At 50.6% G+C, this 243,793-nt stretch overlaps 1 protein-coding gene and 1 non-coding gene across 5 annotated transcripts; one reads left to right on the top strand and one right to left on the bottom strand.

Annotated features, from left to right (window-relative positions):
- The first annotated feature begins 219 nt into the window (after positions 1–219).
- Positions 220–199,590, top strand: MED27 (mediator complex subunit 27). 4 transcript variants are annotated; one of them, XM_047830715.1, is made up of 9 exons: positions 220–460; positions 2,531–2,675; positions 65,363–65,493; positions 133,345–133,438; positions 168,856–168,963; positions 178,777–178,818; positions 196,739–196,816; positions 197,433–197,875; positions 198,972–199,590. In XM_047830715.1, exons 1-9 carry the CDS (start codon positions 258–260, stop codon positions 198,991–198,993), a joined length of 1,266 nt encoding a protein of 421 aa, XP_047686671.1. In that variant the 5' UTR covers positions 220–257; the 3' UTR covers positions 198,994–199,590. The 4 variants fall into 4 exon arrangements, with proteins under 4 accessions (XP_047686671.1, XP_047686672.1, XP_047686673.1 ...); XM_047830716.1 differs by lacking the exon at positions 168,856–168,963; XM_047830717.1 differs by lacking the exon at positions 197,433–197,875.
- Positions 44,962–45,046, bottom strand: TRNAR-UCG (transfer RNA arginine (anticodon UCG)). The gene has a single exon. It is a non-coding gene; the product is annotated as a tRNA-Arg (tRNA).
- Positions 199,591–243,793: the final 44,203 nt, after the last annotated feature.

The raw sequence follows: 243,793 nt of genomic DNA, 5'->3' as shown, positions 1-243,793 counted from the left end.
TATTTCCTTGTCACCATTAAGAAAGCCGAGGCTGCAGCCTGACTTCCACACATCTAGGCGCTCACTTTCCTGCCCACTCATCTGTTCACTTGAACGGAAACCCTCTTTCCGACAACGTCAGCCTGCACTGACCACCTGGGCAGCCTCGCCCCGCGAGAACTACATTTCCCAGAGGCCTTCGAGGGTCGGCGTCATCAGCGAGCGCGGCCTTTCGCTCACGAAGCCGGCTTTGGAGAGCCCGCTGCGGCGGCGGCATCATGGCGGACGTGCTAAGTGTCGGAGTGAACCTGGAGGCCTTTGCTCAGGCCATCAGTGCCATCCAGGCGTTGCGTTCCAGCGTGAGCAGGGTGTTCGACTGCCTGAAGGATGGCATGCGGAACAAGGAGACGCTGGAGGGCCGGGAGAAGGCCTTCATTGCGCACTTCCAGGACAACTTGCATTCGGTCAACCGGGACCTCAAGTAGGTACCGGCTGAAGGGGCCGGCGTCGGGGACCCCGCCCGGTGTCCACCCTGTCCCGACCCCGCGCGAGTCTTTCTAACCTGGGGCTGCTCTCAGTTTCTTGCTCCCTTGCTGTCTTTCCCTCCCCTCCAAGCCCATGCCTGTTCCTCAGGGACACCTCGTCCCCCACCCCCGCTTTCTCGTCTCTCTTCTCTTGGCCTCCTATTCCTGGCTGCCTCCCGCCGCCCTGGACCTCCCGTGTGGTCGTTCGGTTCCTGACGAGGAGACGTGCTCTTCCCACGAACTTCCACTTCTCACCTCCGCTTCGCAGGTTTCTCACCTGTAGGCCCTCTGTGCCCCAGCGCGTCTGATCAAGTACTGCCAAACGGGACCAGCTCAGCGCTGCCCCAAACCCAAGTGCGCTCGGTCTGATTAGCACCAGTGCCTCGCCCCTGAACCTGGAAGCCATCAGGTCCACTCTAGTCCACCTCCAAACACGATAAAACAGGCCTTGATCTGTACCTTTCCCGCGCCCACGCCCCCGCCCAAACCACCTGATCAGGACTTCCTTCCCACTCTGCTCCTGGTCAGTTTCTTCCTCTGGAGAGACCTGATCTCAGCCTACACCAGCTCAGTCACCTATGTTTAACTCCCCTCCCCCCCGTATTAATTCGTGGCCCTGTAGGGTTAAGGATTGTATGTTTCTTTCTCTTTCTTACAAGTCACTTTCTTCTATTTTCTAAGTGTTGTGGAAGAATTGAGTGAAAGGGTGATTGTGAAAAGCCCAGCACACAGTAGGAACCCTTTAAATGGTTAGGTCCTGAACTTCTCCTCCCTTCCTTAAGAGAGTGACCCTTCTCAGAGACTTACAGGACTTTTGCTTCTCAGAACTGACCTTAGCAGGGAAAGGCATTTGGTAAGATAGTCATCCTACAATTTCTGGAATGGCTGGATCCCTCCCCCCGCCCCCCAACTTGGCTTCCTTAGTAACCAGCTGGAAAGAGGAGGTAGAATGGAGGAGGAGGTGGTGACCAAATGATGGGTGCCTCTTTTGATTTTTTTTTTCCCCTTAAGTAGTTGCCATTCTTTTTTGGTGGGAAGCCAGGAAATCACACACCCCTCCTCAACTCCCACATCCACTTGCTGTCTCTGGCGCAGTGCCAGTTAATAGTTCCCCTGCTTGAGGGGTTGCACTGGCTGTTCTTCTTCTTTTTTTTTTTTTTTTTAAATTTTTAATGTTTATTTTTGAAGGAGAGACAGAGTGTGAGCGGGGGAGGGGTAGAGAGAGAGGGAGACACGGAATCGGAAGCAGGCTCCAGGCTCTGAGCCATCAGCACAGAGCCCGATGCGGGGCTCGAACTGACAAACTGTGAGATCATGACCCGAGCGGAGGTCGGACGCTTCACCGACTGAGCCACCCAGGTGCCCCCTGGCTGTTCTTATGTCTCTTGCGTTTCCTCTCCGATCTGCTTCCTTTGGTAATGTTCGGCATCTTATAACCCTTCACCGTTCTAGAAAGTTCAAGAACATTTGCGTTCTGTCGCCTTTTAAAATCTTTACACGGTGGTGCCAAGAAGGTGGCTGAACGCTCCAAAATGAGTGTGGCATGAGAAGCTGTTCCTAGAGAGTCTTTTGTTGAACAGTTTGAGACTGGCCTCACAGAATGTGCTCCTGGAATGTGCTTTCGCTGTTGGCTCACTTTCCCAGGCTTCTCTCGAGTTTTCCTGCTAGACCGAAGTGTTTGACACAGCCCCCTCGGTGGTGTCTTCCCGTTCCATTTGTTTATTTTATCTCTTCTTTGTTTTGTTAAGTTTCACCATCTGTGAAGTACCACGCACTCGTCTCTTCCTACGTGAATGATAAATAATTACCATTTATTCAGGTACTCGAATGATCTGTAGCTCGGTTTTAATATAACACAAGCTCCCAGTTAGGAGTTTTCTTAATTGTCCCTGATGTTAACCTTTCACAGTATTTCCTCTTAAGAGACTTCTTAAAATTTTTTTTTTTTTTTTTTTACCAATGTGGTTGGCTAAGAATTGGAGTTTCAGTGGAGTCAGGTTTATTTACTTTATCTCTTTCTTTTCCAGTGAGCTGGAGCGTCTGAGCAATTTGGTAGGCAAGCCATCTGAGAACCATCCTCTCCATAACAGTGGGCTGTTAAGCCTGGATCCTGTGCAGGACAAAACTCCTCTCTATAGCCAACTCCTTCAAGCGTATAAATGGTCAAACAAGGTAAGGGAGACATGTCAGAAAGGGAGCTAATAGAGAAAAAGCTGAGTTTTCTTACATTTCAGAAATGCAGAAGGTGAAGGTAAGTCTTTCTTTTTTCTTTTTTTTGGGGGGGTGGTTGGTTTGTTCTTGATTCAGCCTGGGGTTACAGATTTGGAATTTCTCTATGAGCTATTTCATAGTCCTCTGAATCTTTGAGGATTCATCATGGTGCATAGGTAATTACTTTTTTAAGAAGGTTTAAGTCAGGTACATTTAACCTGGAGACCTGGTGTGGGGAGCAGCTTTTGTGAACTCCTTGAAATCATATGCAAGATGTTGTGTTGTGTGTATGTTTTTTTTTTTTCCCCCCTCTGGGGAAGACTTCCTAGCTCGCATCAGATTTGGAAGCATCCATGACCCCTAGAAGGTTAAGGACTGGTGGTCTGAATGTTCAGCCACTGACGCTGTTTATGTTGCTTGTACTGTCTTCCCCTGTGGTCACTGGAAGAACATCGCGAGAGTAGTGTTTGTCAGACTATTCTCTACTCTTTAATTACTGTAGACTGCACTCGAGGGAGCTTGTTCTTTTTTTTTATTAAAAATTTTTTTAATGTTTATTTATTTGTTTTTGAGAGAGAGAGAGAGAGAGAGAGAGAGAGAGAGAGAGAGAGACAGAGCATGAGTGGGGGAGGCATAGAGAGAGAAGGAGACACAGAATCCAAAGCAGGCTCTGAGCTGTCAGCACAGAGCCTGACACGGGGCTCAAACTCACAAACTGTGAGATCATGACCTGAGCTGAAGTCGGATGCTCAACGACTGAGCCACCCAGGCGCCCCTGAGGGAGATTGTTCTGAACACGCTCCACGGAACTTGCTCCTCAAGGCCTCCGTCAGCAGGCAGGTCTGTGGCCTAGACCCTGGGACAGCTGTGAAGGGAAGACTAAACTAGAGTCTAAAAATAACGACAACAATTAGGCTCGTAAGCCTGGCAACAGTCTGTTTACTGACAAGTTCCTTTTGTTTGGGTGCTTCGGGTTGTTGTGTATTTTTTTCCCTTGCTGATAAAGAATTAGAATATGTGTTTGGAATCAGCTTTCTTCATTACACTGTGCAACTGATCTGGAAACGGTGGTTCTCACAGTTATTGATAGGGAGCTGCTTTCGCCCCCTCCAGTTATCCATCATCTTTTTCCTCTTTTCTGTGGTCCTTTCCCCCCTCTGTCTTGGATGCGGATGAGCACTGATGGTTTTTCCGGCGAGCAAAATTTTTTCTTTGAGTTTCTCAACAGTATTTAATACACTTCGGTTTGAGGTAGAACTCTAGCAGCTAAGTCTGAGATTCAGGGAGAAGTGATTTGTCCTGGGGGGCATTAAAGAGAACTTGAACCTCTGACACGAACCCTTAGCCCGCAGGGGTTGTCCCCCAAACTCTGGGCTGCCGTGGATAGAAACCCAGTTGGGTCTTGAGGATCCGGGTGCCCAGTTGGTATGGGGGCTGTCCCTCTCCTGTTGTCTCTAGGCCTGCTTTCCTGTGTTGGCCTGACGCCTGTGAGGGTGGACAAGACGGCCTGGCAGTTGTAGATTTGCCTGGTTCTTGTAGCAGGTGATCTCCTGCTGTCACACCAGACCCCGAAAAGGGATTTGAGCCCTGCTTGGTAGGTGGCTCCTATCTAAACAGGCCGTGAGTCCAGGAGCGAGATTCTCTGATTGGCTGTTACAGATCACCTGAAGCACAGGAAGTGGGGCTCCTTGGAGTTGGAGAGGCAGTTCCCAAAAGGAGGGGGTACAGGGCAAATAAAAATTATTTCACTGCCGTAGCCAGGCGCGAGCCTGTTCCAGCCCCACGCAGACAACACTGCCCTATCTGGCTGTCCTGTTTGAGGCTCTTTGTTTTCCCAGGGGCACTGTAGGTCACCCTTCCATGAGTTTACCCCGGGATTGGGTGGGGTCTGATCAGTAGGCGTATGTGTGACTTATTTCTGGTTGGACACCTGGTAGAAAGTCTTGCTTTTTGGTGTTTGGACACGGAAGCTGTGTTGGTGTATCACGTGGGTAATGTTTTTGGAATAGGCTAGAGCTATGGAGACTTTTCGGTGGCAGGAAAACTTAGGCTGCTCACAAAACCATGAGTGACCGGGACTCCAGGGGAAGTGACTGGTTTCTAATCGAGGCGATGGCACTTAACTTTTGAATGAAGGCAGTGTGCTTGTTCGCCGAATTTAATAGTGTATTGAAATAAACGTCCCTGCTCCCGACCCTTCCCCTTGCTCCAAGCTGGAGAAGAGGTTGTATTAAGGAAAATAACTATGAGGTGTATGGAACTTCTTGTCCTGGAGATGCTACAGATGAAAATAGATGGTAAATCCCACACAAGCCGTGTGAGAGATGGAGAGGTTTTTAGTTTTGTTCTGGGCCTGGTGAGCCTTCGTAGTAGAGTTCTTTCATCAGCTCCCTAGTGCCCCAGCAGAGGGGCGGTTTGGGGCTGCTCGTACCATTGATCAGTCGAAACAGATTATGAGTGAGAGATGTGTAGTTTAACCCTTATTTTAAAGCTGAGCACCTTGAGGCCCACTGAACTGACCTGCTCACGGCCTCACAGCTAGACGAGAATTTGCGTTTCCTGACTGAGGTCAGCGTTCTTTTCCTCCAGACTTGATGCCTTAATCCATTTTGGCATAAGGTTTCCGACTACAGAAAACATTTTTCCCCTTCAGCGTTCGCCCTAGGAGCAGTTCATACGTTATCTTTCATTCGTGAATCTGTACGCGTTTTGCTAATTTATAATGGTTTGTTGAGAGATGGAGTTGACAGACACGTGGTCTGCGGGGGGGGCCCCCCCGAACTATTGCTCTCGTCCCGGGCAGACGTCACTAATCACCCTCTGCATTCCTTCCTGCTGAGGTCATGCAGGGGCTCACAGCTCTGTTCTGGGACTCAGGGGCCCCTGCCAATTATTCCAAGGTGGGCTGCAGGGAAAACAGGTTTCTTACTTCCATCGTGATAGATAATGTCCCATTTGACTATGACTTATTTATACCTTACCTTACTCTAGAAAGGATTTAAGGTAGATTGCAAGAATACACGAAGCCTTGAAAGAGAGAAACCACGGTAAGGATGCCTTGTGTACATTTCTTTAATAAACTCAGGAAGCAGCCCCAAGAAATAAGCCAGTATTCTAATTTCCAGCTGGGGATATGGAGGCAGCAAGCAATCACGTGTGTTTATTTTGCCCCTCCTACAAACGAAAAGAGCCTTTTCGTCGCTGAAGCCTTCCTCATTCATCATTTTACCCTCAAAGAGTTTAAACCAGGAAGCGCATTAATATGTTAAGTGAAGTTTGGGGTGACTTGCCAATGTCAGCTTTGCGCGCTGTTGGCTGAGGATTGAAGGAAGTGTGGGAAGGGCTTTAATACCACCCGTTATGTGACGAACTTTCCGTTGTATGTGCTGTTGGCCATAGAAAAGTCGCGTTCATGCTTAGTGACTAATGATTTTCTTTAGGGGATTTTGTAATTTTCGTAAAGTCAGTTGGAATATTAATTACATGGTAGTTGGCATAATTGTTAGGATAACACATTTAAAAGTGAATCTAATCTAATGAAGTGATGGCAAATTGCTGTGAGCAGCACTTTCTCCGTGCTGAACTGGGGACAGACTTCCGCTTTTAACTATCATGCACCTATAGATGATTGTTCTGTAGAGGGATGTCAGGCTCTCTTGAGGAGGGCACAAAATAATTGGCCTCCACGCTGTCCTTGCCGTAAGGTGGTCCACGTGGACGTTCTGTGGCCGATTATGCTCAGATATGCTGCGGGTTACACCACGCTTCTTCCGGAGACCCCTCCCCGAAGGTTTCCAGCCTCCTGTCACCAGGCTGTTCTTTCTGACTCTGACTTTTTTCGTTTGTTTGTGGCAGAGGCTGCTCGTGCATTTGCCTGAAACGCTGGCTGAGGTCGCAGCCTTTCCCAGGTGACAGCAGAAGCAGAGAAGACCCTGAAGGGTCACTTTTGGGGTGTGTGTGGGGGGGGGGGCGGGGTTGGGAAATGGGCGCCAAGGAAGGTGCTGCTGCTGCCTTCGAGGTTTCCACCTGCTTCATTTCTCATTTTTATTAGAGCAAGAGCTGCTTTCTATTCCGAGAACATTCCGCTGGCAAGTCTGAAGGCTCTTCCTCCATCCTGCCTCCCCGACCATTCCTACCAGCATTCGGTTAAATTAAGTGGCTTGAAGCTGCTGTTACGTCTGCCTCGCTCAGACCCATCCTTGAAGGTGTTCCTCGTGTGTCCTCATCTTGGAGCTAACGGGGGTGGGGTTGTTTTAGATTGAGCCTCTTCCACGTCCCCGAGGAGGCGCCGCGTCTGTCCTGTTCCCTGCTGGGCGTCCCCAGCACCTAGCAAGGCGCCTGGCACACAGCAAGCATTCCGTTAAAATTCACTGAATGAATGAAAGAAAAAAGAAAAGCCTCTTCTCTTGAATTTTTAATTTACAACCCCTTTTGCGGTTTGCTTGCTCGTGTTTTTTGATGAAGTACGATAAGGACATTGCCACTTTTGGCCATTACTGAGCAATCCAGACGCGCTACGTGGAGATGAGAGGCATTTCCGGGATCCTGTGATGGAGGCCAGGGCTGGCTTCCAGAAGGGTAATTTGGAAGGACGGCCTGAGGTCAGTTGGGGAACTGACGGTAAGCTCCTTGAGGGCTGAGGTTAGCAGTTTTATCCACGACGCTTGCCGCCCATGGGTCCTTTCTGAGAGGGCCGGGTCGACAGCAGGTGCTTCGGAGGGGCTGGGGCTTGATAGCAGTCTTCTGGAGTCGACCGAGTCAGGCTAATTTGAGCCACAGCGCCTGATGTCGGGTGCTGTGTGGCAGCTGTCATTTTGGCAGTGGTGTGAAAACCGGGAAGAGAGTTCCATCAGTCTCTTGGGGGTTACCTGTCTCTGTGTATCGTCAGTACCCGATTTCTGCCTCTAGCATTTGCCTTAGCACCAGGCCCGCCCCTGAGAGAGGAATTAGTTCTTCTCTCTGATACGTGCTTGGGGACCACAGACTCATTAAGCACACAGTGCCCCCCAAACCTCGATTCGTCATCGTGACTTCGGACCAGGCGCGGTTGGGGATCGGCCGTGTCGTGAGCACAGGTGCCGTTCTTAGGGGCGTCCTCTCACCAGCATGTGGCCCGCACAGCCCCTGCTCACTCAGAACGGGCTTGCTGCCACGGCGGGGGTGGCTCCTGGAGCGGCTGCCCTGGTGAGCCTCGAACCCTACACCCTTCTCCTCCCTCCCCAAGCCTTGATGCCGTGGGAGCCGTCCTGAAAAGAACAGAGAGTAACGTAACCAGAAAAAGACAACAGAACAAAACCAGTCCCCTGGGATTTCTAGATACCGTTGGCGTCAGAAGCAGAGGAGAAGATAGCCAGAAATGTCAGGCCTTCCCCGTAAGTTCTGGAGTTAGGTTGCCTGTGTTCTGATCCGGTTCTGCGCCTTGAACAAGTGAGGAAGAAACTCTTGTAAAGCACCAGTGTCCTCCTCTATAAAATGGGGACAATGCTAGTGTTTGAATCACGGTGTTGTAGGAAAGATTAAGTGAAGCCGTGCACGTAGAGTGCCTTAGGAGACTCACATTCGGTCGGTGTTCCGGAAGTGGTAGTTGTGTGTGTAGTTAGTTATGGAGTGACAGTATCGCTCAGCAGTTAAGAGCATGGGCTCCAGAGCTGGGCTGCCGTGGTTCACCTCCTAGTCCTGCTGTCTGACAGCTGTGAGGCCCACCTCTCTGGGCCTCAGTTTTCTATTCGGTAAAATGGAGATGATAATTGCACCTACCTCAGAAAGGTGTTCTGAGGCTGAACGGGGTCATACAGGCGAAGCACTGAGCTCGCACAGAGTTGCTACCCTCTGGGGGCTGGGCTGCTGTTATCTCCACAAACGACGATGAAGGACAGACTCCTGGGCCACACGGGGCTCTCCTTCAGTAATTTCTGCTCTGTCGCACAGCTCCCCAAACTTGATTTTGGTGTATTCTTCTGGAAATCTACCCATCAGCGAGTGTTTTAGGTAGTCGACACCTTTTTGCTCTGGGGAAGCCTGAGCGTAGATATTAGTAGTTCACACGCTAACGTGAACTAGTGGGAGGGGAGATCTTTCCTCCTAAGACCTGGAGGTTGGACGGGGGGGGGGGGATTGAGAGTTTGGTGAGAAGGCTTGCTAATCTCTTGGTGTGGAGCCCTGGGTTTTGGACAGGGTAGGATCGCATGTGGGAGTTGAGGGACAGCAAAGGCAGGGGGAGGGTCCCGGGAAGAGACCTCAAGCGGGGAGGAGGGACTGCAGAGAAGGGGTTGAGAAGGGCTGTGTCTTGCTCAGGGCAGCCCATTCGTCCAAAGTGAGGAGGAACCTGCTCGCTGGGCGCTCGGGAAGGCCTCTCTCCCAGAGCTCGGCATTCAGATTGGTCTCTAGTGCTCTTACCTGGTGGGAACACTGCTGTGGCCTAGTCGGGGATTTCTTCTTTTCTTTCTTTTTTTAAAATTTATTTATTTTGAGAGAGAGAGGCAGCGAGAGAGAGAGAGAGAGAGAGAGAGGGAGAGAGAGGATCTTAAGCAGGCTCCATGTTGTCAGTGCAGAGCCCGATGCGGGGCTAGAACTCAAGAACCATGAGATCCTGACCTGAGCCAAAATCAAGAGTCATCGGATACTTAACTGACTGAGCCACCCAGGCGCCTCTAGTCTGGGATTTCTTGCATCGTTTCTTTAGGAAAATGCTTGCACACAAAGGCCAGTATAAAAATACACATTTGGATGCTATCCACTTTGTAAATTGGGTGTTTGTTACCGCAGGGCTCTGGGGTCGGACTCTCTTGGGTTTGAATCCCCAGCCCTCTCTGTCAGCTTTCTGATTTGGGGCCAGTGACATAAGCTGGCTCTGTCGTAGCCTCCTCATCAAAGTGGTTTACAACGGCCTCCGTGTGAGGGCTGTGGTGAAGACTGATGGGCTTACCTCTGTGCCCCCCGGTGCCCAGAGCAGCGCGTGTGGTGAGTGTGCATTGGCGTTAGCTCATCCTACTCTTGTTGGTATTTCTGGTGAAGCGTGAGGAGGGCAGCATGCAGTTGTGACAACACGTGACAGAGCTTTTGCGAGACCGGCACTGAGTTTGGGCTGTCGCCTGGCTAGCCGCGTGCCCCGCTGTGTGACCGTGTCCCGGAGGCAGTACCCCTCTGGGTGCTGGCTTCCTTCCTGCTGGATTGAAGACTTGGGTCGGACGATCTCTCCGGTCCCTTTTGGCTCTAACTTGGGAAGAGTCGTGGAGTTATGTATGCGTTTCTGTGGTTATGCAAACGAAAGCGGGGGGGGGGGGGGGTGCTGGAAGAGGGTAGCTCTTGTCCGGTAACCTTTCTTAAGCGTAGTGATTGTGTATGCATCTCAGAATATGCCAGAACAGAGCAGCAGCCTAGAGGACTTCAGTGGAAAATTACCTTCCAGAGGTTCTCTAGACAGCAGTAGCCTCTTGTAACACACTGAGTGTAAATGTTAATGAAAATCCAGTGATGCCCCTCTAGTTCTAAATGGTTTCTGTCCCAAGGCTTTGGCCTAATTCCACATCTTTATGTTCTACTGACTAGTGGTTTCTGAAAATCGCCACTTTATTGTTGCCTGGAATCAGATTTGTGCCTCTCTCGTTTTTTTTTTCTTTTTTCTTTTTTTCCTCTAAAGGAACAGGAACTCTCTCTAGAAGCTGCCCCGGGTGGCTGCAGAGGCTGCTAGACGTGTGTCACGCCTGCCCCCAGGAGTCAGTCTGTCTGTCTGTAGGGGACTCATCTTGATTCCCTTCCTGGCTGTCTTGCATTAGCCTTTTCTGGGCTGATTAGGTTTGTGTGGTTTGTCCAAAGCCTTCTGGAGATTGTAACCAGAGCCTGAGAAGGGCACTTTGTCTTCTCTTCCAGGAATGTTTAGTAGAAAGGAAATCGTCCCGTATCATTTTTCTTCATGGTGAGTTGCACATTGACGGTGGGGGGAGGAAGCGTAGCATTACAAGCACAGAGAGAATCCGATGTTACGCCTCCCTGTTTTCTCGCCGGCCCTCCTTCGCGGCGGTGCGAGCTGCGGAAATGCCGCTGGGTGATGAGTGCTGTTTCCCCTTGTACGATCCTTCCCCGGGCCACCTCCAGACCCACGTATCAAAGTCCCTACCAGACGTCTGCACTCAGAGACCCAGAGGCCTGGGAGACTGGAGTCCGGAACTAAAATCCTACCCGCCACTCCCTGCCCCCCGGCCCCTGCTACCTGCTGCTCCTCGTGCTGGACACCAGCCAGGTGCCCGGCCCCTCACCCCTGCTGACCGAAATCGATGGGCTCCACCTCTTGAAAACCTTTTTTTACTCTTTCCTCCCTGTCTTGACTGTTACTGCCTGAGCCTGGGCCTCGATGATGGCCTGAGCCGATGCTATAGGCTTCCCACTGATTTCCTGCCCGTTCCTACCCCTTCTAATCTATTTTCCTCTCGACAGCTCCCGGGGGATCTTTATAACGTAGACATCTGATTGGTTGCTCCTCAGCGGTTTCTTCCATCTCTCTTAGGACCGAGGCCAGCTCCCCAGCTGGCATTTGGAGGCATTCTAGTCGTTGTGCTCAGGGGCCTGAGTCCAGAAGCAGACAGCCCTTTGGCCAGATTCCTTAGCCTCAGTTTCCTCATCTGCAAATGGCACGCAGAGCCCCGCCTCTCAGGGTAGCTGTGAGGGGTACGTGAATACCGCTCTGGCGTGTTGAGCACAGCGCCTGGAGTGTTACCATTTACCAACAACAGTGAGGACGTAGGACTTCAGATCTGGCTCCCGTCCTCCCTCCCTTCCTTCCTTCTGGGAAAACGGGAACCCCAAACGTTTCATTGTGGAAAATTTCAAATATACGCAGAAGTAATAAGTACACTCTTTCTCTGTGGGGTGTGAGGACCGGCGTGCTTTAAAGCAAGTCCCAGACGTGTCACTTCGTCGGCAAACTTCACGGTTCAGCTTCCATGCCTCCCATTCTTCCTGCTCTTATCTTTGCTAGTTCTGGTCTACAGAAGCAGATCCGCAGATCCACACGGGCCATGATCTTTTCATCTCAGGGCCTTTGCACATGTTATTCTTCCTTCTCGTTCCTCCCTTTGGAAAACTCTTCCTCATTTCCATCTCAGCTGAGCTCTTACCTCCTCTAGGAAGTCTTCTGAGATATTCCCAAATTAGGCCCTGGTGTTTACACCTGTGACTGCTTTTCTCCCACTCTGCCTGTTTGCGACCCCCCCACAAGATTAAGCCTTGTCCTATACTAGGATTTGGACTTGGAGCCTCAGTCTGCTGGGCTGTAAAGTGGGCATGATACCAGTCTCATAGTGTTGATCCGAGTGTCTGATTAGGAAATGTGTATATCGTGTCTCGTTCAGAGTGGGATATATAGTGGCATTTAATAAATAGTAATTATTGCCAGTAGCTGTTTCTAAATGTGCCATAAAACAGTATGTGAATGGGTACATCGAAGCCTCTAAATCTCTTCCTCTTTTCCTTTTTAGATTATTTATGTATGCGTTTTCCCTTCTGAATTAGCTTCTGTTGTTTCCCCTTGACATTGTCAGACTCCTGTTGTGGGAGGGGGGTGGAAGTGAGTGGCAGAGGCTTTCCACTGACTTCTCTGGCCACCAAGCCCCATCTGAGGGATCTCCGGGCCGGGGCCGGGGGTGCCTGACGGGTGCACGTCCGTGTGGCCTTCGACTCTGGAGCGCTGCTGCCCGCATTCCCCTTTATTCCGGGTGCTTTTGCTGCAGTCACTTATTTGTTTTGGGAGGCTCCAGCTTGCAGCTTCCTGGGCTGGGGAGGGCTGGTTTCGGGGCCCCGTCTCTGGGCCAGGGCCTTGGCTCCGCCTTCTGCTCCTCCTTGCTGACTTGACAAAGTGAACAGAACTCGCTAATCCCCTCCCTTCCCCTGGGGACCGTTTACTCATCCGGTCAGTTCTGGCAAGTCCTGGCAAGTCGGTAACTTTGGTCTCCCCCTCCCTTTACTGTACTGGCAAACATCACAGCCTCTGAATTGGAGGCTCTTTCTGAAATTTCTGGCCTCATTTGTGGCCGCTCTGCCAGCCACACCCCCGTCCCACCATGAGGAGTCCAGAGCGGTGACGGCGCCTGCTGCTTGCCATCCCTATTCTGGAGCCCCTGGTCCCTTCTTGAGTGCGTGTTGTACCGCTTCCTCTTCCAGCCCGGTTACAGTGTTGCTTCAGAGAAGCCTCTGGAATAATCAGGCCGAGCTGATCTTGTCTATTTTTGCGCCACGGCGTCTCAGCAGCTGTACCGATCACATCATGCCGTAGCCCCTTGCTGTCCAGGTCTGTCCCCTTTTCACCAAGGTTCGGACTGTGGCATCATCTTTGAACACCTGGCATCTGGCACTTAGTAGGCACTTAGTAATTGAGCTGTGCCCCCCTCCCCCTCCCATATTTCCAAACAAACTCTAGGGGCCGTGCCTCTTTCCACTAAGTGGTGGATCTCAAAGGGACCTCAGTGGCCCGGCAGGTCTTTGACCCTCGTTATATACAGAGAGACTTCTCCCAGGCTATACTGCCAGCCCTCTAATTGGGGCCCGCGGTACTTGGCAGCGTGGAAAATGAATGTCAGCTGAATGTCCGGAGCACCAGACAGGTTCCTTCTGCTGTTAAGGCCCACTAAAATACTACCTTTTATTTGTAGTTGTGAGGCCACCGACCCCTTGTCAGTGAGGCAGGCGCAGTGCTCAGTCCACTGAGGGCACCATCGGGGACAGGTGTGATTCAAGGACCCCTACAGTCTTTGTGCAGAGTAAGGCCTTGCAGGGCCCAGCCTGGGTGTGGACGTGGCTCAGAGGAACTGCCCCGACTTCCATGCGTGAGGCGGCCCCAGACCCCGGGCTTCTGAGAGGCAGGTCCCTCCCTCTGCTGTAAGCTTTGGATGTGGAAAGCGGAGCCTTTGTTGGGCAAGCCCCGAAGAGCAGGTGTCTGCCTTGGAGGCCCCTGCTGCCCTTGCCGGCACGGGGGGCGTGCGAGGATGGCCGTGAAAGGGTAGTGCCAGTCCCCACTTTGTTTTTTGTTTGTTTTTCTGTTTTAACAGGAAGTGTCCTCGTTTGGGTGCACGAGATGCCAATTGCTTTTCTCTTCTCCCCATTAGTGTGTGTCTACCTGTTTTAGGGTTGGGAGTTACATTGTGCCCTGGTCATTTTCAGTCGAAATAACAGTGGTTTCTCTATTATTTTTACCTTCGAGAGAGAGGGAGAGAGCGAGTGGGGGAGGGACAGAGAGAGAGGGAGACAGAGGATCCGAAGCGGCTCTGTGCTAACAGCGGAGAGCCCGACGTGGGGCTCGAACTCATGAACCGTGAGATCGTGACCCGAGCTGAAGTCAGACGCTCACCTTGACTGAGCCACCCAGGCGCCCCGAGGCTTCCCTGATTATCGGTCCCTTGTCAGTCGTTCTCACCACTGAGCATTCCAAGCTCGGCTCTTTCCTGATGACTCTGTACATGGAAGATTTTGGGGGGGAGTCTGCACATTTGGGGTGTGTGCATGCATTCACATGGGAAAAAATAGTTGCTCTTGTTATGAAATGCTCAGTCTTACTCATTTCCAGACTATGCTTTTAGGTAGTGCGTTTTTTGCTAGCAAATATCGAATTCGCCCATTCAGTGCCTACTTAATGAGCACCTACTGTGTTCGAGGCACTGTTCTAGACCCCACAGACAAAACTGATACATTCCCGTCTCCCTGGAACTTAGACTCTATCCAGATGTCTAATTTGATCAGAGGAGTTAAGTGCCCAAGGCACCTGGTAATAACATTGGTCTTTTTTCCCTCTTAATTAGCGGCCTTCCTATGTCCCAGTTCACCAGTCTTAACCACGGAAAGTCTTAACACACTCATGGTGTGCTGGGTGGCTTAACTGGCGGGTGCAGCTGGTCTTGAACAGTGTCTGAACATGGAGGAGATTGTGTCTTGGAGTGTCGATATCTTAAGTATCATCCTGTTTTTATAGCTTGGCGCATTTTCATTCCGTCATATGCTTAATGCAAATGCAAATTTATTGCTAGTGATACCCAGTTTTCTGCTTTATTTGCCCTTGGCGTGTTACCCGCTTGCCCGCATCCCGCTCCAGCCTAATGCTGTGCTTGCTTTCAGGGGTCCTCGTTGATATCAAGAGGACACTAAATGTGTTTCTTTTATTTGTGTCCAGAGGAGAAAAACAATCACTCAGTCCTCTTCAGGGTACTGACTTCCTTGCTGCTGCTGACCTCAGACCTGACCCGGTTGGTTTGTTTCTATGGTGAGAGAACTCTCTATGTTCTCTGTGATGTGTGTTAGTGATTCTTAGGCACTGTATTTGCAGCTGGGTCCCTTTAAATTTCATTTAAATACCTGATGCCCTGAGGGACGATTTTGCCCCTGGGGGACATTGGCCTTATGCGCCGACTATAGCACCTCCCCCAGGGTCAGGCTGGGTCCTCTGCGTGCCCTGCGCCGTCTCCGATCGCCCGACTGCCCGCCCGGTTGTGTGTCCAGTCGTTTCTTCATCTCAACCACTTAAAGCCACACTTTATAGTTCAGTATGCTTCCTGGAGTTGAATGCATTGATTCAGACTCCTGCATCATCCATGGTATTTGTGATGAGAATTAGAATCACCGGAGTTTCCAGACAGAGCAAATTCGCGACTTCTTCCTGGTGAGCAGAAAACGATCCAGTGGCCATTGAAGAGTTTTGTTTAATGATTCGGTGGCAGTGCGTCCTCCTGTTAAAATCACCGTAGCGGTCTCTGTATGGTACGGTTCCTCTCCATGCGTCTCTGTCTTCACCTGTAAAATGAGTTTGAGGACGCTTCTCTCCCTGTGTGGTGACTGCACAGGGCCGGCACGTAGTAGGCACTCAGTGGGTGTTTGTTCTCTCTTTTTTTTAAAGTTTTATTTGTTTATTTTGAGACGGAAAGAGAGGGTGTGAGCAGGGGAGGAGCGCGCGCACACACACACACACACACACACACACACACACACACAGGGAGAGAGAGAACCCCAAGCAGGCTCCATGCTGTCAGTGGGGAGCCCGATGTGGGGCTCAAACCCATGAGCCGGGAGACCACGACCTGAGCTGAAATCAAGTCGGAGGCCCAACCAACCGAGCCACCCAGATGCCCCGTCAGTTTGCCTTTTGTCACTGCAGCTCCTGCCTCCTGTGCCTTCCACCCATAAACACGTGACTCGTGCCAGCAGAGACATGCCCGCTTAGCTAGGTTACCCCCAGGCTTGGCATGGAGGGCAACGATGCTAGCTCTGATTGCCTTTAAAATGTTAAACCGCAGAGGATTATGGAGGCCGATACTCTTGTATCCCTTGTTTTCCCCGTCTAAAATGGAGCAGTCCGTGTTAATTTTAATTACTTGGATGAGCTCAAACATTGAGATTTTAGTGCATCTTTGCAGTAGCTCAGATGGCATAACCACATTATTCTGCTGGCAGTTCCTTGGGATTCTCGGCCAAAATGCTCTATTTGGGACCTCTGCTTATAAACCTGGGACGTGGTAATTTCCCAGCAAGATGTCTGGGGGGGAATGTTGCTTTTCCTGTTGAGACTTGCTGCAAATAGTGAAGCGTTGGGTGCCACAGTGCTGGGCATGTATTGTTTTTGAGGGAGGTTTTCAAAGCTTTTGGTTAGCAGAGGGTCTCCCGGGGGAATTGCTGTTTTCTGATGAGTCACAAAATGGGAAAGGCCTCTCGTAATTCTCCAGTTTGGTTTTGGTCCTGAAGGGACATTGACAGCCCCTGTAGCTGGCGTGGGCTGGAAGGCAGTTCCCAACGACCTGCCTGCCGCACCTCCTGTCCCCAGCTCCTGCTCTGTGGATGACAACAGGCCAGCCTCGCCGGAGGTGACGAGTTGAGAGCTGATGTCCGGTAGACAGCTGGAAATGTCAGACTCCGCGGTGGGTTAAGGAAAACCAAAGTGGAACCAGGCAGTATCCCTGGCCTTTGGTGATTTCACCCAGTCTGCACGTCAGCTGCAGCGAGCCCCCACGTGTCGGGCCCTGTGCTCACGCCGTGGTTTCTGGCGCTTGGCACCAGCATGGAGCCCCGTGCCTCTGTGCTTAGTGAGCGTTCGTTGCCAGTGGGAGCGTTCGTGCTCCCACCCTGCTTCGGGCTGTCTTCCACGGCCAGGTCAGTCGCAGGCTTCCTAACTGGCTTCCCAGTCTCACCACCTCCTGTCTTGCCCCATGCAAGTCAGAGAGACACGGTGCAGGTTTGATCACATAAGTCTCCTCCTTAAGGTGCGTTGATGATTCCTATACTCAGGTTTAAGACAAACCCCATAATGTAGTTTGTAATGCTCTGACTGTGACCCCTGGGCCCTGGCACCTGGCCACCTTCTTGCTTGAGTAACCTGCTTGTCCTTTCCCCTTCACTAAGCCTGTTTGAATGGGCTCTGCTCCTTTCTTATTTCGTTCATACTTGTGCATTTTGTTTTGTTTTGTTTTGTTTTGTTTTGTTTTATTGTATTGTATTGTATTTTTTAAACCCATGGTCTTTCATTTTTTTTTCAAGTTTATTCGTTTATTTTGAGAGAGAGAGAGAGAGAGAGAAAGTGAAAGTGTGAGTGGGGGAGGGGCAGAAACAGAGGGAGAGAGAGAGAATCCCAAGCAGACTCCTGATGTGGGGCTCAAACCCACCAACCGTGAGATCGTGACCTGAACCAAGGTCAGATGCCCAACTGATCGCCCTGACTGGGGCCAGGGATATATCCCGTTCATTGTATTTGCAGTGGCCGGCAGGGCCCATCGGAGAGAAACCAAAGCAGGAAGACACTTCAGCTAAATAAGCAGCTTCATAATCTTGGAAGTCAGTATTGTAATTTTAATAAAATGTGTTTCTGAGGGGAGGAGGGGGGGGCCTAGGTAGGATTTAAGGTCCCACTTTTCTTTAGGTTTGGGGTGAGGTGACTTTTAACCACTGTATTTCCCGAGCGCACAGCTGCTGAGATGTCTTTATTCGGTTTGTGGATTGTACTCACAGCTGACTTGCTGAAGGATAATGCAGATTAAGTTTTTTTTTTTTCTTCTTAAACTAGTTTGGGGCTACAAACAGAAGGCAAATTATCTTGATTATTTTGAGGCAAATATGAAAAGGGCAAAGAAAGCATGCAGTGAAAGTTACAGAGGTCTCTTCTACTTCGCACTTGCAACTCCAAAAGCATGGGAGCGTCCCTCCTCTCATCAGACTGGGAGAGGCAGCGTAGCGTGGCCTTAAAAGCATGAGCTCTGGGGCCAGATTATCTGGGTTCAAGTCCTGCCTCTTCCCTTTACTGCTTGTGACCTTGGGCGACTTACTCCTGTTTCCTGATCGATAAAATTAGGTTGATAACAGTGTCTCCACCAGGGTTTGTGGTGAAGGTCAAAAGCCTAGTCTGTGTGAGGGTCAGAAGCATGGCTGGGTAGCTGTCCCAGACGCTCCCCATCGCCAAAGGTTGTCTCGTAGCCCTGCATTTTTGTCTTAGTTCCCTGTAGAGGGAACTCACGCTCCTGAAAGTTCAGTGACCTGCCCCCGGCCACCAGGTGGAAGGAAGCACCTGAGAAGATTCATACATCATCTGATTCCCAGATCCCTTTACTCTGTAGTCTGCATCCACGAGGTAAAATCTTTCAGAGGGGCACATGCACCCCCATGTTTACAGCGGCACTATCGACAGTAGCCAAAGTATGGAAAGAGCCCAAATGTCCACGGATGCATGAATGGTTAAAGAAGATGTGGCATATATATAGACAATGGAGTATTACTCGGCCATCAAAAAGAATGAAATCTTGCCACTTGCAACAATGTGGGTGGAACTAGAGGCTATTATGCGAAGTGAAATTAGTCAGAGAAAGACAAACGTCATATGACTTCACTCATGTGAGGACTTTCAGAGACAACAGATGAACGTAAGGGAAGGGAAGCAAAAATAATATAAAAACAGGGAGGGGGACAAAACAGAAGAGACTCTTAAATACAGAGAACAAACTGTGAGGGTGGCTGGAGGGGCTGTGGGAGGGGGATGGGCTAAATGGACAAGGGGCATCAAGGAAGACACTTGTTGGGATGAGCACTGGGTGTTATATTAGGGGGTGAATCACTGGATTCTACTCCTCAACTCATTTTTATACTATATGCTAATTTGGATGTAAATTAAAAATAAATAAATAAACAACAACAACAAAAAGAAATTTCCAAAGGTTTGCTAACATCATTATGGATTCTATGTTCCTGAGCATTTATGTAAATTACAAAAGTCATTGTCAATGGTTTATTTTCAATACATAAATGGGCTGGCAAAAGAGAATCTCTTGTGTGAATCATAACTCCCTAATTTACCTCTATTGCGTTAACAATTTCAGGCTGAAAAAAATTGTTATTTTGCTGGTGGTGTCTCTAAATTCGAGTTGCTAAAGCATGGCTTAGCTCCACAGACCTTCGGGACCACAGGCATGATCTTTGAACTTGGTTATCACAGTTCTCCACTCCTGCGGCTTCTGCCAATGCATGGCAGAGGTGACGTGGAAGGAATTTAAGCATTTGATTGGGGGGGAGGGTTGGACTGTATTATATTCTGCGCCTGTCAGTTTTCTACTGTCTCGCACCCTGACTGGTGCTTGCCTATTGTTTGTGTTTGATAAAATACGTATTATAAAGAAGTCCCTTCACAAGAGGCAGGAGTTCTCAATCCAGGGTCTGTTGTGGTCAGGCCTCTGTTGGGTCCATGGCTCTATGTAGGGACATTTTCCAGGAGAATAGTCCTTAGCTTTCATTGGAATTCACTCATTGGTCTGTGGCCCCAACAGGTTTAAGAACTACCACCATGGAGGAAGAGTACTGTTTGTTCTTGTTTTAAACTTGTAAACAAAGCATTTTATTAATAAAATATTTATACCCTTCATACAGTACAACAAGTTTTGTAGTGATTTAGCGTGTTATATATTCTATAAAAGTTATTATAGAATACTCCAGCCAAAACAGTAGAGTTGTTTTTAAAAATTTTTTTAAACGTTTGTTTATTTTTGAGAGACACAGAGAGACGGAGCGTGAGCGGGGGAGGGGCAGAGAGAGAGGGAGACACAGACTCCAAAGCAGGCTCTAGCCCTGAGCTGTCAGCACAGGGCCCGATGCGGGGTGCGAACTCATGAACTATGAGATCGTGACCTGAGCCGAGGTCGGAAACTTCACCAGCTGAGCCACCCAGGCTCTATACTATAGTATATATATGTATATATAGTATAAAACACTGTAGTTTTAAAGTATGCCAGATTAGCCTTCATTTGCAAAAACTGTCTCCTACATGCTAGTAGGAGTATATAAAGTATACCCATATATATAAGTATAAAAAGCAGAATCTTCCAACTAGAATCAGAGGGTCTGGGAGTATTGTTACTTTTTATACCACATCACCCTCCACTGTCCCTGACCCGGGCTGGGCAGACCCTCCCGAGGCTGGCCTTAGAGCCTTGAGGACCGGGGCCTGCAGGCACGTGTGTGAGTGAGGTGCCTTCCTTCTTTGTAGCTCTGGCTTACTGTGTGATCCGAGAACCTGCTTCCAAAGTTGTGGTTCAGCCCCCATCCCTTGTGGCCTCATTCATTCCTTGTCCCTCCCCTCCCATCCTTTATGTTCTTTCCTCAGGTGTCCCTCAGTGTTGCAGAAATGCTGGCCGACACAGGAGGAGGCTTGCATCAGTTAGTTGATGAAGGGGGACTATTATCTGGGGCTGCTTTGGGGTCACGGGGGACAAAGGTAAGACTTGTGGGTACCTCTCTCTGAAAGCACAGAGGAAAATGTTGCGAAGCTGTGTGCTTGAAGATTGAGCTTTGAAGCCGAGCAACATGGTGCGATTGGTGGAGAGGATAAAGGGCTTCCTACAGAAGCTCGGAGAGGGCGGCCCTCTTAATGAAGGATCCAGCAAACGGGACGCTTGAACGGATTGTGCAGCGGTCCCGATAACACACGCCGTTGCTGTGTGCTCCTTCCCCGGAGCGGTGGAAACGAAGGGCGCTTGTGAATCGGCCTGCGTAGGGGCTGCGTTATGGCGCGCCCGTGTCATACCGGTGTCGGTGGAACCAGCAGCCGGGAAGCCCAAGGTGCTGCTGTACAACTTTTTTGTCAGTTCTTGTCACTTGTTCCTTTGGCCCATCTTCTTCCGCCTGTGTCTCTCTGCTGGTGGCCGTATGTGTGCACTTCTGCAGGATCGTGTGTCCCTGCCTCTCACCCTGCAGTCGGGACTCTGACTTGAGTCTGCCACCCGCCTCTACAGGTGGGATTGTATTTCTGCTACTCGGTTTTGCTTTTTACAGAAGAAATGGAAACTGAATGATCGTTAATTCGTTAATATTTTTTCTGCCCCGAACCTCCCCTCCTTCACTGGCAGTGAGGTATCTAGACTGAATCCGGGCTCTGCAGTTTATTTACTGTGTGACCTTGGGCAGACCCCTTGGTCTCTCTCGAGCCTCAGTTTCCATATCTTTACGTGGGGTTGATAATAGTTCTTACCTTCGTGGGTTACCAGCGTTGGGTAAAGAACTGGCTCAGAGCTTAATAAATGTAAGCTCTCAGGAGCTTTGCTAATGAAATTTATCAGTGAAGATTGACACTCACGTCCCGATACTAACCTGACCTCCTTCCTGATAGCAATTGCAAGTAAGGAGGTGGGTGAGAGAGGGCATGAGTCCCAGTCACCTATCTTGGCAGACAGAGATCTTGAGCTGTGTTTTGGGCAAGGCATGTTAATGGCTGCTTCCTCCCCAGTCTTTGCTTTCCCGAGGATTTATTTCCAGCCGTGATGTGTCAATGGCCGTGGGTGTTCAGGCTGTAATGGATCTTGTGTTTAAGGCTTCCGTTGTCACGGCTCAGCAGAGCCTTCCCTCTGCCCGCCCCTCAGATGGCTCCGTCTCCTCTGCCCCCATCACCTGCCAGCTCCGATTTGGGGGCTGTGACACGCAGCCTTGGAGCGGTTGGCAGGTTGGCCTTAGGAGAAGCTAGGCACTGGAGCTTGCCAGCGCAATTTGTAATTGATTAATTTATTTAATCTAACTATCTTGTATCAACCTGAAAGGATAATTATGCACAAATTACTGTTTAGACTTGAGGCTTGTCTCCCTTTAACTAAGCCCCACGCTGGTCTGTGGCTCTTGACCGAAGTCATTCTGAGGGTGATTCTTTCTCCTCTTGTTCTCCCTGAGTTACCAGCCTCTGTCCGAAGTGAATACTCTAGTTCGAGTTAGAAGCTTTGAAGAAGGGCAAGGCGCTTGTTTGCATTCTGATCCTGTAGGTCCCGTCTCGCTTGTGGAGAACGGTTCTCTTTTATCTTCGCAAATGAGTCAATTCCGTTTTTCTCCAACGTAGTGAGGGTGTGTAGTCCACGGCTGCTCCGTTCTTTCAGGTACAGGGGGGTCTTCAGGGTGGGGTCGGACTGGGTTCGGTAGTTCTCAGGGGTGGGAAGGAGGTGTGGATGGCGAGGAGTGGCACGTTTGCCAAATCCCTTCTGTTGTATTGAATATAACACGCCATTGAGTGTAAGACGCGTCATCATCGCCTGTGCCACCGAGAAGGACAGAGCTAGAGATAAATTTTTAGACACCAGGATCATAAGATGCATCGTGATTTCAGAAAGTTTTGGAATAAGTGAAATGCGCTATGTTGGGAATGGGTGTGGTTACAAAAGCTTTTCCAAACCCAAGTTGTAGAGATGTGGATTTGGAGGGCCCAGACATTTTTGTCACACAGCACCCTTCACGTGACCTTTCGATTACTGAAAATAGTATGCACTTTGCCTCTCTGTGCGTAGGGAGAGGGGACTGGAATCCCTATATGGTATCTGTCATATCACGCTTTTTCTGTATGGCTCTCAAATGTTCACGTTCAACGTTATTTTCACTCAGCCTAATATAAAGACTTCGCTTTTGTAATTGGTGGCCAATCGCATGTAATTCTTAATGTTAAGAAAGATAAGATTGGATGGGGCACCTGGGTGGCTCAGTTGGTTAAGCATCTGGCTTTTCATTTCAGCTCAGGTCATGACCTCTCAGTTTGTGAGTTCGAGTCCCGCATTGGGCTCTGTGCTGACAGCGCAGAGCCTGCTTGGGATTCTGTCTCCCTCTCTCTCTGCCCTTCCCTCTCTCTCTCTCTCTCTCTCTCTCTCTCTCTCTCTCTCTCTCAAAAATAAATAAACAAAAATTTAAAAAGATAAGATTGGTACTTTTGAATTTTTTCCCCGTGAGCACAGAACATTCCATTGTTTATTGCACTCACTGGGGGCCACAGTGATGACTTTTCCATCCTCAGCAGGAGGGGCTGAGCAAGCAGAGAGGGTGCGTTGTTGATTCTGGCATCTCGGAGAAAGATAAACTCGGTTTTCTGTCTTCAGGGGGCTTACTAGGACGAAATTCAGGGAGTCTTTTCACTTTGATGAGTAATGCTTGGGTCATCTGCTGAAAAATCCCAGGTATAGGCAGAGTTTTCTGGTTGCTAGCTGATTTTGTATCTGGAAATTGCAATTCTGGCCTCTCATTGGCTCCCATCTGTGCTCCTATTTATCCTAAAGTAAATGAAGTTTACTGAGTTTTACTAAGTTATTCCTGATTATTTCAGGCAGAAGGAGCCTGGCCACAGATGCAGGAGAACGTCTAAGCGCCGTACCAAGTGCATGCAGCCCCCTGCGGCAACACTTTCAATAGTCCTGCTTTATGGAGTTGGCTGACGATCACCTCAGGTGATGCAGGCTTACTTTTGCCTTTGTCTAGTCTCCTTAGGTCGCCAGGAAAAGAGTCACTTGAGTTCATGTCAGCAAAAAAGGGGCATTTGTTGGGTGTTTTAGGGAACCAGAGGGCAAGAAATAGAGCCAGGCCTTCCTAAGGGGCCGCCGCCAAAAACCAGAGAGATGTCTGGACCCAGAACTTGGCGCTCTAGGAGCCGCGGTCGGGACAAGGGTCCCTGCTTCTTCGTGCGTCTCCTCCATCAGGCTCTCCTGTGCCGGCAGGCACAGACAGGTGTGCTTGGTGGAGCAGGACAGCCTCATGGCCTCTGACATTACCTGACCCCAGTTTAGGTGAACGGTGTGGGCCGGGTGAGGAGCCTCTCCGTTCCACTCTCCAGAAGGGAATCTGGAGCCCTCTGTCTGTTCTGGTCTGATGAGCGTGTCCCCGGAGATGGGGCGGGCCGCCTCCGGACGGAGGGTCATGCGGAGCCGGTCTGGACGCCTCGATCGGCAAGGCCACCCTCAGTCGCCACGCCTGTGCCTTCCTGTGTTCCACTCCGAACGTTGCAAAGCGGCTCTTCCGAAGTGGCACTTCCCTGCTTGGAAGTTGGGGACACCTTCCCCTAGCCGTGCCCGCGTCACGTATCTGGAAATTGGTCCAGATCGGTCACCGCCTGACCGTCACCAGGGCGGCTGCCGCGGGAGCGTGAGTTTTATTCCTCGTCTTCCCCATCCTGACAGCTCCACGAGGGGTCCGTTCAGAGGGAGGCAGGGTCGCCTGAGTCCCTCGCAGGAGCAGGGGGGTGCAGGAGGACTAACAAGGAGCTGCAGACACTGCCAGCGTTTGTCCTGCACGACGAAGGGTCCGTGATGAAGGCCCGGAGTAAACAACGCGCCGTAGTTGCGGTGGTGGGAACGGAGGCAGGTGCTCTGGCAGCCCACGCGGGACAGTAAAATTGCAGACTTGGGCGCCCAGGCGTGTGACCTGATGGTTAGGCACCTCGGGCTCTGTCTGAGAGCCTCCCCTGCTTCCTTCCTACGTGCCCTGGGGGCAAATGGCTCGACCCCCCCCTCCGTGCTTCCTCCTCTGCAAAATGGGCCCAAAATGGGCCTCACCATGGCGGCTGCCTCACTGGGTTGTGGTTCGGCCTCGGTGAATTGCTACACCTGCAGCATTTAGAATGATGTCTGGCGCATAATAAGGGCTCCGTGAATAGCCACTTGCCTTCGTGTTATTAATCATTCCAGTTGTGCCGTGGTGGGCGGAGGTCAGACTGACGTGAGACGTTTACTCTCTCTGTGGATTTAATGGTCCTGGCTGCTCTTGGCTCCCGTGAATGGGTGGGTGATGGGTGGGGGGGTCCTCTGTGCACTGACATTAGTCCAAACGCTTTACCCTTCCTAATGTTGTCTTGGAGGCAGCTTGTCAGTGCTACGAGTGAGCGTAGGGCATCTTAACAGCAGATTTCATTTGTGGTTTGGAGTATGAGTTGACCCACATCTAAATCCTTCTTGACTTAGCCGTCTTTGCTGTCCTGTTTGATCTTGCAAATATTAATTTCATCTGTTTGTACGTGTGGTTTTCAGTGGTCCTGAGGTTAATTACTGTATTTTGTTTATAAAGTACTCATAGAAGGCTAGGCATATGGTAGAGACCTTACAAAAGCTCAGTCCCAGTTGTGGCCTAGAGACTTGTAATAAGACTTGATGAGCATTAGTAAGAAAATGATTTCTAGTCCTTATAGATTTGGCTTATCTGGCCGGAGTCTTCTGTCTCAAGAAATAGTTGAGTCGTAACTATTCTGTGCGTTTTCTATCTGTTGATGGAAGTGAGGAATCCCAGTATTGTCTCCTGAGAATGCTCACGGGGAGCCCCAGCCTTGGCATATAGGAAATGTTTCTTGAGGGCCTGCTGTGTGCAAAGCTGTGCGTTTGACTCTGCGGGCCGTGCAGGGGGGTGGGTAGGGGAAGCTAGAGGAGACAGGGCCCTGGCTTCCCAATGCTTCCAGCACAGTAAGAGGTGAGGCAGGACAGGGACGCCCGGGTGGCTCAGTCGGTGAAGCGTCCGGCCTCAGCCCAGGTCATGATCCCGCGCTTCGTGGGTTCGAGCCCCACATCGGGCTCTGTGCTGACAGCTCGGAGCCTGGAGCCTGCTTGGGATTCTGTGTCCCCTCTCTCTCTGTCCCTCTCCTGCTTGCTGTCTGTCTCCCAAAAATAAATAAATATTAAAAAAAGAAAAAGAGGTGAGGCAGGACAGATCCACGTGGCACAGAGCAGAAGGTCACAATACTAGGCGGGCACGGGGGGCCCCGAAGTCCTTGCAGAGGAGACCAGTGTGGTGAGTGCACGCTAAAGACGGTGTTGACCTGCCCCAGGAAGGTGTCTGCGTTCTCCATAGAATCACGGAGGTAGGGAAGAGGGCGGGTATCTCCCGTTGTAGGTAGAGAGGACAGTGTGAGCAAATATAAAAAAAATTAAGAAAGAAATGTTAAGAAAACTAGATTTCGGGGCGCCTGGGTGGCGCAGTCGGTGAAGCGTCCGACTTCAGCCAGGTCACGATCTCGCGGTCCGGGAGTTCACGATCTCGCGAGATCTCGAGTGATCTCGCGTGAGTTCGAGCCCCGCGTCGGGCTCTGGGCTGATGGCTCGGAGCCTGGAGCCTGTTTCCGATTCTGTGTCTCCCTCTCTCTCTGCCCCTCCCCCGTTCATGCTTTGTCTCTCTCTGTCCCCAAAATAAATAAAAAACGTTGAAAAAAAAAATTTAAAAAAAAAAAAAAAAAAAGAAAACTAGATTTCTAAGCCTTCCTAATCTAAAACTATTAGATTCCCATGCCACGTCCTTGATTTTTGTTCGTTTGTTTCTTGACTATATTCCCGTATCATTTTTACTTTTGATTACTTGATGTTTTAAAAATAGATTAACGTTTTTTCCATATGGTTGCTTTAAAAAGGAAACTCTGTGACTTATCCAGTTGTTTATTGTATATGTGTTTTTAATGGACATTTTAATACGTAAGCACTAAAGTGCAAAACAACGTTCTCCCGGGAGCTACGCAGGCGTCACCTGGTAGGCATCCGGGGTACACCTTCCCTACTTGGGTGACCTCTGTATTTGGCTCATGAGACTCGGCTCTTTTGCCTGGAACATAAGGTGTGTGAAGAGGACAGCAGCAGAGGCAGAGCGGTGATACGGGGAAGGCGGTACAGGAGTTACAAACCTGCGTTCTGGAAGTTCTGCCTGCGTTCATCGCCTGCTTCTGCCGCTTCTTAGCGGTGTGATTTTCGGCATGTTGCTTAATGTTTCCGTGTCTCTGTTTTCACATGTAAAATGGGGCTAGTCATAGTGTCTGGGTTCGTGTAGGGTTTGACACGTATTAGCACTCACTAGAATGTCCTTGTGTGTGTGTGTGTGTGTGTGTGTTTTAAGAGGTAAGCATTTCCCCCTAATGTCCACACACATCTCTCTCCCAGTCTCCCTCCCTCTCTGCCCCCATCTCTCCCCACTTTTCCCCCCTCTCCCTCCTCCCTTCAGATCTTTGATGCTCATCCTGAAGAGATTAGTACCTCCCTCCCCGTTACTTTCTTTCCCTTTACGATGTTTTTCCTTATAGCCAAGCCAACAGGTCTCTGAGCAACCTTTTCGTGGAATCATTAAGGGACATGCTCAGAAAAACCGGTACAGAACAGTAATTTCAGGTGACCCGAACGTGGTGCTGGAGCATCTCACGGACCTGGGTTTGATTGGGCTTTGTTACGGGAGATTTTTTTCCCTCCCTGTGTATTTAAGTCTTACCTTTGAAATGCTCCATCTACAAAGAGTCAAAGGCTTTATTCCTGATAGCCATCATATCCTTCAAAAACATACATATTGCATAACTACTCGATAGCCACTGTGCTGAATTCATCTTTTATTATTAAACCTCAAAATAGGGACTGTTTGCAGATTAAATGTCAGCTCTTCTCCAGGATGTTTTGTTTTTGCTTGTGCAGCAGAAGTTTGTAGACAAATAGCTGACCCCTTGTAAAGGAAATGTAAAAGAATAAAATTGTCTTAAGGTGACTGCCTCTGAGAGCCGACAGACTGAGTACTTGCTGATGCCGTCTTCTCCTTCATGATCCCCCTTCCGTGTGCCCGTCCGTCTTTGCTGCGTGCCCTTTGCCCATATCATGCGAAACGTCGTGCGTGGGTTGGGCGAAATAAGTCAGAGAGTGAGTGAGAGCCATGTTATTCTCTCCCGTTGCCCGTTTTCCTGGACCACAGTTTGTTTTGTTCTGTTGTTCATTTTTTTGTGCAGTTGCTCATAAGCTGAATGTCCCTGTCATAGTTAAGAAAGGGAAGGGACTGCTCTGGCACCAGAGTCTCCGGTGGAACTCTTCTGGTCTTATTGTGGCATGTGACATACTCATTTTCTGGAACTCAGGGCAGGACTCACCGACAGAATTTTCTGAGGTGATGGAAAAGTCCTATGTTGGCGTTACTCCATGTGGTAACCCTTAGTCACCTGGAACTGTTGAGCACTTGAAATGCGGCTAGGGTAACTGGGAACTGAATTTTACATTTGATTAAATTTTAATTAAATTTAAGTTAAATAGCCACATGTGGCCAGTAGCCACTATATTGGATGACACAGGTCTAGGGGCTGGCAAGAGCCCTGGGCTGTATAGATCAGTACCAACCCCCTTGTCTTTTTAACTACACGTATTTCCATGGTCTTGATGTCTAGCTCAGGGATGTGGCGGAGGGTGGATGGGTCTTTGAAAAGTATTGGCTGTAATCATGGGATGAGAAAGAAAGCAGACCCTCAGCTAAAGGAATCCACCTGTGGCCAAGACAAGCCCTCTTTTCTCCCCAGCGTGGTCAGATTTCAGAATAAAGTACATGTGGCATTTGGGTTAACCCTCCCACAAATCCGCGTGCCAGCTAGCTGTAATGCTAGTACTTTCTTTCGCACCCAAGAAAGCTTGCTGGAATGCCGGTGAATGGCACACCTGTTGCAGCAGGTTACCGTGCGTCCGATGCAGTTGAGTAGTAAATTATTGACAGTCCCGTGTAGTTTAACTGATGTGGGGACCGTGTTATTTGGGACACACCCCACCATTGACTAGAAAAACTACCTTGACAAATGAGTGTGTGCAGCAGTGCGTGTGTGTGTGTGTGTGTGTGTGTGTGTGTGTGTATTTATATGTGTGTACGCGTGTGTTGAGCCTGGGGTCCCCTGGACAAGCTCTGAGAAACATTGAGGCCATTGCTGTGTCTTCTTATTCACTCACCCAGCATTGTTGAGTGCCTCCCATATGCTCAGATGCTGGAAACACAATAATGAAAAAAAAAAAGGCTCAAGGTCATTGCTTTTATGGAGCTTACATTCTGGCAGAGGATACAAAAATATATAAATAAAATCGGGCAGTAACAAGTGCTTTAGAGGCAAAATAATGCAGGATGAAAGGCTGGAGAAACTGGGGCGCGGCTCCTTCAGATGGGGTCGGGGATGCAGGGGGGGAGACCTGTGTGAGGAGCAGAGGCTTCCAGGCAGGGGCCAGCATGCTGCTACCTGGGGAGAGCCTTCCCTCCTGAGGAAACAGCAAGAAATTCAACCTTGGAGTCTTTTGAAGGCATTCTGATGTAGTTGTTGCTGTAGTATCTTTCACTGTCAAGAAAGATACTCCATATCTGTAATTTCTATTGATTTCCTAGTGTTCTCTTCCCTGTGAATATAGGAGGGCCTGGACCCTGTCTCTTCTGGGGTCTTGCCTTGCTGGACATTGTCAGCCAGATAGGTCGGCGTCTTCGGGGTGATCCCGCTGGCAGCCGCCTGCCCTCCGAGCCTGGCATTCAGACCGAGGCCCACCCTGACTGCCTCTCACCTGCCACCTGAGGCCTCATGTGCAGTCTTCCTTCAGTCCGATTCAACTTTCTGTCCCTGGAACGTACCTTGTACTTGCAGATTTCCCTTTTGCTGGTGTTCTGCCTCTTCCAGAGCACCCTTTTCTCCTCTCTTCTTCCCAGATCCTCCCCCTTCCCGAAAGCCTACCTGCTCTCACTTCTTCTGGGACATTTCCCATATCACCTGGCTGTGACTAGAACCGTGTAACTCAGTGCTGTTTGTCTCACATCACCAGTGATGCCTCCGTGTTTGTGAAGTTGGTGATAACATACGATCAGGCCCATTCCACCGTCTAGGAAATGATTGATTTCTCCAGTTTTTGGGGCTTGAACTCAACGACTCCGTGGCGTTAGGTTTAAGAAAAAGGAATAACTTTATTTTAGGACCATGCAAGATCTGTGTACTTACATGCGTGTATGTGTACGTGTTCATGTACACACACCTCTGTATCTCCCAGTTCCGGATTCCTTTGAAGAAGTTTTACCTTTTTTTGTTCTTTTTGGATTGCCTCCATTTCTTTCTGGCGGTGGTTTCCGTTTGCTGCTTTTCCCGAGGCTTGAATGTGTGGTTAGGGTAGCGTAGGGTTCTGGGAACCAGCCTTGCCGACAGTTGGCAGACCAGAGAGGCCGCGCGCTGCTGTGGAGTGCCCGATGAAGCGCCTGGTTTCTCTCCCTGCCCCTTCTGACTGTGAGGTCCTGCCTCGGTCTAAGCACTCCGTGACCCTGCGCGTGTTCCCAGTTAGGCCCGCCCAGTACTCTGTGGGACCTGCAGCCAGACCTTACCAATTTGTCACCGAGAGCCGTGAGGAGCAGCGAAACATCGCCTGGTGACCCTCCAGCTCTTTGCCCGATGCCTCCCCGCACAGGGTTCTAGAATCCCTGCTCTTCTGGCTCCAGATGCAAGCGCATGCGTACAGAATCTCACCTCAGGAATATTGAAGTGTTTCCTTGATTTTTCCCACAGTCTGCAGAGCCCGATTTAGGGCCGCATCAGGATTAAGTAAGATTACCAGCGTCTTCTCTCCGTCTCTCCTGTGTATCTTGTATGAATGTGTCCTAATAACTATTGATATCGAGTTCATCCCTCAAGAAGCCAAGACCGACCTTTAGTGTCCTGCTGAGGTTGCAGTTTTATGATGTGTTTTTCTTGCAAGTAAAATCAATTGAGATAAATCTCGGTAACTTTTCCTATACAATGAGATGGTTAGGCCCTGCAGCCATGGCAGGCTCCTCCCTCTACGGGGCACATTTCCTGTGTCACAGGCAAGGTTGTTGCACCGAAATTGATTGGTTGATCCACTACTCTTAAAGGTCATGCCTAATCACATTTCAGGAAGATTGAAGAAGATACCAGATTGCCCGGGTACCATAGTTGACTTTGTGCTGTCCTTCGGCACTATTTGCTTTTAACAGCACACCTCTGATTTACTAAGCAGCTACCCCTGTGCTTAAAGGGCAGAAACCCAGTATGCATTTTTTATCCTGAAAATTAGTCACAGCTACTCTGCCGTGGCTTAGAAATGGTCTGTTTTGCTCATGGAAATCCTGACGTGCACGGATGACACCCCAGCGTGCTGCCGGAGCCGTGCCCTCCACCCCGTTACCGGGGTGTCGGAGGAAGGACGGGCCGTGGCCGCAGAATGGGCTGGCTCCTCTGTGTGGTTGATGAGCTAAGCTGACGGGTCCGGAGGGGTTCTGCTGTTGGCCTTTCATGTTAAGCCTGGTACTGTGGAACAGATGGAGGGGAAGGGGCCTCCTTGACAGTTTGGGAGGGTGGGGACCTTTAAGTTACGAGGAATCAAAAGAACGCTTTAGTTATTAGTGGTGTTCTGTGTGACAGCTTGACATTCTGTAATTGTCCACAGAGACCAAGCTACTTTGGAGTGGTGTTCCTGCAAATGTGTCATATTAATTTTTTTTCCCTAATAAGGAGGACTGGTCTGATTTGAATAGTCTGCATAATTTCACATTATTTATTAACTGTCAGCAGTGGGAGTGTTTTCCCTTGCCATAGTAGTTGACTGGAGGACTAAAAACAAGGGTGATTTGAGATTCTTGCATTCGGGGAACATTTCTTTTCATTCTGGAGAGGAAAATTTTGGGTTGGAAGACCTGTAACGTGACTTAGTGTCTCGAGAGATCATGTTGAGACTGTTTGCAAGATAGAGGTGTGTGTGTGTGTGTGTGTGTGTGTGTGTGTGTGAAGCAGTTAATCATTGTTTTCAAAGTAAAGTGTGCTCATTATCCCAATCTGAAAAACAGGAACAGAAGAAAAAAAAGTCATCTGTAATCCCCCTATTTAGAGTTTAGTGCTGTTAACACTCTGATGTTCTTTTCCTCTAGTCTTTTTTTTCCTAGGTAACTGTTCTTATGTTTAGCTTTGTTGTGTTGTGTTTATTCTTCACGTGCAATGAAACCTACCCCCACCCCATTTCCCCAAGAAATTTTGGTGATATTATAGGGCAATATTATTATATAGTATTCAGAAAATTTAAATTGAAAAAACTGTATAATGTTCTATGCAGGGCATCTACCGTAGTTTCCCATACCATTACCCTACCAGGTTGGACATTTAGTTTACCACTGTTACAAAGATGGATGGAATAAACATCTCTGTGCACAATATTTTATCTTTATTTAGCAGAACTTTATAAGGTTCTTAGAGGACATAGGGTGGTCCTTGAGGGATAGAGTCCCAGAAGTAGAATTACTGGGTGAAAGGGTGTAGATTTTTTTATTTTTCAGGATTTGGACAAGCTTTATTACAAAACCATAAATCACCAGTTGAACTTCTGCAGAGGAGCCAAATGGACCAAGGGGGGGTGGTGTGTGTGTGTGTGTGTGTGTGTGTGTGTGTTCTCCTAAAGCTTCCATTTGGCTCTTTCTGTCTTCTCTTTCTTTGTTGAGACTTTCTGTTTTTCTATTCATTTCCAGAATGTTTGCCCTTACTTGTTGGAGCATTTTTGTAATAGCCATTTAATGTCTATGTCAGAAACCTTCAACATCTCTGTCATCTCGTGGTGGCATTTTTACATATGTGTGTTGAGATTTTCCTTATCATTTACATGCAAAGCAATTTTGGATTGTACCTTAGACATTTTAATAGTATTGGAGGAGAATCTGTTTAAACTCTAATGGGAATATGGATTTTGAGGGGAGGGGAATATGGGAATTTTTGTCTTAGGAGGCAGTTGACCCTGTTGGGTTTGGGCTGCAGGTTCAGATCCATCTTCAATGGGTTGTGGTTTCAATGTTACTTTAGTTTCGTTTTGTTTTTAATGTTTACTTATTTGGGGGGGGAGGGGCAGAGAGAGGGCAGGAGGGGTACTGAGGATCCAAAGCGGGCTCTGCGCTGACAGCAGAGAGCCTGACATGGGGCTCAAATTCACGAACCACGAGATCTAACCTGAGCTGAAGTCGGACGCTTAACCTGACTGAGCCATCCAGGCACCCTGTCAGTTTCATTTTCAAAGCCTTTGCGTGAATATTCCAAACTGTCTCATGTGTATGCCCCTCAGTGTCTCAGACCTGGTGGTCATCTGTCCCACAGTTGAGTTGTTAGAGTCTGCTTTATGCTCTCTAGGGTCAAATCCGTGCTTGGATAGCTTAGAGACGAAGACAGGAGTTCATAAACAACTTTATGAGTTTGCTTCCCCAAGTGTTTCTTTTTCCCCAATCTCTCTTGTAATTTCTGATTCTGTAGGTCTCTCCTTTGTGGTTCTTGGCCAAAAAACTGGGGTTTTATTTGCCCTTCTATGCTACGTGCTTCTCACTGTTGGGTTTGTGGCAAAGTGATAGGACGGTAGAGAGAATGAAAGCAAGGCGGTGTGTGTGTGTGAGAGAGAGAGAGACAGAGAGAGAGAGAGAGAGAGAGAGAGAGAGAGAGAGAGATCCTTCAGTCTCTTGGGACTATAGTTCCTCTGATTGAAAAAGTGAGTTTCCTTACCCTCAAGATTTTAGGCCCTGTTAGCTGCTAATGTTGTTACCACCACTGCTGTGATTGCCAAGGGGCTGGGACATAAGAAAATGGAGAGAAGGAAAAGACCAACAGGTGATTTTGCCCATTACTCTCCGTCAGCTAGGCGACCCTTTCCCATTCCTTGAGCCAGAACTAGACACCTTTTCCTGGAGTGCGTCAGTTTGCACTGATGACACTTACGGTTTGGGGCGGCATTGAGTCCGGGCTGAAGATACCAGCGGATAAACTCATCCCTGACTCAGTGGTACTTCGAATTCTGGTCTTCCTCCCGAATTCACCTGTTGCCGTTTACTTCTCAGAATCCTCAGATAACTGCTCCGTACTTTCTGTCCGGGTGTTCCAGGTGCAGTCAGTGGAGAGATGGGGTGGAAGATGCTTGCTCTCATACCTGGATCCAGGATGAGGGATGGATTTTTTTTTTACAATCCGTAGCAATATTAGTTGGTCTATGTCAGTGCACTTTCACGAGCCCTGGAAAAAATTGTCAAAATAGAAGTACTCCCGTCTGTACTCAGTTGCTGGGTGAGCCACAGCAGCCTGCTGTGTTAGTTTGCTTCCTTAATTAGTATTGAGGTTGAACTTCCGCCTCTGTGTTTATTACCTAGAGGTACCTCCTTTCTTCTCCTCATTTGCCAATTCTGATCCATCGTCTTTTAATTTGCTAAACGTAGACATAGAAAGTTGTTTTTATCAGAGTCGGGTTTGGTTGTAGATAACGTAGTCCTCTCGAAATACTCCCGGGCTGGTATGGGAGCTCCGTAATGCCAGGCATGAAGGTTGCGTTCATCCTGTTGCTTTGCCATGCGTCGCTCATTCCCAGTTGCCCAGTGTGGCTACTGGAGCTCTAGTTGTCCCGTTCTCGTCTTCAGCAGCAACCTGGAAGGAGTGAAGAAAGGGGCAAAAGGCACTCATCATGAGCTTTTAAGGAGTTTTCCTGGAACCTTCCAGAACATTTTGCTAACAGCTTATCGGCCAGAACTTAGACACTTGGCTGTACTTAGCTGCAAGGGTTGCTGAGAAATGTAGTCTTTTGGTTGGACAGCTTTGAGTCCTGTTTAAAAGCTTGGCGTTTCTGTTACCAAGGAAGTAAAGGAGAATGGACACCGACAAGCGGTTAGAAGTAGCTGCCACGGTATTGTTTTGTCACAACGGATAATATCTGCTGTAAAACAAGCAAACGGACATAGAGGCCTAAGGAGTATAAAATAAATAGTTGGGGTGAGATTCCCTCCCTCTCTGCTCCCTTTATTACTCTAGATACAACTACTTAACAGCCTGATGGTAGCTCTTTAGGATTTTTGTGTGGATGAGTGCGTGGGGGGGATTACAAGACGCAAATGTGGGATCCTACTAAACACATTACTTCACCATTTTCTTTCATTCAGCAATGTATGTCTAGATCCTACGTGTATGAGCCATCCGCCCAGCACTCCGTCATGGGGATGTCCTGGGTAACGTGCTGTACCTGTCTCCCGTTGATGGACAGGTAGCCAACTTACTTTACGCTTAAAAATATGCCGCAGGGAATATTCTCAAACACACGTCTTGGCATACTTTGCACAAATATTTTTCATTGTTGCTCTTTAAAACTATTAATATTAAGCCTTTTTTTTTGCGTCTGCGTATATCTTCCCAATTTGTTGTTTGCCTCAGACGTTGTTATATTTTCTTTTTTGAACACACCAAAGTTTTAAGCGTTTATTTAGTCAAATCTGCTTGGTCTTTTTCTTTTTGTCTTCTGTCTCTGTAAACTAAGAAAGTAGCTGTGAGACATTCACATCTTTTCTCTGCCATGTTTTTCTGTGACTTCATACTTTTAACTCGAATCGATCTAAAATTACTTTTGGTGGATGGCGTGGGGGTAATGCTCTGAATCAACATTTTTTCCTGTTTTTGAGCATCTCAACCAAATTGAGTAAATTTTATTTTCGCCTTGTTGATGGTATGCTCCTCATTAAATGCAAACTGACCAGACGTGAAAAAAATGAAGTGTCTTCATTTGACACCGTTCTACAGGTAATTTTCCAACTATGGGCTTTGTGGGTAAAATAAACGTGCATTGTTTTTGATCATTTAAGCAGATACAGGACTGTCCTTCAGATGTGAGGTCAGCAGATCCAACTGCAAAGCAGATAATTAGAAACAAAGTTAGCTTGCAAGCTGCTGCAAATGTGGCACGGCGGGCAGTCAGGCTGCCAATAGAACGCATCCGGGAGAGGTGAAGTCCCCTCGTCCTGTGGGGCAGGCTGGGGCACCCAACTCCCCCAACCCCGCACTGGGCGCTTCGGCGGAAAGACCACTGAAAAAGGCGACGGCGGGAACGGGAGGGATACCTTTAGAAAGTGTTTACAGAGAGTGCGTTCGCAGAGGGTCAGACCCTGTGCCAGGTGCCTTATGTTGTCTCTGACCCTCGAAGTAACTGCACCGTCTGCGTTGCTGTCCCTCTTTCACTGAGGACATGCTGAACATGGGGGTCCGAGACCTCCCTCATGTCGCATGGCTGCCAAGTGCTGGAGCTTGGGCTTTGCCCGATTTCCAAAGCTGGGGCCATGTTCACCTCTCCCTCTTGTCCTTCTGTGTCTCCTTTTTTCTTTAACTTTTCTTTTTTTCTTTTTTCCTTTCCTTTCCTTTCCTTTCCTTTCCTTTCCTTTCCTTTCCTTTCCTTTCCTTTCCTTTCCGTTACTTCCCGAGTCACTTGAAAAAATTGCGTTTTTAATCATGAAAGTAACTGGTGAATTATAGAAATTTAGAAAATATAGCAAACGCGAGAAGAAAGTAACCGTCCCGGTTGACCCCCTTGACCGCAGCGGACGTGACTTCCGCTCTCCTCGCGTGCTGTCAGCGCCGGGTGTTAGCCTGGCACCTTTGCCAGCTCCCAGACAAGAGGCGATGTTTGCGTGTTGCTGCTGCACGTTTTGCCCCTTTCTGGTCACACGGGTGGTCGTTTTCTGTCCTCCCCGCACGCGCGCACTGCTGTCTGCCGTGCTGTTGAGGGTTGCTTCTTGCCCAGGGGATCTTTGTCTGAGTTATAAATAAGTTACTGACCGTTGGAATTCCTTTTTAAATCTGCTTACTTAAATTCTAACGAAAGTCACTTCTCCCAGTTTACTCTTTTCCGGTAGCATACCTTTTCGTTTGTTCTCCACTGTAGGGAATCAGAAGAGCTTTCCCTTTCTTAAAACCTTATGAAAGATTTCATATATTAAAATGGGTCTATTAGTACATGAAGTGTGAGCATACGAAGTGTGTAAATAATGACGACGTGAACACCTCGGACCCACCCCTAGTTCAGGAAGCAGAGCTGGGGGGGGGGGGGCGCGCCCAGGGGTCCGTGAGCCCCTCCTCACTCACGCCTCTCCCTGAGGTCCACCAGTGTAGCTGCTGTGGCTAAGCCGTGGGTACTCTGAACGGTGCGCTTACCGTCTCCTGAAGGCAGACGTTTGTATTCCTTTGTTTTGGTTTTGGTTTGTTTTGTTTTTCAACGTGGTAGGTGGGAAAGTTGAGCCTTAAAAGGGTGAAATGCGTTGCCCAGGGTGCAGCAGTGAAAACAGCTGTGATACCAGCCCCTGGGTTTCTGGAATGACTGTTACTTTTCCTTTCTTTTTGGAAACACTGCACTACCTCTCCACTTTGGTGGTGGTAGGTTTTCCCTGCCCCCTCACCCTCCTGATTTTGACTCCGTAGATTTCCAGGTCGTTTGGAAGCAGCGCTCTTATCCCGGAGAGTCTTACGTTTGCCCACTTAGGTGTTATTAGGGGACGCACCTTGCCCCTCAGAAAGTAAACTGGTGGTCTGTGGAATGTCGGTGTTAATCCCCGCAATTCGTTTCCACGTCTGGAGGCGGTAGAGGTGGTGTCCCCTGATTAATGGGGACACGATCCTTCCTTTTATACAATGTCACGGTTCCGAGTAAATAGACATCTCTTGGAAGATACTTCGCTAGCCTTTCAGAAAATCAAATGCTGGGGATTTTCCATTGGATCTAGTCCAGTTTTTGTTAGTTTTTACGACTCACGGCAACGTTCGGATCACAGGTGTGCGTTGCAGGTGGAGCCCTAGTAAATGAATAATAAGACGTATCTAGCGGTAGCACCAGGTGCCGCAGCGTCCGCTCCAGACCGAGAGTCCAGCTTCCGGGACGCTTAGCCCTCATCGCGGTTTTGCTTCGGCAATACCTGAGTATCTGCGGTCCGCGAATGCAGGTCGCGGCCACTAGACTGGACACCGGTGGGGGGGGGGGGGGGTAGGAACCGTAGGGCTCTTCAGTCCCGGAGGCTGCTGGGCAGTGTGGCACCCTGGTTACACGTGCAGTCTCCAGAGACACAAATCTACCTGGCCTTCTCACCCCTGGCTTGGCTGTGTGAGTTTGGACAAGGGACTGACTTCACCTCTCTTGAGTTCAGGCTGCTGATCAGTGAAATGGGGACATTAGGACACATACTCTTGGGCATAAGGAGCTTAAACAAGGTATAAAATGGGTATAAATGAGATCATTTATGTGCAGCCCGTATCTCCGTGCCTGGCACACAGTATGCATCAGCAGTTGCAGCTGCCAGCAGCGATTGCCAGTGAGTGTCCCCATCGTCACCATCTTTGAGCCAACCTCCCATTTTGTAGAGGAAGAAACGGAGTCCCAGATTTTAGGGCCACACAGGGCCTGAGCCGAGACGGGAACCCTGGTCTCTGAACCTCCCATCTGTAGTGCTCTTTCCACCGCAACACCTGCCTCCCTCCACGCGTCTCTCCATCATTACTCGGCACCTTCTCTGGCTCTCAGCAGTGTGTTTCTTGCCTCCTCTCTTGAGCCGGCAGATCCTAACAACAGATGGTGCTGTTTTGAATTAAAACAATTTAACTCAAGATCCATCAACTGCCAACATCAAACACCCTTAAAAGAAGGAAAGAAACTCATTATCAAGAGTATTTAAGCAAAGTAGGTATTTAATCTATCTTAATCATTTGCATTCTTGAGAAGAAGAAAGTCAGTGACAGCTGCCATCATAGGCCAGGCCCCATGAATGTGCCTGTACATGATGGCTTCAGACAGAATTTTTCCCCTTTTTTCTTTGCCACGCAGTACTAATTTGGACTTCGGTCCTAAGTTTTGAAGCCACACTGAATATTTAAAAATTGTAAAACATAATTTTTTTTTTTTTTTTTTTTTTTTTTTGTCCACAAATCCTGTGGCTGCACATTTTTTGGTAGCAGGGGTTAGCTCTCAACTAGAGCTTTGTCAGATGCACGCGAGCACCGAAGGCCGGCTGGTGGGCGTGGGACCGCGCTGCAGCCCTGGGCGGGAGGGCGCGGCTGTGCTCTGTGGACACCGCCCTCTGGGGCGGGGCAGTCTCCTGCACGGAGCGCAGTTCCCGAAGGTAAACGCACATGTAATGCCACCCCTACCCATACCAAACCTTATTCTTTCCAGAGCTTGGAGTCTACAGAATGGCTCCTAGAGTCCAGATCACAGAGCTGATGGTGAAGGGCGGTGGGTGTGACAGCCATGAAGATGCGCCCATGGTATCATAGTGTCTGTGCCCCTGAGTCCCTCTTTTATTTTATTTTTTATTAAAAAAATTTTTTTTAATGTTTATTTATTTTGAGAGAGACAGAGAGCGAGCAGGGGAGGGGCAGAGAGAGAGGGAGACGGAATCCCAAGCAGGCTCCGCACCGTCAACGTGGAGCCCAATGCGGAGCTCAACCCAGGAACCATGAGACAGTGACCTGAGCCCAAAGCGAGAGTCAGGCGTCCCAGCCGCAGCCATCTGCTTGCCACCTCGGGCTCGCCACCGCCTTCCGCTCTGGCCTGCAGCTCCTCCCCGTCACCCCCAGGAGCTGTTGGCCGCCCTCTTTTGACCTGCCTTTGTGTTTTTGTTCTCTCCTTCTCTGGCCCTCTTCTACTTTATTTTCTCTTTCTTGGTCCTCCCTTTTACTCCTCTCTGCTGCCCACGGTTTGGTCTTAATACTAATGCCGGCACGGTGGGCGCATCGCCCTGCTCCGTGGATAACTTGGGAGCCACACCCGCGGCGTCCTGACCCTTCGCGCTTTGGAGCAGGGCTGCTGGCCCCTTCCCTCGCCCGGTCTCAGCACAGGCGAAACGGTCAGCGTCCGTCGCCTCCGAAATTAACAAAACGGGCAGAGTCAAAGGGCCGCGGAGCCGCCTGGGAGCGTGCCGGGCGGTGCACGTGCCGGGCGGGCGGGCAGAGGCAGAGTCTGCTGAGGACGCGTCATGCCTTGTCACTTTTGACACTTGTCGGGACCATCGTGTCCTTGATCCAGATTTCAGCCTCGATGGGCCGCAAGGTCTGGGTGTAGTTCTGCTCTGCCGTCTGTTCCCATCAGGGCAGCGCTAAAAGTAAACACGCTGCCTCGCTGTTTGTTCGCCGCATCACACTCTGGCCCCGCGTATGGATTTCAGACCCTATTTATAGCTGCCTCGTGACATTTGCGTGGGCAGGCGGCTGTCAGGTGACACCTTCTCCGATGGCGGAGCCGCCTCCGCTCGGTCGGCCGTCCATCGGGCCCACAGCGTCCGCTGTGACAGACGCGCTTTAGAAACGGCTCTTCTTAGGTAACCTGCCGCGCAGCCTGCTACCCGGTTCGGTTTAAACCATTCTCCCATTGGGACATAAAGCAGGAGGGTGACGGCACTGGCTTTTTCATCTCTTAATAATTCATCTCCCCGCCGCAGGGAGGAGAATGAGGCTCCCACGGCTTGAAAGGGCCAGGTTTGTTCGGTGTCGACTGGCCCACGTGTGGGGGCTGATGCGGAGCACAAGGAGATAAAATCTCACACGTAATCAGTTTGTAGCTGACAAGGGTTTGGAAAGCGCTGTGCCAGTGGTTGGTACAGGCGTGGCAGTGTGAGTGAAACGCATCCTATCGTAAAGTGAACGTGAAGGGGGATAGCAAAATGTCCTGCTTTTCTTCTCTTCCCCCTCCTGGGGTCTTATGAAACAAAACAAGAAAAAACATGGAATCGTGACATTCCAGAGCTGGAGAGCCTAAAGAGGCCTTAGAGTTCCTCTTTCAAAAGGGAGGGTCGGGTGGGCCCCCCTGAGAGCTCCTGGACGTAGGATCTCCCTAGACCTTCCCCTGGTGTGGCACGTGGGGGCTGCTGAGGGAGTGATTCTTGTGCAGGGAACACGTGCCTGCTGCTTCCTCTTCCTCATCTGTCATTGTCCACGAGGACTCGCTTGAAGGAGGGCTCTCCCTCCAGAAGCGGACGACACGGTGTGGCCTTTGCCATGAGACGACCCGGGTGGGGATTCAGCTCAGTGTCCACTGCTGCGAGAGCCTGTCTCGTTTTCTTCCGTCAGTACGGTGGCACGGGGCCCGCACGAGGACCGCTCCGTGGCAGCCAGGGATAACAGTGGCCGATGTTTATTGAGCACTTGCCCTGTGCCAGGCACCGTTAAATTAAATGAGCGCATTTAATCCCCCAGCAGCCCTGAGGTGTGTTACTGTTCTCTTTTTAGAGGTGAGGAGCCCAGGGGCCGAGAGCCTAGGTTACACAACCAGGTGGTGGGGAACAGGCCCCTGAGCTCTCCCGCCTCTTAGCGCCTGACTCGGTGCGCACACTCAGTGAACGGCAGGTTCGAGGATAAAAAGTTAAAACATTTGTGCGTCAAATCTCACGGTTCTCGTCGTGTTCTTACGTTGCTTTCAAGCTTGAAAAGTTCTTCTCCATCTAGAAATCATCAGCCATTTATTCTGTGGGGAGTTTCTTTGTTGTGTGGCATTCCTTGCAATTTAGTAATCCAAGTGGAAAGCACCGGACCCAAAATAATGCCGGTTAGTTAGATTTGAAGCCATCGTTAAGCCAGGTTGACCCTCACGGCCTCGGTCTGGGCCTGCCGTGGACTCGTTGGCTCATCTTGCTCCTGTAGTCGATTCCCGACCAGCAGCCAGAGGCCTTTAGCAAGGAAAGTCAGGTGACTCCTCTGCTTAACCCCCTCCGTTGCTCCCACCTCGGCTGGCGGAAGAGCCCCAGCCCCCTGCACTGTGTCTCCCTCCCCTTGGTTCTCCCTGCTCCAGCCTCAGCCTCCTTGCTGACTCTGAAACATGCCAGGGATGCTTGCATCTCACCTTAGGACCTGAGCCAGCCATGCGTCCCCCACACATCCCAGTATCCGGGTGCTCATCCTCCAGTCTTTGCTCAGAAGTCCTCCTCTCAAGCGCCACCTGTATCTTAGCAGCGTCCCCCCCCCCCCCCCCGCCCTGCCAGCCAAGACCCCTGCGGTGCACACTGTAAAAACGAACACGCTTCATCTGACACACATATATTTGAGGGGTGTGAAAAAAGAGCTTGTTGTTTGCCTGGCTTCCTCTACTAGGAGGTGTTCTTTGTGTACTTCGCGGATGCTTCCCAAGTGTGGGGACAATGCCTGGCACATTCTGGGAAGTGGCCCGTAAATAGTTGTCCAAGGCAGCAATGAATGAATGAGTGAAGGAACGGATGAGAGCACAGCCTTGGTGAAGCCACTTTTCTCTGGGGCCTTTGTTTTCTCTTTCCCGGTAGCAGCTTGTACTAGACGAACCGGCATATCCAACCGACCGGAACCGCCGTTCGTCCTTTGTATTTTACTTGCGTTGGTGCGCCCCTGGCCCGTCCTCACCCCGCCTGGGATGTCGTGTTCGCGGGGCAGGCGGGACTTAGCTGGTGTCGAGGAGGCAGGTGGCAGGTCTCTGCTGGCTCTGGACGTCGGCCTTCTCGTCTCCTTTCCGGGAAGGGAACACGCTGTGTGTCGGCCAGAGCCCACGCGTAGGAGACACGCCCCTTCTGCCTGGCCCGCGACCGCTCGGGGGGGGCGCCCTGCCTCCTTTGCCTTTTCTCATCTGGTGACGCTCCCCAGAGACTCTGCCAGGCCGTTCTCAGTTCCCCGCACCGGCGCGGCAGCCCCAGCTTGCTTTCGGCGCCACCAGAGCCAGCCCGAGCCCGTCGTTGCCGTCGATATGTTTGCGTAGTGCACAGCCATCTGTTCTCCGTGCCAGCCAAGCTTTAGATTTTGAAATAGGAATTACCAACCACTACGTGGATTTCAATTGCTCGCTGTTTGTTTTGTGTGCCAGTAACTAGTCTTTCAACTGCTAGAGCCCCTGTTTTAAAAGCCTAGCTTACTTGCGTTTTGTGCAGGCGTCTTGGGCCGAACGAGCTGGTATCTAGGTACCTCCCTGAACCATGAGCTTCAAGAGCTTCTCACCCAGCTGTTGATGCTTGCATTCCAGGAGGTGATGCTAAATCACAAAGTTGTCTGGGCAAGTTCCCAGTGAGCCCAGGAATCAAGCTTGCACTGATTTCAGACTTGCACGTGTGCATTGTTACGGAAGCCTGCGGTTCTCCATGATGCGTGGAGTGATATGTGAGCGTGACGGCAAGGGGCACGCTTGTTACCGAGCACGGTCTGTTAACCGCTGCCCGGCCTCTGTTGAGTGCTGAACCTGTCCCTGGCGCGGTGACTGTATGTTTCACACACACTATTTCTTCTTTCGCTTTAACATGCCAAGCTCCCTTGCCTCTGTTTTCCACGTGCCGTTCCTTGTGCTGGAAGTGTCCTTCTGGGGCAGCCTGGTAGGAGCTGTGCCTTGCCTTTGAGGCATTTGTCGTGAAGGTCATTGACTTGTAGTCTAGGGGCTTATCTGCTTAAAGTCTGTCCATATTCCAGGCCGTAAGCTCCTTGAGGTCCAAAGCTATATCCCTGGAAGTAGAATCAGTACTGTTTCTGCAGTGATCCATGTGTTCAGGTCTTCACCGATAGCCCTATGAAACGTGCGCGTGTTATGTTTTACAGATGAGGAAGCTGGGTAAAGAGATTAAAGCACTCGCCAGCATCATCCAGGGAGTAAGTGGCAGAGCCAGGATTCAAACCTGAAATCATTTCCTCGTGCTCTGTCTTACCAGGCGGGGGATTCCGGCGCTGGGGGTGTCATAGTTAATAACACGGTTAAAACACGTGTTAAAACAGTATCACGTAAACCGAAAGACCTGTAGTGTGAATGCATCCCATGCTTGGGAAAATGAAGTGGTCTCATTTATTAAGTGTTAGCCAGAGAATATTTCTGTTCTGCAGCTTTTTTCAGATGTTCCCCAAATCTCTCTTTTTCTGCTTTAAACAGTCCAGCACGTGAATTTAATTTTGCCTCCCTCCCACCCCTTTTGAGGAGTCTGCTGGCCTTTTGGAGCCGTCACTCGGAACGTCGGCTCACGCTAGGCTGGACCGGGAGGGTGGACCACACAGCGCCTGACCCCTGACCCGTGCGGGATGTGGCTTTATTGCGTCTCTGGCTGGGTCAGGGGACAGGTCGCTGGTTGAGTTCCGGCTGCCTGAAGCTTTGGTCTAGCTGTCACCCACATACGAAGAGAAGTCGTCTGCCCTCCCCCCCACCCCTTTTTCCGGCACCGGCACAGATACCTGTTCCCCGTTGAAGGGGCTCCGGTGGCCTCCGTGTGGCAGAGCTTCCCCTACTGAGGCTTGGCCGTGATCTTAACACTTCTCTCCAAGTTTTTGTCTTGAAAATGTTTCCGGCTTTCAGAGAAGTCATGAGGGTAGCATGTCGAACTCCGCTCGGTACCTCGATGCGCCTCGTTTGCTTTGTGGTTGTCCTCGGACACAGTGCCCTTCCTGGAAGTTCTGGTAAGGCGCTGGAGAACAAGTATACCTGATCCTGCCCCTTCCGTTCTTAACAACGGAGGCGTCTTCACCCATGGCCATAATACAGTTATCAGACCTGCTCTTTTGAGAGGCCACTGTGTCACCCTTGCTACGCTTCACACGTGCCTTTTTGAACAGTTGGTTAGAGTCGACTTGATGGACGTACCACGGCCACTTCTCCGTAGGGGGAATGAGGGTGGTTTCCGGTCTTTTATTATTACAAACGATGCTACGCCATACACCGGGTATGGAAGTATTTGCGCGGATACGCGGCAAGCTTTTAGAGGGTGACGCACCGGCCCAGGAGCAGCCGTATTTACCGTTCTGGCGGATGCCGTCCCCTTGCCCTTCACAGTGGTTGTACCAGCTCACACTCGCCACCAGCAGAGACGAGTGCCTCGTGCTCTATGTTGTCCAGGTCTCAGGCCTTTGCCCATCCCATGGGCGATCAAATGCATTCCCGTATTTTCACTTTTATGTGTAACCAAGTGCAGGAGGATGTGCGTGCTGAGCAGTGGCAAAAGGACCGCTCCTTGTGTGGAATGGGTTTTGGCAAACTGGACGAAGAAGAGGTGCGGGCTCAGGACCCAGGGCAGTCAGCCACTGTGTAGTAACGGTGAGGCCAGAGACCTCACGCACCCGCAGGTGCCGCAGGAAGGGAAGCGTGGGTCCCACGCGGCTGTCATGGGCGGAGGCCCTCCCCCGCTCTGCTGAGGTGTGCGAGACCGACTGCGGTCGCATCTCCTGTCACAAGTTTCCTTGGTTGCCTCAGAGATGTGTTGCTTCCTCCAAGTCTTGGCTCAGGGGGCACCTTCTCTGAGAGCCCTCCTTTGCCCACCCCGTGTAATGTTGGCAGCCCTCTCACGGCTCCCCCACCCCCATCTGCTGCCCCCCGCTGTTTCTCTCTGTACTTCTTCTTTTTTATTAAAAAAAATTTTTTTTTTAATGTTTTTATTTATTTTTGAGACAGAGACAGACAGAGCGTGAGCAGGGGAGGGGCAGAGAGAGAGGGAGACACAGCATCGGAAGCAGGCTCCAGGCTCCGAGCTGTCGGCACAGAGCCCGACGTGGGGCTCGAACCCACGAACCCCGAGATCATGACCCGATTCGAAGTCAGACGCTCAACCGACTGAGCCACCCAGGCCCCCCTCTCTGTACTTCTTATTATCACTTACATCATCTTGCGTGTTTTACTTAATGCCTTTTGTTTAGTATCTTTCCCACCCCCTCCGGAATGTACTCTGCACAAGGGTGGGAGTTTCTGCTTTGTTCGTTTCTCTCTTGCCAATATTGTATGTAGAGCAGTGCCAGGCGTGTTAGATCCACAGGACGTGTTTATTATTCCTTATTATTACCATTCATAATTGAGTAAATGAAATTCCGTTTGTGAGGCGGCAACTTGCAGCGTGGGCTCATCTGGATCTGAGATCAGCCGTGTGACCGGGCGGGCGACTTCACTTCTCTAAGCTTCTTTCCTCACGGGTGAGGCGGGTTTCGTTTCACCTTCACCGTGCGGTGAGGACTAGGTACCTGGCACCCGGCGGGCCTCTAGAGGCTGTTCGTACTGTTTTAGGAGTTCCTTAGACTCGGGGCCTTGGTTCGTGTTTTCTGTTGACACGCTGCTCGCTTGAGGTGGGTGTGTATGTCTGTGTATGTGCGTGTGTGTGCTCCGGTGGGTTTACGATGCTGTGAAGGAGCTCGGCCACTTGCACAGGTCGTTTTCAGAGCTGAAGACTCCACACAAACCGTCCCCCCCTTTTCACAGTTGGCGATTTGACGGTCTGTAACCAGCACCTATATGTCACGTCCCCCTCCCTTGGGCCTCTCTCTGTTGACCTGTGCTCGGAGCCAGACAGGAGTAGGGTGATGGCCACGGTCAGTGCCTCGTTAGGTCCTCTCGCTGAACCCGCTGCGTGCGGAAGGAGGAACCAGCCGTCCCCGAGCGAACTAGCACGTGAGACTGCGGAGACGAGGAGGGTGCCGCCGAGTGTCTTTATGGTGACATGGCAAGGACCCAAGCTGTCATTTGGAGATTCATTTCTCAGCCCCTGCTCGTTTTCAGCCCTGTTTCGGACCTGGAAGTGAGGCGTACCTTGTGATTCTTCTGCAGACGTTTCTAGAGAACATTTCTCAGGTTGCATCCTTGGACAGAGCTCTGTGATGGCTTCAGAACGAAGGGCAGGCCTTGTTAGGAAACCGGTTCTTGGAGAAGTGAGAACCGGAGTTGGCTTTTCCGTTATAATCAGAGTAGACGCCTTTGGTGACCTTGAATCCTTGCGTCTGATACATTTTGATGAATTTATAATCTTGTTTTGTCCACGAATACTTTTAAACTCACATTCCCTTTCTCGCTTTAATCTAATAAAGGTAATCACTTGTTTTCTGTTTCAGATCTTTATATTTATGAGTCCTAATGATATGCCTTTGGGGAAGAAGAGAAGAATTCCTCCTGATTCTTGAGCTAGGGAGGGGCGGAGCAGCCAGCCACATTCCTTATTCCCATATATTTAATAAAGGTTGCAGTGGTACTCATGGTTCCACATCTACTCACGCAAGGCTGTGGATTGGTGCTGTGTTGCCGCTTCTGAGATTGGCACTGTTATATTATTAATGGTGCTGATCGCACATGCCTTGCATTTAATATAGAACATAAGAGGCTCACCTGGCATGAATGAAAAATCTCAAATTGAAAGTGTAGATGTTATAAAATTTTTAAAGAAGGGAATGTGTTACGGTTGAACTTTTGAAGTAGAAATAGTGTATTTTTAATCACCAAGTTACGAACGCCCTTGGATTCCTGAGCGCGGAGGGAGGTCGGTGGGGAAGGAAGGAAGGTGTCTTCCCCTCACTTTTCTGCCAGATAGGATCAAGAGAATTGGGCCGAACGCGAAGGATCTGAGTTCCACTGACAAAAAGAGAAAACAAAGAGGAGCTCAGGAAGGCCGCCGTTCCATTATTAACTCATGGTTATGCCAGTGACGGCAGAGATCTCAGAACAGTTGGAGATTTATATACACAAATGCATGTGCTGAAATGCCACACTCTGATGACATTCCATGGAGGGTAACCTTTGATGATGAATTTTCTTGCCCTTTTTAGGGGAGTGGAAGGGGAGGTGGGTGGCACTTCATAAGACTCTAAATTTACCAAAGTTTTGCAAATTTAAATTTTCTTAGAAAAAATGTCAAATGATTGTAGATCCAAAAATGCCTTTGTTGGCATTTTAATGGTGATTTTTGAGCCCAGGTCCACAAGTGAAAAGGAAAGTGGTTTCGTTTCTTGGTAATACGGTATTGAATCTGAAGCCCCGGACCAAACAACGTCCCGGGAATCTTCATGATTTATATATTGTATGTGATCTTTTCTTAAACATTGTTAACCTGTGCCCTTTGCAGACAATGGCGGGTCAGAAAATGTCAGGGGAACTTTGGATTGCTTTCATAAGCGTGTAAAGAAAATTATTGTCCTCAAAATCCAGAGGCTATGACGGGCATTCTTAAGAGAGTGACATGTTCAGAGAGACAGACAGCATGCAGGAGACTGCCGCTTTTGGCGGGGTGGGGAACGAGGAATATTTGGGCAATGGTTTACTTCTAGTCCAGACCAGTTGCGAGGAAGAAAATGTGTTGTTGCTACCTGTCAGGCTGCTGCAGACGCCTATTTTCATTTGCTGGGAAAGCGAAATCGCAAAGCAGGAAGCCTTTTGAAATGCTTATTCACACTTAGACAATTTATCACAGACTAGGAAGAAGGCTCAGCGTGGGGTGCGATGCCAGGTTGTGCCCGCTGGGAGACTGGCCTCACTGCAAGGCTTAGGGACAGGGGGCAAGAGAGGCTTGGGTGGAAAAGAGCCATTTCCGAGAGCAAGTGGAACCAGGAGAACTGAGTGCAGCGGTGGGGGGGCGGGGCGGGACCCTCCCTCCCCCCACCCCCAGATTTGCCCTGCCTCCCGAGACCTCTCAGCTCCCCAAGTAGCTCAGATCTGCAGCTCATAGCTTGTTCTGTACAAAATGTTATTTGCATAGGTGAAAATGAAAAAGTGTCTTCTCGTTCGTCTTATCGTTTAGGTCATTAAAAAAAAAAAAAACAAACGGATTTAAGTGAAAAGAAGAGGAGAGACAGTTCTTTGGCAGAGCCGGAAGCGGCGTAACTATTTTCAACCCCTGTGTTTTGAAACAACATTGGTTACTTCGGTTCAGCTCTTTCAGAAAGAAGAAAAAAAATCAAATGTGTGGGCTCGATAGGTGGCTTTGCCAAATTACAGTCCAAAGTTGAGTTCGGAGTTGCCACATCCTTTCTTTTCAGAAAGTTTACTTTCTTGGTAAACACCAAATGAGAACCTATAAAAAGGAGCCTCGGAGCCATGATTTTGTTTCATGAGGCATAGACGGTCTCTCACTCCCCCGCGCGTCTCTAGAATTTTTCCATTGTTTTCCAGTTTTCAAGGTGGTTGCCACGCTCTTGGTCCTGATTTGAAGCCAGGGCTGGGTCGTTCGGGCCCTGGGGGCTGATGGCAGTGCGGTTCTCGGGCCACGCAGGCTACTTTGGCACGTGGCCCCGTTTCAGCACCTCGCCCACCCGTCCACCTCCTGATGGCAGTGCTCACCGGTGGCAAAAGCTATCCACGCCTCATTATTTCTACAACCTGAGCGAATTTGCAAATTAATTGACGTGTGGGAGGGAAGGCATCTGCTATTGTAAAAACCTTTAACTGTGGCGGTAAAACTTGTAATAAAATTAAGTGTTACTATAGGAAACTAATAGTCCCCAGGCGATGACACACATTTTGTAGCGTGCAGGGGTTCACACTTTCAGGACCTGCATACCTTGGAGGCTCAGGTTTTTCTCCCCCCAGTATAATTCTGTGTTCATCAAAGGAATACAAAGGGGCGAATAAGGAATCCTGTAAGATTTGTAAGCCCAGCGTTAGTCCCTTGCCTGACTGTTCCACATGCTGTTCCCCCGAGGGAACTCTTTTCAAGTCGTGTGGCTGTTTCTTTGGATGCTTGCCCACATTTTTCAAAGTCGCTTGCTCAGACTGCTATTTTAGATATTGTCCGTTGAGCCCACGATGGAAGATAAGGATTTGACTTGGCTCTCCTATCCCACCTTCTTTCCGTCAATTTGCTTTAACCGATAACTCAGTTTTTATATTGTCAGGACTGTGAAATGTTGCTTATAGCCGAGCCACGTAGTATACTGTGGTTGTCATTCCTTTTTGGGAAGGCTTGGGGTGGGGGGCTGCCTTGCCATTCAGAGTGTAGATGTGTCCCCCTGTTTTCAGCCGGCCCTGAGCCCTGAGCCCCTCCAGAGAGGACCCCTCCCGACTTCTGATAGGAGCAGCCATTTGGGTGTTTAGAAGAGACGTAACCAGTCCATCTGCTTTTTTTTTTTTCCCCTTGAATGTTTATTTATTTTTGAGACAGAGGGAGACCGAGCATGAGTGGGGGAGGGGCAGAGAGAGAGGGAGACACAGAATCCAAAGCAGGCTCCGGGCTCTGAGCCATCAGCACAGAGCCCGATGCGGGGCTCGAACCCACGAACCGTGAGATCGTGACGTGAGCCGAAGTAGAACACCCCACCGACTGAGCCAGCCGGGTGCCGCAGTCCATCTGCTTTTATCCCCACCCCACCCGGGCCCTCCAGCGTAGCAGGTGCCCCCACTTTCTCGGTCTTTGAGGATTCTGCAGTCCAGCTGAGCTCGCTCTTTGCTGATCTCTACCCTCTCGCTACCCCCGCCACGTGCAGGGTGAGTTTTCAGCATCCTCTCTGTGGAGGTGGTGCTGGCCCGCTGCTGCTTCCCGTCTTCTGAAGCGGGGCCAGCCTCTCTTTCTGCTCCTGTGTCCTCCCTGCTCGCTGTGTCCTCGTGGGCTGACACCCAGTGTTCGTCCCTTTGCTGCCATTTTAGTGGTCTGGGGAGGGAGCGGGGGTGAACGTGACTTCATTCTGCCGTGTTCACCATGAAGACCTCCGGCTCCTGTTTTAAATACGTTTTTTGCTTTACTTTTGTAACATCTTAGCTTTGTGTTTCAAAAAGCACATTTTGATGCAGTGGGTTTATATTCCCCATGAAGGTCTCCTTTTCACTGCATGGTTCTGAGAAACGCGTGCAGACATTTGCACGTTGCTGATTTGAGATGGAGTAATGTGTCTCTCGGTCGCTGGTACGCTTTCTAAGAAGATCTATCTGATGCTACTCTTTCATTATGTAGCAGGCGGGAGAGATGATAAAATGCCGAGTTCTTGAGAAGAAAAGACTGACCTTTTTTCCCTCCTTTACGTACAAGCCGGCTTTGAAACCTCTTTCTCAGTGGAGCTCTCTTGTTATTATGGCTGTTAGCAGTTAGCTTTTCTGGAGTGTATAGTTGAGGGCAAGGGAACCTGGTGGGAGACCGCAGTGTTAAAAGCTGAACTTTTCAAAGAAGCAGCCACTCCCTTAGAATTAGCAGATGGGGGGACGGGAGAGCCAGGCAGCCAGTCCTCCAGTGAGGCAGTGCCGTGACGCTGTCCCTGCACAGAGGGTGGCTCTGGAGCCAGGGCAGACACCCTGCTTGTCAGGGCACTGGCCAGTGGCCGGCCGTCTGGAACAAATGCACGGCGTTACAGACCGAATGTGTCCCCTGAAAATTCGTACATTGAAGTCCTGACCCAGTGTTGATTGTATTAGGAGGTGGGGGTCTTTGGGAGGTAAGGAGGTTAGCCGAGGCCACGAGGCTGGAGCTCCCGTAATAAGAGGAACATCCTTGTGAAAGGGAAGAGAGCCCAGTGCTGTTTCTCTCTGTGGACCTGCAAAGAACACGTCGTGCAGCACACAGCAAGATGGCGGCCACGCGCAAGCCAGGAAAAGAGCCCTCACCGGAGGATCTGTCGGCCCCTGGATCTTGGACTTCCCAGCTTCCAGAAGTGTGAGAGAGAAAGGTCTGTTGATTAAGCCGTGTGGTCTAGAGTATTTTGTTGGAGCAACCAGAGCTGACGAAGGCAGCCAGGTAAAGCCTTTCACGTCTCTCCCTGTCCTTGAAAACTAGGACCTTAGCCACCGATTTAAGTGCTCTCGGCTTTTGGGGGATCCTTGTGTTTTCTGTGTGGGAAACGCAGCCCCCTGAAACCTACCCTTCTGGACCCGTGCCACCTTCCGCTGCAGTTCACACACGGTAGCCTGTATCCCTTGATCTGCAACTTTGGGACCGATGCTCCCCTTCTTTTTCTCTTTTTTCTTTTGCGAGAGTAAATGCAAAATGCAGCTCACAGGCCCGTTTCATACCTTATTAAAACATCAGTTCCCCTGCCTCGTTCCCAGATTTCTGTGCTTAATCATAGAAAGGCAGCTTGTTCAAATATACATTATCCTTGTTTGGAAAACTCTGTTGGCTTGTCTTCCCTCCCACCCTCCTCCATGTTTTGTAACCCCGTTCTTATTAAATATCATAACTTGCTCATTGGAGAGTTATTTGTAAACTTAATTAACTCTCTGTCAGTGTTTGAGTCAATTTTCTCCCTTTAATTTCTGCCTCCCTGGTCATGGTTTTCCATAGTCTGGCCTGTGTCCGTTAAAGACTTGGTAAATAGTTTTGAAATGCCAGTTGGTGATATATGGGCCTCTTTAACATTTCTTTGATTTATGTGCAGTGCTGTGGAAAAAGGCAAAGAAAGCAAATTATATGGCGAAAAATGTTGCCAATCTTCACTTTTTTACTCTTAGTTTTAAAAAGTACACTTATCAATCAAATCTGATGGATTTTCTTTTTTATAAAGATTGAAAATTTAACTATTTGAAGACTCCCAGAGTGCACGTCCTGTATTCGCTCAATCGGGCTTAGCTGTGCCGGCGTAGGTGCCGAATTCTGAGGCCCCCTCGGGGTCTGCTGTTTGTCCCCGTGCTGCTCCTCCCGCCGCTCAACCACACGTGCGTCACGCAGCCAGGTTTTCCACGGGAGCTGGGAGGACGGGCGCCTCTCGAATGTTGGAAGCTTCCTACATCCCTGTTGTAACCCCGAGCCTGTGCGGCCGGCCAACAAGGCCTGCGTGCTTCTGTTGGCCGGCTGTGGCGGGTCTGAGCTTTCCTTCTAGCATGTTCTTGCTGGGTCCCACGCAGAGGCGACTTCTTGACTCAGTCAGTGAGTCACGAGTATTTCGGAGACTGCGCTCAGGTTGTGTTCAGAGCGTGCGTCTTCCAGTGCTGATGTCAGGGTTCCTCTGCAGAGACCCGGATCCGGCAGATTTGATGAGGGAGCCTGCGATCTGTGTTTTTGGCAAGCGCTCTGCAGGTGATACCTTTGCTTGTGCCAGTCCCTGCTGAGAACCCCCAGTCCCACCCCTCCCCCATAGTCTACCGAACAGAGTCCACAGAAGATGTGAAAAATCCATACCATTGGGGAGTAATATGGATTTTTAATTTGTTTGGGCAGGGCGTGTGGGTCTGGCTGTGCACAGTTCCTGCAACGCCTGCAGGCATCGTCTGAGTGTTCTCTTATTTATTCATTCATTCGGCAACTATTTCTTTACAACTATTTACACTGCTATAGTTCTAGGTGTTGGAACTCTAGTAGTGACTAGGATGGCCAAGGTCTCTGTCCTGATGGAGCATATTGGATTCTAGTGTGGGATGGGGGCAGGGGGGTGGTGAGGTCCGGGGAATACACCCTAAACAAAGAAACAAACAATTCCCATAAAACACCTAGTTGGGTCTACTGCTTTGATTACGACGAAGCACCATGATGTGCGAGCGAGTACCTGGGAGCTCCTGTAGTTTGGGTGGCCAGAGAGAGCTCTCAGGGAAGGTGAAGTGCAGGCTGAGACCTGCATGAGGAGAAGTCAGGCAGGCGTGCAGAGACCAGGGTAGAGTACTCCAGGCAGAGGGGGCAGCTAGTGAAGGGGGCCCTACGATGGGAGTGAGCGTGGGTGTTCTCGTAAAGGAAGCTGGTCAGAGTGGCAGGGGGGTGGGGGCAGGGAGGGGGCAGTGTCCTGGGGTGGAGCAGTGGGTGCCAGAGAGATGGGCTCTCATGCCCTGGGCCCTGCGACTCTCCAGACTGGCTGCGGCCACTAGGACCAGGGATGGGTGCCCGAGTCAAAGGCCACCAACTGTTTCTGAGATGCAGGCTGGCATGGGCGCTGTTCCCCCGGACCCCGCTCTCTACTGCATGGCCCGGGTTCACAGCTCCTGTTCCAGAGTTTTGGGGATCTGAATGTGTTTTGGATTTAGAGTATTTGGGATTACAGAAAGGTACTATGGTTCATACACCACATATTACGTTTCTCCAGCAGGGTCTGGGGCAGCTCCCTGCAATCAAACATTGTGTAGCAAAATGTTAGACTAGTCACACACTAAGTGAGATAAATTAAGATTTAAATAGACTCACATCAGTTCATGTCGGTTCGTGCTGTCAAAGGAGTTTTGGTGCTTACACTGAGGGGAAAGCTTTCGGCGTTAAGGGCTTTTCTGTACACTTTTGTATTGTGGGAAAAAATGATGCTCTGTCCTGGCAGATCCCCGTCCCATCCTCTGTTTCTCCTGTGCGAGACACCAGCAGGCACCGGGTGGGTGAAAGGGTGTGCACGCACGTGTGCTCACACACTCGCACGCTCACACACCCACACAGCGGCAGGCAAGGCCCGGGAGGGAACAGGGGGAGTAGGGCGGCAGGGGGTCTGCCGTGGACAGGACAGGACAGGAGCTCAGAAGGCACGGGCTGCGGTGGCGGGGAGCGGGGCTGGGAACTCTCGGAGCTTTTCCCTGAACGGTGGTTAAGCTGTGCTCCAGCTTCCCGAGAGGCCTGGCTGTGGACACATCTCCAGTTTTCCCCGCTTCCCATGGAGCCAGCCGCACAGCAAACCGTTAGGAACTGAGTAGGATTGCTCGTCGCAGCCTGAAAAGGCCGAGCTGGGGAATGGGAATGGGGTGGGGGTGGGGGGCGGGAGAACCCCATCGCCTTCCCCTCCTTGTGGAGGAGACCTCGTGCGGGATTCAGAATCCCAAATTCCTACCAAACTTTGACATTTAGTTCAGATCTCTTGTCGTGCTAGTTATGCATTCGTTTGTTTAAAAAAATACTCCTTGGGAACACGTGAAATTCCGGAGAGGCCAAATAGCGTAGTGGGTACAGAGCAGGAACCCCGGAGCCAGGCCGTCTAGATCCCACTCCTGACCCTGCCTCTTACCGGTTCTGTGATCTTGGGCAAGCCACTTGCCATCTGTGCTCCAGTTCCCTCATCTGTAAGATAGAGGTCATGGTACCTACCTCTTATTAGAGTGGTTGTACAGATTAATTCAATTACAGGAATTAGTATAAAAGTTCACAGTGAGTCCTATATACGCATTGGCTAACATTATTTTTTTATTAGGGTGCCCGGTGATGTTCTAGACACCGGGGGTATAGCAGTGAAGGCTGGGGAGCTCTGTAGAGCTCTTATCTAGCTTACATTCTAGGCAGATCTTGACCTTCTAAAAGCAGAGAACTTTTTTTTTTTTTTTTGTATATCCATCCGTGTCTGGCACCGTCCTCTGCATCTTTCAGGCCATCTTGTTCTCAGCCAATATTTATTGAACACCTATGTAGGTGCCTGTGCTAGGCCTGTGGGGCTTATAAAATGATGAGACAGCTCTGGATATCCTGAGGCACCCAGTTCAGAAACAGATTAAAGACAGATACACACACACAAGTACTGTACTGACCAGCCCTATAAAAGAGGTTTTAGAACGTCTTCTAGGCTGGCTTAAACAACCTGCGACTCTTCTAGCCTCCTATGCCAGGTACTTAGAGGAAAGGCAGCCTATTTATCGTGGATGAAAACGAAACATTGGATGCGGTGCCAGTTTCCTGGTCTTCGTTTCCTACCCCTGGTGCCAAAAGCTACTTCCCACGTCTGAGATCTTCTGGATGGATGTGGTTGGTGATAGATGCGTTGTTAACATTCCTCCTTGGACATTCCCAGCTGTGTGCTGCTGATCCCTAGTTTGGTTGCCGGGTTTGTTCTGCACTGCAGAATTTGGAAAGTTTGCGTAGGGCTTCAAACATCACAAGAGGAAGTAACTTGCAAATCAGAGCAGGGGCTCCACTCTCTTGTGGTCCAGCCGTCCCCGTATCCTCCCCCTCCTCGGATCCACCCAGAAATAGGCCTGTGTTTTGCTGGTCCATCTCCTCTAAGGTTTTTTTTTTTGTCGGAAACAAGGCCTTCTGGTTACTGGCCCAGTCACCCTTGATACTTAGTCTAATTGTTAATGGCTCAACAACCTCAGCCTGTTGCTAATACTCACAGTTAACCTCTATGGAGTGTGTATTTTGTGCCAGTCATTTTGCTCAGCACTTTCATGGACCTAACCCCTCACTAACTTCAAGACCCTGAGTGTGGTTTTGCTTAGGGAAACCCCAGATTGCTTCTAGAGTAACCAAGCAGTACTGAGTAGCATTCCTACCCCAGTCATAGAAGAGAAAGAAGAGGGGCTCCGGGAAGTTGAATAACTCACTCACGGTCACACAGGGCCTGTGACTTATATCCAGACAGTTGACCACAAGCCTACATTCTCCATTAGATCAACAGTAGTAGAAATCATGCCTGGGTCACGTTGATCAGTAGAAAACTCACTCTGACCTGTTGTTCATTTTAAACCAAAAACATACCCTCTGTTACTAGGTATGATTTTGGGTTGTTTTTTTTTTTTTTTTATTCCAAAAGAAAAGAAACCCTGGCCCTATATTTACCACAGGAAAATCCTAACACTTAGGCTAACATCTGATTTGCTTTTGTTTTATACTTCTCATGCTTTTATGGACTTGTAGACGGTCACAGCCAGAACTTAAACCAAGAGAAAACCTTCAACAGTCCTATAAGAAGAAAACAAGGCCTGGGAGTCTGGAGAGAGACTTTGATCTTCCAGTCCTGAATACTTTGTGGCTTGCGTCAGAAATACTCTGTAACTCGAGTGTTTAAGGCATCAAGGATGACTGGGCATTTAGGTTGTGCGTAGATTAAAAAGAACAATTTCCACACTGTGTTAGTAGGAGTCTCCCCACTAATCCTAATCCTCTGTATTGCTTTTTCTCTTTCTTTCTTTCCTTTCTTTTCTTTCTCTTACAGTGTTTCCACAGGCCTTATGCAGTTGTCCTCGATTTTATTGAGGGTTTTATTCTGAGTCAGCCGAGAGCCACGGCCAGTGTGATGGATTCTCCTGAATTGTACAAGAATTGAGTTGGGGTTCCTTCTCAATGTAGCTACTCATTCAGAACAGCCTGTAGGGTGCATTGTTCTCTTTTCCATTACCATTACCGTTTTATGATCTGACGTGTGTAGGGAGACAGTTTTTGATTAAAACATGGGTTCCGATCAGTTTTGTGAAAATTCAGTCATTCTGGCATTGTTGGAAGAGGCGAATTTCTGGGTGTAGTCACAGCTGATCATCACAAGATCAGCTCTGTCTTTGTCCGTGGCATGCTGGGCACTGTGTTTAAGGCTTTTGCGTATATCCTATCTAATTCCTACAGCTGTTCTCCACCTTCTCCACTCCTGCTCTCTCTCTCTTTTTTTTAAAATCTTGCTTATTTATTTATTTATTTGTTTATTTATTTATTTATTTATTGAGCATGTGCATGTGCGTGAACAGGGGAGGGGCAGAGACAGAGAGAGAGAGAGAGAGAGAGAGAGGGAAAGAGAGGATCCCAAGCAGGCTCCGCACTGTCAGCACAGAGCCCGATGCAGGGCTTGAACTCATGAACTGTGCAAGATCATGATCTTAGCCGAAACCAAGAGTTGGACGCTTAACCGACTGAGCCACCCAGGGGCCCCTCTCCTCCTGCTCTTTCCACTTTGTCAGACATTTGTAGTTCTGGATCTTAAAGTCCATGATCACATGGCTCCCTGTTTCCCCTTCTCCTTCCTAGTTTTCTCTGCACTACCTTTCCTTCTTCCCCACCTCTTCCTACTTCATATCCCAAGTAAGCCAGGGGTGGAGGGAGGTCAGACCAGATCCCTGACTGACAGCCTGTCGCCTCCCTGGCTGACAGTCGGCTTCTGGAAGAAAGTGGGAGAAGCTGATGGGGGCCGCGTGTGATGGAAAGGAACATGGTGCTGGGAGCTGAAATGAGCACTTGTTCACACTGGCAGATGGTAGAGAGAAGCTCCAACTAAACCTGAATGAACTGGAAGGTGCATTGGAGTCATTTTTATTCCCCAGAAGAGAAGCTGATAATACTCTAATCAAAATTTCATGTTTGTTGTGATGATCACTTAAGGAAATCATCTTTACTGGTTTCTTGACTGAAATCTATTTAGTGATAACTGGGCAAATGATGAAGACTTGGCATTCACAGTCTACATTTGGGGTACACAAGGGTCCAGTGGTTTTCATTTTATTCATTTCTCAGTTGATCTCCCCCATCCAACCTTTTAGAGGAGGGGCCAGGTAAAGAAATACCCCGGGATAGACGCGTTGTGTGGGAATATTCAGCTGTTCCCCCATGCCTCCCCTATGAATGTTTGGGAAGAGTAACAAACAAGGTGTTTTGGTATGTCCGTAAGCATCCCGCGCCCATCAGGCCCCTAGTGCTCTCGGTTTCTGCTCACACGGGAGGTGGACACCATGGAGAGCCTCTTCCGCACCCCTCAGTAACTGCCTCGGTCGGAGACTTTTAGTGACTAGGAAGATGTTTGCACTTCATAAGTATATTTAAATTTCACCAACGTTGATTTTTATATTCGGAAGTCAGGTTCAGAACTGCATTTTCTTAAGAGAAATATTTATAACATCCTAGAATTTTAATGTTAGAAGGGGCCTTAGACATAAGCCTAGCCTCCTTTTTTAGACTTTCGTTGTAGGCCTTTTGTGTGCATTTAGAGATGAGTGTTCAGCATTTCTGGTGGAAGCATAGAATTCTGGGATGTGTCATTCTTCCCTCCACCTCCTTTCTTTGGTCATAACGGAGGAAGTCAAACACACGTTCTGTTTTTGTTGAGTATATAGTGTGTAAAGGGGTAATTGTTCTGGGCTGGTTCAAGCTTAGTTGGAGACAAGGACGTGATGACCCTTCTGCCATGGACGTTTTCCTCTAAACAGGCTCACAGGGAACAGGATGCCACCATGTTGTCCCTCTTCAGAGGGAATGTCCTCTCATTGTCACCGTGCTTTTATAATCTGTTAGGATTCTCTCGTTGGGACCTTGTCACATTTTGCCTTAATCTGAATTATATTTCTGTCCGCATTTTAAGTGATGATCTTCCTTTATGCCCCTGTGTGTTGCTCTCTAGGACTACCCTGGCTGGATAGGTTGAGGGCCTGGTCTGAGGTTTGAGGGGAGTAAGTAACAGAGACAGAGAAACGCAGATCCTGGTGTACCCTTGTCTGTTGTCTTTCCTTCGTTGCTTTCTTTTGTCTTTTTACTCTCTCCCTTTACCCGTAGTCCCCACGGTGGTGGTTTCCTCCATTTTTAGCCACATTGACTGTTTGCTTCGTTGGTGAGTCTGCTCAGATGGATGAGTGAGATGTCTTCCAGCTGATTGGCATCTCTGAAGTGTGATGACACGCGTACAGCTGTAGTGTAAACAGGGGAAGTTGTGGAGAAAGGCCTGTTAATAAACGTGTGAGTTCTGGGATGAACTAGAGGCCATTGTAGACGGCCCTGAACATTACAGAGGTTTCAGAAAGTAAAAGCCTGCTCCTCATCCTCTTTATCTGCTTCTTTGGCAGTTTGTGAAGTTTGGACATTTGAGGGTTGGTGTGCAGGAAAAACGAAACCCACATGGCATTTAGCATGTAAATGATGCCACAGTCGGGCCCGAGCACAGCTCTGACTCGGGTCCTGCCATCCTGGTAATTGAAAGGCCTGAAACCCAGCTTCCCAGCAGGGAACAAATAGGCAAATAAATTGGAGGCTTCCTTCTTATGGTTTATTGATGCTGTTTTGACCAAGTAAAAAGATCATTTACCCATAAACGCTCAAATCTAAGGTTGTTTCCTTTTCTTTTCTTTCTTTCTTTCTTTTTTTTTTTTTTTTTTAATATTGGCTATTTGAAAGAAGCGTTAGGAGATAAAAGGAGGAAAGAAGCTAATACCATTATCTAATATTTAGATAAAACCCCAAGCAAAACAATTAGATTTATAGTATTTTTCTGTCGCTGTTTTCCTTGGCACAGATAATAACAGTCAGGCTTGCTTGTTTCTCTCCTTAGAGTTACGTTCAAAAGAAGAATCAGAGCATTATCGTAATACATGTTTTTTTTCTCATTAGCTGGAAACAAAATATATTTCAGTAATGAGGGGCAAAGGTCTTGCAACTCAGAGTAGCAATGAAGTGTGCCTGGTGTTGCACAAATATTGGTTCTGGTTTAATGCTTGAGGGGAAATGGGTGCAGGCTGAGAATCTCAGATTAGCCCCTGCCGCACCCTGCCACATAACGCGCATTCCAGCAGTGTGGGGTGTAACTTGATCCACGTGTTCTGTGTCCCGAGGTCAGGGCTGTGAGCTTTGGCGTGTTCTCTTGTGTCCTGGAAGGACTTTCAACACACTCATGCCAACCAGTGCTGGCTGTTCTGGCCAGTGATCTGCAGGGGAAGTGACACTGCGTGGCTAATATCCCTGCTTATTGCCGTCACGATGTGTTACACACCTTCTCAAAGAGAACCCCCAGGTTAAAACAGATGATCCGTGTGGATTCTCCTGGACAGTAAGAGAACGTATAAAAATCTATTAGGCCGTAGCACAATTGCCCCATCACAGAAGAATAGCAGAGATGCCAGGAAGGTTAAATGTGTTATTGCCGAGGGTAGAATCTAGATTTTTGGACAATACTGAGGTTTCTTGATTCCTTTTCTCCAAGGTTTTAGCCATGAATGATACTAAAACCTTAAAATGGTAGAATTTAGCACTTCCCCAAACTCCCCACTTGAGACATGACTGGAGTCTGTCGAAGGGAAGACAGACCACGTGGCATGTCAGTGCGTGAAAGGGTCGGCATGAGGGGGGCAAACCAGCCAGCAGACCCCAGTGATGCTAGCTAACACCAGGCTCCCCGAGCACAGTCTCATTCCCGGTCTGGGAAGAGTCACTGTGCCCTCCTGCTGAAGCAGAGGGGACACATGTCAGGTCTTCCAGTTAGAAAGCTGCAGCGTACTTAGCGCCACCGGAGAAAGACATCGGAGGGGAATCCTGACTGGCCTACCTCCCGCTCAGCATAGTGTGACCTTGGGCCAGTGACTTCTCTAAGGCCGAGTCTCCTTTCCCGCACAATGGGGATGGAGGGGAGTAGAGGCTGGCATCTCCAAGGCCCTTCTCTGACATTAGAATTCTGTGATTTGAAGTAATCTGAGTACAGTCCCTGTAAGATGCCTTTTCCTGAACTCAAGCCTGAAGAGGAGTTTAGATACACCCCCCCCCCCCCCCCCCGCCTTTGGCAGTTAGTAGAGGAGGAAGGAAGGGGTTCCTTGTGGCTCTGCCATGGCAGTGAGCACCTGCAGAGCAGTGTGTTTGCTTCTGTAAGTGGCCAGCCTTAAGGGGACTGTCTGATGGCACCATTCTGCTCCCTAGATTGGCTGCAGTGACAAGGCCAGGCCAGGCCTTAGCAGTTTCTCTAATCTGCTAATCCACTTACCACCTGACAAATTCATTAGCTTCTCCTGTATGCAGTGCACTATCCTGGATACACTTTGCGAATACAGAGTAATCAGTACCAAGGTTTGTACCCTCAAGAAATGTCTCCCCTGGTGGCCAGCTTCGCTTCACTCCTGGACCAGGAAATAACACAGGCTGCCTCTCCAGGCTGCCCAGTCTCAGTGCTCAGAGAAGGGAAACTGGCCTGGAGGGCTTGGGGGAGGAGATGGGGGGGCTCCCTAGCCTCTTGATCTCTTCCTCTCCTCCTGTGGGCCCTTGTCTAAGCCAGCCAGAATTTAACTTAGTTCTTACTCCTTACCCAAAGGGTTTAGTTACCGAAGTGCCAGGGTGGCTTCCTAGCGGTCTTAGAAACTTACATGTAATTATACATGAAGTGATTTTTAAAGATAACGTGAACTACGCCCTAAGGTTAGGAGAAATTTTTTGTTTTACACCCCCCCCCCCCCCCCATCCCTCAAAAGAAACCTTTGGTGAATCTTTGAAAAGGAAATCATGATTTTCACAGTGGGGAGAATCCAACCTTGGTTGACCTGGCTGATAAATTTTGAGAATTTTGAATGTCAGGTTTTCTTAAAGTGGGATTCAGGCCATATGGCATAGGTAGGATAATGCTGGGAATGATAGATGCTGCACCATGGACCCCAGGGAGGTTTTAGCAGACATTTCAGCCTTTAAGTACTAGGCCTAATTGAATGCCACTGGCTTAATTAGTATATTGAATGTGATAGACGTGATGGCTTTGCTTCTGTTTTCTCCTCAAACTTCTGTCCATTGCAAAACTTATCCTTTATGTGTTTTGGAGCAGATAGAAACTTTGAGAACAATGTGGAGGACAGTGAGCCACGTGGAGAGCCAACCAAAGGAGATCATTGCTCATCTGGTTTTCTGAACCCAAGATTTAAGTCAGAAACTTTGCGTTGGAATCCTGGTTTCTATAATTTAATAATAGTTCCTCTCAGTATGTGTTATTGTTTGTAATTTGAAATATATTCAAGCTAATTGAATTTAGGCATCAGTAGTTTAGACTTGTTTAAAAGCAGGTTCTGTAAAGAATGAGGCTATCCGGGAGAAAAGGGTTGTTGAGTTTGACGCATGAAATTGGGGGCGACATTGCCTCACCACCGTAGGGTGAAGCCAGATGCCCAGGTAACTGCTTTAGGAAGCCAGAGGAATGACACTCCAGTGCTAGAGGAGAAGATGTGATGCCTGTTTTGTCGAGAGGGAAGGGAGGGAGGTGTGTGACATCACACAGCTCTTGTTGGTAGCAGGGTCCAGTGGCGCATGCTTAAAGGGGACGCGATTACAGAGGCTGTCGGTCTGCACGTTAGGGTTTACAAGGACCTTATCTGACAACACTCGGCATTGTTGCCTGATCAGTATCACTAAGAAGACAGTGTTACCTTAAAGAAAATATCCAGGAGGTCAAAGTTTTCCTGATTCCAAGAGGTGTTCTCCCCAGCTCATTACGAGTTGTTGAAATTTCCCCAGGTTTAGAGGTAATTAGTAGACCTAATTGATTCGAAAGGGCTTTAGGTTGAGAACCTACCGAAAAGTCCGAGGTCGGTCATGGAAAACAGGAAGTTGACGGTAGCTGCAAAATTGCAACTGAGAGAAATGTTCTCCAAATTCAAACAAGCCTTGAAAAAGCTGTTAACCACAGAGTGGCAATTTACCAGTAAATAAATACTGGCCACACAGACATTCCCATTCCCCACAGCCATGAGATGTGGGAGTTAAAAAGAATGGATTATTTTATTTCTCACCCTCTTTCATTTTATTCTTGCTCGTTAGTGGAGAAACGATCTTGGACAGGAAAATCACATTAGAACTTTGATAAGTTGCTTTTTGAAATAGAGTTGTTTCCATGCCACAGACATTTGGAGCAAAGTATGTTTATTGAAATATATTTTTATAGAAAATATTACAGAACCTGTAATTGAAAACTTATGGCAGTATTTCGGGGAGTGATATGTTCTTAATGTTAATTTGTGGATTCGCTCTGAACTCCCTTCTGCTGTTTTAGAACCATTGGCTGAGTGAATGTTTTCCAAGAGTCTTTTCAGATCTAAACTGTGTTTCATGGAATGGAGTATTTGGTGCTTAAATAATGTATAAATCCAGTTGGACAGAATCTGCCTGTCAGTTTTATTAACTTTGACCTTTTCTCCCATTATAAAGATGGTTCGGTAAATATTTAATGGGCCCCTTATAGATCTTGCCAGTCGGAGCTGTGTTCCTGGAAACTGGGATACGTATATATGATTAACAAATGTCGCTTAATCACTGTGAGTCAGCTTTGAAGGGCAGGTTTTGTTTTTTTGGGAAGAGGAGTCTCTGTGTGCTCTCAGAGGTGCACTGTATGTTAAGAGTGCCCAAGATGGCAGAAGGTTTAAAGGAACCCTTTAAGAGAAAGCAGCGAGCATGCATTTCTGCTGTTTTGGGGGTTTTTTGTTTGTTTGAGCAAATGATCAAAATGATGCCAGGTGGGCGAAATCAGGCTGCCACTCTGCATAGTTAGCAGGACTCTGCCACTGGAAGAGTCAGCAGGGCCGGAATGGCTGAGCTTGCATGGACCCTAATAAGATACAGAGAAGACGGAGAGCCAAAAGGAGAGACGATTCCTTGAGCCAGGAAGGGACCCCTGCCAAGCTGTCTTTCCCTTTAATTCCATAAAGCCCCATGCATATTGCACTCATTGCAAATTCTGGTGGGGAGGATCGAAACCCAAGTAGCTGACATTTTGAAACATTGTCTTTCAAACTCGTACTGTCCCTTGCTTCCATTGATTTCCCATTTAAGAAATCTGTAGGAGAAAAACAAATTTGAGCAAAATTCATTGGTCCAAGATGAGTTGTTAGAGCCAAATTATGCCCCCCCTTTTCCACCCTGAGAAGAACTCCATTTTTATTATGAATGTGATATATCTTTGTCTTGTATTGTTCAGCCATGAGGCTCCCACAGCAAATCGACCAAGTAAATCAAGAGCCTGTTAAAAAGCAACGTGGATGCTCCAAACGCAGACATTTCAGTCTTACTGGGTCACTGGATATCTTCATTTTTTATAGCCACTTTCAAGAAGCAGATCATTTCAATTGGTTTTCTTTTCTTTCACTCTCTATTTGTGTGCAGCCCGGTGGCTTTAGGTGAGGCCATTTATTTTTCTGAACGTTATTACCCTTTGCATCCAGGGCCCAGCCCCTTTGATATGGTGGTCACCACTTTCATTACCATGAACTGTAGGGTAGCTGACTCTGCAAAGGAAATCTATGCCTTGGAAGAGCATTTTGAAAAGACATTGATTCAGAGCTTCAGAGTGAATGACTATTTGTATGTTTAGTTAATTCTAAATAAATGTTTGAAAGACCTTGCTTAATTTGGGAAGGGAGGAAGAAACATATTGGATGTTATAAATGGTCTCAATCCAAATTCTTAGCTTGGCATTTTCACATTTGAATGTTTTATTTACATCTGTTCAAAATTGGGATACCTTTCAAGGATAATTTTATTATAGGGAGATTGATGACAGCTCTTACAATCTAAAACACAAAAGTATGGGATTAGAAAAGGGAGATAGCAATCATTGTCACATGTCAGATTGGATATCAGCCTCACTTGGCAAAGAGGGAGGATGATGAGTGGTATTTTAAAACAAAAGCTCCTGCTGGTGAGATTTGGGGGTGGCGGGGAGAGACTGACTACATTGGGGCACGAGGGAACTTTCTGCCGTGATGGACATTATCGGTACCGTGATGGGCGGGGGGCAGTTTCACAGGTACATACATGATCAAAACTACTCAAACTGTACGCTTAAAACGTGTGCATTTTATTTCATGTAAATTGTAACTCAGTAAAGTGGATGTTTTTCTCCAAGTCCTGTCTGGTTTAGAATTAGGCAGCATTTCTTCTCTTTTCCAATAGCAAAATTAAGGTCTAGAGAAGTAAAATGACGTGTCCTGAGCGGTTTGTCCAGAACAAAGCAAAGGATACAGGCCCACTTCCAGAGCCCGCTTAAAGTATTTTGCCTCCTTACCAATTGTTCCGATTGCGTGTATACAGAGTAAAATGAACTTCTCCATCCCCTTCCCTCCAGTGAGCCTGGACCCATTTGTATACTTGGCTGTGGGCTATACTCAGGAGCCTATCCTTAGGATTGACACTTGTCTCTCCACCACTGGGAACAGTGGCCCAGTGGTTCTGAAGGCTGAGGCCGACCTGTGCTGTGTTCCGTATATGTTTGTGATAAGCCACGCTGTGCTCCCGGTTTACTCGAGCAGGCTACCGAGTTACGTGGCTTTTATTGTTAGCAAGAGTTCCGAGAACTAATTTGTCTTTAAGGAATCCCTCAGGATCTTATTATAAAAAATGACATAGGCTGTAGAAAACCATTTATAGAAAGCACGCATGAATAGTAGTGAAAAAAGAAAGAAGAAGGTAACAGTGACCTAGGTTCTACTACTTAGGAATATACTGTTAACATTTAAGAGACCACCCTTTTTCATGCCTCTTTGTTGACAGTGCAACCTGTATCCTAATCAACAAAATGATGCTGTAAAGTTCTTTCCATTATCTCAGCCAAGTTCCCGGCTGTTGATGGCCATTCAGATCGCTCCCAGGTTCTCATCGTTATGTAATGCCGTGCCCAGCAACCTTGACCACGTTTCCTTTCCTGTTTGTCTCGTCCCCTCACAGATACGTTCCTCGAGGCAAAATGTTAGTAGCTGTATTTGCGGTGATTTGAAATGTTCTAAGGTGGCGGGGGGGGGGGGGGGGGGGTGATATATCAAGTGTCGATAGTTTCACGGCCTTTGTCCCCCTTTTGCCAAATGTCATTTTTTCTCCCCTTTTCGTTCCGGTTCTTTCTGCAGTTGCAGTACCACGCGGGCCTGGCGTCTGGCCTCTTGAACCAGCAGTCGCTGAAGCGTTCTGCTAACCAGATGGGGGTGTCCGCCAAGCGCAGACCAAAGGCCCAGCCCACCACGCTCGTCCTGCCGCCTCAGTGAGTAAGGGGTTTGCGAAAGCTCTTCCGTCCTGGGTGAGCTCTACTTGGTGCTTGGTTTTGGCCCACGGAAAGTTATTTTTGTGAGATCGTTCCTTCTTGTGAAAAAGGGCTCCGCCGAGATTAGAAACCGAGCGTGCGGGTAACATATCTTGTATAGATCTCAAGGGAAGCAGTCATGACACCGTTCGTAAATGACATATTTGGTGCGTGGTTCTTTTTCTCCCCCCACCTGGGATGGTAAGATACCTTACAGCCTTTTATTTATTTCCCCGTCACGTTCCCAAAGTTGGCAGAGCCGTGAGTACGGCTGACGAGACAGCTGAGGAGCACGTTTTGAGAAAGCTGGAGGCCACCTAGAAACCTGGGAGAGCTGGGATCAGAGTCGTGCTGGGCTCACTTGCCCTTTTTTAAGCGAGTAAAATACGACCCCTTCTTTTTCCTAGTAGGAGAGATAAGAGAGACTGTAAGGTTGAGAACACGTTCAGCCTTCACACAGGTATCCACCCACATCGGGCCGCGTGGCCACCCCGTCCGGGATCCCTCGAGGGCTCCTCCCCGGGTTCCCAGTCGGTACACGTGCTGCCTCCCTACCCAAGTTTAACACTGTTCTACCTTCTTTGAACGGTTACTTTTACCTGTTCTTGAACTTTGTATAAATGGAGTCACACGACACATAATCTTTTGTTATCATCTCTTTTTCACTCCACACAGTGTCTGTTGGATTCATCCAGGTTGTTTGTTCTTTTTTGTTGCTCTCTCGAATATGCCACGGGTGATTCATCCATTTCCCGGTTGGGTTGTTCTGTGCCAGAAGCCCTAGTGGATGAAGGCCAGGCTCACCCAATGTGGAATCAGAAATGCAAACACACCAGGGGCTCCTGGGTAGCTCGTTGGTTGAGCGTCTGACTCTTGATTTCGGCTCAAGTCATGATCTCGCTGTTCGTGGGCTCGAGCCCTGCATCAGGCTCTGTGTTGAGCCTGGAACCTGCTTAAGATTCTCTCTCTTTCCCTCTGCCCCTCTCCCCCTCATGCTTACACTCTCTCTGTAAAAAAAAAAAAAAAAAAGAAGGAAAGAAAGAAAGAAACATCAACACACCAGTCTTTGCTGATAGCTTTTCTGTGAGCGCACACACTCCCCATAGAGAGGCGGTACTCCCAAATGGCTTGGCTTGGACTCTAGACACATTCCCTAGCCTGTCCTGCCCTCCTGTTGTACCCTCTTTTGGTTACATCCTCAGTTACAAACTACACTTGACACCTTGAACAACGCGGGGGTTACGTTACAGGCACAAAGAGCTGTATATAACTTTTGGCTCCCCCAAAGCTTAACCACTGATAGCCTGATACCGACCGGAAGCCTACAGATGACATAAACAGTCGATGAACACTGATTGTATATGTTAAACGTATTGTATAGCCTCACAATAAAATAAGCTAGAGGAAAGAAATGTTATAAAGAAAATCATAAGGAAGAGAAAATACGTTCACAGTACCGTATTGGAGAAAAAGCCGCGTGTAAGCGGACTCAGGCACTTCCAACCCGGATTGTTCAAGGCTCAACCATACTTTTTAAAATGTCCAGCCCTGAGCAGTGTTTCCGGGTAAGACTCGGTTGTTTGCCTTTACACAAGATCTCTTTTCTTTTCTTTTGGAGGAGTGAATATTTATCATACCTACTATCTGCCAGGCACTGCCCTAGGCTGTGGGGACCCAGTCATGAGCAACACGGATGTGGTCCCACCTTCCTGAAGCTTTTTGTTTGCTGGGGGGAAAGGGCCAAACCAAACAAAAAGCACCCCTAAACAAAGTAACAAGCTCACATAATAATTTCTGGTTAAGATTGGTGCTTAGAAAAGACGATGTAGGGTGGTAAGGGGTGGGAGCGGGGGAGACTGCTTAGATCAGGAGGTGGGGGGGGGGGGTCTGAGAAGGCCTCTCCGAGGAGGAAACATTTGGTGCAGAAAGGCCAGTGGAGAACTGGGAGGTCACTGGGGATGCCTCTGGGGGTCTTGTCCCTCGCCGGTAGACACTCACACCACCCCTTCTAGGATTTTAGGGTTTTCTTCACAATTTAATGCTTGCTTCCAGGATAAGATGAACGGGACCAACCATGCACAGGTGCGTGTTCCTCAGAGACTTTCAGGGATGCCAGACCGAGAGTTTTTTCCTCTTTGGCAGAAAGCTTCTTTTTTAAATTTTATTTATTTATTTTTTAACGTTTGTTTATTTTTGAGACAGAGAGAGACAGAGCATGAAGGGGTGGGGGGTCAGAGAGAGAGGGAGACACAGAATCTGAAGCAGGCTCCAGGTTCTGAGCTGTCAGCACATAGCCCGACGTGGGGCTTGAACCCATGAACTGGGAGATCATGACCTGAGCCGAAGTCGGGCGCTCAACTGACTGAGCCACTCAGGTGCCCTGGCAGAAAGGTTCTTAAGGAACATTATCTGTTGTTTCTTGTATGTTGATTTGGTGATTCTGCCAATCTCCAACTTTCAGTCCTCTGTAGTCTAATGGGCCTTGTAACTTGTCATTTTCCCCACATGGATTGTCTACTGAGGCAAGATGTTTGGCGAGAAGTGAAAGACTTTCTAATGGTCCCATAAGACTGGAGCCAAAAAGTGTTTGTTGCCGACTCTCTCTTGACAAAAGTCAGCTCTTAACCCATCTGTTCGCCATTTGTTAATTTGCATCGGCTTGAAACCTGTTTACAGGTGACGTGCTATTATGAGGACACTTAGAAACTATTTTCAGCACCGAGGCAATCAACAGACTCTGTTCTCATGCCAAAAAAAAAAAAAAAAAAGGTGTTCACAACTGTCATTATAAATTTATAATAAATCACTCAAAATACTTCGTTTCAAAGAGAAGAGTGGTTACTGTGTCCTAAGAATACAACGTTGGAATGATTTCCTATACTTAGTAGCCTGTTTCCTGTGAAAATTGACTGCCGCCTTTTCACATCATTGAGCTTTTGGGGCTCATGTTATCCTGGATCCCTTCAGAGATCTGTCCAGTAGGCAGGATCTATATCTAAAGGACATTCAGTGCCTTTTTATTGAGCGCCTACTATGTGCTTACTGTGTTAGAGTCAGGAATAGAAATACCAATAAGACATAGCTGCTGGACTAATTGAATTAGAAAATATTTTAAAATGAAAACATAGGCCACTAGTAATATATATATAGAAACCAAAGATTACAAAAAAAGGAAAACATAACAATACTGTCACCCTGAGAAAGTTATTGTTAAGGTTTTGATGGATATTATTGTCGACTTCTATGCATATATAATTTTTAAAAACAAGAAACAACCTCCAAAAAGGGTTGTATTGTAATGTCCCGTATCACATCTCCACACTTACTGAGCGTAGCTGTTAGACATTAGTGTGATTTTGCGGAACATAAAATTTGCATATTAATCATACACGTTATGGTTGTATTGGGCAGAACACTACTGATTATAACATTTTTTTTTGTTATAAACACGACATGACCATAAACTGTGTCATTAGGGAAATCCCTTATAAAACAACACCCAAATCTTCCAGGGCTGGCTGCATTAGCTAGCTATCGCTGTGTAACAAATCACCCCAAAACGTGTTAGTCTGACAGCAGTAAACATAATCTCTCACGTGTTCTGTGGATCAGGAGTCTGAGAACGGCGGACTGGGTGGTCCTGGCTCAGTCTCTCATAAGATTGCAGTCAGATGTAGGCAGGGATGCAGTCATCTGGAGGTTGGACTGAGGTTTGAAGGTCTTGTCCACGGTGGCTCCCTCACGTGGCGGGCACGTTGGTGCCGGCTGTCGACAAGAGACCTCAGTCGCCCTCCACAGGACGCTTGAGTACCCTCATGACTGTAGGTGACTTGTCCCCGAATAAGCCATCTAAGAGAACGAGAGCCAGGAGGACTTTATCCTTTTTATGACCCAGCCTCAAAGGCACAGCATCCATTCCGCCCCATTCTGTTGGTTAGGAATGAATTTCTAAGTCTCATGTCCTAGGGGAGGGGATGAGGCTTTCCCTTTTGAAGGAAGGAGTGGAAAGAATCTGAGGACGTTATTTTAAAACACACCTCAGTTGCCATTGGAGAGAATCCTTGCACAGAGGGAGGAATGGCTGAGCCCACAGGAAGCTCCGTTCACTTATTTACTCAGCAAATATTTTCTCAGGGCCTATATGCGTTTAGTTCTATGCACTGTGCTGGGGATTTGGAGATGAGGAAGATAGAATTTTGGCTTTCAGGAAGCTCTGAGCAGAAAGAGAGGAACAAACAAGTAGCACGGAATCCTGGTAACGTGTGCCAAGTCCCGAGGATACGACCCCAAAGTGCTCGAGAAGGCCACGGGCAGGGTGCTGAGAGGGACCCACGCTCCGGGGGGGGGGCCCGGCCAGACTTCACTGAATTTCTCTGCTGCCGGGTGTAAAGGATGGAGGCTGAACTTTATTAAGAGAGCTCGATGCTTTCTCGCACAGGCTTATGGGATTCTAAGGAAAGGTTTTATGTGTCAGCAGCGGAGGGCCAGTGCTGGGCTCCGGACCCCTCCTCCTCTGGAGCTCTGTTAGTGCGGTGACCGATGGGTTTCTGCATTGGCTCGCGTCGGCATCTGGATGGCAGTAAGGCTACACAAGGCCACGGGCTCGGCCTAAGTGTGCCAAGACCACAGGCACGGCAAGAACGCAGGAGGTTTGTACGGCGTGTTTGTTTTTGAAATGCGGTTGGCTTGAACAGTAGCAGTCTTTGAAGACTCAGTGTCCCCTGAGTTCCCGGAGGATTAGCGATTCGTGAGATTAATGATTCGTCTTTTTCTCCTCCTCCAAAGAAGCTGGGTGGAAGACAAAGATGTCGTTCCGTTCCGTGATGAAAGCTCTTTTGTCACGTGTCAGTGGATGAAGCGACCTCCCTCCTGTGACTCCCGAGTGCTCGCGTCAAGTCTCTTGCAGAAGGGGCATTGGCGTTGCCAGAAAGGAGCCGCGTCCCCTGTTCCTGGGCGAACTCGATCGGGCTTTTGACCCTTTGTAGGATCGAGATCAGCTGGAGAGCGGCTGTCTTACTCGACTGATCTGCAAGTTGCACGTGGAGATAGCTGCGTGTGTCAGATGGAAGCGTGTTTGCGCTCGCTCAGTAGTGTCAGTGCCCTGACACGTTGTCCCGTGTGCTCTTGTGCTAACACGGGATGTTGGTTTTAATCCATAAACCAGGCTGAATGGCCCGTGGCGCCCGGCATCGGCCTGAACACATGCTGGCTCTCAGGGCAGCGAGGCAAAAGAACACTTACGTGTTCTTCTTTTGCACACCTAGATCTCATTTCGATTTGAGGGAAAAATCGTTTTACAGACATGTTATTTTTAAAAATACTACCTCCCATCCCCCGGAAGTCGTGGGGACAGGCAGTTTCTTTTGTGCCACGTTATCCTTCCTGGAAAGGTCCTGACTGCTAAATTTTTTAAGGGCACTTTGGGGGCGCCTGGGTGGCTCAGTCGGTTAAGCGTCTGACTCTTGATTTCAGCTCAGGTCATGATCTCACAGTTTGTGGGATCGAGTCCCGTGTTGGGCTCCACACTGAGCGTGGAGCCTGCTTGGGACTCTCCCTCTCCCTCTCTCTGTCCCTTCCTGCTCTCAAAATAAGTCATAAATAAACTTGAAAAGATAAAATAAATTAAGGGCACCTTCCCTTTCACGGGCTGCCTTTTCTGTAGTCATTTGGGATACACGGTCCATGCTGCCAACCGGCAACAGCCTTTCCTCTTGTCCAGTGTGTCCACCCTCCCAGCTGCTCCGAGCCACGTGTCCCCTGGTCTCCTTTGTCTCCCACGTGTCAGGATTCCCCTTTCTCCTAGTTTATTTCCGGCAGTGTGCAAACACGCTCACCCAGACCCGCCTCCCGTAGGAAGACCTGGCTCACGATCCCGCGTCTGCCAGCTCCCACCCCCACTCTCTCCTCGTGACAGCGTGACTTCTTGAAACAGTTGACTGTGCTTCTCTCCAGCTCCGCGACCAGGCCCCCACTGTTCTGATTTCTATCGCCGTACCCTAGTCTTGCCTTTTCTAGAACTCCACATAAATGGAGTCATGCAGAACATAGTATTCTCTTTCCAGTTTCTTTTGCTCAACGTGATGGCTTGGAGACTCATTTATGTTGTACGTGTCAGTGGTTTGTTCCGTTTCATCGCAGAGTGGTGTTCCTTGGTGTTCTTTGGAGTCTGCTGGCACCATTTCCTCCACATTTTGCATCTGTTTCGATATCACCTCGTACCTTTCGGAGTGCCGGGAGCCTTCCTGCTCCGGTTCGTGGATGACCTACCCTGGGTTTGAGTAACAAAAACAGCACGCAGGGACAAGTGTTGCTGGAAAGAAATGCCACCAATTCAGGAGGTAGCAGGGATAATGACTCGGCACATACACCTAGGGGTTCCAGTGTTTGAACAACAGATTGCCTTCGGTAGGGCCACTAATTTGGCTGTGGGAGTTTAACTGACGGAGGCTCATTTTCCGCCACTACCTTGCACGCTAATTCCCAGGAAGATCATCGACTTGAAATTACACACGGTGCTTGTACAGATGATTGGACTCTTTCCAAGATGTGTGGTAAACGCTGCTTCTGTTCTTGAAAGGCAGAGGCTCATGTTGTCTTTTGCTTAACGTGAAACCAACTGGAATCGCAGAGAGCAAAGCAGTGGCATAAATCTGTCCTTGGCGATGGTGATGAATGAGGGCGGGAGCCTCTCGTGGTCATTGGTGTTTCAACCGAGCAAGGCCAATATCTGCCAGGACGAAGTGCAGTACACCCGGGGCCTCTTCCTGTAGCTTCCTGGCCATTACATCGTTATCTTTCCTGTTGCCGATTTTCAAGACTTTTTTTTTTTTTTTTTTTAACGTGTTGTTCCCCTCAGCCATACACATATGAAACTCCAGGTTTCTGAGGTTGCTCTGCCATTCCAAAAACCTTGATGCAGATGTTTGAGTAGCAACTGTGGACGTGCTTCCTTGCAGGGACCTAATTTGCTTCTCGACTACTTGAGCTTTTGTTTTGCCTCATGAGGATCTTGGTATTTTCGTCGAGGGCAGAATTTGGTAATATGTCGATAAGTTTATATTAAATTCTTCCATTTAGATGATGATGGGAGCCCTTGAACGAGAATATTTCGCATCCCTCTTTATTGGAGTTTCGTTTGCCTCCGAGCAGACCAACGGTGAATAAACCATGAACGAGGAGCACACTGGTTCATTGCCGTGAGCTTTAGAAATGCAGAGTGTTGTGTCTTGAATCCCTTTCTCCTGGGATGCTTATTCCACAGGCCGACTCTTCCTGAGTTTGGGCTGGTGAGCCGAGCAGGTGTCCTGCCTGTACCGAGTGTCCCCGAAAAGGAATAGAGAACTTGGCGGCTGTGAGTTTCCTGAGTTTTGGAAAAGTCATCAAAACTCGAGGAGGAACTCACTAAATCCTTCTTTCCCCTACCGGCAAGTATTAAGTAACAATATTCATTAAATACCACTGAGAGGCTGTGTAATAAAGAAATAATCCTAGGCCTTGGTGGCTGTAACTCTCCAGAAGAGTTGAAATTGAGAATATAATTAAAGATTAAAACATTGTTTGCATTCTAGAACATGGAGAAATCTTTGTCTCCATTGCGGGACCATATTAATAAGGGAGAGATCAGATTCCAATAACCAGCAGCGCACAGGCTCATTTATTCGCACCAGCCGTGCGTCAGCTGTCTGACTCAGGGCTGCTGTTGTCTTTTCCCTACAAGGCTGGCGCCGTGTCCCGGAAACGGTGAGAGACACTGGCCCCTTCGCAAAAAGTGTATCCACATCTCTTTGGGGTCCCGAGTTTGGATAGGAACGTGCACACGGCAAGAGTTACCTGTGTGTATGGATCTTCACTTCCTTAATTCGTCATCTCCCCCCGTTTTGTCAACAAAATTATCTTCGGTCTGTTAGTTCCAGCCAGTTTTCTGTACGAAGGTGAGAAGGTTGGTAGAGACGGGCGTGCCTGCCTCTTGCAGGGGTTCGTAATGGGGACCGGGAGAGCGGGGAGAGCACTGTGACGTGTCAGGCCATCTTGATGGTGACGGAAGGACTCCCTCGGTGTCCAGAGCTCCACGGAGCCAGCCTGCGCTCCCGGCCCCCCGAGTGGGAGCCGGGGTTGGGGGGGGGGGGCCCGGGGCCTCGCGTGGCTGCCTTGTAAGAGTCTCCCCTCATGAGCGCTATTTCACTTGCTCCCCCTGCTGTTTTGTGGCTCTTCACAGTTGTTCGGTTTCCGTCTGCCTCGAAATAGAATCAGAAGGCGTTTTGAGGCCCAGGGTGCAGACTTGTCTTCCCGGACGTCCGGTCCGCCCTCCTGCCTCGCTCTCCTCGCTCTCCAGGGTGTCTCGTGTGGGGGCTCGGAGGAGACACAACGCGCTCAGTAAAAGTTCTTGCAACGTCCTTTCTCCTGTGTTTATGTGCTCGTGTGATTGGCACGTAGAGAAGGGAAGGGTCTCTGCCTCTCTCTCTCTCTCTCTCTCTCTCTCTCTCTCTCTCTCCTGGCCTGTCACTGGGACAAGAAAAATGTGGTCCACTGACTGGGCAGGAAGAAACCCTCAACTCCTCACTGCTGTGATGCTCGGCTCTGGAGCTCTTCCCGTGGCATTTGCCACTGTCCACAGTATGTTTTGGTTGAGCTGGAAACTCCTGGGAACCAGGGCTCCCTGCATCTCCCGTCCAGCCTCGACTGGCTGAACGGACAAGTACCACAGGCTGGTTCCCCTCTGTGCCACCCCCCACCCCCTCCGCCGCTGGGCGATAAGGTTGAGAACACCTTTTGACAAGATGTTTACTGCTCATGGCTATTAGTAAATCAGAAATGTGAGCGTTGGGTATTTAAATGGCCGGGAACCAGGTACCACTTGGACCGACAGAAAGGCCTGCGGTGGCGGGGACTTCGAGGTGTGGGTGTGGCCCTGCTGCGTGAGGATGGCTAGGACTGCATCTGGAGGCTCGGGCAGCAAGCAGGGCCCGGAAGCTGGGCCGAGGCCTTGCAGCGGGTTCCTGCAGGGAGCCGCGGGCCCTGGGGGCTCATGAGCAGGGGCCCGTGTATGGAAAGTGGTATATTAGGACGATGAATCAAGTAGCAGAATGCAGATAAATAAGGTAGTCCTTTGTAGCTGTTTAAAAGATAATTGGTTCATGTTACTTATCTTTTATCCCCTCTCTTTGGGCAGGAGAAAAATCTCTGGGAGAAATCAACGAGGAATCCCTCATAAATATTAATGCAAAAATCTGTCTATGGAGAATAAATATAGGGACATTTTGTTTTAAATGCTCTATGTCGTTGTGCTTCATTAGCATAGATGTCATAGAAGCTCCTTTTCTCCCCTTGAGAGACCGTATTTAGTTCTGCTAATAGCCGCCCGCTGAAATCTGTAGCGTGTCGCTGATTGTCATCCTTTCGATGGACAGAATGACTTTGCCCTCCTGCTTCAGCCAGAGGGTTTCCATCCTCAGAAGTGCTGGCCCATGGCAGGAAGCCAGGAGGAAGTCCAGGATCATGTCTTACTAGCTGGAACCTCCGTCTGGACCTTTGCTTCGTGCTGTCTGGCCACCTACCGTGTCTGTGTGCATGTACCCGTGCGTGTGCCTGCGTGTGTGTTTATACTTGTCACTCTGTAACCATTGCCCAGGCATTTTCTACAGGCTAGGTGTTTGCTTGATCAGGCTGGAACTCTAAAGGTGCAGAGTTCTGCTGTATGCAGACAGACGAGACACAGAATGAGCTCCGTTATGAGCATGTTAAGTTGGAGGAGCTCTAAGTCTTTTTTATTAAAAATTTTTTTTAATGTTTATTTATTTCTGAGACAGAGAGAGACAGAGCATGAGCAGGGGAGGGGCAGAGAGAGAGGGACACACAGAATCAGAAGCAGGCTCCGGGCTCTGAGCTGTCAGCACAGAGCCTGACGTGGAGCTTGAACCCATGAACCATGAGATCATGACCTGAACCGAAGTCGGACGCTCAACCGAGTGAGCCACCCACGTGCTCCTAAGGAGGAGCTCTAAGTCTTGAGTGAAAGGATATGACGGACTCGTGTTAAGGTCCCCCGTCTTCCCCCTTCTCAACAGTATGTGTGTCGGAGTGGGGGTGGGGGGGGGGAGAATATGATAAAAATTAGCTACTAACTGTTGAAACTGGGGGATGAGAACGTAATACTGTTGATGAGCTCATTACTCTGTTTTATCTACTTTTAAGTGTATCTGAATATTTTCACAGTAAAGTGTTTTTAATATATGAGTCTGGAACTTACATTGTTGTTGAAGAAATGGTTTTGGTGATCAGCATTGTAGGGGTGGTAGGGAAAATGCCAGAGTGGATAGAATCCACTGGGGGGGGGGGGGGGCGGTGGTTCTGAAGGGAGACCAGAGGAGGGCCAGCAAAGGAGGAGTCAGCCCTCCCGCCCAGCCCTTCCCCTCTTGGTGGCCCTGCAGCCTCTTACTGTCTGGTTCTGGTCCTGGCCTCACTCTCAGCTGTTCTGACCTGTGTTTGTCCCAGACCTGTTGTGACACAGCCTGGAATTTCAGTCCCAGTGTCTTCCCTAGATACTGAATCAAAGAGAAATCGCATAAAATAGACAACTATAGTAAAGAACTTGACCATTAGGCACCAAGTCAAATGTGGCAGCCTGCAGAATCAGTTTAAAAATTATATTTTGTTGTAGGGGTGCCCGGGTGGCTCAGTCAATTAAGCGTCCGACCAGCTCAGGTCATGAACTCACAGTTCATGAGTTCGAACCCCATGTCGATCTGTGTGCTAACAACGCGGAGCGTGGAGCCCTCTTCGAGTTCTGTGTCTCCCTCTCTCTGCCCCACCCCGGCTCACACACTGTCTCTCTCTCCGTCTCTCAAAAGTAAACATTAAAAAAATTTTTTTTAAATTATATTTCGCTGTATCTGCTAATTGTGTTTCTCCTTTACAAGGTGATTTTATCCAGGAAGACAGCTGTCTGGTGTGGTTATGACATCACTCTGGCCATTGCTGGTGAAGGAAGGGAAGAAATGGGTGGTTGTATCATACAGCTCATCCGATAGAAGCTGGATCTTTGTTTTTTTTTTCCTCTTTGCACTATTTAAAATCTATTTTTGCATAACAAAGAGCCAAAGTTTCAGGATTGTTAGTCACCATTTCGCACTATGCCTTTCTATCTAATGCTGTTTGCAACTGAAACTGTTCCCCTGCCCCTCCCCCCCCCCCCACGTCTTTCTGTTCTTTCTTAATGGAGAGTCATTTCAGTGGTCTTTTGATGTGTGTGTCTTTTTCTTTCTGTCACTCTGCCCTGAGGCTATTAGTAACCCGTAGATTTTGGCCCAGAAAGTCCCTATTTAGGGTTGAGAGTGATCAAGAAGCAGTAGCCAGTTTCTCTGTTCACCTTTGCTGAAAACCGTTCCATAAGCTCTAACGAGAACAGTGACCCCAGTCACATGAGAGCAGGAGAGAGTGGGAAATGGCTCCATCTCTTAGCTCGAGACTCTTAGGGCAGGGTGGATTTTGATCTGGTTATACTAGTCGTTCTGATAGTCCTCATTCAGGATTTTTAAGTAAGAACGTGAAAAAAACCCGTTTTCAGAGACACTGTCTCCCCAAGCTTGCTTAGTGTGTCATTGCCTTTCTGTTCGGAAGCAATCTCTCAACCTCGATTAAGCTCTGAGCTCAGGGCCTTGGGGTGAGCAGTCCTTGGGGTGAGCTGTCAAGGTCAGTTCTCACTCTGGGGACATTCTGCCAGCGGGGTGGTGCAGGCACACCCGGGGGATGTTGCAGGCTTGGTTCTAGACCACCGCCATAAGGGTGGATATTGTAATAAAGCGAATCAAATGAAAACTCTGGTTTCCCAGCTCATATAAAAATTGTGCTTACGCTATACTGTAGTGGTTTTTTAAAAATTTTTGATATGTTTACTTATTTTTGAGAGAGAGCTAGAGCGAGGGAGAGAGTGGGAGCAGGGGAGGGGCAGAGAGAAGAGGGAGACACAGAATCGGAAGCGGGCTCCAGGCTCTGAGCCGTCAGCACAGAGCCCGATGCGGGGCTCAAACTCACGAGCCATGAGATCATGAGCTGAGCCGAAGTCGGATGCTTAACGGACTGAGCCACCCAGGCGACCCTACACTATACCGTAGTTCTATTAAGTGTGCAATATAGCATTACATCTGAGAACAATGCGTATACCTCAATTAGAAAATATTCGCATTGCTAAAGAATGCTAGTCATTATCTGAGTTTTCAGTGAGTTGCAGCCACTGATTACAGATCACGATAGCAATATAACATTAATGAAAAAGCTTGAAATAGTGCAAGAGGTAGCGAAATGTGGTACAGAGACCTGAAGTCAGCGAACGCTGTTGGACAGGTGGTGCCGATAAACTTGCTCGATGCAGGGTCGCCACAGACCTTTGATTGGGAAAGAATGCAGTAGAACGAGGTGTGTCTGTGGCGGACCGGGTGGGCTCCCAAGCAGAAGGACCAGCCAGCCAGACGTGGGGACCCAGCCCTTGTCAGAGATGAGGGAGCCTGTCGAGCAGTGACGCCCAGCCCTGGCTGCACGTTAGAATCACATGGGGGGCTCTTTGCAAGGAGAGGCCCCATTACGGACATTCAGAAACAGTTCCCAGGAAGATTCCTGTTTGCATCTGAGATTCAGAACCACTGCTGCGGGCCGGTTGTAGGGGGGTACTCCAGGGATGGAGGTGTCTGGGAAAACTGCCGTCGGGACATCTCTAGGAGGAGGGAGTCACCATTATGGGGAGACTCGGCCAACCTTGTGCTTATGGCTTTAACTCCACACGTGGGAACCTGCTGGAACATAAAGTCAAAAGAAGGCGGATCCTAATTTGATTGCTTCCTCATCAGCTCCCAGATGTATCCAGGGTTGCCAGAACATTCCCCTGACCAGTTGTAGCTTGTGACCCTTGGGTCCACAGAAAAGACAGTCTGACTTTTTTTCCTTTGGGTAGATTTTTTATTTTATATTGTGGTTTGGTCCCTCTAGTTAAATTAGTATCTCTAACTAAGCATGTTGCATTGTCATTAAAGACGCTTTTAGATGTATTTATGTCAATCAGAACTATACAATTCAGTTCATTGCAAATCTGATGCGATTTTTTTGTCTTCACAGCTTTATTTTTTAAAAAATTTTTTTAAAAATTATTTTTCTTTATTTTTGAGAGGCAGAGAGAGACAGGGCATGTGTGGGGGAGGGGCAGAGAGAGAGGGAGACACAGAATCTGAAGCAGGTTCCAGGCTCTGAGCTGTCAGCACAGCGCCCTACTCGGGGCTCAAACCCATGAACCGTAAGATCATGACCTGAGCCGAAGTCATCGCTCCACTGACTGAGCCACCCAGGCGCCCCTTCACAGCTTTATTTTTTAAGAGCTTTCTTGCACCTGTCTAAAGTCTATAAAATTTGACATATGTATATACCTGTGAAATCATTGCCTTACTTACCGTTATCAAGATAACGAACGTATTCATCACCCCACAGGTCTCCTCGTGCCCCTCTATAATTCTGCTCACCCCACACCTCCACCCCACCCCGGTAACCACTGGGCTGCTTTTTGTCATTATGGATTAGCTTACATTTTCTAGAAGTTTATAGAAATGGAATCACACAGTAGATACTTTTTAAAATGTGCCTTTTTTACCCAGCATAATTATTTTGAGATTCATCTGTATTGTTGCATGTATCAGTAGACCATTTCTTTTTACTGCTGTATTTCATTCCACTGGATGGATATGACCACTTCCATTCAGCTGTTGCTGGCTATTTGGGTTGTTTTTCGTTTTTTACTACTGCTAATAAATAATTCACGTACAAATCTTTGTATGGACATACGCTTTCATTTCTGCTGGGTGAACACTTAGGAATACAGTATCTAGGCCATGTGGCAGGTGTATGTTTAACACTAAGAAATTGCCAAATTGTTTTTCCAAGCGATTAGAGTTCTAGTTGCCCGTGTCCTCGCCAACACTTGGTACGGTCAGTCTTTCTAATGTTAGACATTCTGATAGGTTCGTAGTGGCTGTGTGCCTGTAATGACTAATGACGTCGAGCATCTTTTCACATGCTTAGTTACCGTCTGTGTAACTTCTTTGGTGAAGTGCGGAAAGAAAGTTGAGGCCTACTGCATGAGAAAGTACTTTTGAGAAAGTTACTTTGATTTTCTGGTAGTGGTTCCTGTCTTCCAACCACCAGAGTCTAGACTTCTGCTGTCCTTTACCTTTCATTGGTGTTTATTTGCAGTCTGCTCTGCCTTTTACTTTTAATCTATTTATTTATTTGTTCGTTTATTAAATGTTTATTTTGGGGAGACAGAGAGCGCGAGTGGAGAAGGGGCAAAGAGAGAGGGAGACATAGGTTCTGAAGCAGGCTCCAGGCTCTGAGCTGTCAGCACAGAACCCGATGCGGGGCTCAAACCCATGAACCTTGAGATGATGACCTGAGCCGAAGTCAGATGCTTAACTGACTGAGCTTAACCAGCTGAACCACCCAGGCGCCCCTTACTTATTTTTAAAATTCAACAAATAAAACCTCTTGTCCGTAATGGTAGGTACTGGATATTCAGAGATGAATAAACCTTCCTTTAAGGAACCTGGCGTGTCCTGGAGAGATAAGACAAGTAAAGAGGCCATTAGGATCTGAGAGGAGGACGTGAAATTGACCCTAAGGAGCCAGGAAAGGCTCCCTGGAGGACGTGGACTTGGAAAAGTTGAAATTCCTCATAAAGGGACTTAAATAGAGCAGCCGATGACAGGCCCACTGCCCAGTATCCCCTAAAAGGAGATGAAAGGAAGGGACGGGGCAAGATGCTGTGGAAACAGAAGTGGGAACTGCTGAGTGAGCCGCCCGCGCCCTCACTCCCCTGCCCGGCTCTCCTGGAGCCCACCACCGAGAGGGGTGAGCAGATGCCCATCCCGCCGCTCTCAGGAGGCTTGCTGGGGCCCAGGCTGCTGCTTAGCCCACAGCGTCCTATCGATGCCATCTCCTGTGGGTGCCGGGATGTACCTGGGCGATCGGGGCATTGCTGTGAAAGTGGTCCTGAAATGCAGCCCCTTCTCTGGCCCTCCTTCGAAGGCAGATGTTTATTCTCCCCTACCCCTCTCATCTTCATCCCTGGAAACCTTGGGTTTTTCTTTTTTTTTTTTTTTAATGTTGATTTATTTTTGAGAGAGAGAGAGAATGAACAAGTGGTGGGGGCAGAGAGAGAGAGAGAGAGAGAGAGCGAGAGGGAGACACAGAATCTGAAGCAGGCTTCAAGCTCTGAGCTGTCAGCAGAGAGCCCGACGCGGGGCTCGAACCCACGAACCAGGAGATCATGACCTGAGCCAAAGTTGGACGCTTAACTCACTGAGTCCCCCCAGGCGCCCCTGGAAACCTTGTTTTTAACTCCGTAGTAACCACAACGAGAGGCTTCACCAGGCTGGAGTCTCAGATCAAACCCCGGTCTTTAATCCTGGTGGACACATGAAAACAGGGCAGGATAGCCTTTTGGGGTTCCCCCATGTGCCCTGCCCTGTGCCTTCGTGAGCCAAAGCTTCTGATGCCCCTCCACCTCTCTTGCTCTGCTGCACCTGGGGCCCGGGCAGAGGCACTCCTGCATAGATCTCTCTGAATTCTTCCAAAATGCTCGTGACTCCAGGGACTTTCTCCCCCTGCAGCTGCCCCAACTCCCCACACAAGGGGTTAGACTTACTGGGGCTTAATGTCCTCAGAGGAGAAACTTGGGGTCCTTAGCTACAGATTCAGTAACTGGTCCCTTCACCACCCCCAGCCTACTCACTGCAGCCTGGAAGGTTTCCCAGGGTTCCGTTCTGCCTACACACCTGCTCCTATACTCCCTCTCCGCGCCCCACAGAAAATATCCCCGTGGCGGCCTCTCACAGTCTTCGGCAAAGTTTCCTTTCACTTTGGTCATATCGTTCAGCCAGCCTAAGTCCCAAGCACAACAATAGCTCTAGAAAGATGTTATTTTCCTATCCGATGTATAACAAAATAGATACAGACTTTTTTTGGGGGGGGTGGGTGGGCCTGGATACCTTGGAAAACATAAAATAAAATAACTGAGATAAGGAAACAAAAGCCTCCAAATTCCTTTCCTTCTCTTCACCAGAAATCCCATCTCTTCTTATTCACTGGAATGCATCCTCCCTCCTCCCCCTCCCTGCCCCCAACCCCCATGGTGTGGCATGCTGCGAACTTGGACGTCTTGACTTCACACGTCCGATGGGGGACCTAGGCTCAATTCTTACAAATAACTTCCCCTCTCCCCATTTCTTGGTGCTTTATTTTCTAACAAAGCGTACTTATAATTTGAAGGTCTCCTAAGACCAATTAATTCAATGCGGTTCATCCAGCAGACATTTAGACAGTGTATGGCATCGTGCTCCCCGCTGAGGAACCTCTGATATTGTTGAGGGACATGCCTAGAGTGTCATGAAAGCCCAGAGCTGGAAGGGCCAGGAGGCAGCTACTCCTCTGCCCTCATTTCAGGGTGGAGGAAGCTTCGCTTTGGGTCGTGAAGTGTTTTTCTCAAGGAAGTCACAGAGATTTACTAGCAGAGCCAGGACCCGAACCCCTTGACTGTTTTCCTGCTGATACTCTACCACTGCCCCCTGCTCTGGGTGGGTAGGAGTGATAGAGAAGCATGAGAGAGAGAGAGAGAGAGAGAGAGAGAGAGAGAGAGAGAGGGAGGAAAACAATCAGGATATTAAAAAATGGTGTCTTTTTTTTTTTTTTCAAGTTGGTGTTTCTGGGTGGAACCGTAGAATCGCCACCCCTGTCTTGCTTCTCTGAGATCTCCCCAAGTGGGATACTTCGCTGGTTCCTCCTTGAGGCTTGCTTTTGAACCTGCCAGAAGCCACCTGGCCCGTTTGCTTCTGGTTCTGCAGGTGGAAGGGGATGGTTTCAGCATTTGTGTGTTAAAAATTCCAGCTTTCTGCTCCAGCGCGCCTCCCGGCCCTGGAGCTCTGCCCCTGTTAGCACTGCTTTCTGGCAGAAAAGCAACACTTTGTCAGCCAGTAGGAAGGGAGATTTCTGTTCTACAAATGAGCCCAGATTTATAGACTCCCGAGTTCAAAGAAATGAGTTGAGAGATCACCAACCAAAGCTGACTGCACAGCGAGGGAGGAAACACCACAGGGCTGGTTCCTAACTGGACGCCGGGACGGAAGGCACTCGGGTAGCTGTCCATCCGTCCTCTGAGAGGTACGGGCCCTCTCCACGACGGCGCCGCACCTCAGACCTCGTGCAGTCTCCCACCTGGGAAATAGCGGCACTGGGGTTCGGACCTTGGTGCCGGGACTCCGGAACCCACGCCTCTGAGCCGTACGAGGCCGAGTTGTGCCTTGTATTCACCCCTGACGTAGGTCGGGGTTTCCGGACGCAGATGCCGAGGTGGAACTGGGGGTGCAGTGTACTTAGCGGGGATCAACACCTGTGGAAGGAAGGAGGGGGGAAGCAGCTTGGAGTGGGGCGGCTGCCCGCTGGGATGCAGGCCTGACAGAGCCTTGGCCACCCAGGAGGCGAGAGCCTTCCGGCCTTTTCCCTCTAGACCCTCGACGGTCCGACCGCTCACCACGGCCCACGAGGCTGTTTACCCTCTGACTTGGCGCCACTCGTTCTTCCGCCCACGAGGTCGGGCCTTCCGCACCGCTCGGGGCACTGCCCCTGGGGAGGCCTTTCCCTCCCGCTGGCCCTCACGGCCTTCCCGAGCGAGACCGAAACGTAGCGGCCGTGCATTTTTGGCTCGTACCCACGTACCAAGGTGGCTCATCCGTAGGGCGAGCTTGGGCTTTTGCCGCCGCCTCCGTTCGATCGCACGGGGTCCCCTGTGCAGCCGTAGACAGCAGCTATGGGAGGAATCCCGGGCCGACCTGCTGGGTGCCCCGGCGTCTGAAGCCTCGGGTTCTGCTTGCGCTCGGTCCCAGACGTGCTTGTTGCAGGGCCCGCTCGGCCCGAGAGCAGCACCTAGAGAGGCCCTCCAGACACCGAGCTGCTTTCGTCGTGGTAACAGGTGCAACACGCAGTAAGTCGTGTTTTGCTTTGGGTGGGTACAAAGAACGGTGAAAGGTCTGAGACTTTTGTCCCCACCCCTCCCCCTTTTCAGCTAAAATGTTAGCTTACCGCAGTTACATGGGTGCCAAGTTACATGGTCCCAGTGAAAGGAGTCTGCGTCAGCGGGGTCTCGTTGCTTCCTTGTGCCCCGTTCCCGCAGAGTTGATGTGGGTGGGCCCGGATGGATGGATGGAGGCCTGCGCCCGGTGGGGGGCTCAGCGCCTGGGGGGCCCACTGCCGCAGGGCCACCTGTCAGCAAGCCTGTTCTGTATTTCCGGAGCCATTGCCTCACCCCTAAAGGCCGCTCGCTGCAAACTCAACCTTGAGAAACTTCCCAGACAAAGAGTGGTCGGGGCTTCGCGTTCCCAGCATCTCCCGCAGATGTGTGGGAGTGCGAGAACTCTGTCTCTCAAGAATGAGACGGGCTGGCCTGCGCCTGGCCCCTGGATTGCTAAACACTTTATGGACGTGGAAGACATAGCACGTGTTTTACCAAGGCCTCCGATGACTTGGGCCCCTGGTGCGCATCCGCCCTGATCATTATGTCACTGATACCGTGGATCGCTGTCATGATCCGAGGGATGTCCAGGCACCCAGGAGGGCAGAGGTTTGCTCTGAGGCAGGACTGTGTAAATACTGCTCTGGGTTCCACGGGACATGAACTGTTTCTGATCCCTCTTTTTTTTTTTTAATTTTTTTTTTTGTGTTTATTTAATTTTGAGGGGGGGGGGGGCAGAGAGAGAGAGAGAGAGGGAGACCCAGACTCCGAAGCAGACCCACGAACCGTGAGATCACGACCTGAGCCGAAATAGGACGGCTTAACCGACTGAGCCACCCAGGGGCCCCTCTGGTCCTCGTTTTTGATTGGAATAGGAAAAAAAGGCATTCACTAAATCAATGGCTGTGTGTGACTGGAGGCTGTATTATTCTGCTCTAGAAAAGAGGGTACATTTGACACAGAGGCCAAGATCAGGGCTACCTTCCTGATTGAGTCCTCTGTGGCCTGCAGTCTCCCTCCAGGATCTGTCTGGTTTCTGCAGGGGTCAGACTGGCAAATTAAACAGAGAAGATGGAGACCACTGCCTCTGCCTCCTCTGGATCCTTCAGAGGAGCTTGATCCTTCAGGCGCTTAACCTCTGCCGTTGCCCTGGGATGCAATATTGTTTGTTGGCATAGGAGTGGGACAGGCCAGGGCGGCGTCAGACTTCCACTTGGCCTTCCCCACGAACCAAGGACCTACGTGGTGACTGTGCCAGCTGCCAAGTACGTAGATCCCAATTAGGTGCCACCAGATGGGTCTGCAGACAGACCCAGGGCTTGGGTCTTACCGCTCACTGTAAACCAGACCTTGGTCAGGACTCCCATCTAGTACCTGGCCCCCAGGCCCCCACTCTCAACAGCCAGGGGATGTGACAAAGCTTCAGGTCCCAGGGGATTAGTCAGTGCAGAGAAGTGGCTCTCTGCAGCTGACACCGACCCCGAATGAGCTGCCGGCTGGAGGTTACTTGCTGACTGCACCCCCACAGCTGGGCCGCCAGGCCTTCCTGAAGGGGATCTGAGTGGTGGTTTCCATCTCTGCCCGAGTCTTCCTCATCTACGAGACTTACTGTGTGGCTAAGATCCAGAATACTACCTTGTCTTAATTCCTCCCCGCCCCACCCCTACCCCCACCCCCCATCCCCACCCCCCACTGTGAATCCTTTTTTTTTTGTATAACCTTTTAACATGGTAAGTAAGGGTTTGCAAGGAAGAAGCTTTGCCTTTTTTTTTTTTAAATACCAACTGATGTTAAACTACTGTGTTATTTATTATCAGCAAACTTATGTAAGGACTGCAGAGAGCACTTGTTCTTAGAAATTTCTAGTCAGATTGGGGATTTAGAGCATAGTGGGTATGAAAATAAACAAGGAAGTGGACGAAAAGAACAGGTTCTCCAGCTGACCGGGTTTGGGCCCAGGGTCTCCCACTCGCTGTGTGTACCTCAGGGCACGTTACTCCCTCCTAGTTTTATCGTTGGTAGAACAGAGGTACTAAAGGGACAGTACCCACCATCCGAGTATGTGGTGATCGCTTGGTCAGTGCTGGCTGCTCATTTATCGTGATTATGGTTATTGACGGTGACAGTAGTGTGACTCATGAAATGAACGTGGTCGGCGGCGAGTTCCGCAGGGGTCCCGGGGAGGGGCGGCAGGGGCTCTGCGGTAGAGGCGGGCTCTGCAGCGGTATCCTTTGTTTTTAAAAAAATTTTTTTTCTCAACGTTTATTTATTTTTGGGACAGAGAGAGACAGAGCATGAACGGGGGAGGGGCAGAGAGAGAGGGAGACACGGAATCGGAAACAGGCTCCAGGCTCCGAGCCGTCAGCCCAGAGCCCGATGCGGGGCTCGAACTCACGGACCGCGAGATCGTGACCTGGCTGAAGTCGGACGCTTAACCGACTGCGCCACCCAGGCGCCCCTGCAACGGTATCCTTTGTATGAATATGTGTGTCCCTTCCAAGAGTGGGCACCGAAGAAGGCAGTATGGATAGATGAGAGCGTTGGAGACTTTTACCCCTTTTTGCATGGAGCTGGCTTCCTCCTGTGAGGTGAGATTTCCTGTCAGTGTGGTGGAAACAGTAATGTGGCCTCTTCTTTTCTTTTTTCTTCCCTTCCCTTCCCTTCCCTTCCCTTCCCTTCCCTTCCCTTTTCCTTTTTCCTTTTTTTCTCTTTCCTTTCCTTCCCTTTTCCTTTCCTTTCCCTTTTCCTTTTTCTCTTCTTCTTTTCATCAGTTTAAAGAGATGAAATCACGTCTCCTGTTGACATGTCCATTTTCGGCTGTGCGCCCGCACGCGCACGCACACGCACACACACACACACACACACACACACACACACACACACACACACGATATGCCTAGGAGGACATTGTTTTCTTTCCAGATAATGTCCTGGAAACTGGGCAGTAAAGGATAATAAAATGTCGTAACACGGGTCACCAAATGAACTTCTGAAAGCTCTGCTAACAGGCAATTTTGGTAAATGTCTTGGTTAGTAAGAAGTAATGCCTCCAAGACACTGAAAAACCTATGAGTTCCTTCCTGAATCTTCAGGAAAAATTAGATTCCATTCTATGTATTTTGTGTTGTGTTTTATTGTACTTTAATTTTGAAAATTATTAATATATGTATGTTAAGTGTGGTGCCTTAGAACAGGAAGTTAGGTTCTGAACGCCCTGGCTTTTTCTATGAGAGGACAGATGAATCACAGAGCTCACGTTTACCTCTTACCCTTACTGAACTTGACTCTGCTTTGAGAGGTATGGGCAGGGGCAAGTCTCAAAGGTGTCTTTACTGCTTTCAATAGTAAGTTAGAAAATGGGCTCCTTTGGATTTCTGCGGCAACTAACAAACTTGGGATGTTCTTAAGTTGTTTTCTGAGGGGCTCCTGGCTGGGTCAGAGAGCTCTGCGTTAAAACCTGAGTTCTGAGCGGTGGTATCTGAGGGTCGTTCTCTCCCAACAGGTGCAGACTTAGGTCTCTGATGGCACCTGCCGGTTTGGAAATGCAGCCATACTTTAACACGGCAGGCATCTGTTGTTTTGCATGGCTGCCTTAAAGATATTTGGGTGCAGGTAGCAGTTACGAAAAACTTGTCTTGGAAGGGAAAACAGGCTTTTAGTGCCTCTGGGTTATGATTTAAGAGACGGGACTTGCTCTGCTCTGTTCTTGAGCACGCCTCCAAATTTCTCATCGCTCTCTGCCCCTGTAATGCCGATGGCATTGATTAATGAACTGACCGCAAATGTTTATGGATTTGCCACTCCATGTCTGATTAGTGCACAGTGTTATGTGCCCTTGACTGTGAGGAACTTGCAGTCCAGTTGGAGGTTGAAATTGTGTTCAGAGGCAGATTAGAGACCACCGGTTCCTGGTGATTTGTACGGTCAGTTCTCCAGGGGACTCTTGTGAGCTGAAGTCCTCTGGAAAGTAAGATTTGGCCAGATCTCTGCTCTAATGGAAATCCTAGATTGGGTCAGAACCGAGGGCCTTGGGGCAGACCTACAAAGCATGGCGTTCAGGGCAAACCAAGGGACTGTGTCCTCTTAGAGCAACATTGAATCAGTGACCAGATAGGATGTATGGCCAGAGATTGGATCCGAAAGGACTAAGCCCGTGGTTCTGAACCTTTTTTGGAATCACAGACGCTCCTTGCCTTTGGAAAATGTGCAGGATGCTCAGCAAACATTTGTGGAATCAGTGCACTAGGAACTATCCCATATACTAGAGATCTGGGATGCCTAACCAGATGAGATCCCCTGTTTCACGGAGTTGATGATCTTGGGAACATATAAATAGTGCATGCAGTTTCAGGACCCTAGGTCAGGAACCTCAGGGTCGGTCCGAAAGAGGGAATCAAGGTGGAGGTTGTTGGAGATGAGCCGTAGGTATTGATTATAAGGTGTCTATGAAAGCACTCTTAAGGGCCCCGACCCTTTGTAGACAAGATTGGATCTGGACTTGGAAGGAAGCAGAGCCTCTCTTGAACAGAGAAGGTGTGGGGAGGAGACGTCGGGTGGGCTGAGGAAGAACGGTGAGGGCGGTCAGGGGTGGGGCTGGTCCTGTAGGAGGAGGAGAGTCCACTGCGCAGTTTGTGTGCCAGCCGGACTCTGGGAAGGTTCTGGCTCAAGTGAGAGTCTAAGCAGAAGGGCGTCAGTGCCAGTGTTTCGAGCAAGGTGCTGCCCGTTCAGTTCCTTTACGTGTGAATATATTGCTTCCTAATCGCGGGTGTTGAAACACAGCTGTATCATACTGAAGTAGCTTATAGGTGGGCCGATAGCGAATTTGCGTTATTCTGTTGCAATTTCTGAAGAAGTATGTTTATGTAAGGGGCGGGTAAAGAAAACAGGATGGCTCAGTACGGGTAATTGCTCGAGCTGGCTGACGTGGGAGTTGATGAGACGGTTCTCTCTGCTTCTGGATGTGTTCAAGCATTTCCATGAAAAAAGTGAAATTAAAAACAGTATGGCTGGCGGCACGACACGGTGAGTGTGCTTAATGCCCCCGAACTGTACTGTTGAAAATGGTTTCGGTGGCCAATTTTGTGTTGTGTGTATTTTATACCACATTCAAAAAAGAAGGCATATCTTACCTACAAAGGGGTGATATCAGACAGTGATGGGCAGCCACAGACCCACTGCCAGGGCCTCTCAAGACACAGTTTTATGGGCTGAAAGGTCAGAGGAAACCCTGGGCTCCTGCTGTCGTCTGCGAGGGAAGTTCCAGGCAAAATATTAGAACCGGAGAAGTTTCCTCACTTCACGGTTTTGCTAAGGGAAAGCTCAGTCTGAATCGGCGAAGGCTGAACGATGAGGTGTTCTCAAAGTGTTATAAATGCGTTCTCTTCTAATTTTCGCCAGCTACGTATATAATTGCCATACGCCTTGGTTTCTTCACCTACAAAATAAGGATGATGATATTTACACCTGGCGCCTGTTGTACAGTTTCAGGAAGGTGATGAATGTATAAAGAAACCCAGCACCGTGCGGTGGGGTGGCCCCACGCTTGTGAACGTCTCCGTCCAGACCTAGGTTTGCAGACTTCATGGCTTCTTTAGTGGACAAATGACAGTTGCTGCATTAGTAACTATTCCTGTGTAAGCGAGCATCGCGAAGTGACTAGCAAAGAATGTTTTCTCAGCTGTCACTTTTTTTTTTTTTAAGTTAAAAACTGAGTAATCCCGCACCAGAGACACTTTGGAAAAAGAGCTTATCGCTTTACCCCTGAGTATAGTAATTTTGTTTTACCTCGGGGCTGTTGTATTTACAAAAGTAACTTTCCTAGCTCATATGTTTTTAAAATTGTAAACCTAAAAGTCAACTAATTCAGTCTGTGTCTTCACAGACACACACTGACCTTTTACAGCAGCTTTTTGCCACCCAGGACCTCGGCGGGTCCTCTCATTGTATCACTGGGAACTCTGAGGGCGAGGTGGGCGGGACAGGAGCCCGAGTTAATTCCCCCACCCCCCAGCCCTGACTCCTAGTAGCCTGCCTTCCCCCACTGCCTCAGTAGAATCTAGATTAATGAGGTTTCTGGAACTTGTTCTGGTAGCGAGAGGACCAATTTCACTGGCAATTCTTCAGGACTGCCCATAGCATTTTAATTGCTTGCTATTGTGTCAAAATATTGTCCTCCTGACAGTTGAGATAATGTAAACAGAAAGCAAGAGGAGATCGAAAATTGAGTAAATTTGCAAGAAAATAAGAATGCCTTTGAAATACCTAAAAGACTGATTTAATATCATCAGGAAAACATTTTGATCTCATGCATTGTCAGGTGTGATATTTGGGGGAGGTAGTGATTTCTTTAAGACAGAACCTGTTTAAGCATGAAGTTTCTTTGAGTTTAACATGGCTGTGGAAAGAGCTCAAGCTCCCGCCTGGTCCCCCTTCCCGCCTGGCCTCTTCCCGCCTGGCCCCCGCTTCCTGCATGGCCCCCCCTTCCCTCCTGGCCCCCCTTCCCGCCTTTCCCCTTCCCGCCCGGTCCCCCCCTTCCCGCCTGGTATCCCCTTCCCACCTGGGCGCCCCTTTCTGCCTGCCCCTTCCCTCCTGGCCCCTTCCCGCCTTTCCCCTTCCCGCCGAGTAAATGGCTGTGCTGCACTGGTTTCAGGACACATCACATCGTGTCAGACCTTCCAACTGACTGTGGCTCATTCTTACCACTTTCTGTGCATTCTTATCTCCCTGTTCCCAAGACTTCCTGAAATTTTGGTCTCTGTGCCAGGTTACTACTCACACATCTCATTGAAAAAAAAAAAGAGAAAAAAAGTTAAAACCAGCAAAAGATGCACTGATCAGAGTAACTTCTCTGAAAACTGGTGGCCAGGGAAATTCTCACAGAAGGTTACGGGGGTCACTCCCTCTGTTTGGTGCCAGGAGCAGTCCCACGGAATTTGGGTGGAAGGTTTGACCCAGGACTTCTCTATTCAGCCAAGTGTTGTTACATGGAAAGGCAGAGTTCTTAATGAAAGGGGGTGGGGGGAGGAGCATAAATTCAAGGAAAGACCCCCGAGCCTTTCTTTAAAAACCCACTCAGTGACAAAATCCAGTGAGTCAAGGGATCCATTCTGGTGAATTATGGCAGAGCCATCGGTCATTTTAAATTTATAGTCCAGGCCCGATGATCACCAGAGATGATAATATAGCCGAAGGTATGTGTTAAAAACCACGGGAGTGTAAAAATATTCACAGAACAAATAGCACTGAGTTTGGCTAAGCAGCTTTTCTTATCTTATTTGGGAGCCAGAGATCTGTCTAAACATTGAGAAATAGAGGTTTAGGTGCACGATGTACAATTAGAAAGAAAACCCCGGGGCACCTGGGTGGCTCAGTCAGTTAAGCATCCGACTTCGGCTCAGGTCACGATCTCACATCTCGTGGACCCAGAGCCTGGAGCCTGCTTCAGATTCTGTGTCTCTCTCTCTGTCTCTCTCAAAAGTAAATAAATATTTTTTAAAAAATTAAAAAAAAAGAAAACCCGTAGAAAGAAGGACTTGAAAAAAATGCAGCCCAACCGGCCCCCTCCCACCCCCAAGGCAACAAGAAAGACCATCCATATAGCAAGAGCTAGAAAACACTAATAGCCGAAAACCTAAAATAAGACGACCAGATTCAGACTATATATTGTATTATCAATGAACACCAGTGGAATAAATACCTTTTAAAGTAAAAAGGTGCAGATTGTCACCCAAAACAAAACCCTACTATGCATTTCATTCAAACGATATCGGACGAAGACAGACCCTGTGGCTAACCACGAAAAAACTGCCTTTGAGATAAATGCTGGAGAAGTTGAGTTGGGGGCATGTGGTGTAAATGACCAATCCTGGGAAGGGCAGGAGGCGCCTGGAGGTGGAGTCAGAGCGGTGGGCGGGGATCGTGACTCTTCTCAGGAACCCTCACCAGGTCGGGGAGACAGAAGGCCAACCCAGCATGTGCAGGAGTCGGCTCTCTCCTTTCTCTAGTTTGTAGCTGAAACATCACCTCCTCAGAGAGGCCTTCCCTGACCACCCAGTCTGCACTAGCTCCCTCGTCACGCTCTGTCACACCCCCTTTTATTATCTCTGTAGCGCCCTGCACTCTTTTCATTCGCGTAGTACCTTTTTTTTTTTTTTTTTTTTTAATTATTTGGCCCTAATCTCCGTGCAGAAAGGAGAGACCCTGTTTTGTCCTGTTCACTGCTATAGCTTTTTGTCTAGGACGGTGCCTCGCAGGTGAAGCATTCTTAACACATACCCACTGTTGTAGGTGCTCGGAGTACTTCAGCCCCCTGCCCTCCCGGTGCTTACATTCTAGCAGAGAGTGTATGGAAGACAGGCGATATAAAGACAGAGAACGTTAGAGGCGATGAGCACTGCAGGCAGGGAGTGTAGCAGGATAGGAAGAGCTCCGGGAGGTGGGTTCCTGTTTTAAAGAGAATGGCGAGCGTGGGACTTAACCTAGAGATCGGGCCGAATGTGATGGGGTGGGGGTTAGCCTTGAGGTCTCTGGGGGAAATGTGTCCCAGACACGGAAGGATGGGGAGCATTACTCGAAGGCTGTAAAGACAGGCTGGGGCCTTGAACACCAAGCGAGGCAGCCTGGACTTGTTCTTGACGCTAGAGGTCAACCACTGGCCCCGATCAGGTATAGATGAGCCCAGTGGGGCGACAGGAGGAATTTAAACCGATACGTGACCTTGAGCCAAGCCACTGGTTATGGGCAGTTTTGCCTTGCCGTAATAGAAACGTTAGTTGCTGTTTTGTAAATTGTTTGGAGGGGTACAGCGTGTGCTCGCTTCAATGATTAAATTGTCGATTTAGAACATTTATTAGCACAAATGAATTCAATTGTTTCAAATATAGAAGCGCAATATTTTACGGAATGAAAATATATTACGTAATTAGGCTGTTAATGAAAACGCTCGCATACCTCTGCATGCTTAAAAATGAACACTTACCAGTCTCAAAAGGGTGGTGCTAAATATTTACATGTCTGTCTGAGATGCACATTCTCAGATGCTAAACATATTCATTGTTCGTGACCGGAAGGCAAGTCCAGGTTTAACGTAGTAGGTAAACTTGCACGTATTTGTCTCACGCAAAAGTCAAAGCCAACTTCGTGAAGTATTCCAGGCGGCCTTTGAGATAAGAACTGCTGCTGAAATAAAGGAGAATCTTCCCAGGCAATTAGCAGTGCCTATCGAGTGAGGGGGAAAGCTTGCAGAAATGACTAGGAAATGAGAAAGTTTGCTTGGCAACGTGACGGGTACCCTTTAAGTTTCGCATCCATGTCTTAACGTTTCCCTTCTTGTAAGCATGCCGTTCTTGAGGCATCTAGGGGAGACTCAGGGTGAGTTCCGTGAAGGGGCAGCCACGTTTTATTGGCTAAAGCAAGTCACAGGATCATCCCAGACTCGAGGGGAGGGGACTGCACAAGGGCATAAATACCGGAAAGTGTTCCACTGGGGCCGTCGGTGGGGCGGTGGCTGCACACTCAAGAGCATAGCGAGCGCGTAACGAATGGGGGCTCCTGCTGCGGATGCACACGTATACCTGTCGGGGGGTGGGGTGGGGGTGTCCATGTGGAAAGCTCCTTTCCCCAGCTACCTTTCCTCCTGATTGGAATCCCGTTCCTCACCTTCCCTGTTGCTCCAAAATGAAGTGGGAAGGAAAGAAGTCAGTGGTCGAGTTTGGTTGGAAATCCGAAGACGGTGTTTGTGAGAAGGGGTGGCAGTTCCTTGCCCGGCACTACGCCCCTCTCCCGGATCCCCCCTTGCCGCCTTTGGGCGGTGGGAAGCGGATTCTGGGCCCGCACAGCTGACCAGAGTCCCCTTTCTCACTTTGCAGCATCGCCCCGTGGTGGTGTCGGTGTGAGAAATTGCCTTCCTGCTCTTGTGAGTGCAGACCGGCTTCAGGCACCCAGATGGCTGTAAATTCTGTGAGCCCCCGCCCCGCTCTGGTCTAGTGATTCCTTTTGGAATAGTAATTCCTTCTCCTTGGAATGCTTGAGGAAGGAAGAACTCTGCGGCTTGCGTCAGTGAGGACTGTTTCTCACAAATGGCCATGTTTTAAAGTAAACAAACGGAGGGAGAAAGGGATTTTGGATCCTGTGTGCCTTTTCATACGTGTTGGACTTCTTCATTATCAGCGATGACATTTTAGTTTCATTTCAGCACGCGAGCCCAGGCTCCGTGGAGCTTTACGCATGTCTTATGCCATCGCCCTGCGCAAAAATCAGAAGCATGTGATTTGTTGTAATTCATCCAAAACAAACAGTGGTTTCCTTAAAGCTCGCAACAATTGCTGTGAATGAGCAAATGTTTATACAAGGTGTGAAATTAAGTTCCATATAGTTGCAAAATGTGAGTCCCAGCCAGCATCTCTGAAATTGCGTTTGTATTTTTGGTAGCAATTTCACTGGTGTTCTTTCTTGCACCGAAGAGTCCTGCTGCTTCAAGAAATGATACCCTCACCCAGCTTTTAGCCCATGATAAAGAAAGCTGTGTTTATTTCTGGTGAAAACCCGAGGTTTAATCCTTACTTTGAAATTGTAAAAATTCTGTCAAAAATTTTGGGTGACTGAAACTCTTTAGGGTTTTATTTCCTAATCTGCTCCATTGAACCATTTCTTCCACTAACAAGGAGTTACGTTGTGTCTTCGCTGACTGCCGTCTACTTTGAGAGGTGTCAGAATTCATTGAACTAAAAAGGCTGTAGCAGTGAAGTAGTTAAAAAGCTCCACATCTCTTGTGCCTTTTTTTTTTTCTTAAATGGGACTAGGCAGGCTAATGTTTCTATACAGCTTTTCCTCCAAACAGTCAAAACCCATTTTAAAGAGATGGTCTCCACGACGAGCAGCATGCACACAATGATTGAATATTGTGAGCTGATTTTTAAGAACTAATTGGGAAGCCTGTCTACTGTCAGTTCTTCCTGATAAGCGAAAGGTGATGTATTATTCTGCACCCCTTACCTGCTTGCCCTAAGGTCCCATTTGTTTTATGGAAAGACAAAGTGCAGACACATGAAGTTGCTTCCTATGGACGTGAGCTGGTGCCTACCAGTCTGTTTTCGGATCTCTCGAACACTGGAATCTCTTAATCGGTGCAGCCTTCTGCTGATCGCGGTAGTCCGTGTTTTTGGGTCCAAACCAGGTGTGCCGTGAGTGAGAGGAAATGTTTGCCTCGTCCAGCATTTGGTATTTAATGAACTGGGCAGCTGGTTCCTTTGTAAACCACTTTAGTGCTGAGAGCCGCTGCTTTCTCCTCCACCCACCTCCCCTCTTAAAGGCCATTTTCACATTGTGAGCTTATATATATATGTGTGTCCGTATGTGTGTGTATATCCCCCCCCCCCCCCCGCCCCCAGGAAACAGCGATTTTCTGGTATATATTTGTACTTTGGTCAGTTTTCAGACCAATAACCATTTAAAGAAGCAGTTACAGTTTGAGCTGAGATTTGAAATTGGAGATTCATGTACTTTTATTATGTTTTAAATGAAAAGTGGAAGTGTCAGTTTGGGCAGATCAAATAGCTTAAGGTTTTGAGGAAAAAGACAAAAAGATTCTCTAGAGTCCTGTGGGTGGGTGGATTTTATTAAATACCTATCCGTCCATCCATCTCTCCTACTGGTGCAAGGGCTACTCTGTAAGGAGGTAGCCTTGTCTGCTGGAAAGAGCTCTGTTCCAAGGTGAGGAATGTTCCAGGGTGGGTGGCTCTGCCACTGAGCAGGTGGATGTCCGTGGGGGTGTCACATGACCTCTCCATCTCCAAAACGGGGAGTGAAGTTCAGTTGAGAGCTCCAGGGATTAAAAAAAAAAATACAGTAGCAAGTAAGTAACATCACTTGGCTGGAAAAACTAAATCTTTGCTCATATATATCATATGCTTCTAATACAGAAAGAAAGATAAAAACACAGGTTAAATTTCCTCATCTGGGCCCAACAGGAGATTGCAAAGATAGTCAGGATCTTATCTGTTGTAATTAATCGGCTGGCCTGATGTTGTTCTTTAAGATGATGAGGCAGAATGGAAGGTGGCGGGTCCCGTGTGCCACCTACATTGGTTGTCTGCGGCCTGGCCTCCCGCCCTCCGCCTCCAGAGAGCCAGGCTACACCCAGGGGGGCTCCCTCGGCCCCAGGCCCAGGTTGGAGGGAGACAGAAAAAGGCAGGTGATGCAGAGTGGCAGCGACAGCCGTTGTCTCTGGTACGCCACCTCCCTGTTCACACTCGTGCACCAGATTGGTGCCAGACAGCCGTGGCACCATCAGCCGGTGTGTCTGGCATTGGGAATAGTAACTCGTGTTTGTGTACCAAGGGACCGTCTTCGGCTTCTTTTTAGGGTTTTGTCTTATAAACAAAGGGCGGGAGTTGTGGGAGAAGGGGTGGAGATGGTCTAGCGATATTAAAAACAGCAACGACATTTTCTTTGCTGGAAGTTCTTTACCAAATTTAAACCGAGTGAAAGACCCCCCCTTGAGGTGGGGCGCCGGGTCTGTGGTTGCTTTGAAGAGCAGCCCTGTGTCTTAGCCGGGTTGAACCCCAGTGCAGTATGGCACCATGTTGAATGCCGTGGTGAAGTACAGCCATGCATGGGGCAGTCTTCTCTTCTTATTTCTTTTGGTATGTAATAAATTACGTGCTAAATAGTTTTTTTACGTAATAAATATTTTTACGTAATAAATAATTTTGGGGTTCACAACAGAATGGAGGGAAAGGTGCAGAGAGTTCCCACATACCCCCTTGTCTCCACACACGCACGGCCTCCCCCAGCAGACTCTGCCTTTGCTACAGCGGAAGGACCTGCCCCGGCACATGGTTGGTTATCCCCCAGAGTCTGTAGTTTGCAACCAGTGCCCTCTTGGGGGGGTGTGTTCTCTGCGTTTTGACAAATGCGTAATGACACGTACCCACCACTGTAGCATCATTCAGAACAGTTTTCCTGCCCTAAGGTCCTCTGTGCCTTGCCTGTCCTTCCCCAACAATGCTTTTAAATGTAGTAATTTTTTTAAAGTTTCTAATGGAGAACCTTAAATACACACAGAAGCAGAAGCAGATAGAATATTGTGATGAACTCGCCGTATACCCTGGCGGCCACCAGCCCCTTACCTTATTTTGAAGCAAATCGAAGACCCATCGTTTTATCCGTAAGTGTTTCAGGGTGTATCTCAGGATGGAGAGATACATGAAGTATAAAGACTTTTAAAACACACGACCCTGACGCTGGTGTCTCACTTAAAATGAAACTAACAGCGGCTCGGTAACATCGGGTGTCCCGTCAGTTCTTACTGTCCTGCTCGTCTCACAGGGGGCACAGGTTCTTGTTTATTTTTGTGTTTTGAGCAGTTTGTTTTAATTGGGATCCTAAAAAGTCCACGTCTTGTGACTGGTTGATGTGCCTTTTGTGTCTCTTGTATTCTGCAGTTCTCCCCCGACATTCTTCTCTCCCACTTTCCTTCCCTCCCTCTCTGTCTCTGTCTCTGTCTCTGTCTCTCTCTCATACACACACACACACACACACACACACACACACACACACACACGTTTTTGTTGCTGCTTTGAAGAAACCAGGTCGTGTCATTTGTCCTTCGGAGGTTTCCAAAGCCTGGATTTTGCCGATGGCATCCCCGTGGTTTTGTTGAGCGTGTTTCTCTGTCCTCCTTAGGTCCTGGAAACTGGTAGCTGGAATGTTGGACCCTGAAGGTTGGTCACAGTCATGTTTGCTTTACTTGTTTGTTTTGGCAAGAGTGCTTCATCGATGGTAACGTCTTCTATCAGGAGGCACAGGGCACCCCTCTTCTTGATGATATTAGATGATAGTAGATGATAGTAGATGTTGACGCTCAGCGTCTGGATTCGTCGGGGTACGGAGCAGTGATGTAGTGATGTTGTCATTCTTTGTTCATCTACTGCCTCTGTAAAGAGAAATTTCCCCCTTATCAACGATTTGGTTATCCAGTAGGACAGGCAGAATAAATGCTTGATTTTTTTCCCCCGTTTAAATAAAGGGAAGAAGCTTTTCAAAACCGATTGGTTCTCTAGCACCCTTCAATAATAATTTCTATTATTATTATAATTATTTCTAATTTCTTTTTTTTTTTTTTAATCTTCATTTTTGAGAGAGAGAGGGAGACAGAGCACGAGTAAGGGAGGGGCAAGAGAGAGGGAGGCACAGATAACCGAAGCAGCCTCCAGGCTGTCAACACAGAGCCTGACATGGGGCTCGAACCCACGGATCACGAGATCATGACCTGAGCCAAAGTCGGACGCCCAACCGACTGAGCCACCCAGGTGCCCCACTTTCTAATTATTTTCAAAGTAAGTTCTTTTATGTTTTGGTTAGGAGCATTCATTTTCGAGATGGCGTAGATGGTCTTTTCCATGGATCTAGAGCATCTCCAGGCTGTTGGAGAGCTGATGGGTGCAGAAGGTTCCAGAACCTTCCCAAGAGAGAGCAGGACGCAGCTCTCAAGGGGAGGGAGCCCTTCTTCAGGGGCCAGCAGGGCATACTGGTCCACACCACTCAGAGATCCTGTGGGGTCGGGGGCTGGGTTGGGTAAATCTGGTTGCCCTAACCCTGGTTTTCAAGGAATTGGAACACTCCTTATCAGTCATCTAGACCAACTTACTTCTACAGATGAGGAAAATGAGGCCCGGAAAGATTGCCTGAGGCTACAGCAAGAGTAACAAAATGGCCACTAGAAGCCAGATTTTCCACTGCTCAGCATAGCACTGTTTCCAGCAGGCAGGCTCTGACCTGACGGCCTCGTTCTAGAGCTACCGCTTCCTCATTAGTCTTCTTCGGTTGCCACTCGACTACTCTGTCGTAGTCCCGGAGCGGACACCCCAGCCAGAGGATGTGGGGCGTTTGAATACGGTCCCGGAAACCATGACCGGAATAGCGAGCGGCCTAGGGGCCAGCCCTCCTGACCGACTGGCCTGGCGAGGCCGTCAAAAATTCCGCTCAGATTCCGCCTTGTCGCTGACGCCAAAGTGGTACAGCTGCTGTTAGAGTCCCATTTAGTGCCTTTCCTGTTCGAACAGGGCTCCTGCAAGCTGAAGCTCGGAATAACCGTGTTGTGATCAGGGTTTGGGAGAGCAGGGAGGGGGAAGGCCTCTTTCGTAATTACAGTGCTCTGAAAGCATAATGATTGGGTTTTCCGTCTTTCCTGATGAGATAATAGGGCTGTAGATTAGGCACCGAACCTGCTTAGTTCATTGCTGTGCTCATTTGTTATTTAGTTGCGCGTCTTGGGGCAGCTATTTCCGTAATCACTGTAAATAGTTTATGTTTACAGATTTTTTTAAAAGCAAGTGATGAAGCAAATTGGTGAAAAGTTTAGTGTGTCAAAGAAGAAAAGGGACTTTGAAGATATTTCTTTCCTAGATTGCCTTGTTTTTCCCCCGCGGGATTGGTTTGGACTCCTTGGCAAGGCCAACGGTACCGGACGATCGGACGATCGGATTGGTGACAGCATTTGTTCGCGTCGGTTGCAGGACTGGTACTCGGGAACCCGAGAATAATCCTGTCACTCCCCTCAGGAACACCTTAATTTAATGCACCCACTTGCCCAGCGTCTTTTCTCATTTTCCTCTTTTCTTCTTGGCCTTTGGTTTTAAGAGCATAACTTATCATCAACTGATAAGGATAATGGAGAGGATAATCGAATCTCTAGCATGAAAGCATTTTAGAGCTTGAGTGTGGTTAGATTCTGGGACAGAATGAGAGACAAGAGGCTGGGTCCTCCCTGGGCTTCACTTTGGCCAAGTGACCCCGCGCTTGCCTGACTTTAGTCCGTCCCAGTTACTCTCCTTCTAACTGTGAGAAGTTGGGAGTCCTTACGTCTCTTTTCGCCCTTGTCTGTGATACCATTCTGGTTCTTGTAGAACTTCTGTCTCTCGATCGGATAATCATTGCCTCTACTGGTTATGTCCTCTGCCCTCACCTCTGCCTTCTTAGAGGACGTCTCTGCCCGACACCCCACAGCCTTCCCTCACAGACCCTGCCGAGTGCAACGGTTCTCGGCCACCAAGTCACCAGAGGATCAGAGAAGAGAGACGGATGGATGCTGCCTAGATCCCCCTGCACCCCTCATTTCCTAGGCTTTGTCCCTTAAGCTGCTGGCAGCTTTCCTGTTATTTGGGTCTGAGAGAGACATTTGGGTCTCCTGCCAGTGGACTGTGCTTCTTCCTCAATTTGGTTTTGTCGGAGTCTCATTCCTTGCAGTCAGTCGGTCCCAGCCTAATCCTCCTAATCTGTATCCCCCTAATCCCTTGTCTTTCTCTCTTTGTGTCGTTCCTTATCTGGTTGGATGTGAGGTGTTGTGTTTCTCTTTGCCTCTCTGGGCCCTGAACCCTCTGAGGGCAGGGATTGTATCGTGTTCACGTTTGCTTCTCCACACGTACGACAGGATAGCATGTGGTAAATGGTGGGTAACAGGATGAATGTGTCTAGGCCACAGTACTTTCTTTTTTTTTAAGCTAGAGAACTGAAACCCAGAGAGATGACATGTGCCTACATTTTATGAAGCTTGTTTATTTAGAGGCAGAAACTAGATCAGAACTCAAGATTCTTGTCAAACGGTGCTTCTCTATAGCCACTGGTTTTAGACTCTGCTCCCCTCTGTCAATTCTTTCCTTGGTGTTCTAGCATGTAGCAGAAGCAGTCTTTCCTTCTGCCCCTGTCTGTTGGAGGTGTTGAGCAGTGGAGCTGGCCGACAAGATTATAGGAAGAGTAACGTGGTCTGGATGGGCCACCGATCACATTCCTACATACTCTTTGTAACACAGAGGGATGACTGCTCGCAATATTAAAAATTAGGGGAACTTCCCATAATAGAGGGGTAATGCTAAGCTGCCATTTATTTGGCGATAAAATTGGAGATAGATTCCTTTTAAAAAATATTGGCTCCAGGATGTTATAAAAACTTGCTTAAGTATTCAGCAGACCTTCTCCAAATCACATATTTAAAGGATAAAAAATAAATAACAGTAACCAAAACAAGTTTTACAAGTGACTGCAAAGTAATCAAGGTTCTTTTTCTGGTGTTTTTACATTGGCTTAAAGGTCAGCGTGAAAGGATACGAGAGTTAAACTTGGAACCGAGCACACAGACATCGCCACTTGGGCTCCGTCGACCACCCACTCCCACCCAGGCTTTTCACACCTGAATCGCACAGTTCTCCCTGGCACTTCTTGGCTTTGCCGGTCTTAAAAAAAAATGTGGCTGCCCTCCTGACTTGATGAGAAATGGAGGAGAGATCTAGAAGACCGGCCCCGAGGAAGCGGTCAGGAGTGCGGCAGCTGATGACAGGAGATGTGGAGTTTGCCCCCTGGGACACAGCGGAGATGGTGGGAGAGCTCCCAGGGCAGAGATAACCGCCTGGAGCTGCATTCGGAGGAGAATGGACAGTAGGGTGTCGCTTGAGTGACACCCTCTGCTGACCCAGCCCTCTGTCCTGTGCTGCACTTCTGGGCAGCCGGGCAGCGGAGCCCCGGGGCGGGGAGGCGCTGGATAGCCCGGAACTCCCCGGTTCTGTTCCCAGCTCTGCATTTTGGGGCAGGTCACTTCTCTCTGGGCCTCAGTCTTCTCATTTATTGAGAGAATGAAGCTGGGCGGTCTCCAAGGGCCCTCGGCACTATGAACCCCCCCAGCCCCCCTTCTTCCTCGGTAATACAGTCACACATCCCGAATGTCCACGGTCATTAACATCTCAGCCTAGCAGTAGTACCTGTGCTAAGGAATGGAAATCAGGATGTGGGCTCGGTCTGACCTGGAATTGCAGGTTATTTCCTAACCTGCCTGTCAGTTCCCTTCCTTCACAGGTATCAGAAACCCCAGTGTAATTTGAACAGTAGGGCGATTTATTTATAACAAGACAGTTTGTTGTACGGTAGGTTCCAAGGTGGGGTAGCCCTGAACCCCGTATTTAATCTAAGGTTGCACCGTATTTAATCTAAGACGTCTCTAACCGTAAGATGTATCCTTATTTTTCATCCCACTAAGAAAGAAAAATCTGTCCGTTAAACTGTGACGTACTAGTGATGACAAAGCACATTTGATTTGATTTCAAAGATGATTAGATGTGGGGGAAAATGTATCTTGGACTCCAGTGAAATACAGTAATCCAGCAGCTCACGGGTATCATCTTTCCAGACTGCCGTCCTCAACAGGTTGACCCTGTCAGGCTCACTCCTCCCTCAGCAGTTACAAGCCGGCTGCACCCATCCGGTCGTGACATGGTAAAGCCACGATGTGGGTGTTTCTGCCTCTCTGGCGCCCCACGTTATGAAAAAGGAAAAGAAACCTTCCCCCGCAGCTGATGCCCCCACATCCCGGTCATTGCATCCTGGTCATTGCCAAGCGACCCGGAATTACCCTCGCGTGGTTAGAGTCGCACTGCTCGGGTTTTACCCCCCAGGTGGGGACTGGGCCACCTTCCGGGGGTGATAATCTGTCCTAGACGGGGTTTGATTCACAAGGAGGAAAGAGGGAAGGATAGAGAACTACTGAAGCAAGTATCCTGATCGAATTCAGAATTTTTCCAGATAGAAATTGGTTGACAGGAAGATGGTTTGTGATTAATGTCTGTGATCATCTTGCTCTGAGCGTTTGAGTGTTTGATGTTTTATCGCTATATTAAATTGTTTACGAATTCTGCAGTGGTAGTTACTTTCTTTACATTTCGGTGGCAAAGAACATAATCGGTTTTGGAAAAATTATCTTTTTTTTAAGCCATGAAGTTTATTTCTAAATGTTTGGTGATTGATTATATTATGGCGTGATGCCCTTGAAATTCCTTAAAAGGGAGGGGCTCTGAGGGGCTCAGTTGGTTAAACGTTGACTTCGGCCCAGGTCATGGTCCCTCGGTTCGTGGGTTCGAGCCCCATGTCGGGCTGTGTGCTGACGGCTCAGAGCCTGGAGCCTGTTTCGGATTCTGTGTCTCCCTCTCTCTCTGCCCCTCCCCCACTTGCGCGCGCTCTCTCTCTCTCTCTCTCTCTCTCTCTCTCAAAAATTTTTTAAAAATTCCTTAAAAGGGAGATGCTAGATTAATGATGGTGTTTGAACACTTCCTGTCTTCCTCCCAGAGTACATATTTTAGGCTTAATTTTGTAAGTTTTAAATGCTTTAAACAAAGGAAGTAGGTGTTCTCAATGTTCCCGCTTTTTATTTGGAATAGTGCAGCTGCTTGCTTTTTCTTTTTCTTTTCTTCCCCCCCCCCCCCCCAATACTTATTTATCTTTGGGAGGGCGCAAATAGAGGAAGGGCAGATAGCGGGGGACAGAGGATCCAAAGCAGGCTCTGTGCTGACAGACTGACAAGCGAGCCCGACGCGGGGCTCGAACTCACGAACCGTGAGATCGTGACCTGAGCCGAAGTCGGACGCTTGACCGATTGGACGCTTAACCGACTGAGCCTCTCGGGTGCTCTTTTTCCGTCTTAGACGTCTGGGGAAATGCAGACGCTGTGGCCCACTTGCTGCTTGATAAGGAAGCACGGTGTCCAGCTCACCCTCTTAAGCCTTAACCTGCGTGCCTGCAGTGCCCCTTTTCTCCCTCAGGGGCGGAGAGGTGACCCGTTTCCCCCACCTTCTTCTTTAAAGGCTTCCCGAGACTTAGTTATCTCCTGCTTCTCCAGAACCCTTGAGAGGTTGGTGCCTGATTCGTCCCTGGTTTTCTGGACAGGACTGATGGAGCAGACTGTAGGCGGCTCAGCGTCCAGACGGTAGCTCTTGTGGCATAGTGGCTCTACTTGTGGATGTCACCCCCGGTCTCCGGGACCTTGTTCACACGGGAGCACCGCCCCTACTTGAGGCTCTCTTCGTGCAGCCCCGGGGACTGGAGAGTTCAGGGGAGAAGGACAGTTGGAGTCGAAGATAACATTCACTCATTCATTCGTTGAGCCGGTATTTACCAAGCCCCCTTGCCCGCAAGGCCCAGTGCTGTGCTCACCACAGAGGTTACGTGGGCATCTCGCCTTGGACTTCAGTGCTCTCAGGAGGAAGATCTGGCTTTTGAGGAATTTACTACTGGAGGTGACGTTTGTTCTCTGCTGCCTCGGAGCTATTTCTGTGCTTTGTCCCTCAACTACAGAGGTATCTCCTTGACTCTCTCTCTCTGTTTACAGTGCAACTTCTCTGAACACCAGCATTTGATATAGGAATAGCAGCAAAATGACAGCCAAAGCTGTCATTCCCCGATAAATCTAGAGACATCATTTTGTATCGAGGACCTGCTCCAGTTGGAGGTGGGAATATGAAATTCACCCTCACTTCCCATGTAGGGAGTAGGGACAGATCATTTTAGTATTCATTCCTCCAAAAGGATCTGAAATACATATTCATTGCTTCAGACCTCTCATACTTGAAGCCTTTAGGTTCGTGACGGAACAAATCCAATTAGAAGAAATCTGTACTAGAGCTAAGAGGGTTGGGAGGGAGACAGCAATTGCCAACACGGAGGGGCTTTTTTCGGTGAGAGGGTTTGGTTGGTTTTGCAGTAAAATCTCTTCTGTGAGTTACCTGCAACGTTTATGGCTTCATTATCTGTGTGTAGGGAGTGGCCTCAGCCAGCGGATACGTACATCAGACTTCCCACGGTGATTTAAATCTTGACCGTGCGTCTGAAATTTCCTTTTAGAGATACAGGCTCCTTTGCACAGGGCACCTTTTCGAGGTAACCATAGAGAATGCAAAGTTTTCTCGTTTCTGGGGGGAAAGTTACGATCAGACAGATAATTACGACAAGCCCAACGTCCAAGAGACCCAAGAGTCAGCACCTCCTTTCCTCCCCTCTCCTCCCTCCCTGCCAATCTGGTCCATCAGCACGGTCTCCAACCCTACCCTGCTCGCCGTCGTCACTCACGTGGCATCATCTCACACTCGTCCCCTGCTTCCCTTCTTGCCCTGGCACACAGCAGCCAGAACAGGCTTTTCGTGACGTTGATTTCGTTGTATCCCTGACGATGAAACCCTCCGGCGGCTTGCCGCCACACTCAGAAAAAGTTCCAAACTCCTTCTGGTGGTCCACGAAGGCCTACACGATCTGATCTGGCCCCTGCCCGGTACCTACCGCAGCTGCACCGCCACCCCCTTCCCCCAGCCCCCCCGTTCTAACCGTAGGCTCGCCCCTGTTCCCGGGAGTCTCCTCGTGCCTCGGCTCCGTCTGTCCCTTCTGCCTGCGGTGCTCCCCTGATCCCCGTGTAGCCACCCCCCTTCATTCAGGTTTCAAGCACGCGCGAAAGAGAATGGCGGGACGAGCTCCCGTGGGACAGTCCCCTGCATTCTAAATCATTGTCATCTGGACATGTCTTCTGTATCCTTTTTTCTTTGTGTGTGTGTTTTGTTTTGCTTTTTTTCAATTGTTCTCGTTACTGCTGTAGTATTTTTTAAAGTAATCTCTACACCCGACGTGGGGCTCGAACTCAAAACCCTGAGATCAAGAGTGACACGCTCCATTGGCTGAGCCAGCCGGGCACCCCAACTGCTGTAATATTTTAGAGCAAATCTCTGACATCGTGTCATTTTACTCCCCGTTACTTGTTGCTCCGACATAAGGGCATTCCCTTTTCCAGTCGCAATGTCATTATCACACCTTACAAAATTAACAGTGATTCCCTCGTATCGTCTACTCAGTCTGTAGTCACGGCTCCCCGCTCATGTCGAAAATGTCCTTTTACAGTTGGCGTGCTTTTTGTCAGGATCCAAACAGACTCCACACGATGCATCCGAATTTTGCACCCTTCCTTGTCTCCCCCTCCATTTCTCTTCTGTGCTCTCTGGGGTGTCTGCCCTCGTGTTTCTTTTAATGTGGTCGTTACTTCCAAAGCCTTTTCTCTCATTTTGCTGGGTTTTCTCAGTTCTCATTTCATATCCTCCCGTTGTCTGGCCATCTCACTTCTGAGAACTGTTTCTGCCTTGTGCTGTTTTTCAAACCAGTTCGTTTTCTCAATTTCTTTTAGCTCAGTTTGAAATAATTGGTTACAGTTTTGATCTGCTCGCAGTCACTTTTTCACGGTGTGGCCTGTTCGTTCACTTTCACCTTCTCTTCTCTTGCTCTGTTGAGCAGGGCAAGGTCATCTCTGGTGTGTCCCCATGTGTCGCATGGGCTAGCCCATTCTGTGGAGGGCAGGTCCGTGGACGGAGCCTGGTAGCCAGGTGGCCTTCCCAGCTCACAGAAGACCCAGGCACTGGTCTGCTTCTCAGAGCTCCAAGCCTCCTGGGCATGAAGGGTGCTGGATGGCTAGCCTTTAGGGGCTGTGTTTGCTCCCCTGCACCTCCTCTGGACAGCGCCCCCCTCTACCGTTCAGGGCTCCCTACTCTGTTCCCTCTGATCGCTGCTCCCAGCACACGCCCTCAGGAGGGGGTTCTGCCTGTCTGAGTGGAGTGTTGCTGGATGGCTCTCGGCCCAGGCAGCGCTGGCCGACCCTCCTGCAGCCCTCAGTGAGCCCCGTCCCGGGTGTGCGTCGCCACCCAGACGCAGACCCCAAGAGGACACACGCACTCACCGTGTCAGCTGTTCCCAGACTCGCTGCGGGACCCCCGCTCGCGTGGGGCCCCCTCTGTTTGGAGGAGGGTATTTCCTGGTGGCTTGGAGGCTTTGGGGCCCTTGAGCCAATCATTTGTCCCTTTTCCCGTCCCTCCACCCTGGCGGTCCTACCCATGTGTATTTGGTGGTTCGTGGAGAATTTTCAAAATCAGGTTTTACTGAAGATTTCACCCGACTCTCCCTACTCTAGTCGCTCTGTCTAGTTTCCAGGAGGCGATTTAGAGAGATGCCAAAACCGTGCTGGCTCATTAAATTCACTGTCGCCTCAGAGCCTCCTTGAGCACCCTCGCACGCTGCCCTCTCACCCCTGGAGCCGTGTGCCTCATAACGCATTGCCACGTGAGCAGAAACTTCTCTTTATTCTCTAGTCGCCTGTCAGGGACCTCTCCCTCGCTCCTGAGTCCCCACGGGGCTGGAATAGTGGTGGCCCTGTGATGGTAGGGGATAAGTCACGGGGACAGAGGGCCCGGTCCCTCCCTGGCCAACCCAGAAATTGTGAAACTTTTCCCAAAAGTTCTAGCCCTTTTTACTATGACTTATATTACTCTGAAAAACAAGTCAAAGAAAAATCTGTTTCTAAAAGGTTTTGAGGGCATATAAGCTTTAAGAAAAAAAAAAAAGGCAAGAAGAATTAGTTCCATTTAAGGTATTAGAATAGTAATGACATAGGCACTGAATTAAACGTCAAAACATCTTAAAGGCAGGCTTACCTGTCTCAGCAAAGAGGACTAATGTGTGTGTCTCTGCCTTTCTGCTGTCGTCTCTCGTTATAGCGCGTGTATGTGTATTCACGCGTGTGCCGTGTTTAAAAACAGAATAGTAATTGTCACCTAAGACAGTATAAACTCCAGATTCACAAGTAGAGTGTTTCCACTGCAGCCCCATAACATGGTGGGAGAGAAGGTAGACTTAGAGCCAGAAGCAGAGCGAGATTCTTGCCCCACCTGCCCGTTCACAATTACATAGCCTCGGGTCCACCACTTAATGCCACTGGGTCTCCTTCCGTCAGTAAAATCAGGGGACTGGGTCCTTTTCAGCTCTGAGAACTAGAATTCTTGTAAGCATTGGGGCGCCTCGGTGGCTCAGTCGGTTGAGCCTGCTACTCTTGGTTTTCGGCTCAGGTCACGATCTCATGGTCATGAGACTGAGCCCCGCATCGGGCTCTGTGCCGAGCACGTGGAACCTGCTTCAGATTCTCTCCCTCCCTCTCTCTCGGCCCCTTCCCTGCTCGCACGTGCACGTGCTTTTTCTCTTTCTCAAAATAAATAACACTAAAAAAAAAAAAAAATTCTCGCAAGCGTCACCGTCTGTTAGCTTAGGACGGACTCTAACCCACAAGTACAAGTGTGTTTTCTGCGTTGGAATGTCTGCTGTAAATGCAACCTGCTGACGCACAAGCAGAAGTAATACCTTAAACAAGCCATACATATGCCTCAGTTTAGTTTTACAATTACCCATTTGCAAGTAGCCACTGAGCCTTTTTATTGATTCCCAGTGGTGGTATCATTGGCGACACATTTAAGGCAGATTTCTCGGTGAAGTACAGCTCGGAAAATAGTACTATCGTCTCTGATGTTTTTGAGTCATCACTCACAAATTGGAATGGCCCTGGGTTGTGTGTTGAATAAGCTTGTGGCATATTGTTTACTCAAGCACAGAGATTCCTGTACGTAGTAGAGAACAAGGTGAGAAGGCGTTCGGTTGCTGATAGAATAATGATGATTGATTTCTACTGCATATCATGTCGGGCACATATGTACCGGGCCCTGTGCCAAGCACGGCTCATACAGTGTTACTCAGCCAGGTTGTGAGAAAAACGTGACTATTACTCCTGTTTTACAGAGGAGGAAGCTGAGATCAGAGAATGTGAAACAGTGCCTCACAGCTAGTGGAGAATAGTTCTGGTGAGCACACAGGTAGTACTTAGTAGGTGCTGTGCTCTGTCCTAAGTACTCTGTCTGCATTTATTGAGCCACTTAGTCCCTACAAATCCCCGTGACGTTGGTACTGCTGTTGTCTCCCCACCTTACCCGTGGGGACTATGTCCCAAGACCCCCAGTGGATGCCGGAAGCCGTGAGTAGTGCTGAATCCTGTATCTGCTAGCTTTTTCCTATACGTACGTACCCGTGATAGAGTTTAATGTATAAATTAGGCACAGTAAGAGATTAACAACAATAACTAATAAAAAAATAGAGGAACTGTAACAATATATTGTAGTCACTGTGTTACGTGAATGTGATTTTTTTCACAGTACTATTCTGTACTCCCCCTTCTTGGGATGATGGGAGCTGATGAAATGCCCGTGTGATGAGGTGAATGACGTGGGCACGGTGACGTAGCGTTAGGCTACCACTGACCTCCTGTCGCCACGTCGGGAGGAGGGTCGTCTGCATCCAGACCACGCTTAACCATGGGTGACAGACCGCAGCTAAGGGCAGACTGCGGTATCGTGTGTCTTTCATAGATGACGAAGACAGGGAGGTGAAGTGACTTGGTCAACGTTGTGTAGCTCATTAGTGTCAGAGTGAAGGTCGGAACTCGGGCAGTTAGGGTCCAGGGTCTGGGTACTACTGTGTCACGTTGCCCAGCCACAGCATGGTGACTGCCAGGAAGACCCCCAAGTTCGTGCTTTCAACCATGTCATTGGAAGTGTGCTAGGGGCGCCTGGGTGGCCCTTTTGGTTAAGCAGCCAACTCTTGACTTTGGCTCAAGTCATGATCTCACGGTTTGTGAGATAGAGCCCCGTATCGGGCTTTGTGCTGACAACGCAGAGCCTGCTTGGGACTCTCTGTCTCCCTGTCTCTCTGCCTCTCTCTCTCTCCCCCAAATAAATAAACGTAATATATATACACATATATATATTAGAAGTGTGCTAAAAGAGCAAAAAGAATCCTAAGAAATTTTAAACTTGTTCTTCCTTATATTAGGGGCAACGTTGAGTTTTTAACCTTATTGCATGAGGCCTGAAATCAGCAAAAATAAAACTTCCTCTTGCCTGGTGTTGAAATCTCAGGTTAGGGACCATTACCCGCAACATAGTCTTAATCTCAGGGGTGAGAACCATATTGCAACGCAGATGTCCTCTTTAGATGCCCATGGTCACCGAGAAACATTCGAGACTCCTGAATCTCTGATTGCCACCCACTGTCTTGCTGATGCTTGGTTACTCTCACTGGGACTTTAATGTTTGAAAGATACTCACGTAAAAAGAGAATTCCCAGGCGGGGGCAGGGAGGAGGAGGACTAAAATTAGTGACGTCTTTTTATGAGAAATTTGAGGTAATACTTATTGACAAGTGGGAGCAGCCTTAGGCTCTGTAGCTTAAATGGAGTCCGTTAGTATTTGCCATTTGAGCTGTTTCTTAACTTCAGGATTGTATTTAAGAAACCGTGAAGCCCAGTGATGCCTTTGAGAATAAGGAAGCCCAGTGATGCCTTTGATGAGAGTCGCATCAACGTAGACTCCTGGGAGGCAGATCCGAGCCCTGCAGCTTGGCTGGCTGCTGGCAGTGAGCCAGCAGCACTGACCCAGGAACCAGAAATGACAGACAAGAGCCAAGATCAACAGATCCAGCATGACGGCCTCGCCTCATGGTTCTTGAGCTGATTGCTTGGAAAGTCTTTAGTGGGTTTTCAACTTGAAAAGAACAAATTTGAAGTAAATAAATTGATCCATTAACCTGTTACAGGAAGGTTTTCACTGTGCCTAGTTCCCCCAAATCATCTCAGATAGGGTTGGCCATGCCACACTGTAATAGAGTTTCAGAGTAATATGTGGACCATAAAATGACCATTAACCAACTTGCTTTGTTTATGAGAGGCGGGCACTTAATGCCACTGACCTCGTGCTGGAAGCCCATTCCACTGTGGTCTGTTTCAACACCGTGAAGTCATTGATCAGCTGAAAATGACCAGTTAGCAAGTAAGTGTTTCCTGGGCTGTAGGCTTTATGAATAATGTGTTCTTCAGTTAAAAAGAGCACTTTAAGCAATTGTTTAAACCTAACCATTTGGGAATGAGGGAGAGAGCTTCATGAATAATTTATTTTCAAAAGAAAAGATTAAGGGATCTCAACTTTTTCACCTTCCCAAACCTTTTTTTAACTTAAGCTGAAAATAATCTGCCAATGATACAGATCCAGATAAGGAACTGTTAACATACACAATGTAAGTTTATATACTTTCACTTTTAAAAAAAACCTTTACTGAGAAAGGTGCATATGCATGTAAATACAGTGAGTTTAAAATAAGAAGTGGGTATAGAATTGCTGGAAGGGTTGCAGGATTTTAGACGTAACATTGAACATGCATTAGCATAGTGCCATGGGAAAGCTTGAAATATGGTTAATATGTCCTTGTGTCGGAAAGGACTCCATCAAAGCAGACCAGTTTGATCCCTTGTGCTTAAGCATTCTGCTCTCCGCTTTCTGAAACAGACCACCGTCTTCTAAGCATTGCACGTCCTTGGTTCAAGGTTTAAATTAAGAGAGTTTGGAGTGGGGATTAGGTACCAGTATCACGATACCGAAACTACGCCCCCTCCCCCACCACACCACCTGTTCTTGCTCTTATGTCATTAAAAACTGCCATGGTTTCTGGGGCGCCTGGGTGGCTCAGCGGGTTAAGCGTCCGACTTCGGCTCAGGTCATGATCTCACGGCTAGTGAGTTCACGCCCCGCATCAGGCTCTGAGCTGACAGATCAGAACCTGGAGCCTGCTTCCAGTTCTGTGTCTCCCATTCTCTCTGCCCCTCTCTGGCTCAGGGTCTGTGTGTGTGTCTCTCTCTCAAAAATGAATAAATGTTAAACAATTAAAAAAAAAAAGTTAAAAAAAACCTCCCATGGTTTTGTATCTGTGGGCCTGTTATGTGGCCACAGCGATTTGCCTGTGGATGAAATTGTCGGTGACAGTCTTGACATTGAAGAAGTTAATCAAGGTGCAGATGAGTCTCGTTGCTGCTTCACAGTTGTCCTGACACCTTCACCACCACCAACACCATTCTTACCATCACCACCATCTCTGCCACTGTCAGCATCATCACGGCCACCATCAGTGCCACCGACAGCTGTGAGTTATTGAGTGATTACTTGGTGTCAGGCCTATGCTAAGCATTTAACACTGTACTGAATCCTAACGATCTTATTTTTAAGTTTATTTATTTACCTTGAGAGAGTGCGAGAGAGAGAGGGAGCGTGCGCACAAGCTGGGAAGGGGGAGAGAATCCCAAGCAGGCTCCATGCTGTCAGCACAGAGCCCGACGTGGGGCTCGGTCCCACAAACCGTGAGATCATGACCTGGGCTGAAACCAGGAGTCGGATGCTCAACCGACAGAGCCCCCCAGGCTGGCCCCTGACAGCCTTGTGAGCGAGGTGCAGCTGTAATGATTGATTGCCTGCCCAAGTTCACCGGAGCCTACGTTTCACAGCCCTTTCAGCGTCCGTGCTGCCTCCTCCATTATCTCACGATCAGCCCAGAGGTGCTCGAGCCGGGTGGGCACTTGTTACACTCACGTAGTCCCTGCTTGGTTCCTGACCCTGTTGCAAATTGGAACGCAGAGCAGGCCTAACCGGCATTGCTGTCGTCCGTTTCCCAGACGGTGAAAGACCCTCCCGCAGAGCCCGTTTTCCTCAGGTTGTCAGGGTAACGTGTTTGGAAACAGCGCACATACTAACAACAGCTAGGAGCCAATGCTTACATAACAGGGAGAGAAACAAACAAATAAAAAAACCCTATAAATATAAAACACAGGGCTTGAGTTGGTACTTACAGCGTTAATGAAAAATTAAATTGTTTTCTGGTTAGGAATAAGTAGATCTTTGTTTTTCAAAAATATTCATAAAAACATAATGAAAAAAATTTTTTTTAACGTTCATTTATTTTTGAGACAGAGAGAGATAGAGCATGAACGGGGGAGGGGCAGAGAGAGAGGGAGACGCAGAATCTGAAACAGGCTCCAGGCTCTGAGCGGTCAGCACAGAGCCCGATGCGGGGCTCGAACCCACGGACCGCGAGATGGTGACCTGAGCCGAAGTCGGACACTTAACTGACGGAGCCACCCAGGCGCCCCCAAAACAGATAATATTAAAATAGTCGAGGCATCAAGAGATCGGATCTGAACCCTTTGCTGATGAGAAAGCACACTGTTCGGTAGCGGTGGGCGATGAGCACAGGTTAGAGGGACCCAGTCTTGCACCTTACAAGCCATTTGTATTAGGAATACTTTTGCCATGATAAAGGAATCCTGATTCTTCCCATCTTTTTTCTCTGCTTGCCCCTTCTGGGGGCTTTTAAAAAGTTCATGTTGAAGATGGCGGGCCTCCCATTTGGAGCCAGTCACACTTGAAAAATATCCCTTGAAATTATCTAAACTTAATTTCTGGCCATTTTGTTTCAGAAATACTAACCTCAGGGGGGTCTCTGTTCGCTACACTAAAACTTAATCTGTTTGGAAAAATTCCATTTACTCTCTGTAGAAATTGACTGGACATGGCTTCTGTGAATGATATGGTTGCTGTTATCCCTTAACACCGTAAAAATGAACTTTGAAACAGTTGGGCAGGACCCAAACAGAAAGTGACGTATGGCTTGAAAATGGTTTAGTTGAACATTATGCTTCAATATTTTACTGGGTACTGCGGCACAGGTCTTAGAGATATATGTTCGGTTTTTCAAAGTTTTATTTTTGGGCTGGAAACTTTCTCTCAGACCAAAATAGATGAATCGAGTGTGCTTGAATCAATGCTGAAATGTCATCCGCATCTGCGGCATGAAAATCATTAGCCAGTTACTTGAAATCCACGAAGGATGAAACTGTCTTCCTGTGTCTGCCATCCAGCTTCTGCTCTTCGCTGAAGGAGAGAATACCGAGACTCTTTCCAAAGGCCGGGTTCTTATTTCTGTTCCAAAAGTTTTTCAGAAAACACCAGAGCAGGTATTGATTGAGCACGGTGGCACCCAGCTTGGACTGATTGGAGTGCATTAAAGCATACGTTTAAACACAAACTCATTCTTTCTCCAGAATCTGTGCTTGAAAATAGATCAAGCAGGTTTCCTAAAGCCTCGTGGCATAATTTCAATTACACTTAAACTGTGACCAGAATTCATTGTTGGAAAAGTGGGAGTGGATATGAATAGTGTAAGGGAAAAAACGCGTTGGGAAAATACACCGAAAGCTTCTTTACATGTGACTGAGAGGCTCTTACATCTGTCTTTTGGAAGAGTTTATTGGTTTATAGTGTTTATTAGCAGCCACATTTGAAAGGTCTGTACCCAGGACAGATTCAGAAGGTGTGAGTTCTCACCCCAGCCTTGCCCGACAGCCAGCCTGCCAGCAGGCTTGAACAAGTCAGCCAACCCTGGGTGCCTTGCTTGCCTCTCCAGAAAGTAAAGACCTTGGACTGGATACCTCTCGGTTGCTGCCCAGCTCCAGAATTATGTGATTCCTTTGGGGGCTGTTACTATAATTCTCAAATCTGTCAACTTGTGAAATATATTTCCAAGCACGAATTGATTTCTCTCAAGTGCCTTCCTCCTCGTGGAGGAAGGAGCGTTAGACACGGCAGTCTACACGTCACCTGCAGAGAGCAAGCAGAAGGCTTCGCCACCTTGGGGAGGTGTGGTCCCAGTGGCCATGAACGGACTCTGCTGTTTTGGAGGGGTTTCTTTTGTTTGTTTGTTTTGTTTTTTGGTTTTTGTTTTTTAACGTTTAGTATTTTTGAGAGAAAGAGGGAGAGAGAGCGAGAGAATGAGCTGGGGAGGGGGAGAGAGAGAGAGAGGAGACACTAGAATCCGAAGCTGGCTCCAGGCTCCTGGCTCCCAGCTGTCAACACAGAGCCTGACACAGGGTTTGAACTCATGGGCCGTGAGATCGTGACCTGAGCCGAAGTGGGATGCTCAACCGACTGAGCCACCCAGGCGCCCCTGGACTCTGCTGTTTTGGGTGTCAAGGGATGTGGCAAGCCGAGTTTCCCCAACACCAAGATTCCTTAGCTAGTCAACCAAGGCAAAAGTTCGGTCACATACCCTGCTGCCTTCATTAGGCCTTGGAATGCAGAGGCCAGCGGTCTCTCATCATTTACGGTGGATATCTAGAAAAAGTCCTCTTTCCCGGAGCTGTCAGCAGGCCCTTAGAACCCTCAGGAAAATGATGAAAAGTTTTGGAATCGTGCTAATCAAGCTGAAACGCTTTACGTTGTTTAACAACAAATAATACGCTACTGTTTTGAACTCAACAAAGAAAGAAACCTTTGAATTAAGGCTGAAAAATGTCAGAGAGCGTTTCAGGCAGGGAAGAAATACTGTTCAGTGGTTGTGATGTGCGTTACCTGGGAGCCACTTTCCAGACAACTTGCCTTTCTGTCCTCTGAAAGGAGTCACCATCGTGTTGATTTCTTGCCCAGCTGCAGCACACGCCAGGGCCATTGTAATGGGCATGTGATGGGTTTACATGTTGAGGGTTTTGTCCAGTGGGCAGAACCCTCACTTAACACCAGAGGGTTCAAAATGTTGCAGAGCAAGAGTTTAACGTCCTTGTTTTCGTTCTCATTTAGACCGGAACAGCCCTCCCTAACGGCACGTCTCTCTCCCTTCTTCTCCATCGTGGCAGGAATCATTCCACCTGTAATTAGGCGGGTGTCGAGTTTTAACCCTGCATGCCTCCACGGGGGTCATTTCCTTGCCTCTCCCCGCAGCCTCTCTACTCTGCTGGCAATCCTTCTGCTTGTAAACTTTTGCCTAATGCTTAACCTCAGTGTTCCCTGCTGGAACTCTCTCTTAGTATTCTCATCGACCGAGAATAATTGATCTGTCTTCACTCAGCAACTTCCATTTGCATGTTGTAGGAGTAACTGTGTCATCTGTCTCATCTCTGCTAAAGACAAACTCTTTCCCCTCGTTGTTACATCTGTATGCACCTCGTTTCCCAAGAGGATTACGGATTGTGTTCGTGTCCTGTGCATACCCTCTGATGTGTCGTATCCCTTTATTATCACTCACGTTCGTACCGCACCTGTTTTTACCCAAACGGAATGATTACCTGTCCTCTTACACGTAATCTTCCATTATTAACGCAACTCCAAGCGGTTGACTTTAACAATGCCGTGTTGTTGACTCATTGGCAGGGTGGCTCACTGAGTCCCCCTTGTCGAGGACGACTATGGGATCTGAGCAGGGGAAGCTGACATTGTTTTATCACTATGAGCTGTATCCCCAACTCTTGAATAATCTGCTCTGCCCGCCGAAAAATTGCATGTGTGCGTGTGGACACGCACGCGTGCACACCCCTCCCTTCAACGGTCAGAGCTCGAGTTACAACTTGATGGGCAGGTGCATATGGTGATATTTGGAGCATTAAATGGAGCGATTGATCCAACACAACTGAATCTGAGTTAGAGCTGCATCTGTTCTCATGGCAGATCTGTTTACGAGAGTGGGTGTCTGAAATTTAAGAAATTAAGGACCTGGATGCTTATCCCCCTGCTTACACTCCTTCGACTTCTAGAGCTGTTGACCTTTAAATAAATAATTGTTTTTATCTACGATGAGATCCTCAAATGAAAGGCATACTAGATATGTGCCCTTTAATTACACGTGCGCTCTGAACATCCCTTGCCGCCACACTGGGGCAGCCCACTCGGCCGTAGCCAGCATACGTTTGTGACCTCCAGTGGTCCGAGTCCCTCCTGTAAATTTCCTTGATCACAAAAGTGTTGTTTCCCGGGGCTCCTGTGACGATCCTCACCTTTAGTCCTGAGAGTTAGTTGCAGCGGTCCTTTATGGTGGCGGGTTTCTTCCGCAATGTCTGCTAATTGGCGCCCCAGATAGTGACGAAGGCAGTGTGTTTTACGCAGAACTGCCCCTGGAGTAGCCCTGCTGTGAAGATGTGGAGGGTCCTGCTGGTCCAGCGAGTACAGTAGATCCCAGCTATTCACAACGCTGAAGGAGCAGTGTATTCCGATGGACTGGATTTTCCAGAATAATTACCCCGTGTACCATTCCCAGATGGAGAGTCTTCAGAAGTGTGTGATTGTTTCTTTGTGCACAAAGTGAGCGCTGGGGACATAGACACAGAATTGACTAGAGCTAGAAGGACCATCAGAGACCTTCCTCAAAGCCAGATGGGCCAGAAGACCTGCCCGCTGTGGCCCACGAGTAAGTAGGAGAACAGGGGGAAGAGCCTGGGCCTTTCCACATCCCCTGCCCCACACACCGTGGGTCAAGGAGAAGGGACGAAGGACACACTGGCCAAAGACCCAGTTACTTGGATTCTGGGTGAGAGTGTAATGTACTCACCATAGTGATTATATAACCTACTATTACTCTGTGTGTGTGTGTGTGTGTGTGTGTGTGTGTGTGTGTGTGTGAGAGAGAGAGAGAGAGAGAGGGAGAGAGAGAGAGAGAGAGAGATACTAGGAAGTGTGCTAATTCTTTCCGTGCATTATCTCCTGTAGTCGTCAAAACCACTCTCTGAAAGATACTATTCTTATCCTCACTTCAAGAGGAGGGTTGAAGCCCGGTGATTTGCCTCACTTAGTAGAGCCAGGACTTGAACCCACCCAGCGGGACTCCAGATCGCATGATCGGAACTACGGGCTGCCTTCCTGATTTATTCATAGTTCCCTTTCAGCAGGAAGAGAAAAGACTTTCTGTACAAAAGTTATTTTGAGGGCAGTAGTATCTTGTTTTGGTAGTGATTACAGATCTAAATATACCCAGAGTGTTTTCTATATTCAGATGTATATGAAACGCTTCATAGTCCAGATGGGCACATGCGGAGGCCAAAAGGGCTCCGCTGTATGAGGTTACCCTGCTGACATTCTGCCCTGGGGCATGCCTGGCACGTGGAAAATGCCCATTTTCACCAGTTGTAAAGACGGGCCTGGGCTCCGATGAGAAGACGGTGGTGATGAAACCCAGCTTTGTGCCTGAGCCTCTGGGCCTGGGATCGCAAAGGACCTGGCTCTCACGTGCGTCAGTGGTGTTCCCCACCCTGATGCAGCCCACCGCTCTGAGCGGATCCAGTCTCTTGCCTGTCTCCCCATGACTTATTAAAAACCACTTCCTTTGACTCTCATCCTGTTAATATTTGAGATTAGTGTGGAGAATTCAACACATATTCTAAACGTTTTTTAAAAATCAACTTTATTGAGGTATACTTTACATAAAGCGTGCCTATTTTATGCTGAATAATATTCCATTGTCTACACCACAGCAGGGAGTGATTGGGAATGTTACTTCAAGTTTGCTTCTCTGGAATACATTTGGTCGTGATAAATTGTCTCTTTTACATGTTGCTGGATTCTGTTCGCTAATATTTTGTTAAGGAATTTTGTGTCTTCGTTTATGAAGAATATATTACCTGTAATGGCTTTGTCTTAGTATCAGGGAGGATACCGGCCCCATTAAAGGAATAGAGAAGCAATTCCCTCTTCTTTTGTTTCCCAAAAGTGTCTCTATGATTCATATTATTGCTTCCCTAAATTTTTGATAGGATCAACCAGTGAATCCATGTGGGCCTGGAGTTTTCTTTATCAAGAAAGTTTTTGAGGGGCGCCTGGGTGGCTTAGTCGGTTAAGCGGCTGACTTCGGCTCAGGTCATGATCTCGCGGTCCGTGAGTTCGAGCTGCACGTCGGGCTCTGTGCTGACGGCTCGGAGCCTGGAGCCTGTTTCGGATTCTGTGACTCCTTCTCTCTCTGACCCTCCCCCGTTCATGCTCTGCCTCTTCCTGTCTCAAAAATAAACGTTTAAAAAAAAAAGTTTTTGATAACAAATTCAAGTTTTAAGAAGTACAGAGCCTCCTTAGGCGTTTATTGTTAATCAGTTGTTTAATTTATGCCTTTCGAGGACTGTCCATTTCATCACAGAGGTCGAGCACATTGGCATAATGTCATTCCTAATAATCCCTTACTGGCTTTCTCATGTCCCTAGAATCTGAGCGATATCTCCTCCTTCATTCTTAATACTGGCAAATTGTGTCTTTCTCTCTCTCTCTCTCTCTCTTTTTCCTTGATCAGTCTGGCTAGAGATTTATCAGTTTTATTAATTTTCTTTCAGATTTTCTGCTCTTGATCTCAATGATTTCTCTCTACTTTTTGCCTGTTTTCCATTTCATTTATTTGCATAGCCTGTTGCCTTCCTTCTTACTTTGGGCTTAACTTGTTTTTCTTTTTCTAACTTCTTAAGAGGGAAGCATGGGTCTTTGATCGTTTACTCATATTTTTTTTTTTGTTTTTTTATATAAAGCTTTTTTGAACTATAAATTTCCCTCCAAGCATGGCTTTGGCTGCATTCTACAGATTTTGATATATTTTTATCGTCATTCAGTTCAAGATATTTTCTAATTTGCCTCGTTATTCATTCTTTGTCTCATGAGTTATTCAGAAGTATGTTGTTCAATTTTTAAATATCTGAGGGGCTTTCCTGATAGATTTTTGTTACTGATTTTTAACTTCAACCGTGGTCAGGAAACACATTCTGCACGATTTTTAGGCTTGTTTTAGACTCAGCTTATGATCTGTCTGATGAATGTTCCCTTTGCACCTGAAAAGTGTATGTATTCTACTCTTTGGGGAGGTGGAACATGTGTGTCATTCAGGTCAAGTTAGTTGAGAGCGTGATTCGGAAGTTCTGTCTTACTGATTTCCCATCTGCTTGTTCTAGTAAAATACTAAGAAAGGCCTGTGATTGACTCTTAGGAGCACACACATTTAGGATTTGTTATACCTTCTGGATGAAGTCACCCTTCTGAGCTTTTATTCTTTTCCTTTCTTTGTTTTTCAGATCATTCTTGTGACCTTCCTTTTGTTTATAAATGATGGGCTTTATTCCCCTGAAGTTTTCCCCTCTCCTTGGGCAGAGGAAACTTTCCTTGGATTAGGGTGCCATAGAGGCTGAACACGTAGGTAGGGCTCAGAGGGGCGGTGGAGGCATGGGTGAGCAGGAGGTCAGGCTGGTTAACTTTATTTCCCCTCTGATTTACAACGTAGAAGAGTCTGTACAGGATTTGAAAAGACAGCCGCAAGATTTCTCCGCTTCGGGGAGGAAGTGTTGAGTGTTTGTAGTCTGGTGAAGCCTCTCTGCACCTGTAGAGGGCGCCCTCGGAGAGTTTGCTCAGGGCACTGCAAGCGTCTCAGGTAGAGTCCCAGCTTTGGCTCCACGGGGAGAAATCGATCTTGGCACAGTTTTTAACTCCTTTTGGAGATGACAAAAGGAGTGTGGGGGCCAGTGGCCGTATGTGGTACTGTCTATGTGAAAGCCGTTTTATTTTCTGTTATGGAGGCCCTCTTCCCATGCCCAGATTGCACTTCCCAGGCACATGCTCCCGTGTAGTCAGCTCCCACGGTGATCGATCGATCACCCGCAGCCCTTGCTTCATGGTATTGCTGACCTAAACACCCTGGCCCTCCTAGGATGCTTATCCATTTCTCTCTCTTCAGTAGCTCCAGATACATCCGCGAAGACCTTTTTTTGTTTGTTTGTTTGTTTGTTTAAGATATGAAAGTGAATTTATTTAGAATGGGAAAAACACAATTTACAAAGACAAGCAAGATCTTTTTGAACCAAGCTGTTTAATTACCCACTTTACTTTAAGGGGGCTTCTCAACTCAGTCACTTACAAGCCACCTTTAGGATTTTTGCCGTAACCTTTGCTCAGCTGTTCTATCATTTGCATAGTATTTTTCTTCTTAAAAAATTTTTTTGGGGCGCCTGGGTGGCCCAGTCAGTTAAGCGTCCGACTTCAGCCAGGTCACGATCTCGCGGTCCGGGAGTTCGAGCCCTGCGTCAGGCTCTGGGCTGATGGCTCGGAGCCTGGAGCCTGTTTCCGATTCTGTGTCTCCCTCTCTCTCTGCCCCTCCCCCGTTCATGCTCTGTCTCTCTCTGTCCCAAAAATAAATAAACGTTGAAAAAAAATAAAAATAAAAATAAATTTTTTTATGATGTTTATTTATTTGAGAGAGAGAGAGAGAGAGAGAGAGAGAGAGAGAGAGAGCATGAGCAGGAGAGGGGCATAGAGAGAGGGAGACACAGACTCCGAAGCAGGCTCCAGGCTCTGAGCTGTCAGCACAGAGACCAACACGGGGCTCGAACTCACAGACCGTGAGATCACAACCTGAGCCAAAGTCGGGGGCTCAACTGACTGAGCCAGCCAGGTGCCCCTGCATAATATTTTTCTTTAAGTATACTCATTTTGAAAACTTAGCCTCATTCTAGAAACGGAATCACAGGTTTTATTTGCTTTTTATATATTTTTCTATATACACGTGTATATTCAAATTATAAATGTTTGCCCATCTGTGTCACCTAACATCCGTCACGTACCGCTTTGTGGGTATACACATCACCCTATGGAAACTGTTGATCTGGGGCAAATGTGAATTTGACCGTGACCTTGGAGAGAGGGGAGAAACAGACTAGTACTTGCAGTGGTCCAAGAGGAAATGCTCTCTGCCTGTGGCCGGGAGGCGCTGGTTCCTTCACGAGGAAAGAGGGAGGGAGTAGCAGAAGAGGCAGGGGTAGCTTTTTCTCAGGGGGCAGATCCTGTCATTGTGATTCCCTTATTCTGTGGGAATGCTGTACATTTCAATTTTTTTTAATGTTTTATTTATTTTTGATGGACAGAGCATGAGTGGGGGAGGGGCGGGGAGAGAGGGAGACACAGAATGCGAAGCAGGCTCTCCAGGCTCCAAGCCGTCAGCACAGAGCCCGACGCGGGACTCGAACCCAGGAACCGCGAGATCATGACCTGAGCCGAAGTCGGATGCTCAACCGACTGAGCCACCCAGGCGCCCCGGGAATGCTGTGCATTTCAGAAATGGCCGCAGCCACAGTTCAAACACTCCAGGAAATAGCTGGTGAATGAATGATTGAATTAAGTAGGAAGCAGAGGGTATGCAGAGTTTTATCTTGTTACCAGTTTAGACTTTCCATTCTCACTGTTACCCTCAATTAACTTAAATAGTCTTCAATTTACCGCCTTTCTTATTCCAGTGGGGGAATTGCAGGGTATATCCTAATGTCCTGTGTTTTACTTGAGAAGGGTCTTCTGTGGTCCTGGGAGGAAACTCCAGCAAGGGGACTGTTTCCAGTTTGAGGAGACTTTACCAAAGGACTGTCACCAAAGGTGCGGGCAGGTGCAGGGAAACCGCAGGGGATAGTGCGCGCGGTCCCTCAGGCTGGTCCTTCCCCCAAGGATGTGGCTACAGGCACCCAGAGGCAGAGGGAGCCGTGTGGAGAGCAGTCAGCAGGGCTGTGACCAGGGATGGAACCCACTCCCAGTGGCCGTGCCTGCAGAGGACACACCCTCACCGCACCCTCCTTCCATGTCGCCTGTGCCTCCCTTCGACCAAACTCGTCCAGAAGCCAGAGGGAAAGGAGCCTGTCGTCAGGGCTCAGTCAGGCTCAGCGGGTTGGGGCGGGGAGCACCGTGGAGGAGAGGGCTGGTCTGGAAGGGAGCGTGTCTTTTTGGTCTTACTTCCACCCTGTGCTCTCTGTGTAAGGTCGTAGGGCAGGGGCCTTCCTAACTTTTTTTTTTTTCTTTTTGGAGAAAAAGGCAATATTTGTACATATAAAAGGAACAGCCAATATTGCTAACTGCTTACTTCCCGCCGGGTGCTCTATGGATCCCATTCTCATTGAATTCTCCCAGTGACCATTTAGAGAAGATCGTGCTTTTCTTCTTCCTGTTACAGACGAGGAAACCGAAGCTTAGGGTGGCTAAAGTAACTCGTTTGAGACGAGGGCAGAGTGACACGGAGCGCATCGGGCCGTGGGATTCCTGAGCCCCGGCCTCCGGCAGTACTCTGCTGCAGACGCTTGGAAGGAGTCTCCATGCAGGCAGGCGTCCATGGAGAGCTCACTGTGAGCTGGGCAGGGTGCCAGGGGCTGACGGCGAGGAGCAGCAAGCTGGACCCTGCCCCCGCTTCAAGGAGTTTTCCGTCTGGTGGGAAAGGCACACGTTAAACAGCCAGTGCCCCGGATGTGTGGGAGAGATTGTGAAACATACTAATAAGGACACCATGAGCGATGGCGTTGGGCTTCTGTTCACTGGGGGTCCGGGAGAAGACTTTCCTGCTGAGGGTTTGGGGTCAGCAGAGAGCTGGAGGGGGTCAGACTGGGGACGAGGAGTCAGGCAGAGAGCACTCCCGGTGACAGTATGTGGGGATTTCCCCTGAAGCGCCAGTCGAGAGACCCTACCCAGGCAGCTCTGCCTCTGTTTCTGTTCTTTTCCATTCGTATCGTCGTCTAACCCAGCCGCTGTCAGAAAAGGGGAGCGGAAAGAAACAACCCCAGCGTGTCTCTAACCTGGTGGGTAGTATTTTCCGGTTTAGAAGTTTTTATGTTTTGTGAAAGGATCAATTACAAAGTACGGTTCTGCTTACTCTTTAGCTTTTATTTAGCCCTGATCCAGTCTGCTTAACCCAATCCAGTCCACAGAATGCTGATTAAGTATGTAGTAAGTGCAAAATCATTGCAGGGACTGGAGACGGGCGGGCCTCAGACTCTTCCTCAAGGAGTGACGGTCTGATGAGTGAACAGAAACTTGTGTCATACATGCACGCTTGTCCCACGAGGGGGAAAAAAGAGTTTTGTGTTTTCCTGAAATGTGCTGGCTGTTTCTGGCCATTTCTGCATTTGCTTAATGTACTGTTACGGTTGGAACAAGTTAGTGTTTAGTGATTGTTAGTGTTCTCTTTGGCATTTCTCTTCGTGAAATCTACCACGTATGTTCTCGGGAACGTTACAAGTCAGGTAGGAACAAAACCTCGTCCTGCACGTGTGCAGTGAATTCAGAATTAGTGGAACACGGTCGCCGTGCTAAAGCATTGCCAAGAAGTGCCAGCTCTGAGCAGGCCACTGTGCATTTAGGAAACCAGGCCTCAGGTGTAACCAGGGCTGGGAAGGAGAGCTCTGTGAATTTGGCAACGGGTGTGGCCTCCCGGCATGCTTCGTCTGTCCCGACCGGCTCCCTAGTTGAAAGTCGGAGGCCCAGGGGTGCTTCCTCACGGTGCGAACCGCTCACACGTGCATCACTGCCCATCTGAGCCCCGAGTGTCATTTTCCCAGATCTGACCAGAGATGACTGATTTAGTAACTATTGCTAATTGGTGTTCTGGAAAGCTCAAGATGGGCTGGTTTTTCGTTTTTGGTGTTTTTTTTTTCCTCTCTTTCTGTAACATGTAAGGGCTTGTATAGGAGGCAGATGTTGAGTGAAATTGTAATTCTTTCCCAAGCTTAATACATTGTTGAGATGTTTTAGGAAAAACTGAGGCCCACAGGTACCTGAAGAAATTTTTCTTCATTAATGTAAAACAAACCGCCAAACAAATATTTTGCCCCTGTTACGTGCCAATTTCACATATTAATTGAGAGGTGCGAAATCAGAAACCCAACAGGAGAGCGGAAGGAACTTGGTTGGCCTGTTTTTCTGGAAAATGGCTCGTGAGCAAGTGAAACCTAAGCCCCGTGAGGATGGAATCCACCGTAAAGAGCTGTGTCCCTGCCTCACTGCGGCGCCGAATGGATAGTTACGGAACGACTGGGGAGAAAGGAAATCATGAATTGGCTTTATGTCATTAATATGCTACTAAAATTTTTCTGTAGTGGTATAAAAAGTCAGGGGAATGAGAAAACGAAACCTCCTTTTTCTGCGGGACCCTCGCAGACCTGGTGAGAGCCCTGTGGTGCGCGAGAAAGCCCTCACGTGGGGAACCAGACGTGGGTTCCGGGCTCAGCTCCGCCCCTCGGCTGTACTGTTCCTTTGGGCGTGTCGCCTCACCTTCTTTCTGTCACTTATCAAATGAGTTTTGGACTCCCCCTTCCTACCTCCCAGAGCGGGCGAGCCAGCAAATGAGATCACAGGGGCAGCAGTGCCTGCCCTCCTGAGCTCCTCTGACTCTCCAGCGGGGAGCAAAGGCCAGAGCCATCCCTCCAGCTGCCCGGCACCCACAGAGGGCCCGATTCCGCTGGGTGGTGTGTGCCCTGCATTCTAGGTCATACACGCCCGTGAACTCACGACCCCGCCAGGAAGGAGGAAGGCGGGCAGGGTCACCTGTGTGTTTCTGTGTGCGACGGGCCCGTGCGTTTGTTTCAACTTCAGGAAATGGAAGATAGCGTCGGCCTGCTCGCCCAACTGGTTCTCCTAAATTTGTTCAGGTAGCGTCCTCATGGAGTTCAAAACTCCTAAGCTGCTAAGGAGAGAACGGGGGAAGGCTCCCTTCCTCTTCACTGCCTGGCCACAGTCTCGTTCTCAAGAAGCAGCTCTTCCTAATCTCCACGGCCCTCTCTGCTTAGGCGTTGAGTCTCCACGAAGAGATTTTGGAGCGGTGAGTGTCTCTCCTTGGAAGAGGGTAATAGCACCCTTATCGCAGGGAGGGACGGCGAAGGAGTGTGGCGGAAGATGGTGTAGACATCTAAGCAAATGCTCTTGTTCCCATCTGTGGTACATCGAGGCTTGCCTTTCCACGTACAGTTTAGAGAATACTTTTGGGGCGCCTGCGTGGCTCAGTCGGTTAAGCGTCTGACTTCAGCTCAGGTCATGATCTCGTGGTCTGTGAGTTCGAGCCCCGCGTCGGGCTCTGTGCTGACGGCTCGGAGCCTGGGGCCTGCTTCGGATTCCGTGTCTCCCCCTCTCTCTGACCCTCCCCCGTTCATGCTCTGTCTCTGTCTGTCTCAAAAATAAACATTAAAAAAAAAATTTCAGAGAATACGTTTAATTTTCTCGAGAGGATAACCAGAAGTCTTTCACACACGCGATGCAAATATCTTACAAATCTGAGAAGCTGGACCGTCTTGTGCCTTCAGCATCTATTCAGATTGACTGTTGAGTCTCAGGCAGCCTCGCTCTCGTGGAGTAATTAAACAAACCCCCTTCTGTTCCACCCGCTGGCAGTCCTCTCGGACTTATCATTCTAGACAGGTGTGGAGGAAAATCTGGAACCATTTTCAGATTGTGCACATGGTTCTCTTTGTGATAGCTACTGGGCATCACCCTCTCCCCCGAAAAGGTGGTTTATTAATTTATGCATGCCTCACTTTCAGATTTTGTATGGGTGGAGAAAATGAACAGCATGTTGTACACACTGTGTGGGGTAGATGCTATTTAAATCTGGTTCGAGCTGCTAAACATCTCACTAACACGGGATCACTGGCTGGAGTCCAGGTTGGTGGGGTTGTGTTTTTTGTTTTTTGGTTTTTTTCCTTTTTTCTTTTGAAGAGGGGTCAGACTTTAGAGAACCAAGCCATCTGTCCAGCAAATTATTTTAAGGCTTTTAATAACAAATAGTTCGCAATATATTTTCACGTGTGGAGTAGAAAATTAAGGTCTTGCGAAACTGGTATCTTTAGAAATGTCTTCCACATTCTGTTTTGCTAATCATTTTGGTATTGTAATCCCAGTTTGGTAGCGCACATCTTTGTGCTAATGTTTTTGCAGAATTAATTAGTTCATTAAAAGCAACATTTTAAAACGGGCATGTCAGTAAGGCAGTACCTTCCTTTAGAAGGCTTTTGCTTCTAAGAGGCATCGAGCTACCAAAACAGATGCAGGGGTTTTGTAGCTGCATATGAAGCCGGGAGACTTTGAAGAATCTCTCCTCCTTTCTTTGAGGTTTGTTTGTGGAGCACTCCCGTTGCTGTTGTTAGACACCTTTGGTGGCTACTGTAATGAACTCCCCAGCACCTCTAGTCTTCATCTGCAGAGAACTTTGCATTTTGGGTGTTTCGTAACTGCCGAGTCTGGGTCTCCGTGGCTTACTTTCAAGGTCCTGCCTGCTCATTCCGCAGATACTTAGGGAGCGTCTCGAGGGTACCAGGCAGCGTGGCGAGGTGCTGGGACTCAGCATGGAATAAAGCAGCCGTACCAGCCCTCAGAGAATCCTTTTGGGGAGCTAGACATTAAGCAGACAATCACTAGAAAAGGTACTCGATTACACGCGGGACGAGAGCGACAAAGAGAGTTAAAAGCGCCGTAAGAAGTTAGGTGGGGTTCACGGACCCACACGGGCTGAAGGACGGTCAGGGAAGGCTCCCTGAGAAGGCGTCGAAGACTTGACACGTGAGCTGGACCGACCTGGACGTGGGGACAGAAGCAGTTGTGAGAAGACCCTCCTGGGCAGAGAAGGCGGCATGCAAGGTAGCGCAAGCCTGCTCAGGGCTGTGGAAGGAGGAGGCCAGCCGAGGCTGGAGCGGTAGCAGCAGCCGGAACGCAGGCCTCCTTGGCCCCCTTACGACTTGAGACTTCAGTTCGCCACCTAGCTGTGCCTTAAGCAGTGATGCAGGAAGCAGGGACCTCTTCCTTGGTATAAGCAAGGAGCTTCTGGGTGATGTGGCTTTGGAGGGCAGAAATGGTTACTCACTTCCAGATGACCTCTCCGGTCGTAGAAGTAGGTCCTTGACTTTGTTGGAAAGACTAAGCAACAGTGAGAGGCAGTGGTTCAAACGCAAGCAAACAAACGAAGCTAACCTTGCCCTCTCATCATGGCTGCCGGAGAACCGTAGATGGTTGTGTGTAAAATGTGCAGACTGTGTATTTTCGTTTTCAGAGCCTTCCTGGAGGGTTCCGTGACCCAGGAAGATCACGAGACACGGAGAGAAGAAATTGGAGAGCCTGATCGTCTTTTCTATGTTTGTAGAGAGCCTTTCGGTTTTGGAGGCAGTATTTGTGTGTGATGCCACGAGGCCGTGGAGGGGTGGTGGACCAGCAGTCCGGGGCTCCCTGGGGAGGGGCGGTACGGGGCATTTATGCAGACCGCCTCTCGGAGATGCTGCTCATCCCTAGACTGACGCGGCCTCCGATGAGAGGCCCTCTGGGTGCCCGGTGTTCTAGAATTCTCTGATGGAGGACACTGAAAGGAGCGGGCCAAGCTACTTGAAGACAGAAAGAACAAGGCTTATGGGGCTTCAGAAATTAACGTTAGAAGTCTGAGAATGGCGTGATCATTTCTGATGCTGCAGAGATGTTGAAGTCGTTGGGCGTGAAGCTTGGTCCCAAAGAAGCCTTTGGAAACTTTGGGAAGAATTGCTTGGATTGCACTGGGAAGAATGGGATCGGAAACCATCGAAAGTCTGACTGGAACTGGAGGGCAGAGCAGGGAGACTGGCTTCTCTAATTGCTGAAAAGTTAACTTTCTGCCTGAAAATACTGAAGTTGTGAATCACACCTTGATGTGAACCTGTGATTTCTAGGAGTCTGTGTTTCTAGCCCGATTCTTGGACTGTAAGCCAGCTCACCGGCCGAGTGCTTTGGGAGGAGAGCTTCAGGCAGCTCTGCATTTCGAGAGGCCTCCGTCATGTAAATAGGAACAGCAATCTTTCCAAGTTATTACCCTGTTAACAGGTTGACAGATATGTGCAAATTGTGACTCACTGCTCAATTTGGCACTAAATTAATGTCTTTCCGCGCCGCGTCTGCTCAAGTGCAAAGTAGTCACCACTGCTGCGTTACTGCTTGTTTGCCTATATTCCGAAGGTAGAAATTAAAGGAACTTGATCCTGCCACAGAATGGAGTGGAGCATATGGTGGCCGTGTAGGAGGAGAGCACGCTGTTCCTACCTGTCCTCAGCCCTGCACTCAAAGGGGGGCACGACGTGTCGCCGAGCTCTGCGCAGACGCTGATGGGCTCACGGCAGCGCGACGAGGACCGCCCCCCCCCCATGCCGACCCCCACCCACGGCGGGAGGAAAGCGACATTTTGTCTCTAGCTTTTTAATTTGACGTTCCTAGCTTTCCTGATTTCTGTCAAGTTACTAGCGGTGGATTTGCGTCTTAAAGGTTGGGTGTATCTGAAAGTGAAATGTTTTGATTTTTGCTTCTAGGATTTAGACATTGTTTTCCTCAGTTAAAAACGCAGCTGACTTTCTCTCTTTCTCTTTTTGGCAAACACATAATGTCACCTGTGAAAAGAAAATTTGCATCTCCTTTATGTTAGGCGTGTGAGTGAAAAACAGTCTCCTTGAGGTTCATTTTTGACTCCTACTAAAATCTTTGGATTGAGTTTGCTGAGCTTTATCTGAGACCACTGCTTGGGGAGGACACCAAAAATGCTGCCCCACACCTCACTACCTTCCTGAGTTGACAGGTCTCCCGCATAAGGGAATCCAGAAATGGCAGGGGACATTTGTCGTCTGCCTGTGTAGAACTCTGGCCCTCACTAAAAGCAAGCACAGCCAGGTAGTTGGCGTGGGATCCTGGAAATCCACACGCTGAACTTGGTTTCTGGCATCATCACGTGACCTACTCGTCCCCTATTTCTCTAGCCTAAAGAGACAAGTCTTCCAGAAAGCGTCTTGAAACCTTCAAGGTGAAAGGTACAAGGGAGAGCAAATTATGATGTTACCTTTGTACTGATGTCCCATATACTCATTTGCATTCTTCTGTCCAGAGCTATGATGGTTATTGATTGAGGATTGGTTCCAAAGACACTGCCCACCCCCCTCTCCATTAGCATATACTTAGCAATGACCTCCAATCACGCAGGACAGTGGATTTTTGCTTCCTGCTGAGTCTGAAATAATTGGGTTTAGACTACGCACACAGATTTTGAGAAGTATGTAAATGCAGAAATGTTTCCAGCGTCTTGGTGTAGACTTTTGACATGAAGTTTGCCAGGTGTCTTCTGCCGTTTCAACATCAGGCATCAGGCAGTGATGAAACATGAGTTAGCTTCCTCCTTTCTTCCTCTTTTTACCTATTTGTGGCTCAGAGTCAAGGTTGTATCACGAAGCTGTTAATCTCGAGGGGGGCTGTGGGAGATGATGTGCGGTGTCTTGGTCTGTTCCTTACCATCCAGGAAAGGTTGTTTCCTCGCCCATTTTAAATCAACGGAATATGGGGGGAAGGCCCATGGCTAGCCGAGTCGGTAGAAGAACATGCAGCTCTTGGTCCTTTGGGGTCGTGAGTTCGAGCCCCACTTGGGTGTAGAGATTACTTTAAAAAAATAAAATCTTAAAAAAAAAAAAAAAAAAGGAACCGAATGGGGCCTCGCTTTTAAGAAATACCTCTTGTTGTCTCTGAGCCAGTTCACTTTCTAAGGCCTTGCCCTCATCTTCTGGTCCTTTCCAGAGGTGGGAGAGGGCTGTTGGGTACTGAGTTCCTAGACGTCTGCACCCTCTCTTCTCGCACTTCTCTGGTCCAGTCTGCTTACTATCCTTGTTGTTTACCACTGGGCCCCCTTGGTTTTTTCTCCCTTCTTCAGCTCCAAGTCTGAAACTGTGCAGGGCATTCTCTAAGGAAACCTGATAGGTTCATCAGTACTGTTACTCTCCAACTTTCATAACTGATACATTGGTGTTCACTTTTTTTTTTTTTTAAGTTTATTTATTTGTTTTGAGAGCGAGAGCAGCGCACGTTGGGGAGGGGCAGAGAGAGAGAGGGAATCCTAAGCAGGCTCTGCAACCGTCAGCACAGAGCCTCATGCGGGACCTGAACCCACAACCCATGAGATCTCGATCTGAGCCGAAGTCGGACGCTTAACCGACTGAGCCACCCAGGCGCCCCCATTGGTGTTCCCTTTTTAACAAATGGCTTAATGTCGTCTATCTTTCGTGAGCCCCCGGTTTTGAACTAAAATCTTTCCACATTGTGAGTGGAGAGTTAATCTCCCTCTTCCCCCAAGAGAATGTAGCTTTTATATGTCCCTGATCTAATGGGCATGTAATTTAATTTGTCATATCCAATGGATATGAAATCCAATGCAGAATCCTTAATAGATAGTTTTGCATCTCAGCTATTGTATTATACATCCCCTTTGTATCCAGTGTGATTGGCGGTGAGCACAAACATTGGTATGATTTTATCCTCAAAGGATGTAAGCCAGACCCAGCTCTGTTGATACTGTGGGTTGGCACGGAGGGGAGAGTTCCACCGGAGGGGAGAGTCCACTGGAGGGGAGAGTTCATCCTGCTAAGAGAAGCATTTTGCAGAGCAGGCCCGTGAGGTACCAATAAGAGTATTTGTCATTTTCGAGTCCTTAATATGTGCCAGGCACCATGCTAAGTACTTAATATCAGTGATTACGAAACTCAACGATTATTAAACCGTAAGAGGGTTAAGTTCCATTTGGGCTAGGAGAGGAGAAGACTCTTGCAGAGCAATGTCTCCAGGAAAAATGGAACTGACAGAGTGCCTGGTATGTCTGACTGTAGTGAGAGAAGTTTTAGAGTCAGAGAGTTCCGGGATAAAATTGTAGTAGACATAGAAAACTAACCAAGTGAAAATTAAAGCAAAACAGAAAGTCGTACAAGTAAATAAATGTACTCACGAGTCATGTGTGGCTCAGCTACTTAAAATATATAAAGAGATTTTAGAATGTACATGCAAAATACCGATTTAAGCAAAAATTACGATGTGAACTTGAATTAATAAGAACCAACCAGGAAAACAGGAACTCAGGTATTTAAAACAGAGGGAATTTGATACAGGGAATTAGTTATTCAGGTGACTGAAGTGAGAAGCCAAACGGGACGGCGAGCTGCTAGAGACGAACAGTGACAGGAGACTGCTGCCATTTCTGGACTAGAAGGCAGAAGGAAGGGCTTCCGTGTTAGAGCCCAGCGGCCAGCCTGGTGACAGAGCTAAATTCTGATCTCCTAGGGAAGAAAGTCACGAAGTCACACGTTAAAATGAAAATGCATCCTAGCCACAGCAATCAGGCAACATAAATAAAAGGCATCCAGGTTGGCAAGGAAGAAAAAACTTTCACTATTTGCAGATGACATGATACTGTATATAGAAATCCCAAAAGACCACCAAAAAAACTGCTAGAACTGATAAATTAGTAAAGTCTCAAGATACAAAGTCAGCGTACAGAAATCTGTTGAACTTCAGTACACCAATAACAGAGCAGCAGAAAGAGAAATTAAGGATTCAGTCCCATTCACAATTGCACCAGAGAGAGTAAGATACCTGGGAGTGAAGATGACCAAAGAGGTGAAAGCTTGGACTCTGAAAACTACAAGCCAATGATGAAAGAAATTGAGGAGGACACAAAGAAATGGAAAGACATTCCATGCTCATGGACTGGAAGGACAGATATTGTTAGAATGTCCGTACTAGGGGCGCCTGGGTGGCACAGTCGGTTAAGCGTCCAACTTCAGCCAGGTCACAATCTCGCGGTCCGTGAGTTCGAGCCCCGCGTCAGGCTCTGGGCTGATGGCTCGGAGCCTGGAGCCTGTTTCCGATTCTGTGTCTCCCTCTCTCTCTGCCCCTCCCCCGTTCATGCTCTGTCTCTCTCTGTCCCAGAAATAAATAAAAAAAAAAGTTGAAAAAAAAAATTAAAAAAAAAAAAAAAAGAATGTCCGTACTACCCCAAACGGTCCACATTTAATCAATCCCCTATCAAAATACCGGCAGCGTTTCTCACAGAAGTAGAACCAACAATCCTAAACTTTGTCTGGAAACACAAAAGACCCCAAAGAGCCAAAGCAGTCTTGAAAAAGAAAAGCAAAGCTGGAAACATCACAATTGCAGACTTCAAGTCATATTACGGAGCATTAGTCATCAGAACAGTATGGTGCTGGTACAAAACTAGGCATGCAGACCAGTGGGACAGCGTAGGAATCCAGAAATGAACCTGTAACTATATAATCAGTCTTCGACAGAGCAGGAAAAAATACCCAGTAGGAAAGAGTCTCTTCCACAAATGGTGTTGGGAAAACTGGACAGCCACATTCAAAAGAATGAAACTGGACCGTTCTCTTTCACCGTACACAAAAATAAATTCAAAATGGATTAAAGACCTAAATGTGAGACCTGAAACCATAAACGTCCTTGAAGAAAGCAGTCAGTAACTTCTCTGACATTGGCCGTAACAACTTTTTTCTAGATAGGCCTCCTGAAGCAAAGGAAAGCAAGAATAAACTATTGGGGCTACATCAAAATAGTGAGCTTCTGCACAGTGGAAAAAAAAAAAATCAACAAAACCGAAAGGCAGAATGGGAGAAGATATTTGCAAATGACATATCTGATAAAGGGTTAGTATCCAAAATCTACAAAGAACTTACAAAACTCAACACTTCAAAAAGGAATAATCCAATTTAAAAATGGGCAGAAGGCATAAATAGACATTTTTCCAAAGAAGACTTACAGGTGGCCAACAGACACACGAAAACATGCTCAACATGACTTATCATCAGAGAAATGCAAATCAGTGCGGTATCCCCCTCGCACCTGTCAGAATGGTTAAAATCAACAAGACAAGAAACAACAAGTTTGGCGAGGATGTGGAGAAAGGGGAACCGTCTTGCACTGTTAATGGAAATGCAAACTGGTGGAGACACTGTGGAAAACGGTATGGAGGCGGCTCAAAAAATTAAATACAGAACTACCCGATGATCCAGCAATCGCACTACTGGGTATTTACCTAAAGAATACAGTAGTGCTAATTCAAAGGGATACATGCCTCCCAATGTTTATAGCAGCAGTATTTACAGTAGCCCAATGATGGAAACAGCCTGAGTGTCTCTCAGTTGATGAGTGGATTAAGAATAAGTTATATAAGTGGTGTATATACATACACAGTGGAATATTACCCAGCCATAAAAAGAATGAAATCTTGCCATTTGCAATGACATGGATGGAGCTGGAGAGTATTCTGCTGAGTGAAATAAATCAGTCAGAGAAAGACAAATATTATATGATTTCACTCATGTGGAATTTAAGAAACAAAACAAATGAGCAAAGGGGGTTCAAAAAGAAGAAAAGAGTGAGAGGCAAACCAAGAAACAGGCCCTTAACTCTGTAGCGAACAAACGGATAGTGACCAGTGGGGAGGCTGGGTGGGGGGATGGGTTAAACAGGTGGCGGGGATTAGGGAGCGCACTTGTCGTGATGAGCACTGGGTGATGCATGGACGTGTCGAATCGCTATATTGTACACCCGAAACGAACATTACGCCGTACGTTAACTAACTAGAATTTTAAAAAAACTTAAAAAAAAATGAAATGAAAAAGCCAGAACTGGCATTAAAAACGTGTCCTGTGGAAATACAGAGGTAAATGCCAGAAGAATTCACTGAGAACTGGTTGGCCCTGAAAGGCACGAGGAGGAACAAGGGAGCAGTACTTTTTGTAAAAAGAACTTGTAAATGCCATTTGCCTCCTTGACTCTATTGCACTGATTAGCAAATGGAAGCGAGAAGTCTCTAGTACCTCGTAGGCGTGCGTTTCTTTGACTGAGTTTCCGGTTCATACGTGTGCACTTCTTTTTCCCACGTAGGTACGTTGATGATGTGATCAGCCGCATCGACAGGATGTTTCCTGAAATGTCCATCCACTTATCCAGGCCCAATGGAACATCAGCAATGCTTCTGGTAAGTTCTACCGGACCTATCCGTAGGGCCACGTAGAAGAAGACTGGCCTCAAGGTTAGGTCTCTGGTTCTGTGTCGTAGGATCTAGAAAATGGAGGTTAAATCCCAGTTTGATGGTGAATGGCGTATCTCCGTTCACTGGCATTCTGCAGTTTAGAAATTTTGCACATTGAAACTTTGCTTTTGAATGAAATTGCAGAGCCCATCTAAGTATTCACCAGAGAGGAAATATCCTGAAGGACCATGTCACCTGTGAGTCAGTCCATGATGTTTTGGTGAATCTGTTTCACGTTGTCCAAAGACCAGAGATATGCCCAGCTATTGGAGCCTGCTCGGGAAAACACCACCTTAAAACAGAACCAGGTTCTGTGGAAAAATCACCTATAAAATCCATTATGTATTTGAAAGATGTGTTCTGAGACCTTACCGCTGATGATTTCTAATTTGGGCGTTTCTGGTTTCGAGTTGCTCTGAGCACGTATGCCTCATAACTGCACCACCGATGTTTGTTCCTCTTGAATTCACCAAAGACCCGTGTGCTCGGGAAATAGAACAGAACACAAATGCTGAATTGTATTTAATTAGAAAGACAGAGACCTCAGTGATGTGGAGCTCTCCTAATCGTCTGTGTGATGACGGGTGCTTGAAGAACACTTCTCTGAACACAGGTTTTGAGGAGCCACCATATTTTACAGAAAGCAGAATTGGGGCACCTGGGTGGCTCAGTCGGCTGAGCATCCGACTCTTGATTTCGGCTCAGGTCACGATCCCACAGTCAGGAGATCAAGCCCGCTGTCCAGCTCTGTGCTGAGCGAGGAGTCTGCTCGGGATCCTCTCTCTCTGCCCCTCCCCTGCTCATTCTCTCTCCCTCTCTGTGTTTCTCTAAAGTAAATAAATCAACATTTAAAAAAAAAAGTAGAATTAATTGAATCAGAGTGATGGTGTTCTGTGGGCATCAGGGAGATGGGATTCAGGATAGAGTGTTTTTCGTGTCTTGTCAGTTGCTGCTGCTCTGGGGCCTCGTGTGAACTCCCCATACGTTAGCATTTCTGACTTTCGCAGATTTGTATAAAGAGCCAGTCACCCAGGATGAGCCACTGTTCACTCTAGCCATTCACCTGAGAATAGGCTTACTGTGTGTGCGCGCGCGCGTGTTTTTTTCTCTTAAGAGATGTGGGCTTATGAAATAAATGTGTGTTGTTTCGTTTGTGAGAAAAAATTAGTGAACTTCACCGGGGTATCGTACTATAAAATTCTTTCAGTTAAAAAATACAGTGATTGAGGTGATAACGGTTTTCTTTTACTAGAAAAAGAAAACAGTTTGTATCTGTCTACAAAACCTGTAATATCTTCTGCCTCAGTTAAATGTACAAATTGTCTAAATTTTAAGATCCTCTCCACCCAGCAGCGAAAGCATAAATCCTGCTTTCAGCATACTTGACAGGGACCACGGAGTTAATGAAGATAAAAATGAGAATGTCCCCAGTGAAATAGGTTTGTTCAAATTATCTCTGGGCCATTGAGCTTTCATTTCATGATGGAGGCAGGGATTTGGCATCGAGGGGGATGGACAGAGAGAACAGGATCACAGGTAAACAAGCCTAGGATATTAGAGTTACTTCCACCCGAGAAAGCGGCTTTTATTTCCAATGACCCGTCAGCCCCATCTCCTTTCCCATGGGGCTGCTGTTTTAACAGGTCGATGAGAGAGTTAGGGGCTCGGTTCAGGGGAAGAACCCCGTTTTACACCCCGTTTTATGTGCACATTTTTATCCCCAGGCGTGGCTTATTCGGAGTACGACACGCATCCAGCCAGCTAGCTGTTACCTTCCCGAGGTGACGCAGGAATTCACAGAAGGCGGTGCGTCTTGATAGGAAGGGCAGTGAGAGATGTGATTCGGAATCCCATTGCTGGGTGGCAAGTCACACTTACAACGTAATGGTCTTATTTGGTTTTTACTTTTACACGATGGCGTTTTATTAGATTGCAGGCCTCCAGGCCATTTGCTGCTGCTGCACAGACGCCCTCTCTGAGACGAAGGGGGTTCTCACCTGGCACAGGGGCGAGACCGGCGGCTCCTCCAGTGCCCTTGCCGTTCAGCCGCTCCTGTGTCCTCCGCAGAGAAAGTGCGGGACCTGCACCGTGGGCAGGAGGGCCAGGCGAGAGTTGAAAGTGCGGTTTTCCTGGAGATTCGTCTGGAATGGGGTGTATGCATCTGATGTACAGCTTGTGCTGGAAAGCTTTGGGAGGTGAGCGAGGCTGACAGGGCAAGATGCTCTCGGCCGGTGAACAGGACGCACGCGAGCTGTCTCTGCTGACCTCTCCTCTTCCCTACCTCGGCCAAGGCCCGAAGTGCCCCGGTGCCTTTGAATAAAATGACACGTCCTCCTGAGTCGGCCAGACTTCCTTGAGTGCAGTCGACAGAAACCCGCTCTGATTCCCTCAAGCAAGAAAAGGGTTCGTTTTTGGTTTTGTTTGCTTTCTAATGATGCCGGATGCTCCCACACGCGAAGGTAGAGCTGCTCTGCCAGGAGGGACAGACACCAGGGCGTCCCGGGGGTGTCCAGAGCAGGGTGATGGTCCTCTGAGGACCCTCTGGCCCAGATGCTTCAGTGTCCCCAGCCTTCCATCCCATGCCTGTGCTCCTGCACCCTGGGCGAGCACTCCGGCCAGGCTTCCCTGCGGTCGCTCCCCCTCCCGTGATGACCCCAGGGAACTGCGCGGGGCCGGAGGCGATGATTCCCCAGGGAGAGAGAGGCAGGGCCGGGAAGGTCAGTGTCCACTTGGTTTTCTTGTCACAAGTGAGAAAGCCGGGGACAGGAGGTTCTCCTGGGCCCCACAGCCAGGACGCCACTCCCAAGTCTCCGGGTGCCTTTCTCCTCCCGTCGCTTATAGCTCCTGATGGTGGCAGGTAAGGTTTGGGTCGCCAGGCGTTGAGCTGATCATTTCTTCTGAAAGGTTTTTTATGCTGTAATTTGATAGATACAAACGAATGTGTGTAACGTGTATGCCAGTTCTAAAGCATAGGGATAAGCCCAAGCGCTCCCCAGTCGGTTTAAGAAGCACAGCCTCACCAGTGTGTGCCCCTCCCCAGTCCCTGCCTCTCCATCCAGAGTCACCACTGTCCTGGTAATCCTCCTCTTCTCTTCCTTTTTAAATGCAGTTTACCATGTGGGCATGCATTCCTAGGTAATGTACAAATTAGTTTGGTTAAAGCATTCTGAACTTTATAAAAATAGCGTCATACTGTGTATTCCTTTCCTGTGTGTGTGTGTGTGTGTGTGTGTGTGTGTGTGTGTGTGTGTGTGGTTTCTGAGACGTATCCATGTTGGTGGTCGGATCTGGTAGTTTGACCATCTTCATTGCTAGGTAGCAGTCCCTTCTGTGACTATGTACGCTGTATTCTTTCTCTCTGTGTGTGTTTGGGTTGTTTCCAGTGGTGCTTTCTAAACAATAGTCGCCTGAGCATTATAAATGTGGATGTTGAACCCAAGCTCTGGAGCCAGTGCTGGCCACTGTCTGGAGGAGGAAGGGGAGCACTGAGAGCAGTAGAGCAGACAGCTCTGTCCTCAGGGCCACTTGAGTCGTAAGCGCAGCGGCACGGTGCCCACACTGGCGTACAAGGTGGGGTCCAGGAACAGCTCCAGTTAAATGGCCTCTCTTCCATGATTTCCTGTTGTGCCAATCTTGTTGTTACAGATCTCTTCCGGTTTGGGTGTGTGAGTACGGGGTGGGGGGGGGGGGGAGGGGCAGGGCGCGGTGGCGATATTTTTGTGCACACGCACAGGAAAACGGCATAAAGTCATTGAACTCCAGGGGATTCTGTGAACAAAAGGCAGGTGTGGTGATCCCGTTTGGGTTTTCCCCTTCACCAAGCATTCACTGCTAAAAGGCAGCCAAGTGCCTGAGATGTACAGAGATCTGTAATGGGGAGCCACGGTCTATCATCAAGTTTTCTTCACAGTCTAGAAGGGGAAAAGAGAAACCGGAGAGTATAGGATTGGTACTTTTTCAGGTGATTGGGGTCAATTTGGCACATCAGAAGTGAAACCAGCCTTTTTGTGTTGGCTGGAAGCATCGGGGCTCTAGAGCCCATCAGAAACGTCAGGAGCGATCGCCTTCCGCCTGGGCACTGTGTTCGACATACCCAGTCACACGTGTGGACCCCCAGGTAGTGCGTGCATATCAGGTGGGGCTGGAGGAGGGAAGGCAGGACAGGTGGGGTGCTCGGGGAGTGTTTGCTGAATAGATGCGTGAGTGACCAATAAAAGCATCTTTCTTTTCTGTATGTATCCGTTTGCTTGCATTGGCTGCAGGGGGGGACCTTCTACTCGAGGGAGAAGCAGTGAGCATTGGTACTAGTTTGACTCCAATTATTGTCTTAACTTCTGGCGTCTTCGTGAGCCTTAGGTAATTGACTGTATCCTGTAAATGCCAAGTCCTAGCTGATGGGAAACATAAACTCTCAGCCTCTTACATAATCTTTAAATATGCTGTGGCTGGCTCTCTGCTCTGTTGGGGGGTGGAGGGGGCCGTTTTGGTGTTGTGTAAGTTCATAACTCATGATATAATAAATCCTGTTTCCGTTCTTTGAAGGGATGAGCTCAGCCATCCAAAAATAAATCTAGCTGTGTTGATATTTAGTTTCAGTTAATCTACCACCTAACATCCCATTATTAATTTTCTTCAAACAGTCAAAATATTGTAAGAGCTTAACTGAGTCAGAGACTAGAACAAGCAGCTGGCTTCTTTTGGCATTTAAAATATTAATCTACAATTTTTGACTGATCCGCTAGGTATACAAACGTAGAAAAGAAGAAAAAGATGAAACCTCAACCATGATATTTGAAATATACCTTGATTATTTTGTAAGTAACTATTTACAGTGTACGATTTACAAGAGATGAGACTCATTTATCAATCTTTCTAAATACACATGTTAACTAACCTTTAATTTTTTAACATATTCGTGCCTTGCATTTGAACGACACATCTTTTTATTTATTTACTTTTTTATTAAAAAAAATTTTTTTAAATGTTTATTTATTTTTGAGAGAGAGAGAGACAGAGCATGAGTGGGGGAGGAGCAGAGAGAGAGGGAGACACAGAATCCAAAGCAGGCTCCAGGCTCCGAGCTGTCAGCACAGAGCCCAAGGCAGGGCTCGAACTCATGGACTGTGAGATCATGACCCGAGCCGAGTCAGACGTTTAACCGGCTGAGCCACCCAGGTGCCCCTGAACAACACATCTTTTTTAAACCATTCAGGCAGATTATATCATTTTGCTCTAGCAGAAGCTCTTGCGGTAGGAAAGACTGTTGAACAGCTAAACTGCTTACGTCCCCTGGGCTTTGTTGTCTCCACTGGGTTCAGTAGTCCTCAGACCTTTGTCAGCCCAGGAATCACCAGTATACTTTGGGAGAAGTGCACATGCCTGGCAGCACAGAAATTCTGATTCTGCAGCTCCGGGATAGAGCCCAAGAACCTCATTTCACAGGTGCCCCACCCAAGCCTCAGGTAATCTGTGCAGCACTGTTTTGAGAAACAGTATTCAACCTGTGGAGCCCTTGGAGTTCCAGTGAAGGCGGGCTGTTCGGTAAGTCCCAGCTTTGGCATCACACTGTTTTATGAGCTAGGTTGCTAAAGCATCCATTCACTTATTCAGTAAATACTCAGAGCACCAGGAGAGAAAGACATGGTTGGGGGTGCTGTTCGGCACCGACCCAAGTCCCCGCACTCACGGAGCCTGTGTTGAGAACGGAAAATGGATGGGACACCAGCCAGTTGTTGTGTAATCTGATGGCAGATGGCGATCGGGCTGAGGGGGAAAGAAGCGGAACAGGGCTGGAGAGAAACAGAGGTGCCATAGGGGTGGGGCTGGGGGTCAGGAAGCCTCTGTGAGTAGACACCTGCAGGAAGTGGGGTGACGTGCTGAGCTGGGTCCGGGAGAGGCGGCACAGGTACCAAAGACCCTAGCTGGATGACAGTGGGTGTGTTCAGATAAAACCACGGAGGCTGGGATGCCCGGAGGGCTGGGCGCCCGCAGAGGAGGTGAGACCACAGGAGCGGTAGACCAGACTCACAGACTGTGTGGGGGACTGGGATCTTTTAAGTTTTACTTTAACGTTAGGTGTCCAAAACTGAATTGATCACAATCCTTGATTCATGCCACACTGTCATCGTTGATCCAGGCGTGGCCCCTTCGTATCTCTTTAATGTGTGAACCTACCACCCAGCCCCAGAGCTAGAATTTATCTGCAATCTCTACACCCTGTGAGTATCTCCTCCCGTCCCCTGCCCTGTAAGGAACTCTTGTCTCTCCCCTGTTTATTATTCTCTTCCCTGGCCTTCTATGAGGGAAGCTTTAACATGTACTGTGTATTCTTAGTGTACTCTTTAATGTGGCCTGTTGTACTTAATTATTTGTAAAAGATATCATATGTTGTCTGCAGGGACTTAATTTTTTTTTTTTTTACCTAATTTGATTCAAATTGTTGGTTTAGCTATAGCTTATTCATTTTGCTAATATGAAATATTCCATTATATGAAAGTATACTAATTTAGTTAACCATTTTTCGATCAGTGGTCACTGATGCGCTTCTGGTTTTTGTGTTTGTACCCTGAACAGTCTCTGCTCTGCAATTCTTGTTCATGTTCCTTGGGACCCACGGGCCCAAACTTTTCCCAGAGCTACTCCTAGGAGCTGAATGCTTGGTTTAGGGCAGTGGTTCTCAGCCAGAGTGACTTTTGCCTCCCAAGGGACATTTGGAACAGTCTAGAAACATTTTTAACGGTCACAAGTTCAGGGGACGGGTGTGACTGGCATCCTGTGGGTAGAGCCCTGACCTGATGCTAGACATCTTCCAGCGAACAGGACAGCCCCCCACCTCAAAGGGGGGCCGTCCAGCCCCAAATGAAAAGTGTCAAAGCCGAGAAAGCCCGGTGTAGGGCGTGCGGACGTGTGACTGCCCATGGAAGCGCCAAAGCGTTTTCCTGAATGGCTGTGCTGATTGACACCCCTCCAGGAATTCCAAAGGAGCAACACAGATTTTTTCCAGACGTGCGAAGACTTAGATCATGACCTTGGTTGACCTTGGAGATGTCTGAAGACCATCTGGAGCTAAAGTCTGTGATGCGACAACGGTCGGTTTAGGGAACTCTGCCCGTGTTTTCACATTTTTGTCACAGCATAGAATATTACTGGAATTCTTTGTTAAATGCTTGTGGTTTTTTTTAAATGCCATTTTATAAGACTTATAAGAAAAATCTGTTTTTATAGTTCTTCATTTTGGAGACATCAAAATTGCTTTACCAAACCTGGTTCCAAAAGATGTTTGTCTCCAAAAATCAGATCCATTCTTTTGTGGCAGCTGGTCTCAAATTATGGTTTAGCCACAAGGGTCCTAGAGACCCTTTCAGGAGGTCTGCAACGCCCAAACTGTTCTTATGGCAATACTGAGACATTGCTCACCTGTTTTACTTGTTTATTCACACATTCCCGGTGGAGTTTTCCAGAACCTCTACAACATAAGATGATGTCGTCATGCTGACACCCAATTGATTGGCTCCAATAGTCTGTATTTTTTATGGATATAATTTTTTAACGTTTGTTTGTTTGTTTATTTATTTATTTATTTATTTATTTATTTATTTATTTTGAGAGGGAGCAAGAGATAGAGAGTGAGCGGGGGGGGGGGGGTGCAGAGAGAAGGGGAGACAGAGAATCCCAAGCAGGCTCCACACTGTCCGCGTGGAGCCCGATGTGGGGCTCGAGCTCACAGACCGTGAGTTCGTGACCCGAGCCGAAATCAGGAGTCAGACTTGTCGGTTTAACTTGGCTGAGCCACCCGCGTGTCCCAGCTCTGGTAGTCTTTAATCATTTGTTTTATTTTTAATATGGTAAATATTGGTAACCGTAGCTCACAGAAACAGAAGTTCCATGGCGTCCGCAAATAATTTTCAAGAGTGTAGAGAGAAGTCCTGAGACCAAAATGTTTGAGAGCCACTATTTGAAGTACGTTCAGTTATTAAGCATATTCAAAAACAGTATCTCAAACTAAATCTCAGAAAGGTGGTTCCAGAAATATTTGTTGCAATGGCAGTGACATGAATGGAAGTCTATCAGCGATAGAAAACTTTGAGGTTTAAAAAAAAAAAAAAGGCAAAAAGCACAAGGCAAAGGCGTGCAGGACATTCTACAGGGCAGTGAGTTGCGTTTCTTCAACAAAGTCAGTGACGGGGACCAACAGGGAGGATGGAGTGGTTAAAGTCTTTAGAGCAAAATGCGGAATGTGGACCCCGTTTGGATCCCGATTCGAACAGACCAGCGGCAAAACAGTTTTTGAAGCAATCCCAACGATCTGAAGATGGTCTAAATTTCAAATGATACCAAGGAATGTGGGGTAATTTTGTTAGGTATGATGCCGAGCTCGTGGTCCGGAAACAAAAGGCGTGGTTTTCCAAGGTGGATGCCGATGTATTTAGAGCTGACATGGCGTGATATACGAGGTATGCTCTAAAATACTGCAGCAGAGAAAGAGGAGGGATAGATAAAGCAGGTGTGGCAAAATCTTGATGGCTTTTTAATCTGGGTGGCTACCAAGCAATCCCTCTTTGTGTCTGAACCTGCTCACAACCAGGAAGATCGTGGATGGCCTCGCACGGAAGAGAACATACCGTGTGGTTGCATTATATGAAGTTATAGAACAGGCTAAGACTAAGGTGGACAGAATCAGAATAGGATTTGCCCTGGGAGGGATGGGGCAGGCATTGACTGGGAAGGGCATGAAGGAACATTCTGTGGTGGCACAGGTGCTCTGTAATCTGATAGAGATGTGGTTTACGGTGGCCGTTCACACTTTTCAAAATACAGAGAGTGGTCCACAAAGGTGTATGCAATTTTATTACAGGCAGATTTTGCCTCAGAATTTTGATTTCATTATTTTTTTAATGTTTATTATTCTGAGAGAGAGAATATGAGCCGGGGAAGGGCAGAACGAGAATCCCAGCGCTGTCAGCACAGAGCCCAGTGAGGGGCTCGAACCCACAAACCGTGAGATCATGACCTGAGCCAAAATCAAAAGTCAGACACTTAACTGACCAAGCCACCCGGGTGCCCCTCAGAAAAATTTCTTTTAAATAAATATTAAACTCTCCTTAAGGATATGCTTGCCTAAGTGTTTAGGGTTGATTACTAACGACTGCAACTTTCAGATGCATCAAGAAAATAAGATGGGGGGCACCTGGGTGGCTCAGTCAGTTAAGCGTCCAGCTTCGGCTCAGGTCACGATCTCACGGTCCGTGAGTTCAAGCCCCACGTCGGGCTCTGTGCTGACAGCTCGGAGCCTGGAGCCTGCCTCGGATTCTGTGTCTCCCTCTCTCTCTGACCCTCCCCCATTCATGCTCTGTCTCTGTCTCAAAGGTGAATAAACGTTAAAAAAAAATGTTTTTTAATAAAAAAAACAAAAGAAGATGGTAAGTGGAGAGATAGATGGATGTGTGATACAGCAGGCAGAACAAAGTGGTAACGATCCCAGAACCAAGCTCGTGGGAATATGGATGTTCACTCCACAGTTCTTCTGACTATTTAGATATTTGAAATTTTTCGTAAGAAAATGTTCAGTGAACAAACACCTCAACTGAAGACACGCCCCCAGGCCCCCCATCAAGGAAACAAACACCACAAAGCAGAAGAAAACTGTCTAACACGGTACTCCCCAAGCATTTGGGGAGACTTTTTTGAAAGTCCTTGAATCAGAAATTCAGAAATTAAGAACAGAAGTGAAATGAAAAGGTTATGAAGAAATGAAAAGGATTTATTATACTCTGGAAAACTTGGAAGATGATAAAACTGTCTCAGAAATTAAGACTAAATTTCAAGATATTCAAGGACAAAGATACTCAAATGAAATTTGCTAGAGAACATTGAAGAAAGGTGGGGAAACCGAGAGAATGAAACTAAGACAAAGAAGTAAGAAAGGGTCAGAGGGAAAGTGGTTGAAGCCAGACAGAGGCAAAGAAACAACATGTATGTAATTAGTCTGTGGAGAAGAGAAATGAAAGAATGGAACAAGTAGTCTTAATATGGAAGACTGTTAGGGGCGCCTGGGTGGCGCAGTCGGTTAAGCGTCCGACTTCAGCCAGGTCACGATCTCGCGGTCCGTGAGTTCGAGCCCCGCGTCAGGCTCTGGGCTGATGGCTCAGAGCCTGGAGCCTGTTTCCGATTCTGTGTCTCCCTCTCTCTCTGCCCCTCCCCCGTTCATGCTCTGTCTCTCTCTGTCCCAAAAATAAATAAACGTTGCAAAAAAAAAAAATATGGAAGACTGTTAGAAAAATTTTAACTTAAAGAAGGGCTGAATGTGCACATTGAAAGGGCTCTCTGGACACTTGGGAAATTGACCAGCAACAATCAAGTCTAAGAAACATTCTAGTAATGCTATCAGACTTCAAAGATAGAGAAAAAAATCCTCAAAGCTTCCAAGCAAAAAAACAAACAAACAAAAAAATCCAGTAACTTACAAGGCAAAAGAATTAGACTGGCATCAGATGTCTCCAAAACAATATATAAAGCAAGGCGGTCATGGAGCGGCATTTTCAAAGTGTGAATGAAGGATACATGTGTCTTTTAAGTAGTGAAGCCGGGAAGAACCATTTGAACATATGAGAATTCTGTACCTGCCAGCCTATCCTGTGGAATCTACCGGAGGGTGAGCTTCATCCAACCAAGAGCTGAGCTGGGGAGCCTGAGCCGAAGGACCGACAGTGAGCATGTGATGTGTTCAGTTGTCGATGCAGGACTGTATTTGTGTGTGTGATAGATGAACATGAAAAGACCCCATTAAAAATTGACAAACGAGATACTAAAATGCTATCTAAGAAAATGGGAGTCTCAAGGCATTAAAATGGATAAGTACAAAGGTAAGAGAACAAAAATACAAGCCTTCCTGAATACAGTGAGTCAATCAATAACTGAGTGAGCCAACAAAACATCGCTCAGAGAAAGAAGCATTGAAAATATAGCACCCGTGATAACTATTCAACCGTGTGACCAAGTTGAGTCCATATGTATCCGTCATAACAATAAATGTGAATGAATTGAATGCAATCATTAAAAGATTTTTTTTTCGGTTGATATTAAAGTTCATATGGAAAAGAAACATGTAAGAAAGGGTAGGAAGACGCCAGAAAACCCAAAACAAAACAGAACAAAAAAACTGGTCTGTCGGGCATTGAAACATACTCTAAAGCTTCTGTAACTGAAACTGTGTGGTATTGGCTTATAGGTAGACAATCAGGCTAGTAGAATAAGATAGGCTTGAAGTAGACTCAAGTACATATGAAGATTTAGTACATTTAGCATATGATAAAGGTGGCATCTCAAGTTGATAGGGCCTTGTTCATAAAAAGGGAAAAACTTGTAGGTGGCCAAAAACACCATAATAAAGTCAGAAGGCAACTGATAGTCTGGGAGAAAATATTTGCGACATATATCACAGATACAGACCTAATATCCTTAAGGTAATTTTTATGTTTATTTTTATTTTTATTTTTAAGTTTATTTATTTTGAAAGAGAGCAGGCACGTGAGCAGGGGGAATGGCGGAGAGAGAGGGTGAGAGAGAATCCCAAGCAGGCTCCGTGCTATCAGCATGGAGCCCAGCCTGGGGCTTGAACTCCCAAACTTTAAGATCATCGCCTGAGCCAAAATCAAGAGTCGGACACTTAGCCGACAGAGCCACCCAGGTGCCCTTCTAAGGTCATTTTTTAAATCTTAAAGGGAAAAAAGACCGAAAATAAAGGGGAACAAAAGACAATTCATGCCCCCCCCCACCCAAAAGATATAAAAATGGTACTTAAACATATGAAGAGATGTTCAACCTTAGCGGTAATTCGAGACATGCAAATCAAAACCACTCGGAGGCACCAAGTCCCACTTCCAGATCTGCAGGAGTTAGAAAGCGTAACAACACATTCTCACATTGGTGAGCCCGTAAGGAAACACACACCATCGTACCCTGCTGGCGGGAGTGCAGAGTGGCGCAGCCCTTTCGGAGGGACTTCGGCCACGTCTCATAAAGCCGTGTGTACATGCACCTTCTGACCCAGCGGCACTGCCCCAGGAATATACCCGCAACACACACCTCCTACAGTGTGAGCGCACATGTCCGCAGACGCCTTAATTGCAGCCTGTTTGCAATTGCAAAACACTGGAAATAACCTGGGCAGAGCAGAGTGGCCGAGTAAACTGTGATATGGCCACACCATGGAGCCACACCATTTCTGTCTCCATCTTTGAGAAGGAACAAGAAAGACCTCTGTGGCTCCTACGACACGATTTCTAGGGCATGTTGTTAGGAGCAAAAAAGCAAAGTGCGAGAGTATTCTTAATCTGCTTCCTTGTTTGTAAGAAAGGAGCATATAAAGTAACCATCATCTGCTTGTCTCTAAGGGGAGACGCACAGGAAGGCTCCACCTGCAGCAAGGCACTGGGGAGAGGGAGGGGGGGTGGTGCGTGGGGAGAGGTGACGTGCCTCTGGGTGTCACCTTTTGTATGGTTTTTGACTTTTAGAACTGTGTTACTGTTTCACATAATAAGCACTTATTGTAAGTCTGCATTACTCTAGGATTCAAATTTATAAAAGAAACACTGTCCTTTCCGGGATAGAACTCCCTGGGTACAGAGAGGCTGTCCTGATACTAGAAATATTTCTTAAGGAGATTGCCTCATTTACTAGGCGCATTCTCTGTGCCAGGCCCAAGCTCCCTTCCTTCCATGCGCCACCTCACGCAGCCCTGGTCGGGACCCCGGGAGCTGGGCGGCTCAGGGCACACCGGAAGAGAAACCCAGATCTTCAGTGGCAGAGTGGAGGTGGGACCCTAGTCTGTCTGACTCAAGTGTCCAGATGTTCATTCATCTTTGAGAAATTAACCTGCAGCTGCCCCAAACGCCATGACTGTGCTGTGCCTGCCTGCTCGGGGGACACTTACCCTTGCAGTCCCCAGCCCCACCCCCACCCCCCCCACCCCCCCCACCGCCAGAGATGAACTCGGGACTCAGCGCACCAGGAACAGGAAACGACGTTGGGGCATGGGCGGGGGGTGGGGTGGTGGCCTTGGTAATTTTTCTGGACCCACTTGGTTTCTTAGGCAAAGTGTCTGTAGGGCTTCTGCTAAATATGCTTGGCTTTGGCTCTGAAAGCGTGGGATCTTAAGTTCGGTATAGACACCATCTTCCGTTAAAACATACAGATGTCGTTTTGTGGGAGCTCCCTGTCCTGTTCCTGTTTCATCTGCTATAATTAATTAGCTGTTGCTTTAACTGCAGGGGTCCTAACCTTGGTCCGTGACGCCCTGGGAGGTGATGGCCAGGCTTCCGGAAATCTCTGCAGTTTTCGTGTGTGGCTGCACTTAACTTCTGTGCCCCTTCCTGAGAGAGGGGGACTGTGGCTTCCATTAGAAAGGGCTCCTGGGGCACCTGGGTGGCTCAGTTGGTCGAGTGTCGACTTTGGCTCCCGCCATGCCCTCGTGGTTCATGCGTTCGAGCCCTGCATCGGGCTCACTGATGTCGGCGCAAAGCCCGCTTCAGACCCTGTGTCTCCCACTCTCTCTTCCCCTCCCCTGCGGGTGCTCTCTCTCTCAAAAATAAATAAACATAAAAAAAAAAAAGGAAGGAAGGGAGGAAGGGCGGAAGGGCGCCTGGTGCCTAAGGGAGGCTAATTACCCTGGTCTCAGACCCCAGCTGGAGCTCTGAGTCCTTTCTCTTTAGGCTGCCTGGTCACCTGCTTCTTCTCCTTCCTCTCGTTTTGTATTCACTACATCTTAACGTTTGTACTCCACTTCCAGGCGAGTTTCCGGTAGCTTCCAGGTTAACGTGCAGCCTTAGAGGGACCGTGTTAGTGATGCGGGCCATGTAAAGGAGGCGGATGGATTTGATACTTTCAGGCACGAGAGCAGAGCGGCTTAAAAAAAAATACTTGGGTGTTTAAATCCGGTTTCCCGTTTTCTGACGACCAAATCTTCAGAAACACTTTTTTGAGTTACGTGGTTTTTATTTTCTGACACGAGCATGTTTTTTAGGACTAATTTCAAGGAGCAGTTTATACTGTTTGCTCTCTCCCTCCCTTCCTTCCTTTCTTTCTCTCTCCTTGTTCGAAAATACCATTTACTAGATGTATGTTCTATCTCTAGTTTCTTTAGCTATTACTCCAACATAGTTGTTCCCAGAGGCAGTGGCGCGCTTACATCTGTCATTTGAATGGGCGTTTCGTTTGGTAGTTTCCCTAGGATTCCCTAAAAATACTTAGTCTAAATTAGTGAAAGCCCAGTGAGGCACCCTAGAACCGCACCCCAAAACGCCAGTATGCCGGGAGTCTGCCGTTTCTGGCGAATTCCCTTTAAAGCCCCTGTAATTCAGATCGACAGCTTCCTTCCTTCGGCACATTTCAGTTGCATTTGTCCCCCAGATATTGGGAGGCATGTTCCATCAGCTCTGACAGGTGTATCTCACGAGGCTGGCATTTACAGTAGTGACTTGAAATGTGGGAGAAGGCTATTTGTGAAGTCCTTTGGAGTTGGATTTTACCTTAAAAATATTTTCAATACATTCTCTGAACTCAATACCTGGTGCAGACAGGTGGCACTTAGCTCTGTGGGGCAGGGTGAAGAGTGGGTTCCGGGCACGCACGGTGCCACGGCTTCCGTAACTGGTTTTTTTGTTGTCTCCTTCGGTTTTCTTCAGGGCTAAGTGTTGGGCCTGTTTTCAGGGTACCCGACTTCCGGACTGCTTGTCTTACACTCTGCCCCCAGTTTGACAGCTCTCTGTTCCGGTGCTCGTCTCCATTCTCGTGACAAATGCTTACTGATCAAATCCCGTGGGAACGATAACTCCAAACTGTCATCTCCAGCGGTGAGCCGTCCCCACACACGCAGAATGCCACACGCATCCTTCCCGGCGTCTCCCCGCAGCCCCTCCGCACCCCCCCCCTCCTCCCCACTCTTGCCGGAACTCTTGCCACAGCCGTCCAGGTGTTCTCCCGGTCTCCGTGTTTCTTGATGTTGTGCCTCCGCTCCATCTTCCACGTCTGAGCGATCGCTCCAGAGGGCAGGTCTCGCCACGCCCTGTTGGCTTCTCGTTGGCTTGCAGTGTATAAAGCCTGCCTCCATAGGGAAGCTTGTGTGGTCTCTGTCACCCGGCCTCAGTTTACCTTGCCGGCTCTCCTCCTGCCTGTCTCCCCGCTGCCTGGGCACCCTCCCCGCCCTCCAGTGCTCGCAGTGGAGGCACGGTTGGCATCTCGGATGCAATGGCTCCTCCTGGTATGGTACCGGCCCGAGTAGTGCAGAAGTTTTAGTACCCCTCACCCCAAGCTGCGACATGCCCGTAGCTCTTCTCCGCTTACTGTGATAAGCGAACATACCTCCTCTTTTCCAGAAGCTCCTTGGGAACCAGTCTCCAAATGCTTCACGTCCCTTTGCCTCGGTGCCTCTTGCTGTTCTTCCCTCTGCCTGTGGCGTTCTTGTCTCCCTCCTGCCCTTTCTGACAAACCTGCTGTGTCTTCTTTATGATTGGGACCTGATGTGACCTTTCCAGAAGCCCACCCTTACTTCAGGCGGAGATGGTTTCTTCCTTTGTGCTCCTCCGCCCTGTTTATGCCTGTATTGAAGGACCATACGTGGGTTGATCTTAAATGGGTCCCTTTGCTTCAAAACGTATTTGCAGCACCTACCTCATCACCTACCATGTGCGCGAAGCCCTTCTGGAAACCCTAACGGGGAAGTGCTGTGATCCGGCCAATTACCCGCTAACGTCTCTGTGTCCACATCGTTATGTGGCGTCACGTAGCCCTTAGTGCCAGACGTGGGGAACTTCACAAAGAGGTGGGGTTCCCTTGGGGCTTCATAATCGTCGCAGGACAAAGAGACAATGTAAATTATTATTGTTGGTCTTGTTATTAGAAGGACAACAATACTGATCAATAGGTTCTTTGAATCCTTTGCACCTCGTCTCAGAGTTTGCGTTTGACCAGATGGAGCCATTTCTCTCAGCTCCTGCTGCAATCAATAACATGAAGCAGAAATGATGCTACTCTTCCCGAATCATAATCTTTGTTTTGAAGAGTTATTAACACAGGAGCCCAGGCAACTGTTTCCTTTAGACAATCGGGTTGTCCTGTTTCAGATTTATACCCAGCAATTGAATCTCATTAGCCCAGATATACACTGCGTGGACCAAGCATGTAAATAATTGAAACCTTCCAGAGCTGTATTAAATCTTCAGCTGACGTTAAAAGCAGTTTATCTTGGCCTTTTACTTTATTTCCTAATCCCAGTCTACACAGTTGATTTTTCCTCCAGTTCATCTTTTCCTTTTCTCTGCGCGTCAAGGTAAACCGGTTGCTGGATTCTAATAAAAGTGACACGATCCGTTTCCGTTGGCATTTGGCTCAACAGGGGAGTACGAGTCTACGCTAATACGGCCCATGGTATTATTAATTATACAAATTACATGATGCTTAATTTGAGTGAAAATTAGTTGAGCAGATTTTGCTGTACGTAGTTAACAGAGCCGCGGTCGTCACCGTCACCGTCACCGTCGTCATCGTCGACCCAGCTCGTGGGCAAACCGCGGTGAGGATACAGGCTCTGGAGCAAGCTCGCTGGGGTCTGCGTCCTTGCTGGGCCACTGCTAGCTGTGTGACGTGAAGTCGTCACCCGGAGACTCTCCTGTCATTGCCCGTGTAAACCAGAGCTGCCCAGAGTGCCCGCTCGCGGGGCTGTTGTGACGCTGTCCCGGCAGCACGCTTGGGGCGCGGGTGGGGACGGCTGCAGTCGTGTCTGCTGCGCGTTTGGTGAAGGTCACGGGGTCTTACAGGTGTCGGTGTGACGTAACTACCATGAGGACTGTCGACCACCAACACTGTGAATAAGAAGATTCCTTTGTTTCTGTTCAAAAATCCTGTGTAGCAATGTGGGGGCCTTTTGGAAGCATGAAATGAAAACACTTACCTTCTCCCTTTCCCCTCGTTCTTGCCTTCTACTCTTAGTGAAAATGCCACGGTGATGGGCTCTGTGTCTGCTCTTAAGGTGACTGCTTGCCGGCCGTGCTTATTTGTGGGGCGTCCGGATCCCTGCAGCTCCCTCGGTCGCAGAGCGCGGAGGTCTTGTGCAGCAGAACCGCAGAGTGGGGCTCGGTGGGTTCCACCTTTCACGAGAGCAGCTGCTGTTCCCTTAGGATCTCCCCCCGCGCCCTGCTTTTGGGTTCTCAGTCTTTGCAGATTCCTCTTCCTCTTCCCAAAACACCCGTGTGTCCCGGGGCTCAGTTCTTGGATCGAGTCCCTCCTCCGTCTCCTCGCACTGCCTGGATGCCGTCCTCCATCCGTGGCTGTAAACGTGTCCTGTTAGCGGATGACGCCCACGTTTACACCCTTAGTCCGGGTCTCTCCCTGGGCTTCAGCCTCGGATCCCCGCACCTGCCTGTTGCCGTCTCCCCTTGATTTCCACACGTGCTCTTGAGCAGTGGCCTCTGTGTCACTCGGTGACCTCCCCATTCTTCTTGCTGCCCAACCCAGAAGTCTTAGAGTTGCCCCCTGCCTCTTCTTTCTCAGCTGGGTTATTGCAACACCCAACTGGCCTGTCTGCCTCTCCCCTGGCACCTCTGTAATCTCTGCACACCGCAGCCGGAGGGCTACTTTGGAAGTGTCTCTCTTCTGCCCGGAAGACTGCTAGCTTCCCATTGTACTTAGACACCTCTTCGCCAGGATCTCTGAGGCCCACTATAAACCACCCCCTTCTCCCATGTTACCTGAGACCCCATCTCCTACCACTTGCCCCCGGCACATTCCACTCCAGACACACTGGCCTTCTCATGGCTCCTAGAGTACATCAGGCCTGCCCCTGCCCCAGGGCCTTTGCACTGACTGTGCCCTCTGCCTCTGGCTCTCTCCTTCATTTCCTGAAGGTTCCTAGGTCTTCCTTGGTCACACTGTTTTAAAATAGTACCCACCCCTGGCCACTCTGTCCCTGCCACTGCTTTATTTTTCTTCATAGCATCTTCACATGTGGCATGGTTGGTATTTGTTTTATTAGCCTATTGTTGATCTCCACCCACTGGAATACAAGCTCTGTGAAGGCAGAGACCTTGTTTTGGCCCCCGCTAGACCCTCAGGGCCTAGAACGGTGCCTGGCACATGCCGAATGCCCGGCAAGCATTTATGAAACGCATGAATGTGCTGTTTTGGACCCACGGCGACCTTCTGAGATGGGTACTGTAACGGAAGGCAAAATAAATTGCCAGAGGCACGTAGCAAACAAGTGGCAAAGCTGAGGTTTAACCTCTGTCACTTCGACTCCAAAGTGCTTGTTCTTTCTGATAACCGGCATGGCCTCTCATTTCTGGACGCTTCTGAACCACTACCAACTCTCTAGAATGTTCTGTGCTTTTGAAGCCATACCGTCTTGATTTTGTTCACTGTTGTCATCCAATACTCGAGTGCCTGGTTTCCACAGAGCTCGTGCCAGTCACAGGGGCAAAAGGAGGGTCAGTGCCTGGTCCCCGTCCTTCCACCCTCACCTTTGAGCAAATCCCCCACGACACCGTGAGTTCTTCCAGAAAAACAGAACGTTACCAAATTCTTTCTTGTTCTTACTCGTATTTGCCAGGCTTAGAGCTATGCCTAGCACAGAAGGGGTACCTGTTAACAGCTGTTGACAGAATGGTCGAAAACGAGGAGCTGGGAGAGTTCGAGTTTTTTTGTTCTGTTTTGTTTTGTTTTGTTTTGTTTTGTTTTGTTTTTAATTCACCAAAGACGGACTTGAGCACCGCCCGTGTTAGGCACCTCACCAATATTCGGAGAATCGCTGGGGCCCCTGGGGCCTGTTGGAAATGTCAGTTTCAACCCAGAGCTAATGGGGTGAAGCGGGGTTGGGCATCCGATCTAGAAGGAGTTCGGTGGGACTCACACCTCGAGAGACCCACTCCCTGCTGCCTGGTGAAAACGCAGACTACAGGAGAGACAACACAACTGGACCATCGAGGAAGGGGTGAGATTTGGGTGAGCCGACCGAAAAGCTTTCCACGCAGGGAGAACTAAAAATCAGACGTGAGGCTTGTCTTGTGACGCTTGAACCGTATGCCCCTGCCACCGCCGTGAACATAATATCACTGCGCGATTTAACGTGCCTACCGTGTGCTCCTCTGTTTGGCCCTTCAGTCTAGGAATGCTGATTGATTTTTCACACCAACCCCTCAGTGCAGGGGGGCAATACTGCCATTTTACAGATAAGAACACTGAGACCCGGGAGGTTAAATAACTTGTTCAAGGTCACATTAAGTGCTGGAGCTGGGTGGGGTTCGAACCAAGATGCAAGAAACTTCAAAATCCTGATCTTTCTGTCACTCTCCCCTACTGTCCGTGAAAAGGTTCCAGGGGTTCAAAGAAACGCAAGAGGTTCCCAGGTCATGCAGGTAACTGGCAGAAATAAATTGAAATGAGTCAGGTTTTCTTTAAAGCTTCTTAAAAGAATGATGGTTCTGACAACACTTAATTTGGGTAGGAAATGCTTTCTGAATATACTCCTGACTTTCCTGGTTCTATTTTCTTCTTTCACACAGGCTTTATCAAATGATTGTTTTGTTGATAAATTTAGTGTGCAGTTGAGACTTATATGTAGATTGTACCTTCCCTCAAAGGGAGAGAGGATTTTATAGTTTCCATTCATTCTCATTAAAATCGGAACATGTGCATCTTAACTTTTACATCTTGTTCCAGGAATTTTAAGCAGTCTGATTGTATGGAAGTGGGTCGTATTAATTGCAAATGGGCCAGACATCTGTTCACTAACACGGAATGATTTTTTTTTAGCTCTATTTTGTTTTTATATATGATCTACCAGAGCGATTAAGTGAGGGCTGTCGGTGATGCTGTGTGAAGACTCGGATTCTCAGAGACTTACCGTGTAACCATAAAAATAAATTTCAGAGTGAATCTTTGAAAGTTCTTGAGCTGGGAGTAATTAAATGTGTTAGAGCTGATGGATTTTTACCCACAGTCTATCGGGGAGCCGTTTTCCATCCTTGGAGGCTCTGTCGGTCTGCCGCTCGAGAGCCCAGCTCCAGGGGGGTCCGGGCTCTGGGGGGAGTGGGGAAGGGGCAGCACCGATGTCTTGTGTCTGCTCCCAGGGAGGGAAGGAGGAAAGGTGTGTGTCTCAGTGGAGGAACAGGATCCAGGCTTGCCGGTGGCTGGTTGAATAGGCGAGTTACTTGTTTCCTGACAGTGCATTTCTTGGAATACTAACTCTTAAGGAAATTGACATGTGCCATAAGTTTAGGAAGCACTAACTGGTTCAACAAAGGTAGACAGAAGGTTGCTTTTGTTAACTTTCAAAAGAAAAGTTGTTTCACCAGCACAAATGGGTTTATTCGGGAATAGCGGAGAATTGCAACTGGGGACATGCCAGCTGGGGCAAAACCACCGGTCAGTGCAACGAAGAACGGAGAGGAGCGTTATCTTATGAGAAGGAGGAGGGGCGCTGGGAGAGGCCGTCCTGAACGGAAGTTCACTGGAGATTGGCAGGAGTTCAGGGTGATGGCGGTTTCTCACTGGCCGAGTGCTGGGGTGGTGGATCTCTCGCGGGAGATGTCTCTCGAGGGAGATGTCTCTCGCGGGAGATGCAGGGTCCGTCCTTCCCTGTTGGACCTGTGATCACGATGCTCTCCTGGTAAGGATGCCTCTGCTGGGGTCTCTGATTGACGATTCTTCCTGTGACTAACGTTGAGTAGTGCGGCTCTCCCTTCTGGCCACCTGAGTCTGCTTTCGCGGTCTCCCTTGATTCATTTCACACTTTAGTGCAGTCCTTTTCAGAACGTTTAATATGCTTGCGCATACCACGAATCTTCCAGGTGGAGGAGAAGGGATGCACCGTTTCCCCGACATGTTTGACCGCGGACCCCTTTGCAGGGAATACACTTTGGGAGATGTTGTCATGGTGAACTTCCCAAGTATTCTTTCTCATGGAGGAACCGAAGAACCTAGCTGAGGCTGTCTTAGTCACTCAGTGTGATGTCCAGTCTCGCGTCTGCAGGGAGGTTGCCACAGCCACGTTGCCACTCTGGACCTTTCGGGGCCTGGCTTTTCTCAGAGTTGTGGGTCCCAAGCCAGGGTGCCAGTGGGGAAGCTGGGGGCTCTGTGCGCCCATGCGTGTCTGTACCTGGCAAGGAAAAGAAAGTGATGCGTGGTTCAGCATCAGTGATTAGGGAGGGACAACATTTGCAAAAGATAAAAAGAATCCTGGAGTGAGTGACATTTTTCCTAGTTTCCTGACCCTGCTCCGGCGCCTGCTGCCTAGAGGGCTTCAAGTCAATATTTGTCGTATGAATAAATTGTTAGGAGCCCTGAGGCCTCTGCAGAAAAGATCTAATGTTGATGGGCCATCATATTCTGTTTCAGTTTAGGTGCCAAACGTATATAATCCCCCACGCCTTCTGAAATCAAAGGCGAAAGCACAATAACCTCTATTTCTGCAAATACCAGATGTCCTTTTCATATAGAAAGATCCACAGTGTCCTGCCTTGCCACAGAGCAAACGTTCCCGGGCATCATTATTCCAGGAGTGGGAGTAGATTTTAACCAATTGATCCAAACCTTTGCTGCATGTCTCTCGGACCCAGTGACAGCCAACGAACGTAGGGGGTGACGTCTGCCACCATGGAACCGAGCGAAGCTAGTTGACTCACAAGGCGGGGTGAGGCTGCAGTTTGAACCTATGGCCTTGACCTCCTTAACTTCAGGCCTCGGAAGCACCAACATCACGATAATGGCGCAGTACCTGTCTTCCTGCCGAAATCCCTCTCCTGGTGCAGAGCTGCGATGTTTTCCCCGCCTGCTGCAGAACAGGGCTTGTTACCCAAAGGAAGGATCACTTGCTCACCCTTCATATGGAGAAATCATTTAGAGCACTTAATTTGTGTTGACTCTTTATTGGTGCACTATTGCAATTAAGTTAGATTAATGAAAGGTAAATTTCAGTCTATACATGAAAAAAAATCTCTTGTAAAGATCCTAATTAGTGTGTGTGTTTATTTAGCCTCTCATGGTTTAATTGCATCCCGTCCTGCTATTTACAAACAGGCATCATTAAAGAATAATGAGCATGTGAAGAGCATTAATGCTAGTGCAGATGAGGTAACGGGAGGTTGGCCGGGGGCGGCGGGGGGTGGGGGGTGGGGGTGCGGGTACGGACGGGAAGTCTGCTGGTTTGCGTTACTTCGAATGGATGGAGAGTGCAGAATGCCCCCACCCCCACCCCCGGGGCCAGGCCACACGGGGAGGACGGAGCAGACCTGTGCCAGGAGCCAGCTCGTCCTTTGGCCACAGAGGGTCGGGCTGCTTCTGATTTGTTCTGCGGTGTCCCCTGGACAGGCGAGCACGGACTGGCACGGTCGTCTTGTGACCTCAGCTGGCAGCGCTCAGGCGGAGGCTTTCTTCTCAGCCCTGCCGTGCGGAACACCTGCACCTCAGATCGGCAAGGGTTCCCCGGGATGCCAGAAAAGCCTACAAAGCCCCAACCGTGTGACGTTCCGCATGGAGTAGCCTTTTTCTTTTTCTTTAATGAGCAAACGTAAAGTCAGTTGAGAAATCGGCTTATACATCCCTGGCACCCCAATATCTCATCCCAGTTTTACGTAATTTGCAGTTGTTCTTGGAGTTACAAAGCAATCTTCACTTCTTTAGGTGGATGTGGGATCATTTATATTCTCTTCCAACCCTGGCTTAAGGCTGAAAAACCTGAGATTCCAAACGGGACAGCAGTACAGCAGAAGGAAAAGAGAACACCCCCCCCCCCCCCCCCCCCCGCCCAAGATCCTGAAATAACAATACATTTCGTCGTTTCTTACAAGACTCTCTGATTTGGGGCATAAAAGAAACGTTTCTCATTACTAAGAAACCAAGTATAGGTGTAGAGGCAGTAAATCTGAGGAGGAGGAACAGCAATAGCACCCTGGTTGCCTAATGCTTGCAGGAATAAGGCTTCCAAATACCAGTGCCTCGGTTTCCCTTTATGTTCTGGTTATCCTGGCAAACAGTTTTGTGAATGTGTTCTATATAAATGCAAATTGCTACTACTCAAACTATATTAACACCTTAGATTTCTCTAGGGATTCTTGGGTGAGTCGAAGTCCAGGGCTCAATTTATTTAAAATTGGGTTATAGGAATTCACAGTTTTCACTGCATTTTATGTTTTTCTTCAAACAAACTACAGTTTAATTTTAAGCTACCCTAAATAGAGCCCCTGCCCCGACAGAAAAAAGTTTGTCGGTATTCTAACTACCGCATGTATTTAAGGGCACACAGCTAGCTGCCTTATCAAACAGAAGGACCAGCCAGGCTTGCGTGGATGTGTCTTTTGTTGTTGTTAACTTGCAACTGTTCCATTTTCAGCCCTCAGAACTGTGGGGCATATTTTCCCATTCATATTAATTGGATTTTAAAGTGACCTTGTCCCGGTATTGATTTGAATTAAAATTTCCTACATCAAGGTCAGGTTGGCACACATCCTACAGTCGAAATATTAAAAAGCCAAGTACGGTCTAACAGGGTATCGACACAAGAAGTAGAGACGTAACGGGGCCAAGTTTGCCACAGAGGGCACCGTGGGTGCCATTCTCAGGCAGGTGACAAGCGGCAGATCTGGCCAGGGACCACCTTCGCCTGGGCTTAATCTGCCTCATCAGAGGGAGAGCCCCTGTGTCAGTTCCCAGTCCTGCCTCCCCGGGGAAGAGCGTCCCTGAGCACTTCAGAGCCCAGATCGTGCCGCTCGCTCGGGTGCGTGGGTTATGACGTTTCGGCTCCTGCGAATTTCCGCGGGCTTCCTTGAGAACCAGCGACTCTTATGCTCGTTCGTGAACTTGAGCTGCGAATCCTAGTCTCCAGACTGCCCATCAAGCATCTCTCCATTTAGATACTTCAGAAGTACCTTAAGCTTGACAAAAAGGAAGTGGTTTTCCCCTCTTCTTCCTCATTTCGTCTCAATAAAGAGCAAAACTGTCAACCTGGTGCTCCAGCCGGAAACCTAGACTTTTCCTTAGCTTCTAGCTGCCTCTTTCTCACCTCGCGTCCAGTCTCTGGCACCTCGTGTCCTCTATGTCCTGAATCCATCGGCTTCTCACCATCTCTGCTGGCATCGCCCCTGCTCGGAGTCCCCGCCTTCCTTCTCTCGATGCTTCCGTGAAGCAGCCAGGGGCGTGTTTTGTCAAAGCACACAGCAGACTTGTCATTCCTCTGCTGAAAACCCTGCAGTGGCTTCCCATTTCTACCAGACTAACAGCAGAGGCCTTACCAGAGCCTCAGGGGCTCCTCGTGGCCAACCTGGCCTACCTCTACCCAGCACATGCCACCTTCTCGCCCGCCCCACCGCTCCCAGGACGCCCAGTCTTCCCCCGCTTGGGCCTTCGCACAGGCTCCTCCCCCAGCCCGGGCTGCTGCGCCCCAGCACTGACTCGGGCGAGCTTGGTTTCTGCCGAACTTGAACCACCCCCTTGTCTTTGTCGCCCCGTGCGGTGAAATGGTCTTACGTTTGTTTGCTGTCTGCCCAGAGCTGCCCCCACGAAGAATGTCCGTTCGTGAGACGTTGTGTCATTCACTCCATCTCTAAGCCTCAGAACATGTGGCACATAGTGGGTGTTCGTTGAATAAATATTTGAGCGAACTGAACGATCTGATGTAAATGTCGCTTTTTTCACACGTAGGTGTTACCCAAATCTCTCTTTAAGCTGCCCCCCTTTTCTTCGTTTCCTTCAAAACTTTTTTGCAAATCGTGTTCCTTTCTTTATACTAATGTGTTGCCTGTCGCTCTATGACGTGTGTTTCTTTATCTCTGTGTACTTGAGGCCTGGCCTGCACACAATCCCTATTTAACAAAGAACCGTTGGGCGGAAGGAGGGCGGGAGGAAGGGAAGAGCAAGGCATTTGTGGTCCACAGCAGCTCTGGGTCGTGGCCTTGTGTCTGTCTGTCCTTCTGCCCCGCTCCTCCCTCACCCCTTCACCCCTTCCCTCTCTTCCCACACGGCCTCCTTCTCGTGCTAGTGCCGTGCTTCCTCCCGCTCGTCTCCGCGTTCTGCAGTCCGAATTCTAGAAGGAGGCAGTCCCATTGGCCTGGCCGGGCTGGGCAGAGCCTTCCCTTCCAGGGCCCCGTATGGGGTCGCCCTCGGACCGGTTCTGCCGCTGGGCCCCCCCGTCCGGCGCAGGAAGCAGGTCGGCTCGTGAGCTGGAACGATGCGTGCAGGAGCCCCCCTGCCGGCGTGTTCAGTACAGGGTATGCAGGGAACATGCGTGTCGTTGAAGACTCCCCTTCACATCTGGTAGGAGAAGCTCGCCATGGTCAGTGTGTTCGAGAACACGGTGGTCAGCTGCTCCTCTCGGCAGCCAGCCTGAACCCCACTGCAGGCAGGTGAATCTTTCCGGAACTGGGGCCCCCGGTTTTCATGCCGGCCGCGCGTTAGTACCCCTCCTCTTTCCCAGAAGAGCTGTTAGGACGTAGTTGAAGATATAGTTTATAAATTAAAGTGAGTTAAGTTTTATTTTTGACGATTTGGGGAATTTTTCGTAACGCTGCAAGGGGAGCCCACAGGTAGCTGGAAACCGGGATGGACAGTCCACCTGTGTTCACTCTGGTTTTTAACCCTGTGTGTGAATTTGTGTTGTTTTGATGGGATCGCCAAGGGGGCAGGGGTAGGAAGATGGTGAGGAAATTTACAGTTAGTGTGTGAAAGAGGAAGTTGTTTCCTAGGCCATCCCTGTCCTGAAACCTTTTGATGAGGCTTGTCAAACGCATCCGTGCTCTCTGGCACCGTCCCCTCTGTCCAGGGCAGGTCTAAGCCTAGAAGAGAGGCAGGGGTTCGGGAGGATCAGGTACCCGAACATTAACATGGGTGCTCTTAGCAAATGAGTCGGAGTCACTCATCAACAGTGTAAGCCACTGATGCAAAATAGCCTCCTCTTCTCAGGCAGGGTGTTTAGTAATTAACACCCTAACTTACTCGTAACTTACACCGCGTAGCAAGGGCCGGTGGTGACCTGCCCCCCCTCGGGACCGAATACCACTAGCTGTCCCGTTCTCATAAAGGTTCCGCGTTAGAGGTGACACAGCCAGAGCTCCCCTGGGCTGGTTTTCCCAGGGCCAGCCTGCTCTGTACGTGGCGGAGGCAGAATTTGAACTTGGGCCTCTCCCTCCATGACCAGGGCGCCAGCGGGGGTAGCCCAGCCTGACCACTGCTGGAGTACTTGCCGTGTATTAATCCCAGTGCTGGGCACTGCACATGTCTGGGGTAACTTCTCTCACAACAGCCTTATCCTGGGTGCACAGGTGAGAAAATGGGGGCTTCACAGGCCAGGGAACTTGTCCCAGATCATGCAGCCGGGAAGGGGCAGAGCTAACATCTAAACTCAGGTCTCTTTCTCCCAGAGTCCATAAACCGAACGGCCATGCCCTGGTGCCCTGCTGGCCAGTTGATTTTCTGACTTGTTGGGAGACAGGATCTGGAGTAGGGAAAGCAGAACTCCCGGCTCGGGGCGTTGAGGACTCTGTCTCAAGTCTGGGCTGTACCTGGGGGTTACTTTCCAGTTTCGTTTTTCCTTTCTTCTCTTGCATTTCATTGCGTTGCGTTGATCATCGGAGGTATAATTGATCCAACCCTTTGAGCAAGAGGAGTGACCTTCAGCCTGGAAGAACATCCATCTTGTCTCTGACAGTCCCTCACTTTGACCCCTTAGTTTCCAAGTCACATAGCCCATTTTCTTTTTACGGTTCGATTACTGTCCATCTCACCGCGGTGCTGGTGGCCCCCCCCTTCCAGGCCACTGCCAGCCGGTCTGTCTTCTACACCTCAGCTTTGCCGGAGTTTCAGCCTTTCAGGGCTGGTCTGTCTCCACTTCCTCGTAGCTGTATCCCGTTTTAGCATTTTCCTAGAAGGAAGCAACAGCCACTGTCCCACTGCCCCTCTTAGTTTCCAGTCCTGCCGCGGCTTCTCGAAGCCGGCTGTCAGGAGAACGGTTGGCCCGGTGTGAGTGTCGGGACCACACATACCTAGCAGCTATGCAGAAGTCAGAGCGCTAAGTTTTGGTTAAAAACCACTACATTTAGAGGAAACAGGTGCTTTAATAGGGTCTTGTATAGATGGGGTCCAGAGTGTGGGTATAAAGCCACTTGTGAGGGAAACCAGGAGTCGTCTGAAGCAAGGTTTTGAGCCACATACCAGAGTCCCAGAGAAGACGGCCGGGTGGCTGCAGGATTAGATGAAGCGAGGCTCTGTGGTCGCCATTTCTTGTGATTTAGGGGGACCGGTCGTGGGGTAGGCGTGGGAGGGGGACAGCAAGAGGCATGCTTCTGACCCTGCACAGAAAAGCAGGGAACTTGGACTCCGATCTTTCGAGACCTCAGCTTCCTTCTATTAAGAATGACGGTAAGACACCTAGCCGGGCTGCACCCCAGGGTTCTTTGGCACATCTGTCCTTGTTCTGGAGTCAAGTGGTAAGGCTGCAGTCCGCAGGGGAAGACCTCCAGGAGACAGAGAAAAGACTGGGTGGCACTGGACATTTGTTCCAGGCCACGTCTAAGAACATCTTTTGGAGGAATGTTCCGTGAAATACCATTCGGGGATTGCTCGTCTATACAACCAGCCCCACTTGTCAAAACGTGTGCTAAATCGGACAGATGCCAGACCAAGCACTTTCTGATTGTGCCAGACAGCTTAGTGATGGAGCACCCCCCCCTCCCCGAAATTCTTCCTACACTGTGAGCCCCACATGCTGTGGCACTTAGGTACCCTGAAATTATTTCAGGCACACGCTGGTTTTATCACCTCCTTCAAGGCAGGAGCCATATTTGACACTCCTTAACCTTCTTTAAAAATGGGGAGTTGAGGGGCGCCTGGGTGGCTTGGCTTGGTCGGTTGAGAGTCCAACTTCGCCTCAGGTCATGGTCTCGTGGCTCATGGATGCAAGCCCCGCGTGGGGCTCCATGCTGACAGCTCGGAGCCTGGAGCCTGCTTCCGATTCTGTCGCCTCTCTCTCCGCCCCTCCCCTGCTCATGCTCTGTCTCTCTCTCTCCCTCAAAAATAAATAAAGATTTTTAAAAAATTAAAAAATAAAATGGGGGAGTTGAAGAAGGCCACGTGCGTGGCTCTCAGTTAAGCATCCGACTCTTGATCTCAGGGTCGTGAGTTCAAGGCCTGCGTTGGGCTCGGCAATGGGCATGAAGCCTACTTACAAAAAAAATGGGGGAGTTGAGAAAAATGATTTTTTTAAGTCCTTTCCAGTGCTAAGGTTACACGATTGACTCTGTGTCCTCGCCCAGGACGTGTAGGTATTCGGTAAATGTTTACGAAACCATTCACTTTATCCTTTTCTTTCTTTGGAATTAATACCAAGAGGAACGTTCTTAATAACACCATACTGAAAGATAATTACTTCTGAGCCTGGGTAGACATGCCTCTGTGGCTCTCCCTCCCTCCCCATCCCCACCCTTCTAACCACACTTTGACGGACATCACTTAAAGCACAGCAGCCGTCAGTTAAAGTACAAATTAACATATTAAGGGGTCTGCTTAACATATTTGACTTTTCCCGTGGCTATACTTGGAAAATGACATTTGATGATGACTGTATGGTTGGCTTCTCTCCTTCCCTCCGACCCCCCTGCTCAGCCATGTGGCCTTTGTCTGAATGACAGAGATCCTGCTACCCCCTTCACCTCCCACACGCATGCTTTATGCTTGCTCAGGGATGTCGGGTCCGGTCCTGGGCTCCCCATGCAAATGAGCTTTTTGGTCCACTCACCTCCCCTGTATCCTAAACACAGGTACTGTTCAGTTTCAAAGTGCCTTTCCCTCTGCACACGCCCCAGGGGAGTAAGCTTTTAGGCGATCAGTTTCTCTCACCTTCTAAGCTCACGTGGTCTGCCAGTGTAGACAACATCTCAACTACCAGATTTGGTAAGTTTGTGGTAGGCAGCAGTCGGTGAGAATACAACTAAGTGTTTTTGCTGTTATCCTCAACTTTCCTCCCGCTTCCCCTTGCGACTCGCCTTGCCATCACGAACTAGAAATTCTCTTGCTGGGCTACGCGCCTTGGTAGGCGACCGCTGTGAGACCCCATAGAGAAGACCACCGACGCGGCCCCAGCTGCCCAGAGCACAGCTAGCCTGACGAGGGACGAGGCCGTGGCAGCATGTCGAAAGGCACCTCCTTGGAAGGGCAGCGAGCGGCTGGGAGGCCCACTGGCTTCCTCAGACTCCTCACAACTTGCCATTTGAACCCTCATGGGGACAGACACAGGAGTAGTGAGTGAGCTCTCCGGAAATGTGCTGCTCGGTATAGAAGAAGTGTTACCTTGGTAACAGCAAGCCCGCTTCATTACCAGATGGCATTAGCTTTATTTGCGGTATCCCCGGCAGTTGCCAGCAACCAGCCTGTAGCCCCTGTCGCTGGGCGTGTCGCCTATGACCGTGGCCGGCGTTGGCTACGCTGTAGAACCCTGTCCGTGGGCTGGTACGCGACGCCTTGCTGTATCAGTCTACCGGAACTGCAAGGTCATTACAGCCTGGTGCATCCAGTTACCTTCTACGCTAAAGCAGTCTAGACAGGTGAGGAGGTGAATCCTTGCAGAGTGACGTGAGGGCTGGAAAGCCCGTTAGAGAAGGTTCGTTAAGCACCATCTCGGTGGAGCTCCAGAGGCTCCCGCAGCCCTGTCCACCACACCGCACTCAGGAGAAACAACGCCGACCGCCGTCTCGCGCAGTCGTGTGCCACAGCGGTAGCCACGTGTTTCACGTGGACCGACTCGTTTGATTTCCTCTCGGGCCCTCCGACTTCCGCAGCTGAGCAAACAGGCAGGAGAGATTGTTTGCCTTCCTTCCCCTCGATCACGCCGCCCGGTGGCAGATGTGGGAAGGAAGCCCAGTGCACTTGACCTGCACACTAAATGGCCTCTTCTGGGTGTCAGCAGGGTCTGTCTAGATCAGCCCACGTGACAGCTTCATTCACATCTTCCGCTAAACTGCCCTGACCCTGGCCCTGACTCGGCAGCCGCTCATCGGAAGGCACATTTTTGTTCGGACCTCAGGGCCCAGCCCGACCGTCACCCCTTCTCTGCAGCTTCCCTTTAGCCCCAGGTGCGATAGCAGAAGAAGGTAGATTAACGCCAGTGCCAAGTTCGCTGAACTGGAGGCAGCACCCGTCGTGGGTCCGGCTTTGACGTTAACCGGCTTCGAGCGATCTCGCCTCTGCCAAGCCCGGGCGAGGGCGTGGGCCGAGTGGCGACAGCTGCCCCTGGGATGCACCCTGTGCCGGGCCCGTTGTGCAGCTTTCCCAGCGCACCGACTCCCCACTGCCACCCCGAGGCGGGGCTGTCGTCGCCTCCCCTGCGTTGGAGGAAACTGACCTTCAGAGGAGGTAGACGGCCAGGCTTTCCAGCAGCAGAGCTGAGACCCGAGGGCACCCGATCCCAGGGCCTCACTCTCAGGCTTCAAAGTCGCATACGTAGTTTCGTTATGACCATGTTAAAAATTCAGAAAGCCATAAATCTATGCATGCTCAACCTAGATGAACACCAGGGTCCTTTCTGGCTTTCTAAAAAACAAGCATGGGTAGACTTCATAGAGCTTTACCGGTTTGGGAGATAATGAAGTTGTCCACAAACCACTATAGGTTGTGGACCTATAAAGCCCAGTATAGGCACAAGCTGTGGGGGTGTTCGCTGTCTAAACGATTACAGGCTAAGGGAGAAGTGGACAGGAAAATATTGAGCTAATTCATATTGATAAAATGGAAAAGAAAAATTTTAACCGGTCAAAATTATTTGCCTCTCTTGCCCTGATCATGGTCGTGAAATGCCATTTCCCACTGAAAAGTAGGACTCTTGGGGGGCGCCTGGGTGGCACAGTCAGTTAAGCGTCCGACTTCAGCCAGGTCACGATCTCCCGGTCCGTGAGTTCGAGCCCCGCGTCGGGCTCTGGGCTGATGGCTCGGAGCCTGGAGCCTGTTTCCGATTCTGTGTCTCCCTCTCTCTCTGCCCCTCCCCCGTTCATGCTCTGTCTCTCTCTGTCCCAAAAATAAATAAACATTGAAAAAAAAAAAAAAAGAAAGAAAAGAAAAGTAGGACTCTTGGAGGAAACGGCTGACTCATGAGCTCGGGCAGGAATTGTAACAAGACAAGCCTGGAATGCCCTGCGCCAGAAAGCAAGGCACAGAGACTATAGAGTGTGCCGGAAGGACTCAACCAGGGAGATGCCCCCTGGCCACAGACAGGACAGTGTGAGCATCAGTAAGACTGTGAGGCTCATAATCGCATCAGATACAGATACATCAGATGTGTTTCAATCCACGAGTTTATAATGATGTTGGGTGGAAAACTGAGCCGTCTACACGGGAAGGAAACTAGTGAATTGATGCGTTGTTTCAAAAACTGGTAAATAAAGGGAAAGAAGGGAGCATGTATCCTGCCTCTCCTCCTGCGTAATAAACTCAACCACTGAGTAGCCGAATCGTAGATGAGGGGAGGTTTCTCTTTATCAGAGTGTTCCAGCTGATAAATGAAGACGGAATGGTCACCCTGGTGTGTGGCCAGCACAGACCCCTGGTGAATTAATGGGTCAGCAGCTGCCAGCATCACCTACCGAGACACCCAAGCTTGCTTGCCTCCTGTTGGTAGACAGTGACACCGCCTGTGAACTCGTGGAGCCAAAAGAAGTCAAGCTGAATCTCCTCTCCTGCCAGTTTACAGGAAGTACACAGTGAGGAAGAACGTGTAAAATACGCCATGGGGGCACCATCAGCAAAATCCAGACTATGGAGAACTCTATAGAAAAAAAACTGACCCAGTTTCTTCAACAAATAAAAGGGGACGGGGTGGGGGGGGGGGCAGGGTGGCGATGGGGAACCCTTAGGCGAGCCTTATGAGACGTGTCAGCCCGTCACATGGTGTGGACCATATTCAGATCCTGGTACAAGCAGACGTTCTTAAAAGTGGCATCTACGAGACCGTTGAAAATTTGAGCCCTGACCACTTCAGTTTTGATAATATTGGAGAATTCTTGTTGATTGGGATGGGGGGTGGCATCATAATCTTGCGCGTTTTGCTTTGTGCGCCCTTATCCTTTAGAGCCACGGAAGGAAAACGTTTACACATGAAACAATGTTACGGCTGTTACCTGTTTCAAAACAACGCAGGAAAAGGGCAAAGTAGCTGGGGGTAGCGGTGAAACGGGGTTTTCCAGGAGCTGTAACTGTCGAACTGTGGGTCTGTGGAGGTTCTTTGTTTTATTTCACTTACCTTTGTATATGTGTTTAAATCTCCCATAATAAATGGGTTAAAGAAATGAAGGGGCGCCTGGGGGGCTCAGTCCTTTGAGCGTCTGACTTCGGTTCAGATCATGATCGCACGGTTCGTGAGTTGGAGCCCCACATTGGGCTCGCTGCTGTCGGGGGCTGCTTTGGATCCCCCGTCTCTCCCTGCTCTGCTCCTCCCCCACTCGCGCTCTCTCTCCCTCTCTCAGGAGCAAATAAACATAAAAAAAATTATAATAGTAACTAAGTTGCTCCCTCCAGAAGGGGGTGGGTTTTACTTTTGTTTTGATTTAATGGCACCTGCTACTGGCAAGACAAGAGTGAGATAGTTGCATTTGTACCTTTCTGGCTGGCATAACCCTTGTGGTTCATGGTTGGCTGGCAGATTGTATCAGAAGCCTTAAAAGTTGTCCTAGGAGAATGGGTAAAGAAATTGTAAATGGACCCACTAAGTGGAATGCTCTGCAGCCACCATTTTTGGAGACCGCACGGCGATGTGTAACGGGTGCTGATGTCAGAATTTTAAATAAAAATGTGATTTGAAATTATATATATGGCTTCAATTACAACCATGTCAAAAATTCAGAAACAGTAGCTCGCTCTTTCCTCCGGTTTTATTCCAAAGTAATCGATTTACACCACTGTGTAAGTTTGATGCGAAACAATTACCACAGGAGGCTCAGCTAACATCCGTCTTCTGGAATAGAAGTACCAGAAAGAAGAGGAAAAAGGGAGAGACTTCTCCCTGTAAAGAGAACTTGTAGGATTTACTCTGGAAACGGCTTTCCTGCACATCCTGCCGCAGTGCTAGCTGAGGTCATCGTGGGTGACGTTACCTGTAGTGTAACTGGACCACTGTGCCCTTTGCTCGCCTACTGCCCCGCCCTCCGTCTCTGGCAGCCACAGGTCTGGCCTCTCTTTCTGTGGAGTCCGTAGATCTTGGAGAGTAAAAAGGTTCAAAGGAAATACCCCCCCCCCCCAATTGTTAATAGTTTAGAAGGGCAGACTGTGAATGATTATTTTCTTCCTTTTTACTCCAATTTTCGATTTTCTATAGCAAGCTTATTTATTAGTTAACTTTTTAGTATTTGTTAGGTTTAAAGTATCAAAAGTCACTCTTAAAAACAACAAAAAAAGTTTTCCATATAAAATATCTAGTGTTTTTAGCGTGTGTTCTCTTTGAATTCCATCTTAAGAAGCCTGAGAAATGACAGAGGCAGTTTATTGGTTAAAGTCGGCTAGACTTTGGTTTTTTTAAGGAAATAATTGCTTAGTTATCTCTGCTTATTCGCAAAGGGCGGTTGAAAACGGTGACCCTGTTGGGAAAGGTGTGTTGGATTTCCACTGCAGCCCAGTGAGAGGCTGTTCATCCCAGTGCTGATGATTACAAAACCATTAATTTGATTCTTTTCTTCCCCCCCCCCCCCCCCCCGACTAGAGTGCATGTAAACTAGAGAGAGCCGTTGCTCCTACCTTGGTGGTTTATTGACATCCTTCCATAGTGATTTCCAGGGATACAAGAAATGGCCCATGAAATGCTACGTGGTATGCAATATTTGAAAGCACTACACAGAAACGAGAGGTTTTTACTAACACTCTCTCAAATGTAGATAAGGCTATCCTGTCTTTTTCTTACACTGTGTATAATCCTGGGCCATTTTAAGCATACAAAAATAGAGAGCTCCTCTCAGCACTTAGAAGTTCCTGAAGGAACCGGATACTAGGAATGTTCGCTGCCCCTCCAGGACTAGTCGAGGAAAGAGGAGGGTTTTTGCTGTGGACAGTTGGTTAGAAGCCGTGGAGAACAGGGAAATAAGGAGAGGACGGTTGAGGGCGGCATCCACAGAAACAGAGCGCATGTTGGCTCGTGGAGTTAGGATTGGGGCAGGCGGGGGGAGGGGCGGGGGCGGGGGGCGCCTGGGGGGCTCAGTCAGTAGGGTGCCCGACTTCGGCTCAGGTCATGATCTCGCAGTCTGTGAGTTCGAGCCCCGCATCGGGCCGTGTGCTGACAGCTCAGAGCCTGGAGCCTGCTTTGGATTCTGTGTCTCCCTCTCTCTGCCCCTCTCCCACTTGTACTCTGTCTCTCTCTGTCTCTCAAATAAATGTAAAAAAAAAAAAAAATTTTTTTTTAACTAGGAAAAAAAAAGGATTGGGACAGGGGGGTCTTTTGGGGTCCATCCTGTGATATTGGAGCCTCATCAAACAACCCAGACCGTGGGCCTAGGATGGGTCGTGTTCCAAGTACGCCTCTAGGGTCTCATCTAGGAAATGAACACAAGAGGCTTAGCAGAGTATTGGCAGAGTTACGTGAGCCCCTGAAAGCAAGGGAGGTGCCGCTTCCAGTCTTAGTGCCCAGCCCGTCCCAGCAAGCACGGCGGGTTACTTCTTCCCTGGCGTTATAGGAAACTGCGTGCTTCTTTAGGTGTGTGGGTTTTGTTTTTTATCCACGATACATGCTTCGTTTCTAACAGAGTAAAAGCACTTAATGGATTTCCAGGATCGTGTCCCTTTTTGGAGACAAAATTCAGCTACTTTCCATTTACCTCCAGAACTTACTTGGTATTGTGTCTCCACCTACTACCAGCTATTATAAATAGATCGCTGAGCCAGGCGGGCATTTGGCACCTACCTTTCATCTCTCTGTTGTCGTCTCTACATAATCCTTGTGCGTACGTGGGGCCACGAAATAACAGGCAAACAAATGCGTTTACCAAATCCTGGGATGCCAGAATCATAGATAGCCTTTGAACAGGATCATCTTAAGATAGAACCAAATAGAAGGAAATTTCATTTTATCCGCCAAGTAGTAAACATACGGAACTCATCTTGAGATTTAAAAATCTGAATAAATTCGGCATAGGTGGATAAATGGGGACCCGTCCATCCTGAAGCAACGGCGGGAGGGCCTTGTTCTCAGGGCTGGTTCATGAACGTTTGAGGATGTCTTCCCTCAGAAGGCCCTCCGGCACGTCCCTCTGGAACAAGAGGGAGAGGTGACCCTTTCTTGTTCACATCGTCTTGCCCCGCTTCCTGCATTTGCATGTTCGAGTGTAAGCTCTCATGCCCACGTGCACGTGTTTTGACAGGTGACCTTGGGAAAGGTGTTGAAAGTGATTGTCGTCATGCGGAGCCTGTTCATTGATCGAACAATAGTTAAGGGATATAATGAAAATGTCTACACGGAAGATGGCAAGGTAAGCGTTCTGGAGTCTTCTGTTCTGTTTCCCTTTATTTCCCGTATCCCAGAGCAGATGTAGTAGAGTCCCAGATGAATGACATTAGACGCCAGCAGTCATAGCCGAAATGATCAGCCAGCATAGTTTATCAGTAGGAAGATGAACGTTGCACAGAAAAACATTTCTCTCTCTCCCCCTGCATTTTTCATCATGCTTCTGCTTGTTCCTTTAAGCCTGATGCCCTCAGTTGAATTTCTAATTTATCACCTTAGACCCCAGTTGCCTCATTAAATGTGTCTTCTGAGGAAATGGATTTCTTTGTCTTTTTTTTTTTTTTCTCTTTTTTTTTTTTCCTTTTTGCCTAGTAGTGCAAGCACATCAATAGCCCAGGGTTGGGCATTTTCGGCATCTTGCTTTTCCTAGAACCACGAGGAAACTTCGAGTTAGTTTGACACACAGCCTGCTTCTGATCTTTTTCCATGAGACTAACGAGGGGCCCTGAGGAAGTCGCGCATCCACGGCAGTATGTAGGGAACACAGTAATTGAAAAAAGAGAAGTTATTTCCGTGGGTGATTTGTTTCATAGACGGTTCACCCGTGTGAACCCCTAATTCCTCTCGACTGCACACTGTCCATATGGCTGTATAGCAAGCGTCAGAGGATGCTAATGGGAGCTGACAGCCTTCGTTTGTGTTTGCTTCCGGAACGTAATGAGCACTGCTCCGCCTGAGATGCCCACCCGGACACACCCTGCCCACTGCTTTGCACTAAGCCTCTGTCTGCCCCTCTCTCCTGAGCTCTCCCTTTGCTTCGCGAATCCCCGTAAAAATTCTGAAGTTTGTTACGGTGCTAGCCCCGCCCCGTCCGACAGCCACATTATAATGAGGACAGAACGTTCTTCCCAAAGTGGCAAAGGTAGCTTAGCACATACCGGTGTGTTGCACAAGAGCTGTGTTTTGAACAAGTGACCCCACATTTCCACGTCCCACTCAAGTGTTGTCGACGAGGGAAGCTGCTCTCACTTCAGGGACTCTGCCAAGTCCTCGGATGTCTCCCCATTGAAAACAAAGCATTCCTCGAGGGGAGGTTTCTTGTTTCTCTTTCGAAACACCAGAGTGACTCTTTAGAGCAGGGATGGAGAATAATGTGCGTCATCAGGGCGGGCGTGTGTATGATTTGTGATCCTGTGTACGATTCGTGGACTCTGGCGGCCGTTCTGACGAGCAGCTCCAAACTGGTTAGCCTCCGCAGAAGCAGCCCCGGGGTAGCGCGTACCCTGGCCAGGAGCCCCCGCGTCACTGCTCCTGGCCATTGAGAGTTGTGGTTCTCGTTGCCTTTGTCCGAGGTTCACGACTCCGTAGTCACGGCTGGTGTGAAACACAGCCCTTGCCGTCCAGGGTCTCACAGGTGCACTGGGGACACAAGGCTAGAAACCTAGAAAGCTAAGCAGCGGTAGCGACCATGTGATAAGAGATCCAGACTCAAGAGAGGAAGGAAACATTCTCTGATGTTAGATTCTGAGGAGTGAGGTTTTACCTGCTTTGCCTGATCCCTTTCACGTGGCATTTAACTGCCCCGTTCCGGAAGTGTCCTAAATAAGACCCGGAACGCACTTGGCACTTTGCCACCTCGTCCGTACTCAGTAGATAACTAACGTCCTTCTTACTCTGCACCTAAACAAGGGACTTAGAAAACAGTCGCGAATGTACGTCTCTAGGATTTCTCTCTGGTCGCTCCTCTTCAGGGGCTTCCGACCATCCCCCCACGCCGTGGTTTTGTGTGTCAGCCCACGAGGATCGCTCGCGACCTGTGTCTAGGTGGGACCTCTCCTCCCCAGGTGCACCTCACGTTCAGCCTGTCACGCTTCCTCCTGAAACTTGGTTTCCCGCTGCTGTTAATCGTACCCCACCTAACCACTGAAACCGTCCCCTCCCTCAAATCTAGTGGATTCTGGTGATTCTCCCGCTTAAATCTCTCCCAAGTTGGGCCCCGCCTGCCCTTCCGGGTTCTCATTTCTCAACGGAGAGAGTGCACTGGCCTCCTCGTGCCTTGTCTCCAGTCTTATTTCCCTCCCACGGCCTGTCCTTCCCTTGGCTTCCAGAGTGGTCTTCCCAGGATACACAGCCAAGCACATGACTCCTGTGCACCACCCGCATTGCCCAAAGCAAACAGGGAAGTAGACTATTGATAGGTGTTGGACACGAAGCAGGCCACAGTCAAAACGTCTGAGAAACACGGGGGTAGGGAAGGGTCAGTAGGCGTTTTGACCGTAGAAATTCCTAGAAGCTTTAGGTTGCTGAGTGTCTTACGAATCTCCCTAGAGGAGGACATAGCGTGTGATGTTTTCCCAACTTATTTGAACCCCAAATTCATCGTTTCTCCCTTTAATCTCAGAGTACATTGTGACAGTGGCGTTGAGCAGCAATGCTTCTGAAAACCCTGGCTTCTAGAATAAAATCCAAGCTCCTTAGCAATGCATAGAAATGTCGAGTGATGCGGCCCCTGCCTTCGTGACCTCGCCTGCCGTCCGTCTCCATATGCAAGCTTCATCTTCCAGCCTTTCGTGCCGCTTGGGGCTCCCACGACTCTGTCGCCCGTCTGCACCCTCTGTGCCCTTGGCCTGGGATGCTTTCTCCCCCTTGTCCACCTGACAGACTCCCTCTGCCCTTCACACTGACCTCCTGCCATCCTCTTCTCTTCCTGTCCCCATTTTCCCAGGAGCCTCTTGTACAAGCATGGGCTCTGGAGACACAGGCCCAGGTGTGCGTCCGAATGCAGCACAGGCTAGCTTCCTCATGAACACGCGTGTAGCGTTTAGAACGGTCTTTGTCCAGGATTAGAACTAGCACCTCCTGGTTATTTGTTTACCTTTCTATCTTGCAATTGATAGAAACACCAAGAGGATTCCATGTGTTGACCTTGTAGGCGTCCTGCTGAGCAAACTTGGCCCACGGGGATAATAGAGTCCTAGGTTCTGTCTAAGTCAGACTCGTTCAGCAGACGAGGAGACTGAGCCCCGGAACGGTACAGCGGACTTGCCCGCGGTCACACCACGCCAGGCCTCAGACCCCGTCTGCCAGGAGCACCTCAAGGGGCCCGACTGTGTCCTGTGATTCTGTCCCGGGGCTGTGCCTCGGTGCCCGGAGAGCCGGAGAAGCCCGGTGACACACGGGAAGGGATAGCCGGAGAAGCCCACGCGGGATGTGAAAATGCTTCAGCGGGGATGGAAAAGTGGCGAACCAAACATCACAACAGGACCCAAGGAAGCAGCAGGGAGTGAAGTCATTAAGTAAATTAGAAAATGAAGGAGGTACACACACGTGTGCACATGGCACGTGTCTTCCTGGTGAGAGATTAGCGTGGGCTCCCTGCTCATCAGGACCCCGAGTGTGTGTCTGGGAAGCTGAATTCAGCTATGATTCACATCACACATGCGATACTGGAGGCCTCTCGCCGCGTTTTACATCTGCGCACATCGGCCCAAGTGGTCAGCAGGGACCCTAACACTGGGAAGAGCGAGATCGAGAGGACCGAGTCGCTGGTGCTTTTAAAGGTACATTCACCTCATCTGGCCGAGATGCCCTCAATCGGCTGGTCTGCCCGGAATCGAATCCTAGCCAATTTGATTAGCCCCTTCTTTTTTTCAGAGCACTTTGCAAAACCATGCAGACGTTATTAGCGTTCTATTTTCAGTACTGATGCCGGTGGATGTGAATCTATATATATTTATATACACGTAAGCATTAGGGTAATTACTGTGTGGAAATGTCTCGCCTACCCCAAACAAAATGTAACCTTTGGAAGGAGCCGTGGGAGCTTGGGGTGTGGTCCGCAGGAACAGATTGCTGCCTGCAGTTTTGCTGTTCCCAACCTGCAGCCCTGCGTTTGCTGAGCTGGTGCCCGGGTGCTGGCCTGGGGGTAATCTGCTGCAGTCTGAGCACAGCCACTGATTCGGTGGGTGTGGCTTGGAAAGCCACCAACTTGCTGGGGCCTGAACCTCTGCGACCGCAGCAGGTCTGTGTCCCCCAGACCCCAAGCAGCCAGCACGTCCTGAAAAGTTTAATTGGCCCTTTGGTTGCAATAGTGGCCCAGCGCCACCCTCCGCCCCCCCCCCCCCCGGCCCCCCACCGCCCTCATTTCCAGACCGGGCAGGTTCCCCCCCCCCCCCCCCCCCCGTCAGAATCCCTGCAAGGCTGTCACTTTGCATTTTGCAGTAACCACCGGCCACCACTGCCCTAATCGGTCTGCCTCTTTACCTGGGATGCGTATTTTTGAGATCAAGCTCCAGTACACTCATTCCTCTAATAAAATACAAAAATGCTTTTAAAACTTACCAACCCGCTATTCACGGTAACCAGGGAGGAGCGGAGAGCCATGACTCAGCATGTTAAAAGGCAGATTTAAGTTGAATACCTGGCCATTGTCCTGATTTTACACCCGTCAGACTTAACTGAAGAAATACAAGTGTCTCGGTTGAATTTATCTTATTAGGGGATTTAGGTTATGTTAATGCTATAGCTTCATTAATTACCCCATATCAATAAAAAAGGCAGCTTTTAGCCTCCTAGCGAAAGAGAGGGAGAGAAATAGTAGTATCAAAGGGAACCTTCAAAGACAGCCAGAGCTGTCTCCAGGGTGATTTCTGATCCCTGCATTCTTCCCACTTCAAAGTGGGGTGTGTGCGTGGCAGAGGGGGGGGGTCGAGGGGGCTGGGGAAGCTGGAATCTGATTTCTCTAATAAGTGTTGGCATCGGCCCCGTTTGATATTAGATGCAGGGAACATTTTGATTTGTTATAGCCTTTGAAATTGTTCAGACGACCTTCAGAAAAACGGCCTCTTGTTGCTTATGGGGGAAGGGGGGGAAGCCGGGGAAGGGGACCCGGTGTAATTCGCATGCAGAGGGTACCCCGGAGTTGTGCTTTCAGCAGTTTTTGGCAACGAATGTCTGTCCTGATGGCAAGTGAAAAGTTGAGCAGCCGACCTGTACCACTACTCTCTTTGGGAAGACTTGCCCACCTCTGTATTCTCCAGGGAAGAGTGGGCACATTAAGAAGGGGACCACGTAGAAGCGGATGGTTTGGAAAACCGGGACAGTCACGGAGAAGTGTAGGACCGCTGCTGGTCTGTGGCCCTCCACCCCCCACAGACTCATCACCTGTTGACCTTGCGAGGTGAAGCTGCTAATAAAAGCTTTAAAAGATGGAAGACCCTCGTGAGGCTTTCTACGTTTTCTTTGGAATTGTCCATTTTAGATAATTTATAGTATCTTGTACTGTGTTTTTGGAAATGAAGAATTGGTAACTTCCCGATAAGCTGCCAGAAGTTTTCACTTCAGTGGCGACGACTGTCACACGAGCAGGCCTCGAAGCAGACTTGTCCTACTGAACTTCGCAAGAGTGTGCCCCCCGCCCCCCGCAACAGCCACGACAGCTCAGGGGTGCTAGCAGTCGGCACTCCTGGATTCTAGCCGATAGGCAGTCCTCCAGGTTGGCAGCTGGGCCTCTGGGGACAGGCCTGGTTTTGAATTTTCCACCACATACTCATTGTGTGGTCTTGGGCAGGTTACTCAACTTCTGTGAGCCTCAGTGTCCTCCTCTGTGAGTCGGGAATGGTTTTATCATCCTCGTCCGGAACCCTGGAAGCATTTAGAAAGGTAACGCAGGTATCGTGCGGACCAAATGCATGGTCCTTCGCGAATGGCGTCTGCCCTCGCTGGCTGTGCTAGAGATGCCGATGGCGGGGGTCAGTGACATAGCTGCCGTGTCCTCGCCTCCTGATGTTGGGCGTGCTGAGTGTTCTCTCTGGTAACTCAGCTGATTGTCACCATTCTCATGAGTCGAGAGGCCCTTTGACATCTTGATGTCGAACCTGAGAGCAGATGTGTCTGTGCTGGAGCAGTTGATCGTCTGTGGGGTTTGTTTCCATTTTGCCCAAGAATAGAGCACACTCCTACCCCCCAAATACTCATTTCAATCCCCAGAGGCCCAGAGGCTACTCCTAAGACTGCAGATTCAGCCACCAATTACCATAAAGTTGGCTTTTCCATTTTAAGGTTTTCCTAATGCTCGCCCAGAATACTGAGGGGTGCTTTAATTTCTTTCCCTGTAGTGCAGAATAATTTCCCATTCATCAGGCTGAAAGTTTACAGCTTCCAGAAGGCTCCTTTTTGAATATCACAGCCAGTAAAAAATTGGTAGCCATGCCTGCCTCTGCAGCAAATAAGCTGAAGCTAATAAATATTCACTTGGATCCGTCCTGGTTCCCTGAAATGAATTTCTGAAATCTTCCTGGCCCTGAGGAAAGGCAGGGCACTGACTCCAGAACACTCACTTCAGTGGCTTTCTTTGGCATAAATCTAGCAGAAAATCAAGTTACAAACTGCCTGCTGTGCCTTTGCAGCAACGCGGGGACCCATTGTCGTCGGATCCCTTTCTTACCCGTGTGCACCTGTTACATAGGCTGTATCGCCTGACATCCTTCGTTCCCAGATGGTTGGAGCTATTCCCTAGGGTCCTGAATAATATATTTAAACCACCTTTCGAAAAGAGCAGCGTGCTCACTTTGAATGAGCATGGTGTGTTTTGAGAAGCCACAATTAGGCTGGAGAGTCCACCTCTTAATTAAACTTGTGCGTATTTCTCCCTGGATAATTTCTCCATTAAAACAGTCTGCAGATACCGAAGAGTTTTTTTTTTTTTTTAATTGTCTCTTTTAAATAAAAACTAGAACTTTTTGGTTTCTGTGCAGCTTCTTCCTTGTCTCTCTTTCCATGGCCCTGTGTTTATGTCTTAGTCTGCCTACGTCTGATGGGAACAGGCAGGCAGGAGGGATAAACCGTGGAGAACCTCGGAAGAAACATCTGTGGGCCTCAAATGGAAGGAGAACGGCGTCAGTTCCAAGTAGAGACACTGATGCTTTTCTCCCTAAAATGTAGATTTAGAATCTTTGGCATCTCCCTGTCGTCTTGGCAGTGATTTGGTAGAGCTAAGAGCTACAAAAAAAAAAAAAAAAAAAAAAAAATCATTCTTATTCGTTCTGCCCTCTCTGAATAATCGTTAAGTGCAGCATTTTAAAGCCCTGGGCTACACTGTGGCCCTGAGAACCCAGCAGGGACCTGACTTCCCCTAGGCACGACCGGCTGGCCGGCTGTTTTTCTTCCCCACAATGGACAGTGTGGGGAATTCATTTCATAGAGTTCTTCTGAGGTTTCCTTCGGAGTTACCTGGAGGTAACATGTCACTTTTCCCCCCTACAAATTGCTAACCTGCCAAATTAAAATTCTAACGCCTAAAGATTTTTTTTTTTTTTAATCAAGTGGTTTAAGTGGAGGTGGGGGGTGGCCAGGGGACAGTGACTGAACATTGATAACCCCCTTTCTGGAGAGCCGCTGAGCCAGAGTAGAAGGAACAGGGTCAGTTAGGGGCGTCTGTGGAAACCGGGAAGGAGCTGGTAACAGCCGAGGGAACGGGGAGGGGTGGGCCAATTCGAGCGAACGTTCAGGCGGTGTTCTTGCAGCCCTTTTCCTGGCCTTGGATCGGCTAAGCCTGCCCTCTCCAGCAGGAGGCACGCAGGGGGTCAAAGGGCTTCCTTAGAATCCTCTCCGCCTCCTCCTTGGCCTGAAAGTTCTCAAACACGGCGAAGTTTACACGAAACTAATTCTGAACGGGAGGAAGCCGGGGAGAACCGAATGCATGCCAGCTCACAGACTACCTTTTGATTTCCAAGGACCATTTTCAGAAAAGCAGGTGTTGGTGTTTTCCTGAGAACAAAACAAAACCCTGAAGTGGTCCAGCCAAGCAAAACACTCCACTCCCTGTTTTCTTAGAGGAATCGTCCCATCTGATTGCTTCTCTTGTTCCCAGGTGCTCCAAGATCAATAACACAACCTATAGGCCATGCAGTCATATCTCAGGCTTCTACCGTGACCACTGGCCAACCCCAAAGGCGGGTTCCAAGAGGCCCATTGACCAGCTGTTTCAATTTGTTCAGCTCTTGAACTCCTATGTTAGAGTTGGAGGGGGACATACCCAGGGGACATACTGACAGCCCGTCTTTTAATCTGCAGTATCCTTGAGCCAGCACTGTGTTGGGGGTCATTGTATTTTTGCTATACTTCATTTGTTCTAAACTCATGAAACAATGAGAATGCATTGACTGGATTCATCATAACAAAACTGTAAAACAAAAATCCTTCTGATTAGAATAAGCCACCGAAGTGCCCTGTGCACGATCAGGTAGAGCCAGAGGAGGACTGGCCTGGGCTTACTCCAAGCCCCAGCCGGGATCTCCTGCTCCCTCGTCTGTGATCCTTCACAGGTGTGTGCAAGATCAAGGGTCCCTGGCCTGACCGGCCACCACAGTTGTGTCACCGTTTGGGAAGCAAAGCTAAAACAGACAGACAAATGAATGGATTCTCAGGCCCACTTGTACAACTGCTAATTCAGACACTCCTGGGGAGGAACCAAGGAATCTGTACATCAAAAACAAAAAACAAAAACAAAAATAGCCCCGCAGCTTCTGACCAGCCAAGTTTGAGCACCACGGGGGGAGACCATCCATAAGTAAGCCCCTCCACATTACCACAGGCAATCAGATGGCTCCGAACCATTGTCTCATTGTCTCATTCTGGAAAGTAAGGTTGCTAGTGGGACCAGCCGCACTGGCTTATTCCAGGGATTAAGTGAGAGTGCATATGGAGGGCCCAGGGTGGTGCTTGGCATGGAACAGGTCCTCAGCAGCTGGAAGCTGCTAGCTTTCCTCCACTCGGCAAAGACCTACTGATGTCTATGACATGCTAGGTCCCACATCAGGACAACATGAGCAAAAGAACGTTCCAGGCTGGGGGCGCCTGGGTAGCTCATTCGATTGAGCGTCCGACTCTTGATTTCAGCTCAAGTCATGACCTCACAGTTGATTGGATCGAGCCCCACATTGGGCTCTGTGCTGACAGCTCAGAGCCGGCTTGGGATTCTCTCTCTCTCTTTCTCTCTCTCTCTCTCTCTCCCTCTCTCTCTGCTCCTCCCCTGCTCTCCCTCTCTCTCTTAAATAAACTTTAAATTTTTTTTTTTTTTCAACGTTTTATTTTATTTTTGGGACAGAGAGAGACAGAGCATGAACAGGGGAGGGGCAGAGAGAGAGGGAGACACAGAATCGGAAACAGGCTCGAGGCTCTGAGCCATCAGCCCAGAGCCCGACGCGGGGCTCGAACTCACGGACCGCAAGATCGTGACCTGGCTGAAGTCGGACGCTTAACCGACTGCGCCACCCAGGCGCCCCAATAAACTTTAAAAAAAAGTTCCAGACAGTTTTAAGCATAATGAAAATTTCAAATTTTTAAAAAGACAAAGAGAATCAAGATAGCACATGTGGAAATAATATCTTAGACATGGTAACTGGCATATGACTCTCTAATAAGGTGACATTTGAGCTGCAGAGAGCTACGAGGAGCCATGTGAGGATTTCAGGCAAAGGGTACAGCAAGTGTAAAGGTCCTGAGGCAGGATTGACATTGGCATTCAAGAGAACCATGGTAGGAGTCCAGGTTAGAAGAGTGAGCCAGAAGCTCAGCTCATGTGGCCTTGGATGCAGCAGGTGGCTCCAACTGACTTCTCTGTGTCCCTTCTGTTGGCTTCCTTAAATCACTGACAGGCTGAGAAAGAAGAAAGTCAAGCAGGACATTTGAGACGCCTGTGCAATGCCATGGTTCTGTTATTCCGTAATCACGTTTATTATTTCAAGCTGACAGGTATAGCAGGGGTTACAGCGTCATCTCTTGAAGTCCAAAATTCTAAAAGCGATGCTGATGATGCTTTTCTCTCTTTCCCTCCCAGCTTGATATATGGTCCAAATCCAACTATCAAGTTTTCCAGAAGGTAAGCTTTATTTTTTGCTTCTTACTCATGAGGCAGTAAGAGAAATGTGAATGCTTTAAAGTATAAACATTGGTCTTAAGTTAGAGGGTTGTTTTGTGTGTGTGTGTGTTTAACGAAAAAAGCCAGACACAAAAGGTTGCTCACGATACGATTCCACTTATATGACATTCTAGAAAAGAGAAAACCTTAGGGACAGAAATCAGACCAGTGGTTTCCAAGGGCTAGGAGTAAGGGCAAGAGATTGTCCCCAAAGGGGCAAGAGGAGATGTGTTAGGGTGATGGAAATATTCTGGATCTTAATTGTGGTGGTGATTGCACACTATTATGTTTCCAAACTCCTGGAACCGTATACCTACCCTAGAGGAAGACCTGCGTTTTCCTTCCTATACAGGGGACACCCCAGTCCTTCCCTCCTGTGTTTGTCTGCAGTGAGTCGCCTTTACTGGGCACATGAAACACTTCACTTCTGCCTCTTCTGGTCACCAGACGTGTGGGGGTTTGCCCCACAATAACAGGCAAGTCCCGGACCCCAGCTTGGTGTCCTACAGCTTAGCTCAGTCTGACACTGTGTACCCGGAGACACCGCAGTGACAAGTTCGGGTTCTTACCCGTGCTTCTGTGCTACCGGCCGTAGATTAGAGGTTCCCCGGCGCCCATCTGTTAATTCGCCAGAGCAGCTCGCACAACTCAGGGACATGCCTACTTAACTCCTCCCAGTTTATTAAAGGATCCGAGAAAGGATACGGGTGAACAGCCAGATGAAGAGGCACACAGGGCAATGTCTGGGAGGGTCTCAAGCACAGACGCTTCTGTCCCTGTGGAGTGGGGGCACATCACCCTTCTGGGGTTGTGTTGGCCAGTCTGGAAGCGCCCTGAGCCCTGTACTACTGGGATTTTAAGATTTTCTTTTCTTTCTTTCTTTCTTTTTTTTTTTTTTTTAATTTTTTAATGTTTATTTATTTTTGAGACAGAGGGAGACAGAGCATGAGTGGGGGAGGGGCAGAGAGAGAGGGAGACACAGAATCTGAAACAGGCTCCAGGCTCCGAGCTGTCAGCACAGAGCCTGACGCGGGGCTCGAACCCACGAACCGTGAGATCGTGACCTGAGCCGAAGTCGGATGCTTAACCGACTGAGCCACCCAGGCGCCCCAAGATTTTATTTTTAAGTAATCTCTACACCCAGTGTGGGGCTCGAACTCACAACTCTTGAGATCAAGAGTCCACCAACTGAGCCAGCCCAGCGCCCCTGTGCTGCTGGGAGTTCATGGAGGCCCCCTCACGCAGACATACTCGATCATTAACTCTGTTTCCAGCCCCACTCCCTTTCTCTGGAGGATGGGGGATGGGACAGAAAATTCTAAGCCTCTAATTACTCTGATCATGGCTTGGTCTTTCTGGTAACCAGCCCCCATCCAGGTGCCCACCCATGGTCCCCTCATTAGAACGAGAGATACCCCTAGCACTCTGTCGCTTAGGGTTTCAGGAGCTCTATGCCAGGAACCAGGGACGGAGATGAAAAAAATACATGTATTTTTTCCTGTTCTCTCACACCTACAAAGGGTGAGTTTTGCTGTACAGAAATCAGACCTTAAAAAAAAAAAAAAGAAAAAAGAAAAACACAGAGGCTTTTGAGTTCCAAGCTAACCCAGTTTTTAAGCTCCGTTCCTCAGAGCCCTGTGGTCTACGCAGGTGCCTAGCACAGGCTGAGAGAGGCAGGCTGGCCCCGTCTTCACCCTACCCCCACCCCCACCTAACACCCTGGTGACTTCTTTTTCCAATGTCGGGCTTCCCCACGAAATGGTGTTTGGGAAATGTCGGAAGAAAGGCAATGTGACTACAGAAGATCCTCTCCCAGCTTCTGATGGTGGAAGGGGCCCTTCCCCGGAGCAGCTCAGCACCTGGGGCTTACGCGGGCTCCCCGCACCCCCCCACAGCGCCCCAGCCGTTTCCCCTGCGGGGTACCAGCTACTTTCCCCTGCCCTCAGCCATCCCCCGTCTCTGCTTTCATTCGGCAGTGGACATGATGGAGTTGGTTGCAATTTCCTCTGCTGCCTCATCCGGCTCAGCAACAGTTATTTATTGAGCCCCTTTTGCCATGTGCCAGGCACCTAGCGCGAGGTGCTAGGGATACAAGGGAGGGAAAACAAGACAGACGAGGAAGATGATGACTCTGGGTTGTTAATGAGGGCCCGAAATCCAGAACAGGAGGGGCCCCTCTCGTTGGGGCGGTGCCAGGAGGACTTTATGGGGCAAAACCTAACAGGACGGGCACCTCATGAGACGCGCCGGTCGTGCGGAGAGCCACGGGAGACGCTTGGCGGGCCACGGAAGCGGCAGCCCAGAACCCTGGTGTTGAGGAGCACGTTCTAAGAACCATCGAAGGCTGGGCCATCGGAGCGTGCAGTGGAGCAGAGAGGCAGAGCCCAGGCTGGGCAGGTGCCTCTAGGTCCTGCTGCAGAATTTGGATCTTATTCTCGATTCCATTGAAGGGATTGGTGCGGAGGAGGGACACGGTTTTGAAAGCTGAGCCCACATCATTTCCACTTGAGTCATATTGCGTCCAAGGGATGCCAGGTAGCTTAGAAGGGAGATCACGGAGGTTTTTTTTTTTTTTTTGTAACGCAGGTGAAATTCAGTCAACATAAAATTAACACAATTCTGTGATTTGTAGAACCTTTGTGGTGCTGTGGAACCCTCTACTCCCAAAACCTTTTCATCACCCCGAAAGGAGACCCCGTCCCCATTAAGCAGTGAGCTTAAGGCTTTTGTATCAAAGCAGCATAATGGACCAGCCCTCTAATGGTGTTTAATACATCACTTCACGTTGTTCCCTGGACCCTTGTACGTGAAAGGCTAAGGTAGGACAGATGCCTGGGGCTAGGAGAGGGGTCTGAGACGCAACACCACACATTTAGGGAGCCTGTAAAAGCATTACAGTTTCACGATCTTTTTTTTTTTTCTTTTTTAATGTTTTTTTGAGAGAGAGACACTATGAGCAGGGGAGGGGCGGAGAGAGAGGGAGACACAGAATCCGGAACAGGCCCCGGGCTCCGAGCTGTCAGCACAGAACCCTACCCGGGGCTCAAACCCATGAACCGTGAGATCATGACCTGAGCCGAAGTGAGACGCTTAACCGACTGAGCCACCCAGGCGCCCCTAAAGCTTCACGATCTTATCACAGTCAAATAGGACATGCAATCCTGGGTTGGATCGTGAAACAAAAAGAGGATGTTAATGAGAAAATGAGTTGAATCAATAGTAAGTAACCAATGCTGGTTTCTTAGTTGTGCCAAGGGTACCCGGTCGTGAAGGATATTAACAGGGGGAAACTGGGCGAGGGGTACGTGGGAGCTACGTGCACCATCGTTGCAACTTTTCTAGTCCAAAATTGAGTTTATTTTAATTTTTTTTTTCTCAATGTTTTTTTATTTATTTTTGGGACAGAGCGAGACAGAGCATGAACGGGGGAGGGGCAGAGAGAGAGGGAGACACAGAATCGGAAACAGGCTCCAGGCTCCGAGCCATCAGCCCAGAGCCCGACGCGGGGCTCGAACTCACGGACCGCGAGATCGCGACCTGGCTGAAGTCCGACGCTTCACCGACTGCGCCACCCAGGCGCCCCGAAATTGAGTTTATTTTAAAAAGAAGATGATGGTCTTGACTCCTCTAACACTCCTTTACCCAGCTGAGCTAGCTAGAAGGAGAATGGAGAAAAGAGCCGCCGACTCTCGGCCCAGAGGCTGCAGGAAAACGTGTGTGGTCGCGGGCAGGCTGCTGCACGTGAGTCGTAGCGTCCTCATCTAAGCGACCATACCTGCGGCACGTACTTGTTGAGCATGCGTAAGGTCTCAGCCTTGAGTGCCGACTTTATCCAGGCTGACTGCGTTCGTCAGTTTTCCCCCAGCAGCTGTGGAAACGCATTCTAAAGAGAAGGGACAGTCGTCATTATCTTGCACTGTGTGTCGCTTCGATAGTGAGGAGCATTAAAGTGGTTTTGTTTTCTTAACCTGCCTCCTCTTGGTTGTCCCTCTGTGGTATTGTGATGAGCTCCCTTCCCCGGGCTCCGCACAGGCAGGCGGTGGCTTCGGGGAGCCATGAGCATTGCAGACCATAACCTGGCCTTTCGACAATGGTCCAATTTCCATACAAACACCCCGTGTGACAAGGGCTTGCACATGCTTGCCTTTGCATATATATATGTGTGTGTGTGTGTGTGTGTGTGTGTATTTTAATGTTCCGTGTAGTATTAAGTATTTTTGAATGCGAGCGTAAAGTTTATTAGGAAGTTGTAAAATGTGTGAGACACAGATTTGGTGAGGCATAGATGTGGAGAGACAGTGCTATATTTTTATTCTACCTCCCCTAAAAATAACCCGCCAAGCACTCTTTGTATTTGTTTAAAACCACAAACACACACAGAAGCAGTGTTTAAAATTTGATATCAGTCTAGCCAGAGACGTGGAGCAGCACCCCCCACCCCACCCCCCCAGTTCCTCCCTCGAAGTTTATGTAACGCGTCTGAAGCAGAAGCAGACGCATTTGTAGGGACGGGGGTTTTACCTCAAGTGCTGATCGGCGCGTCGTAGGTGGGCAGAGCCCTTTGGGACGCCCCTTGTCATCCGTACCTTCGACTGTTGTTACCTAAGTGGACTTGACCTCGGATACTGACCTGTACTCAATTAACGAGCCGTAATTTGGGGATAGGGGATGGTACCCTCTGATTCCAGGGAGTGAAGAGTCCTTTTCCTGTTCCAGGGGCAGGTAAGGGTTTGCGGGTTAAAGAGTCCTCTGGCTTCCCGACTAAAACATTGTCTGTTTGCTGTCAGTGTAAGGAAGATACTGGAAAATAGTATAAAATTAAGCTCAATCTTTTATCAGGGAAGCTTTTAACTGATCATCATCACATGGAAAGGGTTTGGGGTTTTGTTTAAAAAGTCCTGTGTTTGCGTTAGACACTGGTGGGGAAGATGGGGACACATAGTGTGGCCTCACTCACAAAGGGGCAGGACGGTACCTTGCTTATTTTTCTGTGTGAGTCTCGGGCCGCGTTGGGGGACAGGGGACACACCGCACGATAGAGCAAAGCTGGGGCCACTTTGCTGCGGGTTCTGAGGATCTGGTGCGATTTGTGGGATGCTATTTGGCATTTCAGACTCAGAATGCCAACAGAGAAGAGGTAGGGGGCAACACTTCTAAACTCTCCCTTTTAGTCTCCGCTTTGTCTCAGAATCCTATTTGCTGCTTGTCCACCCACTTAGATTTCGGGTGTCCCCGATCGACGTTACTGGTAGCAGTCCCCAGAAAGCAACTGACAGTGCCGCGGAAAACGTCCCCTCCTGCCTGGCGTCGGCCCTCTGACACCCACGCAGGCGGACCAGGCAGGGGAGGGCTAGTTATCCCCACTGTCCGGAAAGGCCGGACCCGAATCAGGAGCAGAGTGCATTTTCAGACGACAGTGACACGGTCAAGGAGCATCCTTGGTCATCGGTAAGAGGGGCTCTCCCCGGCAGAAAACAGTGCCCGTGGTGACAGGTGCCGCAGCTGTGTGCCGCCGGCCCCGGCCTCCTCGAACGGCGGGAGGCACCCTCTCCCAGCATTGCTGTGCCGCAGAGCGCCAGGACTTCCTTCGCCATGTGGTGGCAGTTACCGCGGATTGTGTCTTTCCCTGCCCGCAAGCAGCCGCGGCGGCCGCAGAGAGAGGCGTGCTGGGAAGGTGGGACCCCTCCCGGGTCTTGCCCTCGATGTGACAAAGCAAGGTGGTGGGAGGGGGGCTGCTTCACAGAGCCGCGCGGAGCTCACACTTGCCTTTTTATTCCCGGAAGATAATGTCAGGAGCTAAGAGAATAGAAGCACACGCCTGTCAAATCCTCCTCAGGCCGCGTGCGCGGGACTCCCTGGGTCAAAGACAGGCACACGAGGTCCTGTCGCAAGTCCCCCCACGTGAATCGAAATGTGGCCTGCCTTTTGTCTGCAGCGGGGACTGTCAGTAGGCCCTTTCCCTCTTCCTCATTAGACCCCTTCCCCCGGCGGAGGGCTGGGGACAGCGTGCTGTGGGGCCACGGCTGCCGACAGGCTCCTGTCATTTCCTGCGGTGCCCCGGAGGCTCTGTGCGCTTCGTCCTAGGGCGAAGAGGCTTTTTATAGCCGGCCCGTCTCCAGCAGAGCAGACTCGGAGAATGGGACTTAGGAATGGGGGGCCGTCTGAAAGGGCAGAAGCACAAAGAGCCAGGAAGGGTTTCAGGCGTGTTCGGATTTTCCTGACATTTAAACTCTGCAGGGGCAGCCACCGTTTTGATCTTTAGCCTCCTCGTTTCAAAACCGTGTGCGTTTTCATCCCGGCACTTAGGAAGAGTGCGAGCAAATCTGCGGCTACTTCCTGCGTTAAGTCCCGGCGGGGAGGCTGAGAGGTGGGGGCGCGTGTGCAGCCGAGACGGGCAGGTGGGGACGGGAGAGATCGTACCACGGGGGCTGGCGCATCCTTCGCGGCGTTTCCACTCCGAGGGAAGCACAGAAGCCGTAGCCCGCGGATGCCCAGCTCGGAGTCCACAGTCATCGTTCCAGAGGCTTCAGAGGACAGCGCGGCCCTCCCCGGGCCGTGCGGTCGCAGAACGAACTGCGGCATTTGGCACTGGGTTCCTGTGCCTCCCGCTGCTGCCTCGTGTGCCCTGGCACTCCCAGAAAGATGAAACGGGGTGCGAGGGCCAGCGGGCCGACCCCAGACCAGGGGCGGTGCCAGAGGAAGGCCTGCGGGGGCCTAGACCGGGCCATCGACTCGCTTCAGGGAAGGAGCGGTGGCAGACAATTCCAGGGTCGTGCCTGAGGCAGCCTTTCCCGAGCCGAGAGCCGGGCCGTGTTGAGCGGGTTGGATAAGCGGAAGGGAGACGGGAGTGGATGTTGTGGCGCGCCAGCCCGAGGGGCCCTGGGCGCTGAGAGTGGCGGGGACGGATCATCACTGTCCGCCTGCTGCCTGAGTACTGCTTCGTGACCACCTTTTCTTGTAAGGGGCACGTGCGAGTATCCACAGAACAGATTTGATCATTCATTTCCCCCTCGCGATAGCCCGACACCGTCCTCCACAAGGCGCCCTCCGCCACCGTCGAGCGTGGTAATGCCCGAGAGCCTTGTTCGGGTACTTGCTCACACACCGTTCCGCGGTCGGGGTGGAGGAGGAGGGCGCGGCCCACCCTGCTGGAGGCGGTTCTCGGCTCTCTGCCGTTAGAGGAGGCAGGGAGTCGGCCTCATCTCTGTAGCCGGCTTCTTCCTGACGGGTGGCCCGAGGCTCCGTGCGCTCCAGGCCAGAATCCGGCAAGTGCTTCCGGGAAGCCTGGCCCCCCTGCATTTCCCAGCCCTGTTCCCACGGGCCACCAGGCTGCCTCGCCCAGTCTCGGGCCCCGGTCAGCATTCCCCGCAGTGACCCTTCCAGAGACTGGCAGTCCGGCACAGTGACTGAGAGCCGTTCTGCCAGGTGACCGCTACTCCCTCTTTGGCCAGACTTGCCTCAGTTTCCCTGTGTGTAAGATGGAGATCAGACGAATACTCGCCTCAGAGAAGTGGTGGGAGGTTGAGTCGACAGGCATGGAGCGCACAGGGCGCCTCCAGTCCGTGGCTCCCCCGACTTCCCTCGGGTGCTCGCCCGCAGTGACCGCTCTCCTCTCCTAGGGGAGCTCTCCTCCCCCGGCCCATCTCCCGCCTCGCTGACCCCTCCTCATGTCTCCTCTTGTCTTCACTGTCACCTCTTCGCAGTCTCTTCACTGTGGACACAGTAGAGAAGACTCAGGCTCTGGGGTCAGCCGGGCTGGATGTGCAACCGGCTCTCCCCCACGTGGACTTGCCAGCTGGGACTCAGCCTCTCCACGCTTCGGGTCCCGGGGCCGTTACAAGGGGAAATAATACGGGTGCCTGGGGGGCTCAGTCGGTGAAGCGTCCGACTTCGGCTCAGGTCGTGATCTAACAGTCCGTGGTTCGAGCCCCGCGTCGGGCTGTGTGCTGACAGCTCGGACGGAGCCCGGAGCTGCTTCAGATTCTGTGTCTCCCTCTCTCTCTGCCCTTCCCCTGCTTGCGCTCTCTCTCTCTCTCTCTCTCTCTCTCTCTCTCTCTCTCAAGAATAAATAAACATTTAAAAATATTTTAAAAAAAGAAAAAAAAAAGAACCTACTTTGTGGGGTCCATATCGTGAGGATTCTGCATGATGATAAAGCTTAAGAAGTCCTTGGCACTGTGGCTGCCCAGAGGAAGTGCTCAGTGAGTGATGGCTGCTGTTACCCTACGGGGGAAGGGACGCGGAACTCAGAATCCATGGCCAAATATATACATACAGCCCGCTTGACGTTACGTGTTCTTAGTGAGGTAATCCAAAGACCAGCTGCCACAACAACCCACATGCTCCACCCAAGCGACAGCCATCTTCAGTTCTGTCCGGGCATATGACCGCCCCACCCGGGCACAGAGTGAGCCGTACCCAAAATTACCACCGCCCAGCAGTGCCTCTTGGGCAGCCGTGACGTGCTGGCATAGAATCATGGTCCCAGGACCTGAAACGTTCCCCCGTGTCCTGAGAGGCCCAGGGGCACCTCTGGTGATCCCCAGAAGGCGCCCGAGAGCAATGTGTTCCGCCCTGACGCCCCATCTCCCCCACCCAGCAGGACCTGGGCAGAAGGCAGCCAGCATCAGGGCGGCGGGGCTCTCTCCCAGCTCTGCAGACTCTGTTCTTTTCCCTGCGGTTGCCTCGGTTTTCATAGGGAAGTAGGTGGTATTGTCTGGGTTTTCTTGGGAGCCCAGATGTCTTTGGATGTGTTTCTCTAACTGCAAGGCTGTTCCTGCAGAAAATAACATCACACCAAGTGGGTACAGAACAGTTCAGGTGTCTTTGGGCTTGGACTCTCCTGGCAGCCAGCAACAGAATCTGGCATTTTACCATCTGGAAAGCATGGAACTGTTTTTTGTTCATCTAAATGAAGAGCTTTAATTCCTTAATCCTGGGAAATGTCAAGGACCTTTTGTGTGCAGCTCCTCTCAGCCCTGCACGAGGCCTGTGGCAGAAGCTTGAGGCTGGTCAGCACCCTGGAGAGTTCCCTCGTGGCCACCCTGGGCTTTCCCCGTTCACCCAGGCCCTCCTCCCGGCAGCGCCCCGTGACCTCTGCCTTTCCCACTCCCACACCTCCACTCTGCTCCCCGAACACCACTGGCCAAAAATAAATCAATAGAATCTCGCCTATGTTGTCTGTCATTCACTCAGGGTCCTACCAGGTGAGTGGCACCAGCACGGAGCCCCCTTTTTGAGCACTCTCCTCTCTGTAGATGCCCCGAGCTAGGCCCACGGAGGCCACACGAGGCCAGCATGACCTCATCCTCACGGAGAACACAGCCTGGGGCCAGGCAGGGCTCCTGCTTACAGGTCAGGCAAGTGCGGGACTGGGGTGTCCACAGATGCTGCTGAGGGTTACGGGCAAAGGGACAGAAGGGCCAGGAAAACAGGTTTGGGAGGAGTCAGAGTGGCCAGCAGTGACGGAGTATGTCGTGAGGCCGAGGGACGCATGGGTGGGAGGACCTCCAGGTCATCCAGGCCCTCAGGCGCCACACCACGGTGTTTCCAAGTCCCCCGTGGTGTGTGTGTGTGTGTGTGTGTGTGTGTATGTGTGTGTGTGTGTGTGTGGGGTTTGTTGTCGTTTGCCTCCGGAGGCCGTCAGCAACCAGCACTCCGGTCCAGGGGGTTGAGGGGCTTCCCTTCAGTGTGTCCGTGGCATCTTGGCTGCAACTTGAAAGAGATCGGGGCAAAACCCCCAAACCAAACAAAACTCCTTTATGGAAGCGCTGGTAGGTGCGACGGGCTGTGGTCAATACTTGATAGACAAGGTCTCACCCTTCTCAGACCGAGCTGCGTCTCAAAACTGTGGCCACTTTTCAAGCAAGAGGGAGCAGCCGCGTCCGTGTTGACCTGTCTAGTTCCCACGCGGGCAACCCTGCCTGTGCTCTCCCACCCCCCTCCCCCCACCCCCCGGCGGCACTGCCAGACTCCGGGGACAGCGAGAAGCCCTTCAAAGCCCATGCAGATGGCCCCTTCATCGGCATAGAGGGAAGTATCGATCTTGTCTAAGTAATCCCCGGTCCCCCTGGACTGCGATGCTCTCTCCTCGGGCCTCTGGGCCTGACGATCCCGCGGCATACAGATCCAGGGTGCGGATTAGAGACTCGGGGCACATCATAAAATGAAACCGCCAGCTTCCGCTCTACTGGACTTTTATCCCAGCTTTAGAGGCTTGTCCCTGCTCCGGCCCCGTCGCCCCCACCCCCAGCACTTTCAAGACTGACTTCATAGCATTCCCATTTGGAAATAACGATGGCTTCTCTTTTCATGGAATGAGTACTTCAGGGGCCGTTTTAAATATTCTTCGTAAAGCCCGTGCCCCTCCTCGGAGCAGCGTGGCCGGCAGGGATCGCTGTCTCCTTGAACGTTTAACACACGGCATTCCTGTCTTTGACTCCTTGGACCCACAAAGAATGTTCTCATTCTGAGAGGTTGCTGGGGCCCCTCTCCTTAAGGGTGGGTCTGTCCTTGGCAGAGCCCTGAGTGGAGACCCTGACGCCCTGGGCTGCTCTCTTTGCGCAGCATTAAAGTACATCCAGTGAATAGAAGTGTGTTTTTTTTCCTTTGGGTTGCAGCGTGTTACAACCAAGTAGCAAATACCTCGTCTGTGCTGCACAGCTCTTGGAGGCCATCACCGTGCGAGGAGGCTGCCGGCACCGAGAGCAGTCTGTACGGACGGTCTCCCTGGATCCAAGCTGGGCTCCCCAGGCTCTTCGTGACCGGCCCAGAAGTCGAGGACCACGCGGGGAGGCGGAGGGCGCGTTCCTGGAGGGGGGTGGGGGCAGACCAGCTTGTCCTTTTTAAAAGAACAAAGGGCTTCAGTGTCACTGCCGGTTGGCCTGAGGGTGGAGCTCAGCACAGGGGTACCCTCGGGGCGTGCAGCCAGGCCCTGCAGCTGCGTCCACTGAAAAGCTCGACCTCCGGTGCCGTGCCGGGGATCCCAGCCTCGTGTTCCTTTCCCAGGGCCAGCGGGGAGAGCGATGCGGCCAAGGTCACCCGGATAATTAGTGGTGAATCCGGGACTGAACTCCGGTCTCCTGGCAGTTCCACATCACCTTTCCCGGCACGCCGCCTCTGGTCATGTTACTGTTGGCCAGAGACCGCGTGGTCCCTTCAGCGTTTGGGAAAGCAGGTATTGGCTGGAGGGAAGCCAGAATCTGGGGCTCTACCTTGCCTCTCTCTTAAATAAGCAACTTCTGGACACTTGGGTGCTAAGCTTGCCCTGTGAACCTTGCGGGACACGCTCAGCTCTCCTGGCTTGGCTGTGGCGGCCTCAGGCTGTGGGCTCTGTGCTGACAGATGCCTCGCTCGGTGCTCTCTGTCGGTCGCATTAGCAAGAGCGGCACTAACTGCCAGAGCCCGGGTGCGGGCTCAGCTCCCACCGGCTGGTGGGACGCAAGCGGTCCGTTCACCTGTGGTCCCTAATGCTGCTGACAGTCACTTTGGGGAGCTTTTTAACCACACACATCCTGGCCCCCAGCCTGGACTACCTTCTAGAAGCTGAGGGATGGTGCCTGGCGCCCCGTCACCTCTGCCGCCCTGCGGCCTCCCCACTCCGGCCCGGAAGCCTCGGCAGGGTGATGCCTACGACCTTGGCAAGCTCAAGAAGCCCCGAGGGCGATTCCTGGGCCACCAAGCAAGTCCCTGACTTACGCTGGCTCCGCTTACGATTTTTTGACCTTACGACGGTGCAGAAGCGACACACATTCAGCAGAAAGGACACTTCAGATTTTGAATTGGATTTTCCCTCCCGCTAGCGGTGAGCGGTCTGATGCTGTCTCGTGACGCTGGCCAACATCTACAGCTCCAGTCAGCCCTGCCGTCACGAGGACGACCCCCCCCCCCCCCCCCCCCACTGAGGACTACTCCGCTGGTCACTTTCGGTCCCGTCTTCAGTACGTTACACGCGATATCAAGCACTTTATTACAGAACGGGCTTCGTGTCGGACGGCTCTGCCCAGCTGTAGGCTTGCACACATGCCCGGAGCACATGTAAAGTAGGCCAGGCTAAGCTGTGACGTTCGGTAGGTTGAGTGTTTTAAATGCATTTTCAACTTAGGGTGGTTTTATCGGGATGTAAGCCCGTCGTAAGTCGGGGAAGATCTGTACGACAGACTCTCACTTTAGGGAACTGCTGAGGAGTGATAGTATGTTGAGAGTTTTTGTCCCCTTCCTGTGTCCCGCTGACCCTTACGCTTGTCACCGCTCTGTCCTTGGTTCTTCCTCTGCAGATCAGAGACCAGAGCCTTTCTGGTCACCGTGAAACCCGGGCTCTGCAGGGCGACGTTAAGCAGAAAGTAGCCTTGCGGGACCCCCCCCCCCCATTCTCTTTGCCCCACAGCTGGCCAGAGGCCGCCAGAGGGAAAGAGGATTTGGGCTTTCTGTGCCAAAATCGACGTGGTGACATAGGACCTCCCCCACTCGTTAGCACTGTGCTTTTGATTGCCCTTGATGAATGCGTGCGCACACTGACCGAATGCTGCTGGCTGCTGTTTGCCCCATTTCCCCTTCCCCCCTTCATTCCGAGCGGCAGGGAGACTCCTCCAGTCCAGAGACTTCCTGAGGGCCCACCCGTGTCGGGCTCTTTTGGGCTGGGCGCCTGGGATGTGGCAGCGAGCAAAAGGGACAGGGAGAGAGAGTCGTGTGAGCGACAAGCACTGGGGCGGAAGTAAAGAGACTGGCATGGAGTCCTGCCCCCCCCCCCCCCCCGGAGTCCTGGGGGTCATTCCCTCCTAGGGCCACCGCCGTCTGGAGCCACTTGGCTGGGCCTGTCACCCCGCCTCCCTGCGACTGTTTCCTGTCTTGGAAACGGGCGGTCTCATCACAGCGCCCTCCTGAGGTGGTTGTAGGGATGAAGGGTTGTAGGGCGGGGAGGGAGGGGAAGGCTCACGATCGGTAGGTGCTGTTTGTCAGGCGCCGTCCCAGTGCTTCCCTGGCACTGGCTCACGCAGTCCGTGCCCGAGGTCACGCGGCCCCTGAGTAGCAGACAAGACCCAGACCCGTGCGGGCCGGCTCCCGGGCCCCAGCCCCTTCCCGGCTGTGCAGTGCGCATCACCTCGCGCAGGGCCGTGGCCCTCACTGCAGGCAGCGCTGCCGTGGCTTCGGCCGACCTAACTCGTGACTTCCCGAGCACCCCTCGCTCTCGGGTTCCGGAGTGCAGACGTCAGAAAGGCTCACACGCAATATGGGAGAGGAGCCTTGGGAGACTTGTTTTGACTGGCATCTCCTTCACCAGTGTGACTGGCAGCTGTTTCAAGGGCTCTTGAAAGATTCCTTTCTCCCTCCGAGCTTAGTTCCCTGCCAGTCTGGGGGCACGAAGACCTTCACCTGTTTGAGCTGGGGACACAATTTCGGTAAGCCCTGGTTGGCGGAGGAGGACGACGCCGAGAGAGGGATAAGGCCCCCCGGGGCCGCGATGGGCACGTCACTCTCAGAGAGGCTCCCCGGCAGTGCTCCCTTCGGGATAGAGAGGGAGGCACACCCCAGCCTGAGCCAGAACATCTGCAGTTTGCTCTGCCTGGAGGCGATAAGGGACACCTCCTGGCCAAGCCCCTGCGTGGCTGTCTACTCACTGGTTTGGGGCAGCTTTTTTTGTTTTTAAGTAAGCCAGACCCCTGACGTGGGGCTCGAACTCACAACCCAGAGATCAAGAGACACAGGCTCCAGAGCCCGAGCCCGCCAGGCGCCCCTGCTCACTGCTGTTTGAGTGGCCCTGTCTCTCTGTGCGGTGCTTTCACTGGTCACCTGGCATCGCTGCCCCTCTCCTGTTCTTCCCAAGGTCCCCTATCCCGCTGGTTTATTGTTTCTTTCTTGTGTTCTCCTCCCTCCCTCCCTTGCCAGGGGCTCGCAGCTCAAGGTCTGCTTTGATCTGTTTGCAGGCACTTTCGTAACCAGCGGTGAGTGGAGGGATGAATGGTCTCCCCTCCTCAGGAGCATCAGTGCCCCTCCTCAGCCTCCCCTGCTGGGCAGGGTGGCTTTAATCTCCCAGTGGAATCTTAGGAGCTGTACCTTACAATGGGGCCTGAGCCTCGGCTGGCCTGGCACAGAGTGGATTTCACCTAAATTAGTTAATAGCAATATTTTTTTGTTGCCCCGGGCCTGTTTTTTCCCCCACACCTTGGATGCTGGGGGCAGGGGGGGGGGGACTTGTAATATTGAAAAGTGTAAAACAAGAAAACATTGAAGGTTGAATGAATGCTTGGACAAGAAAGGAAGAGCATTATAGGTGAATTTCCCCCCCCCCATTCTGCAGCCATGCCTTGCCTGGTGCTTTGGAGTTCGGCCACAGGAACCCCAGAACCAGGAGCGGCGGAGTTTGTGAGGAAGGGAGGGGACATACAGTAGATCAGCCAACTTTGTTTCCCTTTATTACAATGTCTGTCATCAGTGACAGAGATTTGAAGAAACTGAAATCAAACATCATTTGATCATGGCAGCACAAAAAAAAACAAAAAAACAAAAAAAAAAACCCTGCCCCCGTTGGGCGATTTAAGGGAGTACCTTACACTAGACCATCCGAAAAAGTGGCTACACTTGACCAGATGGCCAGCCCACTAGCGGCAAAGCTAATTGGGTGCCCTCTCTGGGAGCCAGATGCCGGAACAGTGCCGTGGTACCGAGAGCTGTGTCTGGAGGACATTCCCCGGTTCGTCCGGTTCTGCTCCAGAGTAGCTAGCTGACCAGCAGCCACATTTACAAACCTCCTAATCTGCACCCCCCCATCGGGACTCCGGCTTTCCAAGAACCTTAGGCTGGGGCGTGTGGGCAGATGATGCCGGGGGCACCCGGAGCGTGTGCCTTTTCCAGAGCCAGGATTGCTGGCCGGGGTGCCTGTTGGCGAGGGCCGGCCTGGGCGTGGGCCTCGTGGCCTCTGGGCTTAAACACAAACCCAGGGCCCCTCACCGGCTGTGTGACCTAGCCATCTTCCCGGCCTCCGGGAATCTCCTCCTCCTCGTCTGTAAGATGAAAATAAGGAGAGTACCCACCTCCGTTCACTTGCCGTTTGCTGCTCAACTTTATAGGTTGGTCATTCGTGTTAAAAATTGTACAAAGAGACGCAAAGGAAGTGTGCAGCCAGACACGGCATGCCAGCCTGGGGTGTGGGCTCTGGGTGGCCAGTGTGACTGGGGAATCCAGCCCCAGGACCGGTGCTCACGCTGCTGAAACGGACGGATCTAGGCTTGTCCCAGAGGCCCCCTGGGACCGCCGATGAGCTTTCTGTGTCCCGGGCGAGGAGCAGCCCGAACTAGTGGACAGCTCGCCTGGCTTCCCTGCCGTGACAGCAACTGATGTGCGGGGCAGAGCTTGCTCGAAACACTGAAACAAGTAGTAGGCGCTGGGGTAAGAATGCTCCAGAAGCTCCCTCTTCCGGAAATTTCCTTCGTAATGGCAAATGTGATAGCCCACAGAGGGGCACCTGCATGGGTTGTCCCGCTTGGCAAGGGGTCTGGGTGGGTAAGAACCCGCCTCCAAGCTCAGGGGCCGTGGGGCCCAGTTTGCTTTGCTGTGTTTTGTAGCCATTAATCTCACCCCCCCAGTCACCACCCACCTTCTTGCCAAGTTATCATTACTACTGTTTAAAAAAAAAAAAAAAAAAGCATTGCTCATTTTAGAAGGCTGTCTGTCAGAAATGCTTAAAATAAAACCAGTCTGCACTTGAAAGAGTAAGTACCACTTCTCTTGAAAGTCACTTCGGTGACAGTTTCTCGGCCATGTTGGATCCACGACCTATAGCTGTCCTTTCGAGAAAGCCAGAGCAGGTGTTTCTGGTATGTGGCCGTCAGTGAGTGGGCACTTTTTTTTAACTTTTATTTTTTTAAGTTTATTTATTTACTTTGAGAGAGACGGCAAGAGAGCACGCACGCAGAAGCAGGGAAGGGGCAGAGAGAGAGGGAAAGAGAATTCCAAGCAAGCCGTGCCCTGTCGGCACAGACCCCGACTTGGGGCTCGAACACACGAACCGTGAGATCGTGACCTGAGCCAAAACCGAGAGCCAGACGCTTAACCGACTGAGCCACCCAGGCGCCCCTGGCGAGTGGCATTTTTATTTCTGTATTCTACAAATAAGTATTGAGCACCTGCTCCTGCTAGATGCCAGCCAGGTGATGTTCCAGGCCTTGGGGACGTACCATGAACCAGATGGGCATGATCCCTGTCCCCATAGAGCTCATCATCTTGTGGCTTCACCAGCCACCAGGCAGGCCATGAAAGTCCAGCAAGGGAAGAGTGCCCACCCAAGGGCGGGAGGAGCAGAGAGGGAGGGGAGAGAGGCAGGGCTGCCTTGTGGCTGGACGGGGCATGCTTCACACGCACAGCCATTTATTTAGAGAAAGTGAGGCTCAGGTAAGCTAGGGGGCCTACGCCCTCCACCTTGGGGTGTGGCCTCTCTGACCTTAGGTGTGGACACAGCAGGACTGATTTCCAGATCGTGTGCAGCTTTGCCTTGCGGGCCTGGAGCAGCCTTTCGAGTTTCTTTCCACCTGATCAGTTCACCTACTGCTGCTTGTCCCTTACTGTTCTGGTGACAGCTGGAAAACTGAGGCATCTACGCAACGCAGACCCATGTTTGCTCTTGCTCACAAAGGTGATCGTTTTATCTGGGGTTTTTTTTGTTTCGTTTTGTTTTTTTAACCACAACATTCATAATGGCGAGAATCCCTAGTGAGGACCACCCGATAAACCACGAGTGTGAACACAACTGTCAAATTAGGTACAATCTATTAATTTGCTGATTGATGGCAGGCATTAGCAATTTGTGGTGTCCAATTTCAGAACTACAGGGGAGCTGAAACTAGTCCTTTGTTTTCCAGAAGGGACACTGAGACCCGGAGAGATTAAGTAGTCGAATCAAGGTCAGCGGACAGTGCTGGGGCTTCAAGCCAGTGTGCGTTCTGTCTGGTCACCGGATGCCTCTAGTAGACCTGAGGCATTCATGCCCTCGGCCCTGCTGGCAAAGCCTCTACTTGGAGTTTGGGGACAGTGGGGGGGGGGGGGGGGGGTGTGGCCCTCCGAGATGCCATAAATAGGCCACAACTTTTGTTGGAGAGAAGACCACACTTTGAGCGTCAAGGCTCCTCAGAAAGGTAATAGGAACATTGAGGCCCAAGAGAAAGATCAGAAATTACCAGATTCCCGGTCATAGAATCTCTGTGACTACAAATTATGAGACAGAATGAGAATGACAGAAAGCAGAAAGACCAGTTACCCTGCCAGAGAAAGGGTTCCATTGCAAAAATGAAGTCGAGGTGGCTCAGGTGGTTAAACGTTCGACTCTGGGCTTCGGCTCAGGTCGTGATCTCACGATTCATGGGTTTGAGCCCCCAGGAGGGCTCTGCACTGACAGCACGGAGCCTGCTTGAGATTCTCCCTCTTGCCCTCTGTCTCGCCCTCTTTGCCCCTCGCCAGCTCACGCTCTCTTGCAAAACAAATGAGTAAACGTTTCAGAAAACGACATGAAGTCGAATGTGGACAGCTGGAGAACCTTTGCGTTCATGCAGCGTTCCCTGCAGCGACTTGGCTCCATAGCCTCTCCGTGACCTGCCCGTTCTGTGCCTCTCCGCTGGCCTGTGGCCACGCCCCCCTCACAGGTGCTCCCGCCCACCCGCCAGGGTTTTCCATCGCTGGAACTCAACTCCATTGCCTCCAGGCCTGAACACTTGCGTCCTCCCCGCCGCCAACTTCACTAATTTTCGTACTTCCGGTCGTATTCTAGATGTCCTTTCCTCCAAGAGGCGTCCAGAGGCAGACTGGTTTATCCTATCTAGGGAATGCATTGGTTTTGTTTTCTCTGCGCTGGTTCGGAGGGGCATCTAACGCCACTCGTTGTCCTTGGTTCCAGGTGACAGACCACGCCACCACCGCCCTGCTCCACTATCAGCTGCCCCAGATGCCAGACGTCGTGGTCAGATCCTTCATGGTAAGTAGGCTTCAGAGCTGAGCCTCCTATGGAAACCGTGGTGCCCTCCCAGTAAGAACAGGCAGTTCAGAACGCAGCTCACGGTGGGCCAGGGCCCCCCCAACGGCCAGCGTAGAACCGATGCTTCCTTTAAATGGGGAAGGGATTTATGAGAAACCGTTTCCCACTTAATTAACTGGTGTTTTCTATCGTGCTGAACAAATGGTGGTTTCAGATGTGATCTCCCGACACAGTTTCCCCGCATTGATTTAGTCAGTAGATATTTATTGAGCTCCTAATCCATGCCAGGCCCTGTGCTTGGCACTGAGCAGGTAGCAGTGACGAAGATACATCTTGCGGTGCCCCCAAGAGGTGGAGCTCGGGATGGGGAGTGACCCCAAAAGAGCCAAACGGCCGTTGCACCGGTGTGTTGGAGTTGGCTCCTGCCAGCTCCCGTGAAGCGTGCGGAATTTGGCAACCCGGTTATTCGACCGTCGGTAGCTTGCAGTCGAACCCCAAGGTTTACACCACGGAAATCGGCAAACGCCGCAAGTCAGGACTCCCCACCACCCCAGGGCTGAGTCAAACGCGTGCTGCGGCCCACATCTGTCCCGCGACCCCCGTTTGGCCCGAGCAGGGCCGTCAGCCGGCCGCACCGGATCCTGACGGAACCGGCAGCTGTTCCAGCATCGTGCCGACGCGGCCTCGTGCCCTCACCTCAGCGGGCGCCCATCTTTCACCGCGGCTGAAACTCCCTTTGCCGCTCATGCTCGAAAGGCTGCCAGCTGGAGACCTACTCAGAAGACCTACCTGTTCGCAAGTCCAAATCTGTGTTGACAGCCAGCTGCCGTGGTGCTGCCCACGTATCCCGTCACGGTTTGCCTCGGGAAGTGAGCTGCCCAGAGAACCTGCCGCTCATTTCTTGGAAGACACAGACCCGACTTCTCGATCGGCGCCCGCGGTGCTGGGGAGGGCGGACAAGCAGGCCCGGGCAGTCCGCAGAGCCGTGCGAGTTGTGGTTCCTTTGTGTGTCCGGAGGACAGTTCCGCCGACAGCCTCCAGCAGGCTCCTCATTTTCAGGTGTGTACCGAGCGTCGCCGTCTAACCTAACACGTGTCATGCCCATCTTCCCTTTGGCAACTGACTCTGGGACTCGGGGACCATTTGCATTTGATCGGCACTGGAGGATAAAGAGTTTAGCTGAGTGATCCGTCGACCCCCTCACGTTTGTTGCCAGAACTGCAAACACCTGGCCTTTGGAAGGGGGCAGTGTTGGGGGGCCACGGTCTGCCACCACGAAGGCGGCTGCGACGAAGACAGGAGGATTTGTATCAATAAACTCGACCTACCTCTTCAAAGAACACTTTTCTCTTATGGACGTAATTCGGGAGGACATTAAATGATGAGATTCACGTGCCCCTGTCACAGTGAGAATGTGCTTAACTTGCTCGCAAGCCTTTTGCTGCGGGGTGTGGGTTGGGTTGAGGTTTTTTTTTTTTGTAGCGAATCTCCTTGAGTTTGGGAATTGAGTTACGGGAGCCTCATCCTTATGTATGATGCCCGAGAGATTTCTGCTCTCTGAACCATTCCGGGGTGTATTTGCCGCTTATTATGTTACCCGATGGCATCAGGCTGTCCCCCCGCCCCCCCCGCAGGTGCAAAGGGCCACATTGTGACAGTGAGTGATGACCTCTGAAATCAAATTAGAAGGAAGGCACGTTGACCTCAGTGGAGGGTTCGAGCATTGTCATCGACGCGACGTCTTCCTTCACACGTGTCTGTGCCCACTTCTCGGTAGCGAACGAGAACATCAGTACGCATAGTCGGGAGACACGGGACACAGAAATGAAACGTGGTTACGCGTGGCCCCGAGCCACGGGCTGTGCGCTAGGGCACGGCCACTCCTGTGGGAGGACTTCCTGCCCCTGAGAGCAGGAATTTCTACTTTAAAAACTCCCTCATTTGGGAGGGGCAGGGGGAGCTCCAGAAGTGACACCCAGCAGTGTTACGACCTTGTGGATGGTGCGTACAGCTTTCTGTGAAGTCACAGGCTATCTTTTGGGGCACAGCCAACTTAAGTCCTCTGGCCTCGAGATCATTAGGCTTGACGGGAAGGATGACATTGGAAGCTCCCGGATCCCATTTCTTTTATTTGTCTCTTCACTTCTCTTTTTAGACCTGGTTACGAAGTTACATAAAGCTGTTCCAGGCTCCGTGCCAGCGCTGCGGGAAGTTTCTACAAGATGGCCTTCCCCCCACGTGGAGGGATTTCCGAACCCTCGAAGCCTTCCACGACACCTGCCGCCAGTGACCCCGCCCCAGCCCCGGGCCGGCCTCCAGGCTCTGCCCCGCACCTTCCCAGATGATCCCTGGATCCCTCGGTCAGCCTGACGGCTCGGCCCCGTCCTCACCGCGTAGACTCCAGCACCCACTCCTCCCCGTGCGTAGAGCAGCACGTCCTACCTTAAGGCTGAGCCACTTGCGGAACAGATTCCTTCTCGTTTTGATGGGACTAATTACCCACTGCAGGTGGTAAACGGAAGGCAGAGAAAACCTTTTAGAACTCAGAGTAAGGAACTCACGCAGCATGCTCGTCCTTGTGTGTTGGCGAATCATCCTCCTGGGCCTGTGCTCTAAGTCATGTTCACGAGCCATTATCGTCTGAATAAGCTCATGTCCGTACATCCTGCCATGCTGGGCGTTTTGTTTTGTAACTTTTTTTTTAACATATATATATATATATATATATATATATATATACATATATATAAAAGCAGTAAACGTTTTGTACCCAGGACAAGGCTTTGTCTCCTGTCTCTTAAAGCACCTTCCACATTCAGTGTAGTGAACATGTGGGCAGATCTGGGCCTTTTGAAGAAAAAAGAACAGTAATGTCTGCTTTTAAAACCTTGTTCTTTCTGAGGACACAGTTTCTTGCTTCTTGCTTAGGAGAGAGGACAGTGTTGGCAAATATTCCGTTTCAAAGATGTTTTTGCAGTTTGAAAAACGGATTGTTCTTTTTGAGGAAAAAGCACACAGATGTTTCTTTTTACTAAGCCAGTGGCACATGCATGCCCAAGGGAAAGGAGTCTGCCCGTGTCGGCAGCTAGAACGCGTGTGAGCGGGCGTGACGGGGGTACCTGGTTCGTTGGTCCCAGGTTTTGTCCTAAACGTTACTGTGAACAGATTCCAGCCCAGTTTGCTGAGGACATTCGGGGCCTTGACCCCAACATAAAAAGCTAGAACCTGTTTGTATGAAGAAATATATAAGACCGGGCGAAGCTCTTGAAGGATGGGGGAGCTTCCTCGAGCTTTTCCGGCCCAGCCTACGCTACAAATGTTCCCTTTGCAACGAAGACGGGAGAGGTGTCTTGAGGTGGCCAAAAGAGCGAGTGGTTCCTGGGTGACTTCTGGTACCGCTTAGGCCCTCCCACCTGCCCCCACCAGGCTTAAAGGAGCTGAGGACCAAGGATCCAGTGATGGAGAAAGGATAAGACAGTGCCGCTTGGGGCGTGGCCCAGCGGCGGCAGCAACATGGGGACAGATTAGAAACACAGAGCCTCAGGCCCCGCCCCGGGGGACTCTGCTGTGGGCCCAAGTCTGAGAGACCCCGTTCAGGAGATGGGCGCCCCGTCTGGGGAGGTGTGATGGGAGGCAGCGGGGACGTTCCCACACAGCCAGAGATTCCAGACTAAATACCATGGTCGTCACGTTCAAGATGCTGTCACTCATGAGAGGCACCATTATTTCATGAACCACTAGGAAAGAAAAACAGGCTGCCAATTAAACCGTGGCCCAGGCCTTAATGAGAATCCTGTGTGACACATGAGTCGGTCACACCAGCCTTTCATGTCTTCCAAGGGGGTTGGCGATTTCTCCCGCCTGAGTTTTACTGTTTAGCGTGGGACAGACGATCCCTTCTCGGGGCCCCTGGTAACAGAACATAACACGCTCCTTTGACTCACGGGTAGCTGCCTTTCTCTGGTCTCGTGAGACGCTTGTCTGTTGCTCTGGGACAAAACACAGAACTGAGGACACAGGGTAGGTGATAACATGTCATCTCATTGCTGCGCACCTTTTGGGAGACATTTGAACGGCACGTAGGCTGACCTCTGTGGGGCTGCAGTGTGCGTTGTCGCGTGCAGTGATGATGGTGTGACCGGCTGTGACCACGCTGGAGCCCGTGGAGGGCCAAGTGCATCATGGCTGCCAGCACCCACCAGCGACTTTGAAAAGTGCGTTGGGGGGCGGGAGGGCACTGCTGAGGTGCACAGTAGATCGCCTTGTGAGAGAGCTGTTTGCATCCTCCTGATTGCCCAGATCGGAGAAGGGTCCTCGCTAGAACCAGGGGCTCTGACTGCTGCCGGCCCCCGTTTTCGGGAGAGCGAGCCAGCCGGCCTGGAGTCCAGAGCCTGGGGCGGGCAAGAGCTTCTGCTTAATGACCCTGTTTTCTCTGTGTCCTACTTAGTGACACCTTCCATTCGTGACGAACGATGCTTGTTTCCCATTTACGGGGAAGGTATAAAGTTTCCATTTTGAACAAGTGTATTTAGGCAGAAAAGTGAGACCATTAGAGGAAAAACATTAAATAAATATTGGCACAGCTGAAGCGTGGCTACAGCAGAAATGGGGGTGGGGGTGCGACCGGGGAGGCATGCGCAGCCAGGGCCTGAATCCTGGCCACCTGCCCCCAGTGCTGGGGGCCCAGACAGCTCACCCTTCCTTGGTATGACCCCCGCTTCCGCTTCTGTGAGATGAAGGCTGATAGTGATGGTGAGAATGGGGAGCTGGAGGGATGCGTTTGGGGCTTTTTCAGTTTATTTCTTTATTTTGAGAGAGAGAGAGAGGGAGGGAGCGTGATTGGGGGAGATGGAGAGAGAGAATCCCAAGCAGACTCAGTGCTGTCATCGCAGAGCCTGATGTGGGGCTCGATCTCCCAAACCGTGAGGTCACGACCTGAGCCTAAATCAAGAGTCGGACGCTTAACCGACTGAGCCACCCAGGCGCCCCAGGGGTGGGGTTTTATAGATGAAACAAGATGGGCCATGAGTTGATAATGAACTATGGCTGGGCATTGGATATGTGGGTGATGTTAGCTGTTCTGTTTTTCTATTTTATGTATTTTTTCTCTATATATTTTACATATATATATATATATACTTTTCTCTCCGTATACATGATATATATATATGCTTTTTAAAAAAAATCTTTCCAGGGGCGCCTGGGTGGCTCAGTCAGTTAAGCGTCCGACTTCGGCTCAGGTCATGATCTCGTGGTCCGTGAGTTCGAGCCCCGCGTCGGGCTCTGTGCTGACAGCTCAGAGCCTGGAGCCTGTTTCAGACTCTGTGTCTCCCTCTCTCTGTGACCCTCCCCCGTTCATGCTCTGTCTCTCCCTGTCTCAAAAATAAATAAACGTTAAAAAAAAATTAAAAAAAAAAAATCTTTCCCTGGGGCGCCTGGGTGGCGCGGTCGGTTAAGCGTCCGACTTCAGCTCAGGTCACGATCTCGCGGTCCTTGAGTTCAAGCCCCGCGTCGGGCTCTGGGCTGATGGCTCAGAGCCTGGAGCCTGCTTCCGATTCTGTGTCTCCCTCTCTCTCTGCCCCTCCCCCCGTTCATGCTCTGTCTCTCTCTGTCTCAAAAATAAATAAACGTTAAAAAAAAAATTTTTTTTTAAATAAAATAAAAAAAAATCTTTCCCAAATTAAATGTGGGGCGGGGGGGGGGGGGTGAGAAGTACAAGGGCCGGGCCAGTCACCCACCACGGCCTTCCCATCTCTGGCATTTCTGCTCTTCGGTCCTGAGAGGGGAAAGCTGAAAGGAAGTCGTACTGAGGTCTGGCGAGTTGAGCGAGGCTGGAAGGGTGACAAGCTTGTTTGCGCCAAATCCACGAATGCTTGGCGGCTTGAGAGACGGACACGAGGGAGACTGGCTTTGTCGTCGGCCATTAAAATCCAGACAACGTATTGACCCCAAGTCGGCACAGGTAGGGACTGGGGGTACGTCGGGACCAGTTGCAGGGTGGCCGGGAGGCCTGCTGCCCCAGGAGCGAGGGCATCAGGTTCCGGAATCCTCCTTTGATGCCTCTCGCGGATAGGAGCGTGGCCATCAGTGAGCGTGCTGCCCAGATGCTACTTAGGCTGTCCAAGGTGACCTCTAGGCCAGACCTACCAGGTACAGTAAGTGACTTAATCGTGACCCCCACAGCTCGGCGTCTGCTCTGGGCCAGGTGCCTCACCCCAAGTGGGCGCGTGCTGTTTCCCCTCGTCGCACAGACGGAACCAGGTGAGGGTCTCACGCAGCAGTCTACCCAGGGGCTGGGTGTCAGACCTCGTCACCACGCGCTGTGGCTGCTTCGCGGCAAAGCCGCCTCCTGAGAGGCAAAGGGGCCGGTCCCCGCTCTGCCGCGGTGTGGGACCTGAGTTCTCTGGGCCCGAACTTAGAAATCTCGGTCCTGCGCGTGCCCCTCTGCCGTGAAAATCCGTGAGGCAGGTACCTGTGCCGTCTGCCGGCCGGGTGACCGCTCGTCAGCGGGGCGGTCGTTAGGACCTGACAGAACGGAATGAGGAAATCTGGGCAGGGTTGTCCAGATTTTTTTTTTCCTGAACTAAATCGGGAACTGGCCTTTTGGTATCGAGTGATATTTTTCTACTTCACACCATCGACGGAAAGCCGTAGGCACGAAATGGTGATCTTTCAGTGTTAACGTGCAAACTCTCCGTCGCGTTAAGACTGTCAGGAGTGCGGGCCTGATGCTAAATCGAGAGCCTCGTAAGGTCACCCTCGTGGGGAGGAGAAGGGACATCAGCCTCACCACCAGGATCTCACAAGATCTGGAACCTTGGCCAACTTGACGGGAGGCATCGTCAGGCCATCGGGTGTGTAGGACGATTCACCTTGCTTGTCCGCGCCTCCCGGCCTCTGCATCTCTGCTCAGGATGATCTCGGTGAACTTTAATTGTCCTGCATCTGACAGGAAAGGGTGGGCCGATTCCGTTGCACCTGCTCGGAGCTCATTCAGGCCTGCCCGGCGCGCGCATCGAAGACGAGCCGGCGCAGGGGTGCTGTGGGCGAGCCTGCCTGCCGTCAAGCCCTTGCGGTCTGTCTGCACCTGCTCGGGGGAATAATCAGGCTTCACTTTCTAGGACAGGCGGGTTCCTTTCTCCCTTCTCTGCCATCCTTCCCCCCGCTCCCATCCCCTCCCCGGCTCCTTCAGTTAGCAGAAAGGAACCTCAAAAATCACTTTCAAGTTGAATTTTAAATTGCAGGTTGGCCGCTCCCTGTCATTAGTGCTGGAAGAGACAAACCTTAGAGTTCACGAGCACATCCAGGTAAAGCGCCATCTCGGCAGCTTTAAGATGATTAGTTACTCGAGGACAGCTCCAGCCTGTCTCTGTGCCAATTGAGTTTGAAATTTCCACTGGAGATTGGCCGTCCTCTGGGACCATACGAGCTGTGGTTTGGTGCTGGCTGAACTGGCGGGTGCTGCCGGCAGCCGGCTTCAGTGGCACCGTGCTTGTCCAAGCCTGATAGAGACAAAAGAGTGACGTGTCCCTCGGGGCGGGGGGAACAGGGGGGCGGCGAGAGAAGAGGGCTCAGGGAGAGAGGCAGGAGGACAGAGGCCAGGAGCCTGGGAGCCGGCCGGGGACACCAGCGAACCTCGTCAGCCCCCACGCCGTGGGATGGGCTGTTACTTAACTGCACTGTCCCAGTTCCCTGATTCCTACCTCTGTTGTCTCCCATCGGCTTGCTTTCTTAATTACTAGAGGGACGCATGTGTTCCTTTTATGGAAAATTAAGAGAATGTGGACGAGCAAAGAAAAGAATAGCCATAATTCCCACCCACCAGAGATAATTAACAGAGCATTTTGCTGTATCTCTTTCCAGACCCTCATATGGGTATGTTTGTGCGCATCCCATTTTTTTTGCCAAAAATAGGATCATGCCGTATTCTGTTTTGAAACCTGCTTTCTTTTTTTCCCGTTTAGCAAAGGCTAAGTTGCTCTAGTGCAGAGGCCCCAAAATACAGTGGCTTAAAGAACGTAGACCCTTCTCGGGGGCGCCTGGGTGGCTCGGTCGGTTAGGCGTCCGACTTCGGCTCAGGTCATGATCTCGCGGTTCGTGGGTTCGAGCCCCGCGTCGGGCTCTGTGCTGACAGCTTGGAGCCTGTTTCAGATTCTGTGTCTCCCTCTCTCTCTGCCCCTCCCCCACTCACGCTCTGTCTCCCTCTGTCTCAAAAATAAAAATAAACATTAAAAACAAAAAATTTTTAAAAAATGTGGACACTGCTCTTGCCCTGAACCCCCAAGGGGAGGCGGTTCCGATCAAAGGACTGTTCCGCTGGGTGCAGCCACTCAGCGATCCTGTTCCTCCTACCCTATCGCCCTACCGCCTGGCCTAGGACGCGGTCTGCATGGTGGCAGCTGGGCCACTGGCCCCTTCCAAGTTCACCACAAGGGAAGGATACGTGGGAACACGTGCCTAATGTTGTAAGACCCAGACCCAGCACTGGCACGTGTCATTTCCGCTTGAACTTCATTAGTAAGAACTTCGTCACATGGCAGACCCAGCTGCAAGGGCCCCTGGGAAATGTGGTCTCTAACTGGGCGGCCGTGGGTCCGGCAGAAACTCTCTCTGAAGGGAAGCAAGCCTGTTCTGGTGGGTGGTCAGCAGCCTGTCCCGAACCTCTTCCTGCCTCGGGAGTGACACTGCCCTCGGGGTCCCGTCTGTTTTATTTGCTTTGTCCTGAGTTTTGGGTTGCGATGGCCTTCCAGTGTCCGACGGCCACAGCTCAGACCATGAGTCTCCTGCTGGCCTCCTGTAGCTTTTTATTTTACAGTAATTGTACGTTCAGGGGAAGTTGCAAAGATCTGTACGGGAGGGCCCGTGTGCCCTTCGCCAGCCGCCCCCCACCCCTCCCCGGTGTTCACATCTACGGTAGCTGACGTTGGCGCAGTGCCCAGAGTTCATCCGGACGTCACCAGCTCCGCACGCGCTGTGTGTGTCTGTGTGTGGCCGTCTGCCCTGGTGCCGCTTTGTGGAACCACCGCCACGGTCCAGACCCCCTCGTCCTACCCCTTTCTAGCCATGCACGCCTCCTCTCCCCATCCCTGTCCCCAGGCAGCCACCGATCCGTTCCCCATCTCCGTGACCGTCTTTGTCACCTGGCGTCACATGCCTCGAATCATGCACCGCGTCTCCTCCTGAGGTTGCCTTTTGTTGCTCAGCCTCATCTCCTTGTGGCTCACCCAGGTCATTGTGCATATCAGCCAACCACTCTTCTTCATCGCTAAGGAATATGCCGTGCCGTGTGTCACCACACCTCAACCGTTTATCCACACGGGGACGTTGGGAGCCTCCGGCTTGCAGCTCTTCGGGGTAAAGCTGCCGGGAGCATTGTGCGCACGTGTCTGCGTGGAAGTGGACGCCCGTGAGGACGATCGCTGGGCCGCCCCGTAAGTCCGTTTTTAGCTCTAAAGGAACTGCCAGACCATCTTCCAGAGTGGCTGTGCCACTTGACTTCCCCGCCAGCAGTCTGAGGGATCCGGCTTCTCCACATCACCACCGGCGTTTGGCGTCGGCGCCACTTCCTGTTTTAGCCACTGGACAGGTGTGAGGCACCAGCTCAGTGTGCTTTTTATTTGCAAACCTCCCCCCCGGCCCCCCACCCCCAAATAGCTAACGCTGCTGAGGAGCCGATCGTGGGCCTGTTTATTTACCATGTGTGTATCAGCCCAGGTGAAAGGTCTGTGCATGTGTTTTGCCCATTTTCCACTTGGATGATCTTTTACTGTTGAGCGTTGGGAGTTCCTCTTACATTCTAGGTGCGGATCCTGTGTCGGTCATGTGACGTGCACGTATTTTCTCCCGGGCTGTAGCTTGCCTTTCATCCTCTTAAGGGGATCTTTCACAGAGCACACATATTCACTTCTTATGAGGTCCCGTTTGTCCGTTTTTTCCACTTACGCATCATGCCTTTGGTGTCAAGTCTAACCTGTTTGGGTTTTAGGGGACCAGCATTCTGCCGTTCGGAACGTTGTTGCCACCTCTGTGTCCCACCCCACTCCTCCTCTTCTTTCTCCTCCTTCTCCCTCTCACTCTCCCTCCGTCTTGACTTACAGCCCCGTGTAGATCTCCGATCTTGATCTTGGCAGTGATCTTGATCTCCGATCTTGGCAGCGACCTTAGCTGCCTTTTGTTTCAGCCTGTGCACTTGATGGGCCGTCAGAGCGTCCAAGGCCCGGAGACCCGTCCTCACTCACCCGGCAGGTGAGCGACGGCGAGGACCACAGCCAAGCGGCCCTCAGCCCACGCCTTTTCCACTTCCCCGACACTTCTTGGGACACCACTTGGCCTACCGTGTCACGGTGAAATAGATCCCGCTGGGGCACGGGCTCTGAAAGCGTTGGCAGTGACAGCCCAGTAGCAGTGCTCGGGGAAGCGTCTCTGTCAGGAGCAGTCTGACACCAGGGGAGCTCCGGCCCTCCCTGTCCCAGAAGACAGGCGGTTCGTGCCTGTGGTCAGATGCGTGGCAGTGTGCCGAGTCCTGACGCTTAAGCAAGCGTGTGTGAGGCGACTGGAGGGAATCCGGGAGGCCTTCCTGGGGGCGATTCCCCACACACAGCTCCCAGGCTCTTGGACCGCCAGGCCACCCGGAGAGCCCACACTGACGGCTGTGCCTTGGGAGGGGAAAGGAGGGCACAGGGTCTGTTGGATGTGGAAGCCGTTTAAACCAGCTGACTCCCCCCCTTCCCCTCCTGCCCTCAACGCCTGCTCCAGGACCCCAGGGAGGGGTGGAGCACCAGCCCACGGACTGCGGTGGGCCCGCGCTCAAGACAGGGGCTGTCCTCACCCGTCACCTGGGCCTCATGCTTCCTGTCACCTTCCTCTGGGAGGACACCATCCTCAAACATGGAAGGGGCGGGGGGCCCTGGGCCTGGAGTGGAAAGAGCCTCCAGAACAGGATCCTTTCCCTCCCGGGAGCGCCAGCGAGTTCCCCGCCCCCGGCCTCTGGATTGTTCTTCTCGGCCCAGACATTCTTTCTCCCGAAAGCCACACGGCGCTCGCCCATGCTCGCGCACTTTCTCTTCCCGATCACTAAGCCGATGCCCGTCCAAACCATCTCCTGCCCCAGAGCACCCGACAGACCACATTTCCCGGCCCCCCTGCGTCTAAGCAGGGCTGCGGGGTGAGCACCCCAGTTTTGTGTCCCTTTCAGAGGTGGCCGAAAGAAGGCCTGCGTTTGCCCTGCTCTCTCTGCCTTTTCTGAGGCAGCATCGGAAGTGACACGCGGCGACGGAACAAGATGGAAAGATCCCGGATCCCCGGGTCCAGACCCACAGAAGAGCTGGCTGCCCGGGTGAGCCTCCCAGCCAGGAGCCCCCGCGGTGGGTTTTGTGTGAGCGAAGTAAACTTTCAAACCTTTTATTGTGGCAAATCACCGAGATTTAGGTTTGTTTTTTTCTCAAATGACTGCCGTTTACCCCACACATCACGTAAATACCCTGGAAACGGGCCACAGATAGGAAGTGTTCAATAGGTGGCAAAGATTACCGTGTCTACGGCTACCGTATTTGTTAGCTTGAGTCCAAATCGTCTTCCGCTTCGATTTGAAGGGGACCACGGAAAATGTCACCCGGGCTTGGTCCCTTCCTCTTCCGGGGAGAGTCACCCTATGGGGCAGGCGTCCCCCGACCGCTCGCTGTGGGAGTGATCCCCATCCCTTCCCGCCCCCTTCCTCGTTTCTTCCGAGCAGCCCTCGCGTTGGACGCCGTCAGCCGCGCCCTCTTGACACCCACGAGAGTGTCGGCTCCCGGAAGGCAGGGACTGCGTCTGTCCGGGGCACTGGTCTGTCCCCTCGCACAGCGCGGGCACTCAGTAACCTTTGCCAGATGTTGACGAGAGAAAGAAAGCCGGGCTCGGGTTTCTGCTCTGCCCCTAGACAGGCGACCGTGGGCCAGATACGTGGTCCGCGTGAGCCTGGATTCATCTGGGAATCGGGCCATTAGTTTGGCCGTGCAGGCGCGTGAGTCCTGTGAAGGACCACACCAGGTATTTATTGTGCGCCTACTGCATACCGGTGCTTGTCGCCGGGATACGGTTCGCACGTCGAATGGGAGAGGGCCGGACGGCGCAGGCAGCCTTGTCAGCGACTCCAGTGCAGGCACGAGCGTGGATGCTGGGGGCGTAGTCGTCCGTGGGGGGCCTGTTCCGTCTCCTGCCTCTCTGACCCCCTCCCGTCTCTCGTTCCCACAAAGATGAGATTCCGAGAAGAATCCAGAGATTTGATGGCAGTGCCGTGGGGTGGCCTGCCCTCTGCAGACACTGCAGAACGGCCTCAGCGGTACGTCGGGACCTTCTCGTAATCTTCAGCACGAGAGATGTAAAACCCCGTCTCAGGAGTGGAAGTGTTCTGAAGAGAATGTCAGGATCACAGGACACCGCCCCATTTCCCAGTCCTATCTGCGTTTCTGCGAATGCGCCGCACCTCCCTGCCTTGATTAGGACGGGGCCCCTCTTTTGCCATGGCCTTTTGATATTTGACTTTGCACTCGATGCCCCTAAAGCTAATAGGCGCTGGCCTTTCATTTCCAAAGGGTAGTTGGTCAAATTAATGATCGCCAAAAGGCCATAGTTAATTTGCTGTCCTTCCTGTTTCTTTCCATTAGTTTGCAAACCGGCAAAGTTCAGGAAAACTTGGGAGCATAAAAGAGTAGGGAGCTAATGAGGAAGCCGGCGGGTAGTTCTAGACTTTTCCAAAGACTTGGGGGCCATAGCCAAGGGATGGTCGTGAGATTGCACCAGCGAGAGAAACCAGCTCCCCGGGCGGCCGAGTCCTGGCCGTGGGCCCGCAGAGCCCCGGACAGCCTTTGAGTGGGTGCGTGTGTGACGCCGTGTAACTTGTCTTCAGTCCTCCGTGAGGGATCCCAGGCCACGCCCTCTGCCCTGGCTCCAAGGCACCTTGCTCGCTCCGCAGGGGGAAGGGCTGAGGGCTCCGGGGAACGAGAGCAGCCCTGCCTCCTTTCTCAGAATATAAATACCGATGATCTGAACCTAGCTTGTAGTCGTCCAGAGCAAAGGGCTTTCACTAGCGTTTCCAGCTAAGCTGCAAAACACATCGAACCGCTCCTCGAGGCAGAGAGGCCGGGGGTTCTGCAGCCCGATGCCTCAGTGCCCCAAGGCCGCCAGGCACGTGTCAGCCATGCCGTCCCGCCACGAGCCGTGTCTGTGAACGGCACCCGCCCCGCGGGAGCACATGATGCCAAGAATCCAGACATCTTGGTGGCGTCACCCTTCTTGGGATAAAATGAAGGTCACCTTGCCCCTGGAGAACGACCCCTCACCCCCTCCTCAGTCCACGTGCTTCAGTTAGAGCCCTGGCCGTTCTTAGCCCCAGGCCCGCCCCTCCACACACAGACACACCCTTGTCAGTGCTGAACACCATGCCAGTGAGCAAAGAACCATTTAAAGGGCCCCGATCCATCTTCTAGATCAGGCGACGAAGGACGAACTCGGAACCGAACGGCAGTAAGCTGGTGGCTGGCAAAAGGAGGCACCGTGTTAAGTGCCTCTGAGGTATTGCAAAGGATCTTCCGTTCCCAGCCTGGGCTCGATCTTTGCCCGGAGGCCAGTTTTTCCATTGGAGATTCCTTTGCCATCTGGAGAAGCCGGGAATGAGAAAACGGTTTTATTTTCAAACCCGGCAAGTTACGGCTCTTTTGCATGTTCCTTTCAATTAAAAACGGAAAAGTTTCCTTTTTAACCCATCGTGCCTCTTGCGTCTTGCCGTGGACAGCTGGAAGAAACGAAGCACCGGGCCTCGACGTCTCCTTCGGGGGGACACGCGCGTCCTGGGGCAGATGCCCTGGTTTCTGCTTTATCACACTCCACTGCTGCACACTGACCAGCGCCACGTTCACGACAGGCTCCCCTACCCCCTCCTCCCGGGAACCTTTCCCTCGCGCCCCTTTAAGCCCTCTCCGGGGGCTCCCTTGGGCCTTGGTTCCCCCCCCCTTGGGCCTCTCCACCACATGGAGCTGGGCCCCGAGCATCAACGTCCGAAGAAAACCGTGTGGACACCGTATCGTCTTTTCTACGCTAGCCTGGGAAATTATATAGATCACTTCGGTCAGCCTGTCACTAAAGGTGGCCCAGATTCAAAGGAGGGGACCCAGACCCCGCTCTGATTCAGAGGGGGTGTCAAAAATGTGTGAGCTTGTCTGAAAGCCAAGACAGGGCCGCCCCGCCCGCCCGCGGTCTCTTTTCCTCTTCAGTGCCGTGGGATGTGGAACTGGCATCTTGGACCATGAAGCGGTCTTGGGAATGGAGTCCACACGTGCAGAACAAGGTAGAACAGACTTGATGCCTGATGGGCTCCACGCCGGCCCTGTCTGCCCACCTCCGGGCTCAGCGAACGAGAAGAGTAAACTGTTGCTGAAGCTGCTGTTACCTTGTCTCTGTCGCTTACGGCCTAACCCTGTCCTAACTAACACGCGCCTGTCCCTGGCTTTCTTGGCCCTTAACACACCGGACATGCTCTGTTTACTCCTGCGAGTATTAGATCAGTCTGTCTGTTACCCCCAGTAGGTTTTAAGCACATAGTAGGTGCTGTTCCGAACCTAAGCTTTTTTGATGGCTTGCTTCATGGTTAGCTGAGGGTTAAGGGGATTGACGGAAAACCTTTCCGCGGGCTGTGGAGCCCAGGGTCCAGACTGAGGGCCTTGCCGAGCGGTACACACAGTGTGACTAAAATACGGGGGCTCTGAGGGCGAGCCGGATTGCTGATTACTTAGATGCGGTCAGGGTACGTTTTTGTTTGCTGTCTGGATAAAGGTTAGCGTTTTTACACTTTGTAGCACGAATAGCATCATGACTTAAATGTCACGATTTACATGACTAATCCCATGTACTTTTAACATTCTGTCATGTTCCATTTTGCCCCTTCCAGGGCGGTTCACGCGCCCCTATCGTCAGCCTCCCCCTCCCCTGAGTGCACTCAGGTCAGTGTCTTGTGTTGACCGGAGACATCGTTTCCATTTGAATGTGTTCTGACTCAGGACATGCCAGAGCCCTGTGCCTTCCCAACAGCCACACTTCCCTTCTTCCAATAGCGCTCCCCCTATGAGCCTGGGATAAAGACTTCCCGTCCCAGCTCCTTTGCAAATCGGAGTGACCGTTGACATGTGACTCTAGTTACGTATAACTGCCAGGAGGGGTTCCTAAGGGGATGGCGAGAGGTGGGAGGGCGTTTCTGCCCCGTCCTCCTTCCTCCCGGCTGAAGCGTGGACATGATGGCTGGCACTCAGGCAGCCGTCACGGACCACGAGGTAGAAGCCACGTGCTGGGGATGGCAGAACAGCAAGATAGAGGGAGTCTGGCTCTCTGGCAACTTTGGCATTCCCTCCCCGGTCGTCCTTTATGTGGGCGACAGCTAGGTCATCTCGTCTAAGCCGTCATTGTTCTGGTCCCCGCGTCACGGCTGAATTTGACCCGAATTGATCCAAGGATGGCCGGCGGAAGTTGGCTTTTTTACACAGTCCTCAGTCTGAGCTGGTTTTCCTGTGTCTTTCTCACCTTCCCCAGGAGCTAATTGAGAGTTCCAGTTAATTGCCGTTTTTTGTTCCTGGACGTGGTGTTAGTCACAGGCACACGGAAGGCCCAGCCCATGCTGAGAGCTCTCCTCCTCCTGTGTCATGTTGGCTGCTGGCCCCAAGATCATTAGCACCCCGATTCCATCAGCGTCTCTCGAGACCCGCACGGTTTTGGTGTCTGCTTGGTGTTTCACACCGCTGAAGGTTACTGAATCCATCTTTAGTCAGGAAAAGCGATTTAATGAGCGCGTTTCTGCCTCATGACGAGACAGGAGCTGTGCGCGTGCGCTCCCAGCTGCAGTCAGCCCGGTGGCTGCCTGTGGCCTCTGTGCCGATTTAATTTTTTGGCTGGCGTTGGGCAAATAGAGCAGGCCGGCTCTTTCTGTGCTCCTCCCAGCCCCCCCCCCCCCGGCCCCTCATGCATTTTTCATCTCAGCTCCCCACTCCCTCTGCCCTGCGAACAGTATCGATCGGCTGATTAAGCCATCAAGTCACAGCAAACAGCTCTCCTTTTCTGACTCCGGGGCCTTGCTCCTTCCTTCCCTGCGCCGTGTGCCTCCCATGCACGATACAACGTATCGGGCAGATGTTTCCACCGACCCCGGCATCCCCCGCCCTTGTGGTGTGGGGGTAATCAGCAGATGAACTTACCAGAAACCGGGCCCTCGACACCTGTCACCGAAATAGAATACTTGGAGGCTGTATTTTGAAATCAAGCATCTACAGATCCCCTCTGATGACTGAGGACCTATTTAAAACGAAATAGGTGGCTCAGTGGGTTAAGCATCCAACTCTTGGTTTCGGTTCAGGTCATGATCTCACGGTTTATGAGTTCAAGCCCTGCGTTGGGCTCTGAGCTGACAGCGCAGAGCCTGCTTGGGATTCTCTTTCTCCCTCTGTCTCTCTGCCCCTTCCCCCCTTCCCAGTCACGTTCTCTCTCTCTCTCTCTCTCTCTCTCTCTCTCAAAATAAACTTAAAAAAAAAAAACTTTTACAACTAAATTCAGTATTAGTTGTCATCACTGTGTAACAAATTGCCCCAAAACTTAGTGGCTTAAGGAACAAACCTTGAATACATCACAGCTTCTGCAGGTCAGGAATTCAGGAGTGTCTTTGCTGCATTGCTCTGCCTCAGAGTCTCTGGAAGTTTCCATCAGAATGGCAGGGACAGTCCCCGGAAGGCCTGACTGGGGCTGGGGGATATGATTCCTCGCTCGCCCACACGGCTGTCGGCAGGAGGTCCCCCTTCCTCGCCAGCGGGCGCCTCCGCTATGCTTCTGGAGTGTCCTGCTGGCGTGGCCTCCCCCACCACCCCCCGGCGAGGGGTCCGGGAGAGCAAGCAGGACCCCACAGCGGGTGCTGCAAACCTGGCATAACCTAGTGTCCCTGCCTGACACCTGCCAGCCTCCTCAGTCACCTCCTCCTTCAAACACTGCACTCCTCTTGGCATCTGCCCAACCCTCCCGGGCTCCTCCAGGGCGCAGCTGTCTCCCAGCCTGGCTGTCCTTCCCCACCTTGAGCTGCGGGTGAATCCTGCCCTCTGCCTTCCCCAGCTCATGTGGGAGAGGCCGTCTCCCCTCTCAGAGCACCCTGCCTACCCGTGCAGTGCCCTGCAGCGTGGTCCTGTGCTCCCCGTGTGCAGAAAGGCGGGGACTGTCGCCCGTGCGTCCACAGCCCCTCTTCCGGGTCTGGCCTCTAGTGGGTGCGTCCTGACCGAATGAGGGAGCCCTGAGTTCACCTCTTGCTCAGGCCTCAGGGGCCACCCTGTAAAACCTACCAGTGTGTTCCTTCGCTCCTGGGTGGCTGGGAGCAGGAGAGGGAAACTGGTGCCGGGTGTGGGGGGATTCGCACCCCAGGACGAGGGGCTTGTCCCCAGGTCCCTGGCGGGGCCCCGTGTCACCGCCTGGATCCAGGACGGAACAGGGGGCCACCTCTGCTGCCGGAGGGGTTGGTCTCGGTGGTTTCTGTGGCTCCACACCCCAAGGACGGCACAGCACGGCTGCCCGCTTCCCGGAGGCCCTTCTGCAAGTCCGCGCTAAGGAAGGGAGCGCCTTTTCTGGAAGCAGAGGCAGAGAGAGGGCCGCCCCTGCATTCACGCACCCTCACTGTGTTTCCCCCGGGCAGCCCAGCATATTCTGGGCTGCGCACCTTTTCCTGAAAGGGAAACCCAGAGACGGAAAAGCCTCACCGTTGATCTGTCCCCCCCCACCCACCCACACACACACCGATGGTTCCCCCACGATTGCATCTGTCTGCAGCTCACCCTCCCCCAAGTGCGGCCCGAGCCATCCCTGCCCTCCAGCTCCCGGAGGAGCCACTGATGGTTCTCTGACCGTCGCCAAGCAAGATCTTTTCACGGCCAATTTCAAGGGGTTAATGGGAGGATGGAGTGGAACTTACTTACAACACCGACTCCTCTTAGAATAGCTCTCACCAGGCATTTCGCGGCAAAGTTCTTCGATTTCCCACCCATGTCCTTTCCCACCATTACTAAATACCAAGAGATATTCTGGTCCGTGTTCCCACTCTCCCCAGCCCTGATTCATGCAGCTGTATGTGCTGGGGAGTAGGAGACGTCATCACCCTGCCACCCGTGAACTTGGATGGGCGGTGACACCGACAAGGGCGTCAGGAAAGAAGCTGGCATTTCAGCTCAGAACAACTTGCCTCTCCAAACATCACCAGTGCCCCAACTTAAACCCTCGGAAGCCACCCATGTGACCGATGACGTCACCTCCCATTTAAACCTCTTCCTTCTCTGATCCTCTTTTCCTTACCTCAATTTATGTGCATTTCTAACTGCCGGTGTGGGTCCCGGGCTGAGTCTCCGCCTTTTTGAGGACAGATGCCTTAAGCATCCCCATCCCAGACGGGGCCATCTCTGCTCGTTCGGGCCTCTGGCTTTTCGTTTCCACCCAATTTCGAATTCATTTACTTGTCTTCCAACCTGACTTCCGAGTTGAGATAGGCTTAGGAATAGTAATGGCAGCGTGGAAACCGGAAGTCGCGTTGTAACCAGATATCACGTGGTCACGGGACGTCACGTGGTCGCGGGACGTCACGTGGTCGCGGGACGTCCCGTGGTTACAGGATGTAGGGTGGTAACAGGACGTCACGTGGTCACAGGACGTAGGGTGGTAACAGGATGTCATGCGGCAAGCTCACCGAGGGCTTGCCACCCACATGCCCGCGGCAGCAGGTTGTGTTCTTAGGAAGCAGGTGCTGAGATGGGCGACAAGGCGTTATTATCCATCAATGCCCGCGGACAGGGGAGGGCGGAAGCAGGATTGGGCAGAGGGAGTGGCGGACCCGGGGACTCAGGCCCCACGAGGCCTTCGCCAGCCCCGCGGGTCAGCTCAGGACACTCCCTGTCTGCCTGAGTGTCCTGCGTTGGCCCACAATGGTCGGACCCGTCCGCCCCACCTCGTTCGGTCTCCGGATGCCAGTTACCCTCAAAGAACACAGACTGGGCGAGGCAGGTCCCTGCGGCCCCCGAGCCTCTCGTCTCTGCGATCCGGCCCTGCCCCCACGGCAGGGCCCTGAGCTGCTCTTGCAGAGAAGACAGCAGGCTCAGAGAGCTTAAGTCACCGCCCAGATGCTGTCACACGTCTCCCTGGCTGCAAGGTGCAAGTTCATAGCTACCGCCACGCTGCCTCTCCAGCTGAAGAGTGGGATTTTAAAGATGGAGTTGAGGTGACTGACCCTCCCGTACCCTAAGGCGCGGGCACCGTGCTCTGTCTGGACTCCTGGCTGCCCCCTTACCCTTCTGAGTCTCCCTCTCCGCAAAGCAGGTGAGGCCAGCCAGTAGTATGGCTCTCCTCCCGAGTCACATCTCTGTTCTACCTTGAAGGCTGGGATGCTTGGCTCCTCCCTGCTGGCCCGCGGGGACAGATGCCACGTGGGTCTTTGGCTTGTCTTGCTGCCGGACCTCGGGAAAGAGAGAAGGACACAGCTATTGAGGCCCATCTTGGTACCAAGACGTTGGGTTTGCGGAGACCATCGAGAAACACAGCCCCACAGGAAGCCAAAACCACGAGAAACGATCCTGAGATGAGCCCCCGGGGCTCATGCGGTGTGGGCACTGCATTTACAGGTCGTTTCCTGCCCCTTCCAGATAAGCCGCTGCTCTTACGGGTTCCGAGTAGTTGAGGTGAGGGGCGGAGGCCGTGCCAAGGAGGGAGAGGGGGAGGTCACGTAAAACCTTGCCAACGTGACTCCCTGGCCTCCGTGAGCTTAGCAAGCGGGGAGGAAATGGGTGCCGTGTGGGTCGCCTGGGAGCCCGAGTTCACCCACCTTGCTCGGCCTAGAAGGACCCTGACCCTCCCCTCCTCTCCTCTTCCCCACCAACCACCAGCTGCCAACCAAGGCAAGGCATGTGCCTGGCTCAGCCCGTCAGAGGCCGCCTCTGGGTTCTAGGGAAATGGAGCAAAGGTTCAGGGACAGAGGAACACGCAGCCACTCCCGGGGGCCAGCAGCCGCAGCCTCCCAGCTCTTCCTCGAGGCCCGCTGTGCTTCCAGCCGCCCCGCCAGCCTTGGCTTCTGCCGTTCGTTCCTTCTCCTAACAGTTCTGGGAGCGTCAGACGTCTCTCAAATTCTACCCTTGCCCGTAGAAGGTGCCAGAGTCCGTTGCGACCCGTTGCGACCAGGAGCGCTATCTGAAAGCAAGAGAGGTCTAGCACTCGCCAGCACCCCCTGGGAGGACACTGGACACATACACCTGCAATTGTTTATACAAATCAGCTGCCCGAGGTAGTAAGTTCCCCGTCGGGAGAGGCAACCAAGCACAGGCCGGAGGCCTCCTCGACAGAAGGGATACCTAGCTTTTGTGTAGATTCAACGAACATGCCAGAGAACCGCCGATTGCTAACTGTTCTTGTTTTGTTATCGCTGCGGGTCGCGGCCACGACGATAGTTTGGTATCCGTGTAAAGCAAAGCACTTGCGTTGTCGGCCCAGCTCCAGGTTTGGTTTCCGAGCCGACACGGAATGTCCTCCAGAGGCAAGTAAAACGGCGCGTTTGTCCTTGGCAAAACCAGCATCATTTTACACAGGGACGTGGGATGTGCTCACAGGGCTGGTTCCATCCCGAACCACCTCCAGAGGAGCCCGGCTTCTGAAATGTGTGGTTGTTTTGGTTTTTTTAAGAAGACAAAGTGGGGGAAATAGGAAGTGAAATACCAGATCTGTTTTGGCCACCGGGTAATCAGTTGTCATAAAAGCCAGATTCTCTCACGAAGCTATTGTGAATGTTTTCCCCTTGCGAGCCCAGCGTGCGGAACAAAACTGCTTCCTGTTTCTCAGCTGCTCGGGGGTGGGGGGCTCCCTGAGGCCGCGGGTCCAGGGAACCAAGGGAAGGTACGGAGACACGGGCTGACAGCTTCCAGTGAGATTCCGTCACTGGGAAGCAGCATTCCCGGAGAACTGGAAACGGGGGACAGGCGCCCCAAAGCTGTGCCTGGCCTTCATCCCCAAGCTCGGCTCTGGCCGAGGTCGGAGCAGGACACTCGGCTCGGCCAACTCCAGCTTAAGGCCTGCCTGGCTCCTGGGGTCCCAAGCCATGGAACAGGCCAGAACCTGGGACCCCTTCCTCCCTCCCACCCAGCCCTGGCACATCCTTCACCCCCACCCCAGTGCCCACAGCCCTCCCTGAGTTCAGGTCCCTGCGGCCCAGAACCCAGCGGGGTCGCCCGGCTCCCGCTCTCCATCTCTAGGGGAACCTTCCCCTTGCCCACAGTCTCACTGCCCGCTAACGGATAAGGGACCTACCCCAGGTCCCAAGCTAAAAAGTAGAGGAGATGGGGTCCCACCACAGGGCTGTGTGCTCCAGAGCTGTGCTGCTTCCAGCATGGGTCCTTCCCTCAGGATGCATCCAGTCCAGTGGGGTCACAGGGCCTTTGGGGAGGAGCAGACAGCGGGCTCCAGGGAGCTCAGGAGAGGGCCCTGTGTATCAAGGAGGGCTTCCTGGAGGTGATGGCATTTGAAATGAGCCTGGAAGGACAGATGAGCTTTGAACAAAAGAACTGGGGGCATGAGCGTCCGTGGGACACCCGGGCTGGTCCAGGAAGCTGCGAAGAGAGCAGCCATCATGGGGTGCCCTGCCCCACGTGCCTGGTACACCCACTGCCCCCGACCAGAGGCCAGAGTGTCCAGGAAGGAGAGGAGGCAGGGTAGCAGGGAAGCCCTGTGATGCCCCGCAGAGTAGGGAGGCCATCTGAGCTGGGTCCCTGGACCCCAACAGCCTCTCCCGGCTCCGGGACTCTGTGACAGGCAACCTGGCATCATTGGCAAACCTGTGTCACGTGGGGGAGGGCCGGCAGCCTGCACCGAAGGGATCCAGGACCCAGAAGATTCCACAGCCCGGGACGAGAGAAAGGGCGCGGACGCTGGACCTGCTCTGATGAAGGGGGAAGAGGACACAGCTGTTCAAGGCAGAAAGGCTCGCTTCTTCACTTTGACAAGCTGGAGGTCAGGAGCCTTCAGTCCCTGAGTCACCGCTGTGCTTTCTGGCTCCTTCAGAAGCTCTGGGAGGGGAGGCCCCCCCCCCCCCCCAGCCAGGCGGTGGCCCTTCCAGCCTTTCTGGGGTTCCTTCCCCTCTTTCCAGAGGAGCCTCGGCCTCGTGATAGACGATGGGCCTCTCGGGTCTGACACTGCCTTTCTTCTGATGAAGTTTGCAGCTAAAAATCCTTTGGGTTTGACGGACAGCCTCTCCCTCCAGAGGCTCTCTTGACACGCCCCCCAGCTGCGCAGACCTTCCTCTCAGCCCTGCTGTGTGCTGGGGAGGGCAGCGACACCTTCTGTCTGTCCCCAGGCCCCCTGCAAATCTTCAGGTGGCCGAGGCTGCTCACGCCTGTGAGGGGGACAGGGAGGGGGTGGCGGCCAGCATGAGCCCAAGGGGGAGAGGCAGGCTGCCCGGCTCAGGGGTCCGGGGATCCAGGCCCAGGCAGAGGACCCACGTGGGACGAGAACTCACGATGTCAAAGAATGGACAACAGACAAAATACCCCAGATGGGACGGGGCCGTCGCACAAGGACCGGGGTGTTAAGGGCAGGTCCTGATTCCTCCCCTCCCCCACGGCAGAGGATCCTCACGGTGGGGGCAGCCGATTTCCGTCACCCTCTGACTTCACTGTGGCCTGGGGACTGGCTTTGGCGGGGGGATGGTCGCAGACCCTGAGCACCAGCTTGAAGCGTGCTGGCACAGCGGGGCTTGCCTCTCGTGCGCACAGGTGATGCACTTTGAAAAGAACTGTCCCCGGAACGCGCACGGGGAGATTAAACCGGGATGTACCCGGCAGTCAGGCCCGGCCAATCAGCCAGGAGCAGAGTTGGTCCGATGAGCCAGCCCCGTCAGACGTCCTGGAGTGGAGTCCTCCCTCTTCCCGCCTTCCCCATCACCTGGGGCAAGCTAGTTGGACATCCTGTGCCTCACCCATAACACGGGCCTAATAAGCATCCCCCGAATTAGTTAAGGTAACACCAGCTCGCAGACAAACCCCCAGATATTAATGCCATAACACAATAGAAATGTATTTCTCATTCATTGCTCTGGTTTTCTACAGCTTTATTATTTTTTTTATTTTTTTAAATTTTTTTTTTAATGTTTATTTATTTTTGAGACAGAGACAGAGACAGAGCATGAATGGGGGAGGGCCAGAGAGAGAGGGAGACACAGAATCTGAAACAGGCTCCAGGCTCCGAGGTGTCAGCACAGAGCCCAATGCGGGGCTTGAACTCACGGACCGTGAGATCATGACCTGAGCCAAAGTCAGACGCTTAACTGACAGAGCCACCCAGGCGCCCCTATTATTTTTTTTAAATAGGTACTTTGAAAACCAACGTAAACCAGCAGCCATTCTATTAAATCTCACGATTTTGTGGGTGAGGGATTCAGGCAGAGCTTGGCTGGGTGATCTTGGTTCCATGTGGCTTCGGTTGTGATCACTCGTGGTATTCAGCTCGTGGCTGAATCTGTCCGGAGGCTTCAAGACGGCTTTTCTCATCAGCCTGGTGCCTTGACGCAGAGGCCCTCTCCCTCTCGTGTAGTCCCAGGGTCTCCCAGGGTCTCTCCTTACGGCCGTGTGGCCTCTCTCTGTGGTCTCTTCAGCAGGATGAACACTGCACAAGACGGCTGAGAGCTCCCAAGAGACAGGAAGCTTAGTGGGTCCAGACACGGTCATTGCCACTATATTCTATTGGTCAAAGGAGTAACAAGGCCTCTCATTTAAAGGGAGGAAATTTAGGGGCGCCTGGGTGGCTCAGTTGGTTGAGCCTCCGACTTCGGCTCAGGTCATGATCTCATGGTTTGTGGGTTCGAGCCCTGCGTCGGGCTCTGTGCTGACAGCTCGGAGCCTGGAGCCTGCTTCTGATTCTGTGTCTCCCTCTCTCTCTGCCCCTCCGCCTCTCACTCTGTCTCTCTCTCTCAAAAATAAATAAAACATAAAAAATAAAGGGAGGAGATTTAGACCTCTCCTTTCAGAGGGAGAAGTGCACAGAGTCGGTGACCATCTTTAATCTCCCGCACTCACAAAAAGTGCAGTCAGCAGCCAAGAGGGCTCTGCTCCACGCGGTGACCCAGAGACCCAGGCTAGAAGGCTCTCTGCCATTGTCTACATGTTGCTTCCTGGTGTCCAAGTCCGGCTGGCAAATGCTGGGAAAGAGGAAGCAGGAGTTCACACAGGCCAGTTTGGGAGCCACGCACATTCCATGGCTGGAATTCAGCGCATGGTTTCCCCAGACTGCGAGGCAGGCTGGGAAGTGTGTCCAGCTGGGTGCCCGGGAGGAGAGGGCGACAGGCTTGGCCGCGCCACCTGTTTGCCTCTCAAGGTGTGTGAGGGGCGGATGGCTCAGTACGTGGAAGGGGCGACTGTCACACCATCGACAGCCTGGGGTGGCTCTCCTCTGCTCTTGGCATGTGCTCAGGCAGACGTCACAGGTATGCATCACCTCGTGGTTTGCTTGGACGTGGTGATATCTGTCCACGCCCCAGCATCTCCAAAGGGAAACGTCTCCTTGTACGTGGACAGCCGTGGACACCCATACCGCATATCTATCTCACGGCTCCTGCCTTGGCCACGGCTGAGGGCGCACGAACAGTGGCGAGGGCCCTGGTGTGAGAAGCCTTGCCTGGATAGGCTGGACCAGCCGGAGAGAGAGGAGCTGAAAAGATACGGAGAGAGGAAGGGCCGGGAGCAGGCAGGACCGGCGTGGAAGCAGAAACCGAGAATGCAGAAACTAAGAGCTACGGAGGAAAGCGCTAGAAAACAAGGTATAGAAGCGGGCCGGTAGCAGGAGTTCTGGCAATGAGAATGAGAAGCAGAGACCGAGAGGCGGCCGAGGCACGCTCGTGGCAGCTCAAAAATGTGAAGACACGCTGCGTCTCGGGGAAGCCGTCTCACCTCCTGCCCGGGGCGTGAGCCCCCCAAGATCTCTTGGTCAGGGGTCAGCAAACGTTCTGCAAAGAGCCAAGACTGCCAGTACTTAACGGTGCACGTCTCCGTTGAACTTGCTCGACTCTGCCATCATTGTGCAAGAGTAACCGTAGACAATATGTAAACAAATGAACGTGGCCGTGTACCAATAATGCTTTGTGGACACTGAAATGTGCATTTCCCAAAATTTTCACGTGTCCGGCTAGTCTTCACCTTCTTAGCTCATGGGCTGTACAAAAACAGGCGTGGGGCCGAATTTCGCCCACGGGCCCATAGTTTTCTGATCTCTGCTCTTAGTTCCTAAGAGCTGAGGGTGCCATTTTGTTTGCTCGCCGACACCCAAAGCCCCTCTGTGGGTCGGCCGGAAGCTTCCAGCTGGCACAGCCGAACGTGGCAGCACCCGCCCCGATGGGCTGAGCCGTGAGAAGCAAGGACCTTGCGGAATCGGTCCTGCTGATGGGCAGTGACCCTCCGGGGGAGGAGTGACAGGGCCCGGTGGCAGTGGTGATGTCACTGAACCGTTGCCGCTGGCCGAGCTGGGTCCTCAGGCCTCCTCCGGCGAGGCGGTGAGCCCTACTACCCTTCTGTTTGAGTCAGCGAGAAGCTATTCCCTCGGCTGACACACGACAACCTTACCAGTTGCTGGGATTCTCTTGACGGTTTCCTCCGGTGAATTCCCAGGGCGGTAAAATGTGCCGTAAAGGTCTTTTTTAACAAGTTGGTTTTTTTTTTTTTTTAAGTTATCAAAGAAATATTACATGTTCATTATTTTAAAAGGCGAGAGAGGGGCCTGGGTGGCTCAGTCTGTTGAGTGTCGGACTTCGGCTCGGGTCATGATCTCGCGGTTCGTGGGTTCGAGCCCCGTGTGGGGTTCTGTGCTGACGGCTCGGAGCCTGGAGCCTGCTTCTGATTCCGTGTCTCCCTCTTTCTCTGCCCCTTCCGTGTTTTCTCTCTCTCTCTCAAAAATAAACATTTTTTTAAAAGTTTTAAAAAAAGGCGAGAAATAAAAAATACCACAAAGAGGAAATAAAAATTCCTCATAATCACAAGCCTCAGAAGGAAGCACGAATACTATTTTGATCAAACCCTTGCCGATAGAGATCCAGATTTTTCTCTTCCCTCACGGGCATCTCGTGAGCACCTTTAACTGTTCGTAAACATATGTTTCTATCCCTTTATAAATAACTGGCTGATGTGCCATCACATACATGCTCCCCATGTATCAGGTGCGTCCCCCACCCCCCACCAGTGGGCGTGTGGGTTGTTTTCAGTTTCTCGTTGCTTAGAGAAGATAATGCCACGGACTGCACTATGCCTCTCCCCGAGTTCAGATGGTGACATCCTGACCCCCAGGACCTCAGAATGTGCCTATTTGGAGATGGGCCTTTAAAGAGCCAGTTAAGGCTGGATGGTGCAGTCAGTTAAGCGTCTGACTCTTGATCTCGGCTCAGGTCAAGATCTCACAGTTTGTGAGTTCGAGCCCTGCGTCGGGCTCTGCGCTGATGGTGCGGAGCCTGCTTGGGATTCTATCTCTCCTCTCTGCCCCTCCTGGCTTGTGCGCTCTCTCTCTCTCTCTCAAAATAAACAAACTTAAAACAGTTTTTTTTTAATTTAAAGAGGTAATTAAGGTAAAATGAAGTCATGTGTGGGTCCCCAATCCAATATGACTGGCATCCTTTTTTTTAAATTAATTTATTTTGAGAGAGAGAGAGAGAGAGAGAGAGATCAGGGGAGGGGCAGAGATAGAGGGAGAGAGAAAATCCCAAGCAAGTTCTGCGCTGTCAGCACAGAGCCCGACACGGGGCTCGAACTCATGAACCGTGAGATCACGACCTGAGCCGAAGTCAGACGTTCAACTGACTAAGCCACCCAGGTGCCCCAAAGACTTTGCATTTTGAGGTAATGGTGGACTCACAGGGAGGGGCAGACATAGTACAGGGTCTGTGGCCTCTTCCCGCCGCAGTGACGTCTAGCGGAACTGGAGTACAGACCCGGACAGGAAACTTGCACGGATACAGTGCTGTCGGGTGGCCTCCAGGCTTCGTTCAGCCTCGCGGTGGCTCCCGTGTGCCTTTCCCTCGATCGATTCCTCCGTATTTCATTCCTGCATCCTATTTCCTTTCCTTTTCGTTTGTTTCTGGAACAAGGAAGGAGCCAGAGCGGCCCTGGTGTTGTTTCTGCAGCCCTGCTGGGTTCACTTACTGACCCTGGTAGTGCGTTGTAGATTCGACTAGAACCTTAACGCATGCGATGATACCATTTACAACCCAATGGCGGTTCTTTTTCCTCCCGTCCTTACACTTCTTGTCTTGCTCATTCGCATTGGTCAGGAAGGCCAGGACCACGTAGAAGAAAACCAGTGACAGCGGGAAGCCAGTCTCAGGCTGTAGGACCCACTTCTCAGTACGACGTTTGCTGCGGGTTTCTAGTGTGTATTTTTTATCACGTGAAGGGCGCTCCCTCCAACTGTACTTTTCTGAGAGCTTCCTTCTTCACAGCTGGTATTCAGTGCCATCAAGTAATTTTTCCGCGTCAGCGGAGACGATGATCCTCTCTCCTTTTTCTTGTCTTGTTAGGATTGATTTTTGAATGTGAAGCCAACCTTGCATTCCTGAACTAAATGCCACTTGGCTGTAATACTGTCTTATTTGATTTGCTAACATTTGGTCGAGTATTTTTGTGGCTGGTTTCATGAGGACGGTTGATCTCTAATGTTCCTTTGCTGTGTAACGTCCCTGTCGGGATTTACCGTGAAGGTGACGACAACCTCGTAAAACAGCTTGGGGAGCACCGCTTCGTCCCCGATTCTCCGGGAAGTGTTGTGTGAGGTCAGGGTGATTTCTTTTTTAAATGTTGAGCAGAATTCGCCAGTGAAGCCATGGGAAAATCTCTTTGTCACATAGTTTTAATTTTGGATTCAATATCTTTGAGAGGCGGGGGGGGGGTTTCCCCCTCCCCCCTTGGGGCGGTTTTGATAAGCTGTGTTTGTCAAGTACTCTTTTCTACTTCGTTTAATTTTCAGGTTGATCAGCATAAAGCTGTCCCTTATGTCTTCCTCGATGCAGCGTAAACATTAGACTCCATGTTGCTGTGGTAGGTGTCTGTGTGATGACCTGTGTCACTCCGTAACACCTCGGCCGTGGCGCTCGGCGACTTCTATCTGCGTGTTGTGGACGTGTGTCTGTTTGTGTCACCCCACCCCGAGCTGTCACCAGATGGAGCTCGCTGGCCGGAGGGACACATCATAGGCGCTGGTGAAGCGGGGGGGCACCCCCAGGAACCCGGGATAGCACCCACCACCGCCGCCCACTACTGAACGTCTCCGGTCTCTTTGAAGTGAAGCTTCCAGAGGCTGTTTGTGTTGAAATGTCTGAGGGCTCCCCGGGTCCACCCAGCCAGAGCAAGTCATTGATAGATTAGTTTGAATGAAGATTAATCAATAATTTATGCTGATGTTTTCCCTCATGCAGCAGAGAGACCCGTTTTGATACGATTTGACAGGGTCAGGCACACCTGGGTTTAATTAAACCTGATACAGAAAATTAAAAGAAAGAAAACCATGCCCACCAACCCTCTGGCGATTGGTTGCCCGAGATGGGCTCAATCTACAATCGATGAAGAGGGATCAAGGAGCAGACGGGGATGTGGGGCGAAAAGTCCACATTCAGCAGATGCTTCCACGCGGCTGCCCTGATGCCACATGGGAAATGTAAATACGCTTATTGGCATCTTCTCATAACGTGGCCTTTAGGAGGCAGGCCGCTTGCACGCGATGATGGATGGTTTTGCTGGCAGGAGCGTCCGCCATGTCTGGAAGCCAGCACCGTGTGGGCCTCTCTTAGAGGAGCCGGATCACCAAAACTCACCTCCCCAGAGCCGCCATCAAAAGAAGCAAGTTGAGGGGCGCCTGGGTGGCTCAGTCTCTTGAGTGTCCAACTTGAGCTCAGGTCACGATCTCACGGCTCGTGGGTTCAAGCCCCACGTCGGGCTCTGTGCTGACAGCTCAGAGCCTGGAGCCTGCTTCGGATTCTGTGTCTCCCTCTCTCTCTGCCCCTCCCCTGCTTTCTCTTTCTCTCTCTCTCTCTCTCTCTCTCTCTCTCTCTCTCTCTCAGAGGAGAACACCGTTCTTAGTTTCCATGAAGCAGGCAGAGCAGGTCAGGCGGGAGGTCCAACCAACAGTCCCTCCCCCTCCCCAGCACCCAGGTGGGCTGGACAGCCGGCCTCACAAACACACCCCAAGCCCTAGATTCCAGGTTCTGTTCTGTCCCCGCCCAGCCCTGGTCGCTTTTGTGGGGCAGCACCCTGATGTTGCTTTGGGACACCCCCAAGCACAAACACATTTACTCTGTCTAAGGGACCATCCCCGGAGGCTCCCCTGGCCCAGGGATGGACGCAAAACCCAGGCCACAGCAGCCGGAGATCGCTCCCCGGCACATCCACCCCTGTGCCCAGTGATCCAGGGGCTCAACAGGGGAGCTGTTAAAATTTACCATTATAATGATGTTTCGGCGTGCACTTCGGGGCATTAAGTCCGCTCGCACTGCTATCCAGCCCTCACCCCCGACCGTCCAGAACTCTTCGTCTTCCCACGCCAGAACTCAGCCCCCAGTGGACACTGACTCCCTCCCCCCCCCAGGCCCCCGCCCTGGCGTCCCTCCGCTCTCGTTTCCGGCTCTGGCAACTTGACCGCCCCGCCTACTCACAGAAGGGGAATCCTACCGTGCGCGTCCCTTGGCCACTGGCTGATCTCACTTCCCGTAACATCCTCCAGGCTCATCCGCGTTGCCACGTGAGTCAGAACCTCCTTCCGTCTTGAGGCCGAAGCCACGGACGGACGTGCCACGTTTTGCTCACCCACCATCCACGGATGGGCCCTCGGGTTGCTTCTGCCTTTCGGCTGTTGTGAATAGTGCCACTGGGAACATGGGCGTGCGGGTACCCGTTCAAATCCCTGCTTTGAAAGCTTTCCGCTAAATACCCCAAACTGGAATTGCTGAATGCGATGGCAATTCTGTGTTTACCTCCTGAGGCGCTGTCACCCCGTTTTCCACGGTGGCCCGACCGTTTTCCATCCCCACCAGCAAGGCCCAAGGATTGCCCACATCCTCGCCAACATCGTCGCTTTCTGTTTGGGTTTCGTTTTGGGTTCTTGGTGTTTTTTACAATCACCTCCTAGTGAGTCTGGGGTGTTTAGTGTTGCTTTTGATTCTGGGCGCCCCCTTTCCCTTCACGGACCCTTCTCTACTCTTCCTGATGTTAGCCAGAGCTGCCCCCCCCCCCGCCGGAGTGCACCCCCTGGGGGGTGGGGAGGGGCCGTGTGCTTGCCCAGAGGATGCCCCCTGCTCTAAAGGAACACAAGACTGCTTGGAGAATCAGCGGTGGGCCAGGAAAGCAAAACTCCGCCCATATTTGGTGAGCACCACGGTCTTGCCAGGGGCTGGGGTCAGAAGGGGGTGGGTTGAGGCCAGCTCCTCCCCTAAGGAAGTCTACCTGCAGTCTAGGAGGTGAGACACTGTAGGTGACCCACCCATGAGACACTGTCCTGTCTGCACCATCTTGTTGTCAGAGCCCATCTCTCAAATTAGAGGCTAAAAATGCCAAACATCTGCCTCCCCAGACTTCCTTACGTGGAGGCATGGGCAGGTGGCCCAGTTCTGTCATTTGGGACCTGAGGTCTGTTGGGGACCTCTGGGAAAGTTTTGCATCCTTAACAAGTATAGTAGGGAGTAGCATTTTCCTCTCCTTCCCTATGGACCTTATTGTGGGGAGATGTGATGTCTGGGGCTGCGGCAGCTATCTTGTCTCCACGAGGTGAGGATGTTATCATCATGCTGGGGAAGTGGAAAAATGGGAAGATGCTAGGTCCTTACTGCTATCACTGAGCTCCTGAATCAACCTCAAGTTTCTAATCATGTGAGAACAATAAGCCCTGATCATTAAAGCCACTTTTCACGGAATATTCTATTACTTGTGGCCCAAGGCATTCTATCTGATAAAAGAGGCTGACTAAAACGAAGAGTCACAGATACCAGTGGAAAATTCTCGCTGGGCTGCATCTGGTGAAGGAGCTGTATGTGGTGCATTTAATGGGGAATGAAGACCCGGTCAGGGAAGTCGGGACAGCATCCCCAAGGAAGTGACCACTGAACAGAGGTCCGGATGAAAACCTGTAGACCTTAGGCAAAGGGAACAGCCTCAGCAGAGAGAGTGTGGGCAGTCCCCAGGAGGGCATTAGAGTCACTTGGGGAGGTTTTAACAGTTACAACACACGATGCCCAGCAGGATTGAGAACCATGGACCAAGCGGCCTGCAGGGTGTGGGCGAGGGAGGGGCAGAGGAGGCTGGGCAGCCCTGTCCCTGTTGTCCCTCGTGCTGCTGGGTCTCCCGCTGAAGTGAGTTGAATGGCGGCCCCCAAAAGATGTGTCTGCCCAGAACCTCAGAATCAACCTTATTTGGAATAAGGGTCTTTGCAGATGTAATTAACATAAGGATCTCGCAGTCACTTTGAAATCGGGTGGGCCCTAAATCTGAGGACAGGTGTCCTTATAAAATGAGAAGAGAGAGGGGCGTCTGGGTGGCCCAGTCGGTTCAACGTCTGACTCTTGACTTCAGCTCAGGTCATGATCCCTTGGTTTGTGAGATCAAGCCCCGTGCCATCAGCAGGGAGCCTGCTTGGGATTTTCTCTCTCTCTCTCTCTCTCTCTCTCTCTCTGTCTCTTTCTCCTTGCGCCTCATCCCCTCTTAAAATAAACAGACATTTTTAAAAAATAAAATGAAAAGAGAGAGATACAGAAACACGAAGGACAGAACGCCGTTGCGGACAGCGGTGGAGACCAGAGTAAGGCATCTACAGACCACGGAATGCCTCAGAAGCCGGGAGAGGGGCATGTGATGGATTCTCCCCAGAGCCTCCAGAAGGAACCCCTCTGCCAACACTTTGGACTCTGGCCACCTGCACGGTGAGAGCAGAAGTTTCTATTGTCCTAAGCTGCTCAGTCTGTGGCCATTTGTTACAACCGCCCGGGGACGCTGCGATGCCTCCCGCGTTGTCCATTGGGGCCCGGACCGAGCAAAGCAGAGCATCCTTGTTTAGGAGCGAACCGCAGCCCCTCTCGGCTGGCCTGGCACTGGGATGGTAATCTGGGCGAGGAGGGGCCATCTCCTCAGCTCTGCGGGAAGCTTGTGATGTTGTGGCAGAAACCGCCCCCGCCCAAGGTGACCTTCTCGTGACAAACCCGTCCCTGGCATCAGTTATTCACGTGGAGCATCTTGGAATGTGCTCCAAACACACGGGCCCAGGCTTTTTGTTGTTACCCCCTCCGCTGCCTTTAAAGACATTTGTCCAACCCGCGCCTGGCAGAGAAACAGAGAGAAGGGGCGTTTGGGAGGGGCGGGGAGCACAGCGCCCACGGGGCTCCTCCAGCTCGCCGGCAAAGGGCTCTCGGCGGCGGCCCCTCGGCGGGCCTTGAAAGCGCGTGTCTCCTCGCAGAAAGAGCTGTCCGCCGGCCACCGGGGCCTTTGATTCCTCCCTGACAGGGTGCTGACGGATTGATCTGGTGCCCGTACATAATTCATGAGCCCCTGAGCAGCTGTGAATTCTGCGCAGGCCTTTTCCGCCGTGCGGACGAAGCGGTTGGGGAGGGGCGTCCGGGAGACGGGGCCCGCCCGGTGGTCTGTTCTGTTGCCGGTCCCCACGCTGCCGATGCCACCGGAGTCCCGAGCTAACGGGACGCTCTGGGGCTCGGGGAAACGGCCCTCTCTGACGTCACAGCCACCTGTCCACGGTCTGCCATCTCAGGGGCAAGGGCTCTGGGGCGCATGCCCCAATCTCCCCTCCGTGTGGGCCTGAGCACCCCCTTCTAGACGGCCTCCTGGGCAGGGGCCCTCAGGCCGCAGTCCCGCAGACGCGAGTAGCTGGGTGACCTTGGGCGTGTTACTCGGCCTGCCTGAGCCAAGCCCTGTCCCGGTGGAGGCACGGTGATGACACGCTGTAGGCCAAAGGCGCTGTCCCTCCGCAGCAGAGCGTGTGGGGCTGTCAGCGGTAGAGGCGAACCGTCTAGCACATTACCGCAGTCTTCTATTGGCCGCCCTGGGGGTGATGGCCCCGCTTCCCGGAGTGTGGCCACAGGCAGGACCTCCGGACCTTGTTCCTGCTTGTACTTGAAAGCACAGAGCAGGATCCCAACAAAACAGGAATAAAGCCACCGTAGGCAGAAAAAAAGGCTTTTCAAATGCAATTTCCCGGAACCCAGGGTTATGGGTTCCCAAGGAGGCCAGGAAACATCAGAACCATCTAGGGCTTTGACAGGGCAGTGCCCGGGCCTCCCCGGGAGTTCCAGCTCAGGGGTGCGGGTGACCAGTCGCCCACCAGTCCTCAGGGTTGTGACCCCAGTGTCCACCGCCCGGCCAGAAACAGGTTAGGCAGAAAAGGCCTTGGGACCACTCCACAGAGCATTTTCCAGCTGGAGCACGGCTTGAGGTGTTTTTGCAAAACCACTAGGTTGTCCTTGATTTCCCAATATTTCTGTTTGGTTGAGGACATTGATATTCCCCCCCCCTTCATGTTATTTATTGTTGACAGATTTCTTTTTTCAAATCGCAAAAGGAATGCCTACCTAAATGTTTGATCTCTTTTTCCTCCACGTTTTCCTGTATGTAAAGTCTTTTAGTATGAAAAAGCAATATATAATCTCATGCCAAAAAACGTAGAAAACAGAGAAGCAGAAAGAGATCAAAATCTCCACAATCACTCTCTCCAAAATGACGGCCATGAATGAGCGTGTTGGTCTATGCCTTCCCAGGACTGTGCCAGTGTGAACACAGAGACATCCTATTTTACTGTAAATTTTCTTATTGTGGAAAAGCATACATAACACAGGGGCACCTGGCTGACTCCGTCGGTAGAGCGGTAGAGCGTGTGACTCTTGATCTCAGGGCTGCGAGTTCAAGCCCCGTGTTGGGCATAGAGCTTACTATCACAAAGCTTACCACTCTAGCCATCTTTAAGTGCCCAGTTCAGCGACATGAAGCACACTCACCCTGTTGCAGCTGTTGTCACCATCCGTCTCCAGCACTTTTCCATTTTCCCAAAACTGAAACTCTGTCCCCATTAAACACGACTCCCCATTTCTCCTCCCCCAGCCCCTGACGCCCACCCGTCTGTGTCTCTGACTTTGATGACTCCAGTTGGAATCATACAGGGTTCGTCCTCACGTAGCATAACGTCCTCCAGATTCCTCCATGGTGTGGAGCGTGTCAGAATTTCCTCCCTTTCCAAGGCCGAGAGAGACATCCTGTGTATGAAATAAAGTTATACTGGGTGGTACAGACTTCCATGCGCCCGCGTCTTTTTCATACAATGTTAGCTTGAAAACAGCCTCCATCAGAAACTGATCCATAACTTGCTTCCACGTTGTCTCCCACTGGTTATACCCTCCTGGAAGCAGCCTTGGGTTGGGAGCAGGAAGCCGAGGGCCTCTGTAGGGGACAGGCAGGGGTCCGCAGGACCACCCCCAGGATGGGTGACTCTCTAGAAAGGCTGAAAGGACTCAACATATAGTTGTATCCCAGCAAAAGGATATGAAACAAAATCAGCAAAGGGGAAGAGGCGGTGGGATGAAGGCTGGAGGAAGCCAAGCACAGGCTTCCAAGAGTCCTCTCCCCCTGGAGTCACACGGATGGGCTTAGCCTTCCCCACAACATGTTGCAACAATGCACGAAGTGCTGTCTACCAGGGAAACTCCTTATTACAGGCCGGTCACATAAGCACCCTCTGCCTAACACATGCCAAACATCCTTACTACTCAAAGGAAAGCAGGAGTTCGGCATAAACCACGTGGTTCGCACAAACAGTTGAGGCACAGTGAGCCATTCTTATCAATTAGGGGATGGTGGAAACTCTCCCATAATCCAAGTTCCCAGATGCCAGTCCAAACTGCACCTTGTAGACAGGCCTTCAAAAGGATACCTGTCTCCAACCTGCTCCATGAACCATTGTCTATACATACACCACTTGTTTTAAAAGTCCAAGATTTGGGGCGCCTGGGTGGCGCAGTCGGTTAAGCGTCCGACTTCAGCCAGGTCACGATCTCGCGGTCCGTGAGTTCGAGCCCCACATCAGGCTCTGGGCTGATGGCTCAGAGCCTGGAGCCTGTTTCCGATTCTGTGTCTCCCTCTCTCTCTCTGCCCCTCCCCCGTTCATGCTCTGTCTCTCTCTGTCCCAAAAATAAATAAACATTGAAAAAAAAAAAAAAGTCCAAGATTTAAAACAAAAATGCAAGACATCTGGCCCCCACGGGCCGCTTGTTCACAGGCCCACTCAGCTGGGGCAGAACAGCCCTATCTTTAAGTCAGGTCAGTAGGGTCTAGGGTTGGCCATTGCTTAAATCTTGTAAATTAGCTGTAGGTTTCAAAGCAGGAGGAAGTCTGATGGAGACCTACAAGGCCTCTGCATCAAAAACTACAAAATGTTATTGAGAGAAAGTAACAAGGCTCTCAACAGACAGAGCAGTATACCATGTTCATGGATAGGAGAACTACACTACTGTAAACACGTTATCCCCACCCCACGCCCCACTCCCCGATTAATAGCTACACTCACTGCAACCTCAATCACAATCCCAGTAGGTTTATTTTGGGTGGAAATTGACAAGCTGATATAAAATTTATATGAAAAGGCAAAGGGCCAAGGAACGAATAGCCAAGAAGATTGTGAAAACAAAGAGCAAGGTTGAAGACTAGTGCTACCAGATATCAGAGCTGTGATAGAGCCATAGCAGTTAGGACAGCATGGGGCTGTCAAACACAAAGGCTGCCACAAAGGCAGACAAACTGACCAGCGGGACAGAAAGATTTGGGAGAAGAAGCCCCTCCCCACAAAACAGGCAGCAGGGCCAGCCCTGCCCAGCGAGAACAGGAGAGTCCTTTCTAACACATACCTCACGAATTACAAAACAAACAAACAAACACATCCCGGACTGCATATCTACCTGTGAAAGGCAAAGCAATGAAACGTTTCCAAGAGACATCTTTGTGACCTCAGAAGAGGCAAAAATGTCTTAAACAGGGTGCAAAATGTACTAACCATACATGGAAAAAGTAATGGATTAGACCATTGTATGGATGTCCGTTCAGCAGAGAATGAAAAGGTAATCCGCAGAGTAGAAGTTTTTCCTCCTATTTGCAACATAAGGACTTATATTGAAAACACTCCTGGAAATCAACAAGAAAAGAACAAACAGGGGCACCTGGGTGGTTCAGTCGGTTAAGCCTCTGACTTCGGCTCAGGTCATGATCTCGCAGCTCGTGGGTTCGAGCCCCGCATTGGGCTCTGTGCTGGCGGCTTGGAGCCTGGAGCCTGCTTTGGATTCTGTGTCTCCCTCTCTCCCTCTGCCCCTAACCCACTCGCATTCTGCCTCTGTCTCTCTCAAAAATAAATAAACATTTAAAAAAAATTTTTTTTTTAAAGATAAAACAAACATCCCAGGAGAGAAATAGCCCTGAACAGGTACTTCACAGACAAGCCAACAGGGTTCCCAAATGGCCCAGAAGCATATAACAAGAGACCCAACATTGGCCATTAGGGAAATGCAAGGGCAGGCTGCCATGTGATACTCCTGTGCCCCCACCAGCACAGCTAAAATGAAAAATACGGAGAATACTCAGGGTTGGCAAGGATATGGGGCTGCCATCCACTGCCGGTAGGATGGGGATCAGAACACCACTTTGGAAGACTGTGTGGCAATCTCTAATAAAGCTGAACATATGCATACCCAATGGCCCCGCAACTCTGCTCCAACCAGAAATTCACAAGAATGTTCAGGAAGAGACATGCTCCAGAGCCCAGAACGTTTGTAGCATGACCATGTGCACCTATCCGGAGACCAACCAACGGGAGAGTGGGTCAAGTGTGGGATCCCCACCCACAGAACACTGTGCAGCAACCGCCCGCCCCTGTGGCCACTGGCTTGGGTGAGTCTCCCAGACATGATGGCACACGACAGAGCACACGATGTATGATTCCACTTACACGAAGCGCAAACACAGATGTGAGGGGCCTTCTGAGCGATACAGTGAAGGAAATGTTCAACTTCTAATGCTTGTGGGCACAGCTCCTGGACTCCCAGGGAAGCTACACTTTAACATTTACCAAGGTCAAAATGACTTGGCAAAACCTCGGAGCATGGGCTCTATTTTTGCCCTGAGCACACATTGTACATCTGCTTCGTTCAAAAAAAAAAAAATAACCAGAAAGGAGCATTCCAAACATAAAGATAAGGAAAAGGGAAAAAAAAACCTCCCTGGTTCCCATAAGATGAAAGTCACACAGCCCTGCATGTTCTAGAAACTTAAGGTCTGCAACTTTCTGAAACGTCCTAATGATGTGTGATATTTTACATAAAAAAATGTGTATAACCCTGCACCAAATATTCCTTCTCTGGAGCACCTTTGGGAAGATTGTATATCCCAGACAGCTATCCTAACTTCGGCTTGAAGAAAACTCTCTTTCTCTTAAAGATTCTAAAGGGGGGGGGGGGGGGGGGGGGCGGGGCAGGGCTCCTGGGTGGCTCAATCAGTTAAGCGTCTGACTCTTGATCTCAGCTCAGGTCTTGATCTCAGGGCCGTGAGTTCAAGCCCCACGCTGGGCTCCACACCGGACGTGGAGTCTACATAAAAATAAACAAACGGATACGTAAACAAATAAATAAATACTTTAAAAGATTCTAAAAGGCTCCTTCAATTTGCGTTGATGGGAGGTGCTGGCCAGGTGGGCATTCAGTTTGTGAAAACTCATATGCTCGTGGGCACTAATTCACGGGCCCTCTTTTATGTGTGTCTACTTAGGAGTGAAGAAAAATTGGGGGACAGGAAACATGGGGTCTGGACCTGGTTTACCACACACCCCACCAGGGGCCTTCTTCCTCATTTGACATTGTGACCTCCAACCCCGGGTGACCCCTGAGGCGCCTTCACCCTGTCCCATGAGGCCTCCAGGAGAATGTATTCAGTGTCAGCTGCAGTCGGGAATCATGCCAACGGGCCAGCCGATACCGTGTTGCCAGGGGATCAAAGTGCCATTGTTATTTGCTAAATTATAAAGGTTTCTAGCAATTCAGAAAGTCTAAAACCTCCTGGGTGAGACCCAGCCCTGGCTCAGGGTCCCGTTCCAAGACCACAAGTCCGAGAGGTACCAAGGAAAGGAACTGGGAGGCCCCGCCCATGCCTCCCCTGGGGTAGATGCCCAGGCCCCCTCCTGCCCAGGGGCTGGCACCATAGCCTCCACACACCAAAGCCAGGGCAGCCCGGTCCCACCACACGTGGGTCAGGAGCAGAGGCTCCAGAAGCCAGCGGCCCCAGTCCCAGCTCTGACTCTTCCTGACTGTGTGAGCCCCTCCGGACCTCCATTCCCTCACCCGCGGTGCGGGACTGACAGCACTCTTTGACGGGGCCGTTGCAGAAATTAACTGGGATCACTCAGCACAGAGCCGGGCACAAGGCCAGCCCCTGGCAGGTGGCACCTGGCATTGTGACTGTCATGACCGTCATTGTCTTCTTTGCTCTTTTGTTCACTTCCACTTTAGATGTCACCGTGCTGGATGAGGACAGTGAACTCCCCTCTCCTCCCTCAGACCTGTAAGGTAATCCAGACCATTAACCGACAAAGTAAAACCAGGGGTTAAACTTGACCAGCAAAATGGGTTTTTTCGGGGAATAGCAGCGAATTGCGATTCGGGACGTGCCAGCCGGGGCAAAACCATGGGCAAGTCCAACAAAGAGGATTATTTTACGAGGAGGACGCTGGGAGGGGCTGTCCTGACCTGGAGATTGGCAGGAAGGAGTTCGGGGTGAGGGCGGTTTCTCACTGGCCTAGTCGCTGGGATGGAGGGTCTCTCCTTGGAGACACCGGTCAGTCCTTCCTGCTGGGCCTGCCATCACAATGCTCTCCTGGTGAGTCTGGGGTCTGTCAGGCTGCTGCTCCCTGACCCACACCCTCGGCAGACATCGCTAATCGATCCCAGTGCCCTTTTCCCGCTGAGCCCAAGCATGGCTTCGGAATCCTTAGCCCAGGGCTCCCGGCAGCCAGACCGACTCCCGGGAAACAGCCGGTGCCATGTCCGCCGTCCCCGGTCGGTGGGAAGGGACCCAGTTCCTGCCCAGTTACCATGACGATGCCTTGACGTGGTCTTTGAGCTCACTGGCCTCCATTTTCTGGCAGGGGAGGTGGGGACACGGGCAGGAGAGTGCTGGCCACTCACCCGGCTTCAGGTGCTCTCTCCTCCCAGCACCGTAGCTGCAAGACCCCGGGCCACCTCCGGGCCTCTGAGCAGACGGTGTTGGGCCGGGCCGGGCTCAGGGGTGCCGGAGCACCGGCCCCGAAGGTGGCTCAGCCTGGTGCTCCCCAAATAGAAGCCCTCAAACCTCGGTGGGCAGTATTGTTCTTCCCTTAACTCAGTCGACTGAAGAGCGATCTCACGTCGTTCTTGCTGCCAAAAAGATTCTAAGCCTCTGCCTTCCCGCCTGCCCCTCCCCACCCCTCTCTGCCCCCCGTGTGTCAGACGCGTGCAAAGGAAATTCTGGTCCAGCAGCAGGTGCTTACCGGCAGCTTGGGAAGCTGCTTGGACGCAGTGAGGCCCTCAGAACGGGCTCAAGCGCTGGCTGTTCTATAGATGTACCTGACCCCCCCCCCCCCCCCACCCCTCCGTATGTGTCGTGACAACTGTCTGGAGTGTGGCAGGGCCCCAGAGGGGTAAAGGGGCCCTCGGTGGGGCTGAGAGAAATCCAGGAGGGCTTCCTGGAGGAGGAGTGGGGGGGGGGGGAAGGACATGGCCAGGGGGTGGGAGCTGAGGTCAGAGGAGTATGACAGTAGCCACTTGATCACCTCATTACTTCTCCCACCAAAAGCAAATGGTGTCAAAGGAGGGGAGAGGAAAGCCTGGCCGTTTCCTAGGAAAGGATCTACTCCCTGGCCACGGCAGCGTGTGAGGCCACCCATGGGGACACGGGCAGGCCACCTCCCTCACTCATACTTAATGGCCAGGGTGGACTCCCCCCTCGCCCCCACCCCTCCGCGGTCTCTCCTTCCTTCTTTCTCATCTTTCCCTGCTACATTCTCTTATTCTCTCCCCATCCCGGTTTGCTTGCCTGTGGGTGTGGGAGATGGGGACAGAGACACTGTCTCACCCAGCTCTGCTCTCACGGTCCCCGCTCCAGCCAGGCCCCGCTCAGCCTCCCCCCTCCACCTGTGGGCAGTGGCTGGCTCCCTGCCACTGGGTATCAGCCCGGTCCCGCCCCCCGGCCCCGCTGCCCCCAGACTAGGAACCCAGGGAGCCTGGGCCGGCTTCCCAGCACCCTCTGCCTAAAAGCATTTGGAAGCTGCCTCTGGGTCAGCGCCAGGAGCTCTCACACAGACTGGCAGGTTGGCCAGGGTCTCCACTCCTGCCGGAGGGCCTGGAAAATTCCAGCCCTCCCATGGCCTCAAGTGCTGGCTATCCCGAGAGGTCCCCCACCCCCACTCTCCACCCCAGCTGGCCTGTTCCCTGATGCAGTCAGTGTCGGCTCACGTTGTCCTCACCGGCCGGGCCCTCGGGAATGCTGGGGCAGCCCTGGGAGGAGGCAGCTTGGCTTATGGGGAAACAGAGGTTCTGGGACACGGTGACCTTGCCCAAGTCCCTCGGCCTCGCTGGGCCTCCGCTCCATCTGGAAGCCAATCCATCTGTGAACACGGTTAGCCAGTCCAAGGACAAAAAAAAAAAAAAAAAAAAAAAAAAGTTATGTTTTCAAAGGAATCAGATTGGTAAGAGTCTGGAGATGTCTGCCCCTCCCCAAGCCTCAAGCTGTATTCCCTCAGCCTTGCTGTTAGGGAGACAAGGGTTTGAGGCTGATGAATTTGTCGAACGCACTGCCAACTCCTGGTAATGAAAATGAAAACAACAGCAGCAGTGACTAAGAAGAAAAGACCTCTTGCCACATGCCAGGCTCCGTGCTAAAGGCGTCCCATGCAAAGCCTGCGTGGACCTCAGCGCACCCCTGCAGGAATTAGCACCAGTGAGCACCCACACTTTACAGAGGCGGAGACTCAGAGAGGTCTAGGGACTTGTCCAAGGTCACACAGCCAGAGGGTGGAGAGGCAGGGATTTAACGTCTTATCTTCAGGAGACAAGGGCTCTACTCTCCTGCCTCCCACCAACTCATTCTTCATCACAGCCATTCACTCTCGGGCAGGGCAGTCTCAGCCTGAAAAATCTCTCGCCACGAATGCCAGTCCTGAAATGTCACCATCATCCCTCAGTTCAGTTCCTTTGGCTGATGGCTTCCCTTTTATCAATACTGCCTCCCGCTGGGGAGAAGCCACTCTGTGCCTTAACTCCGTCGCTGCAAGGGGATGGGGATCCCTTCCTCAGCCTGGAGAGAAGGCTTCTGCTTCTAAAACGTAGGCGATGGGGTCGGAAAACCCCAGAGGAAAAGCAACACGGTGCGGGGAAGCTGGAGGCAGAGGGAGGGGAGCTGAGACTATTTGGGACCTATTTCGAGCCAGACAGTTTCATCAACGTGTCACTGGGCACAATAGGGATCACTACCCCCAATTTACAGATGAGGAAACTGAGTCCCGGCAATTAAGTGAGCCACTTGAGATTGTGCCGCCGGTTAAGGTCCCAGCTGGGCCTCTCCTGGGGTCAGATGAGGGGAGACGAGCATCCCTGGGGAAGCCCGGGCTCCACGGGACGAGCTCCCGGCAGGGGCGGGCGGCCGGCGCACAGGGAGGGCTTGGCATCCTGCAAGGGGCCCAGACCCCCTTGTGTCTCCCGAAGGCTTTGCTGGTCGTGCAGGTGGAGTGGCCGGGGTGGGGATCGACGGCAGCTCCTCACAGACTCACTGGGCCAGAGTGGAGCCATTACCACCAATTATGTTTGTTGCCCGGTGCCTTCCAGCTGCTGCTTTGGATGGCCCGGGGCAGCCAGGGAAGACCCCTTCTGCCCCCACCGCAGGGCCCCGGCCCCCTGCCCCCCGAGCCCACCCCATGGCCGGCTCTGTGCCTGGGGCTCCCTGACCGTGTCATCCACCTTGACTCCTCCCACTGCCCTGCACAAGGAACAGGTGATAACACCTGCCCGGAAAGGCTATGTCACTTACTCAAGGCCGCCACGAACCCAATCAATGACAGAATGGAAATGTGAACCCAGGGCTGGGTCCAGCCACTCTCTAAACTATTGGAGTCCCTTGTCAGGAATCCTGGCCACTCCACATAGCATTGCTTCCTGCTGTGGTAAGCATCCCGGATTATTTGGACTCGTCCTCTCCTTTGAGCACGAGTTCGCGAGAGTCTCTGTGAGCCAAGCCTCGCGCCGGCCTCTGGGGATAAAACAGTGACCAAGCAAGACAGCATCTGTGCGTCAGGGACCCCCACAGTCGGGCAGGCAGACAACCCCAGGAGTTAGGGCGGCGTTTCGAGCAGGGGGTTGCCCTCCAGGTTTCAGCGAGAACCCAGGACACGGGGCCTTGGGCTGGCCTGGGGGTCCGGGGAGGCCAAAAAGGAAGCCTGGGGCTGACATCTGGTCCAGAGGCATGGGAAGAGAGAGGTCAGCAGCCGGCGGGGAGAGGGGAGCTCCCTGGCACAGAAGGACCTGTGCGTGGTGACGAGGGCAGGGCAAGGGGGAGTCAGGGAGCCGCAGGCCAGGGCGGCCGGGCGGAGACGGTGATGGAGCCTGGCAGGGCCAGTGTCCGATGGAGAACAGTGAGGGTCCGGAGAGCCCTGGCAGTGCTTGCCAGAGCCAGCAGTGGGACGGGGCGACGTGACAAGGGCATTGGCCGACACCCGAGCGGCCTGCTAGAGGTCCCCCTGCAGAAACGGCCCCTGCACGGTCCTCTGCCCACTCCCTTTGTGGACGGCTGTTGTCTCTTGACTCCCAGGGGACCACATCTTACAGGAACCGATGCCTCGTCATTGCTGTAGTAGCTCCGGTCTCGGTGGCAGCTGTGCTGAGCCCCTGAGGGGTGTGGCTTGCTCTTTGCTGAAGTCTGGCCTCTGGGTGCCCTCCCCCCCCCCATGAACTTCACGTCTTCACACACACCCTGTCCCACAGAGGAAGTTACGGCCCAGCAGCAAGCATGCCCTTCCACACCCCCTCTGGCGTCCGATCCGGCCGCCATGAACCCCGGGGCGCTGTCCAGCACCACTGGCCAGCTGTGATGTGGACGCCCTCCCAGAGCCCCACCAGGAGGCTGAAAGCCCACAGGGGACCAGTTCTGGGCTCCCCCCAAAGCCCCCCGCCCACCGGGTACTTGTGCATCATTCATTCCACGGTGATTGATGACACGTGCCGGGCACTGTCCTTGAGGGCTGGAGTCCCGACGGGGAGACGTCCAGGTGGAGCAGGGCACACCCCACAGTGAGCGAAGGGCTAAGGTGTTACAGGCCCTGCCTTCCCACCCCGACCACCTCGGTGGAAAACGCCTCCCGCACCTTCAGCTCGGCTCCTCCGCCTCCTTGTCGCTTCCCACCTCCTGAGACTAAGTCAGACACCATCCAGGCTCTTTGGCTGTAGGATTCTAGGCTCGTGGTGGAGGCAGGACCCAGAAGGGCAGTCAAGAGGCCTCTCTTCCACCGAGGGAAAACAGAACATCCACCAAAGCTGGTCGCCAAGCAGATTCATACTAAGCTAGATTGGTGTTTTCAATTGGCCAGGGGCCTAGAATCCGACTGGCAGGGACGGAGCGGACAGATGGGATCCTATATGAAGCCACTGACTCACTCAACTTCGAAAGAGAAGAAAACCTTATTAGTCAATGTTTCAAAGGGCTGCGACTTCACAGGAAGCTTCTCCGGCCCAGCCAGCTGGAGCGGCCTCCCTGGCTGGCACCGCCCAGCCCTGCTGGAGGCCCCCGCCCCCCTTCTCAGCCCGGCGCCCGCCGGCCCGGTCCCCCGCCGGCCCGGTCCCCCGGAGCTGCTCCTTCCTGTCGCCGGGGTTCCCGTGTGCACACTGGCCCGAGGGAGTCCACGCCGCCCTCACGGCCACATCCCCACTCTGAGCTCGGAGTGATCTATCTGTCCCTCCCCACCCCCTGCCAAATTCATCTGCTGTCATTCCAACCCCAAGGGCCTCAGGATGTCACCTCATCTGGAGACAGGGTCTCGACAGAGGTATTGAGTTAAAGTGGGGTCGTCAGGGTGGGCCCTAAGTCAATGTGACGTCCTTCCAAAATGAGGAGGCCTGCGCACGGGTACACACGAGAAGGCAATGCAGAGTGACCCCGGAGGAAGGGGCCCGTCCTCAAGCCTAGGAGAGAGTCTGCAATGTGTCCTCGCCGCCCTCAGGAGGAGCCAGTGCTGATCTCAAGCTCCTGGCCCCAGAACTGGGAGACAAGAGATGTCTGTCGTACCTGGTTACAGCAGCCCCAGGAGACTATGACCTGACCCCCGACGCTGCCGATCCCACGGGCTCCACCCCCCACCGGGCGTCCAGCACGTGCCTGGACACGGACACCTGCCCAGCCCAGTGTGACACTTGGCAGGCCCCTCCGTGGCCCCCCGTGCCACCCACTGCTCCACGGATCTCCCTTCCAAGGAGCCGGAGGGGTGACTGCGGCTTGATTTTGTTTGGCACTGTCATCCTCTGAGAGCCCTGGCCGAGGAGTTTTAGGGGACCCGGACCGAGCCCAGGAGCGCCTCAAGTCTGAGTGCTTCCCTCCCCCGATACCCGCTCACCTGCTCATGTCCCAGGCACTGTGAGCACCGTAGATGTTACCCGGATGGATGTGACAGTGTTCCCTGCGGTCACAAAGCTTTAACAATGCCTTAGATTCGTTTTCAAAGAATGTACTTTCAGGAGATCAGTAAGCACCCCACATGATAAGGCATATACGAGTGCGCGCCAGTCGCCCCCCGTTCGCTATTCGTTGAGCGAGCTCGCGTGAGCCTTTCAAGGACCCTGTTAGGGTAGATCATACCACCCCATTTCAGGGACCAGGACGATGAGGCTCGGAGAGGGTGTGAGCTGGCAGAGGGTGACAAAGTTGCTACATGATAACTAACATTCAGACTTGCCCCCAAAGCTGATGCTCCCACCCCCACCCGGCTCCCTCTCCAGGCCCCGCCCACACGCTCTGAGGACCAGCAGGGAACCCGCCCAGGCTGAGCGAGGCCCCTGGGTCCCCGGCTCTGGGGGTGTCCCTCCCAGCCTCTCCCGGAGCACGGGGTGTTTCTGGGTTTTGCTTTATAGAGAAGTTGCGATTTTTACTGCCGCTGAATGTATGGAACCGTGGCTTCATATGACAGCCTACAGAGCTGGTTTTATGTACTCTCGACGGTTTCAAATTCGCTCTCGTCTGAAGGTCGGGAGGGGGAAATCTGTGGCCCTTATTTCGCTACTACTCCACGTTTGTGCTGAGCCACGGATGTGGATGGGAGACAGCCGGTTGAGCGGCCGACTTCGGCTCAGGTCACGATCTCGCGGTCCGTGGGTTCGAGCCCCGCGTCGGGCTCTGTGCTGACAGCTCGGAGCCTGGAGCCTGCTTCGGATTCCGTGTCTCCCTTTCTCTCTGCCCCTCCCCATTTGCACTCTCTCTCTCTCTCTCTCTCTCTCTCTTTCAAAAATAAATAAACATTAAAAAAATTAAAAAAGAAAAAAAAAGAAAGTAAGAGTCCACAAGAAGGAGAGAGCTCAGCTGAAGGGGACTTCCAGTCCAGGCAGGCAGAGGGGCTGGGACGGAGGGGAGATGTTGGGGAGGTCGGGCGGGGAGGCAAGGGCCTTCCTCTCTTCTGATTCCAGCAACACTTTCTTAGGATGCATTGCATTCAGTGTCCCCATTTAGAAGAGAGGAAAACCCAAGGTCCGTTGGTCCCAGTGGAAGATTCTGGGCCAAGAGAGGCGAGGAGGCCTCTGGGCCCTTCTCTCCCTCCCCTACCCCCGCCCCCGCACCTGACACTGAGAAGCCTCTGCGTGCCCCCCTTGCCCAGCCCTTCCTCTCACTGGTTCCCATTTCCCATCCTGCTCACTGATCCATGCAGGTCAGAGCAGAGGCCAAGCAGAGGGGTCGCCGCTAACTATATGCTAATGACAGCAGGGACCAATCAATCTCCCCCTTAATCAGGCAATCAACGTGCACTGCAGGTGTGGCCGATACTGGCCTGTGACTGGAGGGGGGTGGGGTGGAGCGCCAGCAGAGGGAGAGGAGGAGAGGAGAGACAGAAAGAAAGGGGAGAGAGGGCGAGAGAGGGGCAGGGCCTAGCCGCCGCCTCCCCCCCCCCCACCTCCCGCCCCAACCCCGGCCCTGCCCTCCTCCCCACCCCAGAGAGAGCCGGCTGCAAATTGAAATCACTGCCCAGGAAAGAACCAAGGGGGAATGAAAAAAGGGAAAAAGCATCTTTTTAATCAAGGCTCAGAGCTGCAGCCACTAATGAATTCAAGGTTCTCAGGGAACCCCAGGGCAAGTCTGGGTGGATAGAAGCCAAAAGACTCCCTCCCTCCCCTGCGCTCCCGCCCCACGGCTCCCCATCAGCGGAGAGGGTGGGGGCAAGCTGGGAGGGGGCAGCTTTTAAATCTTCAGACCTGAGGACCTCAGGTCCCCCTTCCTGCCGCCTTTTAGAGTTGGAAGGGTCGGCCAAGGTCACAGCCAGGACAGGGGCTTTTTCACCAGCCCTCATGCCCATCAGAGCTTCTGTTTCAGGCTCCCGCTCAGCCTTGGTTTAGGAGGGGCTGTTCTTAGGAGAGGTACACACAGGCCCGTTTCCTGGGCCTTTCTCTGAACACCCTCCTCTGCCCTGCTGGAATTGCTGCTCTTGTTTTTTTTTTTTAATGTTTATTTATTTTTGAGAAAGCGAGAGAGAGAGAGAGAGAGAGAGAGAGAGAGAGAGCAAGTGGGGGGAGGGGCAGAGAGAGAGGGAGACAGAATCCGAAGCAGGCTCGGGGCTCTGAGCCGTCAGCACAGAGCCCGACATGGGGCTCAAACTCACAGACGGCGAGATCATGACCTGAGCCGAAGTCGGACG

Source organism: Prionailurus viverrinus, chromosome D4, assembly GCF_022837055.1.
Source record: "Prionailurus viverrinus isolate Anna chromosome D4, UM_Priviv_1.0, whole genome shotgun sequence".
NCBI classification, from domain to species: Eukaryota; Metazoa; Chordata; class Mammalia; order Carnivora; family Felidae; genus Prionailurus; species Prionailurus viverrinus.
The sequence above is the reverse complement of the archived record's forward strand: the minus strand, read 5'-3'. Positions and strand labels throughout refer to the sequence as shown.

Coding starts and splice junctions, on each gene's coding strand:
- MED27 (XM_047830715.1), top strand. CDS start 258: ATGGCGGACGTGCTAAGTGTCGGAGTGAACCTGGAGGCCTTTGCTCAG. Junction 178,819..196,738: donor ACTATCAAGTTTTCCAGAAG/GTAAGCTTTATT, acceptor CCTTGGTTCCAG/GTGACAGACCACGCCACCAC. Junction 196,817..197,432: donor TCGTGGTCAGATCCTTCATG/GTAAGTAGGCTT, acceptor TGGCCCGAGCAG/GGCCGTCAGCCGGCCGCACC.